This window comes from Monodelphis domestica, chromosome 7, assembly GCF_027887165.1.
Source record: "Monodelphis domestica isolate mMonDom1 chromosome 7, mMonDom1.pri, whole genome shotgun sequence".
NCBI lineage: Eukaryota > Metazoa > Chordata > Mammalia > Didelphimorphia > Didelphidae > Monodelphis > Monodelphis domestica.
Window position 1 is genome coordinate 67,250,935 of NC_077233.1, and position 217,464 is coordinate 67,468,398.

General features: G+C 35.7%; 1 protein-coding gene across 6 annotated transcripts; it reads right to left on the reverse strand.

Moving 5' to 3' along the window:
- Nucleotides 1–28,763: 28,763 nt before the first annotated feature.
- Nucleotides 28,764–207,744, reverse strand: FAM120A (family with sequence similarity 120A). 6 transcript variants are annotated; one of them, XM_056804800.1, is made up of 19 exons: nt 207,093–207,698; nt 181,517–181,763; nt 174,961–175,043; nt 173,367–173,477; nt 146,478–146,606; nt 145,509–145,605; nt 132,631–132,728; nt 132,079–132,362; nt 125,188–125,275; nt 122,012–122,236; nt 118,797–118,971; nt 102,330–102,579; nt 88,526–88,640; nt 77,800–78,009; nt 75,203–75,386; nt 74,072–74,209; nt 72,050–72,191; nt 69,355–69,451; nt 32,121–32,412 (listed from the first exon to the last, which is right to left on the reverse strand). In XM_056804800.1, exons 1-19 carry the CDS (start codon nt 207,564–207,566, stop codon nt 32,392–32,394), a joined length of 3,168 nt encoding a protein of 1,055 aa, XP_056660778.1. In that variant the 5' UTR covers nt 207,567–207,698; the 3' UTR covers nt 32,121–32,391. The 6 variants fall into 6 exon arrangements, with proteins under 6 accessions (XP_056660779.1, XP_056660778.1, XP_056660773.1 ...); XM_056804795.1 differs by lacking the exon at nt 32,121–32,412 and adding an exon at nt 54,959–56,853 and having other exon boundaries at nt 207,093–207,735; XM_056804801.1 differs by lacking the exon at nt 74,072–74,209 and having other exon boundaries at nt 28,764–32,412; nt 207,093–207,700.
- Nucleotides 207,745–217,464: the final 9,720 nt, after the last annotated feature.

A 217,464-nucleotide genomic window follows, 5' to 3' on the forward strand; every position in this document is an offset into this window, starting at 1 on the left:
TAGAACCTAACTTGTCATCCTTTATCCCCCCACCCTCCAAAGCCGTTCCCTCTCATAACTTCCCTGTTTCTCCTTATTATCTGCCTGCCAGCCAACTAGTATCTACTAAATGTTCCCTCTGTACCGGGCTCTGTGCCTGGGATAGGAAGAAAGGGGGGAAATGTGGCCCCGGCCTCAAGGAGCTTGCATTCTACCATGGAAAGATGGCGGCACCAAGTAGGTAAGGAGTACTTCTGTAAAGGACAGGCTGCACTTTTACCCACTGCCAAGTGGCCAGAATACAACGAGTGGGCATACAAATTGTTCTCATACATAGGTACAAATGCTGTTTCAAGCTCACAACTTCAGAGAAATCTTGGACTATTTCCTCTGCCCAGAGACAGCCCATCTACGATAGCAAACGTGTCCCTGGCCTCAAGTCCTGAGGGACTTTCTTTACTTTTATTCATCCTCCCCTTCCCATTTCATCTCTCACTTCCCAGTTCATGTCTCTTCCTGAAGTAGCTTTCTAACTGATCTCTCTGCTTCCAATTTACGTCCTACCTCTTTCCTAGTGCTCGCACCCACCCTTCCAAGCCATCCTGCACTCGTGCCTAGATTGCTTTTCCTAAAACTCATTATATCATGTCAATCCCTCATTTTAAAAACCTTTCCTGGGGCAGCTAGGTGGCTCAGTGCATATAGAGCCAGATCTATAGAGATGGGAAGTCCTGGGTTTAAATCTGGCCCCAGACACTTTCTAGTTGTGTGATCCTGGGTAAGTCATTTAACCTCAATTGTCCAGCCATTAATACTCTTCTGTGTTAGAACCAATATAGAGTATTGCTTCTAAGACAGAAAAAAAAAAGGTTAAAGAAACTTTCCTGGCTCTCATTTGCCTGCTAAATACTTAAGCACAACATAAAAGTGAGTTGTCCTTCAACCAAAAAGCTAATTGAAATAATCAACAACTTTAGCAAAGTTGCAGGATACAAAATAAACCCACATAAGTCATCAGCTTTTCTATATATCTCCAACACAGCTCAGCAGCAAGAACTAGAAAGAGAAATCCCATTCAAAATCATCTTAGACAAAATAAAATACCTAGGAATCTATCTCCCAAGACAAACACAGGAACTATATGAACACAACTACAAAACACTCTCCACACAACTAAGACTAGACTTGAGCAATTGGAAAAACATTAACTGCTCATGGATAGGACAAGCCAATATAATAAAAATGACCATCCTACCCAAACTTATTTATCTATTTAGTGCCATACCCATGGAACTACCAAAATACTTCTTCACTGATTTAGAAAAAACCATAACAAAGTTCATTTGGAACAACAAAAGATCAAGGATAGCCAGGGAAATAATGAAAAAAAAAACACATACGATGGGGGCCTTGCAGTCCCTGACCTTAAACTATATTACAAAGCAGCAGTCATCAAAACAATTTGGTACTGGCTAAGAAACAGAAAGGAAGATCAGTGGAATAGACTGGGGGAAAGCGACCTCAGCAAGACAGTATACGATAAACCCAAAGATCCCAGCTTTTGGGACAAAAATCCACTATTCGATAAAAACTGCTGGGAAAATTGGAAGACAGTGTGGGAGAGATTAGGTTTGGATCAACACCTCACACCTTACACCAAGATAAATTCAAAATGGGTGAATGACTTAAACATAAAGAAGGAAACCATAAGTAAATTGGGTAAACACAGAATAGTATACATGTCAGACCTTTGGGAGGGGAAAGGCTTTAAAACCAAGAAAGACATAGAAAGAATCACAAAATGTAAAATAAATAATTTTGACTACATCAAATTAAAAAGCTTTTGCACAAACAAAACCAATGTAACTAAAATCAGAAGGGAAACAACAAACTGGGAAAAAAATCTTCATAGAAACCTCTGACAAAGGTTTAATTACTCAAATTTATAAAGAGCTAAATCAACTGTACAAAAAATCAAGCCATTCTCCAATTGATAAATGGGCAAGGGACATGGATAGGCAGTTCTCAGATAAAGAAATCAAAACTATTAACAAGCACATGAAGAAGTGTTCTACATCTCTTATAATCAGAGAGATGCAAATAAAAACAACTCTGAGGTATCACCTCACACCTAGCAGATTGGCCAACATGACAGCAGAGGAAAGCAGTGAATGCTGGAAGGGATGTGGCAAAGTAGGGACATTAATTCATTGCTGGTGGAGTTGTGAACTGATCCAACCATTCTGGAGGGCAATTTGGAACTATGCCCAAAGGGCGACAAAAGAATATCTACCCTTTGATCCAGCCATAGCACTGCTGGGCTTGTACCCCAAAGAGATAATGGACAAAAAGACTTGTACAAAAATATTCATAGTTGCGCTCTTTGTGGTGGCCAAAAACTGGAAAACAAGGGGATGCCCATCAATTGGGGAATGGCTGAGCAAATTGTGGTATATGTTGGTGATGGAATACTATTGTGCTAAAAGGAATAATAAAGTGGAGGAATTCCATGAAGACTGGAACAACCTCCAGGAAGTGATACAGAGCGAAAGGAGCAGAACCAGGAAAACATTATACACAGAGACTGATACATTGTGGTACAATCGAAGGTGATGGACTTCTCCATTAGGGGCGGTGTAATGTCCATGAACAATTTGCAGGGATCTAGGAGAAAAAAACACCATTCATAAGCAGAGGATAAACTGTGGGAGTGGAAACACTGAGGAAAAGCAACTGCCTGACTACAGCGGTTGAGGGGACATGACAGAGGAGAGACTCTAAATGAACACTCTAATGCAAATATTATCAACATAGCAATGGATTCAAATCAAGAAAACATGTAATGCCCAGTGGACTTACGCGTTGGCTATGGGAGTGGGGGGGGGGGGAGGAAAAGAAAATGATCTATGTCTTTAATGAATAATGCTTGGAAATGATCAAATAAAATATAAAAAAAAGTGATCAGAACTTAAAAAAAAAAAAGGATTTGTTCCTTTCTTTGTTAATTAAAATACCCAGTTAACTTCCACCCTACTCCCATTAGAAAAGGCATCATTTGACCAAAAGATATGTGTATATATAAAACATATCTTGCTTATTTCTATTATCAGATCTTTCTCTTGAAGGTAGGCATGCACAAGGCATTCTTCAAACAATGTTTCTGTTGCTATATATAATCTTCTTTTAGTTCTGCGCATCTTACTCTTCTTAATTCCACAGAGGTCTTTCCATGTTTTTTTTTTTTCAAAATTAACCTGTTCATCATGCAGTAGTGTTCCATCACAATGATATACCACAACTTGTTTAGCCAAACAGCACTTTTAGCTGATAATGACAACAAGAGGGAAATGTAGTGCTTTTGTTCCTCAATGGCAGGATTCTGACATATAGCAGAAAGGTGGAAGAAAAGCACAGAATAGTCTCAAAAGAGATTGAGAAGCCAAAAGAAAGCAAAAAGAAGGGAAAGAGAGAGAGGCAGACTAAGAAGACACAGAGAGTTGTAGAGTACTACTAGCAGTTATACCGTCATTAATGCTCCTGGTTGCTGGATGTTTCTAAATTTTTTATTTCAATCAACATTATATTCATTGTACCTTGAAGTAATCTGGACATGTAAATGTATGATTAAATAAAGACTAAAAGCATAGGGAAAAAAAAGTGAGTTGTCCTTCATTAGAGGAATTCAAGCAAAGGCTGGGTAACTGCTGATGGAGTGTGTTGTTAGACTAGATTCTTTTTTAAAAACTAAATGGTCACTGAAGCCCCTTCCAAATCTATAATTCTATGAATGTTTTACAACATACAGGGAGGCACAAATTTAAGTTATACACTGCCTCTGCACTTCATTGTGCTTATAGCCTTGTGGAAAGGCAAATCTTGGGAAAAGAAGGATTTCTTCTCCTTGAGAACTATAGAAAGCTTCTGTAACTTTGCCACAAATGACAGTGATATGTCAGTTGGTCAGTCAGTCAACAAGCATTTGCTAAATGCCTACTGTATGTTAAGCACTGTGTTTGGGGTTTACCTTTTGGTGAATGAGATCACATTAGTGACTAGCAAAGGACAACTTTAATGCAAGGAGATCTAGTATTTTGCTGATGGTAGGACTATAGAAAGAACTTTATGAAATCATTTCAGTTTTGGTCTTGATTTGATTTGCATGGCAACCAGGGGCATGACGGGGCTGAAAAAAGCCCCTTCATCATTCACCCAGACAGTGTCTTTGTAACTTTGCTAAATGGAACCCCTTGTATGATTTGAAGGGGACCCAGGTTTGTGACCCAACGATGTGGTATGAGTTCAAAGAATCTGTGGACTCTACGCAGATGAAAACACAAACTGAGGTACCCTACGCAGCAGGAGGAGTTTAAAAGACAGCCACCTAAAAGCTTCTAAGCGAACTGGCTATGTGTAGCTGGCTGGGATCTACCTAACAAAAGAGCCAAATGTTCTTGGGGATTCTCAAAGGGAAGATCTGGGATGCTTCGAGGAAGAGGTGATGGAGTGTAGAAGACCCAAAGCTGTTGGCAGAGAATCATGGCCACAAAAGACAGATGTGCATAGGAGCGCAGTATGTCAGCCACAATAAAGCAGCAGAGAACCTTGATTCCCTGGAGGAAGCATCTTTAGGGATTGCTCTCTAGTCCTCGAGATAATAGCGGCTCCAAATGACCCTCCAAAACACTTCTGGCTCACATAAGAAACAACATGGTGGACTAGATACTTTCCTCTAACCTCTCAAACCTCCCTAAAAGAGAAATTATGAATAAAAGATAAGCAACTTCAGTTATTTCCATAGTCTAGGACACCCAGAATCCACGAGAAGGTTTAAAAAAAACCCAGAAATTGATGCTAACTGCCCTTGGATTCATTCAATCCCACTTCCTCACTTCCCGCAGTACTGGCAGCAAGAACCCAGTAGGAGACCCAAGACCATGACAAAGGCTTACATTAAAACCTACCCCAGCATCCTGCCCCGTCCTTTGCAGTGCCTTAGAGTCCCCGGATCCAGACTATGGACGCTTGCTCAGACCTCACCAGCCTGCTTGGCCACAGCCCTTCAGGAGAGCTTCAGCCGGCTGAGAACTGTAACTCAGGAGCACCAGTGCTGCAAAGCTCTGAACTTAGCGCTGGGGAAAACAGGCTTGGAATGGCCAGGGCCAGGTCAGAGGGAGATAACTGAGGTCAGTTCTTAGCACCCAAAACACTCAGGTGGGCAGAGACCTGGTGAACTGGCACGGATGAAGCTGAGACATATTGAGATCCAGCCCCCAAGAAATCCATAATCAGAGGGGAGGGAGTCAGGAACTAAATGATAAGTAAGAGGGGGGAAACTGATTGGTAATACAGAGATTTCAGGAAAAAGAAATCTCAGAGACCTTGAACAGGTACAGATAAATCGATAGCAAAAGCAGAAACAATAGAAGGAAATATGGCCTCCAGATCTGTCCAGAAATGAGTTCAGGCATCTGTGAATATACACTGCAAAATGAAAGAAAAAGATCCAACATTTGATGACAGAGAGGACCCTATGGAATTTGACTCTGTTTCTGAGAGATGAGAATTATAAGAGCAGAATTTTATGTCCCACTAGGCAAAAATAATAAGCAACTAATCAATGAACATTTATTAATACCTACTATGTGCCAGGCACTATGCTAAGCTCTGGAGATACAAAAAGAGGCAAAAGACTGTTCTTGCCCTTATGGAGTTCACAATCTAATGGGGGAAAAAACATGTAAATAGATATGTACAAAAGAAGCTATATGCAGGATAAAAAGGAAATAGTTGAACAGAGAGAAATCACTGTGTATTAAAATGATATTTTGTTCTGGTCCCCCTACCCATCCTTATAGTAAGTTTATAAGTAGCCAGTATAAAGTAACAATAGCAGGAAGTAAGATGGCAAAAGGAGAACCTAGAAGTAATTTCTAGAATGTCCCATAGATCAAAGGACTATAATTCTTATTTGAAAACTATATCATAAATTAACTAGAAGTCATATGCTAAGATTCTAGGCTAAATCAGGAGAAAATCCAGTTAGTCCTTGCTATAAGAGTTCTTTGGTCCTTTCCATGGTCTGTTTATAAGGCTCAGATAAGCTTCAGATATCTGCAGTAAGAGCAGCAGAAAACCACATGGTGCTAATTGTTTTAAGATGATGTAGATCTGTTAATAAACTAATCATAAGGTGGCATGGATAAGAGTTATTCAGTCCCCCCCAAAAACCATATAAGAATGAAACCCCAAGTTCCTGCCCATGAATCCTTTTCTATTTCCATCTGGGTACATGCTGCCAAGTGCTCCTGACTCCATGGTTACATAAGTGACTCTATGAGTCTCTTCTTCCACTTTCCCATGCTGCCTGCCTCCCTTCACCAGTCCATCTCCATCCTCATTGGTCATCTCCCTCTTTAAAACACACACACACACACACACACACACACACACACACAGTTTGTCTCTGTACATTCTGTGCCATTTACCCCAGTACCATCTTTGCCTTATTAAAGTGTGATTGAAATATTGCACCCTACTCCCATTGTGGCTTTTCCTGACAAATATCCAAAGAAACAGCTATGCCGTCCCCACTTAATAATTTCATAAATCAAAAGGGGGTAAGGAAAGTTTCCTGTAGAAGGTAGAATTTTAGTTGGTCCTTAAAGGAAACCAAAGAAGTTGGAGCAGAGAAGGGAAAGTATTCCAGACATTGGGGAGAGTCAGAGAAAATATCCAGAGTGGAGAAATGGAGTATTTTACTCATGGAAAAACCAGGAGGCCAGTGTCACTGGAATGAAGAATATGTGTTGTGGAGTAAGCCTGGAAAGGTAGTAGAAGTTTAGGTTTTGAGGGCTTTGAATATCAACCTGAGAATTTTTTAATTGATCAGATAAGGAAAACTTGAACTCTTATCAAAGAAACAAAAGAAAAAACAATCAATTGGGAATTCAAATATGTAGAAGTAAAGAATGACCTAGAAAAAGAGAAACAAAACAGAAGAATAAAAGAAAATGTGCTTATTATACAAGCAAAAACGCAGATCTCAATGATAGGATGTGCTAGAGTCAAATGAAAGGCTAGCCACGAGAAGGCAAAAAGGAGAGGGAAAACCTAAAAAGGAGAGTGTGAGGTCTTACTCTGAGGTGCAAAAGGGCACCAATGACGAATGCTCCTATGAGTGAAGGGAGATGAGGATCTTATCGTGGATGAGATCTGGGGGATTTGGCACCTGAAAAGTATTTCTTCTGGGAAGGAGGGAGTTGAAAGTCCTGAGAGCAATTGACACCTGGAGGAACAGGAGAGCATGGATGCAAGATGGAGATTTCCAAGTAAAAATCAACAAAAGAGGATATAGGTTAGTGGGAGTGGGAGAGGTGCCCTATCAAGGGGCAGTGTCCTCTCTGACACCTGTAATAATTGACATTATTTTGAGAGTAAGGGGAATCTATGAAGTAAGTCCTACAAGGCAGTGGCAGTAGATTCCTAGAGGGCAGAACCTAAAATGGATATATCTTGGAAGCTTTGAATGTATAAAGAGTACAGAGGAAAAAGAGAAAGAGACCAGATTACCAGATTATAAAGGTCATGAATCAGACAATGAGGGACTAGAGTAAACCAAAAGAGAGGATAAATAATGAAGAGAGTGAAAGAAATACTTTTTGGGAAGGGGCATAAAAATTAAGTGAATGAAATTAAAAGACTACTGAAGAGGACAAGTTGAAGAGAGGAGAGAAAAGTAGAATCTACTTGGATAACAGAAGAAAGGTGAGAAGGAAGAATAAATAACCAGATAAAGACAGGAGAGAGAAACTAAACAAATGTACCTTAGCATCCACATTTATAAAGAAGTCATTATCTGAACTTCAAGAAGACATAGACAATATTACAATAGTAACAGGAGGCTTTGATATTCTTTTACCAGTCTTGGATAAGTTTAACATAAATACAAACAAAAGGGAAAATGTGAAACTGAACAAATTTCCAGAGAAATTAGAGTTAAAGACTTATGGTGTCTTCCAAATGAGAGCAAAAGAATATACATATCTCTGTACAATATGTAACTTTTACAAAAACTGACCAAAACGGAGATATTGCCAACAAACATAAAAGGGCAGAAATGGTAAATCTAACATTTATATTAGATTGTTAGTTCCTTGAGGACAAGAGGTTATATTTTGTTTCCTTGTAATCTCAATACTTAGCACAGTGCCTGTCACATAGTAGATGCTTAATAAATATTGATTGATTGATTAATTACAGATCATAATGTAACAAGAATAAAAATTGGCTCAAGAAACATAAATAAAAGATACAGACCTAAATAGATATAACAATGAAATAATAAATAATAAGTGGGTCAAAGAACAAATCATAGAAATAATAACTATTTAAAGGAAACAATAATGAAGAAACAATATACAAAAATTCCAAGATGCTATTAAAACTCTTCTCAGGGAGAAAATCATACCTTTATAATAATATATAATAAAATAAAAAGAGAAGATTAACTAATTGATTGTGGCTTTAAAGATTAGAAAATCAATAAATAAACTTAAATTAAGCACAAAAGAGGAGATATTAAAATTAGAGGGGAAATAGATAAATTGGAAATAAAAACAAAGAAATGATAAATAAAAATAAAAATTGATCCTTTGAAAAAATAATTAAATTGGCAAACCCTTACTTAGTTTATCTTATTAAAATGAGAGAAAATCAATCAATAAAATAGCAAACGAGCAAAGTGAAATCACAGCAAAGCCAGAATAAGAATAGTAAGAAGTTACTGTGCACAATTATAAATTAACAACACTGAAACCATAAAAGAATAGAGAATACCTTCAAAAGTATAAAATATCCAAACTATCAGAAGGAAAGAAAGAGATCCTAAGTAACTTGATTACAGAATACATCAGGCTGTAAAGGACCTTCCAAAAGGGGGTGGGGGCAGAGATAACCTCCTGGACCTGATAGATTCACAAGAGAATTTTATCAAAGTTAGTATTCACTCCTTAACAAATTATTCTCAGATACTGAGAATAAAAGCACCCTGCTGGAATCCTTTTATGGTCCATAATACTAAGTCAACAAAAGATAAAACACAGAAAGAAAGCTATAGATCAAAATTATTAATGAACACCAACTCAAAAATTTTACCTAAAATCCTATCAAACAGACCATAGAGATTTATTCAAGAAATCATTCATTATAATTGAGTGGGATTTATATCAAGGATGGTTCAACAATAGGAAACCAATCAGTATAATCCTATTAAAAACAAAAACACCAAAAATCATGCAATCAACTTCATAGATGCAGAAAAGGCTTTTAACAAAGTACAACTTTGCTGCTTTAAAAAAAAAAAAAACCAACCCTCTAAACTAGAGACATAGAGTGAACTTTTTAAATATCACTAAAAAACTATCTAAAACAAAAAAGCAAGCATATAAAACAGCGATACACTGGAACCTTTTCCAATAAATAAAGAAGTGAAGCAAAAATGCCCATTCTCCCCACTATGGTGATATTCTGGAAATGCTAGCAATAGAATAAGATGAAAGGTATTAAAGATATAAATATAAATAGAGAGGAAATAAAATGATCTATTTTCTAATAATATGATAGTTTACTTGGAAACCCAAGGGAATCAGCAAAGATACTAATTGAGATAATTATTTGTTTTACCAAACTTTCAGGCTACAAAAATCTTCAAAAATCAACAGCATTTCTATATAATAACACAACCCAAGAAGCAATAATAGAAAGGGAAATCCCATTCCAAATAACTACAAAATATACAAAATATCAGGGGAACAACCTACTGAAACACACAAAAGACTTATATAGATTCAATTACAAAGCACTGTATAAAGAAATGAACAACCTAAATAGCTGAAAGAATATTCAGTGCTCGTAGAGCACTGATGAACAGTGTTCATCATATCACCACGGGTATACTTTAGAAAGCTTGATAAAATAATAACAAAATTCATTTGGAAAAACAAAAGATCTGGAATATCAAGGGAAATTATGAAAAGAAATAAGGACAAAGAAGAAATAACACTTCCAGATCCAACACTTGATTATAAAGCAAAAGCCATCAAAACCATCTGGTGTTGGCTAAAGAATGGAAAGATCAATGGAACTGATTAAACAAGCGAGATTCAGAAACAATAAACCTCAATAACCCAGTGTTTGATAACGTGGAAAACATAAGTAACATAAGGGAAAGTTCCCTACTTGATAAAAATTGTTGGGAAAACTAGAAAGCAGACTGGCATAAATTGGGCTTTGACCAATATAGATGTCACGAAACATTCTAAATGGCTATGTGGCCATAGTATAAAAGATCATACTATATCAAAGTTTACCTTTTAATCATATGCCACAACTTGTTCAGTAATTTCCCAAATGATGGGTATCCCTTCAATTTCCAGTCCTTTGCCACCACAAAAAGAGCTGGTATAAATATTTCTGAACATACAGGTCCTTTTCCTTTTTCTTTGATATCTTTGGGGTATAGAACTAGAAATGGTATTCCTGGGTCAAGCACTATGCACGGTTTTATAGCTCTTCAGACATAGTTCCAAATTGTTCTCCAGAATGATAGTTATCAGTTTGCAACTTCACCAACAGTGCATTTAGTGTCCCAATTTTTCATCATCAACTCCAATATTTTCCTTTTATGTCATGCTAACCAATTTGATAGATATGATGTAATAGTACAGAGCTGTTTTAATTTACATTTCTCTAATCAATAGTGATTTAAGTATAAATCACTTTGATCTCTTCTTTTGAAAACTGCCTGTTCATATTCTTTGACCATTTATCAATTGGGGAATGATTGTACGCTTATAAATTTGACTCAAGTCTCTATATATTTGAAAAGTGAGATCGTTATTATTTTTTGCTATAAATTTCCCTCCCTCGCTCCCCAGTTTTCTGCTTTCCTTCTAACTGCATTGTTTTTGTTTGTGCAAAAATTTCTTAATGTGGGGGCAGCTGGGTAGCTCAGTGAATTGAGAGCCAGGCCTAGAGATGGGAGGTCCTAGGTTCAAATCTGACCTCAGATACTTACCAGCTGTGTGACCCTGGGCAAGTCACTTAACCCCCATTGCCTAGCCCTTACCACTCTTCTGCCTTGGAGCTTATACATAGTATTGACTCCAAGACAGAAGGTAAGGGTTTAAATTTTTTTTTTCTTAATGTAATCAACATTACCCATTTAATATCCCATAATTTTATTTCTTGTTTGGTCATAAATTTTTCCTTTGTCCATAAATGTGATGGGTAAACTATTTCATGCTTCTCTAATTTGTTTGTTATCACCCCTTTCACCTAAAACATATATTCATTTTGACCTTTTCTTGGCAAATGATGCAAGAGGTTGATCTATACCTAGTTTCTGCCAAACTAATTACCACTTTTCCCAGGATTTTTTGTCAAATAGTGAGTTCTTGTCCCAAATCTGAGATCTTTGCATTTATTAAACACTATATTATCATGGTCATTACCTACTATGTACTGTGTGCCCAATCTATTCCAATGAACCAATCCTTTTCTCTTTTAGTGAGTACCAGATTATTTTGATGACTACTGCTATATAATACAGTTTGAGATTTGGTAAGGCTAGGGAACCTACCTTCACATTTTCTTCATGAATTCTCTTCATATTCTTGGCCTTTTGTTCTTCCAGATGAATTTTTAATAATTTTTTATAGTTTATTTAAGGTTGTCTTTTTAAAATACATTTTTTCATCAATTACCTGTAAAAATAATTTTAATCTTTCTTTTAAAAAATTCAAATTTCAAATTCTCTCCCTTCTTATACCTCCCCCCACCCTAAGATAGTAAGCCTTCTGATAAAGGTTTTACATGTTCATATAAAAGATATTTCCAAAATAGTCATTTTGTGAAAGAAAACTCAAACAAACAAACAAAAAGAAAATGAAAGATAGTATGCTACAGTCTGCATTCAAATGCTAGTTATAGCAATAAGGAAAGAAAAATAAGAAGGTATAATAGGCAATAAGGAAACAAAACTACTACTCTTTGCAGATGATATGACAGTATGCTTGGAGAATCCTAGAGAATCTACTAAAAGCTAGTTGAAATAATTAACATCTTTAGTAAAGTTGTAGGATATGAAATAAACTCACATAAATCAAGAGTATTTCTATATTTTACCAAAGTACATCAGTACTATATAGGGAAATTCTATTTAAAATAACTGTAGTACAATATTGAATAATAGTGGAAATTAAAGGCATCCTTGCTTTTCCCTGATCTTATTGGGAAAGCTTCTATCTTATATCCCTATTAGAGAATACTTGTTGGTGGTTTTAGATAGATAATTAGATACTGCTTATAATTGAAAGGAAAATTCCATTTATTTCTATGCTTTCTAGTATTTTTAATAGGAATCTGTCATATTTTGTTGAAAGCTTTTTCTGTATCTACTGAGATAATCATATGATTTTTGTTGCTATTGTTATTGATATGGCCAATTATGATGATTTCCCCCCCCCTCCATATTGAACACACCCTGCATTCCTGGTATAAACTCCACCTGGTCATGTAGTATGATCATTGGGATACATTACTGTAATCTTGTTTCTAGTATTTTATTTTAAAATTTTGCATCAAGATTCATTAGGGATATTAATTTATAGTTTTCTTTCTCTGTTTTTGTTCATTCTGGTTTAGGTATCAGAACTAAAGTTGTCATCTAAAAAGAACTTGATAGGATTCCTTTTTACCTATTATATTAAATAGTTAATCCCATTATTGGAATTCATAATTTTTTATATGATTAGTAGAATTCACTTGAGAATTTCCTCTTCTGTCAATCTGGGCAATTTGTATTTTTTAAATAATCATCCATTTCCCAAAAGATTGTAAGATTTATTGGCATATACTTGTGAAAAATGTCTCCTGATAATTACTTTCATTTCTTTTTCTTTGGGATGAATTCACTCTTTTCATTTTTGATGCTTTTGTTTTTCTTCCTTTTTAAAAATCAAATTAATCAGTGGTTTATCAGTTTTAATGGTTTTTTCCCCCCATAAAATCAGCTCCTAGATTTAAGCATTAGTTCAATGGCTTCCTTACTTTCAACTTTATTCAACTTATCTTTAATTTTCAGTATTTCCAATTTGGTGTTTAATGGCAGATGTTTATTCTTTTTTTTAGTTAACATGCCCAAACCATAGATATGTTTTATTGATGTAAGCATTTAGAGATAAAAACTTCCCCCTAAGTCCAGCTTTGGCTACACCCCATGAATTTTGGTATATTATCATCTTGTCATTCCCTTTCATGAAATTATTTCTATGATTTGTTCTTTGACTCACTCATTCTGTAGGATTGGTTTCCAATTAATTTTTTCTATGTTTCCATAGCACTTTATTGAATGTAATTTTTATTGCATTATAAGTTGAAGGGGATACATTTAATTTTTCTGCATTTGGTTGTGATGCTTTTATGTACTAATCATGATCAATTTAGGGGTAGGTGCCATGAACCATGACAAAAAGGTATATTTCTTTCTATTTCCATTCAGTTTTCTCTAAAGTTATATACTATCTACCTTTTCTAAAATTATATTCATCTCTTTAACTTCTTTCCTATTTATTTTTTGGTTAGATTTATCTAATTCTGAGAGGAAAAAATTGAGGTCCCTAGTGTATGGTCTTATTGTCTATTTTCTTCTGTAACTCATTTAACTTTTCCTTTAAGAACCTGGATGCTATACCATTTTGGTACATATTTAGTACTAATATTACTTCCTTGTATCTGGTATCTTTTTAGCAAGATGGAGTTTCCTTGCTTATTTCTTTCAATTTGACCTAGTTTTGCTTTTGCTTTTGCTTTCTGATTGCCATGCCTGCTTTTTTTTTTTATTACTTCAGCTGAAGCATAATAAATTCTGCTCTAGCCCCTTACCTTTACTCTGTGCACCCTTCTCTGCTTCAAGTAATTTTCTTGTAAACATGTTGTAGGATTCTGGTTTTTAATCCAATTTGATCCACTTCCATTTTATGGGTAAATTCATCCCATTCACATTCAGTTATGATTTCTGTTAGTTCTCTACATCATATTTTTTCTCTTTCTTACCCTCCCTCTCCCCTCTCCTCCACTCCTTCTCCTGTCCCCCCTGACTCTCTCTCTCTAATACTTTGCTTCAGAACACCACCTTGCTCAGTTTGCAATCCCTTTTTATCAGTCCCCACTTCTATTATTTCTCTCCCTAACTTCTTCCCTATAAGATAGATTTCTATAAGCAAATGGGTGTGTATGTTATTCCCTCTTTCAGACAATCATGATGGGAGTATGATTCAAGTATTGCCTGCCTCCACCACCTCATTTCCCCTCCACTGTAAAAGCTTTTTCATATATCTTTTAAGTGAAATAATTTATCTCCATTTTATCTCTCTTTTTCCCTTCTCCCAGTGCATTCTTATTTCTCAGTCTTTAATTTTGTTTTATTTTTGGAGATAATTCCAGAATAATCAACTCACACTCATGTCCTCTATCTAGGTTTATGCCTTTTGACTGCCCTTGATAAAGTTCTTAGGAATTAGTGGTAGTCTCTCGGTGACCGAGAATGACAATTGTCTTTGTGCATTATCATCTATTGATATATATATATATATATATAATATTCCCATATAGGAATGTAAATAATTTAACCTTTTTGAATCCCTTATGATTTTTCTCTCCTGTTTACCTTTATATGCTTTTATTGAGCCTTATACTTGTAAATAAAATTTTCTGTTCAACTTTTGTCTTTTCCTCAGGAATTCTTGAAAGTATTCTATTTCATTAAAAATCAATTTTTTTTCTCTAAAGGATTGTACACTGGGTAGGTAATTCTTAATGGTAATCTTAGCTTCTTTACTCTCTTGAATATCATATTCCAAATCCTCCTATCCTTTAACATAGAATCTAAATCTTGTGTTATCCTGATCGTGACTCTATCATATATGAATTGTTTGTTTTTCACTGCTTGCAATATTTTCTCTTTGGCCTGGGAGTCCTGGAATTTGACTTTAATATTCCTGTGAGTTTTCATTTTGGAATCTTATAAGAAGTAGTAGATTCTATCCATTTCTATTTTACTCTCTTTTACGATACCAGGGCAGTTTTCCTTAATTATTTCCTGAAATACAATGTCCGGCTCTTTTTTCTATCATGACTTTCAGGTTGTCTAATAATTCTTAATTTCCTCAATCCATTTTCCAGGTCAACCATTTTTCTACTGAGATATTTAACATTTTAAAAAGAAAAACATTCTACATGTTGATACAATTTTTAATAATCATTTTTTGATATCTTGTGATCCATGTTCTCTCTCTCCCTTCCACCTTTATCCTCCGCCCCAAGATGGCAGGTAATATAATATAGGTTGTACATGTGTTATATCATACAATACTTATTTCCATGTTCATCATCTTGTGAAAGAAGACACATATTATTTACCCTAGAGTAAAAATTCATGGACGAAATAAAGGGAAGAATGGTAAACTACATTTAAACTCATCAATTACTTCTTTGGTAGTGTTTAGTCTTTTTCATGATAAGTGCCCTGGAGTTGTCCTGGATCCTTGCATTACTGATGATAGTTAATTCATTCACAATTGATCATAGTATGTTATTGCTGCTACTATTACCATTCTCCAGGTTCTGCTCATTTTACTTTGCATCACCTCATGAAAGTCTTTCCAGGGCTTTTTTGTGATGATCTTGTTTTTCTTTTCTTTTTTTCATATTTCCTTTTCTTTCTTTTGATTCTATTTAATTGTTTTTCTTTTTTTTTTTTTAAGCCCTTACCTTCTGCCTTAGAATTAATACTATGTATTGTTTCTAAGGCAAAAGAATGGTAAGGGCTAGGCAATGCGGGTTAAGTGACTTGCCCATAGTCACATAGCTAGGAAGTATCTAAGGCCAGAATTGAACTAGGATCTCCCCTCTCTAAACCTGGCTCTCAATCCATGGAGCTACCCAGCTGCCTACTATTTGAATGTTACTAGATGTGTTATGGAATCAATAGCTTCTACTTGTTTAATTTTCATTTTTTAGAAAATATTTTCTTAATGAACTTTTGTATCTCTTTTTCCATTTGGCTAATTTTTTTTTTATCCTTACCATCTGTCTTGGAATCTATACTAAGTATTGGTTCCAAGACAAAAGCATAGAAAGAGCTAGACAATGGGGGTCAAAAGACATGTCCAGGGTCACACAGGTAGGAAATGTCTGAGCCTTGATTTGAATACAGGACCTCCATCTAGCTGCCCTTGCTAATTCTATTTTTTAAGCTGTTGTTCTCTTTGGTGAATTTTTGCACATTTCCCCCCATTTTGTGGTGCTTCCCTTATCAAGCTATTGACCACTTTCCTATGATTCTCTTACATTACTCTCATTTTTAAAAAATCCTTTCCCTTAGGAAGTGTCTGAGGCCACAATTCAATCCAAGACCTCTTATCTCCAGATCTGGCTCTCTATCCATTAAGCCACCTAACTGTCCCTTCTTATTTCTTTTTCCAATTTTTCTGCTACCTCTTTTTTGTTTTTTAAAAAATCCTTTTTGTTCTCTTCCAATAATTATTTTACTGGGGGAGGAGGGGTCTGACATCAATTCATATTTGTCTTTTAGTCTTTGCTTGTAGTCATTTGGACATTATGTCCTCTTCTGAGTTTTGTGTTTTGATCTTCTCTGTAGCTTTCTTGGTCAGGTTCTTTTTGGTTATTGCTCATTTTTTTCCAGCCTATTTCTTCACTTTTATCTTTATGTTAAAATTGGGCTCTGCTTCTGGGGTAGATGGGGCCTTGTCCAAAACTTCAAGTTTTTCATGCAAGTTTTAAGTTCTTCTAAGGTGGTATGATCTAATGAGATGTCTGGTCATTGCTCTCTGTTATATGAGCAACCACAAGCACTCTTTTCCATCCCATAATTATGTCCAAGGTCTCACACATACCTCTGGGGCCTTGAGTCCTATTTGCTAGTGCTCTTTCTTGACCTGGGACTTCAACCTGGCCCTATAACTGTAACCCTTGTTTGAGCAACGAATGTATCCTACACCCTGTGCCACCAAACTATCCAGAGCAATCTCCTTCTGACCAGTTGTCCAGCCTTCTTACCATCTCTGTTCTGTGAGTTGAGTTCCAGGTGTTGCTGCAACAGATTCAGTTCCTTGAAGGCCTATTTTGGCTTATTGGGGCTCCACTCTCATCCCAGTGACAAAGACCTTTTCCACAGACATTCTAACTTGTCTCAGGCTGGGAAATTATTTCACTCTGACCTTTTATTGGTTCTACAGTTCCTGAATTCATTGTGAGTTATTTTAAAGTTGTTTGGAGAATTTGGGAGAGTTGAGGCAAGTCCGGTTCTTTATTCCATCATCTTGGCTCTGCCTCCATGCAGTTTAATTAAATGTGTCCTCCTATAAATCAACATATATTCTAGTTTGGTAAAAACAGGAACAAAATATGAGTGGGGATTTGTGGATTCTGTTTAGGAGCATTTGTTGATTCCCATCTAGGCCAAGCCTGGAAGGTTCAGCAGCACGCTTCTGGAGCCCTGGAGGGTAGGTGCCAAACAATAAGCTTGTCCAATGTTGCAAACAGTTGTCCTGTAAAGGAATGAGTTCCCCTTCACTGGATTTTTTAATTTATTTGATGGATGTCATCTTGTCAAGGAAGTTGGACTCTTCAGAAGGCTGGACTAGATGCCATCTAAGCTACTCCCCAACCTTGAGGCTGTGTGGAAGCCGTGAGTAGGGGTTAGAGTGCAGACCCAAGGGTTACCCGGTGCAGAAGTATGGCTCCTGTGACCCGATTGGGGATGGGCTGCTTGAGAAAAAGGGGGGAAAAGAGGAATCCCCTTACAGCGCTCCTCACACAAGCCTTTTGCTGCAAAGGTAGGGGGAAGTCTGAATGTTTCTCAGGAGGGCCTGAGGGATTGTCGAGTCCCCAGGGTTTCACGTTAGTTATTGAGGACAGTGCCCCCACCTCCACTCCCACTCGAGCTAGCAATATTGACCCTATTCCCTCACTCGCCATTTAGCCAGCGGCCAGTTTACCAAGGCATGCTTCAAAGGGAATGGTCTACCACAGACTTGGAAGAGTAGGCTGCAAGTCAGCAGTGAAGGGGTGTGTGTGACACAGGAACTCATGCTTAGGCTAACATGGAGCCTTGGGAACTTCTAACGTCCGAGGGGCGCAAGGAGGGGCCGGGGCTGGGGTGTCGCTTTGACAGCTGTGGGAACGAGGCCGCTGGCCAGGAGAGTATGGGCATAGTTCGGATAGGCTGGCGTCGGTGAGCTGAGAGAAGCGGCAGTCTGGAGGGGCACTGGCTTCAGACCGGACGGGCCCCAGGTAGCCCCGGGGGATTTCAAGGAGGGCGGTGAACGCCACTCGGAATTTCGGAATTTGGCTGTTCCCCTTGGGAAACTGGAAATCAGGGAAAACTCAGCTCCAAGACGGAGCTCATAGCTCAGGCCTCCTTCCTCTTTGGAGCACAGCCCCAGCAGGCCAGGGAAATGTACCACGCGCCCGCTCCATCGCCTACGTCAGCTGCGTCACCAGGGCCGCGCCCGCTGCGGCCTCGCCTCGGCTCTCTGGGGGCCGGGCCGGGAGGGGAGGAGTCGCGTCTCGGGCGGAGCCTCGGAGCCACGCCCCCCGCTCACGAGGCACGGAGTGGGGATGGGTAGGCGTACTCTGCGTGAGCCGGCGTATGTGGAAGCGCCGTCCTGCGTTAGAGGCCTGACCTGGGGGAGGAGCCGGCGGCGGCCCCTGGTCTCACCTGCCTAGATTCCCCCTCTCCCTCCTTCCCTCGCGACCGTGGAGGACTGGGAAGAGTAGGCATCTATCTCCCTTGGACCAGGCTCGGCCTTGGTTTGACTTGGTATTTCCTGCCCGGCACGAAGGAGAGGGCGTCATTCGCTGTTGATCCCTCCTCAAATTCTTCCTTTCCTCCTACCTTCCTTCTAGTTCTTCTCCCTCCTCCAAACCCTTCTCCTTTCCTCCTCTTCCTTTCTGCCTTCATCCCTCTTCGTCCTCCTCCTTTCTTGCTCTTTCTGCCCTCCTTCCCATCCTTTCCTCGTCCTTCTGCCCGAGGTTTCCCCCAGATGTTTCAAGTCTCCTCTTTTTCTCTGCTCCGGTCGGGTGCCCCAGGGCGGGCCCTAAATAGGGAGGACGATCCCCCTCTAGCACCTAACGGAAAAGAAACTCGTTTGCCGAATGAGTGGGCTGCCACTCCGGCATCGCGTCACTTCATGTCTTCCCCTCCCCTTCTCGCCCCACTAGACAGGGATCCCCAGGCCGAGACCCAGGGAAGCCCAGAAAGAGTGTGGCGCTGAAGGGAGGTGGGGGGCGCCGACGAATCCGAAAAACAAAACCAAAAGTGAAAGTGGTTCCGTGCCCCCTCCAGCCTGCACGCAATGGTACCGTCTATACGGAGAGTAAGCAATAACTCAACCTCCTTAAAGATGGAAAGGTTAGAGAGAATACAGCCTGGGTGGGTGATGTCACCAGGATCAGAGGACCACCCAGGTAGTACAGGTGGACATCTGCTATCCAGTTTTTAGTTTTAGAAAGTGCTGAGAAAAAACCTTCACCAGATCTTACTGGGTCCTCAGCCCATCTGTTATATAGACACACAGACAAACAGATAGCTAGAAATCGATCTTCTCACTCGGATTCACTAAAAAAAAAAATGTATTAGCTGCCTCCACTTTCCCTGCTCACTCTTAAGCTCTTTGCAATCTGGCTTACAACTTCATCCCTAACTTAAAACTGCTCTGTCTAAAGTGAATGTTTTTGAAATCTCTAAATCTGGTCTTGTCTTAGTCTAGTCTTTGTGGAGCTTTATTTGACAGTATTGACCAACTTCTGGGGAAATCCAAATTACAAACCAGAACTTGATTTATTGTTTTGTTAATTGCCTAGACTTAAAAATGTTAGGGATAGGTTCAAATCTGGCCTCAGACAGACACTTCCCAGCTGTGTGACCCTGGGCAAGTCACTTAACACCCCATTGCCTAGCCCCTAACACTCTTCTGCCTTGGAGCCAATACCCAGTTTTGACTCTAAGGCAGAAGGTAAGGGTTTAAAAAAAAAAGGTTGGGGAGAAGATATTAATAATGTAAACTTAACCTAAAAAGTGGGCCATGAGGGACAGCTAGGTGGCTCAGTAGATAGAGCGCCAGGCTTGGAGGTGAGAGGTTAGGTTCAAATTTGGCTTCAGACATATCTTAGCTGTGTGACCCTGGGCAACTCACTTAGCCCTAACTGTCTAGCCCTTATAGCTCTTCTGGTTTGGAATGATACTTAGTACTGATTCTAAGACAGAATGTAAGGTTTTTTTTTTTTTCCCTTAATGGACCATGTATATAGATAGTATTCCCCCCAGAGAGTCAGTTATTAAACATTTACCAGTCCACCCCTGCCTCCTGATGCTCTTGGGATTTCTCTCCTAGATGGCTTTCTTAACTAATTGTTCTCATATTCTTTTCTGACTCTTCATCCATAATTTGCTCATAATATTCCCAAACCTTTGCCTCTTTTCTTTCCTCTTTCTAAATCAGGGTTACTTAACCTGGAGTTTGTGAACTTTTAAGAATAATATTTTGGTAACTGCCATTTAGTACAACTGATTTCCTTTGTAATTCTATTTTGTTTTCTGTATTTAAAAATTCTGAAAAAAAAAGTCCATAGGCTTCAAGTCACCAGAGGTGTTCATGATATAAAAAGGGTTAATAATCGATGCTCCGCACTCTGTGGATAACTTTTATCCACTTCTGTGGGTTTAACTGTCATCTATATGTAGATGATTCTCAGATCTAGATGTTCAGTCTCAACACCTACCCTGAGCTTTAGGCTACAGTCATCCTTTGCCTACTGGACATCTCAAACTGGAGATATCTTAAACTTAGCATATCCAAAACTGAATTCGTCTTTCCCCCTCAATCTTCCCCTATTTCTTCTAAAGGTACCATCAGACTTCCAGGTTTGTAATCTTCACTGTCTTTCATACCACATTTTCAATCATTTGCTCAATCTTGCCTTTTCTACCTTCATGACATTTATCCCATGGGATGCCTTATCTTTACTCACACAGCCACCATCTTAGTTTAGGCCCACATTACTTCATGCCTACGTTATTTCAGGTCTCCTTGGCTGCCCTTCATCAGGTCTCTCACCTCTCCAGTCCATCATACATACTGCTGCTACAAAAGGAATTTTCCTTAAACATATATTTGACCCTGTGACTCTCTTATTCAAGCAATTCCAATGGTTCCCTGTTGCCTGTCGGATAAAATATAAACTCTGTTTAGCATTTGACAACCTACCTTCAACCTATATTTCCAGTCTCAGTGGTCATTTCTCCCCTTTCTTACCCTCAATAATAATAATTAACATTTGTGTAGCACTTACTATGTGCCAGACACTGCGCTTCATGGTGATTTTATTGGACCTTTACCTTACTTAACTTGGAAGGTAAGTACTATTATTTTCCTCATTTTGAAACTGAGATAGCGGGCAAGTGGTTTGCCAAGGGTCACACAGTAAGTATTTGAGGCCAGATAGGAACCCAGGTTTTTCTGATTCCAGGTCCAGTGCTCAGTGCACTGTGATACCACCCAGCTGCCTTTGACCAGACCAAAATGCCTTTGCACTGGCCATCCCACAGGCCTGGAATGTTCTTTCTCTTTATCGTTTCCTTTAATAGTTCCTCCCTCGCTTCCATTAAGATTCAGTTCAAATTCTGATAGAAAACGAAGTGAGCAGAATAAGGAATAATTTATATAACATTGTAAAGACAACTTTGCAAGATTTAAGAATGCTGACAATTCAGTGACCTACAATGACTCCAAGAGACTTGCTGAAGCTCCTGATAGAGAGGTTAGGGATGCAAGAATGCCCAATGAAAGAGGTATTTTGGGCATGATCAATGTGGGAATTGTTTTGCTTGGCTGTATTTATTTCAAGTTTTCTTTTTTTGTTTTTCCTCTCAATAGGATAGAGAAGGTGGATGGGAGAGAAAATAGATTTTTATTCATTGAGAAAATAAATACTAATTTTTAAAACACAAAAGGCTCAGCCCAACGGGTTCAGCTATTCTAGATTTCCCCCAAACACTAATGGCCTTCTTCCCAAACTACTTTGTATAAATTTGTATTTATTCACCTTATATTTATACTGTATATATTTTTACATGTACTTATTTCCTCCATTAGAATATAAGCTCTTAGTGAGTAAGGATTGTTTCAATTCATTTGTATCCATAGCCCTATCCATGGCACAGAGAAGATAATGAATACCTATTGGCTGATTGTCATCGATTGAAAAGTTAATTGGTTTTCTCAAACACACAGCTAGTATATTACAGACAAGATTTGAATCCAGGCCTTCCCAATTCCAAGACTAGTTCTTTAGGCAAAATAAAGAACACTAAGCCTGAAGTCAGAAAACATGAGTTCAAATCCAGCCTCAGACAAATACAGTCAGTATAATTTTCGACAAGTCATTAACTTCTGAATACCTCAGTTTTCTCAACTGTAAAATGGGGATAATAATAGTATCAAGGTTACTGTGAGGATCAAATGAGATGATATTTGTAAAGTACAGTGACTATCATTCAGAAGGTTCTATATAAATGCTTATTTCTTCCCTCTTCTCTGTCTCCAACGAACCAAGCTCCTTTTCACAAGCTGAGATGTCTTTGTATACAATAATCATCATAAATAACCTTTAGCTAGTGCTTTAAGGTTTGTAAAGTGCTTTATAAATGCTCCTGTGATCTTTGTCACAGTCCTGTGAGGTCAGTACAGTGCTTCCATAGCCAAGGCTCCTTGTTTTGTAGAGGAGAAAACTCAGAAGCCCAGAAGGAAAATCATTTGCCTATAGTGATGTTCTCAGAGATAAGTGCATGTGCCTTCCCTGGGAAGTGAGAAAGCCAAAGAAAGTTTCTTATTTTGATTTTTGCTACACATCCCTTTAGCTGTCCTCTATGGCCTTTCCAGAAAGCCAAGTGCTTCAGCTAGAATCACAGGACCAGAGTTTGAATCCTGTCTCTAACACTGTCTACGTATGAACTTTAAGCAAGTCAAGTTCCTTTGCCTTCTTGGGCCACAGACTTCTTTTACATACAAGATGAGAGGTTGAACTCGATGGCCCCTTTGGGTTCTACTCTTATGATCCTAAGATATCAGTGCCTGTAATTCAGAGGGTTTTCTCTGAGCCTAAGATCTATGGAGGTCTGGAGAACTAGATATTTCCTGTTAAAAGGGTCTAGTTCTCTTCCCCACTAACTGGACCAAGTCTCCCTAGCCTGGCAATTTGATGCTGCCATTTCTTCTTATATTGGTTCATTCAGGCCTATTCCTCATCACAAACTTGCTTTCAGCCTTCCCCTATCCCCAGTGGCATCTTCTTGTCTTCTACACCCTCAAGGGTTTTGTTTTTTTTAAGGACACCAACTAACAAATTTGTAAACTAGTGGGAAAATAGATTAGAACTGTGCAATTGAGAAACAGCTCAAGTATTTCAGTGAATTGACAGCCAGGCTTGGAGATGTGAGGTCTCGGGTTCAAATGTGACCTCAGACACTTCCTAGCTATGTGACCCTGGGCAAGTCACTTGACCCCATTGCCTAGCCCTTGTTGCTCTTCTGCCTTGGAACCAATATACAGTATTAATTCCAAGATGGAAGGAAAGGTTTGAAAAAAAAAGAACTATGCAATTAGATGATAACATTTTAGGCATTTTAACAAGATACCACCATAGTTTCATTCAGAGGAATATCTCAAATGGTGGGGATTTGCAGCAATTGGGGGGGAGGGGTTGTGCTTTGGACCAGATAGGATCTCCCAAGTGTATCTCAAGCCTCTCTGGACACATGGCTGGCCTTGCTCTGGATAAAAAGGCAGAAGTACTGATGGTTGAGCTGTTACATTTATATATACCTAAATTCTGTTATTCACTATTCTTTCAGAATCCATAAATGTCAGCTCAAAACTTCAGGTTAATAAGCAACAGCCCAAAACACAGCCCCGACAGTGCCACTCAATTTAGCCTCAAATCCTTTTCTAAAGTTGTTGTTGTTTTTAAAATGGGGCTATTTTAAAAAATAGGAACACTGTTGTCCATCTGTGCCAGCAAGTCAGACCCTATAACTGTCCTAGAAATTTTCCATTTTCAAGAACCCAACACGGGTACAAATATACAAGTCTACACATGAAGAGGGTGTGGAATAGTGAAAAAAGCACTGAATTTGGCATCAGAAGACCAGAGTTTACATCCAACTCTACCACTTATTGTGTAACCTTGGGTAATAAATTCCAGGCCTTAGTTTCCTATCCTGTAAAATAAGGGGGGTTGAACTCTATAGTCTCTAAGTCTAGTGATCCTTTTAACACAAGGCAAAGGAATTAGGCATTGAAGATTGAAAGAGGAATGAAAAATTATATTCCTTACTCTCAAGCCAGGATTGTCCCTTAGCACAGGGCTAAAGGAGATTTAAAAGCCATTCTGTTTTTCTTGTTCTGGGCTTAAGAGTAACAAGGTATAGTGAAAAAAAAAACACAACCCTGTTTTTAGAGTCAGAGGACCTGAGTTTGAATCCCATATCTGTTACTTTTGTGCTGTGTAATCTTAGATAAATTATTTAACCTCTTTGGACTTGGTCACCATAAACTGTTAGATTTAAATTAGTTTTGAGCATTAAATAGTTGTAGATAAGAGAGTGGGAGCCATAAACTGTGATAATTAAAATGTTTGGGAGCAAGGGAAATATATATATCAATTATGACCGCTGAAATATGTTTTCTACTGTGTCTTGGTTTATATAAATATAAGATGGTCACCAGGGAATATATTCCCAATTTATGAATATGCCCAAGCCAACTGGGTTTTATAGAGAAATTTAATTTATAATACACTGATTAATCAATAGAAAAAGAGAGAAAGTAAGAAAGGAGTAAGAATGAAGGGTCTCAAGCCAATAAGGCCTAGACCTCAGTCCTAAGAGATAAATCAGTCAGTTGGTTTTATCACTCACCCACGATCTCTCTAGGTAAGGCTTCTCATGCCAACCTCAGGCTCCACCTTCAAGAGAGCCTCCTTTCAAGAAATGTTTCCAGAGAATTCTCCTCCTGACTCCTCCTGAGTTCACCTTCCACAGCCTCCTTCAAGACCTCTCCAGGACCTCTCTCCTCTCAGACCTCCTTCAGAGCAAAAATCATTTCCTCATATATAAAGGGATGGCTAAAGTTCCTTGTAGCTTTAATTTTCTCTGATTCGTTGATTTTTTTCACCTAAGCTTTAAGCTTTACTCTCAAAACACCTTTCACCCCTTTTACAGCATCTCCTTCTGGAAAAGTTCCTCTTCATTCAATTTGGGACAATTTAACAGCTCATTAAGCAGTTAAAAGAGGTTCCCACCCCCTGGTTATTCCTTACTTGAGAAGAAGGCTGAAGGCCATAAAAGTCATACAATATACTGACAGTTACACAAAACAGACCTTTAACGAAAAATAGCCTAAGATTTATAACCCTGCATTAATAGCCTTTCCAGTCTTCCCACAAAGTCAGGGGAACATATAACTCCATCCCTTTCCTTGAAGGGAAAGTCAAGCCTTGGTCATGTTCAAGGTAGATTCTGACAATCAGGAGGCTAATGGGAGGAGAGGAGAAGGAAGGGTGAAGAAGACACTCCAGTCCTAAATCTGATTCAGTTTTCAGATTAGGTAGGACCATTTGCCTTTCCTGCTTGAAGGATTCATGTCACAGAACAAATGAGAGCATAGATTTAGAGCTGAAAAGGTCATTGGGTCCAACCTCTTCATTTTACAGGTAAGGAAACATGCCTAAAGAGTTTAAAGTGACTTGTCCAAGAGCACATAGGTGCTAAGTCTTGGAACTTAAACCCAGTTCTTCTGACTTCAAATCTAACATTTCCTCACTAAAAGTTGGAAGGAACCATCTAATCTTCAGCAGGCATGCCATTTAAAACTTCTCTGACAACTAGCAATCATACAGCCCCTCTAGACCTGGCCTGGAGTCCAGTTTTTTCAATCCTCAGCACTTTTGTTGGAGAGAAAGAATAATGGTCAGTTGACATTCAGATAAATCAGGGTTTACTACATACTTTTTGTAATTGTTTGATTAAGGGAGATAGGTTATTTTATTGATTGGTAAAGTTTTCATGTTATTAGTGGATATCAATAATTCCTTGTTTTTTTTTTTTTAATTTGTAACAGTGTATGCAACATTCTACAGCTTTAGTCTTCACCTTCTCCTCTACTGAAAGAAAGGAAGTGTTTTTGATGTTCTTTTCTCCTGGACCCAAATTGGTCAATTACTCATTTAGGTTATTCTAGTCATTTGTCTATTGTTCTTCTGGCTCTGGTTCTTCTCTTCTTTCTTGCGTTAATTCACAGAATTCTTCCACATTAAATTCTTGCCACGTAACACCGCATTACATTTTTTTTGCCAGTATTCAATCAACTCTTCACCAATGGACACCCACAAAATTTCCAGTTTTTTGGAATGATACAATATTTTGCTGATTATATAAAGCCCCAGAATGCCACCCAAAACTATTAAAAGAGATTAACCTAATAGTCTACACAAAGGATATCTACCCAAAAGGATGAAGATTTCCTATTATGTAGAACAGGGATCCATTCTGTAAAGGGTCAGATATTAAATACTTTAAGCTTTGGGGCCAGGAGACAAAATCTAGATTATGTATCTACTTAAATAACAAGAAAGAAAACAAATTCCCATTAATTTTTTATTGATGAAATTCAAAATACAATAATAGTTGTGTTCAATTTTTGTGATACACATCGACTAATGAAAAGAATAGAATTGGAGAATAATTTTGGAGGGAATTTTGCTTAATAGGAATTCACAGTTAGTGTTCTCTACTATCAAAATAAATTGTAAATGTTCATCTGTTAATGCATATCTATAATGAAATATTGTGCATTTAATCTTTAAAATGTCTTTGCACAGGGACAGGTACTGCCAAATACTGATAACAATCCATGAGCATATGATTTTAATAGAGCATATTCATCATTTGGAAGGCATTTATAGGATTTGGTTAGATTCTTGATATTTGCCTTTTAGCATGTCATTACATTATAGATTAATCACTTCTAATTGAAAATTATGTGGAAGTCCCTCAATTGCACAATTAAATTTATTTTGAAATATGAAAATTTCTTTTGCACTTGCTGCAGATTTGTATGGGAAAGGAGATCTTGCTTCTTTAATTTTCAACAGCACAGGAAATATATAAACATCAGTTGTTGAATTGACTTTACTTCAGTATAAATTTTGCATATAAGTGCCTAATAATTTAAGTTGAATTCATTATGAAACATCAAGTAAGCAGAAACTAATTTCAAAAGCCATTCAGAGTTCAACAATAGTGGTCAAAGGAAGTTCTTCTTGTTCAGAAAAAAAAAATCAATAGTGGTCTTGATCTCAAAAAATTAATAATAAAACTTTTTTTCTTCTTTGTATTTGGACCAGATGGCTATGCACTGGTAATAAAGAAAAAATACAACTTCACAGTATGGCAACATGTGTAGCATTTGAAACATAATTGAATTATATTTCATAATTACCATTTTGTAGTATGCTCAGCAGCCATGCACAGGGAGGAGAGTATAACACAGCTTCTCAACTCTGCCATTGCGGCATGAAGACAGCCACAGAATATATAAATGAATGAGTATAGCTATCTTCTAATAAAATTTAATTTGTAAACACTTCAATTTTGATTTCACATATTTTCATTAAAAATATAAAAAATATTCCTAGCTTCTAGGTGGTACAAAGACAGGTAGAAGGCTAGATTTGCATCATGGGTAAGAGAATGACTATGATTTTAAAATATTCCTTTAGAATGGTCAGCTCATTGAATTGGCTAATTAGCTTATATACCTTGGACAGTCTTGGAAGAGAGACACAAACAGGAAGAAGACAGTGAGCTATACTACATTTTGTAAATTTTCCAATAATCCCTGCCTACCCCAACATAAAAACTTAAAACTTATTTTTAAAAAGTAATATTTTTCTAGTGAAATTATATAGTTGCAGATCTTGTTTTTGCATACCATAGTCTGAAAATCAAAACTATAGATGATGCAAAGAGATGCACGCTGAATGTAAGCTATGCCATATTTCCCGTGGTAATTTGCATTGCAAAAAGTAGCATAAAAGCTATATTATCCAGTTAATATTTGATCAGAAAAGGAGATGGGCAATTCATGTGGCAAGAAGGAGGGATAACAGACTGAAACTGTGAATAGCATCCTGGTACCTAGAAAATGTAGCATCTAGCACAGTACCTGATACATAGTAAGGCATTAATAAAGACTTGTTGATTGTCTGAGGATAGAGGAAGACCTCTAATATATTCAGATAGCTCTCTTATGAAGGATTTATGGACAGGAGCCACAAAGAATAAGAAACATACATCATTGGGTTGCAATCTGTGCAAATGGAAGGAGAATCTGTATCACAAAAAATCAAAGACCCATTAAAATATTGCAATATAGATATATTTTTATTATAAAACAAAAGAAAGATGTGAATCCCTCCATCAGCCAATGTTATCATAAAATGTATAAAGTTTTATTGTATAAATAAAAAGAGGGCATTTGAAGAAAGTCTTAAAACCTGGACATACTAAATCTAAACCCCCAAATTAGGTGATTCTAAGAGCAAAGCATAAAAATATTTCTGCAAAGAAAATGAAAACAATTTTTTTCCATTTGAATAAGTTTATTTAGTCAATTTAGAACATTATTCCTTGGTTACAATAATCACATTATTTCCCTCCCTCCCCTCCACCCACTCTTCCCGCAGCCAACGCACAATTTCATTGGGTATTACTTGTGTCCCTGATCAGAACCTATTTCCATGTTGTTGTTTACACTAGGATATTCATTCAGAGTCTACATCCCCAACCATATCCCTTTGACCCATGTATTCAAGCAGTTGTTTTTCTTTGGTGTTTTTACTCCTGCAGTGTTTCCTCTGGATGTGAATAGTGGTTTTTCTCGTAGATTCCTCCGAGTTGTTCAGGGTCATTGCATTACCACTAATGGAGAAGTCTATTACATTCGATTGTACCACGGTGTATCAGTCTCTGTGTATAATGTTTTCCTGGTTCTGCTCCGCTCACTCTGCATCAATTCCTGGAGGTTGTTCCAGTCCCTATGGAATTCCTCCACTTTATTATTCCTTTGAGCACAATAGTATGCCATCACCGACATATACCACAATTTGTTCAGCCATTCCCCAATTGAAGGGCATCCCCTCATTTTCCAATTTTTGGCCACCACAAAGAGTGCAGCTATGAATATTTTTGTACATTTTTTTTCCTTATTATCTCTTTGGGGTAGAAAATGAAAACAATTAAACAGCATAACAAAACTTTTAGGATGCAATCAAACCATTCCTCAAGGAATAATTTGTATCTTTAAACACTTTTACCAGCAAAAGAAAGATCAATGAATTGTGACTATAACAATAACAATAAAAAAAATGAGCCCCCCAATGAAAAATGGGAATTCTAAAAATGGAAAAGGACAAAAAACAAAATTTTAAATAAAAAATTCATTGTTTTGATAGATAACATTAGATAGTACTTTAAAAATTAATAGCTAATATAATTTTAAAAAAGAAATCAAGTTTTAATAACAAAAATGAAAAATAATTCACAATAAATGAAGAAAAAATTATACAAAATTGTTTTGCCCAAGCGAACCAAATGTACAACAAAAATACAAAATACCTTTATAAACAGAATAAGGAATAGAAATCTAAAATAACTCAATGTCAGACCCAGCAATACTACTACTAGGTCTGGATCCCAAAGAGATAAAAAATGGGGGGAAAGGACATACTTGTACAAAGATATGTATAGCAATTCTTCTTGTGTTGGCAAAGAACTTGAAACTAAATGTTCATCATTTCAAGAATGGCTAAACCAGTTTTAGTATATGATGGTAAAGCTTGGAAAGACATATTAAATGATGCAAAGTGAAGTGAGCAGAACTAGGAAATGTAGTAAATAATAACAACAATGGCAATATATATTGCATGATATATCATATTACCTGCGATCCTGGGGTAGGGAGAGCGAAGAGGGAGGGAGAGAATTTGGATCATGATGTCAGAAAATGATTATTAAAAATTGTATTAGCATATAAGCTGGGAATAAAATTTTAAAATAACCCAATAGCAGAAAAGTAAATTAATCTTTAAAAGTAAAATTAGACTTCCTGTGTCAAGATGCCAGATCTCTCCAAAATTCTCCTCCAAACAATTTTTTTTAACTCTTACCTTTCATCTTGGAATCAAGACTGTGTCATTGGTTCCAAGGCAGAAGAACAGTAAGAGGTAGGCAATGGGGGTTAAATGACTTGCTCAGGGTCAGCTAAGAAGTGTCTGAATCTAGATTTGAACCCAGGACCTCTTGTCTTTGGGCTTGGCTCTCTATCAAACACCTAGTTGCCCCCATCCAAATAACTTTAAAACAAAGCCTTTCACCAAATTTTGGAGCAATGAAGTAGTTCTTCAATCCAGAAAAGATTGGAGAATCAGTAGGAAAAGGTTTGTCTCCCTAGAATGAGAGGGGAGTGCAGTGACACTAGATCAGGGATCCAGAGCACCTCAGATGGTGATGGCCACAGACCTGCTCACACACCAGAGAGGTCTTAATCCAAAGCAAGCCAACAGCAGGCCTAGTCCCAGTGAGGGTCAGTAAGGAAGGCCTCCAACTGGATCTTAGCCTACAGCAGCCCTGCTGCCAATGCAGGCCACTAGCAATGCCCTCTACCATGGAAGCCAGCAGCCATGGCCCCATTCCTAGAGCAGCAAGTACTCAACCCTGAATAAGATACCAATGAGACCAAGATAGCAGTCAGGCCCTCCACTATGCAAGCAGGCAGTGAAGCTTCCCACTAGTACAAGCCAGCAGGTATCCCCTAAAGATCCTGTAAGCTAGAAACAAGGCCCCATAGCCTACAAGAAGCAGCTTGGGACAGTGACCTCTCCAACCAAGGAATAGAGGCCAACTTTAATATAGAGTGAATAGTTACATAATAAACTGGAAAAATGAACCAAAATAAAAAATTAGAGCCTAATTATAGAAAGTTAGGATAGTGATAGGAAGGATCATGGTACAAATCTAGAAAAGAATAGTGTCAAAATAGCTACAAGTGAAACCTCAAAGAACAATGTGAATTGGAGTCAGACCCAAAAAGAACTTTTAGAAGCAGTTAAAAACAGGTCTTTAAACATCAAAGAGAAGAAAAATTGGGAAAAGAAGTAAGAACCATGCAAGAAAATAATGAAAAAAGAATCAACAGCTTGGTAAAGAAGCTCATTGAAGAAAACAATTCCTTAAAATTAGAATTGGGCAAATGGAAGCTAATGACTCCATGAGGTATCGAGAAACAATAAAGCACAATCCAAAGAATGGGAAAAAAAAATCAAAGAAAATGTAAATATCTTACTGGGAAAACAACCTACTTGGAAAATAGTTCAAGGAGAAAAATAAAGAATTAATCGACCAAATGAAAGATATGATTTAAAAAAAAGAACATGGATAGCGTATTTCAAGAAATTACCAAGGAGAACTTCCTTAATATCCTAGAATCAGAAAGTAAAATGAAATATAAAGAATCCAATGATCATCTCCAGAAAGAGATCACCAAAAAAAAAATCCCAAGAATATTATAGTCAAATTCTAAAGCTCCCAGGTTAAGGAGATAATACTACAAGTAGCCAGAAAGAAACAATTCAAATATCATGGGGCCATTGTGAGGTTAACATAAGATTTAACACATATTTCCCCCTTCAATTATAAGAAAAGACATTTTAACCTCCATATTTTTAAATGAGCCAAATTCTTACCCACTCACCTCCCTCCTCTCTGAGACAGTAAGCTATTTAATATTTATTTTACATGTTTATGAGTGTAAAATGTTTCCATATTAATCCTTTTGTGAAAGGGAAATCAAACAACAACAAAAAAATTGAAGAAATAAAGTGAAATATAGTATGTCACAGTTTGTATCCAGACTCCATCAGTTCTTTCTCTGGAGTCAGATGGCATTTTTCATCAGGAGTCCTTGAGGATTTTCTTGAATCACTGTATTTCTAGGAATAGCTAAGTCATTCATAGATGTTCATCATATAATATTGCTGTTACTGTGTACAATGTTCTCCTAGTTCTTCTCACATTACTTTTTATCATTAGTTCATGTAGATCTTTCCAGTCTTTTCTTAAATCATCCTTCTCATCATTTCTTAAAGCACGGCAGTATTCCATTACAATCATATATCACAACTTGCTCTGCCATTCCCCAGTTGATGGGCATCCCCTCAGTTTCCATTTCTTTTCCACTACAAAACAGGATAACATAAGATTTAGCTGCTTCTACCTTAAAGGATTAGGAGGCCTGGAATATGATATTCCAGATATCAAAGGAGATAGGCTTACAACCAATAATTATCTACTCAGAGAAAACAAGTAAAGTCCTCTGGGGGAGAAAATGGATATTTAATGAAATGGAGAACTTCCAAACATTCCTAATGAAAAATAGAACAGCATAGAAAATTAGATATTCAAACAGAAGACTCAAAAGAAGAATAAGAAGGTAAACAGGAAAGAAAAATTGTAAGGCATCAATAAAGTTGAACTGTTTATATTCTTAGATGGACAGATAATACTTATAGCTCTTAGGAATTGTATCAGCATTATAGAAATTAGAAGGAATATATATACACAGAGGATGTGGGTGTGAATTAACTACAAAAGAAAACTATAGAAAAATAAAGAGATGAGAAAAAGATCTGTTCTGGGAGAAGAGGGGAAATGAGAAATTGAATGGGGTAAATTATCTCAAATAAAAGAGGTACAAAAGAGCTATTATAATCAAGGTAAAGATGGAAAGGTGCTGGGCAATGATTGAACCTTACTCAACACATTTGACTCAAAGAGAATAACATATGCACCAAAATAGATATGTAAATCTATCTTTTAGGAAAATTTTAAATTAAATTAAATTAATTAATAAACAGTAAGTGTTATAATAACAAAATTAATTAAAATTAATTAATTAAATCAAGAAATTAAATTTTAAACTTTAAATGGAAATAAAATAAATAAAATTTTAAAAGGAGAAACTAAAAAAAAGGAAAGAGTTTTAGGGAGTTGGGGTTCAAAAGTAAATCACTTATTAGAAGAGTCAGTAAAAGAGAGAAAAATAAAAATAAATATGATAAAAGTAAGATGGAAGTAATAGATTTAAGTTTAGGGTTAAAGACTGAATATAATAATTTTAGGTCACCAAGGGTTTTATTTATAAAATCCTAATGAATCACTCAAGTCAGAATGGAGTTTATGGTGATTTAATTACAACAGGAGGAAGAAATTATCAGAGGGAGAGAGAGAGGGAGAGAAGGAAAGGAGGTTAACTCAACCACTCTGGCTCAGGCTGAGCCAGGTGGGAGTTTAAGGCCTTGGAGAGCCAAGGCAGAGAAGGGAGTCAGTCCTTATCACTCATGTGACCAATCTGAAGGAAAGCTGTCTGCGGGCCTCCTCCCAGCTTGAGCTACAGGATCAAACTGGCGTCTAGCCTTCTCCACAGGAAGAGACAAGAACTCCAGAGGCTGTTTTCTACCTCACTTCCTGCTCTCACATGTGCCAATGGTAGCTCAAGCTTGGCTTAGGACAGCCCAAGGGGGCAGTTAGATGTTTCTGATTTGTCATTAGCTAGCACATGCCCGTGTAGTTCTGAATTTCAAAACTACTCCACCCTATTTAAACCATTCTTTAGAAGATTGGATTTAGCTATTTCCTGATCAATAACAATAGAAATACCTGGAATAACAGAATCAGGTCTTGGAAACTACATTCTCCACCCTACTCAGTGTAACAAGATTACGAAGGGCTGCAGCAAACTCAAGATTAAATTATTTGAGAATGTGGCCTTCAAAAGACATGTGCAAAAAAAGGACAGACCTCTGGGCAGTTGTAGGTCAAGCTAGAGCCACCATTGGCACATGTGAGACGCAGGAAGTGAGGTAGAGAACAGCCTCTGGAGTTCTCGGGACTTCTTGTGAGGAGGGCTAGAGTTCAGTTCGAGGCTGGTGCTTGAGGTTGGAGGAGCCCCACAGACTGCTTTCCTTCAGATTGGTCACGTGAGTGATAAGGACTGATCCCTTTCCCTGCCTTGGCTATCCAAGGCCTTTACACCTGCTTTGGCTCAGCCTGAGCCAGAGTGGTTCTGAGTTAAACTTCTTTCCTTCTATCCTTCTTTCCTTCTCTCTCTCTCCCTCTCTCTCTCCCTCTAATACTTTCTTCCTCCTGTAAAGGTGGAAATTTTAGCTTTTAGGATTGATGTAATATTGAACAATGGCCGCCAAGGTATTTACTTATGAAATTCCTAAAATGAAACACTCAAGTCAGAATGGAGGTTTAATCACACTGGGAGTAGGGAAAGGAGAGGGAGAGAAGGAGAGAAGGGAAAAGGGAAAGGGGCTACTCAACCTCTGACCAAGGCAGAGGGAGTTTTAGGCCCAAAGGGCCAAGGTGGAAAGAATCAGTCCTTAACTCACGTGAGTGATCTGAAGGAAAGCTGTCTGCAGGCGTCCTCCCTGTTTAAGCTCCTAACACCAACTCGCGTCTAGCTCTCTCCACAGGAAGTGAGTGAAATCCAGAGGCTGTTCCTTACCTCACTTCCTGTGTCTCACAAGTGCCAATGGTTGGCTCTAGCTTGGCTTAGGACAGCCCAGGTGGGCAGTTAGTTATTTCTGATTTGTCATTGACTAGCACATGCCCGTGTAGTGTGGGTGTGCACAATTTTTGGGTGCTATACCAAGATGGAGACTTTTAAAATTCACACTCCTGTTGTAATTAAAACACCATAAAAATTTGGCAGCTGACTTGAGTGTTTCATTTAGAAATTACATAAGTGAATTCCTTGGCGACCTTAAATTAATATATATCAGTCTTTTAAAGTGATTTCAATATCACATAGTGTGGGTGTGCACATTCTTGGGTACTAGACCAAGCAAGATGGAGGCAATTTAAAAATCACAGAAGGAAATACAGAGTTAATTATTATACCTGTAACAACAGAGGCAGATAGCAGAATGGATCAAAACCCAGAATCCTAAAAAATGTTGTCTATGAAAAACACATCTGAACCAGGGAGACATACACAGAATAAAGGTAAGGGACTAGAGAAGAATCTATTATGCTTCAGCTGAAGTGAAAAAAAGAATGAGTGACAATCATGATCTCAGACAAAGCTAAAGCAAAAATAAACCTAATTAAAAGAGGGAATGAAATTATATCTTGTTAAAAGATACCATAGACAATGAAGTAATATCAATGTACACATAAGTTAAATGACTTACAGGAGGGCTATTGAAAGATAGTACAATTAAATGGAAACTAAATAATCTGACTAAAATAAAGTGAATCGAACAAATCACAGAAATAATAATTTCATTAACAGGAATGACAACAGCAAAGCAACATATCAAAATTTAGGGGAGCCAAGCAATTCTTAGGGGAAAATTTATATCTTTAACCACTTATATCAATACATTAGAGAAAGAACAGTTCAATGAATTGGGCATGAAATTTAAAATGTTAGAAAGATAACAAATTAAAAATCACCATTTAAACACCAAATTGGAAATCTTGAAAAGCAAAGGTGAGATTCATAAAACAGAAAGTAAGAAAACCATGGAGCTAATTAATAAAGCTCAAAGCTGGTTTTATGAGAAAAAACACAATAGGTAAAATATTGGTTAATTTCATTTAAAAAAAGGAAAGAACATCAAACTACCAGTATCAAAAATAAAAAAGATGAATTAACCTCCAACTAAGAAGAAATTATAGCAATTATTAGGAGTTGTTTTATACAATTACATGCCAATTAATTTGATAATCTAAGTACTTATAAAAATGTAAACCACACAGATTAACAGAAGAGGAATTAAAATGTTTTAAGAATCTCATCCTAGAAAAGGAAATTGAACAAGCCATCAATGAACTCCACAAGAAAAAATCCCCAGGACTAGAAGGATTCACAAGTGAATTCTACCAAACATATAAAGAACTCACTATTTGACAAAAACTGTTAGGAAAATTGGAAAACAGTATGTCAGAGACTGAACTTAGGCCACATCTCACACTGTATACCACAAGAAGGTCAATGTGGATACATGATTTAGACATAAATTGTAATGCCACAAGCAAATGTGGGGAGCATGGAATACTTTACCTGTCACATCTATGGATAAGAGAAGAATTTAGGACTAAACAAGGGATATAGAGCATTATAGGATATCGAATGAGCAATTTTTATTATAATAATTAGAAAGGTTTTGTCAACACAAGGTAAGATTACAAGCAAAGCAGAGAAAAAAATTTTTACAGCAAATATTTTTGATAAATTTGTTAAATATCTCATTTCTCAAATATATACAGAATTAAGTCAAATTTGTAAAAATAGAAGTCATTTTCCAATTGATAAATGGCCAGAGGATGTGAACAGGTGGTAATTTTCAGATGAAGAAATCAAAACCATCTATGATCATATGAAAAACTGTTCTAAATCACTCTTGAGTAGAGAAATGCAAATTAAAAGAACTCTTACCTGTCACCTCAAAGTTATCAGATTGGCCAATATGGCAGAAAAAAAAATGAGAAATGTTGTAAGTGATGTGGGAAAACTGGGATACTAACACACTATTGCTAGAGTTCTGATCTGATCTAACCATTCTGGACAGCAATTTGGAACGATGCCAAAAAGGCTATAAAACTGCACATACCCTTTGGATCTAGCAATACCACTACTAGGTTTATATTCCAAAGAGATTACAATGGAGGGGAAGGACCTCGTTGATCAAAAATATTTATTACAGCTCTTTTCATGGTAGCAAAGAATTGGAAATCGAGGGGCTGTCCATCAATTGGAGAATGGCTGAACAAGTTGTGGTATATGATTATCATGGAATATTATTATGCTATAAGAAATGACAAGCAGGTTGATTTTGGGAAAATCTGGAATGGCTTACATGAACTGATGCACAGTGAAGTGAGAACTAGAAGAACATTGTACACAATGAGAGCAATATTTTTCGATAAACAATTATGAATGACCCAGTTATTCTCAGAGATGCAGTAACCCAAAGAATCAGCGATTCATGATGAAAAATGTCATCTGTCCTCCAAGAAAGAACTGATGGCATCTGAATGCAGACCAAAACAGACTATATTTCACTTTCTTTCTTTTTCTCCTTTTTTCTGCATGAGATCTCTTCCACAAAATGACATGGAAAAATGTTGTACATGATTTCACATGTAAATGATATATCAGATTTCTTCCTGTCTCAGGGAGGGAGGAAAGGTGGAAGAGAGGGAAAGAGAAAGGGTGGGAAGGAAGGAGAGAATTTGGAACTCAAAACATTGTTTAAGATTGTTAAAAATTGTTTATGAATGTAATTGGGAATAAACAATTTTTTTTGGTAAATTCTGCCCCTTCTGCTCCTTTTGGGCACTTCTATACTTTGGAGCTATGTAGTATCTCAAATTATTGCCTCTATTATTGAAGTTCCTTATTGTTGGGGTGGGGAGAACCACGTTTACATCGGTCTTAATATCAATTCTAAGATAGAAAAGTAGCAAGGGATAGGCAATTGGGATCAAGTGACTTGCTCAAGGTCATTCAGGCAGGAAGTATCTGAGTTCAAATTTAAACCCAGACCCTCTTGACTCCTGGTCTGGCACTCTATCCACTATGCTATTTAGCTGTCCCTTGACTTCTTAGTCTCTTGTGCTGGGTTGTGATCTTACTCACTGTGTGGACATACACATGTGTGTTCCCATCCTGGATCTTCTTTTCTTTTCTTTCTAAACTATTTTTCTTAGTGATCTTGTTAACAAGGTGGTGAATGGATTAAGTTCACGACTTGAAATCTGAAAGAACTGAGTTCAAATTCTATCTCATACATTTACTAGGAAAAGATTGAACAAGGGTAAATTTATTCTGGATCTGATTTTTCACTTAGAAGGAAGAACTGATTGTTGAAGAAGAAACTATGGGAATTCTAAGAATAAGGAACTCCTTTCTTCTAGAGAAGAACAGGAAATCGAACCTACTCTGAGATGTACCCCAGATTTTGGGGAACAGATTTCAAAAGTCTCATGAAAAATAGGTAGGATTCCATAAATGAGGCTTCTGTAGGGGAAGTCAGGCCAAGAGAGGTAAGATACATTCAGGAATGAATCCTCAAGTCACAAATGTAAATAATCCCAAAGAGGAAGGAAAATAGTTTTTTGTTTTTTTTCTGAAGAGATCAATGGGGTTGTATAATGTGTTCACCAATCAACTTATGTATATTAAAAGAAATATAATGGCAGCAAGGCTAGGTAGTAGAAGATGACAAATATTTAAGCTCTGTCAGGAAAAACTTTCTAACAATTAGAGCTGTCTAGAAGTAGAATGAACTTCCTCATAAGGTGATGGATTGCCTTTCTAAAGTTAGGTTATAGTAAATAGAATATGAGTAAATGACCTCAACAATCTAGTGTTTGATAAATCCAAAGATCCCAGCTTTTGAGAGAAGAATTCACTATTTGAAAAAAAACTGCAGGGAAAATTAGAAAACAGTATGGCAAAAATTAGGTTTAGATCAACATCTCACAGCCTATACCAAGATACGGTAAAAATGAATATATCATTTCGACATAAAGGGTGATGTTATAAATAAAACAGGGCAACATAGAATAGTTTACCTATCAGATCTATGAAGGGAAGACTATATGACCCAACAAAAGATAGAGAACATTACAAGATGTAAAATGAATAACTTTAATTATATTAAATATAAAAGTTTTTTTACAAATAAAACCAATGAAACCAAGCTGGGAAACAACAAACTGGTGGGGGGGGGGGAGGATTTTAAGCAAATTTCTCTGATAAAGATCTCATTTCTCAAATGTTTAATGAATTAAATCCAATTTATAAGAATTCAAGTCATTTCTCAATTGACAACTGGTCAAAGGTTATGAGTAGGCAGTTTTCAGATGAAGAAATCAAACCTATCAATATGAAAAAATGTTCTAAATCCCTTGACTAGAGAAATGCAAATTAAAATAACTCTGAGGTACCACCTCACACCTATCAGATTGTCTAATATGATAGTAAAGGAAAATTGTAAATGCTGGAGGAGATGTGGCAAAATTGGGACACTCATGCATTGCTGGTGGAACTGTGAACTGATCCAACTATTCTGGAGGGCAATTTGGAACTCTTCCCAAGGGGCTATAAAAGCATGCATACGTTTTGATCTAGTAATACTACTACTAGATTTGTACACTGGAGAAAAATTTTTAAAGGGGTGAAAGGACCTATTTATACAAAATTATTTTTTTATAAACCTATTTATACAAAAATAGTTATCCCTGTTCTTTTTATGGTGGTAAAGAATAGAAAATTAAGGGGATGTCCATCAATTGGGGACTAGCTAAATAAATGTGGTGCATGTTGGTGATGGAATACTATTGTGCTCTAAGGAATGATGAACAAAATGATTTCAGAAAGAGCTGGAAAGACCTACATGAACTGATGGAGAGTGAGATTAGCAGAACCGGGAAAACACTAGACATAGCAATAGCAATATTGTGGAATGATTAACTGTGATAGACTGAGTTATTATTGGCAATACAATGATCAAGGCCATTCTGAAGGACTTAGAACAAAGAATTCTATCTACCTCCAGAGGAAGAACTTTTGAAGTCAGAATGCAGATAGAACCATATGATTTTTCAGTTGTTTATTTGGGTTCATGCTTAGGGGGTTTGGTTTTATTAAGATTACTCATCCTCAAAAATGAATATGGAGGGGGCAGCTGGGTAGCTCAGTGGATTGAGAGCCAGCCCTAGAGATGGGAGGTCCTAGGTTCAAATCTGGCCTCAGACACTTCCCAGTTGTGTGTCCCTGGGCAAGTCACTTGACCCCCATTGCCTAGCCCTTACCACTCTTCTGCCTTGGAGCCAATACACAGTATTGACTCCAAGATGGAAGGTAAGGGTTTAAAAAAAATGAATATGGAAATGTTAATACATGTATAATACAGATTGAATTGCCTGCCAGCACTGGGAATGGAAAGGGAGGGAGATAAGTTCGATCATATATTTTAGGAAAACTGGTATGGAAATTTGTTATAACATATAATTGGTAATAAATTAATAACTCCCCCAAAATAAAGTTAGGTTATAGTGAAGATTTTTAGGATTGAATTGGATTAGATGCCCACCGAGGTTCCTTCCAGTTCTCAAATTTTGTAATTCTATGTATATATTTAAGTGTATATATCATGCCCCAAGTACTCCTCTGTGCTGAAGACCAACATAACATTTATAAAAGCATTATGGCTTATAAAAGAGTTGACACACTCCATATCATTTTATCCTCACGATGATACTTGGAGGTAGATACTAGAGATTTTTTAAATTAAAATTTATTTTTTTACATTAACATACCCAGATAACAACTCCCTTCTTCTCTTCCCTCTCCCTATTAGAGAAGGTATCATTTGACAAAAAGATATGTTTATCTATAAAATTATATCCTGCCTAAACAATTATCAGCAAAGCAAGATTCTGAGAATAACCCCAAGGGATTCAGGCTAAAAAATTTTATCTACAACCAAAGAAATAATTGTTAGCGTCTGATTGCAGATCAAAGAATGCCATTTTTTTTACTTCATTTCCTTCATGAATTTTTAATTGTATGTGGTATGTGATTTATTTCAAGGCATGAGGAATATGGAAAATATGTTATTGCCTGACAGCATTGGTATAACCTATACCAGACTATTTATCACCTTGGAAAGGTGGAGAAAGGGAGGAATAGAGACAATATGAATTGCAAAAAGTCAGAAAACAATCGTCAAAAATTGTTTCTATGTGTAATTGAAAAAAGTTTTTAAAATTAGGCTTGTTTTTATTTTTATTTGGAGATAGACTTACATAAGTTTTTTTTTCAAACAATATTTCTGTTACTATATATAATATCTTGGTTCTGCTTGTTTCACTCTTCCTAATTTCATATGTCTTTCCATGTTTTTTAAAAAAATTCTGTTTTTGCTAACACCATCTTCAGCCAGTCTTCTCTTTTGTAAAATATCCTCCTAATTTGTAGAATCCTAGATCTAGAGCAAAAAGAGTTCTTAAAAATCATTTAGTCCAATATCTTCATTTTTTCAGATGAAGAACTAGGACCTAGAAAGATTAAATTACTTATCTGAGGTCACATCTCTATCTGGCTACCTTTAAATTCCAACTAAAATCCCATTTTCTGCTGGAATCCTTTCCCAATTCCTTTTCATTCCAGTGCCTCCTCTCTCTTAATTATTTCTTATTTATCCTGTTTATACATATTTGTCTGCTTGTTGTCTTCCTCATTAGATTAGGAGCTTCTCAGGACAGGGATTGTTTTTTGCTTCTTTTTGTATCCCTGGGCACTTGGCACAGTGCCTGATACATAGCAAGTCTACAATAAATGTTTACTGATTGATTGATGTAACAGTTGGGCTATTCATTCAACTGTATTCCAGTTTGGATTGTAGGCATTCTTCATTTTTTTTAATGTAAATAATTAGACTTTATTCTTTTGAGGAGGAGGCTCTGCAATGTTCTAGGGCTTGAATTCCAATCAGTTCATTATCCATAAATTAGAACTTTTGGAGGACTTCCATCTGGGGAATCCCATTTCTATCTGGACTTTACACTGGAATCTATTACATGGCAGAAGCAAACACGCTGTGGATGTATGTTTCCATGCTTACTACTTAGATATAAATGAAGGTATTATTGAAATTATTTATTGCATTTTCAAAGGATGATTTTATTACATACATGGGATCATAGACTCAGAGATGAGAGGGGAACTTCAGAGGTTACAACCTGTCATTTTATAGATGAGGAAACAGAAGCCTTGTGGCAGAAGGACTTTTAAGAAAACATTTTGCTCGAAAAAAATGTCTTTGTATTCAACAATTAGCAGGATTAGGATTTATATTCTTTGAACTTTGAGTTGACTGAAGATATGTCTGTTGTAGAATGTCATCTACAAAAAACTTTTTAGTTCCTTTCTCATATCTTCATTAAGGATGCCCTATATGCATGCATAAATTATTATTATAAAATTTTTATAGAAATGAAAAAGGATGTTGAAGGACTAGTAGCTACTGAAATTAGTCTTTTTCGGGGGGGGGGGGGAGAAAAAACATTCAAATCTTTTCCCAAGCATCCTCCCCCTTTCCTCCTTCATATATCTTGGAAATTTATTCATTAATGCTCGCAAAACTGGGATGAATTATAGAATGAAAATGCATTTAAGTATTTATGTGCAAGGCACTGTGCAAAATATGAAGATAAAATTTTAAAAGTTAGTCCATAATCCTTAAGGAGCTTTCATTATTTTTTCTATTATTTATTTTAAATGTTCCTTTCTTTTTAAATCTTGAGTTCCCTATTCTCTCCTTCCTTCCCATCCTTCCCCTACCCACTGAGAAATGATGTAAAATATATTTTGATTTTGTTTTTAAGCAAGAAAAGAAAGAAAACTATAGTTCAATTTCCACTCAGAATTCATCAGTTCTTTCTCTGGAGGTGGATACCATTTTTTCTTCATAAGTTCTTTGGAATTATCTTGGATCATTTTATTGATCAGAATAGTCAAGTCTTTCACAAGTGATTATCATCACATTGTTCTTATTGTACATAATGATCTCCCAATTCTTCTCACCTAACTTTGGACCAATTCATATAGGTCTTGCCATGTTTTTTTCTGAAATCATTGTCCTCATCATCTCCAATAACACAACAGTTCTCTATCACAATCCTATACCAGAACTTGTTCAGCGATTCTCCAACTGAGCATTCCCTTGATTTTCAATTCTTTGCCACTACAAAAACAGCTGCTATATTTTTATTCATGTGGGTCCATTCCCTTTTTCTTTGATCTCTTTGGGATATAGTCCTAGTAGTGGTATTGATGGGTCGAAGAGTATGCAGAGTTTTCTATCCCACTGGGTCTAATTTCAAACTGTTATCCAGAGTGGTTGGACCAGTTCACTATTCAACCAATAATTCATTATACCTATTTTTCCCACATTTCCCAATATCCATCCCTATAATTTGGCATTTAGGATAGGTGTTAGGTGGTACCTGAGAATTGTTTTAATTTATCTTTCTCTAATAAAAGTGATTTAGAGCATTTTTTTCAAATATAACCAGAGATAATGTTTATTTCTCCTTCTGAAACTTTCTGTTTATATCCTTTAACCATTTATCAATTGGGGAATGGTTCTTATTTTTTGACTCACTTCTATACTTAGCATATATTCTAGAAATGAGGCCTTTATAAGAGAAACTTACTATAAAATTTTTTGATATTACTTCACTGTCCATGGCAAAATGTAGTTTCCATGATCATCTCTTTTAATTAGGTCTATTTTTGTTTTGTCTGAGATCTAATATATGGAACTGTTTTCTTTGATAATTTCTTGAAAAATTATATCTATGCTTTTTTTTTTTCAGGCAGTCCAATAATTCTTAAATTATCTCTCCTCAAACTATTTTTCTATGGTAGTGTTTTTTCCAATAAGATTTTTTCACATTTTCTTCTATTTTTTCATGTTTTGACTTTGTTGTATTATTTCTTGATGTTTCATGGCGTCATTAGCTTCCACCTGCCCAATTCTAATTTTTAAGAAGTTCTTTTCTTCAGTGAATTTATGGGCTTTTTTCCCTTTAAGACAATTTAGGAGCTTATACTTTTAACAATAACAACAAAATGTTTTGTACTAACAAACATCAAACAAGAACATTTACATATATGGAATAAAATATGCAGATTATGCATATAACCATGAATCTATTACATACAACTTCCATTGAAAAAAATAATAAATTCAGCATGTTAGTTTCAAAGTTGTGAATTATCTTTGTATCCTTCTGAACCTATTCTCTTCTGTAAAAAAAAAAATCCACAATGAATGACCTTTTTTCTTCTGGTGTCTCAATCATTAGACCCCCTCTTCATCCCAAAGCTCTCCTGCTCCAAAACAATTTAGAAAAACACAACAACCTTTTTGTATAACAAATAAACAGTTAAGCACTGCAGTCTATACACTGGGTATGCCTGAACATGAATATTTCAGCCTGGAGCTTACCTTCTAAGAGCAGACAAATAACATATATAGGAGAGTGGCCAGAGAAGGGAATTTTGGCCTGGGTAGTCATAGAGATGGCAAAGTGATATCTAGGTCAGTTAACTGTCATGTCCTTTCTAGAAAAAAATGTTTCTAAAGGTAGGGAAATAAAAGTAATGGCAGACAGATAGCTTGGGTGGACAGGTAAAGCATGGTCTGGAGTTAGATCAGCTTAGGAGATCTCTGGAGCTTGGGAGCCTAGTTTGAACTCGTTCAGTCCTCAATCAACTATACTGGGGTTTGGGGTAGAAGCTCCAAAAATGAGTGGATCAACTTCCTCAGGCGGTTCAGGGTCCAAAATGAGAGAAATGGGAGGCACCTCCAAAATGAACTTCTGTGCATTATTGGTGTGACCCAAATTCTCTCCATAATTTTGTTTGTTTTAAAATTATAAGCTTCTGTAGTGGCAGAGATTGCCACATTCTTTGAATTTCTCTCCCCAGGGTCTGGCACATAGGAGGCATTTGATAAAGATTCATTGATTGATTTGGTACATTTTCTTTCAGATGATCAGTAACTATTATGTTAGAATCCATAAGGGTTGACTCTGCTGTATTGAGAAAAGAAAAAATTGTTATAAAAAACTTGTGGGTTTTCTATTCAGTTTGATACTCTCAGAATTATCTACCTTGAATCTTTCATCAATCTTTCTAGAAACTAATTTCCTCTCCACCCCATAATGTTATGAAATGCTACTGTTCATCATCTGCTCCATTAGTCTTGCCCTTGGTGACATTAACTGGTTTAGGGCAAAGAAGTTTCTAGACAATTGGCCTCCTCTTGTGGTGACTGATTGACATCAGATAAACTTCTTTAGGAAATGGGAACAGGATATGTCATTGTTCTTTCATTCAATCCCATTTTTAGGCATCAATAACTTGTTCTCTTTAGATGACATTTAAGCTATGATATTGATGCTACTGGCTTTTTCATTCTTTATTCTAAATGTAGTATTGATTATGATCAATAATAATAATAATGTTGACTTAATTTGAAATTTTATCAAATTCTTAAAATTTCTCTATTCATTATTACAAGTTGATAAAATATAATTATAGTGGTTTTGCAAATGTTTATTATAAGCGTGGGAATATGAGTTGTACATGCGTTCAAAGAAAATTTTTTGCTGACCCCCCCCCCCTCCCCAGGATACAAGCAAAACCAATTTTTCTAATCCCTTTATTTACTTCACAAGAGATCCTGTGAGCCATCTTTACTTTATATATATATATATATATATATATATATATATATATATATATATATATATATATATATATTTTAATTCTGACCTTCTATCTTAGAAATAATACAGGGCTTCTGTATTGATTTTTCCTGCATACATTGGTTCTAAGGCAGAGAAACAGTAAGAGATTTGGCTAGGGTCACAGAGCTAGAAAGTATCTGATATGGATTTGAACTCAGGACTTTCCATCTCTATACCTGGCTATCTACTGAACTGCCTCATTGCCTCCACCATCTTTACTTTTAGCCACAACATTTTTGTTTTTCAGTTTCATTTATAACAAAAATGTCAAGATTCAGTTGTGAGCTATATACATATGCAAACACATTGGACATAGACCTCACTTTTACATTACCAATTGTTAACATTGATCATCTTGAAACCACATGATTCTTAGCATCCTTTGTACTGTTTATTAACACTCACCAGACTGAGGATCATTTTGTGGGTTTAAAAAAAAAAATCTTAAATGATTTGCCCTGGTGAAATAATAATAGTAACACAATCTATTGATAGTAAGCATCTCTGCAAGTAGCTTGAATGGCTCTTAGAAAGCAAATATTATTATTGCCAGTGTTATTCTTAAAGCCTTTTTGGCTTGGTAGAACATTCTAGAGGTGGAATTTCACTAGCATAGATCTCAAGAAACCAGTCATGTCTGTAGCACAGTGACTCAATGGAATAAGACTTTATGAAGGTAATCAAGAAATATTTATTGTGTTATTCATTTGATCAGTATCAACTGTGTGTGTTGTATGCTTTAAAAAAGAAATCAAAATCAGTATTATTAATAACTCAACAATTAAAAGTTTAAAAAATAATTTTATTGAAGAATTTATTTCTTACATTATTGTAATTATTCCAAGTATCCCTCCCTTCATTCCAGAGAACTATTTAATATGACAAATTCTACATTTTTAGAGAGGAAAAAAAATCATAACTAATCAATACATTGAAAAAGTCCAAAACCTGAACAATGTGTACACTTATGGATCTCCCACTTTCCCAAAAATGGGGGAGGGCGTTTGGGGGTATCCTCTCTTATATCTCATACATCTTCATTTGAGTCCTGCTTGATCATTATAGTAACTGTGTACTTTTCTTTGCTCAACACTTTCTTCTGCATCAGTTCATTTCTTAGATCACAGCAACATTCCATTAGATTCATGTACTATAATTTGTTTAGCCATTCCCCAATGGATGGGTGTCTACTTTGTTTCCAATTCTTTGCTATTGTAAAAAGTACTGCTATAAATATTTCTGTTTATGCGGGAACTTTTTTCATTAGATGGTTTCCTTCAGACTATGAGCCCAGGAATAGTCTTTTGTTAAAAGAGAAAGGATATTGTTTTAGCCACTTTATTTGTATTAATTCCAAGGTTTTTTTCCAAATGGTTGCAACATTTTACAGTTCCACCACCAATGTACCAGTGTGCCTCTCATTTCCCAAATCCTCCAGTTTTAAGAACTGGCATTTTTGAAGGTTATCCCCCCCAAATTTACAGAGTACGAGGTAAAATCTCTAGGTGGTTGTGATGTGTATTTCTCTTTTCATTAGTAATTTGGAGCTTTCTGTCATATGGTTGTGAATACTCTGCTATTGATCATATACTCTGACCACTTATTTACTGGGAAAAGGCTAACAGCATTACATACATGCACATAAACACATACACAATTATTTATTTATATAAGATACAAACTCTTGTTAGAGAAACTTGACATGATTTTTTTTTGGCCCAATTCAGTGACTTCCTTTCTTTTCCTAGTTATGTTAATTTCGTCTGTGAAGTAGCTTTTCACAAAAGTCATCTATTTTATCTTTTATAATTGCCTTTATCTCTTGCCTGATTAGATTTACATCTCCTCCTCCATAGGTGAAAGTGGAACATGATCCCTGTCTTTTCTATTTTTTGAAGTGTTTCAGTTGCATTTAGCAACTAATAGCCTAATTTCTGTTAGACTGCTTTCCACTTTTCTCAGTAGTATTTATCAAATATGGCATTTTTACCTAGTTATTTTGTTTTCCTCTGTATCAAACACTGGGTTAACTGAATTCTATTGATTCTACTTTTTCAACAAGTTATCTGTTTTTAAACATAATATTCTTTATGACTGTTGCTTTATAATATAGCTTGAAGTCAAGATATGCTATTCCCCTTTCATCCCTTCTTTTCACATTTCCCTTATATTCTAGATTCATGATTTTCCAAATGAAAAATTGTTATTTTTGTCAAGTCCTATGAAGTATCCTTTTGGTAATCTGATTGGTATGGCATTAAAAGTATAAATTAAATTTGGTATTACTATCATTTTTTATTATATTTGCATGGACTAGCATTGGGCATTGAATTTCCTCCAGCTATTCCAAGTGTTATTTCTTTAAAGTTATTTTGCAATTGAGTTTATGCAAGTCCTTTGTGTGCTTTAGAAGTCTGATCACCAAATAGTTTATGTACTTTGTAGTTTCATCGAATGGGATTTCCCTATTATTGCTTTTTTCATTGTTATTATCTAGAAATGCAGCTGTTTTTTTTTTTTTTCAGGATTTATTTCATAGCTTGTAACTTCGCTGAAGCTATTGTCTGAATGAATTCACCTGCTAATTCCTTATGATTTTCCAAATGTGCCACCATATCATCAGCAAATAGAATACTTTTTATATCCTCTATAACTACCTTTGATGCCTTCTTTTGTCTTAGTGTTGTTACGTTTCCAGAACTATATGAAATAAAATTAATCTAATTATTCTGGAGGGCAATTTGGAATTATGCTAAAAGGGCTATAAAACAATACATTCCCTTTAATCCAGTAATATCACTACTAGATCTGTATCCCAAAGAGATTTTTAAATATGGGAAAGGACTTGTTAGTACAAGTTGCTGTTCTTTTTGTGGTGGCAAAGAATTGGAAACTAAGGAGATGTCTCTCAGTTGGGGAATGGCTGAACAAATTGTGGTATGTAATGGTGTGAATCTTAAAACTGCTCAGACTCTACCTTAGAACATTTGGTTAAGGCTATTCCCTTATTGTAACAAATGGGAGGTACTTGTTCAGGAATGTATTGGGAATTTTAACATTACTCCACCCATACTTAGGCATACTTCAGGGGAAAATAAAGTTGTAAACTCCTTACTGAACAATGAAAAGTCCCTAACTCATACTTATAGTGAAGCTAAAACCTTAAGCTAGGTCTATTTTTAGATCTAATACAAAAGGGTGCTAAGAACCTATAAAGGTTAAATTAATCACTAAAAAGTCAAGCAACTAACAAAAGGCAAGCTTAACAAAAGAGGTGTGAAGTTTTAGTCTACTCAGAGAAGGTGAGAACTAAGAATGGGCAGTCCTGGGAAAAAGCGTCTACTGTGATTGGTAGATGTGAAAATTTAGGGGAGGTGACATACGAGAAAATTTCTTTAAAAGGAAGGGACTTATTGAATTTGAATTGGTTGGAGTTGGAGTTCAGACAGTTAGAGTTCGGACTAGTTGGAGTTCGTCGTTGTTGTTGGAGTTTTGGAGTTAGTGTGGAGGAGCTGGCTCTCTGAACTTAGTTGGAATTTTGCTTGGGACAAAATTTTGTGGTGAGTGGATAAAAGACTGACTAGTCTCTCTTAAAGCTCAGGCCTAGGCCATTTTGACCTAGACCCTTCCTACTATTTCCTCTTATTCTGTCTCTCTCCCTTCCCTTAATTCCTTCATTTGTATTAATTAAAATCTCCATAAAACCCAGCTGACTTGGGTATATTTTAATATTTGGGAATTTTCCCATGGCGACCACTTATTTTTCAATTTAAATCAAGACACTAAAATTATCTTTACAGTTTTGGAAATTCACAGTCTTGAAACCCATATTTTCCCAGTCATAATGGTGATGGAATACTATTGTGCTATAAGGAATGATGGACAGATGATTTTAGAAAGAGCTGGAGAGACCTTCATGAACTGATGTAGAGTGAAATAAGCAGAACCAGGACACCATTGTGCACAGTAATTGCAATATGGTGGAAGAATCAAATGTGATAGACTTTGCTACGGTTCTGAGGGACTCAGGAAAAAGAATGCTATACTTCCAGAGAAAGAAGTATTAGAGTAGGAATGCAGATGAAATAATATGATTTATCACTTGTTTATTTGGGTACATGTTTGGAGGTTTTGGTTTTATAAGATTATTCACTTATAAGAATGAATAACATGGAAATGTTTTGTGTGATAATACATGTATAACCCAAATCAAATTGCTTGCCAGCTCTGGGATGGGAGAGGGAAAAAGGGAAGGAGACAATTTGGATCATATAACTTTGAAAAATTTATGTGGAAATGTTAAGATAAAAAAAAAATCTTTAACTCATTATATGAAATAATATAAAGTGAGCAACACTGCTTCATTCCTGCATTTATTTGGAAAAGTTTTAGTATATACTCATTGAAAACAATGCTTGCTTTTTAGATAGATGTTCTTTATGATAAAAAAAAGTCAGTCTATGCCAGTATTTTGCAGTTTTTTTTTTTTTTAAGCATTAAAGAGTGCTGTATTTTGTCAAAGGCTTTGCTGCATCTACTGAGATGATCATGTGTTTTGGATATTTTGGTTTTTAATGACTTCTGATTGTTTTCATAATGCTGAACCATACTTACATCCCCTATATGAATTCTGGTCTATAATTTTCATTCTGTATTTCATCATTCCCTAGATAAACTATTAGGGCAATATTTGTCTCATACAAGAATTCTGATAGGATGCTTTTATTTTCAATTTTTGAGAATCTTTTAAAGTTTGATAAAATTACTCTGTTCATGCACAATGCTGAGGTGTTTTTTCCTTTGGAAGTAACTTTATAGGTAGTTCTGTTTCCTTTTCTATGACCAGATTACTGAAGATTTCTATCTGGTCTACTGATTATTTGAGTATTTTATATTACTGAAGGAATTTTTTTGTGTTCTCAGTTTTGTTGGCATAAAACTGTACAATGTCCCAATTTTTTCCCCATCTTTTGGTTTTCTTGTGATTTTACCTTGTGCATTTGCTATTTTAATGATTTAATTTTCTTCTCTCTTCTTTTTAAATCAAATTAGCTATGAGTTTCTTATTCATCTTTCAAAGGACCAGATTTGGTTTTATTGTTACCATTAAAAAAAAAATTTCCAAGTTGGCTTTTTCCACTCTAACTTTTAGCTTCTCTTTTGGGATTATTTTAGGGTTTTTTATTTCTGGTTTTAATTTTCAAAAAATGCACACTCAATCAATCCACTTTTTTCTATTTTAAAAAAATATACATTTGTAAAAATAAGATTTTTTCTCCTCAGAATTGCTTCAGGTGCATCCTAGGAATTTTGGAATGTTTTTGATCATCTTCTTTTACATATTGTGTTGTTTTATGATTTGTTCTTTAATGCATTCAAATAAGATTTTATTAGCAAGTCTTCCTATCTTTTATTTGTGGTCCTGAACCAATTTTGATTCTTATTGTGTTACAGTCTATCAAGGATATATTTACTATTTCTGACCTCTTATGTATGTTGGCAATATCTTTGCCCCCAGTACAGCATATTTTTTTTGTTTCGTCTGATGCTGAGAAGTATAGTTTTTTGCTGTCCCATCTAAAAGACAACATACATAAGTCTTTTAATTCATTTCTTCAACAATTTATTTAGTTCAACAATTTCATTAACTTTTTGTTAGATTCATCCAAAACTGAAAAGGATATCGAAGTCTCCTATCACTATTGTGTTACAGTCTATGTCTTCATATAGTTCAAATAACATTTCCTTTACAAAGTTGGATGGCAAAGACATTTGGAGCATGTTAAATTTAATATTGCCTTTTTGTTCTTTTTTTGTGTGTGTATGGTTCCTTTCAACATAATCTAGTTTCCTTGCTTGTGTTTCTTATTTTTTGAATGCTTGTTTTTGCTTTATCAGATCGAATGGTTGCAAATCCTGCATTTTTTTTTCTTTTGGATTCACTTGATATGTAATTTTTTTCATTCCTTCAGTTTTATTTTATCAATGTTTTTAACATGTTTCTTGTAAGCAACAGATTATGGGGTTTTGTTTTCTTATCCAATCTGTCACATTTTCATTTTATTGGATTGTTTAATCCATTCAGATTTCAGGTTATGTGTTAGGGTTACATTTTCCTCCACCCGCCCCCTCTTATGCTGTAAATATAGTACTATGCTCCTTCAGTTACTTTGCCTTAATCTTTTCTAAGGTAGCCCTAGTCTCACTGGCTCTCTTCCTCTCACCCTCTAATCCCCTCTTCTCATTTGTTACTCTTTTCCCTTTGGGCTTTTTAGTTCTTTTCTTTGCAACCTTCCAAGGTAGGACAGTGAACTTAATAAGCATCAAATTCCCTCAAACCATATCCAATGCAAGGCTCTCATCTCCTTTCACAAAACATCTACTTATAGAAACATTCCGATATGGAATCTTCTCCTACCACCAAAACAAGGGCCTGTTGGGGCACCCTCTTCAGGCTCCCTCCCTTGACCACTTCTCTGCAAGTTCTGAGATCACTGGGGTCATCCCCCTCAGGGCTAGTCCTTATTTGACCCAAGCACATCACACATTCCTGTCTCTAAGCTCCTCACCCATTGTTGTATGGTAGACTCGCAAAAACCCTCGATTCACCAGGCTCTGTCCATCCAGAATGCCCCTGCCCAGCTCTTCACTCCTTTCTCCACTGGGTCTGTGGTCACTCTGTCACTGCTCTGTGGCAGCATCATTTATTTACTCATAAATTTCTGTTGTCTGCAGTGTGAGAAGCAAATAATCTCAAGTTGTTTTTCTTTCTAAAAATATTTCAAATGCCTCGTCCTTATTAACAATCATCTTTTTCCATTTGTAGTTAAGTTCAGAATTTGCAGGCTCAGTCTCTCTGGGCTGCATCTTGAGCTCTACTGCTCTTCCCTCCTACATCTTCTGGTAGGTGCAGAATATAGTCTTGTGTTACTTGAAAGCTTTTCTCCTCTTATTGCTTGCAAAACATTTTGCTTCTGAATTAATTTTAACCACTATGTCTTGGAATTTGAATAGTTGAGTTTTTTCCTGGAGGTGACCTATGAGTTTTTTCAAATGTTATTTCCTGTGTGCCACATTCTAAGCAGCTCTATTATTTCTTGCATTGTAGTATTACGGTTTTTTGCCTCGCCTTCTTCCGGGAGAGCTAATATTCAGAGGTTGTTGCTACACATCTTGTCTTTGGATGAACAGGTGGATGGAGTCCTTTTCTTCAGAATTAATGGATGTGGCCCCCCCTTCCCCCCCCCCCCATCCCAGTTTTTTTGTCTTGCACCTTCTGTTTTTCAGTTCCGAGCTCTGCAGCGCTGTTGGTACAGGGCTTCTGCCTGGGGAATGCCAAGTGCTGTGGCCCCGACAACCCTCTGGTTCCTGAGGTACTGGCTGTGGGTCCGGAGGTTCTATAGGGCATTGGGAAGGAGATCCTGTGTATGAGGGAGTGGAGCTCCAAGGCCAGTAGGGAGGGGGGCAGGAGCACAGGAATGTCCAGACAGAACTCAGGGTCAGCTCATGGTATTAAAAAACAAACAACTTTTGGATTCTGGGTATCCTAGACCATAGAGACACCTCAACTTGCTTTTATCTTTGGGCATAATTTGTTTTGGAGAGGTCTGAGATGTCATGGAGATCAGAGAAAATGTCTAGTCCCCCATGTTGCTCACATAACCTGGAAGTCGCTATATAAGCTTTCAAGTGGCTGAGCTATTTGGGGGTTCAATTAGCTCCTGTTCTTTTACACAGTAAAAGTTCATGACAGACCATCTAGGTGGATAGAGCATTGGACCTGGAGTCAGAAAGACTTGAATTCAAATCTGATCTCCGATAAAAACTGCATGACTCTGGGCAAGTCATTTAACTTCTGCCTCAATTTTTTCACCTATAAAATGGGGGTGGATAATGGCACCTGGTAGACAGCTAGGTGGTACAATGGATAGAATGCTGAGCCTGGAGTCAGGAAGACTCACCTTCCTGAATAAAAATCTTTCCTCAGACACTTCCTAGCTGTGTGACCCTGGGCGGGTCACTAAACCCTGTTTCCCCTCAGTTTCCTCATCTGTAAAATGAAATGGAAAAGGAAATGACAACCCCCCTCCAGCATCTTTGACAAGAAAACCCCACATGGAGTCACAAAAAGTTGGAAATGACTAAACAACAACAGCACTACCTTCATATTATTTGTAAAGCACATATTACAGTAAATAAATTGGCAGATTTGTTCCCTTCTCTTCACCTTTAGAATGCAAATTCCTTGTCATTAGGGTTTCATTATTTTTATTCATATACATCATACCTAGCATAGTTTTTATCACGTAATAATGGGTGCAAATAAATGCTTAATTAGCCTTAAAGTACTGTATAAAAGTGAGAAAATTTATAAACCTCAATTTGCTATGTAAATGCTATTATGATGAAGCTATGGGTAACCATAGCTGATTTCCTCTTTCTCTGGCGGAATAAAACATTCATAGTTAGAAATCAAGTCTTTCCTCTTGTATTCTGTATTTTTTATATTAAATAAATTTTATTTAACTTTTATTTTCATATCACTTAAATTTCCCCCTTTATCACTTCTCCCCATCATTTCATATAAGAAATAATGAGAAATATTAATAAACCTAATCAATAAAATGAAAATAAAAAGCCATGTTCTACACTCAGAGAACTCCTATCTCTTCAAAGAAGGAGGTGGGATGGTGTCTTTTCATCCTATCTCTTCTTAGGTACTATTCTAGGTACTTGGGTACTATTCTTTCTTGACCTTCAAATTTAAAAGAAGTTCTTTTCTCGTTTACAGGCTACAAATTCATTGTGTCTGGAGAAACCTGTATCTTAGGGTCTTAGTGAGTTGTATGAGGGGACTGAGTGGCTCAGGGGTTCAGAGAACACAATGGGCAACAGGTGGGACATAGGGCACTCTGTGTCCAAGACTGGCCTTTATCTATCACCTCAGTGTTCCCTTTCCCACGGGCACCTGACTATTAGGAGCAGAGGCAATGATGAGAGAAATCAAAGCCCTGGGAGGGGAGTATGAGTTATCATAAGCTGGCTAAAAGCAATGCTGTTCCTAACTCATTTCCCAATGTGTCTATGTCTTTTCATTCCCGAGGCCATCTTACAAAATGGTCCGTCATTTCTGGTCTTCTGCTTTCTTTAAATTTTGATATGAAGTGCTCTAAAGCCAGTTCTGTCTCTGCTTCTTTATAAGCTGCCACATGCTCATGATCCCTCATCTAGGCTAGTACTGAATTGATACTAAATATCTAAAAGGAAAAAAAATTCACTTTACTAAAGCTCTTAAAATATTAAAACTATTGACTATGCTGAAAGGTGTGTAAATACTTTTCTAGCAGTCTTTAAAGAATGGATTAAAAAGGCAAACTATAGTTTATACTAAAAGAATAAAGATTTTTATTAAGCATTGTAAGTTGCATTCAATAGCCTTCAAATACACCACACCACAATCCATCTACAGTCAATCAAACCCAACAGTAGTTCATTCTTGCACAATCCATGAGTTAGGGCAGAACTCCCTTCAACTTACATTAAGATACCTACTTAGCTCTTGCGGGCAGGGAATGGGGAATTACACCTCATTTCTGATCACTAATGTGTGATGAAGAGCATCAGGAGAATTATATGAAAACGAATATAAAGAAATGATTCTGATTTCGAAGTACATTAAGTTTGGAAACACTAACAAAAACATCAAAATGATACAGGTATATTTGCTTATACTAAATTCTTGATGGGAAAGTTCTCAAGAACAAGCAATTTGTTTCTTGCTACAGAAGGGGGGTAGTTTTTGAAGATCAAAGCTTTTTTTTTGTTTTTCACAGAATTTCATATTTGCTAATATGAAGGCATAAAACAGCAACAGAGAACAATAATGCATACAGCAATGAGTACACCAGGGTAACGTTGATATTCAAAACGGCTAGATAATTTTTTTAAGTTTTAGAATAAATGCAACAGAGGTCAATAATCACAAAATTTTAAGGTTAGAGCAAGATCAGTCAATGACTAAACATAGTTAACATCTTTTATAGGACTATTACTGATTATTAGCTTTTTTTTGTTTTGCAAATGGGCACAGTACTTGTAAGAATGGAAGAAAGGACAATAACATGCATAATATTAACTACACACTTTAAAAATTATGAACCATGCAGAAGTTTAGCTCAAATAGTAGTACTAATGGTCTACGTCCGATTCAAAACCACATAGTTCATTGATCACGGATGCATGGTATTAGTCACAAAAAGGTTCAGAACACATTGTGTTGATTTTGAAAGGTCATTTGCATCTTCTATGATTTCAAGTTTATCTCCATTTAACTTGCTTGTAAAGTATGTATGATGTACTGTATAGTTAAAATCAGCAGAACTGCAAGATTACTCTATAATTTTTAGTTTCGATAGTTGCACATTTTTAACACAAAAGAACCACATCAACAGTGATGAAATTTTAAGAAAGAAAAACTGTGGTTGTGCCTTATTTTTTTCATAATCATGAAATCAAAGCCTTAAAGAAAGCTTTTATTGTGACACAGTAATGCAAAATCAAATATAATGGCATACATATGGTGCCAAATACTAAAAATTATATTTTAAGCTATATATACTTAAAGACTGCCAAAATTGGTTTTCTTTATATTTCAAGAAACAAAACGACAAGCTTTTGTCATAACCAGTTTAAACTTTATGTATACTTCATTTTAAGTGCGGGAGTCAAATGCTCTTCATTTTCTTTTTTTTTTGTGTGTTTTATTGTAGCATTTTGACTACAACTGGTTAAAACTAAAAATGTGTTGTTTAAATCTCTGACATCAAAGAGGGATCCGAATTTCCAAAGTCCTCATTTTTCTCTTACGGAAAGGAAAAAATGTACATAACTGTAGGCTCTCTTTCTTTCCAGATATTCCTAATCCTTACCATTCCAACATCCTTCACCCTCTATAAAAAATAAGTTTACTCTTCTTTTTTTAAGACAGCTGCCTCAAGAGTATCATCTTTATGGCAAACACTGTCTGCATTTAGTGCATTTAAGTGAGGATTTGTATTGCACATTTTAGAGTCATTACTCAAGGCACTTTCAGACTGGTTGGAAGCCCTGCCATCTGCTGTGTTCCCATTCATCTGGGAAGCTGGTTTCTCTTCATTCACTACTCCATTTTCAGCCAGGGATCCATCTGAAGACACGACTGAGGATTTAGATTCCTCTGATTTTGACTTAAGTTCTTTGGCCACTTCTTCTGCTGAAGCAGCGTAAGGAGGTTTACCCTGTTTAACACAAGAGAAAATGAGAAGTAAGAAACGTTCCAGACGTATGCGTGCTGGTGAAGGAGGGACACTAGCGCGTGGCAAAGGATACTTGAACAATCAGACAACAGATTCACCTCCACGTACACGGCAGGTGCCCAGCAGGACTCCACAAATGCTGTGTTTACTTGGTTTTCCTATCACTCTGCCTCATACCACAGTCTCCAGAGGTTTGACTCTCCCTGAGGGCTGCTTTCCAGGGGCCGCCAGCTTCCACACGTCCAGATTTAAGTTACCTCTCGTCCTCCTCCTCCTCTTCGCAATCACTCCGTGCTGGCAATGGTTGGCACCAGGCCAACCTCCACGGAAGGAATGCTGCCAAAGTCCTAGATAAGCACCTTGCTCATAGGAGGCCTTGCAAAGGTTTATTAACTGAATAAATAATCCATGCCTTGGACACAGAACAAACTTTTGACTTGTACTGCAGCAGGAGTGAGAAATAAAAATATTTCTATTCCGAAGGACAGATTTCCCTTCCTTTCTCTGACAACTACATTACAGACGAGGCATGTCAAATGGAGTCATACTAATTTTACAAATGAAGGACATTCCCATGTGTAAATCCAAATGTTCACATTAAGTGTCCTTAAGGGGAAGCGATGTATTTTCTAAGTGGTATATTTGTGCTTTAGTGGGCCTAAATGTTAAAACATGGATTCTGACTTTTGCAATGAAAAATTGTCTTATTTCTATAGTAGAATTAGTTAAGGCATTGCAAGAAACGTTAACAGTCAAGAGAATTGAAATGACTTTGGCAAAAAGACAACAGGTTGCCTTAGTTATATTTTTCTATAGTTTAAACCACTTGCAAGATGCTTGAAAAGGATTTTGTCTTAAATCAAAATACACAATCCTGAATCTGCTTCTTATGCCCATAAAGACTAGAAAACTGCCTCTAGATATGCCCTCCAGAGTCATTTGGAGCCACCCTACAATTCTCTAAGAGTCAGAAAGCCAGTGAGTGAGAACAGAGGACGAGGCCTTCTCTGTCCTCCTGACCTGCCCTGAGAGAGGAGGCAGCTGAGGCCTGGGAAAAGGGGCTAGGATGGGGCTGCGGGCATCTATTCTCGGGCATGTGGGCTGCTCGCTGAGCCTGGGAAGGATGCACGAAGAGGAAGAGCTGATGAGCTGGACACAAATCAGGAGCTCGGTGTACGCCAGGCTTGACCATTGGACTGAATTTAATCAAATGGCACCAAAGAGGAACCAAAGGGAAGCTCAGCTGAAAACAAGTGTCAAAGGACTAACACTGAGCACCTCCCTTAGGGCTCCTCAGATCGCAAAGCTACATGTGGGGGCGCCTGGGGGCAGCAACAAAACCATGGGCAGCACTTGTTAATAGAGGCTTGAGGCATTATTAGGACAGAGGCCAAAGGGAGTTGTGTGACTAGCCCAAGGCTGCAGGGATGCCAGGATCTAGAGGCATCAAAAAGCAAATGGTATTTCGGGGTCGAAGGGCAGTGTGTATCTGGAAGAACAAGGGGACCTTCCCAGTGGCATTTCAGGAGGGATCCCTATAAACTGGAATACGATCAGGAAAGAGTAACCAGGAGGAGGAGGAGCAGGAATCAGGTGACAGTGTGACCAGCAGAAGGATACGAGAACGTTAGCCTGAAAAAGGCAAGGGAAGTGGCTCAATGGATGAAAAACCAAGCTTAGAGCCCAGAGGTCCTGGGTTCAAATTTAGCTTCAGATATTTCCTAGCTGTGAGATGTCAGGTACAGCCATGGGGGGATATTTAAAGAGCTCTCCTCTCCCAAGGGAGATCTGACTTCTTCTGCCTGAGTGACGGGCAGGCTCAGAGGCGTGCGTGGCCACGAGCTGTGAGGCAGTGCATCCCCCTTCAGTGGCAGGTGCCAAGCCAAGGTTACATGGAAGCACTTCAGACCAAAGGAAGCCAAGCCTTTGTAGGATGTGGGGCTGGTAGGAGAGGAGAGGGGATGTCGGGGCTGATCCCCTCATCCCCAATCCTGACCAGGCTCCACCTGGAGGAATGTGTGCTGTTCCAAATGCTGCCGCGTAAGGAGGATCAGGAGGAGAAGATGCAGGAAGCCAGCAGGCAGATGATGGGGCCTGCTGGAATCCACATCACATGCGGAACTGATGGAAAGAAATGGGATTTTTGGCCAAGGAAAGACTCAAGAGGGAACAGAAGAACTGCGTCAGCTTCAAGTAGCTGAAGGGCCGTCCAGTCATTCCATTTGGCCCCAGAGGCCAGAACAAGAAATACTGAGTGGAAATCACCAAAGGAAAATTTTTGGTTTGATATCAGGGGAAAAAAATCTTCATGATAATGATAATCATGATCATCATCCAGCCAAAATAAGAATAGGCTATCTTGGGGTAAGCTGCCCTTACTTGTAGGCCAAGTAGAAAATGAACGACTCATTCTCAAATGCACCTTACAGGAGACTTTCCTTTGGGCATGGATTAGAGTAGATGGTTACTAGGTCCTCTTCCAAATCTAAATTCAGTTATTTTTCTGTCCCATATTTGAGATTCTGTGATCAGTGCCTTAGAATAATTAGGAATATTTCTTGATGAAACAGAAGTAACATTTCATGTTTTCTGATGGAAACATATTGGTTATAACCTCTCTTTATAAAGAGATCACTATAAAAACTTAGAGACAGTAATTTCTTTTTAAATCTTGATATCTCTAAATTTTTTTTCATTCTATTTTATTACTCTTTGGTCCAGTCAACAAATAAACTAGTACTTAGAAGCAGACAATAATTAATTTCTTGTAGCCTTGGGAGGGAAAATGCTTATACAAAAACATGAGAAACACTTTCTTTCTTTTTCCAGACAAAGTCTAGATTCATCTGAAAAAAAAATCACAATGTGGAAAGGATGTCAAGTGTTTTTTTTTTTTTTGATGATGACACAAGTAATGACTGAGGATTTATTGGGTGTTGTAGGACTTGTGCACAGACCTAACTCTAAGGAGCTTATGATCTAGTCTGAGTGACCAAACCAAAGTCATGAAAGAAACAATACAGGGTTATTGATAATTCAGTGCTAACTTAAAAGGCAATTATCAATAGCTACATTAAAGAGGCTGTAAAACAGAAATATTCAGGGTTAAAAGATGGAAAAGTCCTAGTACAATTACTTTTGCCTGGTAGTTGAGGTAGATTTTGGTGGGAAGAGCTAAAAAGAAATCATGAACCCTGAAGACAGTGATTAATCATAATCTTTGGGGGATGAAAGGAGATGGTGAAAAGGAAAGATCTGTGCTTTATATTCTCCTCTCATGTTTGTTCATCCTTATTCACACAAGCCACTCACAGATGCTTTCTCCTACTAGGGCGGAGCCACATCATCCCTCTTTCTTAATAATTCTCTTACTTTCATGCTATGGTTTGTATGAATGTTTTTTTGTTACCAGGGGCCTGAGTTGCTAATAAATGTCATTAACTTTAAATGCTGCATGTCCAGGTGAGAAGTGGCATCCCTCCGTGGGCCAGATGAGCCCACAAGAGGACATGGGAAGGTGTTCCTTATGTTAAGTGTGCCTCCTCAAAAATGGGATGGAAGGGTGCCAGCAGGAATGACTGGGAAATGCATTCCCCTAAAAAGTTCAAGTAAGAATACAGAGTTGAGAAAGTTCAGCATCCTGGTGCTTCTTGCAGAGCTGAGACAGAAGTCCAGTCAGAAGTGTTGGACACAGAATCAGAGAAAAGGATTCAGGTACCTGGATCAAATCTCAATAGGAGTTTTAACCTCCTCATGAGTCAAATCTGATAGTTATAACTGCCATGTCCCCTATCAAGATCAAATGAAATCAAATGTATATGAAGGTACTAATTAGATAGAAACATCACTGTTCTCTTCAGTGAATAATTTCTATTTCAAAGGTTCCTTTTGTTGTTGTATTTTAACAGAATTGATTTCTTTTTTCATCTTTTGCAGTTAAAGACATTATTCTTCCTGAGACAGATCAAGGAGGCCATGACACAAATAAAGGATAAGACTCTTTGAATTTGATGATTTCTAAGATCCAATGCTATAATTCCATGAAGGAAAGGGAAAATCCAGACAGAAAATTTACCTTGGGAAGAAGATGAGGTGAGATGTAGATGTGCTGGGTTTTAGTAGGTCTTTAAAGAGGAAATTTCCTGTGGGCAGTGGACATATGGGGCTTAGAAATGTAACATGTCCAGAGTGGCTGACTGACTGGAAGGCATCTTCAATGAGGTGATGATCAGAACAGTAAATGAATGTAGAAAGAAAGAAGAGTTGGAAACAGGGCCTTAGGAGATACCCAGACACTGTTCTGCTGGGATTAGGAGTGGGTAGGGGCCCTAAGAAAGGTATAAGGAGAAAAAGGAATCATGGAATTAGATAGAGAAAGCTGAAGGAATATACATGTAAGGATGGTAAAATAATACTAAAAACCTGATTCAGAAAAAGGAAAGTATATTAAACAGTCATTGGTAACTTTAGAAGAAGTCCGCAACAGAAGGAAGTTAGCACTAGGTATCCCTACCCTACTTCATTCAGATCATTTCCTGCTGACACTACTTCTCCATGCCCTATAGTGAGCCTTAAAGATTTGGAAAACAGAAGAGCACCTCTTCACAAAATTCCAACAGGGAATTATGTCCAAAAGGCTTTAAAAGATTGCATGCCCTTTGATCCAACAATACCACTGATGGGTTTCTACCCCAAAGAGATAATGATGAAAAAAGTTTGTACAAAAATATTTGTAGCCATGCTCATTGTGGTGGCCAAAAATTGGAAAACAATGGGGTGTCCCTCAATTGGAGAATGGCTGAACACATTGTGGTATATGATGCTGATGTTATGCTACACTGTTGTAAGGAATGCCAAACTGCCAAGACATGGAAATACCTCCACAAACTGATACAGAATGAAAGGAGCAGAACCAAGATAACATTGTATACAGTAACAAATACTGTGGGACAATCAAATGTAATAGACATTGCTACAGATAGCAATGCAATGATCCAGGACAATCCTGACGGACTTATGAGAAAGAACAGTATCCACATTCAGAGGAAGATCTCTGGGAGTAGAAACACAGACAAAAACATGATTTATCACTTTTAAATATGGTATTATATGATTTGGGGTTTTAAAATCTCTCTCTATTTAAAAAATGAATATAGAAATAGATATCAAGTGATAACACATGTATAACCCAGTGGAATTGTTTGTCAGCTCCGGGAGGAGGGAGGGAAGAAGTGAGGGGGAGAACATGAATCGTGTAACTATGGAAAAATATTTTAAAATGAATTTTAAAAAATCCCAACAGGAAAACCACCACTAGATTCTTTCCGAAAGACCCATGGGAAGACATGAACAAGAATGGCCCAAGACATGATAATGTGGATGGGCTTGGAACTGCACCACTGGAGATTCACTAATGAGAAATGGATTCAACAATTATTAAATATAAGTCACCACTCTTCAACTACTACCCCTATAATCTGAATTATCCACACATTTTATAGGCTATGTCTTTAAAAAATTTTTTTTTGTTTAATGAAATATTTTCACATAAAAAGATAGCACTATAAACTAATTCATTATAAAATATGCTTATAGTTAGTTGTTTTGTGACATGAAATTCTCAAGATTAGTATGTAAACTTCTAGAGGGAAATAATGACAATTTTCAGAGGACAGCTTCCCTAGGCCTTATTCTTGATTTATCATCATGTCCAGGAAAATAACATGTTGTGGCATAGTGAAAAGGCTACTAGATTTAGAATCAAAGGCTTACTTACATCCCAACTCTGATATTGTGATGTAGGGTTAAATTATGTAACCTCCAGGCTGGGTTTTCATCTTCTTGTCTCTAAAAGAAGGGGTTTAGACTAAATTACATGTAACGGCCCTTTTAGTCCTCTGATTCTATAATTATATACTATTAATTTTTATTATAGTAATAATAATATCAATTGTTTCTTCTCATTCTGCCAAATTCTATTCATTATTTTAAAGCTCCAAATCAAGCTCAACTCGTTAGTCTTTACTATTTGACTTCTAAACTTCTCTTAATTTCTATATTTTATTTTACATTTAAAACCCAACGGGGGGGGGGGGGGGGGGGGCGCGGCGGCGCACGCATGGAGTCAAGATGGTGGCTTAGAAGCAGCAAAAGTTCAGACCTCTGAAAACCCTTCCTTACCCATGACAAACTGAATGCTCCTAGGGGACTGAAATTCAAACTTAACAACAGGACAGACAGAGGTGGAGAACCCTCTTTCTGAACTCAAATCAAAAGGTATGCCCCCCAAAAACCAGAATCCCAGAACACTCGGGTCTAAGGGGAAGGCAGAGGGAAGGTCTCAGGACCCCTCCCCACCAACCCAGAGGGAGCCCCCAGCGGCAGCGGGAACCTCTGGGTGGGCAAAGGTGCTGGTTTGGAGGGTCAACCTTGTGAGCAGAGAGGTGCGGGGGCTTGGAACGTCCAGCGTGGACAGTGGGGAGGAAGCCAGAGAGACTGGCCCGTGGCTGGGACCTTCCATCTGGCTCCCGTCTCACAAGGAGGTTTTTGCCTTGGGGCACATCCAGACCAATCCAGTTGAACCTAATCCCATCAGGACTCCTCATAACTCATGGAAGCCTGGACCCCCCCCCCCCCCCCCCCAGAGTGCAGGGCCTCTAGCAAGGACAGGAACCTGGGGCAGGCAAAGGCACTGGGGAACCTTGCAGACAGCAGAGAAGCAGCTGGAGAGAACTGGAGAGAGCCTGGGCGGCTCCAGCCTTCCAGGAGTCTTTGGCCTCAGAGTACATAAAGCCCAACCCAGTTGAAATTAATTAGATCAAAAGCCTCCAGAGGATAGGGAAGCTAACATTCCTCCCCTAGAGACTGTACCAAGAGACTTGACAAAGCTCCAAGAGGGGAGACTGATAGCCCCCAAACCAAAAAAAAAAATGAGAGGAACAAGAGCACAGACAAATACAGGGAGCAAAGAACTCGAGCAAACAACAGAAAAAGAAGAAAGAAATTACAATAGACGGCTTCCGCACAGGTAATGAGCAAGGAGCAAACGAAACAGAGGGGGAGGGATCAGCAAAGGAAAAATCAGAAATAGCAGCGAATTGGATACAGGCTTTGGAAGAACTCAAAATGCAATTCAAAACACAATTAAGAGAGGCTGAAGACAATTGGGAAAAGAACTTAAAAACGAAAATAAGTCATCTGGAAACAGAGGCACTTGAACTAAAACAAGAAAATAATGTCTTGAAAGCCAAAATCAAACAGCTGGAAAATGAAGCAAAGGAGATGAAAGATGAGGCAAAGCAGATGAAAGATGAGGTGAAGAAGATGAAAGATGAGAAAAAGGGGATGAAAGACGAGGTAAGGAGGATGAAAGATGACCTCCAAAGAAAATCCGACCAAAAGCAAAGGGACAACCAAAAAGCCAAGGATGAAATCCAGTCTTTAAGAACCAGAATATAACAACTAGAATCAAGTGACCTCACAAGGCAGCAAGACACTATAAAACAAAACCAAAAGAATGAAAAAATTGAGGAAAATATGAAGCATCTCATTCACAAAACAGAGGATTTAGAAAATCGTTCAAGGAGAGACAATTTAAGACTCATTGGTCTACCAGAAGACCATGACAAAAGAAAAAGCCTGGATATTATATTATAGGAAATTGTTAAAGAAAACTGCCCTGATATCCTAGAACAAGAGGGAAAAGTGGAGATTGAAAGTCCACATATAACCTCCTGTACTTAATCCCCAACTGACAACACCCAGGAATGTTATGGCCAAATTCAAGAACTATCAGACCAAAGAAAAGATATTACAAGCTGCCAAGGAGAAGTAATTCAGATACCACGGAACCACAGTAAGGATAACGCAGGATGTGGCTGCATCCACACTGAAAAAAAGAAAGGCATGGAATATGATATTCCTGAAAGCAAGGGAACTAGGTCTACAACCAAGAATCAACTACCCCGCAAAACTGACTATATTCTTACAGGGGAAAATATTGTCATTCAACAAAATAGAAGAATTTCAAGAATTCATAAAGAAAATACCAGACCTGAACAGAAAATCTGATGTCCAAGCACAGAACTCAAGAGAATCATCAAAAGGTAATTAAAAAAGAGGGAAAAAAGAAAAACAAAACAAAAAAATTTTTTAAGAGACCCAATAAGTTAAAATGATATCTATCCCTATAAGAAAAGAGGTCATTGGTAACTCTTAAAAACTGTTGTTATTACCTGGGCAGAAAAAAGAAGTACACTTAGAGGGAACAGTGACAAACTGTATAGGATGAAAAGACAAGACATAAGTAAGTATATAGATATATGCATGCATAAATACATACACATGAGTATGCATATATATACATATATATAAGTAGAGCTTAAAAATAGGTTAATATTAAAAGAAATGAGAAAAGAAACAAACGGGGGTAAATTTATATGTCACAAAGAAGCTCATGGTGGGAGGGGGGAGAACATCAATGCACTAGAAGGGTAAAGAGGTCAGGGATGGGAAATGCTCAACTTTTACATGCTTTAAAATTGACTCAAAGAGGGAAAAACAATCCAATCCATTGGGAAGAGAAAAGATTTGCACCCTATAGGGGAGTAGAAGGGTAACAAATGGTCTGGTGGGGAGGGAAGCAGTACAAAGGAGGGAGGGGGTGGGGGGTTAATTTTAGAAAGACTACAGGGAAAATAAGGGGGGGGGTTATAAGAAGGGAGGGGGGTAGAAAGGGAAGTAAAATAAGGGTGGGAACAAGGGGGACTGTTTAAAAACAAACATTGGTGTAGAAGGAAATAGTGAAAGAAAAGGCAGGAACAGGAACAGAAATCAAAATGCTGGGAAATACACAGCTAATAATCATAACTCTGAATGTGAATGGAATGAACTCACCCATAAAACGCAAGCGAATAGCAGAGTGGATTAGAATCCAAAACCCTACCATATGCTGTTTACAAGAAACACACATGAGGAAGGTAGATATGCACAGGTTGAAAGTAAGAGGATAGAGCCAAATCTATTGGCTAATTTACTTATTTAGTGCCATACCCATTGAACTACCAAAAAACTTCTTTACTGAATTAGAAAAAAACCATAACTAAGTTTATTTGGAAGAACAAAAGATCAAGGATATCCAGGGAAATCATGAAAAAAAAATGCAAAGGAGGACTTGCAGTCCCAGATCTCAAACTATACTATAAAGCAGTGGTTATCAAAACAATTTGGTACTGGCTAAGAGACAGAAAGGAGGATCAGTGGAATAGACTTGGCGTAAATGATCTCAGCAAGACAGTTTATGACAAACCCAAAGACCCCAGCTTTGGGGACAAAAATCCATTATTTGATTAACTGCTGGGAAAATTGGAAGACACAGTGTGGGAGAGATTAGGTTTGGATCAGCACCTCACACCCTAAACCAAGATAAATTCAGAATGGGTGAATGACTTGAACATAAAGAAGGAAACTATAAGTAAATTAGGTGAACACAGAATAGTAGATATGTCAGACCTTTGGGAAGGGAAAGATTTTAAAACCAAGCAAGACTTAGAAAGAATCACAAAATGTAAAATAAATAATTTTGACTACATCAAATTAAAACGTTTTTGTACAAACAAAACCAATGTAACTGAAATCAGAAGGGAAGCAACAAATTGGGAAACAATCTTCATAAAAACCCTGAGAAAGGTTTAATTACTCAAATTTACAAAGAGCTAAATCAATTGTACAAAAAATCAAGCCATTCTCCAATTGATAAATGGGCAAGGGATATGAACAGGCAGTTTTCAGCCAAAGAAATCAAAACTATTAATAAGCACATGAAAAAGTGTGCTACATCTCTTAAATAAGAGAGATGCAAATCAAAACAACTCTGAAGTATCACCTCACACCTAGCAGATTGGCTAACATAACAGCTATGGGAAGTAATGAATGCTGGACGGGATGTGGCAAAGTAGGGACACTAATTCATTGCTGGTGGGATTGTGAACTGATCCAACCATTCTGGAGGGCAATTTGGAGCTATGCCCAAAGGGTGATAAAAGACTGTCTGCCCTTTGATCCAGCTATGGCACTGCTGGGTTTGTACCCCAAAGAGATAATAAGGAAAAAGACTTGTACAAGAATATTCATAACTGCGCTCTTTGTGGTGGCCAAAAATTGGAAAATGAGGGGATGCCCTTCAATTGGGGAATTGGCTGAACAAATTGTGGTATATGTTGGTGATGGAATACTATTGTGCTCAAAGGAATAAAAAAGTGGAGGAATTCCATGGAGACTGGAACAACCTCCAGGAAGTGATGCAGAGCAAAAGGAGCAGAACCAGGAAAACATTGTACACAGAGACTGATACACTGTGGTACAATCGAACGTAATGGACTTCTCCATTTGTGGCGGTGTAATGTTCCTGAATAATCTGCAGGGATCTAAAAAACACTATCCACAAGCAGAGGACAAACTGTGGGAGTAAAAACACTGATGAAAAGCAATTGCTTGACTACAGGGGTTGAGGGGATATGACTGAGGAGAGACTCTAAATGAACAGTCTAATGCAAATACCAACAAAATGAAAATGGGTTCGAATCAAGGACACATGTGATACCCAGTGGAATCATGCATCGGCTATGGGAGAGGTGGGGGAGGGGAGGAGGTGGAAAAGAAAATGATCTTTGTTTCCAATGAATAATATTTGGAAATGACCAAATAAAATAATGTTAAAAAAAAACCACAACCTCGATGTCATACTTAGAATACTTCCACAAATTTATCACTAAAAATGCCTGGTATTAAAATTAATTAATTTACTAAATAGTAATCTTATGGAACCAGATTAAGTTTTGGAATAGTATCATACTAGAATTGTATTGACCTGAGAGTTCACAGATCCTAAACCCCTGACATAATACATTTCATCATAAACCACTTTATTGTTTTATACCCTGGTGTACTTTAAGTAACTGTGGAGCGTATGCATTTTTTAAAAATCACTTTTTTTTTTGGACAAACTAATGACTTATGTTAGGAACACAGAGGAAATACACTTACTTACGATCCATCTGCATGAACTAAGGTGTTAGAAGAAAATCTGAAACTGAATACTCCATTCCTTGGGCATACCAGAGAATACATTTTTCCCTTGCTTAAATAGTTTCTAACCTTGGATGTCCAATATCACTAAAATTAACATTTCCCATTTCTATTTGCCATTTTCATTTCAGATCTCATTAGTGTAGTTCAGGCTTACCAATAGATAAGATGGCAAAATACAGATTCCTGTTGAGAAAAATAACATGGGGGTGGGGGTAAGTATTGGCTTGGCGACTTGCTTTTTTATTTCGCCATTGATGTGCATTATTTTCTTTTGTATACATCCCCTGATGCTTTTAGTAATTCCCTTTTGGCCTCAACTCCGGAGACTAAGAGTTTAAAAGGCACTGGACAACAACAACAAAGTAGGGAGTGTGGGAAGGAGAACCTCTGAGATGGAGTGTTTTCTTGGAATGAGAATTTCCTACTTAGAAAATAAGAGTGAACTACTATTTGAAATTTTTAATAAGTATGATATTGTTTATGCATGTTTAACTTATCCATACTAGTAAATAGGTATGACTAAAAATGAATGAATACTCCAAGTATTAAAAGTCATAGGATTTAAAAACAACAAAGTGAGAGAGAAAAGGGGTTCCTTCAGCCGAGTGAGCAGAGCAAAGAGCCAGAGACCCACAAGCCTGCCTCACTGGAGCCAAAGAAAAAAAGCCCCGTCCCCAGGATGGGTTTCAGCACATTTATAAACAAACCCAAGCCAAGGTGCAACACAGGGACACACAAGATAAGGGAACCTTGGGAAGAGTAAAGAATGCTGGGAAATGAAGTCCCCAGGGTACAAATTTATAAAACACACATAAGGTATGTGCTATCATTATCCAAAAAAAGAGAGTTCTCAAGTGTTATAGTGGATCAAAAGAAAAAAAGTCATTAAGGAAGTTATCAAACAGAAACTATAACCCTCTATGGTAGACATGCCCAGAAAAACGAGGGGGAAAGACTTTCTTTCTCTTTTTTTTTTAAAGGGACAGGCTCATGCCTTTGCTTTTTTATGGATTCTTACTATACAGAATTGACACAAATAGTACAGGAGGGGAAGAGGATAGAGTCTAAAAGTTCTTTTAACCTACATATTTTTTCTTAGATGCCCAAATTATCTTTTTTTTTAAAAGATTCTTAATATAAACTTTTTCATGAAATCATCTGAACCACTTTCACTAAATCTACTTGTGGCAGTTTTAGAATGGCTGTCCTTAATAATGACACATTAATATACCCAACAATATTTAATAAGTAGAAATGACAATGGTATGCTAGCTAAGAGACCACTCTGAATTCCTTTTCCTTCAGAGATCAGTAGAAAGAATAAAAACCACAGGAAGTGGAAGACCAACCACAGGGTGGCATACGGAGTAAAGTAAAGAAATCATAGCCGATTACCTGAATTGCTCCCTGGCTTTTATAACCTCTTCCATAGTACCTTCCGCCTCTTCCAAATGTTCTAATCACTGGTGTGGAAATAACTCCTCTTGGACGCCTATGTGTATAAAACAAAAACAAACTTAATTTTAATCTTTCAATAACAATTCTTCAATAAAGTAAAACTATACTTGAAATGCTAATTCAATGGGCACATGCTGGGCTTTTTAATGTTCTGAACAGTGGCTGGCTTATAAGCAAGTACTACTAAAATTTTTTTTTAAATAGACAAAGCAAGGGATCATGGTTTATAACTGAATACATACTCATTTCATGCAAAAACACTGAGGAAATAGAAAATGCTATCTTCCACAGATGTAAAACAACTTTGCTCTAATAACAAAATGCAACCTGAACTATCTAGTACTCAACATTTAAAACAAGAAAAATCTAATGGGAATTCTTTTTATATTGAACACTTTAAGTAGTCACATTTAACGAAAAATTATTTTTAAATGCTTTATCAATAATAGGCCTCACTTGTTTCTATCATCTTCATGTAAATTAAAAGAAATACTAGTCAGTTAAATAATAAGGGTTTCCTAAGTCTTTAATAGATACAAGACACTGTGCTGTATAGTAAAGTAAAAGTAAAACTAAATAAAAACCAAAACATTCCTTGCCCTCAAAGAGCATGCATTTACACGTGTGTGCGAGCATACACACCTACACATGATAATATGGACATAAATAGACATATAAGTAATATAGAGATGGGGGCTGAACTGGTGATTTCATTGGTATAGATACAATATCATTAAAATAAGGAATTTATTAAAAAATTCAATTTTATTTTATTTCAATTCCAAATTCTCTCCCTCCTTCCCAACTCATTGAGAAGGCAAGAAAGGCAAAATCTATCACCAATATGCATAGTCATGTAAAATAAATTCTTGTATTAGCCATGTCCAAAAGAAAAAGAAAGAGAAGATATACTTAAATTTCCATTTAAAGCCCATCAGTTCTCTATCTGGAGGTAGATAGCATGTTTCATCAGGAGTCCTTTTCAACTGTGGTGGGTCATTGTATTGATCAGTTACTAAACTTTTTGCAGTTGATGATTTTTACAATATTGTTGTGTACTGGGTAGTCTACTGGTTCTGCTCACTTGACTTTGCATCAGTTCATATAAACTCTCCCAGGTTTTTCTGAAGCCATTCCCTCCATCATTTCTTATAGCACAATAATATTCTATCACATTCATATACCACAATTGTTCAGTCATTTCCCATTTAGTAGGCATCCCCCTTGGGTACCAGTTCTTTGCCACTATAAAAAGAGCTGCTATAAATATTTTTTGCACACAGAGGGGCTTTTTACTTTTCTTTGATCTCTTTGGGATACAAACCTAATAGTGGCATTGCTGAGTCAAAAGGTGTGAATAGATTTATAGCTCTTGGAGCATAGTTCCAAATTGTTTTCCAGAATGATTGGACCAGTTCACAATTCCATTAACAGTGTTATTAGGGTAGCTTTTTCCATAACACCTTCAGTAGTTGTCATTTTGGGTTTTTTTAAATATCTTAAATAATCTGATAGGTGAGGTGCTACCTCAGGATCATTTTAATTTATATTTCTCTAATTAGTTATTTAGAGCTTCTTTTTATATGGCTGTTGAAAGCTTGGATTTCTTCCTCTGAAAACAGCCTATTCATATCCTTTGATCATTTATCAATTGAGGCTCTTATTCCTACAGGGAACTCCTTAAGAAGAAACTCTCTCTACCAACAAAGGTTACCACCTTCTCTGTGACTTATATAGTCTTAGAAAATTGTCTATTGCCCTGAGAAGGTTAAGAAACCCAAGCAGGTAGGACTATATATAGTCAGTGTATCTGAGAAAAATAAAAACCTAGGTTTGTCTAGCTTCTAGGCCAGCTTTCCAATTATGACATCCTCCTTCATAAAAGCTGTATACAAACAAATGCCAAGTAGTTTCAGGAGAGAGGACCATTAGAGGTGAGGAAAGCACGAACAAAGAGGGGAAGCTTCTTGTGCGTGGTAGAGGCAGAGCTAGGTAGGGTATACTTATGCCTGTGTAAAGGCACAAGATGGGAGATGGAAGGTTGTATGTGAGGAAGAGTAAGAAGGCCAAACTAACTATACTGTGGCATATAATAAAGGGAACAGGAGGTAATTATATAAAGAAAGACCATTAAGGTAGGTCAGGGCTAGCTTGTGAATAACTAAATGATAAACCGAAGAATTTGTATTTGAACCACTGAAAATTTGAGGAGTATGTCAAGGTCAATCTTGAGTTTTAAGGAAATAACTGCTCACAGGGTGAAGGAAGGTTTAGAGACCTAGGGCATGGGGACGAATGACAATAGTCCAGGAAAGTGATTGGATCCTAATCTAGGGTGGTGGCTGAGTAAATAGAAAGAATGGGTCAGATGTAAGAAATGCTGGGGACATAGATATGAAAAGATTTGGCAACTGAAAGTATACATATGGTTGAAATATTAATAAAATGGCACAGAGAAGAATACCTTTATTGAGAATTATTTATTCCCAGAATCTGAAAGCATGAAATGAGTAAGTTTCAACTACTTTTAAACTGCTTAATTTAGTTAGGTATTTTAGCTTTTTAAAATTATATTAAAAAAAAAATCAAAAACATCTTCAATCCAAAGAACAAGCCCCTAGGTTGAACTTACCCTCTTGCTGGTCCTCCTACAGAAACCACTTGTAGAGGGAAAGGCCCTCGTCCACCCCGTCCCCTTCTGCTTCCAGCCCAATGGCCAACAACAGTGCCAGCTATTTCTAATTTCCCTCCCTGAGAAGGAATAGGTTGGACTCCTGCACAAAAAAGAAAAAAAAAATCTTTACAACCACAGAATTAAAGGTGCTTAATGGAAGCAGGTAATTCATTCCCCAACTTTATATGAACACTCTGTTCTAGTTTGTAGGTTTCATTTACTATTGTGTGGAATACCTATGTCTATCCTTTTGGACTATAAAAGAGCATTTTGTTACTCTTAAAAAAAAAATCCAAATTAGTTTTAAGAACTGTATCTGCTATTATAAAGCAAATTATAAAAACCTCTAATTCCTGTTGTTATGTGGCACTTCTAGCTACTGAAAAAGCCTACATGATGTAAGGTATACCAAGCCTAAAATTGTGCCTTGGCCTACATGAAAACAAAGAGTAAACTTTCCTTAAAGTAATTTAAAATTTAATTTATTATCTCTCATTTGACTGTACTACCTTGTACAGATAAGCACAAATTTAGTAAAGTACACTACTTAGGAACACTTTGTAATAGAGTTTAGCTACAAATCTAAAAAGCTGAACAAAAATATAAAGAAAATATACTTTTGTGGAGTTTTGTGTTGCTTAAAGCTGGTTCCATTTTATTTCTTATTGTTTTGCCAAATTTTACAGCTTGGTATCAATAAGCCTAAGAAGGGTCACACACATCCAATGTCAACTAATTTAAGTATAAGTGCTGACACACCGTATATGAAAAGTCTCCAATCTAGCCAAAAGCCTATAGATGCAAAAAAGAACTGTCTAAAAAACTGAGGTGTTTATTTATGATAATCAATTTGTGATTATGTGATTATCAGTGTTAAGTTCCTGTCAGAGGAGTAGAGTCTGGAATTCTCAGAACAAGGGAGAAGTAGGATTCAAACTCTCACATAATATTATAGTCCCTTGTCTTGGTTAGCCTTATAAAGAAGAGGTGAAAAACTGACTTATATTCCATTGTCCTCTACCTTAATACCATTCCCATCCTCCAATTTCCCCCCAAATGCAACCCAACCATTAGCTAGTTCCAAGATTAGTCTGGGGAAATAAACAGTATCACAGAGGAACAAGAAGGAGAGGCAGCTTTGCAGGAAATCAAATAGAGAAATTAGTGAGGTAGCACAAGGAAAATAAAGGAAAGCTGTGGAAGAGACCATCCTAGAAAAGGCCTGGATGGGAGAAGACAGTGGTAGTGAAAGCAGACGGGAAATGGAAGGGGGAAGGAAGAAGCAACCCCAGAAACCTGCAGATAACTCTAGGGCCTGACCATCTTTAGGTAAATTATTGCTATAAAAAAATACATCCTGCCAAACTGTGTAAGTATATTGAATAGAATAGATTGACAAAATGATCCTGAAAAATGGTAAAAGTACATCAGCCGCATAAAAGTACAGAACTAGCTTATCCTGACCTGTGGAATCAATGTTAGCTAAATAACTTCTGTAATATCTAGGCAAAACTCATCTGCCCCTTCAAATTAATCATCTATCTCTATAACAAATTATTGAAAAACAAGACTATATAATTAATATAGAAAAGCTTTACGCCAGCATTTCTAGTATGGCATAAATATTACCAATTTTACTTCCCTCCCCTGGGAGGCACCATTATTTACAAACCAATGTACTTTTTTAGCAATTCTTCCTATTATAAATATCCATTTAGCTAAAATAGTTGAATCCACTTGAAAAACTCACAGGACACGGCACTATATTAAGAGGTTACTATGGCCTGGAGAAAGATTCTAACAGAGGGTAGCAGTTAGTAAATGCCATCACAGGGACCTAGAGGGAAAAATGCTCTGTAGAAGAGGGCAGCAGTTATTAGGCAGTTAAGGAAGAAGAAAATCTGGTCGTCAGTAGGGGCCCCAAGACCGTGGTGCACAAGCTGTTGGCAGAAGCTCTAGAAAAGGTGTAGGTATAATTACCGCCCTGTAACTTGCTAGTCCTGCTGCTGTCACTGCCAGAGAAGGCTGCGGAGTGTCCTGCTGTGGCTGCCACCCGGAAGGCACGGTAAGCACCTGTTGCTACTGTTTCCCCATAAGGGCCTCCAAAGCCATAGACTCCTGTTAGACCCAGGGCAGAGAGAGACAGGGGATTCACCAGGAGGGAAGAGTTACCTGGGGCTCGGTTCTAAGTCATGGGGACCGCCTCATTTAAATACAACCTTTATAAATCAAAAAGCTTATACTGAAAGCTAATTGAGAAATGAGATCTAACCTAAGAACCCCTCACTATCCTACAGTTTGGGTTAAAATTGGCAAAATATATGCGACATACTTCCCTGGGAGCTCCTCCAGAGAGTTAGTGCACTGTATATAATGAAATACTAGACTAAAAAGAGGCTGTGGGCAAAGGCTGGTTTCTAGATGGTTCTAATGACTAGAATCAGAGAAGGGAGAAAAGGTTCTCTTTTGGCTTTGATATGTCACATCATTTCTACCTAAGTATGAAAGAGCCCATTTTACAAATATATATATATATATATATATTTTAAACCCTTACCTTCCATCTTAGAGTCAATACTGTGTATTGGTTCCAAGGCAGAAGAGTGGTAAGGGCTAGGCAATGGGGGTCAAGTGACTTGCCCAGGGTCACACAGCTGGGAAGTGTCTAAGGCCAGATTTGAACCTAGGACCTCCTGTCTCTAGGCCTGGCTCTCAATCCACTGAGCTACCCAGCTGTGCCCTCCATTTTACAAATATTAAGAATGGGGGTCTATCTTAGTTTTTAGTCACATTCACAAATCAGAATAGTTTCTAAATTAGTGTTTCTTGATCCTGATTTTCCTCCCATCTTTTGGCATACATAAATGGATCTTAGAAATGTATATAGATTTTTAGTCCCTCTCCCTCCCCCCCACTACTATAGAATTCATAGGTTTACTACTAATAGTGATGACCTCCAAATATTGTGTTTAGTGTAGACAACTTCACAGTATTAGAAAGATAGCCCATATTCTACTTTAGCCATTTATATCAAAATATTATTAGACACAATAAAAGATACAAAAGAGTGATCTGAGTGATTAAAAACCTTTGCCTTTCACATATACTTACCAGCAAAACCTCTACCCCTGCCCTGAGGTGGTGGGACTGGCCCAAAGTGTCGAGGGTACATTGAAGTTGGATAGAAAGGCAGAGCAGGAGGAGGTGGAAAAGGGAGTGGATGATTCTGCCGGGAAAAATTTAATCCTTCCAGGATGCTTTGGCGCATCTTTTCTACCTTGGCAGCCTGCTCAGCCTAGAAACCAAATGTATTACATATTTTGAAATTTTAACAATTTAAATTATAAATTATATTATCATCTATCACACGATTCATTACATATTAAACTATATCATATATTTATAAATTAACACTGCAAGCTAGGACACATCTAACTGTAAAACTATCCAGTGTTAAAAATCAAATTTTTTTAACCCTTACCTTCCATTTTAGAATCAAAACTATATATTGGTTGTAAGGTAGAAGAGTTATAAGGACTGGACAATGCAGATTAGGTGACTTGCTCAGGGTCACACAGCTAGGAAGTGTCTGAGACCAGAATTGAATCTAGGGACTCCCATCTCCAAAACTAGCTCTCTATCCACTGAGCCAACCAGCTGCCCCCAAAGCTAATCTTTTAAAAAGTATCATTTTCAGAAACCTGGGAACACAATCTTAGAAAACATCACACAGTCTACTAATAGCTTTTGAATTCTTATTAATATAACAAAAGGTTAGCAAAAGTATTTTCAGTCCAGAATTGTTGATAAACTAAACAAAACAAGAAAAAGGGTCAATTTGCATATACATTTCTAAAAATACCCTTACTTTCCATGTTAGAATCAATATTGAATATTGGTTCCAAGGCAGAAGAGTGGTAAGGGCTGGGCAGTGGGGGTTGAGTGACTTGCCAAAATCACGGTTTGAAAGTGAGGCCAGTTTTAAACCCAAGATCAACTATCTCTAGTCCTGGTTCTCAATCCACTGAGCCAGCTAGACGCCCTCTTGTATATAATGTTTAATAAAATCCTTAGTGATTTAAAGAATTAGAGATATAGATAATAGCTCTACAACTTCCATTCCTATTCTGAGAAATATGCCAAAGCCCCTATGTACACAGAATTTATAGTAAATGGCTATTGAATCAATCTACATGTATTTATTACTCTTTTTTATCTTCACATTAATATGATTAATTATCTAACAAAATAATGATCACTATTTATAGATGGGGAAAGCAGGGTATAGAGCCCTGGAGGGACTTTGATCCCAGAGTTCTTATATTTGGCACTTGTTGTTGCAATACATCTAAATGCTAAAGATTTTTGAGGTTTTGATTTGTATGATTTTTAACCTTCTATCACCAATTATTAACATAGTAGTTGGAACACAGTGGATGCTCAGTGAATGATTATAGACTAATTCTTCCACTTTAGTAAAGTTATTCCTTATATATATATAAACCTGTTTCTTTTTTTTTTTTTGCACTGAAAAGAATTAAGGAAACTGGAATTTTTGGTCTCTATAGATTTCTCTCTTTAAAAATACTTCTGAATTTAGTAATTATCAATAAAAAGAACATTCAAGTGCATAAACAAGACTTCTATAGAAGACAATATGAAGTATTACTAAAATTTGCTTTCAAATGCATTAGATTCAATTTTTTTAAAAGTCTGGTTTGATTCTATTCCTGTAAATCATTAAGAATTCATCACCTGGGGACTGTAAGATAACCACTACTTCCTTTAGAATAGTATCTCCCACCATTTCTACTTCTCCTCAGGGATGGGGTAGAAATATACAGATGGGGTGGGAGTGAGTGGTTGGGGAGTAGAAAGAGGGTCTGGATTGTTGAGGAAGTTACTTGACCAATGCCAAAATGCCAGGCATGTATTCTTTGGAGTGCTTGGGACACTGAAAGGTTAAGTGACATGTCAAAGTAAGTCACATAGCTAGTATATATTTTGAGATAGGACTTGAACATGAGGTCTTTCTGCCTATCTCTTCCACTCAGCCTCATCCCGGCAGGCTGACTCTCTATCCATTACACCATACTTCCTTACCTAAATTGCTTTATGTATTTCTCTAAATCTCACTTATATTAGTTTTTTTTTAATTAGCTATTTTTCCACAAATGTGAAACAAATTTGGGTTTATCAAATTAAACTACTAAAACGTATACACATCATTCAGGAAAGGAACCTTTTAGGAAGGTAATCTTCAAACTAAAAAGGATTATTCCATATTTACTATGTACACAGCTCAGTGGGGAATATGGTCTCTGTTCTTAAGAGCTCCATTTCAAATGAAGTACAAAGTAAGTAGGTTGGAGATACCGTAAGTCTTATTTCTTTGGACAAATGAGAACAAACAACGTTATTCAAAATAAAAAAAAACTAGAGTGCCACAATTCCTTTCTTTCTTTTTTTAAACCCTTACCTTCCATCTTGGAGTCAATACTGTGTATTGGCTCCAAGGCAGAAGAGTGGTAAGGGCTAGGCAATGGGGGTCAAGTGACTTGCCCAGGGTCACACAGCTGGGAAGTGTCTGAGGTCAGATTTGAACCTAGGCCCTCCCATCTCTAGGGCTAGCTCTCAATCCACTGAGCTACCCAGCTGCCCCCTTAGTGCCACAATTTCTACATACATATTCATTGCTGGTTACCTACCTGACCATCACAGAGGTCAATGAGTGGAATTTTCTCCCGGCTTGCTTTGATGAGTTTGGTTTGGAAAAGTTTTCCATCAAAATACATCCAAGGACAGCAGTGCTCCCAAGGAATTGGCTGTCCACAAGCATCATTTGCAAAGAGTGCCATGTCCACACCACTCATGAACAGAGCTGACAGCTGAATTCCTCGTGGATCTAGGTTCTCAATCTTAAAATGGAAAAAAAATAATATCTATGGAATAAGAGTTTGTCATTTCCCCACAAGATATTTATTAAGTTCTTCAAAACTGAGAATTCAGTAGCCAAATAATATTAACAATTTTAAAACCAACTTTTATAGTACATTTTAAAGATATTAAAAACAATTCTCAAATTCATAACAAATTTTGTAGCAATTTTCTTACAATGATCCTGTAAGGTAGCTACTGAAAGTATTGTCCCCACTTTAAAGATGGAAAACCAAGAGGATATCAAGTATTAAACAGAAAAACAAATAGTTTATGACTTGCCTAAGGTTACATAGCTAGCAAGCTGGGATGTCAACTCATTCTTCAAAATCTAATAAGTACTATCTTATCTTTATCATTCTGCCTCCTTACCCGCTTATTTATGGTATAAATGAACTCTGGTTGTGTCAAACAAATAAGAGAATGTATTATGAACATAATGACACATTCTCATTGAAATATCAGATAATTAGTAATTTTCTTGTTTAAATGATCAATTCTACAATCCCATTATCTATAAGGAAGGCACATTTATTTGAAATAATGAAATAAAATTTCATAGGGAATTGTTTAATTTATTTTTTGTATCACTAATATTTATTTAATAAATGCTTACTTATTACAGCCCATGTACACGAAAGCCACAAAGTTGAAAAAAATCTAACAAATGAAGAGACATGTTCAATTCTGAATATAGGATCCATACATTAAAAAAGCTACAATTGTCTGTGTTCTTAACTGTGTTGTGTATTGGTTTCCAGGCAGAGAAACAGTAAGGGCTAGGCAATGGGGGTTAAATTACTTGGCTAGGGTCACACAGCTAAGAAGTATCTGAGGCCAGATCTGTAAGGAGGGCCTTTTCTCTCTCTCTCTCTAGGCCTGGAACTCAATCCACTGCACCACCTACTTGCCCCCAAGCAAGTGTTCCTTATGGGATCAGGATCTTCTAACCAAGCATCTCTTCTTACCTATTCTTCTTCCCCTCATATTGTCTATTTCAGCTGCAGTCAGGGAGAACTGACTGAGTAGTGTCCAGTAGTGACAATGCAAACAAGATGGGTATCTAAGAAGCTGGCTATTTTATCCAGCTCTATAGGGTCTTAATTCACTGGGGCTGCCCCAAGCTTTTCACACTGATACAGATTTTAAAAGATCATGGTAGACTAACCTTATTTTGTTTTTGACAAGGTTATCAGACTGATTAAATCAATATAATAAGGTAGGCATAGTTTATCTACATTTTAGAAAAGGTATTGTGGAAAAGGGACTGTGTTGATTAGATTATGATACATTTAGGTAAATTTGCAAATGACTAAAGGGCCAGATACAAAAAGCATTTATTAAGGATTTGGTAAACGTAGAAGGAATCTTTAGGATGTCCTAGGGATCTGTACTTGGTCTTGCAGTAATTATTTGTTAAATCAATGATTTGGATGATGAAACAGATGGTATGTTTATTAGTTCTGCAGATGACATAAAACCAGCATGGAGAGTTAAGAAGTTGGATGATAGTATTTTAAAAGATCCTGACAGAGTAGAATATTGAGATGAATTGAAGGTGATGATTTCATAGAGATAAATGTAAAATCTTAAAATTAGGTTAAAAAAACTAGCTTAAAAGCAAAATTAGAGAAGCATGGCTGGACAGCAATTTGAGCAAACTCAAAAAGGCTGGGAGTTGTAGTAAGCTAAAGTCTCAATGACTGAGAAGTGTAATTTTATAGCCAAAAAACTTAACGAGTTTGAATTAAGAGAAGAAAATTGACTAGAGAAATTTCTGATTCTCTCTCTCTCTCTCTCTCTCTCTCTCTCTCTCTCTCTCTCTCTCTCTCTCTCTCTCTCTCTCTCTCTCTCTCTCTGTCTCTCTCTCTGTCTCTCTCTCTGCAGAAAGACCAAAATAATGTCTTTAAGTAGATGAAGAATTATCAGGCTGAAGAGGGATAAGAACTGTTCTGTTTGACTCCAATGAGCTAATGGTGCAAAAATGCTAATTTACGCTTGATGCCAGTAAACACTTCCTAACATAGAGATCTACCTCAAAGTGGGATGAACTTCTCACTGGTAGGCCAGAAATAAAATGACTTTCCATGTTCTCAGGGGTGCTGCTATAGGCATAGGAGTCCTGACTCTTATTTGGCATTGTCCCCACTGAGTGTATCACTTGTGCTATCTTCTTTTTCAGGGACAGAGCTTCCTGGGCTTCTGAGGAGACCTAAATCCACCAGCATCAGTTAGGACCTGATTCTTCCTCCTCTTGGTCCCTTAGAGAAAGAGTCTTCATCTTATTCATCTTTGGATTCATAGCTTAGTACATCAACTTTCATATAATTAGACACTTAGATGCTTGATGGAATGAAATATTATTATCAGGCATGATTTCATCATAATGAAAATTTCACATTATTTAAAGGATTCTAAATGTCCCAAGTTTTGCATATACTTTGTGGCATCAAGATACTAAAATTCTTGAAAAGTCAATAAAACGAAAGGTTTTATAAGAATAGACTGTGTACAAGCTGGTGATAGACTCTGCTGTCTGAAGTTCTTCACTAGGAAGGAAATTAACTATTTTGGCCAAAGCAACTCATGAAACCATCAGCAATGAGAGGAGTTACCTACATCCAAGAAATGACTTATTTTTGAAGTTGCAGTAATTCAGGCTTAAATGATTAAAGAATATGATTGCCAAAAGCTTTATAGTAAACAAAAAAGAACTGAAAAAAGAACATAGTCTATTTTAACTATGTACACATAATCTAGTGTGTGTGTATATACATACACACACACACACACACACACACACATATATATATACTTCTAATTTATACTTGCATATATTCTTTTCATTACAAAATTCAATCAATTTGGGTGAATTTTCCTTTCATATGCTAGCAAGAATATGATCCACTTGATTATAATGACTCAATTTGTAATCATCCTCCCAAATTTTCTAATAAGGAACTGTTTAACCTACAGTGGTCTCTTAACTGCTTGTGTCCTCCATGCTGTCAACTTCTCAGGGTATATAATAACATTAAACAATGTTTTTTAAGAATACAAATTAGAGGGGCAGTTGGGTGGCTCAGTGGATTGAGAGTCAGGCCTAGAGACGGGAGGTCCTAGGTTCAAATCTAGCCTCAGACACTTCCTAGCTGTGTGACCCTGGGCAAGTCACTTAACTCCCATTGCCCAGCCCTTACCATTCTTCTGCCTTCAAGATGGAAGGTAAGGGTTTAAAAAACAAAAAACCCTAACCAATACATCAATTATTGGGGGCAGCTGGGTAGCTCAGTGGATTGAGGGCCAGGCCTAGAGATGGGAGGTCCTAGGTTCAAATCTGGCCTCAGCCACTTCCTAGCTGTGTGACCCTGGGCAAGTCACTTGACCCCCATTGCCTAGCCCTTACCACTCTTCTGCCTTGGAGCCAATACATAGTATTGACTCCAAGATGGAAGGTAAGGGTTTAAAAAAAATACAAATTAGAAAATCTATTCTAAAGTCTAATATGGATGATCTTATTGGTACTATTAAATCACCCATTTAATAGTTAGGGCAGAATAAAAAAAAAATTCAGCTCATTGAATTTAGTTGTGAATTTAAGTAGGATATTCCATCAGAAAGGTGGGAGTATTGCGTACCTAATCTTCTAGTTGTCTATCTAGACGTCCCAATACATGGAGGAGACAGCATTAGAACTGGTCTTTAAAACAACGGAAGGAAGTCAAAAAGTAAAGAGGGAGAATGAGGACAACCCATAAATAGGGAGCTAGTTTGAAAAAGGCCACAACTCTGGGAAAGCAAAGGACAAGTTTTGGTTGGGGAGAGAGATATAGTTGAGTTAAAGCACTTATAATGCAAGGGTAAATAGAAGGAGATAAGGCTGAAAAACACTAAATAATAAAGGGATGCCAGAAGTTTGAACTATATATACATCTTTATAATGTTTTGTAACATACAAAGTATTTTATTTATATTCTCATTTCATATTACCACAACAATCTTGTGTAGTAGACTATGAAATAATCCTACTTATGGAAATGAGGAAACTTGGGGCTCCAAGACATTATGTGACTCTAGAGGTTACACAACTAGTAAACAACTGATAAGAGAACCAAGACCTAGGACTTCTAAGTCCTATTCCAAATCCTCTTTAACCTTCAGCAAGCCAATGAATAACTATGGTGAATTTAATTTTTCATAGATATTATTTACCTTTAACGTGCACATAACTACATACCCTTATTACTAGGTTTGACTATGTAGTATTCAGTTTCTGCGATATAAAGTTGGCAACATTTTTGTTCATGTTTCTGAAATAAAGTATTTTGAAAATATGCTTAAATTCTTGTTAGTTATTAACTCATCCTTGTATCTTTACGATAGAAAGACACAAGTCTATAAATACCAACTGATTCAATTCTTATGCTGTACACTTTTTATTTGATCCTAAAAACTACCCAATAAAATAGGTAAACTACTTTTAAAACTATTTAACAGAGGAAGAAACTGAGGTGTCCAGAGATCAACAGAATTAGAAACGAATAGAGCAGGAGTTAGAACTCAAAGTCCGGTGATCTTTTCATGATATCACCATATATGTGCATGTGTTTGTATCATGCATGCTATATATATATACAAACTATGGATAAAAGTGTCTCAACAGTTTTATTGATGACTAGCAATCTCACCGAATATATGTATACTCACTGAAAATATTAGTAAGGATTTAATGACCACCTTAACATTTATTAATTTTCTGGTAATAACCTTTTGAAGTTTCAATTATAAGATATCCTCATTTTGTAGTTGAGGAAATGAAGGCTCTGACTTGCTCAGTTAATAAGCACTAAGAGCAATACTTGAACCTAGGCTGACCAAATCAAAGAGCACTGCTTTCCCCCTACACAGACAACAGTTATTCTTCTTCCCACCATACCTATTTCAAGGCTCCATTTTCCAAAAAGTTGGCAAGGGAAATGAAAATTTTGGGACCCATCAATGTGCACCTTCTTCTGAATATTGGCTGAGAAATAGTGAGAATAAATGAGACCTTTTGGAATATTCTTTTGTACTGGTGAAAGGGCGAAGAAGTTGGAGGGGTGAGGATCAGCTACTGAAGCAAATGAAAAATTTTCACGACTATAAAGTTCCAATGTAACACTTACATTAATACTCTAAGTCACAGTTACATATGGGTAAATTCTTTTCCTTTCTTATGGTATTTTTCAATTTTTTTGCTTAAGAGTAGATGTATATGAGAGAAAAGTGTTCAAAATAACAACTTTAATTATTTATCTTCATGTTTCTTTAAAAGTGATTAGGAAAAAATGATGGCAAAAAAGCTAGTGTGCCTTTACTCCAAACATGGAAAGATGTCTGTTTACAAGTTTCCATAAATAGAATTATTCTGTTTTTTATGTTACAAACAAGGAATAATATTTCCTCTTCCCAGCCATAATCTCAGGCTTTTAAAAGCACAAGAGAACACCTTTCAGAAGGTTTACTTAAGTCTCCTTTTGTAGGCTGAGAATCAAAACTTATAATTGTAAAGAGCATCGCTAAGACACATCAAGTCACCCCCTCCCTCCTCTTGTCCTCACAAAAGAGTTGTTTATTTTACATGCCAGAAATGAGTTCTGATATTTAAAAGGATGTACTTGTTATTTAGTTCAATGGTAATTTTACTGTATCCATTCCAGATATAATAAATTAAACATAATTAGTACAAATTAGACATAATCAATAATTATTAAATTAACTCAGTCATAGTGGTCTTCATAGGACTTCATAGGTCTTTCTAAAGTACTTAGCAGAGGTTGGCAAAGAAAAGGCCTTAAAATATAGAAATACCAGAATGGTTAGTATTTTTTCAATTATGAAAAGAAATGGAATAATTATAGATGGTTCATATACACATTTAAATGGTCTTTAATTACTAATTGAGAAAAGTTTCTTTGGGAAACTTTGAAACTTTAGATGAATACCGAGTTTCATAGATGAAGAAAAATGTCTCAAAACAACAGATAATTTTATTGATGAGTACCAAAGTCTCACCAAGATTATACACAGTTCTTTCATCCCTTTATAGGCTAAAAGGGTAGGTAGTTCATACTATTTTATGTTTTGTACTAGGTATCTTCTACACAACAATTATACAAAGTACATATGATTATTAAAATGTTGAAGTACCAAGAATAATCACTACCTAATTTTATTCCCTACCACCAGTGAAGAATTAAACATAACTGCATTAAGTAATGTTGGAGAAGCCTACGTATCAGATGGTATGGAAATGGAACATTGTTAAGAGTAAACAAGTAGGCATTTAATAAGTATTCATGGAATTGCTTAATAATAATAATTTATTTGCCATATCAACAGCATTAATAATATCTATTTCTGAGTATGGTATAGAGGGGGAAATTAAAGTATGGAGAAGGGTTATGCACTCTATCCCACCAAAATGAAATTTCAACTTGTGCTCTGTTTACTTATCTAAATGTGAAGTAAAAAGTTTATTATTAGGTCATAGGAGCAAACTCAATGCCAACTTGTTACACTACATACCTGGCATGTAAAATCATAAAAAATGGGGGCAGCTAGGTAGTTCAGTGGATTGATAGTCAGGCCTAGAGACGGAAGGTCCTAGGTTCAAATCTGGCCTCAGACAGTTCCCAGCTGTGTGACCCTGGGCAAGTCACTTGACCCCCATTGCCACTCCTTCTGCCTTGGAGCCAATACACAGTATTGACTCTAAGATGAAAGGTAAGGGTTTAAAAATAAAATAAAATAAAATAAAATATATCAAAGGGTTAACATGATACAACAACCCCACCCCCCATAGTTTTTAAAGTTGTCATTTGTCTTTCCTCTCCTTCTTGTACCTGAATAAAATTGGCAAAAAAAAAAATTTAAGGCAAGATTAAGGGAAGATGTTTCTTTTCATTACAAGACCATAGATTTGAAGCTCTAAGAGTCTTAAAGACCATCTACATCAAGCCTCTTTGGAGATGAGGAAACGAAGGCCCAGAGCCCTTAGGTGACTTGCAAAAAGTTGCACAAAGAGCCAAAATTTGAACTCAGTGCCTCTGTTTCCAAGTCCAGGCCTCTTTCTACTCTACCATGCCAGTTCCTCAAAATGAAATGAATGGCTGTTGTTGGATTGCCAGTAACCAAAGAATATCTCCTAGGAATAAAAATGGAAATACTTAAGAAAATCACTTGATGTCAGAGCTATGAAAAGGACCTCAGTTATTTATGGTAATGGATGGTAAGAGCACATGAATAAAATGAAGTTCTAGAAAATCCATTTAATTGAATAATTTCAACTTCTACCAAACCCTTGAACAGAAGACCTAACAAAAGTTGCTAAAATTTCAGAGAGGGAAGTGTTTAGTTAATAAGCAGTAAAATGGTCATAGAGTAAGACAGCAACATGGAGATAAAGAACAGATAATGGATAATGAACCCTTGAAAAATCAGAGGTTATTAAAACCATAAACTATGAGCAGAAAATGATTTGAAAGTTGCAGAAAATATCCTAATACTCTTTTGAGACAAAATAGAAAACATTTTTTTAAAGGATCAGATAAATCATTTTTAGATGTCAATTTTCCACCTGCCTTTTGAAATCTACAACTTCACTGAGATCTATATGTAAATGAAAACTAGCCTTACAGTAAAGTACTTAATAGGTGTTTTCACAGCTAATGGTGTCTTAAATTTCTTTCCTACCTGGCACCTTCCATTTGGTAACCTTTTTGCTCCCATTGTCCCCAGAAACAGGCAATCTTTTTTTTTTGGATAAACTTTCACTTCAAACAAAAAAAAACAAAACAGATATCACCTTTGTGTACAAGTTGCACTCTCCAAAGGAAAATGGGAATTTCCAAGACAAGCAAGAAAAAAAGCAATGAGGAATGAGATTAAATTAATTATATTTAACATGTATCTTTCTTAAACAAATCAGAATTCTGGAACTGAGACTAGAGATGAAGAATAAGGGAAAAACTACACTAGTGCTAAGATCTCCAAAGAAGTAAAATATTAAAAAGGTTAGAGTGTGTGTCCATCCAGAAATGGAAAGATGGAATATAAGATGAACTACTAATAAAAGAAACTTGATGGCAAATAAGACTTAGTGGGCATACCTGATACCCGGTGATCTGATTTTCAGAACTGGAATGTCAATACTGATGTAAAAATCTATATAAGAGAAATAGGAAGTAGAGGTAGAGGGGTTGTACCACACTACAATTAAAATATTTACAATACCACTGTCATGCAATATGAAAATGAAGGTGGTGGTGGTGAGGGAGGGGAGGAAATAATCTGGGTAGGAACACAAGGAATGAGCAAACTACAGTTAGCATCTGATTCAGACCAGGTGATACCAAAGCAAAGTCAAAGATATTTGAATATATTATAAAAATACTCTCATTTAAAAAAAAATACTGCTACAAAATGAGGAAAGTAATGAGACTTTTTCTTTTTCCAAGGGAGCCCAAACCTATGTACACCAGTATAAGCAACACCTGGTGAGAAAACTTCCTCTCCAATGCAGATTGGCCTCTGCTCAGCAACTTCTGGCCTTAAGAGAGTTGCCTAAAGAACTGAGAGTTTAAGTGACTTGTCCAGGGTTACTTGAATGAGGTGTGTCAAAAGGGAGAATTGAATTTGGGTGCTAAGGATACCAAATCCAGCTCACCATCTACATTGTTGCATTTGATTTTATCCTGGAGTTTGTTTGGGTTTCTATTCTGAAGACAGCAGGAAAGCTATGAGTCACCTGAGCTGGAACAGAGTATAGAGAGAAGATGGTTCAACACCAAAGTACTACATTTGGGAAAACAAAATGAGGAAAATTAAGAAACTTAGCTGAACCTCAAACAAGGGTGACAGAAGAACCTATAAAAGAAATTAAAAAGCCAAAGGGTTACTTGGAAAAAATGCCCTTTTTGGAGAAGAAGGGGGGGTGGGGTGTTGGGAGGAGGGGAAGGCCAGTGTCTGTTCTCTTTAGGGCAGGGACTTTTTGGTGGTGGTGTAAACTCTGTACCTAGCACAGTGCCCAGCATACAGTAGACACTTACATGCTTGTTACTGCTAAACTTGCTATTGACATTTTGCTTAGGAGAATGAGAAATAAGGGAAATGAATGAGAGAATAAGAAATAGCAGAAAAGCTAAATAAGTTAAAAATATCAGAATGCTAAACTTTTGATTCATTCTCTTAAAAAAAAATCTGTTACAAGTGAAAACTCTATGGATGGGGAGGGGAAAGAGACTATTTGGAAATGAATGTAATGTTAAAAAGGCATCATTTAAAATTTACATATACATATGTAAGAAAAGGAAGATTTACTGAGAACTCTGAATAAAGATAAAGATTCAGAAAACAATTAAGATTTTTGTCAATAATCACTCATATTAACACACTTTAGAGTTTACAAAGCACTTTTCTTGATAACTAACTGATGAAGGTAAGCACAGTAAATGATAAAAAATGTACTGAAAAAATACACAAAGCATGGTGCTACTATATTAAGTAGCTACAACTCATGGAAATTTCAAGCAATAAAACCAATGAAGGAGCAGAAGGAATTAGAGCGAATAGTTAAAAAATGTTCATAAACAAAGACTGCAATATCGATCCCTCCCTTTCCCTAGCTCCTGACTATTTCACCACCCATCTAAGATACACAGGTGGTATGAAGGCCTGCTATCACCATCAAGGAGGACCCCTCACATCCCCTTACAAGAGTGGTTGACTGCTCACATGGTTTAAATGAGTCTGATGTCAATACTCACATTTCTCTGAAGAAGATGGATAACCACAAGATCTTACCATTTGTCCTGCCTCTAAAATCTGTACTCCCTGGCCCTGTCATCTGACTCACCTGAAGAGCCCTAATCCTAGACACTGGTCTCACCATCAAAACCTTCGAACTTTAGGTCTTTCCATCTGTCCTGCAGCTGAACTTTCTTTCCTGTATTGTCTTCCCCATTTGAGTTGTGAACTTGTGGAGAGCAAGAAAACTTTCTCCCATTTATCCCCCCAACAATTAGCACAGTGCTCAGCACATAGTAAGTTCTTTAAAAAAGCTCATTCATTCATTCATTCACTTGAATAAGAATAATGAGACAGGCTATGTAAAGGAAAATTCAGGCAAGATGGCAAGAAAAGAAGACTAAACCAGGTTTTGGAATGATTTCCTAAAATAAAGAATTCAAGTTCAATCTTCTATAGCGAAAAATCAACAAAAATGGTAAATATGGGAAAATTCAGAACATGATGAAGATAGACTAGAAAGAAGAACGTGTATTTCTAATTCAAGTGAGAAAACCTGATAGGAATTCATAACGAGGAAGAAATATTACTTATGCAAGCCATCTTATGCAGTATAATAATTATAGATTTCCTATAGAAATATTGTCCTCAGATGATTATATCATAATAAAGAAAAGCTTCCCAAGAAAATGCATCAAGTTTACTAATTACCTTGAGCTCCTGTAGCTGATCAGGCTCATAAAGTTTGGGAGACAATGCTTGAGCCAGGAAGGCATCAAGTTCCTGGCGACGCAGTATCCGTACTCCTGGCCACTGCACCATATACCTAGAGTGAAGTTAAGGTGAAAAGAAATGGAACTGTTATTAAACATCTAGGATAACATTTGAGTGAAAAAAAAAAAGCAAACCAACCCAAACTTTTCTGAGTGCTGAGATGTCATATCAAGAAGGGCTTCTTTCTCATCTATCTCTTAAGATGATGCTATGAATTATTGTCAACTTAATAATCATCTTAGTAGATGATAATGTTTTAAGATAATAAAAATAACACCAAGTTATATTTACTCAATATTGGTTTCCTGGTAACTCTGAACTCTTATTCTTTACTGTTATATGGTAGTATTCAAAATTGCTAATGTACAAAGCGAAAGCCATAAATTTACTTTGAACATTATTTACTTTAGAACATGACAAAATTATGAAAGTAAACTTCAGTTGAACACAAAAAAGAATTTTAACAATACAACTAAGTTGTCCAACTTGTGAAGCAGGACCTCGTGAAGCAGTGCCTGTCAGTACTATCTAAGAAATACTTTCCATGGGAATAGTAGGATTAAATAATCTCTCAGGGTCCTTCCAAATACTTGATAAATTCAGCTAACAATGGTAGTAAGTGGTAAATGAAGATGACATATGGACTAGTTCAATCTGAAACTACTTGTTTACTGGCTATCCTTAATAACAAAGTATTATTCTTTGTAATTAAGACTCATAAGTGCACTATGGAGATCTTAAAGAGACATGCATATAATTGAATGTACAGGGCCATACAATCTGAGGCATCAATAAAGAGAACTTATAGCATACCCTTTGAAAACCACAACTCTAGACTAGAGTGCCAAATTTGAATAGAAACGGGCCACTAAACTTATAAGGATCCCTGAGGACCTCATATTAATTTAGGAAACCAGACATTACTTTATCTATGTTGTACTGTTTTTATTTATTTTGTTAAGCATTTCCCAATTACAGTTTAATCTATATCAGCAGCACTCAGAAGGTTGTTTGAGCCCCATGGACAGGATATTTGCCAATGCCGACCAATGCCTAGATAATCAACATTTACAAAAGAGTAAAATATAAATACAGGGACCTCGGGGAACCAACATTTGCTATATGGGCTTCCTACATTCTAATCAGAAAGGAAGAAAGCTAGCCCTCTGGGTAAATCATTGCCTAGACCCATGGTGGTGAACCTATGGAAGAAATGCCAAAGATGGCACACAGAACTCTCTGTGGGCGCTCCTATAGTCACCTGTCAAAGTCTGTTGGTTACTAGAAAACTAGAGGGAGGCGGGGCCGAGCTGTTCACCTCCCCATCTCCATGTGCCTGAGGACAATCTTTACTTCCCCTACCCCTCTGCCTAGCAGCCAACAGGAGCACTTCCTCCCTTCCCTGTTTAGGGCAGGCAGGGGGTGGTGGCACTCATGTGTTATGCAAGGGAACAGCATAGATGGCAGCCTGTTGAGTCTATGGTTGGGTTGGAAAGGAGCCAGGTTTGAGGGGAGGATAGTTCACAGCATGGCACAGCTGGAGAGGAACAGAGTGCTCCAGGCACTCCTCTCCTCCCTCTTTCCATACACACCTCTCATCAACTTCCCCTCTGCCCAGCAGCCCAATGGGAGCCCTCTCTGGGGGCGGGGGGCAGGAGCAAGGTGTAGTACTTGGTCTGGGTGGGGCTGGGTGTGGCACTTGTCTGGGGGATGGGGGTAGGCAGGCCTGGCACTCCATCTCTAAAAGGTTTGCCTATCCCTGGCCTACATGATGCAATTTAAGGCAATGTTGTCCAGCTGAGATAGAAATGGATATCAGTGGTGACATAATGACTTAGAAAACCACACTCTAATATTATCTGTTGTGTATTTATTTTGTTAGACATTTTCCAATTATTTTTCATCTCATTCAGGTAGCACTGGGAGTTGGCCTGAGAGTGTTGGGCTGTGTGGGTTTGACACCTCAGCTACACGTCACTGACTCTATGGATTCAATTATTCTCCACACTCTCTATTCTCCTTCCTTTATTCAATATTACTAGCCAACCTTTCTGTCATTTGTCATTTACATAAAAATATCTCTCATCTATACTGTTCCTTTCCATTCACAAAGCTACTCCCCTAGTTCCGGTCATCTTCAACACATTTGCCTAAACTACTGCCAGAGACTCCTGGCTGGGCTCACTACCTCTGCAATCTTTCTCACAGATATAAACACAGCATCCGTAAAGCATAAGTCTGATCATGTCATGCCTCAGAAGATTCTAGAAGCTTTCTATTGCCTCTAAGATAAAATACAACACCTGGGGCTTTTAAGGCCTTTCACAATCTGGTCCCAACTCATGTTTTCAAGCTTATTATATATCCGATTTCTTTTACACATTTTACATTACAATAAAATTGACCAATTTAACCAAGCATTTATTTAATGCCTATGTATCAAGAACTGAAAATTTGAAGAAAAGAATGAAACAATATCTATTCTTAAGGAGTTTACATTCTATTGGGAGAAGGGAAGGGAATAATATTTTCAAAGAAAATTTAATACAAAATACACACAAAATTATTTCTGGTGGCATGGCATTGGCAATTATGGCTGTGAAGGGAGAATTAGGACAGGTATCCTCTTGGAGGTGAAATCTTAGTTGAGTTTCCAAAGAGGAGAAGTATATGGAGGAAAGACAAAGAGGATTCCCTCACTCATTCCAGGAATGAAGGACAAACTATGCAACTGCACAGTCTAGAGAAGTAATACTGGACATGTGGAACTAGAAGCAGGTCAGTTTGGTGGGAATAACATGAAATAAATATGAAAAGATAGGCCATGGTAGAATTATAATCAAAGCCTAACAAGTTGCCATTTATTCTAAAGAGAAAAAAAATGCCACTTGAGTTTCTCGAAGAGCAGTAACATGGTTCAACCAAAATTTTAAAAATATCACTGGCAAATTGTAGAAGGGATTGGAGTAGGGAGAGAACAGAAGCAGAGATGCCACTTAGGAAGGCTATTTCAGAAGTCTAGGGGAGAGGTGGTCAGGGTCTGTACTAGAAGAGGAGCTATGGGGGGGGGGGGGAAGAAAGGGAATCAATAATGTAAAAAAGTCTGTAAAGGCAAAAATCAGCAAGGGTTGGGCAATAGACTGGATGTGTCAGAGTTGAGGATGACACTGTAGTTGTGACTGAATGCAGGTGACAAAAAAGGATTGAAATACCTGAAAAGAAACAGTTTAGGAAGAAGTGAGGATTTGAGGGAAAAGAAAGGAAATACTAAGAGGACATTCGTTTGGAATGTCCATAGATGGGTAGTTGTGATGTGGGTCTAGAGTTCAAGAGAGACTGGGATTAGACAAACAGATTTGGAAATTCTCTATGTAGAGGCAGATTGTGATACACAAGGGAATTGATAAGATCACTGAAAGCAAGTGCTCAAAGAGAAGAAAAGCAGGTCCAAACTAGAGCCTTACAAAGGGAATGGGACCTAGACAGTGATTTAAGCAAGGGAAATTGAGATGGATCAGCCAAATAAGGAAGAAGAAAACCAGGGGAGAAGTGCCATAAAAATTCAAGGAGGGCGGGAAGTAAGTTAACTGTGTCCAATATTTCAGAGAATCAAGAAGGATAAGGTCTGAGAAATAATCTTTGAATACAACACTCCATGTACTGACTTCATGCCTGGCATATACTCCCTCCTCATTTCTTAGGATCCCTAGCATCCCTTAAGGCTTATGCTAAATGCTACCTACCACAAAAACCCTTTCCCAATCTCCAGCTATCAGAGCCATTCCTCAAAGTACCTACATTGGCCTTGAACATGCTTTGTATTTACTAATGTATGTAAAATATTGCTTTCTCTGACAAAACATAAGTGGCTTGAGAGCAGAGCATGCTGGTTTTATATTTATATCTCCAATGGCTGCAACTTATATTTTATTGAGTGGCTGATTTCCAACTCTACTCTTTTAAAAAAATAAACCCAAAGGTTCTTTATTTTCACTTTTATCAAAATTGACAAACTTAAAGTTTTGTCTATCTTCAAAATTAAGTACTATGCTATGAAAAAGTCTTACATTAGGAAGTTTCCAATAATTATTGCTAATTTTGAAGTCTCTAATTTCTGAATTACTGTGCATTTATTTCTTAACTAGTCTCTATTCTTGAGGAAACACAAGTTGCACTGCATAATTTATCACTAGGATGTGGGTCAACCTCTAGTAAGTGAACAGTAGATTTAGAGTGTTAATTCTTTTAGTGTGCTGAGGTAAACATCTCAAAATAATCATTTTGGCAGAAATATACTTCATTTAAAGTAAAACTTGGCAACTTCTAATGTACATTAAGACTAAGTCAAACTATGAAAACTTTCACCATTATGTTTTAGTTAACATGCTAAAGGTCATCATCTACTCCAATCCCCTATTTTTTATAAGCTTATAAGCTTTATTTTTAGTTCTGAATTCTCTCTTTCCCTCCACTGTACACTGAGAAATAAAAATAAAGATAAAACCTGTCATACCTATAGTCCAAGAACACAAATTCTTGCATTAACCACATCCAAAAGGGGGGGGGGGGGCTCTAAACCATTCTTTGAATCCAACACCTCACTACTAACTGAAGGTTGGCAACATGTTTTATGACAAGTCTTCTGGAATTGTTGTTGGTCTGCATTGTCTTTATAATACTGTTGTTACTGTATAAAATGTTTTTGCATCAGTTCATACAAATCTTTCCAGGTAGCTCTAAAACCATTTTGTCCACCATTTCTTATGACACAATACTATCCCAATCACACTCATAGACCTTAATAACCTCTTACCATTTCTCAGCCAAGGGATACCCCAACAGTCTCCAATTCTTTTCTACCACAATAAAAGCTATAAAATATTAATACAACATTGATTCTTTTCTTCTTTTTTTTAAACCTTTTTTGAAGTAATCATCCAGTATCAGTTTAATTACATTAATGGCACATTTCAAGATTGCTTTCCAGAATAACTGGATCAGTACACAGCTCCATCAACAATGCATTAATGTGCCTGCTTTCCTATAGTCTCTCTAGAATTTGTCATTTTCCCATGCTGTCAGTTTTGCTAATATGAATGGAATGAAATGGTACCTCAAAGTGTTTTTAATTTGAATTTTATCTAATTATTAGTGATTTAGAAATTTTTTCATGTTATTAAAAGCTTAGAATTTTTTCTGAAAACTCCCTTTTCATATTCTTTGACCACATATCAAGTCGAGAATGAATCTAAATCTTTATAAATTTAACTCAATTCTCTGTATATCTTAGAAATAAGATCTTTATCCAAAAAATTTGCTGTAAACCTTTTCTCTCCAATTTCCTATTTCTTTTCTGATTTTAATTACATTGGTTTTATTTGTTCAATAGATTTTTAATTTTATGTAATTTAAAAACATCCACTTTAGCTCCTATAAACTTCTTTTTGTCCTAAATGTGGCTATGTACTCTTCCCTTGACTATTGATTTGAAAGGTAATTTCTTCCTTGATTCACCAATTTGACTATGAGGACATTCTATATGTCTAAAATATGTACCCATATTTGGAGCTAGGAACATAGCATTTGATATTGATGTCTAATTTTTGCCAGATTGCTTTCCAGTTTTCCATAAAGATTTTGTCCAATAGTAAGCTCTTGCCCCCAACAGATGGGATCTTAGGGATATGTTCCACCAACTAACTTTTCTATTTCTTACCAAGTAGTAAATTGTTTTAATGAGTATGATTTGGTTTGATTATGATTTGCAGCATAGTTTGAGATCTGATAATGGCTAAGTTGATTTCCTTTTCATCTTTTCACATGAATTTCCAAGATGCGCTAGACCCATGTTGGTGAACCTATGTCATGTGTGCCAAAAAGGGCATATAGAGCTCTCTCTGTGGGAATATGAGCCATCACTAGCCAAAGTTTGTTATTAGAAACGCAGAGAGGCTTTTCTCCCTCTCCACTGTGCTGAGGACATATTTTGACTTTATCCAGTCCCTCTGCCCAGCAACCCAATGGGAGTGCTTCACATGGGGCAGAGCTGGGAGAGGAGCTAAGATCTCAGTTTCTATTTTGATATTTGATTGTGGATTCTGAATTTGTTGGAGTTTTTTTTTTTTAAAGCTACATTTCATTGATCTGTTTTGTCTCTCTTTTATTCATGACAGGGTATAGAGATAAATTTCTCTCCTAACTAATGCTTTGGCTGTATCCCCCATTATTTTGGTACTGCTGTCATTACCTACTGACACAGTAGCTAGTGCTGGGCCTGTAGTCTGGAAGACCTAAATTCAAATTCTGCTGAGACAATTACTATTATATGAAGCTAGGCACATCACTTAACCAGTGCTTGGCTCATTTCCCTCAGCTATAAATTGGGGATAAGAATAGCACTTCCTAGCACTGTGGTAGAGAATGAAATAAGATGGTATTTATAAAGCATTTAGTACAGGGTCTTGTAGTAGGAATTACATAAATGATTATTACCTTCTCCCTTTCTGATAACTTTAAAGAAATTATTGCTTCTATGATTTGTTCATTATCCTACCTATTCTTTGTAATACTTATTTCATTTTTAATTAATTTTAATCCTTGCTTCCAAGGCCTTTAATTGCATGTAATTTTTACTGCATTTGGGTCAGTAATTTGAATCTAATATTATTGTTTTTCTGCATTTATTTACAAGATGTTTGTGCTTTAATACATGGTCAATTTTTCAAAAGCTATCACATATAGCTGAGAATAGATATTTCTTTATATCTCTTCAATATTCTTTAGACATGCATCATATCTAACTTTTAAAAAATTCCCATCAGGTCCTTCATTTCTCTGTTTATTTATTTATTGCCTAGCTTTATCTAGGCCTGACAGGGTATAAACTTACAATTTTACAATTCCCTCCAATAACTCATTGACTTTTACTTTAAGAATTTAGATGCTAACCTTCTTGATGCATGCTTAGTATTGATATTAATCATACCTTTTGCCAAAATGTAGTATCCTTATTTATCACTTGTAATTAGGTCTATTTCTACTATTTCTTTTTTCTAGGATAATGACTGCTATCTCTACCTTTTTGGCTTCAGTTAATGACAGATTCTGCTCCAGTCTATATTTTAACTCTGTCTTTGTTTCATCCTTGTAAGCAATTTATTGAAGGATTCTCATTTCTAACCCATTCTGCTTTCCTCATTTTATGATTTGAAATAAACCATTCATCTTCATTTACAACTGCTAATTGCACGTTTCATTCCATTTTATTTTCTAATATTTTCCTTGCTTTTTTCCCCAATCCGTCTTTAAGAGTTTGTTTTACTTCTGATTAATAACCCCCTTAAAACTACTTTTCCTCTTATTATAAGCTTCTTTTTCCTTCAGCTCCCTTTCCCTTCTGATTCCATTAGATGAAAGGTATCCTTTGCCCAACCATGTGTATGTGAGCATTTTTCTTTCCTTTGACCAATTCAGATGGGAGAGAGGTTCAGATGTCACTCAATCCCTATCCCCCACTCCCTGCAGAAGTTTACTTGTATACTCCATTTGTGTAAGATCAATTCCTCTCTTCCCCTTAGTCCCACAATGTATGTAGTCCTCTTCCGGTTACATATATCGCTTCCTCATATTAGAAAACAGTTTTAACTTTTTAAAATCTCTTATGATCATTCACTCATGTATATATATATATATATATATATTTATTTTAAACCCTTACCTTCCGTCTTGGAGTCAATACTGTGTATTGGCTCCAAGGCAGAAGAGTGGTAAGGGCTAGGCAATGGGGGTCAAGTGACTTGCCCAGGGTCACACAGCTAGGAAGTGGCTGAGGCCAGATTTGAACCTAGGACCTCCCGTCTCTAGGACTGGCTCTTAATCCACTGAGCTACCCAGCTGCCCCCTCATGTATATCTTTTAAGGCTTCTTGACTCTAGTTTGTATGTCAAATTTTGTAGTCAGTTCTGATATTTTTACTCCTCTATTTCATTAAAGCTCGATTTCTCCTCTGCAGAATTATGTTCAATTTTGTTCATAAGTCATACTTTCTCAAAACCTAGAACTTTTGCTCTTTGGAATATCATATTTCAAGTTCTGTATTTCTTTAAAGATGTGATTACTAAATTCGTTCTTCCTTACTGTTTTCAGTATTTTTTCCCCTTTGATCTGAGAGGTTTCAAATTTAGCCATGATAGTCAAGGGAGTTTTCATTTTGGAACTTCTTTTAGGAAATGTCTGGTGAATTCTTTCCCATTTCTACTTTGCCCTTTGTTCAAAAAGATCTGGGCAGTGTTCTTTAATGATTTCTGAAATGTCTATATTATGTTTTTTGTCATGGCTTTCAGGCAGCCCAATAATTCTTAAATTATTTCTACTTAATCTGTTTTCTAGGTCATATTTTTTTCTATTTTTTTTTTAGTTGTTGTTGAGCATACCAAGCTGAATTTTTTCTTTGAGGCTTTACTTATAGATGTTTTCAAGTCATTCTTTCAAGTTTGTGCCTTGAGTGTCACAGAAATAGCTCTTTTTAATCTGAAAACTTTTATTTATTTAATTAATTTAGAATATTTTTCCATGGTTACATGATTCATGTTCTTTCCCTCCCCTTCTCTCATAGCCAATGAACAAATCCACTGGGTTTTACATGTGTCATTGATCGAGATTTATTTCCATATTATTAATATTTGCACTAGGGTGATCATTTAGAGTCTACATCCCCAACCATATCCCTGTCGACCCATGTGATCAAGCAGTTGTTTTTCTTCTGTGTTTCTACACCCACGGTTATTCCTCTGAATATGGATAGTGTTCTTTCTCATAAGTCCCTCAGAATTGTCCTGGATCATTGCATTGCTGCTAATAGAGAAAACTATTACTTTTGATTATGCCACAGTGAATCCGTCTCTGTGTATAATGTTCTTCTGGTTCTGCTCCTTTCACTCTGCATCAATTCCTTGAGATCGTTCCAGTTCACATTGAATTCGCCACTTTATTATTCCTTTGAGCACAATAGTGTTCCATCACCAACATATACCATAATTTGTTTATTCATTCCCCAATCGAAGGGCAAACCCTCATTTTCCATTTTTTGCCACCACAAAGAATGTGACTATAAATATTTTTGTACACTTATTTTTCCTTATTATCTGCTTGGGGTACAAACCCAGCAGTGGTATGGCTGGATCAAAGGGCAGACTATCTTTTAGCGCCCTTTGGGCATAATTCCAAATTGCCATCCAGAATAGTTGGATCAATTCACAACTCCACTAGCAATGCATTAATGTCTCAATTTTGCCACATCCCCTCCAACATTTAAGTAATAGCTCTTTATGATAGGATCCGATCCTTTGCTCAGTCTTCCCATCTTCATCTTGAATCCAGACTTGACATTAATGCTGGCATCTGTATACTTCTAGGGAGATCATGTGTTCTGAGCCTCTGTGTTCTTGTGTCCTTCTGCCGCTTTTACTTAGACTGGGGAGTCTGCTCACAAGCTTTAGGTGCTTCAGAAATAATGGGATCTGGAGCAAAGTCTATTCACTGTCTTCCTTCTCTGAGCTCTGAAAGTCTGACACAGGTGTGAGTCTGTTGGCTTATCTCTGGTTGGATGCAGACTGCTGATTGACTCAACCACTGGAGGCTTTATAGATACAGAGCAAATGAACTGCCTTGGCTTCTGATTTGGGCTGGAGGCTAGAACTGAGTGCCTGGCTCTGTTCCTGGGATCATAGCTAATCTTTGCTTCTGAATTTATTCTTTCTTTAGTCTACAGCCAGATCCTGCTAGTTACTGCTCCTCTTCATAACTTTCACCTGCAAATCCCTCCTCAGTCCAACCTGAAACTGGGTCATGAGCTATATGGCTGCCACATGGCACCCATTTCTGTACTTTGCACTAGTTCAGAGATCGCCTGGGATTTTTTCCTATCTCATGCTTCTCTTGGCTCTCTTTTAGTCCCAAGGTGCTGTAATGTTCCATTTGTAGGAAGTTCCTATCCAGGTACCATATCCTATCATATCCTAAAACTGTCTTGGGGAGGAAAACTGTGACTTTTAAAAAAATTTCCCAATGAGAATTCAGTCTAGTGTATTTTCTAGATTTTTGTGGAGTAGAAACTAGGCTGTACTATATCTTTCTACTCTTTTTCTCTTCTGTTTCTTTTTTCTAATATTCTGACTTTTCTTCCAGTCCCATTTTCCACATGAAGAAATTGAGGTGCAGAGAATGACTTGTCCAAGGTTATATTGGACAATAAGTAGTAGGGCTGAACCTTGAACCCATGTCTTTGATGCCAAATCCAGTTCTCTTTTCACCATCTGCTAGTGCTACTATTAATACTACAGTACCAGTAATGGACACCTAAACTGTGGAGGATTGTCTACTATGAATGTCCTCTGAAATGATAATTAGCTCCCTAGTCTTTTACTTCATTTAAAGTTATTTTTTTGCATCATCTCTGGCATATAGGCTTTCCATTTTAAATTTCAAAACACTTTATTTCCCAGGGAATTCTGAAAATTTTGCACATGTAAAAAAATACTTTTCAGAAATCTATTTACAATCATAGAATTATCTATAATTTTTTTTCTTGATTAAAGGCATCAACATTCTTCAAAGAATCTGATTCAAATTGTTTATCTATCTTTGATACATTCCAATCACATGTTCCTTTGATTCTACAAACCTTTAACTATCTCTGAAATGACTTCCACATTAAACATTTCTCCACCACTGCTAGGGCTCTAAATTCCAATTTGGGTCTTCTTAATACACATCCTGGATTATTGAAATAGCTTTCTAACTGGTCTTTGTGTTTCTCATCTTACTCCTTTACAATTTATCTTCCATTATTTTGCCCCATTAATTTTGTCAAAAATGACTAACAATCACCAAATACTTCTGAATTGAGGGTAGGGCAACCCTTGCAAAAATCACATAAAAATTAATTAACTTATTTATTTTCTAAATGGTCAGGTGATTTTCCTATAGTATCAAAACAACATTAGAGTTAAGATAAAAATGTTACTGCATGTTAGAGGAAAGGCCTACTTCAATGCTTCACTTTGGTGTGACATGCACTCTGGATTCTTATAGGCTATGCTGAGTGTAAGCTCTGTTATATACTACCAAGCAGGAAAGGTTCTACATATAGGCCATCAATGGACTAAGGAACAGTGTAGTTATGTTTGAAGAATCTCACCGCCTGCAGATATGAAGTGAGTTTTTAAGTATGTCAACAGAGAGAGTATCAACACTGTGAAAGACACATTTTTTTCTAAGTATTAAAGAAGTCTTATCATAATAAGCAATTCCAGTTTCATGTCAAGTGTTTAGTAGGTAGGCTTATAACTGGAAATCAAAATCTAGCTTATTTATCTATCAGTGTCTAGCACAATGCTCCAGACATAAAAGATGCCTAAAAATAGTAAATTAAAGTAAAATTTCAATAAATCAGATTTATTTTTGCTGACTTTTAAATAGGAAAAGCACACATTGAATGACAGCTACATTCAGTGACTTCAGTGACAACAACAAAACTTTATGAGGTTGAGTAAATATGGTCACTGAATCAATAAATAAGTTCTTATTTGCTAGGCACTATGCTAATCTTCTATATGTTTGGTGGTAAAAATATCTTGCAACAAGGACAAAATGATGTTACAAAGACCTTCAAGTCTTTGAAGAATTATTCAACTATGTTCAAAAGAGTATGTACTAAAGCAGCAAAGTAAATATATATTTTACAACAACTTGTGCCAATTCACTTGAAAAAGAATAGTCTATATTTATTGCCTTTAGTCTCATTTTCAATCGACTGCTGAACATTCTTCCAATTTGGTCTTCCTGTTTGCTACTCTACCCTACTCTACAGTATACCAATCACCAAATCCAATGACTTTTTCTCACTTCAACATTTCTACATCTGGCACTACACCAAGCAACCTTCTCCAAATGTCTCCTTACTGGGCTTTTGTGACACTACACAGTCTGCTGAAATCTTCATTTTTTTTATACCTTCTGAAACTTATACATTGGAGAATTCCCTTGGTTTGGTCCTACCTTTAACTCCAAATCTTCCTTCTTATGCCTTACTCAAGTGATCTAATACATTCCCAATGTTTCAGCTTCTACTTTTAGCTACAGCTTACCTCCTGAGTTATACAAGCATTTCCAACTAGATGTCTTCTTTATCAGCTCAACATATCCAAAACTAAAATCATGAAGCCTTCAAAATTTTTCCTGCTTTGTACACTTCTCTTCATTCTGTTTTTTCAGTCATGTTTAACTTCTCTTTTTCCTTGCACCTAATCTAGTCAATCTTCAAATACTTTGGATTTGACCAAAGCAATCTACATGTATTTGCTATCTAATTATCCTTTCAACAAAGTAAATGGTAATCCCATCTGCAATTCATCCTATGTCCTACAGATAGACTACCCTGGAAGAGATAAAATCACATCACATCCTTCATATTTTCAATTGCTCTCTGCTGACTTCTTAATAAACACCAAAGATCATGGCTTGATTGATAAACAACATAGTTTTTCATTCTCATTTTCCATTATTATACACCAGAGATCTGGGCAAGTTGATCACAAGAAATTGTTCATGTACTTTCCTTAGGTCCATTTCTACCTCCCAACCAGGAACTCTTATTACTTTCATCTGCAAAATTTTACTTAACTTTCAGGATCTAGCTCAAAAGCTATCTTTTCTACAATTACCTCTCCAAAACCAGGAATGCTTATTCTTCCTCTGAAATCTTACAGGACTTGGGACATTAGACATAGTTGTAGAAGTCTGGAGTTGTTGGATAGGATAAACCTGAAAGTCCTCATTTCACAGACAAGCAGTCTGAGAGCTGGAAAGGTCAGAGGCTTTGCATCCCTACACAGAGAATAAACAGCCAACACCCAGGGTGGGTTCTAGGTCTCCTGCCTATGAATTCCACAAAAGTTTGCTAAGCATCTGCTACATATAGGACATTGTCAAGTACTGGGGGCACATAAACACACTAAAAAATAATCCCTGACCTCAAAAAAACATACACAAATACATGCAATAGCAATTGTGATTATGACAGAAGGAAGAATATGAAAAGTTAAGAGAATCATCTTCTGTACTTCAAATCACAGATAAGGAGTTGGAAGTTTTATTTTCTCTCACATGCATCTGTGGAAGTGTCATTTTTCTAGCTAGAAGCTGATGTTTTATTTCAATTTAACAAATGTTTGCATTTCTGTGCAATAAAATTTTTGAGGCTATACAAAGAAGAAGTCACAACTTTAGAGCTGGAAGGGAACTTAAGAGAGTATGAACCCCACCCCCCACCCCCATTTTATAGGAAAGGCTCAGAGAACAAATTACTTGCTCAAGGTCATAGAGGTATTAAGAGTTGGAGCAAAGCATGTTCCAAGGTCAGAGTTTTTGCCATTAGGTCAAGGGGCATCAAGGAGTCTCTTGTTTAAAAAAGAATGACAGGACATGGAGACAAACAGGGCCCACACAAGGGAGAATGTGGGAAAAATAGGGACAAGTAAAGTGCTACGAAATGTGAGGAGGAAGTGAATATTTTTTAACAAAGCCTAGGGTAGAACAGGTCAATGAATATTTCTTGTAGAAATAGTTGGTACTCCAAGTTTTGTTTAGTTAATGAAAATTCCATTTTCTAAGTTTCCTGGTTCACTTAAGTTTTACTTTGGTATTAATTCCTATTTACTTAACTATAATAAAATATACTAACCGTAATACACAGCAGAGCACCATAAGGTGAGTGGGCACATTAGTTGGATTGAGCATTGCTGGTGTATCTGATCTCATACAGGCCAAAAATGCTCTCATTCTTCTATTCTTATCTTCTACTGCTTTCCCCAGCCATAGTTTCTTCAGGTTGGGACAGGTCCACTCCCTGAATGCAAGTGCTTCCACCAGTTCTGGTGTTTGGGGAGATTTTCCTTTGTAAGCAGCCCATTCTTTAATTATCACTGGTGAAACTATAGGAAAGAAAAAAAGTATAGAAAAACCTCTTATAGTGTCTATTTTGTGCACTTTAAATCTTAGCACGCAAAAAAAATCACAATTATTCTTTGATGCTTTAAATCATGGTACTAATGGAAAAAATTTTAAGCACTTTTAAAATATGTTGAGTATTATGAAATTCAAATAAACCATGTAGCATTTACTAGCAAAGTAAATATTAAAGCATTAGGAGATACAAATTTCTTTTTCAAGCTATAAAACTATTTCTCCTCCAAAGACTTGCTAATGACAAACATCTCAACTGACTTCACAGTTTTGATATTTTTACCTATCAACAAGTGGATAATGTTTATATCTTTCAGGTTATAAAGCATCTTGGAATTACTATACTTATGTGGAAAAGGACATTATTTATATGGTTTAATTACTCTCATATCTTTTTGTAGAATCTAATTTTCTTCCATTCCCCTTTTATCTAAGGCTCTCTTAGTTTACAGATATAATTATTATTGTCCTATTTTAAAGACTAGCAAATAATAATTGAGTAACCAGTTCAAAGCCATAGAAGAGTCCAGCCAGCCAAGTATAAAACTCAATAATCTAAAATTTTAAATCAAACAGGAACAAATTAAGATAAACTAATGTAAACATACAAAATAACATTTTAAAGGTATTTCACCTCCAAAAGTAAAATATTTTGTGTTGATATAATAAAAAAAACTAAGGTTATATATCCACTTTAAAAAGTTTGAAGGCATGAGGATATTAGCAGCAAAAAAGAACATATGAAAACCATACACACACACATTTTCCAACTTACTGTAGTAGGTAAATTATAGAATTAATCCACATTACATGGAAGTATATTAAATCTTTAAAAACTTATGTTGATTTAAATACAAGTTTAAGTTAAATATCTTTTAAAATATTACCAAAAACCCCAACAAAAGAGAATATGCAACATGTTTTCATTTTTTAAATAGCATGGGGATTTTTGAGGCTAGCATAGAACAGATCAATAAATAAGAATACTAGAATTGGCCATTATATACTATTGAACATAACATCTCCGACTTAAAAGAAACACTAGCAAGGCACTTCAGCATCAATACACTCTATCAAAGTAATAATCGTAATCCTGTGTTGGGGGTTTCCTAGAGCAAGGTCCACTGTATTAATAGATTTGATAAAGGAACTAATCAGTGAATGACTGCCCAATTATTATTTTAAGTACAGATGCACAACACTATCATCTTTCATAAAATTCAGAGAAATGTTCAATTTGACACCAAAGTATGTCACTACCAAAAAAAAAGTAAAAATACCTGTAAACCTGTAAGTCAGACTTTTTAACTACAACAGTCATATGAATACATAACAATAATGTATAGTTTAATCTTATACGTCATTCCATTTTTTGATGATGAATCCAACATTAGATGTCATTTCATTTAAAATTGACCTTCATAATAACCATATAATAACCACAAAAAGAAATATTTCTCTGAGCCTTTATCTACTGTTGACATCTGAAAATTTTTTTACCTTTTGAGATTTTTCAAATATAGAAATTTAGGAAACCATTGTGATCTATGTTAGCATACGGAGTAATTATATTGCCAAAATGATGAAGCTTTGGGATATACAAGTATTTATGCTATGAAAAGATTTTGGAAGAAAAATTTTAGACATTTCACATCAGTATGTGTATGTCTGTACATACATGCATATAAACCCAACTGTAAGCATGATCACCTCAGAAGAACCACATACAAAGGGGTGAAAAATTACATCACTTTATTCCTGCCCTTAGGCTTACAATCTAAAAATCATTTAGACTGTAAATTATAATAAGAAAATGAGGTTGCCCATTTTTCACTGCCAGTTATTTGATCATGCTCAAAAATATCAAAGTAGTATCTGCTAAACACAATATATTGACTATTTCTATCAAAGTCTTTTATTCATCATCATTACATATCACAAAGAAAACAGTTAGTAGTCATCTTTATCAGATCCTTCATAAGACTAGAAATGTACCCATTTCAATGCTACAGGATATTAGCAGACTAAATTATTTGCCTTTATCCTTGATTCATGAACTAGATTGTTCTTTCTCTGAATACTATAGTTCAGAACAATTCTGTTACATATCAATCAATACCAAGGAAGTTTTTCTCACGATGATTTTACATATCAGAGTACTTGTGATGTTTTGAAAAAAAAAACAAGAACAAAAACACCCCTAATTTGATCTACAACTTCAGGTACATCATTAATTATTTTCTATAAATTGTTGTTGAACTTCCCACATACTTACTGTTCCCTTCTTGGACTTATAGTAGAATTAATAACGAATGATTCACCGAAACATGAGAAAATAAAATAAGTGTTAAATAACCCATATGAATGGCTATTTACTTCTAATAAATATAATTTACATTAATACAGGATAGACTTGTGGATTTTTTCAGGCTCTCAAAGGCAAACCCCAAGACTGCTGAGTTGGAGGTCTTTTTCATGGTCCAAAGATGACCAAGAATTTAAGCCCTCTGATAGAGGTCTGTGAATTTATAAGTTCTGCAACATCTGGTAAATTAACATATTTTCATATAATGTTTTGTTGATATTGTTAATAGTTTCCTGATTTTTACCTCAGATGCGCTGATAATACTATAAGGAACATGCTAATCAAAATTTATTCAGTAGTTATATACATGGAATTGAGATTCTCTCTCAAATAGTTTTTATATATAAAATGGTCCCTGGAGAGTTTTTTTTGAAGACTAATGAAAGTATATATTAATACACAGATTCTGCCCTCTAGCAGCTGCTAATATTGTTGAATCTTTTTGACAAGCCATCACCTAAACAATTATGAAAAAGTAAACTCCTATTTTTAAGGCTCTTAAAGGAGGATTTCGCAATTTAACTATTTCTGGCCCTCAGTGACCATTGAAATTAGTTTATAATGATAAGCACTGGGTTTTCTTATCCTCAATTCCTCATGGTGTATTTTCACTTGCTCTTTCTTTTCTGTTTTCAGAAGAAATGATTAATCACAGTATTGCTTCTTTTTAAAGGGGTAAAAGATGAGGAATAGACCTGTGATTGCTCTGATAAAGGAACTTCCCCATAAGGAAATTTCCTCTGCATGCCAAGCAAACTTTTTCTCTGTGCAAATATTTTCTTAGGAATTTATAATTTCAAGGAACAGCCTAGACCTCTGACAAATAGTGACTTTCCTCCTGGTATCATACAGGCAAATACGTATCACATGGGACTTGGAACCCAAGACTTCCTGGTTCTCTGACTAAAGGCTAGTTCTTTATTCAGAACAACTGTCACTTTTCTAAATGTATTTATTTTTCTTCATGAACCTGAGTTCTTTTTCCTGCAGCTTTCTCCCAACCCAGCCCTTAAAAAAATGTGTTCATAATCAAGGACCTGTGATTCATTAGTGTGGGAACACTCTCCCTCAATGTAACCTTGATATAGATCTGATATACTGTTTATCTGATTTATATCTGGTCACATAACTAGTAAATATCACAGGCAGGATGTGATTCCAGGTTTTTCTGAATCTAAGTGCAATACACTATCTGCTATATATACTTACTGTCCCTCAAAACTATAAACAAAACAAAACAAAAAAAAACCCACACGTTTTCATATATTCATCCCAGATGAAAGGAATAGTTTGGTAAAAGGGCACTAACCTGATCAAGAAACCAATAGTCTATAGTCTCATTGCCAATTTTTGGGTTTTTGATTACCTACAAAATGAGGCAGCTGGACTATAATCTCCAATTCTAACACTCTGACTCTGTGGCTGCTAACATTTGAAGTATTTCCAAGTTCATTCCCACTAGCAAACGTATATTCAAAGCCTAAAACTAGTTTCAAAAACTTTTGATCCCTGTAGCCAGTTATTTGTAAAAATTCCAGTCTCTTAAATAAACAAAATAAAAACAAGGGAACCTGGTTACCCTGAACTGCTATGGCTGGAAAGTCTCTTTTCTGGGTAGGTGGAAAGACCCTTATTCTGTACTTGTACAAGGCAGGACTTGCTCAATTAAATATTGTTCCTACATTAATGGTTTTGGTCAATGAGGCTGAAGGAGCCTCAAAAGACAAATGTGAACTTTCTACATTCTCTATGTTCTAACTACTTGGGCCATTACATTTTTCTAAGTACCATGCAGTATGTCAGATTTTGTACTACAAACAAAACTCAGGTTCAGATTTTTATTTGTAATTTCCATGATCCTTTTATAATTTGGAAGTTAAAAGGACTTCTGTTCCCTGTCACAAATATTTCTAAAAAGAATTTTATAAATCTGTTTCAATAACAAATGAGATATCAATACAAAGGATTCAATTTGAAGAAAGTTAAGGGAAAGTTGTATGAGTAGACTTCAATCATTGCTCCTGAGCACAACTTTCCCAGAATTGCTCTTAGACCTATGAAAAGGAAAAGGGCAATACCATAAAAAAAAATCAATAACTTTAGAGAATTATGAATACAGTAAAATGAAGATTGTGAGCCATACTGAGTAATTTAAAAAATAAGTAAAATATTTTACAGATCAGAGAATTTCCTGAAGTAATTTTTAAAAACATACTTTGTTATAACATTTAATTGTTTGAAATATACTAAGAGTTACCCTCCAATTTTCAAGGGTTAGGAAAGAAAAAAATCTATAGAGTCCAATTTATCCCAAGTTCTGAAGAAGCTGCCCTGAAAAGGGTAACACTTTACCAAGGTAAGAGAATGAAGAGAACTAGTAAAGAATGTCCTTTGGCAAACAATCATTCACTTTAAAAAGATGCACAAAGAACATATTTATACTCTTGCTCATTCTTTTACTCCTAATATATGATTCACTGAAATATAGTGAGAAAATAAGTGTTGAACTGGCCATTTGAATTCCTATTTACTTCAATTTTTTCTTAGTGTAGGATAATAACTATATCCCCATCATTTAATGCCAATTTGGAGAAATAAATGGTTTGATTTAATTTCTAAATCTTTCTGCTTATTAAGGCAGGAGAGTGTTAGTATAGCAGAAAAACCAGGCTGAACTTTACCTAACAATGAGAGTATTTAATAAATTTTCAATCTTCAATGGAAGGCAGAGTGTAGAGGATTAAGTGGGGGGTAAAAGGGGTAGGGAGGGGTGCAGCCACTTCACTCTTCACATTTACATTCCTCAAAGGACAAGCTCAGTGCTCTGTAAACCTGAAAGGGTATATGCACAACATGAATCTAAGTTTTGAATCACAAATGGAATCTCATACAGTCCCTATTTCCTGATGCTTAAAATTTAGCTGGTGCATTTGCCCAAATCTGGCACTGATGCCCCACATAACCAGGTGAGCCTATATTCTTCTCTCCAAATCCAACAGGTAAATGCTACACATTTTAGTTCAACTTTATGGTTTCAGAATAAATTGATCCCCATTATACATGAAAACACAGGGCTTTTATATCTCTCCCCCACCCCCATTCATTTTATTCCTAGAATGAAAATTACAAAACAAGTTCAGGTTGTAAAACCTTTTGCAGGAAATAGTGATCCAAAATTTTAATAGCAAGACTTTATATTCAGATTTCCTACAATTGTTCACATAACTTTTAAATGCTCAGTGTCACATGGAATAAAACTTTGATCAGTTTTCCTAAAAATCTTGAAAGAAAAACACTCAAAACAACCACTCATCAAACTGCCACCCGTTTTTTGTGAATATCAAATAAGGATATCTCTTGACATATTTTAAACATGGTCCTGAATTTTACAAAATGTTCAAAGTGTGTTGTATAAAAAGAATGACTTCAATCTGGAATTATTTAAACATAAGGAGGCAACACTAAGAATGAAAAGTAGACAGTTCTTTTAAAATAATATAATAATTGTAGTGTATTTCACATCACAACATTTTAAACTTACCAACCATTAGTTTTCTCTCAAAGTACTAGGACCATCTCTCATTATTTCTTGTCTATCCCCTGGTTCTTGAGAACACACACACACACACACACACACACACACACACACACACACACACACACACACACACACGCACGCACGCACATGCAAACACACAAAGAAACAAAAAAGTGTATTCTCTCAGAAGGTCAAAGGAAGAAAAGTTCCATTTGTGCCACAATATAAACTAGTAGCCCATTTTGTGGCAGGAAAGAAGTGATAACAAAGTAGATACCCAACAAATGGGAAAGAGTTAAATAAACTGTGGTACCTAAATATAACAAATTATTACTGAGACACAAGAAACATGAAATATGACAACTTAAGAGAAGGTGGTACACAAGTAAGCGGAATAAAAAAAACAACATGCACCAGGATTACAATACTGTAAATGGAAAGAACAAAAACCAACTCAGGAAGCTGAATATAATGTAATGATAATAACTAAGCCTCCAAAGAAATTTGGCAAAATACAAAACTCCCCCTTTCTTTTTTAGAGGTGGATGATGGCAAGCATGCACTATCAGATTTGGCTAATATACGATGTTGGTTGTTTTTGATTTATGATTCTTTATTACTAGGAATAGCTCACTGGGTCTGGGAGTGGAAATGGATAGATTAGGAAATAAATTTTTTAAAAGAGGTCAAAAAAACCTTAATAAAGCCAATAAAGAAAAAAAAAGGATATATCTACCTTCTTTATTAGGAATGATCTCCAAAATTTTCATTTGAAACTTTATTAGGAAACACATCTAAACCATAATCTTTCAAAAGATTCACCCAGGACCCTTTCCTCTCACCCTGTCTGAGCCACTACTATTTCTAGTCAGATGAACTGAACAGGCAAGAAACAACTGAAGTAGCCAATAATCCAGACAGAGTTCATATATATTACTTTTCTGCTTGAGTAATGACAACAGTGATTTGGCAGGAAGAAAAGCCCAAGAGATTTAGCTGCCTCTATTACTTATGAAATGTCTATAAAACAAAGGGTAGAAATGATCACCTATGTGATACAGAAAAACTGGTGAACTCAAGATCTATTAATTCTTCTTTATCTACAGTATAGATAACCTCTTCACATAAATTATAGGAAAATGCCAAAATTTTATTTTTTTCATGTTTTTATAGATCGTTATGCTTAGAAGTAATGACCTCATAGAGTTGAATCAGATTTCATTAAGGATGATGGCATACATGAGACAAAATGAAGATTAGTTTAGTACATAGAAAATTATGAATGGATTCAGTAGTCCTATATTTTTTTTGCAATATGCCTCTAATAACCTAAAATGTGGTAGTGTGTGAATTAGTGGAAATGTTACCCATTAAGATCAGTTCTGCCACGGACATATATATTTATATGCATGAAGAGATAATTTTATATCTCAAAATTTTAAATATGTTATATCTACTTTACAAAAATAAAGTAGATGCTTTCTCCTTCAAAAGGTTTTTCCCAGTGCTAAGGTTATTAAGAAATTCCTTATTGTTATTGGGACCACATTAAGGGTGACCAAAAACTTAAAAAATAAGGGATTCATTTGGGAAATTATTTTAATTTAGAAATTTTAAGACAGAAACTGCTCTAAAATAGATCTTAATAGAGAAAAGCCCATCCATCAGAGGCAATATAGGGTTTAATTTCTGAAATTAATTTCATTACAAGTTTATCTGACAACAAAAACCTCAAGGACATTAACAGAAAATTCAAGTGTATCATTTCACAAAAAAGGGTTATGATGCTACTGATATTTGTCATAGAAGATGACACAAGCTCCTTCTTAAAAGAGGGAATCACCTTATCTCTGTAAATTTTTCAACACCCAGAAGAGTGTGCTATTGTACATAAAAGGACAATGATTAATGAGAGAAGGAATGGATTCATAAGTTTGGGAAATTGTGCTCAAATTTAGTAACTTAAAACCACAATATAAGTTTCTTGAAACATCTTACTGATAATTTACTATTCTTTAGCTATGCAAAGCATAAAAAAAAAAAGACTCCTAGGGTCAAAGGATTTAAGAGTTGGGTGTGATCCTAGTTACTTATTTTATATCTGAGGAAACTGACACTATGCTTTAGTCAGAAAGGTAGTAATATCATAGAATCAGGATTGGAACCTAGCTCCTCTTACTTCAAACAAAACATCTCTTCTAAAAGAAACAGAAAATATTAAATGTTCCAAAATTTCTGGATCATGTATAAATCAATACACCCAGCTGACTATTCAGTCACTTAGAATTGGTTTACTTTAAATATGTGGATATCCAAAGAAGGTATATTAATATCTTCTATCCAATATAATAAAACACATGCAGGCATTTAACTCCTAAAGCAATATTGATAAATAAATGCATAAATATTCAAACTATGATTTTTGAGAATGACCAATGAAATGTAGGGCTCATATAGGTATTTCAATTTACTTAATTAAAAAAAAAAAGAAAAATCCTTACCTTCCATCTTCAAATCAATACTGTGTATTGGTTCCAAGACAGAAGAGTGGTTAGGGGTAGGCAAGCCTGGTTCTCAATCTACTGAGCCACCCAGCTGCTCCTAATGTATGTATTTTTAATAAAACTATACATACAAAGATCACAGGGCAAGATTAGAGATGTAGGGATTAAGTAGTGCACAAAGACTGCTAACTGCTAGAAAGGATTCTTAGTTCAAAGTAATGGTATGAGACATCACTCAAATAAGAATGAGCCACTAAAAACAAATATACAATATTTGTTTTGATGAGAACCTTTTTTCAAAGGTATATTTTAGCGAGTCAAGTTGTATTCTATTTATTATGCTGAAGATCTAGTTAAGCAGGTTTTATAAGGCCTAAACTTAAAGGTAATAGTTTTTAAAACTTTGACAATTACTGGTTTATGAAGTTGCTTTCTTTCCTTTTGATTAGATTTAATTTCTTATCTTAGATATAACTCAATGATCAAAATGCATTTACTCTTCTCAAAAATACCTCCTAAAATCTCATATCATGTGTTAACTAAAAGTCCTCTCATGAAGCATACTTTAAATATTTAAAATAAAATATATGACAGCTTCTATCAAAGGAAAGCAAATTAAAAATCTCTTTCTGTTACAAAGCAATCCGTTTTATTTGATAAACACACCAGTTAAATGCTTTTTAAATCTTCTGTTTCCCTTTTGGAAGTGCACAAAATCCTCACTGGGCAAACAAAGTACTACAACAAAAATTAAACCACCAGCTATATTTCTCCAGGTCCAATATTCATAATTTGATTTTTAATAACCCATGCCACTCTAGAAAATAGCAATTTGACAGCAACCATCAAGTTTTTGGTGCTATTTATTATAGGTTCATCATAAGTAAATAGTCTTATGATGGTGAATGAGATATTATTCTGAGTAGCTTTCCTCCTCCCCCCCCCCCCAATTCCCAGTTTGGGTCCCAAGGTTAGCTACTATGACAAAGGTAGCCAAACCAAGAATTGCATTAGTTCCACTATAAGGAGTGGCAAAATGTCTCCAGTGTTCATTTATTTAGTGGCCTTCTTTAGTCTTTTCTACTGTGATTCAAGGTAATGAAATGCATTAACTCTAAACCTTTTATTTCCCTGTGGGATAGTAGCTAAAAGCACTACTATAAGCCTCAGATGACGTTGATATATAACAGGCTCTTAAGTTTCTTTTAAGCAAATACTATCATAATTTGTAATTCTAGCTAATGATACTATTTTCATGCCTAAGGAGAATGTCAATAGCAGTACTTTGCTGATGTCTAAATATTCTTCTAAAAAAACCACATCAATAATAGGTTCAAGCATCACTATCTGTTAATGACAACAGATATTTATGAAATTGTGGAGGTTTTACAAAAAGCCACATGGACAGGTTTTGTTTGAATGTGGCTAGTTTCTAAGGAGTACTTTTGAAGGATCATAGAGAAGAGTCCAAATGATATACTTACAAAACATTTAACTCTCCTCTCCTTAAGTAAATCTAAAAGCATCCCAAAGCAATGTCTACTTTTAAATGAAATTCATCTAAATAAAGCAATTTCAATGTCCAATTTTAGAAATATAAGAACATAGGCTTAGAGCACAAAGGAACTTCAAAAGTCATCTAGACCAACTCAAACATTTTACCAGGGAGGAAAATAAGCCCAGAGGTTGGAGGACTTGCCCAAATCAATAATGCAGCATTTGATTTCAAATTTACCTGTTTTCATTAAGACTTTTTTTTGTCAAATGTCAAAATGAGATCCTGTCATAGCTGACTTCTTAAATTAATGTGGAGTGAGGTTGCATGGTGCAGGACAAAGAGCACAAACTGCTCAATCACAAAAGCTCTGCCATTCAGCACAATGTGCCCTAAGCTCTCTGGGTCTCAGCTCATTCACCTCAATAACGAAGGTGTTAGAGGAGACAATCCTCTATACCACCTCTTACATTCTCTCTCTCGTTTTGGACAAAAATCTAATCCTTTCTCTCACAGGAGGTTCCACTCCAAATAGGGGAGAGTCAAATACAATCTTCACACCTTCTAGAGAATAATTGATGTTTTCACAATTAAGATGTCCTAATTAATGTTACTAAATACTTAGATGACTTTTGTACTTAGCTACCTCAAGGGACTATCGAAAGTTAAGATGACATGTATCACCCACTCAACTCTTCAAGCCCTAGCAATCTGGCTAATGGCAACTAAGATCTCTGTCTTCAAGATAATACAATAATAAAACTGCTTATCACCAAATCAGGCCTTTTCCCAATGTCCTCAGCTTCCTTGATGTTCCCATAATACACAACATTATGAATCACTCTGTTTCCAGATAGCATCTTGGCCTTGGTATGGAAATGGCTCTCCTTCCTCTGTGATTTCCTTCCTTCACTCCTTATTTTCACTTGGTCCTTTAAACCTGAATAATCTTTCAAATACTGAGCATCATCACTTCTAGTAAGATGAAATTTAACATAGGTCAATGTTAAGTTGTTCAAGTGGGTTAAAAAAAAAACCCCAAACAACTTCACAAATACAAAATTAAGAGGGAGTCTTGGCTAGATAACAACTGATCTGAAGTTTTAGTGGAAGACAAACTCAAAAAGTTTGATGGGGCGTGTTACAGGACTAAAGTGACAGGTCCTTAAGCTTCTGGATTCACATACATGGTCTCTATGGGTTCAGTTAGGTGGGTGGAAGCAACATGAGCAACAAGGCAGAAAAAGGTCAGGGTGAATCAAGAGATGGAAAGCGAAATCTCGTGGAGATAGAATGAAGAAGCCTTGGACACTGACTGCCATTAGAGGATAAGGGAGAATAAGGGTGAAGCATGACCTCTAAGGTCATGAACCCAGTCAATGGAAGGGAGCTGTTATGTCCAGGAGAAATAGATAAGTCAGAAAAAAGGTAGTAAGGGGAAGGGGGAAGGGGGAAGGGGGTGGTGTCAGGTGGCCCTGGATGGACACCATTTTATTTTCTATGATTTTGAAATGCTCATGGGAGATATATTCTGGCCCTCAAATCAAAATAACTGAACTAACTGGTATCAATTTCTCCCCTTAATTTGTATAGGGTAATTTATATTTCTTAAAGATATTTATTTACCAAGATGAATTTATATGTGTGAGAATTTTAATTAACAATGTGAAAGAATCCATGTACTGTTAAAGATATTTTTTAGTAGAGGCGAATGGCATGGACATTATCATTATGAGTAGGCTATTAATGGATTTTTTTAAACCATTCCCACTTTTCTCTGATTTTTCAATACTTTGCTACCCCATTTCAAAATCTAAGAATGTCTAGAAGTTCTAACTTTTCTTGAAAAAGGAAAAAAAACCCATACCTTTTATTAGAGTAGAACACATACCTTTTATTACAGTAGAACACATGGAAATCAAGGTTCAAGTTTCCCTACCATATAAACTGCGGTGTTACAGTATTTTTTTGGGTAACAAAGTGGCTCAGTCAATAGAGAGCCAGGCCAACAGATAGGGGGGTTGGTTTTGGGATCAAATCTAGCCCCAGATACTTCCTAGCTATGTGACCCAAGACAAGTCACTTAACCCTAATTGCCTAGCTCTTACCACAGTTTTGTCTTGGCAAGGGTTTTTAAAAAATAGAATTTTTATGGTTTTCTTCATCAAACATTCCAAAGATAATTTTAAACACACTGAATTACTCTTTATTAATAGCAGTATACTTCTCATAATTTTAATATTTTCTCTATTATTACTATAAATCCTAAAATAAAATGTCTATATTTAGAAGAACATGGAGAGGAAGGAAAAAAACCTTTTTAATAACCATATACATGACATTGTATATCAGCTATCATTTTCATCAGTATGAAGACACCTATACCTTTATGCCTGCTTTGAACAATCCCTGAATGAGAAAAAGTTTTAGTTTACATTCTTCCCACAGAAATACATTATTTCATTAAAAATAAAAAACCCAAGGTATTTAATTGTAATAAAAAGTTATAAATGAGAAATTTAAAAAAAAACACCCTTTACTCAAATGTGAACTCAACCAAATATTTGAGTATTTTAAGCAAGGCACTATTTATTCTAGATACTTTAGATACTATCTCCCCAAAATGGGCTTCTATTTATCTGCAATTAATAATAATTAGTACTCTATGATTAGTAAACAGTAATAATCTAGATAGTAGATTTCAATGAGTTCAGAGAAAGGCTGGGTAGGATTCCATAACCCTCAAGTCTACAAAGCAAATCAGTCAGAAAAATAAACAAGAAAAAATCTGATGACAAAACAACTGATTCAAAAAAGGGGAAAGCAGAATGGTATAATGTAGTTGTGCAGGAAACTCATTGATTCATTTATATTTTAAAAATATTCAGAAGACAGAAGAGCAAATAACTGATGATTCTTAGTAAGGAAAAAAAGTCCTTTGTAAGAATAATCTCAATAATGTTAAATCATAAAACAAGTGATGGCTTGAGAAAAGTTTTAAAAACTCAAAAAAATGCCTTTTAAAACAAAGTTAAAGGGCAAGAGCAAGATCAGAGCACTAGAACCATGCATTTGAGGTAGACAAGAAGATGAAAAAATAAAGAGAGAGAACTTCAATAACTTCAAATTAGCAGACTCAGAAAAACTACACATCTCAATATACCAACAACCCAGATGATACAATTTCTCTGAAAGACTGGAAACTAGGATGGGAACTACAGAAGTAAGAAAGTCAGAAGGAAATGTCTAGCTTAGGTATGTTGTATATTAGTTATAACAGGTGGCCTCTATCTCTGTAGAACGTTTCTCTGATAAGGGTTTAATTTCTAAGATACATGAAGAACTGATTCTAAGGTTTAAGAATAATACCTATTCCCCAATTAATAAATGACCCAAGAGTTTTTAAGAGAGAGAAATCTAAGTTATTAAAAGGTATATGGGAAAATATTCTAAATCTCTAATTATTAAAGAAATATAAAATTTCCATCTCTTCCCCACCAGATTGTCAAAATTGTTAAAAATGAAAAAAGACAAATGTTGAAGGAGCAACGGGGAAATGGATACAATAATGTACTATTGATGGAACTGAGTCCAACCATACTGGAAAGCAATTTGAAAATTTGGTCAAAACATTATTAAACTGTGCATATCCTTTGATCTAGAGTCAATACAAAAATCTATATCCAAAAGAAATCAAAGAAAGAAGAAAAGGACATTTTTCAATACGAAAGGGGAAAATAATAATTGAATAAGCATCTGAATTAGATGTAAAAAGAAATGCAAACACTCAATTCAGAACTTGAAAATCACAGTAACTTTCACTCAAATTCACTTTTTTCCCCTCTATATCTTGGTTTTACATATTGTCTTCTCTTAAGTAGTAGGCCCTAATAATAAAGGCAACAGTCTACATTAAGTACACCAGCGTGACTTCAAACTTTGATATAATAGAAAATAAGATTGGTTGTAGCAAAAATTCAAAAGACAAAGACGAATAAGTTGTATTCATCAGTATTATTAAAATTATTTTTTATTTCTATTAATAAACCCATAAGCTTGGATAACTCAAAAATTTTCAAAAGTTAATACTAATAGTATGACCAATCAGCAGAATTTATGGTGTTCAAATTAATATTTTATTCTCTAGCATCAATATTTATAAAGTACAGAGGTAAAAAAATTGTTTTATTCAATCTGTATTTCATGTAACTGTGATCATAAAAGCATCAGGAGACTTGGAAACCGGCTAAAAAACATTTTCAACTTCAATTTTGATCATAAAACATTCTTAAGAGTATTATACAGTAGTTACTATAAACTAAGGACTATACTCTTGAAGCACAAATACCAATTTAATACCATATTAATGTAGGCAGAGCATTGGTCTGGACATAAATAATGAGGCATATGAGGTCTTGTCCTAGCATTCCTTACACTGGTGAAAATCATCATGAAATTCTGCTTAATAAATATCCCAACTTAGAAAGTAGTAAGAAATGGAATCTCTTTAAAAGGTCAGCATAGAAACTAAGAGTATCATTGCAAATATCTAGTTTAGGTCAAAATGAAGTCAAAAAATATTTAAGTTACATTAAATATATCAATTCATTTTCAAATTAATTTCTTTGGCATTACCTTTGTAGTCCACTTCTCTCTCTCTCTCTCTCTCTCTCTCTCTCTCTCTCTCTCTCTCTCTATTTCTCTCTCTCTCACACACACACACACACACACACACACACACACACACACACACACAACCAACATATGTACATAAAAAATGGTTGTAAGTTATACCAAAAAGAGAGAAACAAAAATGCATAAGCAGAGTCAAGATAGGCAAAAGAAAGAGAACAAAGCTTTAAATGAACTGGCCAATAACAGATTAATGACAAACAACAACAGGCCGATGGTGTTTATATATAACTCAGAAAAAGGGTATCTTTTGAAGCAAATATATGAAACATCATCAGGAATAAATGCAATATATACATTTAAACATATACCCTAAAACACTGAAAAGAATCTTTACATTATGGTATAGTACCATAAATGTATATACTCCCAAGTACGTATTATATGAAGCCTCATCTTTCCAGGTACACTTAAAAACAGCAATCACTATTCATATATTTTCAACTAATGTTGGCCAATTAACTTTATAACAAGTTCACAGAATTGTGGTTTTGTCACAGGAAATGAAATAAAAACTTCTTACAAGCATACTTAAACAATCACTTTAGAATATTTGAGTAACAAATGAAAATGTTATTCAGAATATTTCAAACTAGCCTCCAAGTTTAAATCTGAAAACCAACAACAAAGCCTTATCCTTAAGAGTCTGTGACCTAGAATTAGTTACATTCATAAAAGACAGGAAGAACTTTTAAGACAAACAGTATCTTCATGATGTTTGTCTATTACTATTTGATGTGTACCATTAGTTTTTTAAATAATATAATCATAATTTTTATCTATAATTCATGATAAGTTCTAATTTGATATATATAGTCTCTTTTCCTTATTTTGGGATTCTTAAAATATTACACAGAACAGTACGGTATATCGCTATTACTAGATGAAATTCTCCAGAGGAATATAAATTTTTTCAACACCCATTAACCCCCCACATAATTGTAACTAAAGGGTTAAAAATGCTAATAACTCATGACTGATCAACATTATAACCTATTTTCTGAGAATTCCTTAAATGATTTCATTTAATCTATTTACCAGTATACAAATTTTAAGTGAACTTTATAAAAAATCTATAACTGTTAACTATGCAACAAAATCACACCATAAATGCTATAGATTCAAAACTTTTTTAAAAAGTAGCACCTTGAAGTAAAGAGAAAAAAAAACATCAGAATTTTCATGAGTCAACAAATATACTAGAAATTCACAGAAATATTGCCTCTCAAAAAGTTTAACTTGAAATTTTAAAACCACAACATATGCACTTAAGTACATACTGTGGAATAAAATATGCTAATTACAGAAAGGAAACAATGTCAGTAAGCATATTTTTCATGTCCACTTCCGGTTTGAAAAGAAAACTTAATATCTGATTATTTTATTAAAGTATAATAATATGAAATATTAGTGATTAACCCCTCCCCCCAACTCATAAATCTGGCCTTGATTCCCAGATGGAAGTCTCATCTTTGTTACATTTGTGAGGCCCTCAAAAGCTAATTGAAAAATGTGTCTTCTAAACCTTTGGAAAATGCACAAAAGATTATGAGGTACTGAAGAAAGCAAACAATGGATTTTACAGTACATACATTCTGGTGGAAGTCTGTTCTTTCTAAAAGCAAGTCTTTCAGTTTTCTTTCTGCTTTCTGCCAAACTAAACAGGACTCCGTAAACATACTGACGAACTGGCCTATAAAGCAGAGCAGCAGGAGGCAGGTCTTTGTTGGCTTCATCTTCAATAGAAACAGCAATTTTGATTTCACCCTTTGCATGGAAGAAAGCAGAATAATATTGCACATTTTTCATGTTGAATTTAAAAAAAAAACTTACAGAAATATACCGTATAATCCCTTTTAAACATTTTTTTTCAACGCTGATCTAAAATAAATGGTAATCTTAAAATGAGCCAGTACTGAAGTGCTTGGTATGGGTTCATTTAGCAATCTGTAGTCAAATCTGTTTTCAGAGCACAAAATACATTTTTCACTGTTTTCTCAAATCAGGAAAGAAGAAAATCCTATGAATGATTCAAAACCCTTTGTAATGACTTGGAACAATATTTTCAGGCAAGTAACTTAAGAATGTTGCAGAAGGGATAGCTGCATTGGACAGGAGGTCAGACTACATATTCTCCAGTCCTTTCCCACTCTAATAATACATGATTTTAATAGATAAGGACAATTAAATGAATGAAAAACAATTAAACTTCATGGATGGCTAGAAATGAAATTATATTAAAACACAGGTAAATAAACCTTGTATTACTTAATAAGTCATTCTAAATTGCCTGCCTTAGAAACTCAAGGACATACTCTCGTTTCCTAAGAAAATAAGAATGACTAAATTTTCTTACCCTCTTTTGCACAAATCTATTTTAAAAAATGACTTATCTAAAATAAATGTTTGAATGACATTAATTTATATCTTAATGTTTTAGTCCTTTTGTTATGGTATTATAAATACTCAACAAATACTTGTTGAATTACAAGACAACAAGCTGTAACCTCACAATGTCACAAACTGATTTTTCCATTTCTGCTATTATCATCAGCCCTTCCCTCCCAACTACACCCTCCAAGATGTTCTCTAGCTCAGAGAGAACAAGAGATCCATATTCCAAGAGGGATCCAGAAAAACTCCATGGTTACCTATCTAGGTGGGCTATCTTACATCTTCATAATAGACATGTTTTAAAGGATTTTTGTGACTTAGGTTATATGCAAGTTTTTATTAATGCTGTATTCACAACATGAATAAACTACCTTAGTTTAAATTATTGAAAAGACACCATCTAGAAATCACTGACACACTAGTTTAAGCTTTCTAAATATACTCTGACACCACAAATCAATCATTCATATCACATTAGACTATCAGTCGATTCTAATTCTATATGAAGTAGTTTCATAATTAAAATACTAGTACTTATGTCTGGGTAGAGTATTCTAACACTCTCCTTCAGTTATATTATTTACCATACTTGTAGTAATCTGCTTTAAAAATTCCTTAAGTACATCTGTTTGATGTACTCATGTAGACAACATCTTCAATAGTTTTCTTTTGAAGAAGGAAGAAGTTTTTCAAAAGGAAAAAATAAAGTATATCTCAGCTGAAAATGTCTTACCGAAGTCATTTAGACATAAAGATTCAACTTATTTCCTACTTTCCGATTATTTTCATAAGTACAATTAGCATTCAAGAATGCCTTTATTTTTTAATTGCAAGCTTGAATAACCTGTCTTGGTGACAAACATGTTACTATCTCACAGTTTACAAATGTTTGTCTTTAAAATAATTATGAAAATCATGACTATTAGTGAATGCAGATGCACAGAATATTGCATAGTTATCTTTCGGGTTTTAGCAGTTATACATAAATCAAGTAGTATATCCATCAGTGTTACTGTAGAACTGATCATTCTGATACAACCAGGTAATTTCAGAGAACTTGACATCTGGAAGAACACAGAGGGGAAGAATTTGTAGTGTCTAAAGAAGTTGGTTGTTTCTCTACGTGGATTAAAACCCCCTTTCCTACAATGATCATTTTCCATTTGCCGACTAATTTTTGTTGAAGTTCAAATGCTATTCCATCTCAAAAAGTGATAAACTAATAGTGCTGCCATACACATACACCGTAATCCAATAATGCATTATAATTAGAATCAATTACAATGAAAGGAATGAAATCATTTAGATTAACAGTAAGAGATTGAACACTACTGATATCTTTAATTTATAAAACTAAGCAGGAATAGGGCAAATTAGTTAGTACTCCCTACCAAAATAAATCCATTCCAGAAGATCTATGGAATTTTGTGTTTGTGTGTATGGTTTTTCCCTATACCAATCAAGTACTGTCTACAGATTTCAAATGGAATTACATTAAAATAGACAGAAAAGAAACTTTTGACTGAGAGTTACTCCCTGCACAAATGAAAACAGAGCTTCTCTGAAACGATTAAAAAAAAATACATGTTAATTAACAAACTGATTGATTAGAAGACCTCTTTTTCCCTATAAGGTAAGGTCTATTACTAGCATAAAGAAAATTAATTTGTAAATCAGCATAAAAAGTAATTGCACATAAATCTGGGGGAAAAAATTCTTCCCTAAAATACTATCCCAATATAACATATATATAGCTATACACTTTAAGAGATGCTTAAAAAATTAAAGTACATTTCTGTGAAAAAGATTCTGGTGTTCTCTTACTTATTTTATGCACATTCGGCAATTAACATCCTGAAATACAGTTTTTTACATTTAAACATTACAAAATTATTTCCAATTAGATGAACATGTCAAAATACAGAACACATTAGCTCCTCAAAAGGCAGACATCAAGTTCCACATATTAGAGATTGTATCTGAAACTAGAATAAAACCTGAAATTGAAATATCTCTAGTAGAGAAAAAATTTTAAATGTGAAAGCTGTAGAAATCAAAATGGAAAAATAAGGAATCCAAAAATAATTTAGGTGATATATTGCTATTTAAACAGATTTTTAAAATATATTTACACTAAATTGGAAAAAACCAATTCTGATTTCTATAATGAAGCAATCATTTCAATAACAAGTAAATTGACTATCTTGCTGCATTTAATGGTGGTTAGAAAGAGAAGGGAAAAGTTTTTGTACAATTTGATAGATTTTATTCCTGCCTCAAAAAATGAATTCACAGTATAGTTAAAAATTATTTTCAAAGTACACTTAGTAAAGGCATACAATAACATTTTAAAATAAAAAGGAGGGATTACCATCTATAAACCCAGTAATACTACTGACATCTTAGATAATACCTTTGTCAGAATATGAAAGATGTAGGGATACATTAACCCCTTCTTGTGCCTGTGCTCCGCTACTCTCAATACTTCTGGTGCAACAGGAGGTAATGGAGGTGTGGTAATATCCATGTGGTTCCTGGTGGGCATTGATAAAAGGCAGGGGATTTGTGCAGTGTTGGCTTGGTTCCCTTTCCCTTCAGCTATCTGGCTTCCTGAAGAGGCAGTAGAGGAACCTTCTGCCTAAAAAAGAGAAAAGGAAAAGTCTATTCAACATTACTCTTACCACTTCAACTAGAAAATCATTAAAAAATTATCTAGTTCAAACAACTTGTTTATAGATGAGTGAAGGAGAGCCAGGGATGACATGACTCACCAACACATGGAGAGGCAATGACAGAGAGCAAGGGTGGGAGCCAAGGGGTCAATGCACTGCTCTTTCTGAGGTAAGTTCCTTCTCTTACTGAACTCCAAAATGTGTTCATGTGTGTTCATTTGATGGGTTTGCAAAGAAGGAAATGATGATATACAGCAAAAGGATTCTTAGTTAAAAACTTGGGCAAAATGCTGAATTATAATGTGAGCACATGCATATTCTCATGGGAAAAACCAACAATGGGGTAGAGATTCTAGTGCAATTCTAATAAGCTTGCAAAATAATAAAAAGAACACTGTGAACTTAATTTCAGCACGTAAACCAAAGGCTGAAAAGGTAAGTCAAAATCAACAGCATTTGTGTTGTCAGAGATTTATAGTTATAGAATTTAATTGGAAATGTCTCTACTTACTAGTGCTGTGGACCCTGGGCATGTCACTTAACCCTGTTTCCCTTTGCTTTCTCATTTATAAAATGACCTGCAGAAGGAAATGGCAAACCACTCTAGTATCTTTGCCAAGAAAACCCCAAATGGGGTCATGAAGAATCTGACACAACTGAAAAATGACTGAAATAGCTACTATATGCAAGGGATATAATATAAATATATAGGCATATAATATAAAATACAAAGACAAAAAGCAAAATCATTTCTGACTTAAAGGAGTTTATATTTGCCTGTACAAGGATAAATAATTACAAGATAATTGAAGTAGAAAGAGCACTGTGAAACAGGAGGATTGGAGGAGGCTACTTTCAGTAGGAAACTGGCACTTCAGCTATGCCCTAGAGCTAGTCTTTTTAATGTGGAAGGTGAGGGAGGAATTAAAAATGGGAGAAAACTTGAGTACAGGCAAGATTTTTAAAAAATGGAATGTCATGGAAGGGTGCCAGCAAGATGGCCAATTTGTCTGCAGGATAAAGAATATGAGGGAGATTAATGTGAAATTAGGTTAGAAAATAGCTGGTGCCAGATTGAGGAGTTTATTATGCTTTATCCTAAAGGCAATTGGGAGCTACTAATGATTATAGAGTAGGGAAGTTATATGGTGAGCCCTGTGCTTCAAGATTTTCCCACCTTCAAGAAGGATGTACTAGAAAGAGGAGAAAAGGAGCAGGCAGGCTAATCAGGAAGCTATTTCAATAATTCACAGGAGAGGGGTTGAGGGCCTAAAAAACAAGGTGGTAACCAGATAAGTAGCAAATAGGCTCTTGACAACTTACAAGAGAGTGAATCAGAGAGAAAAATCAAAGATGACTCAAAGGTTGTAAACTTGGGTCTTTGGGGAAAATGATGGTAATTTAAATAATAAAAGAAAAAATTGGAGGTGGGACTGATTCAGAGAAAAGAAGACAATGAATTCAGTTTTGGAAATGTTGAGTTTGAGATTTCTACAAGATTAGTTAAAAACATATACTAACTGGTTTGTTGGAGATGAGAAAAACAAGATTACATTTAAAATGGGATACTATCCTATTGCCACATGGGTAATACAAAGATAAGATATTAAATGTCAAAAAGTTTTGAAAATTACCATTGAAATACAATAAGTAGCCATTTTATGCATATTTGGATTCCTTTTTTAAATCATAGGAAATAGAAGTGAAATTCTAAATTTAGTGACTTCAATCAAGATCATGAATATCCTAGTAGCAAAACCAGTATTTGTATTCTGGTCTCAGATTCCACTCTTTGCTCTTTCCTCTGTACCATATTCCATCTCTACAATCTATTTAACTTATTTCAAATGGTTGTTTTTTTTTGCATTTTAAGATTTCTATATGAAAGTAAACAGGCAGTGTTTTGGCAAGTTTGTGGTACAGCCTCCAGTCAGGAGTAAATTCAAGAAGAACTGCATTCATTAATGAAGGAGACCTAATTTTAAGCTCCTTTATGTATGCAGGCCACTATGGTAGGATCTTGAGAAGATGCAAAGTTCAGACAAGATATGATCCCTGATCTTGTGTAGTTTTTAGCTTAGTAATGAGAAATGATGCAAATGCAGATAACCATAATATGCTATATTTCATTATAAATTCACTAAAGTATTGTGAAATGAAGTTCTAGATCAGGTCCAAAAGAATTGTGCTATTAGCTATTGGATCAAGAAGGCTTCTTATAAAAGATATGTGTTTCACTTGTACCTTTAAAGAATAACTAATATATTAAGAAGTGAAAAGAGAGAGAGCCAATCTGGCATTTCCAAGTATATAAAACAACATGGGTAAAAATGGTATGAACGTGATATGAGAGCATGCCAATCTGTCCAGAATATATAGTATAACAATACAAAATTAATTTTGAAAAGTTGAATGGCAATCTGGAACAAAAGGATCTGTGCCTAGAGCTTAGATAAAATATATCCTAACAATAAAGGAATTAAGTTAGGAAACTAAGGCCAAGAAGAGTAAATCATTTGCCCAAGGTCACTTGAACCTCTGACTCTAAATTCAATGTTGTTTTTCTTATCACATTAAAATTTCAACATGAACAATGAAATATTTCTCTAATAGTAATATAAGAGATGCATTCAAAGGGGAAAAGGAAGAGATGTGGGTCATAATGAGAGGCAGTACCACAATCATAGCAATGGAAAAAGAAAGCAAGGTGAAGATGTGCAAGATATTACAAAAGTGCACTACTAAGGACTTAGTAATTGAAAATATGAAAGAAGTAGGGAGAGAGCAAAAATTGCTTGAGTTTTAATATTACTATGAAAAAGTTCCCTTGTTAAACTAATTACAAATATACATTTATATGCTTTGAAAGTTTCAGAACTTTTGTACTTAAAGGGGAAAAAAAATCTACATATGCTACCTTTGTTTGGTCTCCTGGATCTCCACGTGCTTGAGTTTCTGACTGGTTTCCTGTCTTTTCCCAGCCAACTTTGTTCCCACTGACATGGCTGAATACAAAAGGAAGATTACAGGTCAAATCTCTTTATGACAAAGAGTTCATTATAGCAAAAACCTCACATGATTTCATCTATGAATCCATGGTAATAGTACCCTTGATGTTTTAAGAGTAGAGGACTAAGTAAAATGAATATGAGTGCTACCAACATTCCATCTTTGGTACTAGGCTTAAAAGGGAATAAATACTGAACATTTATGATTTCTAATCCAAAATATGTTTACTCATGAGTGGTGTTGTGGTAACAGTTGTGCAGGATAGCAAATTCAGTTTCTATTCTCAGTATGCCACCAAGATACAATTATGAAGCCTTTAATATAAAACAAAAGGAACTAAGTGATTAAGTACAAAAAGATAAGGAGTCCTGCAGAAATTCAAAGAAAGGGCAGTAATGTAGGCTGAAGACGTATGGGAAAATTTGGAGAAACAGAAACCTCAGGTAGGTCTTATAGGGAGGCCAGTAAAAGCAAGGGAAAAAACCAGGAAGACAATTTAAAGTGGATAGAACAACAGAGGGCTTAGAGAAAAAAAAAATATCCGTCTGCAGAAAGAAACCTTTTCTCTCCGTTTATTACTAACATGGCTGTCATGGTGCAGGAGTAACTAACTCCTTGGCTACAAAGCACTCCCAATGCACTTGAACCATTTTTCTCTGCCATAGTTGGAAAAGGAAAGGAAGCAAGGAGAAGTAGGAGTGTTGGGAGTGAAAAAGAAGAAAAAGAGGGAGAAAGCCAGAGAACAGAAATAAAATTTGAGACAGGCCATTAATGAATATTTATGACAACTACATTTTTGTATTTGTTGAAATTTTCTTGGAGCACAGTAAGCTTGTGTTTGAGAAACCCCAAAATCCAAGTTTTGGAGGCAAGAACTCATCATTTGACAAAAATTGCTGGGAAAATGGGAAAAGTCTGGCAGAAATTAGGCACAGACCAACAACTCACACCATATATATATATACCAAGATAAAGTCAAAATGGGTACATGATTTAGACATAAAGAGAAAATCATAAGTAAATTAAGGGAACGCAGAAAAAACTACCTGTCAGATCTACGTGAAAAATGTGTGCCAAAATAAGATAGAGCATCATGGAAGATAAATGTGTAATTTCTATTTCAATAATTTAAAAAGGCTTTGCACAAAAAAGAAACTAGGGGAAAATTCTTATAGCAAGTTTCTCTGGCAAATGTCACATTTCGCAAATATATAGAGAATTTAGCCAAATTTATAAAAATAAGAGTCATTCCTCAATTGATAAATGGTCAAACGGTATGAATAAGCAGTTTTCAGAAGAAGAAATCAAGCAATCAATAATCAAATAAAAATATTCTAAATCATTCATAATGAGAGAAAGCATAAATTAAAACAACTTAAGATATCACTTCACACCCATCAGATTGACTAAGATGATTAAGAAAAGGAAAATGCAACAGTTGTAGGAAAATAGGCCCACTAATGTTCCAGTGGCAGAGTAATAAACTTGCCCAACCATTCTGAAAAGAAATTTGGGATTCTGCCCAAAGGGCTATATAATGGTATATACTCTTTGATCCAGCAATACCATTATTAGGTCTGTATCCCAAAGAGATCAAAGAAAAGGGGAAAGGATCTACAAGTACAAAAATAATTATAGCTATTCTTTCTGTGGTAGCAAAGAACTGGGAACTGAGGGGATGCCCATCAACTGGGGAAGGGTTAAACAAGGTATGTTATAGGAAGATAATGGAATATTCTTGTGCTCTAGAAAATAATGAAGGGAATGGTTTCAGAAACATCTGGGAAGACTTATATGAACTGATATGAAGTGATGTGAGCAAAACTAAGAGAACAATGTATACAGTAATAGCAACATTGTAATGATAAACAACTGTGAAAGAGATTTTTTTTCCTTGCTTTTTTCCCTCCCAAAAAATGACTATTGTGGAAATATGTTTTGTATGATTTCATATATATGGTGGGTACCATATTTTTGCCTTCTCAGTTGGATGGTGAGAAAGAGATAGAAGGAGGGAATTTGGAAATGAAAACAAACATGTATACAGTATAAAATAATTTAGGTAGATGTCAGAAATTATTTTTTAAAAAACCTTTATCTTCTGTCTCAGATTCAATGCTAATTATCAGTTCTGAGGCAGAAGAGCAGTATGGGCTAGGCAATTAGGATTAAGTGACTTGCCCATAATTACATATCTACAAAGTATCCAAGGCTAGATTTCAACCCAGGAGCTCTCTAACCCCTAAGCCACCTAGCTGTCCCTCAGAACTGATATTTAATGGAAATTCTTAAATATTAGAAAAGTGAAAACTTTTTGCCACTAGAGAAATGTCCAATTTTGAAAATAAGAAATATATTTTCATTTTCCCATTCTTAGCCAATTGAAAAAAAAGAAAGCTTTCATTTTAAATCTTGCAACAATGGTATAGTAGAAAGGGCATTCAGTGGGGAGCTGAGAAATGTGGATTCACTTTTTCATAGAATCACATAACTAGATTTAGAAGGGACTTCAGGGGCCATGCTCAGTCATGATCGACATAAACTGGATTTAACAAATCATTTAAACCTTGGTAGGAATGTAAAATGAAGGTATAAAACTAAGTCTGTGATTGCCCTATTGAGTTGTTTTGAATTAGTATTGATTCTTATTTTATACCACCTTCATTCCCCTCTTTCCCATAACTAACCATTCTTTGTAACAAAGGATAAAGACGAAAGGAAGGAAAAGAGCAATTCTACCATTCTAATTCATAGAAATCATCCCTCACATCACCAATTGCCTAACAAAGTGGCCTCCAAAGTGTAATGTGCAAGACAAACATAAGGAAGTAGCAAGAAAAAATCTTTTATTTATATTTTCCCTAAAAATTAACAAATTAGAGGATAACTATTATTTAATAGACAGAATGACAGTGGCATCCTTGCTATAATCATACGTGAGGTAGTAATATCACACAAAGTATACGAGGGTTTTGTCTTGGAGGTGAGGTTAAGAGTTCTGCACCAGGAAGTTAACAGTGGTATCCTCACTTTTTTTGGCTTGCTTTCAGTATACTGCAACATTTTGCAGTTTGTGTACCCAATAAAAGCCACTGATGGATTATATTATCTTGTTTTAACTAAACTAACTCAAAATTGAACAACTCTTAGATTTCTGCAAAGAAATTTGAAACTCAATGAAGATACTATTAATAACATGAGCACAATTAGGCTTATACCCCAAGAAGGTGACTGGTAAGAAAGTTCCCATATTCATCAAAATAGTTATAAGTAGCATTCCTTAGATAGCGAAGAATTATAAACAAAGTAGATGCCAATTGACTGGAAAATGGTTTTAAAAAACCTGTGGCACATGAATGTAAAGGAATATTACTATGTTGTAAGAAATGGTGAATATGATAAATACAGAGAAGCACGGGAAAATGTATATGAGCTGATGAAGAATAAAGTGAACAATGACTACAAGAATGTAAAAAGTACAATAATAAAATAATCAAAAGTGAATATTATAAAATTATTAAAAACATGAATTGTCCTAAGACAAGAGGTCCAAAGGTCTGGAATATTGTATATATTTTCATATTTTTAAAATATACCAATTGGTCTTGCTATTTTTCTCTTCTTCCTCTTTTTCTTTAAAAAATATTACTCGTATAGGATAGCTCTCTAGGAATGGGAGGGAAGAATAACACAGAGAAATTCTGGTTATGTTAAAAATTCATAAGTTTGGTTTTTAAACTATATTAATAACCAAATGATTATTAATATTTAATAATTTAACAAGGTTTTAATGTAATATTAACAACTTAAATTATTTCAACTATCTAATCTTTTAAATTTTCTATTATTTTTCAGTGTATATATTGCTGCAATATTACATGTTTATAAGTAAACAAATATGAGGGATATATGTTCCCAAATTTTTAGAGATGGGAAGGCAAGGTAAGGCAAAGCAAGGAAGCATTCCATTGAGTACTGGGGATGCAAATATAATCCTCCCACCATCACCCCAAATGGTCCCTGCCCTCAATGAGCTTACATGTGAGTGGTAGAAGACAACTACACAAAAAGGACCTTTGAAAAGAAGAATGGAAAGGGATAGGGATAAATGAAAGTGTCTTTTCAGAGAAGCATTATGGCTAAATCTGGTTCCTTTCTCCAAATGGAGGTACAGGGAGACAGACATTCAGTAATGGGAGAAAAATGCCAGGCTAGCAGATGGGTATCTAGTCAGACAGTCCATAAACATTTATTAAGCACCTACTAAATGTGAGACATAGTACTAAGTGCTAGGGAAATACAAAAAAGTTAAATAGTCCCTAACCTCTCAAGGATTCCACAGCATAATAGGGAGAGACAACACATAAAAAAGTTTATATATAAGATAAATGGGAAATAATCAAGTGAAGGGAGGCACTAGAATTAGGAGTGATTGGGAAAGATTTCCTATAGAAGATGGAATTTTAGCTTGGGTTTAAAGAAAGCCAGAAGGCAAATAGGAGAGAGAGAAAACTCCAGGCATTGGCAGTCAGTAAATAGGCCTCTAAAAACAAAGGCAAGTTCTCTGTTTAGCAGTTAAAATCCTCTGCAATCACATTCAATCCAACTTAATCCATTATTTTCTTCATGCAGTCTTCAGACTAAGACAAACTGGCTAGACTTTCTATTCCTCTTAAGTAACATTGTGCTTTTGCACAAATTATCTCCCCATACCTAGAAGGCACTTTTCCTCTCAGAATTCCTACTTCACTTTAAAACTAAGTTGGAATATTATGTTCATTCTTTCCCAACTGAACCAGCTATTCTTCCACAGGTAATTGGGAATTTATTTCATATACTTAGATGTCTGCAAGTTGTCATATCCTATAGAATAAAAACTTCTTTAGTGCAGGGACTAATTAATTTGTTTGTTTTCCCAACAACTAGCGCAAAGCCTGGCACGAAGTAGGCATTTAATAAATTCTTTTTTACAGCACAGCACAACATATATTCATATACCATCACTTGTTTAGTGATTTCTCCGTCATTGTTCACCAATTTCATGTTCCATCCTTTGCCAGAACAAAAAGCGCACTGAGTATTTTAGTGTATATGGGATCTTTCTTTCTGTAGTCAAACCCCTACCAACTCAGGGGTAAAAGACTAGAGATCTCTATTTTCATGAAATATTTTGTTGACAATCACATCCCAAAATAATAGAGACCACAGTCTACTAACTAAAAGATGACTGCTTACTTGTCAGTATTCTTAATACTCCTTCATCGTACAAGAGCACTTAACATGCTTTGTGGACCCAAGAAATAGGTTTGGGATAATACATAAAATAAAAATCTGAGCAAGTTACACTGACCAGAAAGCTAAATGAGACAACTTGTGTAATATGGTGCTAAGAAATGCTCAAGCAATTTTTTGTGCTTTATGGGTCTAGGAGGTAACAATTCCACTTTTAATTTTTTTATTTTACTCTGGTTATACCATACCTGGACTGTTAAAAACACACTGATAAATTGAAGAGCATCTAGGATGAATTGGGGCAAGGGGGAGGGAACATTTACTAAGAGTTTACTATTTACCACATGCTGGGGGGAGATGGGAGGGGAGGGGAGAGATAATAATGAAAGAAGCAGATAATGTATGCCCTCAAGAAACTTATATTCTAAATCAGAGAAACAATATATTCAGGATAATGGTGGCCAGGAGGGGTAGTCCGATTTTGGAGTTACCAAGATGATGAATGGGGTTACATTTCATCCAGGAATAATAATAAGGGCTGGCTCAGTACATACATGGGAAAGTGGTGGTAGGTGAAGAGACTACTAGAAAAACAGGAACACAAAGAAGCAAAAAAGTAAAACATGGCTCAAGTTTTCCTGAAATTCCTGTAGTATTTCCAGGAGAGGCAGTTATCAACTGGAAGAGTGGGGCCCAAGGAGACAAGGCTCCTCCAATGTGCAAGATGGTAATACCATATGAATATTAACTGAATGAAATGGAAATTTTCTTTCTAGAGAAGAGCATGGCAGCTATCTTTAACAATAATCAATTCAACTTGATAAGCATTTATTAAGTAACTACTATGTAGGAAGCATTGCACCACTCCTATAAATAATTAAAAGGCTCCTACAGGGAAAAAAGGATTCGTCTTATTATGTTTGCTTTAAAAAACAGTACCAAAAGTAATTGGGGAAAGTTGCCAAGGAGGCACACTTAGGTTTGATTTAATGAAAGAGTAGAATTCCCCAGACAAATAAAGGGCTAGGAAAGGCAATCTTCAAACATGACTAAATGATCATTTTTAAAGGTATGATGTGGAGGAGATTTCTGTTTAGTCAGAAATTAGACATGGCCTTTAACTCTGACCACCTCCTGTGATTCTACATTTGTATTCCTCCACAGCCTGGCAGAATCTGGACTCTAACTCCCCATAATTAGAGTCCATCTTCCTGTGGCCATAATCAAATACTAAAAGAAATCATTTCCTTTAAGAAATGTTGGCCAAAATCATGTGATGCTCAACTATAGAGCTGTAAGAACTGGTTTTATAAACAGTTTCGATTAATCACTCTCTTTCACACCCATGATTTTAAATTTCATTTAATCAAACAAATATATTACCATATCAAAGAGTATCATTTGCAAACATGTATTAATAATCTTTATGACTAGATCTTTAATTTAAAAAAAAAAACACCACACCATGTGCATTAGCCAGGATATTTTGGGTAGCAATGCTTACCACTGGTTTAAGAGAATTTAAAAGTATCACACAAGAAAATCCACTACTTAACTTATTACTTACTTTGTAGTTCCTCCATTGCCTTCATCATTATCAGATGATGATGATGTTGAAGAGGGAGGAAAATAAGCTGAATCCACATGGTTAGGGCTACCACTCTGAGCTGGATTTATTGGAGAGGATCGTTCATACAATGGAGTATGTTTTCCTTCATGAGGAATGTTACTATAGTTGTTCTGCTCAGACAAATTTTTTCCACTTGTTTCCAAGGTAATAGCCGGCTCAGAAAGGCTATATGGGTATGGACCCTGACCTGGAGCACCACCTGGGCTAGACATCTGCTGGGCCTAGAAAAAAATGGTCTCTTTTTAAAATCAGTAGTAAAAAAAACAAATGAATGCTATCAGACTTCAGTAAGTACCAGATTTTTTTTTTATCCCATTAAAAAGATTAGTTTCTTTCTAACACTACACAAATGATTATCTATTCTTTCATAAGTACACACTTTAAGAAGGCTTTGAGAAATCATTTATGCATATATATATAAATCTCAAAACATACATACTCCTAAGAACTGGTAACACAAGTCATTAACAGAATTAAAAGCATACTTACAACAGGTTTTGCTTGTATAGAGGTCTGTGGAATGTTAAGCATCTGAGGGGGAACATACGGTGGCACTATCCCAGGCATTCCAAACTGATTTGGTCTGGCTGTTTCATCAGAAGGGGAAGAAAAGAATAAAACAAAAGTGAATAGAAGTACATTTTCCCACAGAACCTACTTCAGAAATGCTAATGGACAACACACTTACCCATTTGTTATTTGCCTACTTGTGACATCTCTCATGTCATCACTGTTAAGCTTTCTTCCCACCACCAACAGAACTATTTAAAAACTATTTAACAACAAGAGCTGAAAATCTTAATTTTAATGGAAAGTTCAATAAATTTCTACATTTAGCTATGTGAAAGTCTAAAAATATTTTGTTTTTCAACAAAACTATAGTAGTAATTTCCACTTCTTTGCTTCCTTTAATGTTTTATCTCTTTAATTTTTAAAATTTCATTCTATTTCTATTCTTTGATCCTTTTGACATCTAAATTAATTCAAGAAAACTAATCTTAACATATTAGAATTCAAATGGCTAAAAGGAAAAAGAAAAAAGTTCCTAAGAATTTGCCAAAATGTTATTAGAAAAACTATTTTTATTTACGCTACATTGGCTGAAATTGGGTTCTAAACTATCTAAAAAGTACTTAAACTTATTTGGCAGCTGCTATATTAAGTTTTCTACTGTAAAGCAAAAGAATCCTACCTTGTTCAAAATCGATAACATATGTTCTGATTGAATGAGCTAGAACACTAAGGACCTTATTCCCTCATTGAAAATTAATTTACAACCTAACTAGTGCTTAAGTTGTCATTTGTATTTTTGGATAACTAGCAAAGATAAACAATGTGAGCCCAAGATGACAAGGGGAAAGTTATAGAAAAAAATGACTCAACAGAGATCAAGGTAAAGGCAAGAATTCTGTAGAGGAGATACAAAGCAGTATCAGATCAGGTAAAACAAAATCAGGCCTATCAGTTGATAGAGCAATTCAACTGGAAAGGACAAGGACAAGAGCAACACTATAAGAGTCATTCCTGTCAAATTCAAAGTCAACAACAAATTCCATCATGCCCTGTGCAATCAGAAACTCAAAAGTTCATGTAAGAAAACTTATGGCATTATAAAAATGGAAATAGAATGTAATTTTTGCTAAAGGAATAATTACATTTCTCTTATGAAATGGAGAACCATTCTGTTCATCTGATGTCATAAGCTATAATTTCAAAAACATTATAAATTCACAGAAGGAATTAAATGACACAAAAATAAATTCCAGTTCTCTGCTTTATTCTATCTGCCAGCATTTCTAAAGCATTTAGGACAAATCACATTGGTAGAATATGAATCACTTCTTTCACCTGCCTACTTGCTTTAATACTTCAATAAATTGTTTTTTCACTGGTGTGACTACTCCCTCTACTGACAAAGATTAAGAACTCTTATGTAACTTAGAAGAGAGGTCTCAAGAATTGCTCTGACAAAACAATCCATTACACTGTGACTAGCCTGGTTATAAGCCATTCAGAAGTGAGTATATGAGTGACTTCCAGACAACAGAACTACTCCACCACTAGGCCTCTACTCAAACCCTTTCTTCTAGCTTAGCTTAGCAGAGCTGATATGATAGATAATAGCCTTGGAAAATCCTAGGTCACCTCTATGAGGCCACAAATGACATCCTTTTGCTAATGCCAAAACAAATGAACATATAAATCAAAGCAAACTCACTATAATTTTCTAGATAGTGAAACAAAATTATTGATTTATGCTAAAAGTAAAGGTAAAGAAGTAATATAAATATTACCAGATGCTAGTGTATTTATCATCTAAAGTAACTAAAGAATTGCGGACAACTCTAAATACCAATGGATTGAAGCCTGAAGTTTCAAACTTTTAGAAACTTAGAAAAAACTCCAACCCTTAAAAACTTTTCTCATATTTTATATGCTACAAAATTAAAATCTATTTAAAATTTTCCAGGTGCTTGATTCTACTACCTAACTGGTAAAGCTGCTATTTAAAACAACAAAGGAAAGATGAAGATCAGCAATGATAAAATTTGCACACAGAGAAAATCTAAATTTTCTAAGATAAATTAAAACAGTAGGTTTCATAGCCATGGCTACTTGACAAACAAATGAACAAGCCAGGAAAAATGTAAAAGCTACAACTGAGCCTTTGTTTATCTTCTATTCAATATATTATAATAAAATCATAATTTCTTTCAAGAGTAGGGACTAGAGATGAGGTACAGGATTTCAAAGAGAAAGGCAACCAAATTCAAGAAAAAACTAAAACCAGACAGATCTCATGTAGTTGAGAAATCCCTTTAACTAATGACAAATAAAATGCCTTGGTTTCATGACATAGCTCTTTGAGTCTAGGACATAAAATAGTGTTTGTTTGTTGTTGTTTTTTAAACAAAATTTAACCAAAAAGCTGGAATCAGTTAAACAGCATGGTTAAAGAACAGAGGACTTGGAAGTGAATTCTAACTTTTCCACTTACTCCCTGAAGGGTCACGAGCAAGTCACCTAACTTCTTTGGGCTTCAATTCTTCATCTATAAAATGAGAAAAATAGGTTTCAACTAGAAGACTGTTATGGTCCCTTTTCTAGCTCTTAATCTATGATTTTATGAATCCTAATGAAAAATTGTGTATAAAAAAACAGAAGGCTAGCCTTGGAGTAAAACCAAAAAGATAGGGTTGATCAGCCTCCCACACATATGTACCTGGTACATTAGTAGTCATACTAGCTTTATTAGTATTAATACATAACAATAAGATACTTAACTTCTTGGTACTCCCAAACAATTCTAGAACCACAAGTTACATATAAATTACTTGTGTGATTTGGTGGGAGAAGTCTTTGACCTGTATATCCATATAGTGATGAAGCCATGGGGTCAGGGGAAGGGTTGGGGTAGAGAGGTGAATCCCTAAATGGTAGAATTTAACCTAGAAGCTACCTTGGAAAGAATCTGGTCTTACAAACTGCTACTACCAAAAGTCTTTTGTTCAATAACTAAGTTGAAGGCCCACCAGGGTGAAGCAACTTGTTCTGGGTCACATAAGCAGTCAATGTCAGAATTGGGAATGAAACCTAGGTCAATTAACTCCCATTACAAAGTTCTTTTTGCTTCTTCTCTTAGTTCTGCTATATATTGAATATTTATACATTTTTTTGGTAGATTGCATGAAGTAAAGATATTACAAACCTACATAATTATCACACACCTTAATAATATCATTTGTAAGTGCTTTTTGCCACCCTTACACTTCTGAAAAATATAACTAAGCTTACTAATGATGATTACCATTAATTAACATTAAATTAAATACGAACATCTTCAATATACTGGTTGTTTAAGCTTTTCATAATGAAACCCCTGAAAACAGATTTTTGTAAACAAACTGAAAACAAAATAGGATCCATAGATTGACTTTATTTGTAAAGTGGAATTATAACTGCCAACCTCTGTTCCCGTTCCCAAATACATAATTCAACTCACTAATAAATTCTATTTAGTAAAGTAATTAATTAATTTTTAAAAATTGGGAGGAAAAATGGCAGAGATATAGAATTAACTATAACAGGCTTCTGTGCTACTGGGAGCATTTTCTTCTAAATTAGTTCTTGTTCTCATTCCAAGGCTTGGCTAAGCAGAGTCATTGTCAGTCTTTTTTCCTGACAAGAGGATCTTTCTCAGAATAGACACAAGGGCTCACATCATGGAGATTAACACTACCAGTTTCTCATTCTGCTCTTTTTATAAATACTTTACTGTAGAAGTAAGCTTTTGCTAAAAAGTATATTTAGGAGAGATGGAGAGACAAAAAATAGGTGAAGGAAAAGAAAACTTTGTATGAGATATTTTAGTAGACTCATTGAGTCATTAAAAAATAAGTCATTAATACCTCTAAATTAGGAATTCTTAACATTAACTTCTTTTGTCTTTTATATATTGGCAGCTATATTTAAAATAACTGGGCTTTTTTTGGTAATTCTGTGGATTTTAATTTATGCATTTAAAAACACTTTTCTGAAGTAAGGACCATAAGCTTTATCAGACTGGCCACAGGTTCATGACCAAAAAGGTAGAGAACTTCTGCCCTTGGAATGAAGGAAAAAAGACCCAGGCATCTAAATGTAGAACTGCCTTGTGGGATAACTGAACTTTTGGTTAAATGTCACAAATGAGACTATGAGGATAAGATTAATTCTGAGACCTAACAAAATACCAGTATTCTTAGATTCAGTTTGTAACTTAAAGACAAACTAAAGAGATCCAACTAACTGAATTATTATCTCATAGAAATACAATTAATAAAAGGTATAGGGGAGGGAGAACTTAATTTAGGTTTCATCTTGGAGTAAAACCAAAGAACAATGCTCACCCATTAACTTGTTTTTCATTTCAAGCTTGATAAGGCAAACATCAAAGACCCTGGACTTTGGGTCATCATTACATCAACATATAATCTGCTGGTATAACACCACAAATCACTAAACTTCGTAATTATCTACATAGATTGGGATAAATCAATATAATTCTCTACATTAATTTTTAGTGATTTTGTGGGAAAAGAACCATATTTTCAACCTTTTTGACATTTAAAATTGCATATTTAATAGGCATTAAAGCTTCACAAGTGGCAAATGCAGAAAGGCTTTCAAATAGGAAAAAAGTCTTTTAAAATTCTTGGAATAATTTGAAAAGAACAGGAAAGTTCTTTTTGATCCCTTGTTTATCTTAGGATGCTCCTCAAGAAACTTCATAATTCCAACGAGGTGAGATAGGTTTTCCCCTTATAGATAGGTTTTCCCTTCCAACGATATCTCATCTAACTTTATATCTACCCCATTGGCTAGCATTGTATACTGCATATATCAAGCACTTAAATAAAGATAAATAAATGGATGAATTTAACTAACATAAATGTCTTAATCTCAATGTCTAGGAATCAAGAGATGCTCATTTCAAGTCATGGAATTATGTAAGCACCAATTTCTTCAGTTCCTGAAAGGGAACAACTGGGAGCTGTCAGCAGGGGTCTGATTCCCCTTAAATAAATCACCCCTGTAATAAATATTCTTAAATAAGAGAACATTGCTTTGCATGCTGAAAATTCTCTGGTAATAACTTTGCCCTTCTGGAAGCAGGGAGGGCTGAATTAAAAGATTGAAGAATTTAGAGTAATTTTTGCTTGCCTTCCCTGCCTCCTATCCCCACTAAAATATCTTACAGTTTTGAAAACACACACATGCATGCCATGTCTATGCTACTTAGTGTCTCAATGGAACATCACTTTTAGTACCAGGTTGCTAGGTGGCCCAGTAGATGCCTGGAGTCAGAAAGACCTGAATTCTAATATGGCCCGAGACACTAATTTGTGTGGATCTGGCAAATTATTTAGCCACAGTTTGCCTCCTCATCTATAAAATGGGGGTAATAATAGTACCCTCTCCTCTAAGGCTGTTGTGAGGATAAATGAAATAATAATTATGAAATGCTAAATACAGTGCCTAGCATACATTAAGTGCAATCTGTTAGCTATCGTTATTATTTTATAAGGATAAAATAATCTAAGGGTTATAACAACATACTAGAAAGGTCACTGGATTTGAAGGCAGAGGCTTTCCACGCCCTTTATCCTCTGTCTACAGGAAGTATGTAATGACAGGAAGTCAATGGGCTCTTGGGATATATAGTTCTTTTTTTTAGGGTTAACAGATTTTAAATCATACAGGTTTGAATCCTGGCTTTGTTATTCCCTGTGTGACTTTGTATGATACATTTCCCCTAGTAGGCCCCCTAAGTTTCCTTGTCTATAATAGTTGAATTAAAGACACCATTCCAATACAAGAGCTACAATATTAACAATATAAATTAAAGAACTTCCCTCAGAACAATAGTTCAGGATATAGTGTGTATGTCCCAGACCCTTTTGATGTGGCTCATAAAGTCAAAACTATTTTTATAATAATTCTAAGATGTTATTCACCTTTTAAAATATACTTCCCTTTTCCAACTATCTATCTTTGTGAGGGTGAGATTTTCTTCCTATATTTTAACCAGAATAATATACAAAACAAATTGAATGTAGAATCAGATGACAATCTACTAGTCTTCTATTAGGACAGACATTAAAGAGATTTGGAAAAATATGTAAAATGATGCCACATCTCATTACTTTTGAAAAGTATATTTTCATTAAAATATGCTATTTATATTAACATGTAACAATTAGTGCTATTTTTAAGTGAATTAATAAATTTGGAAAATTTATTCATTTTAACCTCAAATTTGGTAAATATCAATAGATATAACCCAAAGCTCTTTAGGATTCTCAATAATAATTAAGAGATCCAGAAACCAAGAAGTTTGACAACCACTGACTTAGAAGATGCATAGTGATTTATTGAAAAGAACCCAAGAATAGTAAGGGCTCTGCCATTACCTAAATGCTATGACTTCTGGTAAATCACAACTTCTTGGATCTCAGTTACTCTTATGTATAAACTAAAGCAGTTGGGCTAAAGGATTTCTAAATTTCTTGTAACTCTAATAAGATTGATTTTTAAAGATCTGGTCAACTACCTAATGATTTGCAAATACAACACTTAAATTCACTATCACTGCCTGAAATTTATATATCAAGGAATGCATTTGGTAAATCCATTAGTAAAATGAATAAATCCCTAATTTGTCTTTTATGTAAAGTTCATATTTTTCCAAAGCAGAACACACCTGTACTCACTTGGCACTTTCTTCCCCCCTTGGCACTATTTCTCTCCAGGAAGATTAGTTTAGCAGTTTTTGCATCCTTGGCTTCATTAAAATTTACTTCTCTACAGAGATAAAGGAAGGGATTTCTGAAAACTCTCACTGAAAAGTAAGGAAAAAAATTCTAACAAAATTCCCTCCTCCCTCCTTTCTTTCCCAATGATCATCTCTCATGAATAGCAGGAAGAATGGAAAAATGCATTATCACAAAGTTCCAGAAGTAAAAGAAGCCTCAGATTTCTTGAAAAATCTTCAAAGAAACACAAACGTTCTGGCTTTGCTTCACTAAACATATTTTTCTACTGAATCTTAACCTTCAGTATAAAGTAATGAATTAGAACCTTTTCTTGAAATTTATATAAAGAGATAGAACTCTCTGGAAGTAAATTTTTAAAAATCACTTCAATGTAAGCATGTACAAAAAGATCCTCAAATGTTGGTTTTCAAAAATCTTGATAATGAGGTCAAAAGACAAGGAAAAATTCCTGTATAAACCACATTTTTTATTATTTTTTCCAAGTTGAGAAAAGTACTATATATTCTTAAATGTCTGTTTATCAAAGTATTTATTTTAGAGAAGCATAGCCTAACTGAAAAATTACTATGGAACTTAAATAGGTTTAGTTTCTAGGCTTTAAAAAAATCAAGTTAGAAAAATATAACACTTTTTAAAAAATCAATTAAAAATTTCCATTCTTTAAAGTCATAGCAAAATAATTTGTATTTTGCTTTCTCCCTAAAACACTGCTTCCAAATTCTCTAATAATTGAGCTTTAAAAATCCAATAATAATTAATTCAGTACTAGATGCTGGGGATACAAAGATAAAATTAGGTAAGTTTCTGCCACCAAGGAGCTTACATTCTACTTAAGAAAATCAATATTTAGTCACATAATTACAAAGTAATTTTGAGGAAAGGTAAATGGGAAGGGCTAGCTAGTTACCTACAAAACAAAAATTTAAGCAGCAATATTTTTCCAAACTGAAAAATTCCTAATAAAAAAATCAGCATTAGTAAACTTATTCTGTCTTTGTTCACATTGAAGCCTCATCCAGGGATTATCAATAGTGAGGTAACATTTCCTTACAACTCATTCACTTCTAAACTCCTTGCAACCTGATTTCTGTCCCTATTATTCAAATGAAAAGCATTCTCTTCAAGGTCATATCAAATAAACCCCATCACCAAAACCAGAAACCCCATAACCAAAGCCAGAGGCAATCATTCTCACACTTTTCCTTCCCTGCCTCTCCCATTTCCCAATCCTAGCCTCATGTAATGTCACTGGAAATTTGACATCACAGACCACCGTTGTGCTTTTTGATGTCATTGCTGCCTTGAACTTTACGATACTGTCTTCTTATGCATCTAACTCCTGTTTCTCTAACCTCTTTTTTCTTTTTGTCAAGGCTAATCTTCATAAAGTCCCTTAAAATGGGGTTCTTCCTAGGGTTCTGTCTAGAATATTAAGCTGGATCTAATTTTGGTGAAATTTAATAGAGGTAAATGTTAAGATTTTCAACATGGGTTAAATTTCACAAAGTAAAAAATGGAGAGAGTAGAAAGGTTAGACAGCAACTCATCTGAAAATGCCAGAACTTTTGTAGAAATCAAGATAAATAGGGGTCAATCGTGCAATAATAGCAGCCAAGAAAGTTACTGTGATTGCAGCCTACATTAAAAGAGTAAAGAATAAGTAAGAAAAGGAATTCATTGTACTCTCTGCTCAATTCAGACCACTGACTGTGTGCATTTCTAAAAGAAGTCATCCTGGCTTTATGATCATTCCTACCTTTTTAAAAATATAAACTTCATTGATGCCTTTTGTACTAATATCACAGTGACTTCCTATCCACCTCCTCATAAAGTCATCTCTCTCGATGATGAGCTATGATAATATAGTTATTAAAAATCCTGTCTGGTTGTCCTTAGCTTTCCGTAAGAGCCTTAATTAGCTCACTGTGTTTGCACATTCTTGATGTTATTTTTATAGGACCATGCCACTTTCTTGCATTCACCTTTCATTACTTGTCCCTGCACCTATCCTCTACATGACTTTCAAAAAACTAAGTTTAGTCAGTGAGTTAGCTGTTCTGAAATAATCTTTATTCCTCCTCATTGGAACTGTTTATATTCCGAATTTCATTCTTAGGAACTTTTCCCTGACCAGAGCTGACTTTTTAGTCCATGGAATCTCCTATCTTTTTTCTAAATTTGTTTATAATATTTTCTTCCCCAAAAAAGGATTTCTATCAGACTACACCTAGATTTTCTCTTTCTCTATCAGGCAATTTTAGGATGGATAGGTTCCCATGCTCACCAGCTCATCAACAAATTTTTACAGAACTAGGTAGGAGCCCCTAGTTCTGTGCATGGATGCTACAAAGAGAAAGATTTTAGTTAATTGTAAAAGTCATTCTAAAATGGAATGCAAAAGGGGATACTGAACGAAGATAATTGAATACATAAAAACATAAAACGAAATAACTTCTAAGATCCTTTTCTCTTCAATATATTTAGGAGTCTGTATTTTGATCATTTCAATAACTTAAAAGGCAAGCTCACTTACTGAGAACTAACAGGTGGATGGGAGGAGAGGAAAGGATAATTTAAGTATTGTGGAGAAGATGACACTTGGTATAATCAATATGGAAAGTGAACTAGAAAATCAAGTAAATGAATTTTAAAATGTCTTTGTTCTTTGTTTCCCCCTTCCACCCCCCACTAACTTCTTCCATTTTTGAGTAATATAGTGCTTATCACTACACTAAAGGGGAAGAACAAGTGATAATGATGATAGAATATATTTATATAACACCTAAACCCTGCTTTAAAAAAATAACTAGCTGGGGGGAAAGCTCAATTTTTTAAAGTAAATTTGTAAAATTACATAAATTTTGATTTATCTATATACTCTGCTGTTTATATGTTACCATAGTTACTGCATTAAGAGGTTACTGAATGTAATCAGTTATCATTGAGGTAGTAAGCATACATGAGAATATATGAAATGCTGTGTACCAGATCAGACCAATGGTGCTCTCAAACTGAAGTGCTTTTTTGACAGGAGATAACAGAAAATGTTTTCAGAGAGTGTGGTAGGTGACTTTGTTGTGTTGAAAAGATTAATCATGCTTAATTTTCAAGACAAATATCTAGCCAGAAATTTATTGAAATTCTTTGAAATGCTTTTAAATCTAGCTATATTCTATACTTCTTAATCAGTTCTATATGCTTACTATCTATGGTTTATAAAATCCTATAATATGTCAGTTAACCACAAATTGTGGTATATGATGGTGATGGAATACTATTGTGATGTAAGGATTGATGATCTGGAGGCTTTCCATATGAAATGGAAGAACCTCAATGAACTGATGCAAAGTGAAATGAGCAGAACTAGAAGAACATTGTACACAGAAAGTAAAACATCGTAGAACAATCCAATGTAATGGATATTGCTAATAGTAGCAATGCAACAAGTCAGGACACTCCTGAAGAACTTACGGAAAAGAATGCTAACCACATTGAGAGAAAGAACTATGGGAGTAGAAATGCAAAAGCAAAACATATGACATCATTTATTACATGTATATATGGGGATGTGATTTGAGGTTTAGGGTTTAAAAAAAATCACTCAATAGCAAAAATGAATAATATGAAAATAAGTATCAAGTGACAACATTTGTATAATCCAGTGGAATAGCTTGTTGACTCTGGGAGGGGGGAGGAAAGAGGGGAAGGAAAGAGAATGAATCATGTAAACATGGAAAAATATTTTACAATAAATTAAAATTTTTTCTAAGTCAGTTAACCAGCATTCATGAAAAAGCTACTTTGTGCTAAGCTTGAGACAAAGGAAGAAAAAAGACAGTCCCTGCTCTAAAGAAAGTCACAGTCTAAGGAAAGAGATAACATACAAATAACTATGTATAAAATAAGATAAAGACAAAATAAATTGAGGATGATTTCAAAGAGAAGGGAGTAAGATTAGGAAAAACTGGTAAAGGATTCTTGTAGAAAATACTTTTCTGTAACTCTTTTTCAAGTTTCTAGGGGTGCCCCAACTTTATAAAATAAAACTTTAATATTTCTTGTATTGCTGCCTTCAATTTTTTCTCTTTACATATAATTTTTTTCAGAAAAAAAGAAAAAATGAAGAAAATCAACCTACATCAAAAGTTATGTTTTAATAGTTCTTTGTGAATATGTTTAAGCTCTGTAATTTGGAAATTTTGTTTCAGCTATCTCATGGTGATTGTTTTTTCTATTTACATTGTTGTGCAATACTTCTAATAATCGAGGATAGGGTGCATAAGTCTCTATTTAATCTAGCTATGAAAAACAAATGTTTATGGCATTCTTTTTTAGTTATAATTCTTCCTTGTTGACAAGCCAAAAACTTAAAAAAAAAAATTTATATATAGAAGTGTCGATTCCTTAGTCATTTGAGTTCTACTCATATCTTTCTTGTATTAGAAGGACCCAAACTGCACATAACATTCTATTTTATATAACAATAAAATTATGTTTCCTGTCTTATATGAAATACCTTTTTGAGCACAGTGACAAGAAGGACTGATTTCTTCCAAATTAACAATAATCTAAGTAACTTTTTCAGATTTATAACTGACAGACTGAAAAATCCCATTTTCCGTAATATGGGTTACTTTTCTCCTAGAAATAATATCACTGTATCCTTGATTAGGAAGAACGCCTGCTGCACCTATTGTAGACTCAGTTATCTGAGTCACTCCTGTCCTTAGACTCGCTTAAGCTTAGCATTTCCTTTGGCATAGTGTCACCTGCAAATATAGATTTCTTGTTGCATTCTTTCTACTTTCTTATTACTTATACTATTGTTAGCTACCTCATGGGTTAGTACCTATTCACCCCATAAAAGATTTTAAAGGATATACCCCTATCTTATTCTGCATTGTACTAAGATAATAAAAATATCCCTTTTGTTTAAAATAAACAAAAAATTTCTGAGTGCTTTTTGCTAAGAAAACCAGAATTGTACAAAAAACTCCTAATCCTAAATAGGGATCACCTTTCTACATTGACTTTTCTCCTCAACCCCTTTTTAAGCTTTTCTTTCTCCAGAGGAACTCACAATTCTGAATTGCTCCAAGTATTTAGATGCTAAACAACTGGCCATAAATACCTACAATGAAGGAGGGGTAGTTCTGAGAAAGAAGGAGTGCAGACTGGCCCTTAACAGTTAGCACAGATGGACCTGCATCCTAGCCCTGCCTCTAATTAACTAGGACTAACTTTAGACAAGTTCCTTCTCTGTTAAACCTCAGTTTCCTTTTTGATGAAATGAGGAGATGGAAAGATCCTGATCTTTCTAGCTCTAAAGTTCTATGATATTTCAACCATTCTGCTCATTCAAAGATGCACAATTCTCACAGTAGTAAACACAAAGATGCACTTTTCTGGGAAGAACACCATCAAAACAGGCATTTATTTCAAACATTACAGCTCATTAAACACAGATTCTTGTTCCAAAGCTTTTATTATCAACAATTTCCTTTAATCTAGACAGTAAGGAAGGGCAGAAATATGAAGAATGAGAAAGGAGCCATGTGTGGTTCAACACAAGATCTCCAGCCAAGAGATCTCCAACCTCACAATACCAAGGCACTCACATTTACTGGCAGCACCCTGGTGGCAGGGGCAGTGTTAGGAACCTAGGTACTCCCCAAATAAGAAACTAATGGTTTCCAAATCCTTCTAATCTCATATTACTTTTAGTCCATCAAAAAGTCTTACAAAAAGGAGAGGCAGCAAATCACTTTACTCACATACTCTGTGGTTCATCAACACCAAAATTCAAAAGCTATCAGGAAATCACCTCTATATTTCCTCACACTCCTTTCCTTCTTTTCCTTTTAAGGAACATGCTTATATATCGCCCTCAATCTATACTGGGAGTTATGATAAGGAGAGAGCTTCAGTTTTTTTAATTCATAGGATCATGGATGTTAAATGAAGGTTAATGAAAGAAAAGGAGCATATGAGAAAATATTCTTAAAAGACTGAAGTACACAATAGTTTTCATTCAGGATTTTGTTTACTTACCTAAGTAATGTTGTGGATGAAATGGCATAGGCTTACTAGTCGCTGAATAATATGCAACTGCTCTCTTAAATCGAGTAACTTTGTCATCTGTTCTAGACTAAAAAATAAGAAAAATCTTTGTAAAACCATTATGACCTCTAATCAGGTACATTTTTAGAATATAAAAACCCTTCTGTACATCTAAAATAAATTTTTTCCCATATTGGTCTAGAAGTTTTAAAATATTCTAAATTAATTTAAGAAAAAGTAAAATATATTCAGGAAGAACTATAAATAGCATAATTATTTTTAGGTAATACGGTTTGACTGGTAGAAGAACTGAGAAAAGAGGTGATATTTTGCATGTCCATTAACTACTTAAATTCTTGAGGTTATTTCTTTCCCTTTTTAATACAAAGGGTTCAATAGAAGTTATATCTATGTAATATCTGACATGTATTCTGAGTGGAGGCAGTAATGGGAAAAAATCTGTTTTTATCACCAAAATTCACCATTCTGGTACCAATTTAGTTTTTACTTTGGAAAAACAAATATATAAAAGCCAAGTCTACATGAGCTTAATTTAATTGGAAAGAAATACAATATTAAGCCCTCCCAATTGGTTCCAGAGCTTACCTGTGTAGGATTCATGGCAAGGATCTAGAAAATGATTTTCTTATAATCTTATAGTGTGATAGATAGGGCAGTGGATTAAAAGAGCATGAGGACGGGTTCAAATCATAACTCTGTTACTTATTATTTGTCTTAACCAATATATAACTGAGTTTCATCAACTATTAAGTAAGAAAGTTAGACGAAATGACATTGTCAATCCTAAATCTATAATAAATACACTACATCCCCCACATACGCGATAATACAATGGAAAGGCTACTCAATAATTACCCAAATAATCAACTAGCTTATGCCAGTTAGACAAACAAAAGCAAGCTAATACCCAAGGCAAGCTATAGTCAAGTTTTGTTTTACCTGTGAATGCTGAAATACATCTTTAGCTATGGCATCCAAATCAGTGGTATCCTGAATATTACGAACATAGTCAGCAACAGCTTTGATCACTACATCACAAGGTGGTAAAACTAGCTGGTGAGCCCGTACCTAGGAAAATAAACAAAAATGTAAGCAAATGGGTCAAAGAGTAATAAATGGAAATTCACAATTAAAAGTCTGACAAATTACAATACTATGAGTTATATTTTAAGATCTCTACCAGAACCACCACCCCAGTTGTGATTCTATCTAAAAGTTCTTAGCACTGAGATTATTTCAAATTTCCCATTCCCGGTGGCATAGATAAAAATAATGTATTTTTCCTTTAGATTTTTCTACTTTAAGGGGGGAAAATAAGGAACTGTTAATAAAAGCAAAACCCTATATTACTGCTAAATAGTGCTTAATCTTTTCTCAAACATATACCCAATACTGTGATGAAAGTATATAAACTGACCACTAAACTTAACAAGTCATTTTATTCTGACATTGGTAAAATTCTACTATCATGAACTCCACACCCAAACGTTTTCAGAAATTACATGTCTAGTCTACAGGTACTAGAGATTTTTTTTTTAAACAACATATATGCCTACTGCCTAGATTCTCTGTAGTTAAGACAATGAAAAATGCTATAAAACCATACAATTAAAAGTGGAAGGAATTATTCAAACATTTTTAGATTCTTGTGCGTAACTATTTTTTTCAATTCTGTATAACTAGATGAAAAAGCACTAACATCACAAGTTCATAAGGGCATCTTAGGGGAGAAGAAAAGGCAGCCAGTCAGGTGTAGTTTCTATTCTGAAATCTGAAACTAAGTAGGAATGTGGCTTGGACAAGTCAATTAATTTTTCTACGCCTTAGTTTCCTCATCTATAAAAGGAGGTCTTTTTCAGGGCTAATGTTCTGTATGTCTGATATTTATGATTATAATCATTCAGGAATATTTTATATGATGTGTGCATGTATGTATGTAGCGCAAGGAAAACACATATGGCATTTAGACTCTCTTTCAAAACAAGGTATATCACCCCCCTCCCCAGGATTACAGGAAATAAAAATAGCATTTTTGTACATGATTAGAAATAACATGTTATATGTTATTGTATTTACATATGGAATTGTATTTACATTTATTCCTCCATTCCTTCCCAAAAAACCCCACAAATGCCAGTAAACATAATTTTCTGAAATCAATTTTAAAAATAAATCAAACTAACATGAAGTCAATCAACAAATTATATCTTTTAATCTATAAAATTACTTTTCTTAAAATAGAAAAATGGAATAATCTGTTGTTTTCCCTTTGGGAACTTTATACCCCTATTTAAAACACTATTGGTGAATCCAATGTATGAAATTGGACAGAATTCCTATAATCATAAACTGCCCATGATCACTAAAATACTTCAGAATCTGCACATTATGGCCAACATATCAAACAAGGGTTCCCAATTTTGCAAGAAAATCATGGAGCTATAAAGCAGAGCCTGTTTATTTCTGCATTCTACCTACCCCCCTCATCTATAGGAGATTTCTAATCAGTTCTCTTAATAAAATAAAAAAAATTCTGGAGTTTAAGAGCCCTATGTAACCTGCTTTGGTTCCTCTCTTTTGATTTTTAACAGATGCCTGGCAAAACTTCCTCATACAAACTAAAATCTCCAATTTAAGTGAGTTTAAGCTCACCTCATTTCTATGGATGGCAAAACATGAACATCCAGTCACTATCGACTCTTTATAATCTTTAAGATCAGATCACCCCTCACCCACATTTTCTCCATGCTGAATTTTTTCTCACAGATAGAACACTAATGATTGTATATCAGAGATAACAAATAAAATGGCCAACTGATGGCTCAGATTAAAAAGAAAAAAAAGGGAAATATCTTAAAAATTTAAGCTGTAACTGAATCAGTATATTAATTTACTACATAAGAACCATACACCCAGATCTCTGTGCAATAAAAGGAAAAGAAACTAAATTCTTCTAATTAACTATTTCTTTACTCAAAAGTATTTTTTGAAATACATCACTTCTCTTTCTCCCCATTTTTCCAATTTCATTCTACCAATTAGAATTAAAGCAAAATCTTTTATACTAATAAAAGAAAATATAAGTATTTCAAGAGACTTTAAAACTCAACATACCTTGTAAAAATATTTTAAATTAATTAGCATTTAGTCTCAAAAAAAAAAAAAAAAGATTAGGGGCATGTGATCAGAAATACCCCAAGAATAAAAGACCCTAATTAAGTAAAGGGAGGTAGAACATTAGAAATCTTTTTAATTGTTAAAATAAAATCAGTTTCCTATTTTTAAAAAATGCAAACATTCCTAGGAAGGAAACATTCCTTAATGCAAACATTAAGGCCTTAATACCATAATTATTAATAACTTGGAGGAGATGAAGAAAGGGGATCTCAAGGCACTAAATTTTTCTTCCTCCACTTCAAACTTTTGACTGAAGTTTTTGCTTTGGTCTTCAAACAATTCCCTTTAATGTGGGCTTCTTAAAACAATCAGACTTCAGTAAATAAATTAATGTTATTTCCTAGTCACACATTTCAAATGATAGATACAATTTATCTTTTTTTATGTGATTAACATATGACGGTGAGTCCCAAATGTATAAAATCACAGAACATTCGAATGTTCATGGCCTTTAATTTAGCTAATGAGTAAATTCTACTCTGTGCAAGACACTATAGGACACTTTTAGGTCAGTCCCTGACCTAAAAGAGCTTACATTCTATGGATTAAAAATGTTTTGTAAGTCCTTCAGTTTGAAAAAACTATAAATTCACAGGCAAAATTCAAAAGACACTAGATTTCAAGGAAGAAACAAAACTATGGCTCACAGCAATATCTAGACTAGACTTCTTCAACCCCCTAATACTGATATGTGAGTGATTAGTTTTCCTTTCTGCGTGATCTTTTACTAATAATGTTAAATACTGCAGCAACCTACATAATAAGCCCCCAATTCAGCCAACTTCTGAGTTTATTAATTCAGTCATCACCCGATTCTCCACTCCCAAAAAATATGCATTGGAATTTCAGGATAGTATACACACTGTCAGAAATCACTCTCTCAGCTGGAAGAATAAGAGCTATTCATTGTGTAGCAAGTAAAAAGCAGTACTTTAAACAACTAAAGGAAAAGACATTTGAAATCAAATTGACAAATACTTTCAAGAAGATGGACTAACATATAAGAATATAGGTACATGTATATATATGTACATATACATATACATACAAAACACTCACCTACCCACACAAAACCACTGTTTCCTATAATCTTTCTTTCTTTCAAAAAAAACTCTTACCTTCCATTTTAGAATCAATACTATGTATTGGTTCCAAGATGAAGAGCGGTAAGGGTTAGACAAGGGTTAAGTGACTTACCAAAAGTCTGTGAATCTTAAAATTTCTCAGACTTGTGAATGTTAAAAGTTCTCAGACTCTACCTTAGAACATTTAGTTAAGACCATTCCCCATTTTAAACAATGAAGGTACTTGATCAGGAATGTGAGAACTCTAACATTACTCCACCCATACTTAAGCATACTTTAGGGGAAGATAAAAGTTGTAAACTCCTTACTGAACAATGAAAAAGTACTTAACCCATACATATAGTGAGGCAAAAGCCCTTAAGCTAGGTCTATTTTTAGATCTAATACAAAAGGGTGCTAAGTACCTCTGAAGGTCAAATTAATCACTAAAAGGTCAGGCAACTTACAAACTTGCAAAGAGGTGTGAATTTACTCAGAAGTTTTAATCTACCCAGAGAAGTTGAGACCTAAAGAAGCTGTGAATTAAGAATGGTCAGTCCTGTGAAAACGTCTACTGTGATTGGTAGATGTGAGAACTTAGGGGAGGTAACATAGGAGAAAATTCTCTTTAAAAGGAGGTCAGAAAGGCCTCTGGAGCAGTGCAGCTTGCCAAAGTTGAATTGAAGGGCTCAGTGACTGAACTTAGTTGAGCTGAGGAGCTGAACTGATGGGTCTCTCTGAACACTAGAATCTTGCTTGGGACAAATCTTGTGGTGAGTGGATTAAAAGATTAAAAGAGGATAAAAGACTCTCTTAAGGCTTAAGCCTAGGCTGGTCTAGCCCTTTTCTCATTATTTCCTCTTACTCTCTCTCTCCCTTTCATTAATTCCTTAATTTGTATTAAAATCTCTATAAAACCCAGCTGACTTACGTATATTTAATATTTGGGAATTTTCCCATTGGCAACCACTATATTTTTGATTTGAAACCATATTTTCGCAGTCACAGTTTAAGTCAACCACTCTTTTATCTGTAACAAGTCACATAGCTAGAAAGTGTCTGAGGTCAAATTTGAATCCAAGACCCTCTTCTCTAGGCCTGGATATAAATTGAGCCACCCAGCTGCCCCCTAAATCTTTCCTTTCCTAAACTCTTGATTTGTAGAAGAGATCTGAACTGAGGGGTTCTAGGGTTTAAAGTAGATGAGAAAGAAGCCTTGGAATGGGTCTAAAAGTTAGCTGATTTTTCCCTGTCAGGGCTGATAAGGATGTTTGAAACGTAGGAGTGAAAAAAGTTGAGCAGTAGCATTACTATTTGGCATCTAGTCAAACATAACAAGGGAAGGAGAAAAGGTTTCCTTTCCCAGATACTATCAAATTTACACACCGGATGACACTATATTCTAATAATAGCACAGATCAGTATGAGATATATTTTTCACTTATATTCAATCACAGAATTTAGAGCCTTGAGATCATCTAGTGAAATTCCTTCAATTTACAGATCAACAAACTGAGACTCAGAAAAAGATTAAGTGACTCCACCCAGATAAGAAGTGTCACCTACATAGTGTCACAGCCAGATCTCCTAATTTGATTGTTACTTGCAATTTACTCCACAGAAAATATCGTTGATATCAGATGATCACTTGTAATTTTTGGTAGCCTAGTCAAGAATGAAATCAACCAAAACTTGAAAACTTTTTCATAATGATAAATTTCTTGAAGGTAAGGCCTGTTTCATTTTTGTTTTTGTATCCCTAAAACGTAGTTCAGTACCTGGACACAGTGGTGCTGAAAAAATTTGCTTGTGGATTTAACTTTGCTTTGTAATACTACTAACTATAATAAGGAAATGATTAGTATTCAAAATGCAAGCTATAGAATTATATTTTTATACTTTAAAATTTGATATTTAGAAAAACTTCTTAATACCTGGCATGGTAGATTTCCAACAACTAGCTAAGTTATAAGAATTTAAAATAAAAATTTTTTCATTTAAGTTGCAGAATACCATCCTTTAACAGATAACACAAAGCCAATGCACATACATACTATTAAAAATTACAAAGTATCTTCAGATATAATGGGAGGGAGGTATATTTTGTCTTGAACAATTGATTCTTTATAATAGTACTCTTTGGAGGGCAATTTAAAATAGTCTTTTATCTTCACTCAAGTTAAATTCTAGATAGCTCCTATATTTTAATGAGGCTTTTCAATTATCTAAGTAAATCAACTTTATTGTCATATATGTTCCTTTAAACTTTACTTGAAAATTTGCTTAGCAGATTTGCTGAAAGACTTCCATTTTTTTTAAAGTTGTGTATGGTTCAAGGTACTATATAATAGGCCTTCCAAGAAAGCTCTTGTAAGTGATCTCTCCTTTTCTCCCTTCCCTGAATGTTCTGACACCATTCCTCTTATTCAGCTGGCCTCAATTTTTTTTCTTTATGTGTAATTTTTCTGACCTCTGCCCCATATTTTGAGTATTGATATATTCAATGAACAATTTATAACTTTAAGGATGCGTTATGGGATTGACCATAAACATTCTGGGCAACATTAAAATAGTATAAATGGCTGTATAACAATAGTATCTTTAAATTCTGAAACTCTTTCTTTGATTTCCAACCAGGTATTTTCTTAACAATAAGTTTTTTGTAAGCCTCCTAATTGGTTGTGTTGGGTTGACATTCTGCCTTATCCGATTAAAAAAAACCCCAGAAATTAGGATTTCAATATTTCCAAGCATTTCCTACACTAAAGTTCTTCTTGTGATTTGAGTGTGAAGTTAAACCTGGCTTCTTCAAAGTTATGCCAGCAGTTTGTAAGCTCTGGCAGATTCTAAGAAACTGGACAGATTTAGTGATAGACTGTATGTCAGTTGTCCAAGATCAGCCAAGTTAAGTTCCCAAAAAACCTGAAAAGGCATGAATTTCAGGAAGATAGAAAGCGTTTCTCAAAGATTATCTGGGGTTATGAATTTCTTTGACACAAAACTGTAAATCCCAATCACTTCAAAACACATATCATTTGTACTACCAGTCTATCAATTAAATTCAGCATTTAAACACTCACTTAAGGTCAAAAGATCCTAACCATGACCAATGCTAATCCAAAATGAATTTCTAAGAGAGATTATAAATTCATTAATTTTTTCACAAATCAAAAATGTTATACAATAATATCATTAATGGCAATTCTATTTTTCATCACTTTTTATATTGAGACAAATATTTTCAATATTAAATCCATTATTCTAATATACATAAATAAATTTCAGTAAAATCATAGTATCATCACTGATAAAGTAAAATCAAGAATAAAAGCTCTTTCATCTTCTGGACAGTCCACAATTATTTTACTAGAAGCAAATTCAAACAGTAATTCAAATATTACAATTTTATGTAGAGCAATAATAATTTTATGAACAAGGATACTCAATTTAAATGGACCACCTTTGTTTCTTTCATTTTTATATGCTACAAATTATGACAGAAAACAAGAGGCATCAAAGGCTCATTTTATTAATTATATAATGGTTTTTAAACCTGTCATCTCTGAAGATAGAAAAAGTTTATACAAAAGTTAATATATAATTCTATTTGTGGAACTGTAATTTACCTGGCAATTAAAAGCAAAATCCTTAAAATGATGTCAAAATAACCCATGTAATTGGTAGATGGGTTTTATCCTGAAATTTGCCTCCCATCATACGCTAAGTGTTTCAAAACTGAATCAGTCATGTATACCATACAATCTAGTGGCTTGTATGGTATAGAGAAACCATACAAATACCCTGAGATACCGAAACCTCTTCTGAACTCCTCTTTGGATACGATCAAACTTGTCCGTTGTCTTTCCACAAGAGTTTTATGTGTTACCATGGAATTGAGGTGAGGTGGGGTTTAAACTTAAGGAGGAAAAGATTGCATTAAAATAAAGCAATTGCAACACAGGGCCAGTTATGGAAAATTTACAGCCATATATGAAAATACTAATTACAAAAAGATAAGGGAATGAGGCTGGGAGAACGCCATTTTTAAATAGAACTCTTTTTAATAACATTTTATTGTTTTGATCAAGAAATTCCACTTAAAGGGTTTAGATATATATTTTTAAGAATTACGTATCCATTTTGTGCAAGTGCTAGGGATACAAGTCAAAAGAAAAACAAAACAAAACAAAAAAATAGTCTCTGACTTCAAAGGGCTAGATCTACAAAGATTTAATTTAGAATAACTACAGAAATACATTAGAGCACTCAGCCTTAGCATTCACATAAATCTTGTCAGTATTCCCCGTTTTCTTCAGTTGCTAAAGCCATTGTCTTTTATAGCAGATCCAATGATACGCCTGGTGTTAATAAGGAGGAAAAAAATTACTATTTGTGGCTGCTTTGATATTAAAATACCAGATTTAAGCTGAGTATGAGACCCTGTGAAGCTGATATAAACCTCTAAAATTCACTACAGCAGATACTTCCCAGTCTATCCTCAGTCATTATGCTTGCCCATAATCAAAATGTTTTCATGTGACAAAACTGAAATTGTTCCACAATTAATGACTATATCCTAAAGTGAAGAAAAACTAGCCAATCAAATCACTCCACTGGTAGAAAACACTATTGACTTTCCCCAACTCACAAAAAATGACATTACCTTATGTTGCTGAATCTTCGTATTCAAAGAAGCACTAAAACAGCATTTGGAACATTCCATTACAGCAGTTAACTGCAAAGGAGGGTTAAAATAATTTGTCCTTGCCTTGTCTCAGAAATATATTTAATATTCAAACTAATTCTCTGTCAGGGTTTTTCTTTGAATATTATGGATTTCAAAGAATTACTAGCCTATTTTCTTTTCTATTCTTTTTTAAAAGAAAGCTTTCCTTTTGAGCAAAACTTTTTAATGGTATTCCCAACTTCAGTTCAAAAGTGGGTGTCAGGAAAGAGCAAAGTTAAAGAAACTGCAATGAACTTAAGCAACAGCAGGAAAAATATCTTCTCATCTCAAAATATTTCAGCTATTAATTTATATACACAGTACCCACAAGTAAGTTTTAACTTGCATATGCAACAACTTGAGTGGCAAATGACAAGCCTCTTTTTGATCAACATGCTCTATATGTAGTCATAGACTCATTCAGTACAGTTTTAAAAGGACCTCTAAAGGCTATTCAATCTAGCCTTTTGCTATTCAGAGGAAATTTATAAGAAATGTGGAAATAGGGATCTATTAATATATACCACAAAAATCTATTCAAACTTGAGTTACATTAATTCCCCATCTTCAGCATTCTATCTCCAATTCCTTATTTTCCAATCACAATGAAACCTCAGGATCAGAATCAAAGTCTTCTTTTATGTCATAAATCTATCATCAAAATTGGACAGCAGATTTAAACTATGTGATAGTTACATCTAAATGCATTTTAACAATTAGTTTTTAAGAATATTTGTTCAATTTTTCTAATGAACACTATTATCATTTCAATGTTAGTTTTGTTGTTTACACAACTTCTGCCCTACTTCTTTGGCATTGTCAAGGTCTGGTTGTATTATATTTGCAAATTAGTTAAAATCCCTAATCAATATATATAAGTTGTCTAAATTGAACTTTATAATATAAATGTTCCATTTAATTCTATTTGACAAATTTGCCAATGTTACTCATTTTGCCCTAGTCATATTAAATCTGAATGTAACCGTTAGTAATGCCAGTCACTCAACTATAAGTAAATAAGTACATGCACTATTTTTTTTTGTCAGTTATTTGCAAGATAGAATAAATGGTCCTGAAACCCAAAGAATAAAACATTATGTTCTTATTATCAGTTGTCCACATTCACTGTGAATTCAAGTGAAATTACTTCCACATTTGCCTATTGCTTAATTTTTACACTAAAGAAAAACAAGCTGGCTCCATATCATTTCTCCAATAAGCATTTATTAAGTATCAATGATATGCAAGGTACTATGCCTAAAAAGAAAAATAGAATAAATCCCAAAGTATGAAGTAAATTAATTTTAGATTACTTATGAATTTATTTCCATTTATTAATATAATTGTTAATAGTTTGACTACACTTGCCAAGTCACCTCAAAAATTCATAGGTTGATGCAGTACTACATTTATTAAGTATCTTCTGTGTGCTGAGTACTATGTTATGTATACAAGATATCAAAAAGAACAAAATGTAGTTTATATTATATATGGGGTATGGAGTATACAGATTACACATGCACAAATAAAAAAGATACAAAAAATAAAAGTTTTTGGGGTAGTGGAAGTTTTGAGGGTCCTAACAAATTAAGGGAATCAGGAAAGGCCTCACTAATATAAGAGATGCAGTATTTAGACTTGGAAGAGATCATGGAGTCATCTACTACAATACTTTCATTTCAAAGATGAGAAAATAAGAGCTCAGCATTGACTTGCCCAAGGACCAAAGCTCCTTGATTTCAGAATAGGGACAAAGCAGACAGATAACCATCACAAAGCCAATTTAACCTAAAAATAGAAAAAGGCATGACAATCTCTATTTGGTTTCTAACTCATTTTTAAACATAATACTAAAGCAAAAATAAATGCAAGCTTCATGAATGACTATTAATACAAAATTATAAAATATGAGGAATTGAAATAGTCCTAAGAAGCCATCACATGTTGTTGTTCAGTTATTTCTAAATCTCCATGTCCCTACAACACCTGTACTTGATAAATATCTTGTCTATCATATTCCCAACAAAGTCATCAAGCTCAAACCTCTTTCATGACAAGAAAATCATCACCTAATGAGAAAACTTGTTTCATTCACTGTTGAGCCAGTATGCTATTAGGATGATACTCCTTAGATTAAACCAATAGTCTGCCTTCCTAGAAATTCTACCTTCCAGTTATATAGAATCACTTCACTAGAAGGCAGTTCTTTCAATATTTACCCCCCCTTCTTTTTTTACATATCATCTTAAGCCATTTATTACCCCAACCATTACCTATGAATAATTCTTGTAACTACTATGATAGTTAATACAATTTTTGAGGGTTACAAATCATTTTTTCCATATAGGAATATAAACAATTTGACCAAAAGCCCTTAAAAAAAATTCCCCATCCTCTTTCTCATCTTTTCATGTTTCTCTTGAATTTTGTATTTGGACATTTAATTTTCCATTTAGTTCTGGTCTTTCCTTTACAAATACCTGGAAACCTTCTATTTTGTTAAATGCCCATCCTTTCCCCAAAAGTGTATAGTCAGTTTTGATGGGTAGGTGATACTTGGTTGTAGACCCAATTTTCTCGCCTTTCTGAATATCATATTTCAAGCCTTGTAGTCCTTTAGTGTGGAGGCTGCCAGATCCTGTGTAATCCTGATTGGTTCTCCTTGATATCTGAATTATCTTTCTGGTTCTTGCAATATTTTCTCCTTAGCTTGGAAGCTCTTAAATTTGGCAATTACATTCCTTGGGGTTGTCTGTTGAGGATTTAATGTAGAAGGTGATCTATAGACTCTTTCAATGTCTATTTTGCCCTCTTGTTCAAGAATATCAGGATAGTTTTCTTGGATAATTTCTTGTACTATGGATGTTACGGTTTCTGTTTATTTTCAGGTTTTTAGGTAGACCTATGATTCTCAAATTGTTTTTCCTCAACCTGTTTTCCAAGTCAACCATCTCATCATTAAGATATTTCATGTTTCCTTCTAATTAGTCAGTCTTTTGACTTTGCTTTATTAATTCTTGCTGTCTTGTGAGATCATTAGCTTCTACTTGCCCAGTTCTAGTTTGTAAAGACTGTTTTTCACCTACAACTTTTTTGGTTTTGTCTATCCATCCTGCTTTTCATGGCATCCAGCAGCTCATTTCTGGTGTTCAATTTGCTTATCATTTAATTTGATTTGGGGGATTCTTTTTCCAAATGGGAGATTCTGACTTTTAAACTGTTATTTTCTTTTTGAACTATTTCCCACTTTTCTTGCCAAGTTTTTTTCTCTTTCTCACTTGGTTCATAATCTCAAACCTGAACTCCTCAAGTTGAGTAATTTCCATTTTGGGGGGAAAGGTTTGGATGTGTTTGCTTGTTTGTCATTCTCTGCTGTCTCCTCTATAGTCTGGGGTTTTTCACTATAAAAATTATCTAGGGTCAAGGTTCTTTTCTTATTGTTGGTAGTTGCATATTGTAGTTCCTGGGTGGCCATTTCTATGCTAGTTCTTTCTCCCCTTCCCAGTCAGAAGTCTGGGTAAGGAGGGTAGGCAGGTTTTTGTACAGAGCTACAGAGCAGTTTTTTTCCCCCCCTGAGGCCACTTTTCAGTCTCCGCTGCATTTGCTGTGTGCAGCCCTTCTCTGCTCTATCTCTGCGCACAATCTTCGCGTTCCTCAGTCTCCTGGGGTCCCAAGTCTTACTGTTCTCCAGGAGAAGTCTCTGGTACCCTCAGTCAGCCCCCCAGGAACTTAGCAATTATCCTGTGCTCACTCTGACTCTGATGCCATAGGTGGAGTGGGAGAGGGGTGATCAGCTCATGCTTTGGGGAGGAGTAATTTAAACCCTTTATAGCACAGAAATTCTCAAACCTTGCCTACCTTCAAGGCTGCATCCTATGGACGAGCCTCTTCACTCATTTGATTTTGGTTTTTGTCCTTTTGAGGTGCTTTATATCAGTATGTGGTAAGGAGAGGAAATTCCTTGTTTCTACACTGAGACCATCTTAGCCCAGAAGTCTCTTTCAAAATTTGAGGACAGAATTTTATTACAATTAAACCTTTTACAAAATAGCAAAGTGTCACTCATAACCCACTGTGGACATTCCATCCACCAAAAGAACCTCCAGTTTATTCTTAGTCTCACCACTTGAGAGGCAAAAATGATTTGTCCAGCAGCTAGGTGGCTCCTAGCTATATGAGCCATAGCAAGTCACTTGAGCCTGATTACCTAGCATTTACTGACTTCTGCCTTGGAACCAATTTGCCTAATTGATTCTAAGACTGAAGATACTAGTTTAAAAAAAAGAAGAAAAAAAAGATCTGCCCAGTCACAAAGCTCTTACAAAGAACTATAAATTTCCTTCCACTATGTATGACAGTTGTGCCTTTCTTAGTAAAGTCTATTAGAGAAAGGTCCCAAAGTATATGTGATTAAAAGAGTATATCTTATAACTGATTTTATTTATTACTATATAAATATATATTATTAAAGGGTCCACTATATCCATTTTTATTTTAATCAAGAATTAGAAATATAAACCCTCCATTGAAGTCTGTCAGTATGGTTCTATATCAGCATTCTTTTGAGAAAAATGGACCAGAATTCTGTACTCCTTCTGCCTATAAATAAGGTTGTTTTTTCTTGTCCCACTAAAAACAAACAAAAAACAACAAACTAAAACACCCAAACATAAAAACACCCCAACTTTCCACTGAGCTTGTTTCCCAAAGCAGTCATCTGTTTCTCTCTTCTCTTCACTGTGAAACTCCTAGAATGTATGTTCTCTAAACCTCTTACTCAACTCCTTGAAACTTGGTTTTAGTCTATTTCCATTAATCTACTGAAAAAAAAAATTCAAAGCCTTTGTTGATCTAGGTAAATCACCAAATGTTAAATCTAATATACTGTTTTCAATTTACATAATTACTAGATGTTCTAAAGTATTTGACAAGCACTGTTGTAACCGACTATTTTTCCTTACCTTCCATGACACTGCCCTCTTTTCATTTTCCTGCCTGTCTAACTGCTAATGCCAACTATATAACTGGTTCCTGTAGCACAGAACTCCATCTTCTACCTTTTTGTTTTTGCCTTGGCTGTTCCTCTTAACTGGAATGTGATCCTTTCCTAATCTTCAATTCATAGAATCCTTCATTTCTTTCAAGACTCAAGTAAATGAAACCTTTCCCAATCCATCCAACCTGTCTTCACTTTCTAAAGTGTCTTGTATTTATTCTGTAAACATCTGCATATATACAAATAGTATTCCTTATTATAATGTAACCTCTTAGAGAACAAGGAGTATTTCATTTTTATCTTTGTTTTGTACCAACAGCACGTAATACAGTGCATGGACAATAGGTGCTTATTAATAGGAGTTTATTAATTCCTCTTCTAACACACAAGTATTTCTGAAGTCTTTGTTCTTAACCTCTTCACTCTCTAAGGTCTACTCCTTGAAGATTAGATATTGTACAACTTTCTATACAGATATCTACCAGTTCTTTATTTCCAACTTGGATCTCTTGCAGAGCTCCAGGTCCATCAATACAAATGCTATACCAATATGTCTTCATTTACACTTCAGATACACCATGCTCAAAGATGACTCCATTATCTCCATATAATCTATCTTTCTAATCTATCTCTCCATTAGTCTTCAATCTCTCAGGTTTGTAAATTGAGAAAAATCTTCTATTTGCCAATTATATTCATTCAATTGCTAAGATGTGATAATTCTCCTCCATTTTCTTACGCTGTCACCACACACTATTTTGGGCTATCTGAACTCTTCTAGATGACAGTGACAATGACCTTTTAATTGGTCTTTTAGGTCTAAGGGTCTCTTCTCTTTAATCTATTCTTCATGTAGCATCTCCAAGATCATTGTCCTAGGGCAATGATGGTGAACCCATGGCACACCTACAGTCTCCCTGCCAGAGTGCCTTTCTAGAAAGGCAGAGGAACTCAGGGCAGAGTTGTTTCCCACTCCCACTTCCTCCACACACCTAGGGACATTCCTCACTTCTCCCACCCCTCTGGACCAGGAGCCAATGGTAGCACTTCTTCCCTCCCCTGTGTGGGGTAAGTGAGGTAGGACCCAACAGGCACTCATCTGGGGGAAGGGGGAAGGGGGGAGAGGGAGCCTGGCACTCCATATCTAAAAGGTTTGCCATCACTGTCCTAGGGCAAAGAAATTATCTCTCCTCCATTCAAAAACCTTCAAGGTCAATCTACCTCTACTACTCTTAAATACAACAAAATTTCTCAACAATTGCTCCTTGCTCAAGCCAAGGAGAGATTCCTCCTAAATCTCTGCATATTGAAAACTTTCTCTTGCTTAGAGGTTACTTCTACAACAATTTGCTTAATTCTTTATTTGAGGGGAAAAAAATTTCTTCAATCAGCAAAAATCTGTCTTCTCACCCTCCCACTTCAACCTCCCCCTAACTTGAGAACTAGGCTTAATTCTTTCAGCTAAAGTGATTTCTCCCCTTCTTTGCATTTAGGATTTGTTTTACATTGTAGTTATTTATCTACAGATCTCTTTCTTGATCTATTATAAGATCCTTAAGGAAGAGGCTGTATATTTCTCCCCTACCCTCCCCACCCCCCTCTTACCAGCACCTAGCACACTACCTGGAACATAATAAAGCCTTGTTAAATTACAAGACATAGGGAGAAGATAGATGGCTCAGTGGATGGAGAAGCAAGCCTAGAAATAGGAGGTTCTGGCCTTAGATGCTTCCTAGCTGTGTGACCCTAGCTAAGTCACACAACTCCCACTGCCTAACCCTACTACCCTTCTGCCTTGGGACCAATATTGATTATAAAAGGAAAGGTAAGTATTAAAACACACACACAAACACACACACACACACACATACAAAGTGTGCACAAAAGAAAATAAATTATAGCATGAAGAGATGGTCTCAAGGCTACGAAAACCTAAGCTCAAGTCTCACTTCTGAAACATATTGGTTGGGTTACTCTGGGCAAGTCTCTCAATGTTCTAGGCAATTCTCTAAAATAATAGTTTATATGAAACAATTATGAATTTGAAAGTATTAAATAAAAATGCAAGCCAGTCAGAGTATTCTCAGAATAAAAAAAATAAACTCATCATGTTGCCAAATGATCATTAAGAAGTTAAAAGATGGCGTTAAACAAACAAAATAAAGAACAAAAGAAGTAACCATTAAATTCTTGAAAAACGCTTTTTCATAATTCTCAGATGTTCCCTTAACTTTTCTTTGCAAATTTTTGACCTTTGCATATATAATTCCTCCAGGGATAAGAAATTCACAATTAAGGTCTGCTCTTATTAAATTTTCACTCAAGGTAGCCTATTACCTTTGATTGTGTTATTATCCTAAAATATCAATTTAACCACAATGCTTTACATTATTTTGACATTTTTAAATGTAAAAATATAACATGTTAATGTATAACTTTACATTATCTCATACCTGTTGCCAAATAAACAATTAGTCATGATTTAGAATTTTAAAAGTTTGCATTAAATTTAAATTCTTTGAGGGAAAATACTATAATTTCATTTGTTTTTCTATTGCCAGTCTCTTGGCACATAGGTGATTTTTCTTTTAAATTCTTACTTTCTGTCTTAGAATTGATACCAAGTATCAGTTCCAAGGCATAAGAGTGGTAAGGGCTAGACAATGAGATTTAAGTGATTTGCCAAGGGTCACACAGCTAGGAAATATCTTTTTTTTTTTTTAAACCCTTACCTTCCGTCTTGGAGTCAATACTGTGTATTGGCTTCAAGGCAGAAGAGTGGTAAGGGTAGGCAATGGGGGTCAAGTGACTTGCCCAAGGTCACACAGCTGGGAAGTGTCTGAGGCCAGATTTGAACCTAGGACCTCCCGTCTCTAGGGCTAGCTCTCAGCTGCCCCCAGCTAGGAAATATCTTAAGTCAAATTTCAACCCTGGACTCCCATCGACTGGCTCTATCCAACCCCCACATAGGTGATTAACAAATATTTGCAGAAGTTTTTTCATCTCTCTTTATTACCCAAACTACAATAATTTGTGTGAACTTGAGTTAAATGATAAGCCACCTTTATTACTCAACTTTCACATCAAGAGTAAGATATCACTACTGGCTCTTTGCTCAGGTTTACTTTAAGAAGAGAATTTTAACAAGTACTAGTATACTGTAATTTGATGGTGAAAGCTCAGGAAGTGTACCCAAGTGTCATATAAATTATGTGCCGTGCCTTGTTTGTTTTGTATGAATTAAGAATAAGTGAACTAGGTGGCTCAAAAGATTGAATCATATCTAGAGATGGGAGGTCTTGGGTTCAAATCTGATTTCAGATAGTTCCTAGCTATGGTGACTCTGAGCAAGTCACTTACCTCCCACTGTCTAGCCCTTAATGTTCTTTTGCCTTAGAACCAATAACATTACTGATTCCAAGATGGAAGGCAAAGGCTTACCAAAAAATTAATTAATTAATTAATCATGATTATAATAATAATAATAAATGGTAGAAATGTATGTGTTCAAAGGATGGGGAGAGTTTTCAAAAGAATATGAAGACAATTCCAAATCATAAATAAGAAAATGCACATCAAAATTATGGAGTTTTACCTCACAACTAGGCAAGTGGCAGAAATAAACAAAAGATAAGATGAGTCAATGATGGAGGAGTTATGAAAAGCCAAACAAACTATATACCACCAATGAAGCTAGTCCAACCATTTTGGGAAATTATCTGAAATTATGCTAAGAAAGTGATTTAAATAGCTATACCATGTGTAAGATTTAAATCAATATCAAGAGCTCCAATCATTAACTTTATAAAGTTTATTAATAATAAATTGAAGTAGAAAGAATAAAAAAAGTAAGTATAAAACAAATTATCTAACACATGAGTAAATTCTCCTTCCTGGCTCAAAAACAGCTTCCACAGCCATGATCAGGGGGAAAAGAGAGGGAAAGGGGGAGGTGGGGTGTCAACCAGAACTATATCCTACGTATATACACATGCAGTGTTTGCACTCAGTGTGAGGACACAAATGGGATGCTGGGTAGGAGAGTCCTGGGGAGCAAAATTCTAATTACACACATGTGTAATTACATAGATCACATTACTAGCCACAGATATCAAGGAAATGAAAAGAGAAAGCAGATCCATATATAAAAAAATATATACAATGGCATTCTTTGTGGTAAGAAAAGGAATTTCAATACCTTGGGGAATGGCTCAATAGAGTGTACTATGTGATTATATGTTACATTATGGAAGCATTAAGAAACTATAGAGGCAGCTCAGTGGTTAGAGCACGAAGCCTAGAATCAGGAAGACCCGAGTTCAAACCAAGACCCAGACATTTATTATGTTACTTTTGGGCAAATCACTTAACTTCTCTCAATCTTAATTACTTTATCAGTAAAATGGGGATAATAATAGCACCTACCTCCAAGACTGGAATAAGTGAATTAATATTAATAAAGTGCTTTGTGAATTTTAAATGTTAGATGTGATGTTAATGATAATGATGAAAATAGAAGCACAGGAAGATTTATACTAACTTATGAAAAGTGAAGCAGTCAGCAAAACAGGAACACTATTCACAATGACAACAATTATAACTAGAAAAAAACCCGAAAAATGTTAGGAATAATGACTGACTGAAAGTTCATTGGCAAGGAACTTTTTCTAAATTTTGTGAAATTATAATGACCAGGTTTGGCTTCACAGAAGAAATATGAGAATACATTCTTTCCCCTGATTCTTTATAGAGACATCGGATACTATAGTTGTGGAACACTGCATATAATGTTGGATTTGGATTATGTTTATTCATTTTGCTTTTTTATTCTCTTATAAGAGGTATCTCTCTGAAAGGGTCACAAGTAGGAATTAAGTAGAAAATGTAGGTCACATAAAAACAAAGGATATCAATAAAAACTTAAATACTAGGGGAAAAAAGAAACAAATGGAAGGATATCTTAGTATTACAGAAGCTGAAAGCTAAAAACTTTAAATGGTTTTTTCATCCAGTTTACCACCTAAGATAGGAATTCACTCTAGAACAGACTTGAAAGATGTTTTAATATTTCTAGCAAAGAACAAAATTCACTACCTTTCAAGAGGCCATTCCATTTTGCGGCCATTTTTACTGTTAGAAAGTTCTTTGGATTAAATAACTTTTTTTAATAAGTGGAAACTGTGTCTATTGCCATGTTGAAGATGTATGATCAACCCTGGCAATCTGGCAAAAATGACAAAAGAAACAGATCTTGTTTGAAGTACCTCAAACAGGCACATTAATAAGTTGTTGGTAGAACTTTAAATTGGTTCCAATGTTCTAGAAAGCAATTTGAAATTACACTTTTAAAAAAGCGATTAAAACATATAATCTCTTTGAGTTAGAGATCCTACTATGAGCCACCCTGCTTCAGACATATAGCAATGAACAAAGACAGTAAAGACAAACTTTTTTGTGTTATCAAAGAACTAGAAACAAAATAAATACTCATGAATTCTGTAATAGCTAAATAAATATGGTGCATAAGTATAATAGATTGTTATACCCTGAAGAAACAACAAATAGGAAAAATTCAGATGGATGCAAAGATATATAAATTGATACAGTGAAATAAGCAGAATCAGGAAAATACATGCAGTTATAAAGTAAATTAAAAGAATGAAAATTAAATTGAATGATATGTAATTTTAATGACTAAGTTTGGCCTCAGATAAGAAAATATACACAACCCCATCACCCTTTGCAGAGGCAGGAGAATAAGAATGTGACATTGTATATATGGTTGATATGATAGATTTACTCCAACTTTTTTCTCCTCACTATTTTACTCTTTGTAATGGAGACGGCTTGGTGAGAAACAGAAGAGGAGGAATGTATAGGGAAATAAAGACAATGCAAAGAATATTAATGAAAACATAATTTTAAGCTTGAGATCATTTTTTTAAAAAATGTGTAATGGGTAATATTTTATTTTAGGGCAGTGAGAGGGTAGAGTGGATAGAGCACAAAGCCTGGGATCAGGAAGATCTGAATTCAAATCCAGCCTCAGAAACTTACTAGTTGTATGGCCCTGGGCAAGTTACTTAACCCTATTTGCCTCAGTTCCTCATCTGTATAATGATTTGGAGATGGAAACCACTTCAGGATCGTTGCCAGGAAAAATCCTTAAATGGGGTTAAAAAGAGTTGGATATGATTGAAACAACGGAACCAGTGCAAGTTATATATATTTTTTAAGTTTTCCCCTTATTTAATTCCTTGGCAAATCTGCTTGACTCTAATCTTGTCTCTTGTGAAGTACAGGGAAGACATTTTGTCAAAAGTCACCCCAGCGTCTCCAAGGAGCTTATTCACATTCCCTTAAGATGATGAAGCAGGATATAAATGTACTCTTTTTTTTTTTATTATGAAAACCTTTAAATTAAGAGGACAATTTATTATATTCATTTGTGTGGCCTCTGCTTTCCCTCATTAGATTGTAGATTGAAAATAGTATGTTATTTCTATATCTCTCTCCACATTGTATGCTGCCTGATTTGAATGAAAATTTTCTTAATCTTTTCTTTAGGTTAAACTTTTTAATCTGGAATGTACCTACTGTATATATGGGTATGGAACTTAATGTCTCTCTTAAAAACTCTGCGCCCAAAACTGACTAGAATAACCCAGAAATAATTTGGCCATTGGGACTTGACAGTAGATACTAAATGCCTATAAATGCAATCTTATATAAGGCATATTACTTGTAACCAACTTTAAAGTAGTATTTTTAACATCAACTCATGTTATCAGGCTTATCCTGCCTATATTTGGTGCATTTAATTTTTAGAAAAACAGAAGACTTTAATTTTAATCCTATTAAATTTTGTAATATTACTGGGGCCAATATGATTTACTTTATTAACTACTTCCTAAACTTAAAAATTTCTTCTCAGAGCCTATTTGTGAATAATAAATCCACAAGTCCTGACCTTACTGGACCTGAACTGGGTTTTGACTGAGGCAAAGTAGGGAACTTTTAGTGAGGAATCTCCTCTACCAACAGACATTTTTGTTGTCATTTCTATTTTTTGAGAGTTGCGGAGAGGGGGTTGGGGGAGACTCTAAGCAACTTGCCCAAGGGTTACACAGTCAGCATGTATCAGAGGAAGGCTATGAAACCAGGTCTTCCTAACTCCAAGGACAGGTTTCTGTTCACTACAACTGCTTACCTCCTTTCCTCTATGGTGATTCAAATTTGGGGATGGGAAAAAGACATACAGTATATAGGCTAAATGAACCTTGGCCTCTCATCAAGGACAAATAAAAGTTTAATGTTAGCACAGAGAAAATAACATTGATTTTGCTTATTCTACTATCAGTAAGCTTCGTATGGCAGAGAGACAACAGAAGAAATCCTGTGCCTTTTTAAAATATTAAGAAAAACACTCTATCCATAACTCAGTCATTAAACCTCAAATTACTGAGTTAGAGCCTGAGGGATGATAACACAATTGCTGTTCATCTTTCTTCACTTAATTTTTTTTAGCCCTTGCCTCCATCCTAGAAGTTTTAAAACATAAAGCTACATCATAAATAGGACAGATCACACAGAATATGAACAGGAAGCAATTCTCCCCTAATACGACTAGTTCTCTCCCTTCTCTGGCCTCTTTCCTAGCTACCTGGCAAGACTACTATGTTCTAACTCACTAAGAAGGAATTCTGTTTGGCAGACTTTCATAATTTCATGGGGGAAGCAAAATTGAAAGGGGTCTCCTATATCAACATGAAAGATGACCTCCTGCCAGGATTTTTTTCCCTCTACTTTCCTGAGGAGTAATGATTTGGGGCTTTTGGTCTTCAAGATAAAGCAGGAAAGCAACCGTCTGTGTCATCACACATCTTGCTAAGAAGCCAAGAAATACACCCCAACTTAGATACTGACATTCACTCTTGGCTTTGGGGAAAAAAACCAAGACAGATACTTTCTTAACTAACAGGAGTTTAGGCCAAGTACGCAGGCTAAGAAGATTCTGCTAAATCTCTTTTCTGAATATATCCTTTTTATTTCACACACAGTAATAGAGAATGAATTCATACATTTTGGGATTGTAAGGTTTGAGGCACAAAACCAAAAACAGCAATATAAATAAGTTCTTTAGTCATACTTCAAACATACAAAATAGGAAAATAAGAACACATTCAATTCAAACATATCTTCCAGGGTCTCAGAAGTATAAAAAAAGAAACTTAAGGCAAATTAACTCACCTGATAGATGTTAGCTTCTACCAAAGACAAAAGTTTTTCCAGAGTAGAAAAGATACTTAAATTGTCTCTCAGCTAATTTTCTCCACAGCTAAAGAAGCCACCATAATTTGAAAAGTGTCCATTAGTCACCCACTAAGAGTTTTACAAAAGGGACCCCTTAGAGGGGAAGAAAGGGGCTAACCAGTATGGGAATCCTTTTCTGGGTCAAACACCACATCTGATATAGTAATGATGCAGTTTTTTGTTTTGTTTTTTAGAAAAGCATTATTATGACATTTAATTGAAAACAATGGGTTCCCCCAAAATATATGAAATGAGAATGAGACCTTAACCAGACCAATAATACACTTTTCCCTAACTGTGGTCTGAGAGATTAAAAACTGATGATGCTGTCAAGATAAGATGAACCAAAAGAAAGATAATAAAATGAATGGGAGAACAGTAACAGAGAAAAAACTAAAAGAAATATTCTAACCGGAAATTATAAAGAGATTAGATATGAATGGATGTTTTCTGAGGGGAGGAAGAAGGGGTAACTACCTGAAATGTATTAAGGGCAGACTAGAAACATGGAATACTATAAAAGGATGATTCATGTTGCATATTTCAAAAGGAAAAAACAGCACAAAATTTAAAAGGAAATAAGCAAAATGTATTAAGTTGCTAAAGGAAACCCCAAGAAGAAAATTTCAGGAACCAGTGAGACAAAAGCAATGAAGACTAGAAGATATGAGTAATACAACTTGAATATGCAAAATGAAATTTGTATTCCAAAAAAACATGTCAAGTTGTTAGAGCAAAAAGTAATTTAAAAAGATATAGAAGGGGACAGATAGGTAACTCTGTGGATTAAGTTGATCTGAGACAGGATTCCTGAGTTCAAATCTGATCAGACACTTCCTTGCTGTATGACCCTGGGCAAGACACTTAACCCCTGTTGCCTATCCCTTACCACTCTTCTACCTTGGAATCAATATAGTTATTGGCTTTAAGATGAAAAATTAAAGTTTTTTTAAAAGATATAGAATTTATCCCTCTGAAATAGATCTATATAAACAGTACTAGTTTCATATCACCAAAATACAAATTTAAATAAGATTAAAAAAAACCCAAAACTTAAGGATTCTGAATATACTAAATTAAATAAAAAATGAATGGATAATGAAATGAAATAAATAAAATGAAATGGAATTCTCAATTTTCAAGCCAGGTAAATGCATAGTAAAATATGAGAAAGGAATTCCTGATGTTGTTAAACACTGAAATCTGGCACCTACATAAAGTACTCAAAAAAGAAATATAAAGAATTAATCTAGGAGAGAACAAAGAATTTGAAACCATGAAAACAAATAACTATTGTTCAGCTGTTCCAATTCCGTAACTCCCATGAGAATTTTTATTTAAGGTGTCCCCTAAAGACTAATAATAAACACATATAACTGAAATATTCAGCATCCTCAACCATCAAGATTGCTAGGAAGCTGAAGCAAGCAACAATCCCCCTAATTTAAGTAGTCATGAAAATAAGGTAGAATTAAGAGCCTGGAGATTAAAGTGGATATAATGGTTTTAGCTGGACAAGGAAGGGATCTCTAGGAGTAGACCAAAGAGCTAAGTAACATACATAGATACTTAAATTCAAAAACAAGAAAAGAAAGAATGGAGAGCAAGAAATTAAAAAAATATAGTAGAGGTTGAATGTAAGGAGAAAGAGTTATACAACATAGAAAATAACAAGTTGATAGGAAATAGGCTGAGTCATAGCACAGAAAAAAGATGACCAAGAAGTATAACTGCCAACTAGAAGAGCACAACTAAACTTATCAGATTTCAATTTTGGGGAAATAGCCTTATATACCAATAACCCCAGAGACCAATTTATATGCCACACTAAAAGAACATCAACTAGATTGAAACAGTAAACTAGAAGTATACAGGGAGCATTTTGGGGAAAATGTTCAATTTTGTTTTATGTCTTTCTCATCTAGAAAAAAAGTACCATGATGGACATTTACAATGAAAATCCTAGGTTGTTATTAAAGACTAAATGATACAAACTCCATCAAAAGAAAAAACTTAATTTAAAGTTTTACGGCTGAAAGTATCATATTTCAAGAATATCTCATTCCTATCCACAATGTATAAAAGTATGTTATGTTCTCTAACTATAAGACAGTGAAATAATATTTCTAAATTAAGTATATAACCAAAGAGCTTGATGCAACAGAAGCATGTTAACAATTAATAAAATTTTAAATTTTACTTTGAAATAAATGTAAGGAAAGGACATAAGTGTATTTCAGATATTTCTTAAATTTCCTGTTTTTACACTGCTTCCATTCAGCAGATATAACATTAGAACCAAAGGCTTTAAATGCCATTGTTATTAAGAATTTCACTTGGTTATCCTTAACATTTGTATTAAGATGTTTTCACTGGAGGGAAGAGGGTCCAGTTGAAGGGAAGAGGGGTGCCATGTAAAAATATTCCTAGAGTATGCTTCAAATATGTACCAAACTACTTCATCAATCTTAACAATTAGTGATTTGATTAATACAAGCACAGTGTAGATATTTCAACCCTCTGCTTCATCTTCAAAAAGAATTTTCCAATTCCTATTTCTTTAGAGATGTTTTTAGTGAACTTCTTAATTATCAAATTTCCTTAAAACACCTCCGCTATCTTCATGTCCCTCAAACTGCAGGGCTGAAATGAAATAAAAATGTTTGCAAGGATATGACTAGGCCTGAGAGCAATAAAAGGGTTTTATTTCAAGGTTCCTACAGTATATAAGTATGTGTAACAGTCTCAAAAATTTTATTTAGTCATTTTAGTCATGTCTGACATCATAACTCCATTTTGGGGTTGTGGGGTTTTTCCTGGCAAAGATACTGGAGTGATTTGCCATTTCCTTCCCCAACTCATTTTACAGATGAGGAACTGAGGCAAATAGAGTTAAGTGACTTGCCCAATGTCACACAGCTAGTAAGTATGTGAGACTGGATTTAAACTCATGAAAATAAGTCTTCCAGACTTCAGGAATCCTCTATCTACTGTGCAATCTAGCTGCCCCGGTCTTAAAATAATGTATTTATTTAATCTAAGTATTACTTGAATACTAAATAATTTTCATTCACTCCTTTCCATATTATAGGCTTCCTTTCATGGATATTTCATTACATGCTATGACAGTCAAGTGAAGAAAATATTCAACTTTTATTTCTTCTATTCTAATATGCAATTACTTAATATGCCTAACTTTCAAGGGTATTTTATTTTAGAATTCCCATGTTTTAAGGTCTACTGGGTCTGTACCTTTTAGAGACTGGCTGCACCCCCATGCTTGAAATGTTCTCTTTACAACCTCTGCCCCTTTAAACTTCCAAGACTCAACTCAAACTCTACCTTTTAGAAAATGACTTTTCTGGTCCTCTACTACACCTTCCCCATTCTCAAAATCAACCTTCCAGCATTGGTGTCTTTTCTCTGAGATAACCTTCCATTTATTCTGAATTTATCTTGTATATATCTAGTTATTTGCAAGTTATCTCCTCTATTACATATTATAATATTAATTCCCTGATGGCCAAAACTGGGTGTTGGCCTTTCTATGCATTTGCAGTACTTAGCACAATATCTGGCACATAGTGAGCATTTAATAAATATTTAACTGTCTAAATTCGTTTGATTTATAGTTTTTCATTAAAGCCTAAAATTGCCAGATATGTCATTCTTCCAATATATTGATTATAAGGCAACATGTACGACAAAAAATTTCTATTCATATATTTCAAAAAGATAATATAAGAAACAAATCTTTGAAATAAACCTTTAGAGACTGTGAAGGAAACAACTCCACAAAAAATAAAATTTTATCACTACTACAAAAAAGAATTATGCTCATAGAAAAATCATGTCTTCATACTAAGCAAAACTATAAGGATGGAAATATTATTCAAGGGTAGGGACAATATTCATTCTAATATAAGGCTTTAAAAAATTATTTATAAACACATGCATTCTTTTTTAACTCCAAAGGAAAGGTATTTTCAAGTTCTAGAATTCCACTTTGTAAATAATATTTCCTAACCTAATTTTGCTCCTAAAATATGCTATATGTCCAGTTACTATTAAGAAATACAAAAATGATGTTACTGACCCAGAATTAATAGAATAAACTATTTTCCTCATAGGAGTGGGTGAGTTTTTGCTCGGATATCTCTTTACTTGCAACATGAAATAATAGTTCTAGGGATTCTGTCCTGGTCCCTTTAAAGACAAACCAGGCGAGCCTATGTAAAACAGATACTGTTTCCTATAACACATAACCAATCATAGAATCTCATTATTAGAAGAAGTCTGAGAAATGGTTCATCTAGTCCATCCCACTCCTTAAAAAAAATAAAAATTCCCTTTCAATACACCTAACATGGGAGTTTATCTAGTCTTTGCGCAAAAAAACTCCACTGAAGGGAAACCAACAACAGCTGAGGAAAATCATTTAATTTCTAGATCACTCCCTTTGTTTGGGAGCTATTTTATTGTTTTTTAACATCAAATTTTCCTTCTTGGCAGCTTCACCCAATATTTTAATTCTGCCCTTGAGGGTCAAACAAAATAAATATAATCTCTCTTTCCACTTAGCAGTAGTACTTCAAATACTAAAAAATTGTATAGTGTTCCTTTCTAAGTCTTTTCTCTAAATTAACTTTCCCCAGTTCTTTCAAACTGCTTCATACGGCATGATTTCAAGGCCTCATGTTCTACAATTTATCAATATCCTTCCTAAAATGTGGCACTTAGAATAAACATTATTCTAGTGGTCTGGGCAGAGCCAAACTCAATTGGATTATCACCTCCATTTGTTCTGGACACATGCTTTTGTTAATGATGCCTAAAATGGAAATTAGAAATTTGGATGCCTAAAATCATTGGTTCCTATTGAGCATGCAGTCTATTAAAAAACTGATTTTTTCCAGTTGGTATTTGATTTTTTTAAACTCAATTAAGACTTTATATTCGTCATCTTATTAACTTAATCTGAAATCCTAGGCTATTTTTTAAAAATCTTGATTCTGTCATTCAATATGCTTGCTAGCTATCTTGGCTTTGTGTCATCTAAATTTAATCAGTGTGCCATCTGTACCTTGACCCAAGCCACTGATAAAAATTTTAAAAGAGGGTCAAACACAGATTCTGGGGGTTGCACTGAAGAATTCCTTCCAAGGTGACATCAAACTATTAATAATCTTTGGGTTTAGCCATTTAATCACATTCAAATCTACCTAATTACACTATCATCAAGCTTTTATCTCTTTATCTTTTTCCACAAGAACAACATGGGAGACTTTGAAAATGCTGCAATAAAATCCAAGTAAGCAATATCTTAGCAATCCCCTTTTCTGCACATCTAGTAACAATGTCAAAAAAGAAAATGGAAACAAGGTTAGTCTGCAAGACCTGTTCTTGATAAAGCAAGCCATGATGGCTCTTGGTGATCATCTCTTCCTTTTTGATATGTCCCCTCACAGTCCCTTTAACAATTCTACAATTTTGCCAGGAAACAAAGTAGAGCTCACTGGCCTATAGTTACAGGCTTCATCCTCCTGCATTACCTCTCTTGTTCTCCATGGACTTTCAAACATCACTGACAGTGGCTTAGCAATCACATCCACCAGATCTTTCAGTACCCTGGGATATAGTTCATCTGGGCCTGGCGAACTACACTAAGGCATGATAGAGAAAGAATGTATGAGGGTTTTAACCACCATGGGACAATATGGACAGAAAGAAGCAAAGAAATCTTAGAATACTGACAGGCATTCATTTTTATTCTCAATATATACAAAGTAAATAGGCAGTAAAAATATAAAAAAGTCCAATTTGAAACTTAACATCAACTAAATTCAATTATACATTAAAGTCCTTCTACATATTATGAGAATTTAGCTTTTAAAAGCCAGAAAGTACTTTATATATCATCATTCTTATTTTAGTTGAGCAACCTGAGGTCCAGAAGTTAAGGAGACCTGTAGAAATGATTGATAAGTTGGTGGCAAGGTCAAAATTAGAATCCAGGTCTCCTGACTCATCCAGTGCTCTATCAAACCAGTCTGACTTTCAATGACAGTTGAGATCATGATATTTTAGCCAAAAGAACCATATATGTGCCCACAAACAGTAAATTGTTAATTCAGAGAAAGAGTAAAGTGACCTATGGATTGCATCAAAACTATTTGTTGTGACTAATTACAATTATTTTCATATGAAGAATATACAAATTCTTACATTATTGTATAGAAAGGTTTTAAACCTGTGGTCCTGTAAACTTGTTTATGTTTTTAAAAATATTTTGACAACTATATTTCAATATAATTTGTTTCCTTTGTAATCCTGGATGTTTCATGCACATAAAACCATTTTTCCAAGAAGGGGTCCATAGCTTCACCAGATTGACTATGCTTGGGGTCTCTGACACAAAAAAGTAAAGAACTCCTTATTCTAAATCAACACCATGTACTTTTAAAAGAACTATTCTCAACCTTGAGAATCTAAAATAATAAATAACATTCTTTGATCATTTCTTGTTGTTGCATGTGAAAATAAAAAAGGGAAAGGAAGAAGAATGGTAGGATAGTTAAGAAGATTATTTTGAGTGAAAAGTTAAAACAATGTAAATAGACCACACTCATTCTGATGAAGCTTAAGTCACCCCATATCATTAATAATATTAAGACCTCAGATTTTAGAGAACTAGACCTGTATAAGGAGTGTATGAATTTCCTTATTCTATGTGTAAAGATATTGATTTAAAACTGGTAAGTTACTGATAAATAGAACCTAAAATAAAAAAGGAGTTTTGTGTCTGATTTTTTAACATGAGAAATTAATCAAATCCTATTTAAAAAGTAATACCAATAATACAGATTTTAGGAATGTAAAAGACACATTTTAAAACCAAAATATAAATTGAGAAGAATAAAACTGATAAATGGGCAGAGATGACATTAGTAAGAAGCATAAATAAACTCAAAAGGGCAAAACAGGCTTTTTTGTTTTGAGTGTTCAAAAAGAAATGTCATGTTATCCCTGATAAACATAGTAATGTTAACATGTCTATTTCACAAGTTTTGAACCAGCTACAACATTAAGTAATATAAATGTAAACAATTTTTACTCTAACTTCTGGAAATGAAATCAAGTTTGTACCTTAAGTGAGGCTAGTGGATGTTCTGGACCAAGTAAACTCCAATGAAAGGAAGCCAAATCTTCATCAGGTAGAATGTGATTACCTAGAATAGATAACATGAATAACTTAAAGATAATTAATATTAAAATTGATAAATGAAGGAATTTTTTAAATTGCTACATTTCTTAAACAATCACAGTTCCTTATTTTCTCAAAAAGACTGCCTAACATATTTAACTTGTGATCATTTGCCATTAAGCCAAATAAAAAACTACTTAATATAACACTCAAACTAAGCAATTATGACAATGACTCAGTCTTTTCATATAAAGAAAAATGTAGGCAATTAAAAACTACAATTCCCCCCCAAAAAAATTGTATATAAAAGCAAAATAGATTTTAAATAATAATTATTTTCCTTTGATTAGCCTTAAAGAACAAACAAACATCCAAATTGTTTTTTTATTGCATCATTAGGACACTGCCAGTCTAAGTTGTTGGTCAGGTAATACCAGAAAGGTGAATTTATTCTAAGAATCATCTTATATTTTCATTTGTTCACAAGACAGCAATCAACTTTTCTTGAATTTAGTAGCATACAAGGAAACTTAAAAGTAGCCTCTAAAATTAAGGGGTTTTTTCTTAGTTTAGACTCAATGACAATTACTACCCACTACAAAAGGGACAAAGATCACCACATCATTCTAAGACAAGCGAGGGGTCAAAAAAAAAAAAAACACCACTCTACCAAAAACAAACAAAAAAAAACAAAAAAACAACAACTAACAAACACAATCAAGTTTTTTTTTTTCCTATTACAAATCCTGAGTCATGGAGTCCAGTAATATTCTATAACTTAGAAACATTATTTTGAGAATCTTTCATTTATATGAAGTCTGGGTAGTAATTATTAAATTTTTTGGCATGTTAGTTATTACCACACCATCTAAAGAATATACCCGGACAGCCAGGTAGCTCAGTGAATTGAGAGCCAGGCCTAAAGACAGGAGGTCCTAGGTTCAAATTTGACCTCAGACACTTCCCAGCTGTGTGACCCTGGGCAAGTCACTTGACTACCATAGCCTAGCCCTTACCAATCTTCTGCCTTGGAACCAAAACACAGTATTGATTCCAAGATGAAAGGTATGGGTTTTAAAAAAAATAAAAATAAAAATAAAAAATACATCACATCTTATAAATCACAATCTCTGTAAAACTTATTTTTATATAATTTAATCTTTTCTATTTTGAGGGGTGAATCATTAGCTATTTAAACTAATCAACTGATGATATAGAATAACAACAATGATAACTAGTATAGATATAGCACTTACTATGTGTAAGGTTTTGCTAAACAATTTTTACAAATGTCTTATTTGATCCTCACAACAACCCTGGCAGGTTGGTGTTATTACCTCATTTCATAGTTAAGGAAACTGAGGCAGTCAAATGGTTATGTGATTTGTCAAAGGTCACATCACTAGTAAATGTCTGAGTTTGGATTTGAATTCAATTCTTCCAGACTTCAGGCCCAGCACTCTAACCATTGGACCACTTACTTGTCTCAGAGAAGGGAGATTTTCATTTTAAATTTATCTCTATTACACCTACCCAAAGCATATAGATACAAAATTCAGGAGAATAGTTTGTTTAACCCAGCGGTTCTCAACTTCTCAATTTGTAGCAATGAGAATACATAATGCATATCAGGTATTTACATTCCGAATCATAACTGTAGCAAAATTACAGTTCTGAAGTAGGCACCAAAATAATTTTTTGGTTTGGGGTCACTGCAACATGAGGAACTGTATTGCGGGGCCACAGCATTAAAAAGGTTGAGAACCACTGGTTTAACCAAAAGAGACTATTCCTCAAGAGCAAGAACATCTAAACGGTCTTGGGCTTCCATTACTGAAAGAATACACAAATCTTGACCAGGAAACACCCACAAAATACCAGTTAACAGTTTTCAAAAAATATGGTTTGAAGAAAATATTTAATCTGTCTTAGCTGTCATTTTTGAGAAACACCCATTCCAATTAAACATAAACATACTTTAGGGCAAGCATACAATAGTCAATTTGTTCTCTCCTCATCTCCAACCATCTCTCTACCCTCAAATTCTAATACTTTCTGCACTGAGGTGCCTTTCCTGGGGACCCTTTTCTCCCCCTTCATTCTTTCCTCTAAAATTACATTTACATGTTCTGTCTCGTATGTACAATAGTTACCTGTATGTTCTCTCTCTCTCCTTGGAATTTAAGCTCCTAGACAGAAGGGACCACCAAGTTTTTGCTTTTCTTTACACCCCTAACATGCTAGGCAAATATTAAGTTCTTAATATATGCTTATAGACTGAATGATTGAATGAGTTTCTGTGTGTTTTTCTCTCAGAAATCTCCTATCAAATGAAAAGTCACAAGACACAGTGGTTAGAGTACTGGATTTAGAATAAGGAAGATATAGGAGTAGATCTCACATCTTGCATACTCACTAACTGTGTCATCACTGGGAAGTCACTCACATATCCATGTCAGCTTCAATATACTTTCTTTTTTTTTTAATGGTTGCCTGTTGTCTTAAAATCAATACTAGTAGTAGTTCCAAGGCAGAATAGCAATAAGTTCTAGGCAATGGAGGTTAAGTGATTTGCCCAGGGTCACACAACTAGAAAGTATCTGAGGCTAGATTTGAATCTAGGACTTCCCATCTCAAAGCTTGGCTTCCAGTTCACTAAAATATCTAGCTGCCCCCTTCCAATATACATTCTGAAACTCTAATTTAAAAATAGGTAAGATCTGCAATCAGTAGAAGTGGTTCCCAGTGAGGAAATTGGAGGTCCTTGACATAGCCAAGATTTTTAAAGTATTACACCCAATCAAAAAGTTTCCCAAAATAGATGATTTGTTTGGTCTAACTATTATCAATATTTTATACAATAGAAGAGGTGAGAAGATTGAATAGGAGTTGTCTAGTTGAGGATTTACCTAAGATTTTCACAAATTACAAGCAAACTACAAAAAGATCCAAGAGGCTTCAGGATAAAAACATCCGTCCCTTTCCCACCCTCGAGTTCTCTTATCCACATTCAAATCCAAATTTGTCTATCTTTTCCACTGAGCTCTCTGGAATTGCCATTGCTTATGTAACAAATCTCTTCAACAACCCCCTCTCTCTCACACCCTTTTCAGCTATTAAGCTTGGCTTTCCTTGGTGATAAAACTGCCTTTCTGGTTATCCTCTCCAACTACGAAGATGCCCTGAAAGGGTCTAACTATGCCTCGCTCCCCATTCTCACTTCCATACTCTCCCTTTGAACTGTTCACTCAATTTTACGTTTTGTGATAAATGATTTAAAAAATTTCCACAGCTGTCATATACCCACCCATATAATTCTTCCTTTCTCAAGGATTTCAGTCTCTTGTTCATCATCTTCTTCTTCTCCCAAATGCCTGCCCTTATAATAGATTTTAATATCCATGTCATGCTCTCTTCAATGCCTGATCTCCCATTTTCTCAAGTTTCTGTAGGTCTCAAAACCTACTTAGTCCTTACTCCACCTAAGCCACAGAGTCGGGGGCCCATTATTACCCACAGGTATTTCACTTTCCTAAAGGGTATCTCTGACACTCCCCTTTTTCCTATGCTGTCCCTGATCACCATCTGTTTCTCACCCTCTCAGGGCTCTCTCCTTCCTCAACCTCTCAGTAATCTTTTACCTAAGAGTCAGCCATTCTAATTTTCTAGTCTTCTGCTCTTGAATCTCTCACTGTTCTGTGCTGCTGTTGCTCTTCTCTAAGACACACAGCTACCATCTGCCCCTCGGCTCCCATTCCTGAGTTGCTGCATGAAGCTGGAGGAGCCCCATAACTGTGCTGACCTGGCTCCATTACAAATTTATTTTATCTGACTTTAATTGGGTTCTCATTGCAGTTAGGCAGTCTTTTGATTCTTCCTTAATCAGTTACCCATCTTCCTCCTCCTCAAAGAAATATTCCAGATCTTCCTTTCCCTCTGGAGGCTTTATACACTTTCTCCTCCCTCCACAGCTCAAGAGCATTCTTTTTTAAAAAAGAAAATGAAGGTTTTTCTATAAAAACTGCCTCTTCTTCCATTCTCTTCCACTCCAAACCCTTGACACATTCTCCCACTCTCCTCACTTGATTTCCCCACAGAATCCATTCCAAATCATCTCTTTGTTCTTCAAGCCCCTGACATCAATTATCTCCTCCAGCTTCTTCACCTTCTCCTCATCTCTTATATTCACTACTTTCTGCAGGAAGGCTTTTCTTTTTTTTATTTTTCTTTTTTTTTTAAAACCCTTACCTTCCGTCTTGGAGTCAATACTGTGTATTGGCTCCAAGGCAGAAGAATGGTAAGGGCTAGGCAATGGGGGTCAAGTGACTTGCCCAGGGTCATACAGCTAGGAAGTGGCTGAGGCCAGATTTGAACCTAGGACCTCCCATCTCTAGGCCTGGCTCTCAATCTACTGAGCTACCCAGCTGCCCCCAGGAAGGCTTTTCTAATCCCCTCAAATGTTGGTGATCTCCCTCCCTAACCAAAAACTATTTTGCCATTATACTTATTATCTGCTCATTTATGCTGTAGGCATTTCTATATGTACTTGTCTTCCCCATTAGAATGTAAGCACACTGTAGGTAGATTGTTCCCTTCTCTGTATTTGAACCCTCAGAGCCTAGCACAGTAGCTAGCAGAAAATAGGCTCTTATATTTGCTGATTTAAAGAAAAGATGAGAAACCTATCTTCCCATCTTTCAACTCAGTTAAATGTTGAAATCTTTTTGCAATAAAGTTTTAACTTTTAAAGAAGTTAGTGTTCTATTTACTGTCAGCAAAAATAAATCCAATTTTAGATTCTATCAAAACACTCACAACTTCAAATATAACCAAACATCTAATAGAAATTAAAAATTTTCAATTAAACATGCTGTAATCAATCTGTAACAAGAAACATTTATCTTTGAAAAATCTTAAATATATAAAGTCCACAAAGAACACAAACTATAAATCCTAACTTTTAAGTGAATAATAAAAGATTAAATGAAATAAAGACAATGAGTGATTAATAAGATGAGAATTTTATGTTTGTTGCAATGCTATAAAATATCTTAAATGTTTCAAAAATACGAAATGGACAATAATAATTTCCACTCTAAAAAACTCTAATATAGTGCAAATTTCCTCCCCTAACTCCAACCCCAAGCTCCTTATCTGTTTGTTAACAAGGAACTTAAAAAGATCCATAATAAATTACCAATAAGCACTGAATATCTTGTTTATCACCTACTAACCTAAAACAATTAGAAAAGTTAACCCAAAAACTTAACATCAGCTTTATTCAGCCACTTCAACTGTGAGTTTTGAGGTCTTTGCCTAAGTTCCCCCACAAAATATCAAAGTTATCAAGAATATATACTATAGTTCAGGTTCTCACTCAAATTCAAATTACTCTTATCTTAAACATGACTGCAACAAACTTCCTAGACCACAGCAAATTAGAAATCAAGTTAGGAGTGCTGCTCAAGAAAAGTATACCAACTGCATAAAAAATGACAATTGGCAACATTGAAGGAAAAAATATATAACAAGTAGACATAAGAAATCATATAGATTAATAGTAAAGGGTAATTTAGTGTAGAAGCAATAGTTCTACATACCTCAGGATCCCTGAAGGGCATCACTGTTACTACAGCATAGTCAAATAATATTCATAATGATGACTCTAAGCCATTAAGAAAAAGCTAACTTTTGTTCAGTATTCCCTGTTTTAGAGCAAACATTTACAAAATTTATGTTTAGAACAAACATAATAAAACATTTCAATTTCCATTAAAGTGATCCAATCTGGTTCAATATATTTATTAAGCATCTTGTTAAAAATAAAACTTGTTTCACCCCTTTACTGGGCAAGATTCAGACAATAGTAATATTCATTTTTTGTCATTTCTAGATAATATCAACAGAAAAAGAGTCCTTGGAAGGTAAAGTAGCAAAGAATTTAATTTAAAATTCTCATCACCAAATATAAAAATGGTTAACTGCAATGTCTACATTGAATGTATAACAACATCAATAATGTGTATTAATTTTTGTATATAAAGAATATACATGTCCAAAATCTTTAACTCTCATAACTAAATAGCAAGCTCAGAGTCTAACTTTAAAAAAAGTGATTTAATTAAGGCATATCTATTTTCAAGCTGAGAATCACTTATTAAACATTTATTAGTCCTTATACAATTAAACTGTCTGAAAATAAGACCATGAGCGTATTATCTACGCAAATACACAAAAGGCAGAAGTTTAAATTTCTAATTGCAAAACAAACTTTTCTTTCAGTCTGAAACACATAAGATAAAGGTATCTTCTAGGTACATACAGCAGCTAGTTACATCATACAACTAATGCTAAAAATTCAGAAAGCATCTAGGCATGGCTCTTAATTTAAATAATTTCACGCATTCCTGAATTAATACAAGTAATACTGCTACTCTTAATGTTGGTAAACTTAACTCCTACATAATATATATAAACTTTTCTCACCACTCCACCTACCTAATAGAGCAGCAAAAATAGGAAAACGATTTGGATTCAGGTCCAGTTGCTTGGCAACTTCATGCATCAGATATTGGCTTGTTGTGAGACTTTTCCCATTACGGCTCAGTTTTAGGGCATGGGCACTGAAATAGTAGGGGATGTTGCACAATGCATAATCAGAGTCATATGCAACCAAGCCATGGAAACCATTTTCTCTGCAGAAAGCAATTACTTCTTGATGATGATCCTCAATGCTCTGTGCAACCTATGTAAATGGGGGAAAAAAGCATCAAATGTAGTGTTAAAAAGTAACAGTGATCTCTTACAAAACAAGAAGCATAGTGACAAAATTGTTTCAAAAGAACCTGAGAACTCTAAGGTTATTAGTATATTCAAGTATCTCAAATTGTCAAAAAGTATCACAATTAGCAGACCACAAATTGCTAAAAGAAAAAGGCCCTTAAACAGCAATTCTTTAGCTAGAGAATTTCATTGGCTCTTGTTTTAAAAATATGTATTAAACTGTACTTCATTATAATTGGTTTCCTCTGTGATTCTAGGTGTTTTATTTAATGCATTTCTTTACCTTCTGTCTTAGAATCAACACTAAATATTGGTTCCAAGGCAGAAAAGTTGCAAATGGTAGGCAACTGAGATTAAATGACTTGGCAAGGGTCACACAGATAGAAAGTGTCTGAGGCCACACCCAATCACAGGACCTCCCATCTCTAAGCCTCTCTGTCTACCCACAGAGAAATCTAACTGCTCCTTTAATGCATTTCTAAACATTATGCTGAGAAGGGGTCCCTAGTCCCTGTCCAAGGACTCTAAGATAAAATAATAATAGTAATAATAGTTAAAAGCCCCTGTGATAGCTAAGACATCATCCACTTTAAGGAAATTATATTTCCTTCCTGGCACAAAAATATATTCAAAAGCCAGCTTCTGAATTTTCTACTAAACACTCTGTCATAAACTGATTTAAATTATCTTCTGGCCAGCAACTTAATAATACAATACCATATTATAGTATAACTTACAAGTTCTGTTGTAAATTATCAAATAGGGCATCCTCGAAAACAACCATTAAAACCCAAATCTCATTCAGGTTTCTTGAAAGGAAGAAAGAGTAAATGCTGGGAAACAGGGAGGCACATGCATTCAAACACTCTCAGGTTATCTATTTTATGCCTTTGAAAACTCTCTAAAGGCAAATAATATGAAGCTCAAACCACCAAATATAATGCATAACTTTCTATAAATAAAATGACAAATACTAAAGAACTAAAAAGGGAGTTTTTTCTTTTTTCTTCCCTTTTCCTACCAATTTATAATTTATCATAGCACTGAATCATTAAATCTCACCATCTAAACACATTTATGCATAAAACATGCAGCCAACTAGTATTTATTATATCCCAATATGTACAGACTATTGATTCTAATAATTAAAAAAAAAAACCTCTCCAAAGAAATTAAAACTATGACAGAAAAATATATTCAAAAGCCAGTTTCTTAATTTTTTGTTAAATATGCTGGGGGGGGGAGGGTCAAGACTGAAACTTATTTATTCACAAAGTATTCCAAACAAGACCTTCGATATTACAACAGGTACATTTTTTTAAGGGATTCAAATTTTATAACAAATGATTCAAATGTATAACAAATGAATGTAAAAAATGAATTCTCCAAAGTACTTGGGAAAAGAAAGCAGGACAGGAGCAAGGTAGGGGTTCTTAAGTCTTCTTTGTGCCACAGTACCCTTTAGTAGTCTTGTAAAGCTTGTAAGATATAAAAGTATTTTTTTTAAAAGAAGTTCATAGTCCCCGGAGTTAAGAACTCTAATACAAATGAGCCTTACTCAACTCAACTGATAAAGCAGTTTGCTACAGAGTAAATTTCCCAAGGAGAATCCCATTTCCAAATCATGTCTCTTATAAGTCTTCTTGCTAAAAATTTTTTGCCCCAGCATATAAAATAACCAATACTCTGATAAGCAGTAATATTTTTCCGATGTCTAGGTAATTTGAAAATCTATTGCTTCATTGGTTTGTAAATGATCCCTCCCCTAAGGAAAAATGTATCCTTTTGCAGCCAAGCTGGGGTTAAGGTTTTGGATTAGATCATTTTCCTTATTTAATGTGCAAATGGCATACAAATATTAAAGAGTAACAGTAACAAAAGTTATTAATTTAAATAACTTAAGTGATCTTTTTAGGAAAAAGTACCATGTTCACCTCAAGATTAAAGTCTTCTATATTCTTCTTTGTTTTAAGGATGCTTGTATGTGTATATTCAAGTTTGTCGCTCTGAAGGTTTTGATTGGGAAGAAATTAGGTTCTTAAATTTATTCCAGATTAAATTAGTTGATATATTCAAAGACATCATCCATTAGCCACGTTAGGGATTTCTGATAGGTGTGGCCTTATATCTTGGATTTGTTTGAAGAAAAATTCCAAGATTGCTGTCTCTTCTACTCTACTTTTGCTCTTACAGCTGAATTGTTCATGGCCTGAATCAAGCAGGCCCATTATTAAAGGGAATAATCTTTTGTGGTTGACTAATCTATTGAAGTTTTAGTCATTTCCATCTATATTCAGAGTCAAAGAATTATTCTGATTGTAATTTGACATAGTTTTGTTGTAGTTTCTGACAAACTGAGGGAATATTAGTATTCTTCTCTAAAAGCTCTCCTGATCTAAAGGCTGCACATTTTGAGAAGATATAATATAGAGTTGAATTCAGAGAGCTAAGATGACAATTACATGGATTTCACTCACCCAATTTTGTTTGGCAATCTTGGTACTATGAAAAGACAGATATTATCACTGGGTTGTAATGATTATAAATATTTTTAACCATTGCTTTTTTAACTTGTTAGGACCTATGTTTTATTGGCATAGTCCCATCTATTCATGACAATAAGGTATCAAGAGAACTTTACTAGGTGCTTAATTAAATAACATATTTAAAGGAAAAACAACTTTCAAGTGAATGGCAGAATTGTTCAAATTGTGCCTCTGATACTAGCTATGTGTCCTTGGTCAAATCACTTGATCTCTGTCTCAGTTTCCTAAATTGTAAAATGGAGATGATAATAGTACCTCCCCTTCCAGGATTCTTCTGAGGATCAAATGAAATAATATTTCTAAAGTGCTTAGTGTTGTGCCTGATGCATAACAGAGATATACTATATGAAGGCTCTATGAGGATAGTGATGATGATGATGATGATGATGATGATGATGCTATAATCAAAACAAGAATTGTTATAAAATAGGAACAATGTGTCATGTATGGTAATCTAGGGCAATAGTTTAGAATGTGTGGTCCACAGACCCCTTAGGGCCAACCAAGACCCTTTATGAGGATCCACATGGGTCAAATGATTTTTCTTAATAATGCTAAAACAATATTTGCCTTAAGTACTTCTCTTTTCCAACTACCTTTCTGTGAGACCAAACTTTTCTTCTAATAAATACTTCAACCAAAACAAAATATTGCAACAGATTGACTGAAGAAGCCGATGAGAATCTGGGTACCTTCTATTATGAGAGGAATTAAAGAGATTTGGAAAAAAATACATAAAACAATGCAACTCTAACTCACTTTTTTGTTTTAGAAGTTATTTTTCTAAATATACTATCTATGTTCATATGTAATGAGTTTATCTGTGGTATTTTAAAAATGCTAATAGTAAATATCAATAAATATAAACCATATATGCAAAGGTTTTAGAAAGTAAAGGAGCCTTGAGACAAAAAAGTTTGAGACTCCCTAATCTAAAGCAACCTAAACCAGCTTTTAACATTTGTAACTTTAAATCTATAGCAATTCTTTCCTTTCTTTTTTGGAAAAGGGAGGAGGCTGCTGGGAAAAGTTTTTTTTTCCATCAATGGCAATTACTAGCCACTTTCCAGATAGCTTTATCTAATCACACCTGTAATTTCTGGACACCTGGATTCTTAGAAGGAGAAAGTCTAAAATACTAAAAAATGAATTGTTCAGTTGTAGTATAGCAATGTAAGATCACTCAAATATCTGCAGAAAGCATGCAGCTTTCATGATGACTAACTAAATCCTTTAAACAATCAGTTGCATTACAGGGCAGATAAAATGTTTAAATTCCAAAATCAGAGAAATTTATTTTTTTGTTTGGCTAATGTTCTTTTTTGATTTAATAAAAAGCTTTTACATGGCATTTTTATTATATGAGCAAATATATTCTTATTTCATTCCCTGGAAAAGTTCAGTATTGTGCAAAAAAAAAAAGTCACTGGTAAGGATTCCCATTTATATAGGCCAAAGGCTAAAGGATTCCCATTTATATAGGCCAAAGGCTAAAGGCTAAAAAGTTGCCATTCTCTGTCTGCTTAGTGACTGCAGTTATCTATCAAGACTCTTGCACAGGTGAAAACTGAAACAAAACAGCTTGGATGTTAAGTGATATTTTCCAGGCTTAATGAGCACCAGCTCTAATAGGTAGTAGCAAATTTTTTATCTTACAGACATCCAAAGATTAGTGATATCTGAAAACCATTCTACTAAACAACCATTCCTTCAGCTAGGTATAGGAAAGCAAAATAACTGAATTTATGTTTCATATGAAAAACTAATATCCTGATAATTAGGGCTATCAAAAATTGGAATGTGATGTTAAAGACAGAAGTACATTCCTAAACACTGGAGACCATGTAGCAAAGGTGCCTGTCTATGACCCCATTAAAAAAAAAAACCCACATAAACAATTCCTGCATTGGTTGTACTATATTGTAAAAAGGAATTCTTTATTTCATTTTTAATTTAATGGGGGACCTGGAGGTTCTCTTACCATAGAGATGTTTAGGGATTAACCAGCCCACAGTGAAAGGAAGTAGAAACCATAGAGACAGGAAGAAAGAACCATAAAGATAGAAAGTGAGGATGGAGAAGGTTATAAAAGGGGCCCAGAGTGGGTTGGTTGGCCTGTCAGTCGCTGACAGTTGCAGACAATTAGGGCTGACAGTTGTGGGGCAGTGAGTTGGTCATTGAGGAGGGTTGGTTGCTGGTGGTGTGGGTTGGTGATTAGTTGGTGGTTGGCATTTGGTTGCTGGAATATAAAGGCAGGCCTGAGCTTATTGAGAAGGCTTTTGGCTTTAGCCTTTAGAGGGCTTTTTGACCTTTTCTGGGTTGGAAGGTAGCTGGTCTTCATTGACTGACCCAATTGGGGTTGGATTAAACACTAACTGGGTTGGTTTTGATTGGGCTGGACTGGTAGTTATAGGCAGTTACAGGTAAATATAGACAGTTTTAGATAACAGTTATAGGCATTTATATGCAGTTATAGGATAACTAGTATAGACATTAGGAAAATTTCTTTCTCTACTTCTTTCCTATATTCCCCTTCTTTACTATATTCATTTTACTATATTTTAATTAAACTAAATTGTTAATTGTCAAAAGCTGCTAGAAGTTTTCTTTTTTCTGGCTTAAAGGGATAATATTAATTTACAACTACTATATTCTCATTAAAACTTGAGTTTTATTAAAAGCTGCTCTCTTATTTTGTCAAAACTCCTAATTTAAACCTTATAATACTTATTGTACAGATTCAACAATTCAACAAATCTTTATTAGGTATCTACTATGTACTTCTGATGGACTGTAAATACCGTACTTCTGATGGACTGTAAATACCCAAAACAAAAAAGTTCCTACTCTCAAGAAACTTACATTCAACTAGCAAGAAGAAACTGATGTCCAAAGAATTTAGTGCTTCGTCCAAAGTCACAGAGCTAATTAATGACAAAGCCAGAACTAGAGTCTAGCTCTCCTGATTGCAAGAGATGTATAAGGAAAATCCCTTAAGATAATTTTAAATAAATTTAGGTAATTAGATAAAATTAGATAAAGATAGATAATTAAATTAAGATAAATTTAGAAATGTTTAAGATAAATATATCTACATATACACACAGATATATATCAACCATGTACAAGAGCACAAAATATGACAGATTAAGTACATATCAGACACTCAGGTAGATAAAACCCACTTAACTAATGCTTTTTTCTAAATAAAATAGATCTTATTTTCTGGTAATCAGCCAGAGAATCTGCTATTAAAAAAAAAAGGTTTAATGAGATGAAAAAGAGAGAGCATGCCATAAAGTAAGGCTATTCTCAGAATCAGAACTAATTCTCTATTAAGAGGCCAACTTTGAATATAAGAGTCAAGTTATTAGAAAGTCAAAGACAATCACTCCTTTCTTCACCAGTCTCATCCCTTTATATCCTTTACCACCTGTTTCTAACTTCCCATACCTAAATATTAATTTCCTTTTCCCCTTCTTTTTTGCTCCAGGTGGTTCTCCCCATTGCCTCTCCTACCCTTATTCCCTGAATGCTTCTTTTCCATTTCCCCAGCCTTTTTTTACCCTAAAAAAGTGAGTTGTACCCTTTTTTCCAGCATGTTTGTCAAAAGGTCAAAGTAATAAGCAATCTAAATCATTCCACATTAAATTGCTTTCTTAGTTGCATAAAATACTTGTTTTAAAAAAAGTTCACTTCTCTTGGCTTACAGCAAAGTTTGTTTGTTTTTGTTTGTCTGTTTTGAAACTAAGACTCCTTACATTACCTGATGAAAGTGCAATAGCTAATCACAGGACCAGATCCCTTCAGCACATAAGCTTTAGCCAGCTCTGTTTCTGATCTGGACCACTGTGCCTTTCCTTAAGATTACCTGGTTGCCACTGTGCTCCAGAGGTCTCATCATATTGATATCAGTTAGGCTAGACACTTGTTCAGTTTTAGATCTACTGGAGTAAAGAATTCCCAAGTTAAATGATCTACTAGCCTCACTCTACCAGGTAGCAGGAATTAAAGGTACACATCTATACATTATCACACATGGCACAAGATACATTTATAAAGATAAAACCAGAGCTTGAGATTCCCAGTTACCAACAGTTTCTTAATGAATCAGGTGTCATAGCAAATAAAACATCAGTTTTTAATTGATCCTCAGAGTCAAAAGGAATAGTTAACTTAGTTTTTTAAAAAGCAAGTATATATTATATACAAATATTACTCTCACAAGTTTTAAGAATTAATGAGTTTTTCTACTTTTGATCCTTTTAAACATTATAAAAACTAAGTTTTTTTGCAGCTTTAATGGGAAGTAACATAATGGAATAACTGATTTAGAATTAGTAGATCTGCTTCCAAAGCCAATTTATTATCAGTTTATGTCACTTGAATTCACTGGATCTCGGTTTTCTTATCCATAAAATGAAGATACTAAATAAAGAACAATTTAGGCAATTCTAAAATTGTGATGCTGTGAAATAGGCTCTTGTTCCTGAGGTCATCACAACTATACTACTAGTAACTTCATGAGGCTATTATTCAACTTCATAAGAAAGGAAATAAAATTTAAATAAATTTATGGCCAGTGTGCTTTAGTTCTCAGTTCTTATAAGACAGTGCTAAACTTCAAGTATGAAAAAAAATTAAGACTAATACACGAATAATCAGGGAAGGCAGTAAACACTTTTATGTTCCCTTCCTTTTCTTACCAAAATAGCATAAATGTTTAAGGCATGCCAAAAATTTTTCTAACACTGGTCCCAAGTAAAATTATTTCCATAAACTAAGTTTAGCCATTTCACCTCTATATTTGTCAATTTCAATTCAAAGTAACTACTTCTTATAAAATAATGTGCTAGGTATAACAGATACAAAACCAAAAATAAAAGTCAGTGCACTCAAGTTTACAGAATAAGATACATGTAGGTCAAGAAGAATAATATAAGATGATCTGAAAGAGGAGGTACTAGCAACTGGGAATGAAAAAAGGCTAAGCTTGATAGTAGGAAGATGATAAATATATTTGGAGTCAATATATTTGGAGTCACATATAAAACTGTAAGACCTACAAAGAGCTTTACATATATTATGATTTGATCCTAACAATCCTATGAAGTTACAGGTACTATCCCCATATTACAATCAGAATTAACTGAGGCTGAGAAATTAAATGACTTGCTCATGGTTCACAGAGTTAAAATAACAACACCCAGAATCAAAACCTATACTTATCCTGAATAGAATGCTAAAATACAAGTCTTTCACTCTACTATACCACACAGCTTTTGAGGTATCTAACAGGCAACAATGAAAAGGAAGTATATTCAAGGCATGGTAGATAGCTTGTATAAATTCATGGAAAGAAAAAAATGGTATTCTGACCAGAGAAGATGTAATAAGCTAAATTTGATTGGAACAAAGTACATGAGAAAGTAAGATGAAATAAGGCTACAGTTTGGATCAACACTGTAGAGGTCCTATAATGCCAGATCTGAGAAATTGATAAGGATTTATCCTGGAGGCAACAGACATTATCACCAGTGGGAGTCAAGGGAATCACCAAAAGAGATGTCTAGAGAGAAAAGCCAACCTTAGACTGAATCAAGGGAAGTACCAAATCTACTTAGAAAGTGAGAAACTGATGAGCAAAGGCTGTAGAGAAGGTACAGTCAAAGAAGCCAAGGACTAAAACTACAGAAAGGTCAAGGAGGAAGAAGAGCTAAGACTAGGTTATGATAACAAGAACTACTAGAATCAAAAACCGGTATGGCATAAATTATGGTTACACTAATTTGTAGAGTGAGAAATTTGTGTGTTATTTTATTGAGTTATTAATATCTAAAAGTTGGCCTCCTCTCCATCCATTTCTCTTACAAGGTTGCCCCACCTCTCCTTCTTCAAAGCAGGACAACTTTGGATTGGGTCTTTTGTAGTTTATTTGGAAACTTGCCTGGGATAGGTGTCCCAGACAGATCTGATCAAATCTTAAGTATTTTTTTTGTCTTAGAAGTCTTTCCTACTGTATTGGAGGTTTCTTCCAGGTCAAGCCCAAAGGCTGGATTGATCCTCACATCAGCCGCTCCCAGATAATCCAGTCCCAAACTCTTCTCTTTGTATAATATTCTTGTCCTTATTTCTGGGTGAGAGCCTGTCTCCAACTCTTGATTTCCTCTAAAATGTTAAAATGCTTGAATGTACCCACTGTAAAGCTATTCTCCAATTTCTAGAAAATGTTAATTTGCTTGAATGTGTAAAACAAAGTTTATTGTATTTTCCTCTTTTATTAAACCTTACCTTTCATCTTGGAATCAATACTTCGTATTGGTTCCAAGGCAAAAGAGTGGTAAGGCCTAGGCAAAGGGGGTTAAGTGACTTGCCCAAGGTCACACAGCTAGGAAGTGTCTGAGGCCAGATTTGAACCTCAAGACCTCCCATCTCTGGGCCTGACTATCAATCCACTGAGTCACCCCCACCCCACCATGGTATTTTCCTATAAGTTGGGAGTGTCTCTGTAAACCTTGGAACATTTTGTATCAGGAACATTGTATCGGAGTCAGTCTGTCTCCAGTTTGTCTCTGGTGACTCTGAGGCAGGCATGGCCATGTCTCTCTCTATGTAAATCTTTGGGGGCATTTGTCTTAGGTCAATGACTTGAGGCAGTGCTCCAAATTTCTCTCTCAATAAATACAATACATTTTAAAGATGATTTTTCCTGGGTTGTTTTTTTTCCTAATAATGGTTAAAAAGGATGTACTTTTATATCTTTGAGGTCCCCTTAAATTTCCACTTCTCACAATAACAACTTAAAATACCACAATAAACTCAAAATGATAAGCAACCAGACAGAATACAGAAAGTCAAACCATAAGAAAATGAGGAGACCCAAATCAAGTACCTTCACAGTTATGACCAAGGGTCAAGTTCTTAACCAAACAAGCATAAAAAAAAACACAGAAAATAAGATAATTTTGATTACATGAATTTAAAAAGCTTTTACACTAACAAAATCCAATTAATGTAACTAGGATAAGAGAAGATACAATTAAGGGGAAAGGGGGGGGGGGAATCTTTGTATAAAGCATCTCTGAAAATGTTCTGATAGAAAAGATATAAAGCCAGGAGGTCATTTTTTATAATTGAGTGGTGAAAAGACATGAATTTACAGTCCTCAAATTTGCCTCTTATTCAATTACAAAAGGAGGAAACAAAAGGTTATTTTGAGGAGGTCATAGATTTCAACTGACTGCTAGAGGAGTTCCCTGACACAAAAAATTTAGGAATCCCCATTTTTCAAAGAATTCACTAAGAAAAGCACATCAAAGCAAATCTGGGGGATTACAGTTTACATCAAAATCTGGCAAAGATAGCATAAGATGAAAATAATAGGATCACCAAAAGATGAAGACAAAGTGGTTCAACCACTGCTTTCTAAAAAGCAACTTGAAATTATGTTTAAAAAGTGACTGAACATAGCCACTCTTTAACTTAGAGGTCCCTGAACAACAACAGGTAGAACTGGGGAGGGGGGAATAAGATGCCCAACAATTGGGGGATGGCTACATAAACTGGGAAGTATGAATGTAATGGAATACTGCAGTAAGAAACAATGGATACAAAGAATGTAGACAAGCATAGGAAGACTCATGAACAGGATAGAGTAAAGTAAGGAGAGCCATGAAAACATTACAAAGACCCCAATAATTGACGTAGGGGAAAAAATACAAAAAGCTGAATACAATGTAAGTAAAATTTGAAAAATGAGTACTCAACAAGTGATCAAACCTCTGCTTTAAGACTCCCAAAGTAGGGAAACCCTCTACCTCTGAAAAAAGACCAGCCTACTTTTGGACAGCTCTAATACATCTAGTTTAAGTCTGCCTCTACAACTTGCACAGTTGCTCCTAGGTTCTGCTGTCTGGGGCCAAAGAGATCAAATTTAATTCCTCTTCCACATGACAACCCTTCAAATTCTTGAGCATGGCTATCTTGTCCCTTGAGTCTTCTCTTTTTCAGGTTAAATAAATCATCCACATATGTCATGGACTCACAAAGGCCCTTTTCCCATTTCTGTGGTCCTCTACATTCTCCAGTATATCAACTATTAAACCACAGTGCCCAGAACTGAACATCATATTCCAGAAGAAGTATGACAATAACATCTTCCTAGTCCAAGAAGCTATATAACCTGAAAGCAACCAAAAATTATGTTAAACTTTTTTTTGCTGTCATATTATTCTACAGATTCCCATTATGCTAGCTGTCCACTAAAGCTTCCATCTTTTCCAAAACAGCTCTCTAACCATATCTAAGATAATTAAGACTCAAATCCAGAGGTTGACATTTATTCTTTATTAAATTTCACCTTATTAGATCAAGCCCAATGTTCTAGCCTCTAAAAAATCTTTTGAATCCCTCCCAACTTTATGTCACATGCAAAGTTGATTAGCATTCCATGAATGCATTTATCCAAGTTACTGATTAAAATGTTGAATAACATTGGGTCAAGTACAGAATCCTGGAGTACTTCTGACAGGTTGACAGTGAAAAAAATATAGCTACTCTTTGAATCTGAACATCCAACTTGTCTGAATCTAACTGTATTGGCTAATCTATCTCTACATTTTCTAGACAAGAGTAGTGAGTGTAAGATACTTTATTAACAGCTTTATTCAAATCAAGGTAAACAATATTCGCAGCATTTTTCCATCTATGCATTTAATAATCCTATTTTTAAAAAGGGAAATAAAACTGGTCTGGCAGGATCTACTCTTGATGAGATCATTGCTAGCTCCTTGTCAAATCAAGCTTATTTTTTGAAAATGAGGCTACTTGGGGAAACTAGGTAGCACAGTGAATATAATACCAGGCCTGGAGTCAGGAAGACCTGGATTAAAATTTGACTTCAGATACTTCCTAGCTGTATGATCCTGGGCAAGTCACTTACTCCTGTCTGCCTAGCCACTGCTGTTCTTCTGTCTTATAATTGAAATTAACACAGAAGGTAAGGGTTTAAAAAAAAAAAAAGAAAATTAGTCTAGTCTTCTCCATCTTCTTTATGATGAAAAATAGTTCCACTACTTCTTCTGCCAGGTCTTTCAGAGCTAGAAGATTGATGTGGGTCAGCTCTTGAGGGTAAGGTAAAAGTCATTCTCCTTTGCAGAGAAAGTGACCTTCTCCCCTCCCAAAAAACCAACTGAGCAGTTCATCATTTTATCTTCTTATTCCCCAAAGTTAAAAACAAACCACTCTGTGTTGCCCTTTGCTCCTTTTGCCAGTCAAGAGTTTTAGCTTTCTTGATACCCTCTTTATAGGATTGTGCCACATTCATATTAATTCTATTACTTCATCTTGGTTCCATCTTCTGAACATTTCTAAATTTTGTTGGTTGGTGAGTTCCCTATGCATCCACATTAATACCTTCAAACAAATCCCATTTCCATCAACACTAGAATTGAATTGTACTTTTGGAATTTCATTTTTGAGCATCTTCAGTTTCTCCTACACTAATTCACTCTGAATCATTTGACATTATCATGATATCATACTTTCCCAAAATCAAGGGTTATTTTATTCTCCCAAGTATTCTTTGGACTTTGCCACCATGTCTCATTTGCCTTCTCATCCAAGTTCCCTTACCCCCTGTGGTCTTCTCACTTAGATGCATTTCTCCACCACCCCATGGAACACTTTTTCCAAAGATGAATTCCTACCCCAAAAAAGCCAACCAGCCATGGTGCATTCTTCTACTGTCTCTGATTCATGTCCCTTTGAGGACACTTTCCCTACCCATCAAACTCTTAACTCTTCAACTCCTTTTATGTGCTATTTTTTTCTTATTAGAAGGTAAATTGAGAACAGAGAATATATTTCCACATGTATTTGCATTCCCAGTACTTAATATGGAGCCCGGCACATAGTAAGCACTTCATTATTGCTTCAAGACTGGCATAACTGCTAACACGTCTATGTGACTATACCCACCTTTCCTCTACGAATCTGGCAATCACTCCTCCATTCCCCCACCACCCCCTCTTCACATTCCCATTATTTACACTCTAGCAACCAATACTGCCTATTATTGAGAATCAGATCCAGAATAGATTTTCCCCTGTAGTTCCTCTTCCTTTTGAAGGATAAAATTATCACCAAAGCAAGTCAAAAAGTTATCTGCTTCTGCCTTTTTTCTTAGGATAGAAGGGGAAGGAGGAAAATAGAAAGATGTAGTGAAAGGAAAAAAAGAGAGTCCACTCCAGTAGATGTTTACATAATTAAAGTTCTCCCTTACTAAACAACAGCATACCTCTGGCTCAGGCTTTTTATCTCTCAAATTTATTTTTCTCTTTTGGTCCAAATAGTCTATAAGATACACCAATATAAAGTCATTTCTGTTTCTCTATCTCTGCCTGATCTTCCTTCAAATATTTTCTTTTTTTCATCCCTCTGGTGCCTAGATTTCTTAAAATGAAGATGGATTCTCAATATACAATGCTACTCCATTCCCAATTTTACCCATTCTGTTTCTTGTGATTAAGAGAGTACTTATCCAGAACCATAGTCCAGTCCTGAGACTCATTCCACCTAGTTTTCATCCCTCTGGTGCCTAGATTTCTTAAAATGAAGATGGATTCTCAATATACAATGCTACTCCATTCCCAATTTTACCCATTCTGTTTCTTGTGATTAAGAGAGTACTTATCCAGAACCATAGTCCAGTCCTGAGACTCATTCCACCTAGTTTCAGTGATATGTGCTCAGTTAAATATTCCCCCTTATGTTTCTTTTTTGCTCTCTAACTTCTCTTGTTTTGTTTCCTAAACTCTCGACACTTGCATACATACCTGAGGTCAAAAGTCTTATTATTGGCTCTGTTCTTGCCTTTTATCTTCTTCAAAATTTATTGATAGTCCATCTACTAATTCTGCTTCTTTCTCTGTGGCTACTCTTTACATCTAAAACTAAGAAGGATAGACAAAGGCAGCCTTTTCCTTCCCCCATATACAATATTTTAACTTAAATCCTGACATCTGAAAATATATTCTTTTTTAAAAAAAATTCTTAACTTCTGTTTTAGAAGCAATAACAAGAACTGGTTCCAAAGCAGAAGAATGACAAGTAGAAAACTAGTATTAAGTGACTTGCCCAGGGTCACAGCCAGGAAGGGTATGGAGCCAGATTTTTACCTAAGACTCTCTAGGCCTGGCTTTTTACCCACTGAACCACTTAGCTGCCCTCTGGCAACATATTCTTACTTGTCTTTGTTAAGTGTATACTATGTCTGACCAGGGATCTGTCAACCCTGAATTGTAAGTTGTATGCAAAAAAAAACAGATTCCAATCTCAGATATTACCTTCTTAAGCAGCTTTTGACTTCCCAAAATAATTTTCTCTTTTTCATTTCTTTCTTTTACTAGGGGCAAACAGAGAGGAAAACACAACCTGAGCCCCTGTGGTCTCAGTTCCTTGCTCAAGACATTAATCATTGGCAATACTTTTTAGGTTCTTTCTGGCTTGGCATTTGTGCCCACACAAATCACCAGATGTCAGTTGTTATTATCCCTTTCAATTAAGTCTTTGAAAGTTCTCTGTTATGTAGTAGATACATGCCCTGTTAAGGTGGGTAGGGGAGGAGGACGGGTTATTATATAAAAAGGATTGTCTGGATTATATTTAAAAATAGGATCGCCAGAAATTTATATTAATTCCAAAGTTTTGTTTATAATTTATTTACAAAATATAGAAAGAGTGAAGTAAGAAAATCAGAGAAAGGGTAGGGTAAGATATCTAGCTTAAGCACTAAGTAATTTACTCCCAACCCCTGGTTCAACCCAGACAGGGAGAGCTACTCCTTAGGGCTCAGCAAAGCCAAGGGCCTGGGGAAGTCTTTCCTGAGGCTAGTCTCTTCAGAAAATCCAATATGAAAGGAGTCAGCCTTTCACTCACCACGTCTCAGGTCCAGTTAGCAGATTCTTCACCAGCCTCCACTCCAAAGAAAAAAAGAACTGTCAGTAGACATTTTCAAGTTCTTTTCAGGAAGTTGTAACTCCCTTTTAAAGACACTTTCTTTTGCATCACTTCCTGTGTCTTCCTCCACTTTTTACGTGGACAAATCATAGTCTAAAGCCTTGCTTAGGTCTGCCCAAGAGACAGTCAGTCGATTCTGACTCTTCATCCACTACTGCACACGTGGGTCATAGACCTCCCCCACTCAAGTGTGAATGGGGTGTTTACACCTTTGGTGATTAAATCTAAAAATGGGCAGGGGAGTTAAATTTAATTTTCACAATCAGGGGAGAGTTAAATTTAATCTTCACACCTGGAAAGAAGACAGACCTCTCTATTATTGCTATCAGACTTGTCAAAAATCATCTCAATAACCCTGAGCAAGAAATCACCAACTCTTCTCTTCTTTCTCCTCTGCCCCTCACTAGATGACCTGACAGGATAGCTTTTGGGGCTTTACTTCATCATTCTTGAGAGTATAAACCAAAAAATTCTTCCTCCTCATTGGAACCAGGTTTTTCTTCTTCTAGAAGAACCCCAAATCTGTCTTTAAGTACTTCATAAAGTATTTTCTAATGCTTAAAAAAAAAAGGGACCTAAATTCTACTTAGAAATTACTTCCCCTCTGGAATAAAAACACTTCAGTAGTCAGGCAGCAAGCAGTTATAAATACCAGCGATACAAAAAAGGGGCAGTCTTTGCCCCCAGGAGGAGCTCACATTTAGAGCCAACGAATTTGAAGGGTACAGAGTATGACAGTAGCACCTATGTTCACATACATGTAAGCTAAGTGAAAGAAGAGATTGCATTTTTAACATTATTCCAGCAGCCACAATATAATGAGTTGTTAAAAATGCTCTTCTCATATCTATGCAGATGTGCTTTTGTTTAGAGCAGTACCATACCTGACTTAGGAACAAACAGAATGCACATTCCCTTTGGATAGCTACCATATGCTGAAGGCACAAATCAACACTAAATATAGGACAACGTGCGTTTTTCTGTATAAAAATTCAGGCTTTAACCTATAGTCCTATTTCTAAAAGGAGGTAAATGGCTAACAAAGCTTCCTTGCTCTTCTTAAGTAAGTACTAATAAATGACAAGTGAAGTTCTTGTCCTTTCTCCCTCCCCCAATGGCTGAATATAAAAAGTCAACTCCAATTAGTTAGTTGTTTTAGTAGGGTCCAATTCCCTCAGGACCCCATTTGGGGTTTTCTTGATAAAGATTCTGACACAATTTGCCATTTCCTTCTCCAGTTCATTTTACAGATGAGAAAACTGAAGTAAACTGGGTGAAGTGATTTGCCCAGTCACAAAGCTAGGAAGAATTTGGGGATAAATTTGAACTCGGGTCTTCTTGACCCCAGGGCTAGTGTCTTCTCCATTGTGCCACCTGACTACCCTATTCAACCCCAAATAGAATATATTTGGGGGGAAAGCATTTAGATAAAGGGCAATTTATATATATGCTGTAACATGGAACATGTTAGTAATATGCTCCAATTTTCACATCTCCTTGGAAAAGCAAAGTTAATAACTAAATAAATCTCTCATCTTCCTCTCTAATTTATTCCTCAAAAATGAAAATTACTTTGGTATTAAAGTTAAAAACCTGAGTTTGAAACCATCCTCCGACACTTACTAGCTGTGTAATCCTGTGCAAATCACCTAACCTCTGTTTGACTTAATCCATGGAAGAAGGAAATGGCAAACCACTCCAGTATCTTTGCCAAGGAAACCCCATGGACAGTAAGGGTTCATAGCATCATGAGTCAGAAATGACTTAACAACTAAAACTAAAACCAAAAATATGATGAAAAAACATAAGAAAGCTTCAGTGTTTGTGTTGAATGCTATATTTACTTGGTACACTATTCTGATCCTCTGCCAACATAATAATCGTAAAGTGACATGAATCATATTTCACCAAGATCTCAAATATTTGATATTACTTGACACCTGATAGAGGCAGCTTGGTGTGAGATAATCCTGGACCTGGAGTCAGGAAGACCCAACTTCAAACCCATGTCAAATACTGGCTGTATGACCCTGAACAAATCACTTAACCTCCCTAAGCCTCAGTTTCCTCATCCATAAAATGTGCCTTCCTTCCAGGGTTGATGTTTGTAAAATATTTTGCAAACCTTAAAGTGCCAGCTCTCATGATAATGATGAGAATGATATTGACATTTTAGAAATTTAGAAACCAAACCTCACTGCTAATTGCCACTAGGTATTTTATTTATTGAATTTCAAGTTTGTGATCAATTCTATCTTTTAAAAGGAAAGTTGGGAAATTTGTATTTTATTTCAAAGTTTAGGGTAGTTACAGGTGAAAAATGTATAATCTGAGTAGTCTTTTCAAACTAAAAGTTCTCCATTAATCTAGGTTGGCTGAATATCATTTTACTGTTACTTCTTTCAAATGTTGCTATATCAATCACGTTGGCCCTATACTAATCTAATAATGATAATAATAGCTAGGATTTACATAACACTTTTAGGCTTACAAAGTGCTTTAAATTCTTATTTGAGCTTCATGGCAGTCCTATAAGGTAAATGCTAGTATTTGTCCCATTTTAAAGATGAGGAAACTGAGGCTAAGGAAGGGGAAACTGAGGCTAAGGAAGGTTAAGTGATTTGCGCAGGATCATACAGCTAGTAAATGCCTAAAGTAGGATTCAAACACAATTCTTCCCAATTCCCAAGCTAACACTTTATCCTCTGTGTCACACATATGTCAAACATTTTATGAAATAATTTTACTCATTTTAAAACTATTTCTTAAATAACCAAGGGACCATAGGTCCAAAAGACTTGTGTTTCTAAGTAACAGAGTCATCACCACAAATCATGTAGTACCAATAATTCACTGTCAAGTTTGAATCCATGTTATAGGTAGAATGCCTAGAAACATTCAGTCTGGAAATAAGTAGATATAGGAGAACAGAAGAAATCTTTAGGAAACCAGACAAACTTCAGTTCTAAGTGGAACTCTTTCTGGAGCTCTAGCTCCACTGAAGGAATTCAAGGAAATCACTTCATCACTGAGGACTGGACTAGATTTTTATCTAAAAATCAATACAAGTCTTAAGTTGTATAATTTTCATATCCATTCTTTCAAGTGAAACATTGATGCTAATAGCAGCAGCTTTTCCTATTCCAACAGAATGCTGTTTCATTTTTATTTCTGAATCCTCTGAACCTAGAACAATGCCTGGCTGAGCAGATACCCAAGAAATGCGTCTCTTTAAGAGAAAATCAGTAGCAGAGGTGTGTACAATTTAATTGAAAATAGCTTTCAGTTGGTCTAGAGGCAAAACAACATTAAAATCACAAGTCTTACTTGAGACTGCTATCCTATTTTTAAACTAGTCTTTGGTCACAAATATTTAGGTTTTTGTACTTGCTTGTAGCTTTCCCTCATGTTAAGTTTATCATGTATGAGGCAGCATGACAGGATTTTGGTCAATGTGCTGTACAGTAGAATACCTTTATAAAATTGCAGAAGGTATAGCACATGGAGTTGAAAAAAAAGAAACATAATCCTTTAAAATATAGAGACAACTGGCATGAATTTTATCATGAACATAAATATTTATGAAAATACAGAATTGTTATATTAGTAACAAATGTTTTAGCTAAATTTTCTCGACTATTTTGTTAAAAACAAAAATGTTAATTCTTGACAAATATGCAATTTTACATTAACAAATTTTTATTTAGCTTAATCTACAGAAGATGAATATAGCTTGGTTTTTTTTTAAATGCCAATACTGGGGGGGGCAGGAGGGGGGAACTCTACATAAGAATTCAAAATATCATAAACTCAGCAACATTGGAAGATGAGGAAAAAATATGGGAGAACACCACAGTACAGTAGGGAATAAATGGTGGTGGTCACAGTAGCATTTATTTAGCACTATAAGGTTTTTAAAGCTTTTTACATAATTAACTTACTTGTAGTCTCAGGAACTGGGTTCATATCCTGGCTTTGCAAAATGCTACCCATGTCACCCTAGATAAGTGAGATTCTCCCCCCTAAATCTCAGTTTCCTCATCTGCAAAAATGAGGGCATTACTGAAGATGAAGTATCAAAAGTGTAAATGGGAAAAAAACATTTGCTGCAAGTCTCATAGCTAAGAGATATAAGAAACTAATTCAAAGATATATGAATAAGAGCTATTCCCCAATAGATAGTCAAAGTTTTTAAAAGAACAGGTTTTCAAAGAAAAAAATTAAAATCATCAACAATCATAAGAAATGTTCTAAATTACTAATAATTAAAGGAATACAAATAAAGTAACTTTAAGGTTTTACCTTATACATGCAAGATTGAAAAAAAGGAAAAATAACAAAAGGCACACTAATGCACTCTAGTGGAACTGTGAATTAGTCTAGCTCTTCTGGAAAGCAATTAGGAACCATAACCAGAAAGTGATCTGAAGATATATCTTTTAACCTAGTTATACCACCTATACCACCTTCCCTCAAAAAAGGAAAAGGATCTATATGTGCAGAAACATTTATAGCAGCTCTTTTAATAATAGCCAAAAACCAGAAATCAAAAGTATCCTTCTGTTGGGGAATAGCAAAATAAACTGTGATATTAATGTAATGAAATGTTATTGTGCCATAAGAAATAAATTGCTAATTTCAGAGGATACTAGGGTAAGACTTAGAAGAGCTGATGCAGATTAAAGAGAGTAGAAACAGAACAATTCATACAATGATAATGATGTAGAGAAAAACAACTTTGAAAGACTTCATACCTCTAATCAAAGCAGTAACAAAACCACAAATCCAAAAGAATGAAGATGAAACAAGCTACCAACAGGTGATGAATTCTGGACATGGCTAATGTGGACATTGAGTTTTGTAGCCTATGTAGCTAGGTATAAAGGATTTTCTGCATCTCTCCCACCTACCAAATGCAGAGGTGGGAAGGGGAGACTAATTTTCAAAAATCTTTGCTGACTTAAAAAAAAAAAGGAAACACAGCTCTTTAGCAGTGAAAACAAAATAAAAGACCTTTTTAAAAAGAGTTTTTTGGGATAGTAAGAGATTAAGTAACTCTTGCCAATGGTCACACAAAGATTTAAGTTAAAGGCTAGACACTAAAGCTAGAGACTTCTACTGTATCACACTGCCTTTCCTTAGCCTATCTTTTAGGAAAAAGAAATAGAAAGAAACCTTCCATTTCTCATAGAATCATAGGATTTGAAGCTGGAAGGGACCTTAGAGAAAATCTAAACCACTCCATCATTTAATGATAAGGACACCAAAGCCCAGACTGCCTTCCTCAAGTTTCTTGTCAACTATTTACCAAATGATCCCAATACTAGAAAACAAAACAAAAATAAAACAAACAAAAACAACCCCCAACTCCCAACCCCCCACCTCCATGTAGCTACCAACACTGAACAGAAACTTTCCCCTCTTGACCAATTTTCATGAATAATGTGAGCAATTTCCACCACTGGAGTAAGCCTCTCTAAATGTTCTTAGGACTGTTCTTCTGCAACAGACAATCTATTATCAGAACCCAGTTTAAGACTATCTAGTTTGGTAGGAATAGTCAGCACTTTACTAACATTAAGCTTAGGAACTTTCATGCCACAAGAATAATACTGTATGGTCATAAACTCTATGGAATCATAAAGTCTCATTAGAGATAATCTTGTCCAATCTCTTCATTTCACAAATCAGGAAACTGAAGCACCAAGGGTTTGCATTACTCGAATGACATACAGGATTTAAAACAGAAAAAAAAAATCCAAACCATTAGCAAAACATAGGAAAATTTCTAGGGATACCAAACTCAGGTAAGTATGGATGCTACTCACGTGGGATATATGCACTGTACATCGGACTAGACAAGAGTCAAATTCTTAGAATTTCTTAAACCTGTCAGTGAATTCTCAGATAAACTAAAATATTTAGGGAATTCAGAAGAATATAAGGAGGGGCCCTGGCATCATAAAATATTTCTGATAGACTTCTAAAGATTAATCATTTAAAACCTATTCCACTCTTCCTAGGTTTTGTTTCTTAAACACTTCAGGAAGAAATGGCATCAAAAGTACAAATTTGTCTCCACATGTAAATTTTAAAAACTTATCCCAAACATATTTTTACATTATTCCCTTTTCCATTGCAACTTAACCAAACCCCAGGAAATAGAACCAAATATAAGCACAGTATTTACTCGGACCTGTTGAGTAGTTGAGCTCAGTGAGTAGGGGGACCTAATTATTTTAGACTTTGAAAAATGCAGCTTATTTTCAATGACTATAGATGTTACTCAAGCTTTTAAAAAAGACAAACTTCATATAAATGTAGCTTTAAATGGATCCTATAACTCGGTTAAGAAAAACTACTTTAAAAAACCCCAAACACCTTTACTAGGTGTGGAAGAGAATGGGTCAATTCTAGAATCAATTCCCTATGTTCTAAAAGTGTACAAAAGGAATGATATTATTTAATAATGAACTTTTCTCTAGTAAAGTGACATTAAAGAAGGAATTTGTAGTATTTTTACCAATAGTTTATACTACTCAATCCCATATTTCTCCACTTAAGGAAACAAAGCACACATGTTACTTAGATGAAAAAAAAAATTAAATATAGTTTGGAATGACCCTATTTTAAAATTATGTACCCTGAAGACAACATTTATACATAAGGATTCCAGGCTAATTTAATACAAAAATATCTAAATAAAAACAAGTGGTTCATTCAAGTTTCAAAGGTTATTATTAAGCAGCCTTAGCAGAATCTTCTACACTAGCTAAAGCCAAATTCAGATTAGGCTTTTTAATAATATAAGTAGAAACAGAAATTGAGATTACTTCAATTCCTTATAGAATCATAGGATTTGGAGCTAGAGAAGACCTTAGAGAAAACTTAATCTAGCCCCTCATTTAATGATAAGGACCCCGAAGGCCAGAGAGGTGTAGATAGTTGCCAAAAGACCATTCAAGGTAAGATAGAACAGAACTAGGATTCAAATCTAAGTTTCTGTGAAAGACAATCTCATTTAAGTTCTTCACTTACAGAGGAGTAAACTAAAGCCCAGAGCCATTGGCTAACATGCCCAAGGCCACATGTAAACTGAGGGACAAAGGAGCTGGATCCATAGAGAAAATTATCTTCAAAAAAATGTCATGGAGTATTAGGCACTGGTGTGCTACATTCAGGGACTCTGGCCAAGTAAAAGAGAACTATATGGTACAGGGTCAGCCAATGGGTTCTCAAAACCTAAATTAGTGAGGGGGAGAAAACCCTTTAGTCTTCCACCTAAGTTGGGCAATAAACTGGCACATGTTTACTATGATAAGAACTCATTTACGGTAACACCCGGGAGTTTTTTTTACAGCGCTTTAAAGTCTGCAAAGTGCTTTACAAATATCTCATTTTATTTTCACCAACAACCTTCAGGATAAAAGCTATTATTATCCTCATTATAATGTAGCAGACAAAGGTTAATTGACTTGACCAGATCACACAGCTAGAAAGTATCCAGGTCCAAATCGGATTTAAAGCCTAACTCCAGGTCCAGCATGCCATGCCTGGCTTCCTAGGAGAAAAAGTTGCCCTACATAACTTCACTTTCCAAAGAAATAAAACTTACTTCTAAGCACCAAAATATTTTAAAGGCCTATTTTAATGGAAGTCTCTCTAAAACGTGTTATATCCTTCCTTTCCTTCTTAATTTAAATTCTAAACAATAATAAATAGCAGACTTCCCTCCAAAGAAGAGATATGGAATAACATCTCTCTTCTTTGCAAGGGAGAGGAAAACCTGGGTGAGTATGTCAGATTCTCTTAATATCAATCAATATACATTTGGGCCAGACTGGGGATACAAAGAAAAATAAAAATAGCACTTGCTCACCCAAGGAGAGGACATTCTATTGAGAGTTAAAATAAGTAAATTAAAAAAAAAGGGGGGGGGCCAAAGTAATTGGAGAAAGCACTCTAGGAGTATCAGGAAATACCTCATATGAAGGAGGTGGAATTTGAGTTGAGCTTCTTTGGAAGCTAAGAGAATCTGGGAAATCAGATAACCAAGCCTTATTAAATGCCTGTTGTGTTAGAGGAATGCTGTGTCAGGTGCTAGGTCTACAGGACAATTTTGAAATCACTGCCCTCAAGGAGCTTATCTTCTACCAAATAAAATAAATTTATAAGAAAAGTAAACAGGTTCTGGGTAAGGGCAGTGGGATTTCACTATGAATCAGACATGAAAACTCCAGTGTAGGGCCCTACTGACTGATCTATGTGAAAGATGAACTAGAGTTTAATTTTCAAAAATCACTGGTTTTTAATTTATTAAAGATTCAACTTAAAAATAATTTCACAGTTAGGTGGATGTCTATCCACTCTGACCGAGACTGTATCCTCCACATTGGGGGAGATACAAGGACAAATAACTTTCACAATTCAGCTGCATACAAATAGGCATTATTAATTTAAAAATAAATTATAGCTACTCAAATAGACTACAGGAAAAATCAAAGTTTGTAACATTCATGAAAAATGTCAATGGCTTTACCATATAAAGAGAAAGGAGTCTTACTAACAAAATAAAAAGTAACTATGGGATGTCCAGCTTTTAAATAACATTCTGAAACAATAACCAATTTAAAATTATATTCTGATAGTTTTAGATTTCCTTCTGGTAATATGATCACATCTGAACCATATAAGCTGCTTCCTTTACTCCTTTTAGAAGCCTCAAATTTAGAATTAAGACACTCAAACAGAAGCTCTTCCCTCTCCTAACTTATGAACAGTGGTGACACACTGTACATTTCCTATTCCCTTGAGCCAATCACTTCTCAAGATACATCGACCCACAGACTTAAAAAACATTTTCACCAATAGCATTATGACTGGAGGTGGGACTTCCGCTATCATTTTAGCCTGAACTCTCCTTACATTTTATAGAAGCAGTTATTCTTGGTGAAAAATTCCTAAAACTTGAAGTTCAATTTCATGCAGAAATAAAAGAATGGCGACAATGGGGGGAGGGGGGATGAATGAACCAGAATCTGGCTTCAGAAGAACTCCCCAAATAAAACAAGATGATGGAGTTTATCTCTACTAAAAATTAAAAAAAAAAACCCTTAAAAAAGGAAAGAAAACTTTTAAGTTATCCGTTTATGCATCATTCTAGCAAACGCTGCTTCTGGTCCTCCTGGGTAGGAGTGGAGGGTTAGTGTGCCAGAGACAGCAGCAAGCCCGATCCCGGTAAGCTCTGATTACTTACTGATCAGTGCACAACTCTGAAGGTCACTGACTATTTACTGAGCAAGACAAAGATAAGATTTTGCACATTCGTACGCACTTTTCATACTTTCAAAGCTTCCTCGGAATTACACATCTTAGCTTCACAGAGTCCTTTGAAATCAAGCATATAAAATATACTGTATATTCTCCTGCAAGCTATTACTTACGTCACAAACTAACAAAAATAATTTAAAAGATTATCAAATGATCCACTTTTTAAAATTCGACAAAATAAGCCATAACTTCAAAACTAATATACAAAAGTTAAACTATCAACAAGGTTCTGGGATTTGAAGTAACGAAGTTCTACAATTAACTTTTTCTGTCTCCACGGATAGTTACTTTTCCTGATCAAAGCCTTTTAACATTATTTAATCTAATCTTAGCTTTTATACTTTGGCTTTGGGAAGCTATACCTAAATTAGCTTTACTCTCCAACAGAGAACCTGTTGCTGTTAAGAGAAAGTCACTACTAGAGAATTCGACCCCGGTGATAAAAGGTTCAACCCCAGGGGGGAAAAAGGGCCGTGGGGGAGGGCGAGAAGAGATATATTACAAATGATGACACCATAACGCATTCAGTTTCAATCTGAAGCTATTTTACCAAACTCCTGCAATCCTCCCAAAAAATCTGCATACAAGAGCCTGGGTAAAAGTTCAGTATCTCATCACCAAGAGAAAACAAAAAAATTAGAGGGAGAAAACTCTTTTTTACAAGGCAAAGTTAAAAAAAAAAAAGTCCCCGAAGAAGGAGGCGGCCCTGGAGGCCCGAGCGCTCCAGGACTCTCTCCAGTAGGCACTCTCCCGTCTGGCCCACTCCACCCCGGGTTCCCACTTCCCGGGGGCCCCGGCTCTAGGGCCGCTCCCGAGGCCCAGAGCGGCAAACTTTCGGTCGAATTGCTTGTCTCCTGGGCACGGTCTCTTCTCCCTCTCCCCGCCCCCAGCACAGCCAATTTTGGACGACATTTTGCAGATCCGGGAAGAAGGAAAGGGGAACGATTTCTACCCCGAGCCCTTCCAGCTCCGCTCCAGGGCGCCGAGGAGACCAACACTGATACCCCTCCACTCCCCCGCTCCGGGCACTTGGGACAATTAAATCCACCCCTCGTTTGGGAGACCGGGGGGGGGGGGTGTTCTCTCTCGGACTGGACTGGGGGAGGGGGGTTGGACGTTGCCACTGAGCCAACCTCGATAGCATGGCCGGGGCTGGGGGTCGATGCCAGGGGAGATGAGAGGGGGCGCTCGGATGCCAAGGAACAAGGGGTAGCTTGGCAAGAGGCGAAGCGAGCCAATGGTGCACCGATGACCAGGGAGAGGAGGGGGCGCTGTGATGCCAGGGGAGCGAGGCGGGGTGGGGGTGCCCGGAGCCTAGCCGGAGGGGGCGCTGGAGCCAGGCGTGGGGGAGGGGCGGGGAACAGGGAAGGGGCCCCCCCAGGGCGGGGGGCCCTTACCTTGATGTGGAAGCGGATGAGGGCCAGTCGGATGCAGTGGGCCATGCAGACGGGCGGCAGGAACCAGACCTTGGGCGGCGGGGTCCCCTTGTTCTGGACGTGGCTGACGATCTGCTGGGCCGTCTGGCGCTCATTGCCCTGGCGCTTCACCCACTCGTGCAGCCGGGCCTTCTCCAGGGCCCCGTTGAAGAAGACGAAGAGCTCGATGTTGCCGTTGAAGCAGGCCTTGGCCAGGGCCGCCAGGTAGCCCAGCATGTGGTTCCACTGGCCGCCGCTCACCCAGTCCGTGTAGAAGCCTCCGTAGAGGCGGTGCAGGCAGTTGTCCGCGTCGATGAGGAGGCGCAGCGGGGTCTGGGGGGGCCGCTGGCGGCCGCCGCCCACCAGGCTGCCCCGGGCCAGCTTCTGCAGCTCCACCGGGACCACGGCGCTCGGGCAGTGTTTCTCGATGTAATCCTGGAAGCCTTGGACTCCCATGGCGGCGGCGGCGGCGGCGCGGGAGGAGGAGCGGGAGCGGGAGCAGGAGAGGCGGCGGCGGCGGCGGCGGCAGCTATGAGGTGAAGTGGGAAGGCCGGCCGGCGGCGGCGGCGGTGGCGGCAGCGGCAGCGGCGGCGGCAGCAGGCGGCGGTCCCTGGCGGAGGCTGCCCTTCCCCCTCCCCTCGCCCGCTCCTCTCCCTCAGCCCGGCGGGCGGCAGTGGCAGCGGCGGCGGCGGCGGCGGCTGGGCTGGCGGGCGGGTTGGTGTCCGTCCCCTTCCTTCCCTCCCTCCCTCCCTCCCCGGGAGCTCCCCCCTTCGGTCTCCGGTGGTGGCGGCGGCGGCGGCGGCGGCGGCTGGTGGTGGTGAATGGGGCGGGGGAGGATGAGTGAGGAGCCGGAGGTTTCCTTGGTGGCGACGGCAGTAGTGGTGGTGGTGGTGGTGGTGGTGGTGGTGGCGGCGGCGGCGGCGGCGGCGGCTGGAGGCGGTTGGCTGGTGGGCGGGCGGGCTGGGCTGGGTGGATGGCTGGAGGGTCGTAGGGGGCTGAGCCGGGCAGACGGCTGTGTCTAGGGGGGAGTAGTATGAGTTGGGGGGATGCTCATGGCTGCTGCGGCCGCCATGTGCTGCTGCCTCACAGGGCCATGGCTGGGGAGGGATCTGCCGCCGCCGCCGCTGCCGCTGTTGCTGCTGTTGCTGCTGCTGCTGCTGCTGGTGATGGTGGTGGTGGTGGTGGTGGTGGTGCTGCTGCTGCTGCTGCTACTACTGCTGCTGCTGCTGCTGTTGCTGCTGCCGCGGCTGCTGCTCCTCCCGCTGCTGCTGCTGCCTGAGGGAGGGAGGGAGGGGGCGAGGGCGGCGGAGGAGGAGGAGGAGGAGGAGGAGGAGGAGGAGGAGGTGTGTGGCGGGCGAGCAGGGGAGCGCTGACGTACAGCCCGCCGCCACACGGGAAGGAGACCCTGCAGGGGCCGGCGGAAGAGGCGGTGCCTGGGCCGGAGTAGGAACGAGGCTGAGGGGGGAGGGAGCATGGGATGACTGGCCCCGAGCTGGGCCCAAGGAAGCCCGACTAGGCCCGCTCCCCAGCCCTAGTCAGAGCCGACAGACCGGCAGTTCTCCCCGCCACAGTCCCACCCCACTCCCAGTTTCTAGTGGATGGATGGACGGGGGGAGGGAGGGAGATACGCGGGGCTGAGATTCCCAAGCGAACTGTCCCCTCCCACAGCCGCCGTTAGCTGGCCACCAGGAGGCCGTAAGGCCTGAGGCCTGGGATGCTGGGTTCGGTTGCATCATGGCGCATGCGCTGAGGGCGGAGGGAAGGGGAGGGGCTGTTAAAGGGCGGGGGTGGGGGGGGAGGATGGGGAAATAGCACAGGCCGAAAGCCTGGGTCAAGGGTGAAGGGGAAGGGCGAAGTGGGGGAGGGGGCGTGCGTCAGTGCGAGATGCGTGGAAGAAAGGGCGGGAGGGCCTGTAGGAGCTTGGAGAACTGCTCTGTAGAGGGGCGCCCTGGAAGACTGAAGAGGACCTGCAGGGAATGAGACGTGTACTTAGGGTTCCTTCTTGAGGGAGCTTATCCATATCTAGAGAGAGGACTGTGGGTGTAGAAATGCAGAAGAAAAACACATGATTTATCACTTGTTTATATGGGTATATGATTTGGGGGGTTGGTTTTAAAAGATTACTCTTTTACAAAAATGAGTAATATGGAAATTGGTTTTGAGTGATAATACATGTATAATCCAATGGAATTGTGTCAGCTGGGTGAGGGGGAAGAGCGGAGGGAGAGAACATTAATCACGTAACCATGGAAAAATATTTTAAAAATAAAATATTTTAAAGAAGTGGGATGTTGTTCCTTTTAATGATCCTTTCAGCCCTGTGGATTACCAAAGTCCACTTGGGATGCAAATCCCTTTGGGGCAGCACCAAGACTTCAATCTGCCTGCCTCTGGCTCACCCTACACCACTGGCTTCCTGACACTTTTTTTCTTCCAAAAATGGAGATCCATTCCTCACCTTAGACAGGGGTTGGGGGGTGGGGGGGTGGGTACGGGTGTTACACGCGGAGCTGTAGTATAATGACATAAAACTGCTGACTAGGTGAAATTTACTGCACTTTGGAGGAGTAACCAATGCATTGGCCAATGGGATCAGTGGAAAGCAAACTGTCAGCCTGTTAAGCTTGAATACTCAGCTCAAGACACATTCGCAATCTTCCTTGGCCAGGTACTCTAGAGACCTCGGAACTGATTATACTTGAAGTCATCCCAGGAAAACGTGTCAGATGTAAGTGAAAGACATCTAATTCGAATTCCCACTTTTTTTTTTTTTGCAAAAATTGTGAGGTGTTGCATCTTTCACCTACTAACAACCAAAAATGATGTTCCAAAGCCCATTGCCTTATTTTGTCAACATGTTAAAGACTATATTTCACTAGCATTAAAACTGTTAGAAAGTAGGCAAAGGTAGTGTTATCATTTGAAAACAGCTCTAGATTATTATATAACTTCCTGGAAAATACTGTTACTGTAAAACTGGGAAATTGGATATGTTAAATGTAGAACTATTGCAGGCCCTCAGACTTTTCTATCACACCTGTCCAGGTAGTTCATAATCACTTTAGACATTGTATGGGAAACAGTAAGCCAGCCACCTAACTATATAGATGTGAACACTGGAGTAATAACACATTGCTATTGTACCTACAAATTTAGAAAATACTTTATATACAACAAGCCTTTGAGTTAGACAGTGCAGATATCCCCATTTTTGAGTGGCAATACTTCCTTATGCTAAACATATATATATATATATATATATATATATATATATATATATATATATATATATATATATAGTAAACAGTAGGGTTGGAATCAAAACCCAAGTATCCTGATAAATCTAGCAATCTTTCCCTCAGACCATATTCTTTCTACCAGAAAAGTATTAATACTTTTATACTACTAAATGTTTTTTGAAGTCCTTTTACCCTTTACCTACATTGACTTTACAAGAGAACTGTAAGGTAGGCAAGAGAGGCATATAACAGAGAATGCAACTTAAAGTCTAGGAGGTATAAGGGAACTGTATTGTCACACAGTCAGAAAATGGCAGGGTCAGAACTCAGGCACTCATTCATTCATTAAAGTGTCAACTGCCCAAAGAGTAATTGTAGCTTTTAGGGAAGATTAAAAAAAAGAAAAACACAGGTAAGATAGTTCCTGCTCTCATGGAATGTAATTGTGGGACACACATAATATTACATAATGTAATTGTGCATTCTGTATTAGAAACCTGTAAAACACTGATAGATATGTGTGCAGATAGATTAGATAGCCAAATGGATGGATGGATGGATGGATGGATGGATGGATGGATGGATGGATGGATGGATGGATGAATGGATAGATGGATGGATGGATGGATGAATGGATAGATGGATGGATGGATGGATGGATAGACGGACAGACAGACAGACAGACAGACAGATAGATAGATAGATAGATAGATAAGCAAGGTAACCTGAAAGAGTGTAGGTGATAAGTCAATGCCACCATTTCAATGACCAGTTAAGATATCCCTCAAATACCAATTAAGATAGCCCAGGACCAAGATCCTAAAAGCACTGGGATTAACAATGTCTCTCAGATCCCCTGAGAGGCTTCTACCCAGGTCTCCTAAGTCATTATCAAAAGGAGTAGCTCCTTCAGAGAAGGAACCATCATCTATTCCATCACCAATGCCAACTGCTACTGATGAACACTGGTTAGTCCAAGAGCCCTGGGAATTGTAGCTCTCCTCCCCCCAATCCTGCTTCAAACATAGCCTTGCAACTGTCATCCAGGAAAGCAACGCCTGTAGAGAGGGGGCCAGCCATCATCACCAACTGCCACCAACAGGCTAGGAATCCCAGTTTAGCTGAAGTAGGAAGGCATCTTGAAGGAGAAACAGGAGAAGTATGTTGCCAAAAAAAAAAAATCAAATCATTGCTATCACCTCAGCTAATGACTCTCCTCAGGGCCTAATAGAGAAAGCCCAGAGTTGTGAACCCAAATAATACTGGCAACTCCCTCCACCTATTCAGACCCCCAGCCATGCTTCTAGCCTAATCTCCCATAATTATCAGCAAGGGGAATAGCCTTACTATTGCCAACAAGAGCAGGTAAGCCCAATAGCCTTAAGGATACCTGTGCCCCCTTGGTAGAGATGTGACCTGGCAACTGCTCCTAGAGGTTCTTCATCCCGTCTCCTTAGCAAACACAGCAAATGAAGACTCAGAAAAGAATATTCTCTCCACCAAAGTCCTTTAGTGCTGCCAAATGGTCCAACAACAAGCCTAGAGATGATTTTATCAGTAGGCATGACATTAAAGAAGAATTATTACCATCAGCTTTACTATCCTGACCTAAAGGTCATAGAATTTTTCCATGGTTATGCAATTGAAATTTCCTATACATGTGGCCTCCAATTAAAAATGCACTCCTTGAAAGAAGGGTCTGCCTTACATTTTTTATTTGTAGTCTCAGCTCTTAGCAGATTAAAAAAAAAAAGCCTCTTAACACAGGCTTTTTTATCCACACAGAAATTTGTATACTTTGCCCTTATCTAGTTTGCCAATGCCCTTCATATAATATGGCATTAAAAACTGAACACAATACTTAAAGTAGGTTCTGGTCTGAACAGAATACTTTTATTTTCCATAATTGGCATACTGTGCTACTATTAACTTTCCTTAACATTGTTAGCTTTTTTAGCAGCAAAGTCACATATGACAAGCATAGCTAAAGTGTGACAGGACTCCATTTCCCAGGATGCCTGCTCCCTAAGCATGAATGCTTCTTAGAGGAGAATAAGAACTCCATTTCCCACAAGGCATAAATGACCATGGACAGAAGATAGACGACAAAGTCTTCTGGGGAGATGGAAAAGTAATGGAGTTTGCTGTCTGGTTTGTGACCATGCAGAGCAATGCAATTTTCTTAAAATAAATAACAATAGTAATGACTTTTTATTATTGGACACTAAATATTAAGTCCTTCATGGAGCAGAACAAGGAGATGAGATATTCTAGCCAACAGTGGCCAAGAAGTGATGAGTAATAAATACCCAATATGAGTCAAAACAAGAGCTTCGTAGAGATAGTGTGACTGAGAACCACTTAAAAAGAAACAGGTTTTTGAACAGTTAGGTGGCTCAGTGGATTGAGAGCCAGGCCTGGAAAATGGGAAGTTCTGGGTTCAAATGTGACCTTAAATACTTTCTAGCCTTGTGACCCTGGGCAAGTCTTTTAATCCCCCATTGCCTAGACCTCACCACCCTTCTGCCTTGAAACCAATGCACAATATTGATTCTAAGAAAATAAGGGTTAAAAAAGAAAAAGACAGATTGCAAATCGTGCATGTGGGGATGTTTAGGGGACCAAACAACTAGCTAGAGATAAACTTAATCATCCCCTAAAGTCAAGCCAAGCCAGGGACCCATCCATCTAGGAGTACATTCAAGCTGCTAAGACTTTGCCCATGCTTTTCCTAAAGGAATGATGAGCTTGAATTCCAAAAATGGGTCCAATTCTCAAAGGAAAGAGAATAAAACTACCCATTCAGAAATGTAGCTGATTATTTTACTTTACTATAAATTTCTATCCCAAATTAAGTGTTCTATTTGTTCAGTGATGTTCTTTGCTTGGGTCTGTTAGTATGTTGAGCAGCTGATTAGTTAGACTGGTAAGCTAAGTGATGAAGTTTCCAGGTTCTAACTGAATGGAGACAAAATTTAGGCATGTAGTGATTTACTATCAAATTGTGAATCCTCAACAATTTGAACTCAAGCCTATGAGCAACAAGAGCTATTTTGACCCAAGATTTCCTACATAGCTGATTTTTATTGAGTTTCCAGTTATGGAAAACTTCTAGTTCTCACTCTTGGGGGTATACATTTTCATAGGCACACTATGCTCCTCAACCACATCAGAAATTGTGAATCTGGCAGTTCTGGATTCTTTTGTCTCCATTCAAGTTATTGAGAAAATTGCTGAATGATGTAGGTCTGAAGATAGAGCCTTGAGGAACAGTGATAGAAACAATTCCAAATTGCCATTAGTCCATTGATCAACACTTTCTTAGCTTTATAACCAACTCAGAATGCACTTAGCTGTACTGTAATCCAGATGATATTAATCCATCTTGTTCATGAGAATATAATGAGAGACTTCACTGATTTCTAGAAAATTCTAGAGGAACTAAATATATCAGTGAAATGTAATATGAATATCAATAAAGTGATTTGGCTTTAATAAAAGGTATTGAAGAGCTGGTTACTAGTATAGCTATTGTGCCAATAACAGAATGGGATCTCCTTGTTATGGTCTTTAGTGAATCCTTATAGAGTATATACCCCATGAGAACAAGATAGATTAGTGATAAATTCCTGGATTTAGGGTCAGGATGGCCTGAGTTTGATTATTGCATAGTCACTAACTGTTGATCTCTCTTGCCCTTAATTTCCTCATCTGTCAAAATATAGATAATAATAATAACAACCCAAATTTGTTGTGAAGATCAAATTATATAATGTTATGGCACCTGCAAGCTTAAAATGCTCTGTGCTATACTGCTGACATATAGAGCTTTTAGAGTATACTGAAGAGGAGAAGGTAGAGTTCATAATGACTGGACTTTTTTCTCAATGAGTTGATGTCCTCTTTTGATAGAGAAGAGGAGGAGTGGTCTGAGGAAGCTGAGGCAAGAAGATTAAGTCTGTAATAGCTGCTGCAGAGAGTGTTAGTGAAGGGAAGGATTCCTGCATGCCAGTGAGGACCCTTTTGAAAGAAAGTAATATGAATTTATGGAGGACCCAGTCAGAATGATGACTTTCTCCTTTAGTGTTCAGTAGCATTTGAGTAACAGTAGAGAATATCAATAGAGTGCTTTAACATCAGGTTGGGAGGGGGGGATGGCATAAGTAGTGATGGGACAAGAGTGCAAGAGATTTGGTAGTAGAGGATCTGAGATGTCCAACCTTAGAATCAAGCCTCGCACACAGGTGTGTGAGATTTAAAATGGTTGAGGTCTTAAAATGTAGTGAGTTAAAATAGTGGAAGATATAAATTGTGATAGATATAAGAGAGTGTGAGTAAATTTGACCGCAGAAATATGTTTCACTACAGTGTCTTGGGTTTTAAAATCAAATATAAGGTGGTCGCCAGGGAAATATTCCCAATTATTCAAATACCCAAGTCAATTGGGTTTTATAGAGATTTTAATTAACAATACAATGAGTAATCAAAGAAAGAGAGAGAGAGAGTAAGAAAGGAATAAGTATGAAGGGCCTCAAGCCAATATGGCCTAGACCTGAGTCTTAAAAGAGAAATCAGTCAGTTTTTTAACACTCACCACAAGGTCTGACTAAACAAGGAATCTAGTGACACCAGGCCAGCGTCCTTCCTCAAACAGTCTTCCAGCCAGAGATTGTTTCAAAGGGCCTCTCTCAAGAGCCTCCAGAGCTCCTACCCCAGAGGGAAAGAGCCCCTCAGAGGAGCTCCTCAAGGAGCTCTTCTTCAGAATGAGATTTCCTCCAAGAGCACTTCTCCTCAAAGAGATCTATCTCCAAGGAAAGAGCCCTCAAGCATCAGTCCTTAAGGAAATGAGTCTCTCAGAATGAGATCCTCCAGAATGAGAATCAGAAATCAAGATCCCTGAATGAGATCCAAGCTCTTATTTTTAAGGGCAAAATTTCCTCTGTCACCTCCCCTAAGTCCTTACATCTACCAATCACTGAAGATGTTTCTAAAGGACCGCCCATTTTGAATTCACAGTGGAGTAGTTTTAATCTCTTTAGTAAGTCAGAAAAAAAATGCTGCTGTGTTGACAAATTTCATTAAGAAAAAACCTCTGAATAAGTTATCACCCTTTTAGGTTTAAGTAGTTTACAAGTTGCCCCACCTATATGGGTACCTAGCATCCCATTGTATCAATTTCAAAAACAGGCATGACTCAAAGAACTTCCTGTCCTTTCCATAAGCATGGGTCAAAGCACTTTCATTGTTCGGCAAGGAGTTTTCTGTCCTAAAGCAGTCTTAAGTAGGGTGGAGTAGGGATATTCCCAAGGCAAGGAGTTTTCACATTCAAGTAGAATTCTCACTATCTGCTAGGGAATTTTTTTAAGTAGAAGATTCCCCAATGGGGAAATTTCCAACATTCATAAGTCTGAGAAATTTTAAGGTTTACAGGTGACACTTAAAATGCTGGAGGTCACACCAGGGATTTTGGACTGAGAAAAGAGAAAAAGGTGAAAGGTCTCAACCTCATGGTGAGGACAAAAAAATGGTTTAGGAGAGCATAGAAGGTTATAATCAAAACGAAGTCTCAAAGTTCAGGACCATGGAGATAGCCTGGTTAAAGGTGTAGTTGAGATCTTAAATGTGACCAAGTGGGTGAAGTAGCCTAAAAATAAAGATAATGGGAATTAAAGAAGTTGATGACCTGAGAAGCCATGGTGTTTGAGAAGAGATCAACATGCATATTGAATGCCTTAAGTATGAAAGCAGGACTCATTGGTTCATAAATTTCCACCTGGAAGCTCTACTACCTAATTTTATAGATGAGGAAACTGAGATGCAAAGAAACTAAATGTTTAGTCTAAGATCACATAGAGAATGGCAGAAACCAGGTGGCACAGCTTATTGGATAGAGTGAAGCCTGGAGACATGAAGTCCTAGGTTCAAATCTGGCCTCAGATACCTCCTAACTGTGTGACCTTGGGCTAGTCACTTTAACTCCAATTGCCTATCCCTGCTTACTTTTCTACCTTGGAACTGATACTTAGTATAGATTCTAAGATAGAAAGAAAGGGTTTAAAAAAAATTCAAACCAGGGCCCTCTAGTTATAAATTTAGCATTTTTCCTCTCTTTCATAATTTGAAAGAGCCAAGTATTAGGGTGAAGATTATAAGCCAGATACTAAACGCTTTGACTCATTGACTTTGTGATTCATTTTATGAGGCAAATAAGTTTTTAATCTGAAAATCTGACAAACCAAACACCAAGAAGTAAAATTATAAGCCAGTGCATTTTTAATCATAAATGCTGAACTTTCACAAGTAAAATGTTAATAAACAGTATATGCCACCAAAATAAAACTGTGATTAAATAGTTTATACATATAATGTTCGACTAGTGTACCACAAGGAAGTTTTCTATTTAAAATTCTCTTAATCATGTCAATGAATTTATTGCCAAGGCTAGGCACATTCTTCCTTGTCTTCATGGAGAGCTCTATGTCTCTTACCAGGAGCACATTTCCTGTTGATTTCATTTGATGATAATTGGACACTTTCAACACCATCTTCCTTATATCATACCTTTCATACTTGACAGTATCTAGATAATTGCTTTGGGCATTTTCCTCTCCTTCCAAATTTTATTTTTAAATTTTTACTCATACTTTTTACTTTTATACTATATCCATTCAATTTCAAGAAGAAAGCAGGAAGGAAGTAAGGAGGGAGGGGAAGGAAGGAAGGAGGGAGGGAAGGAAGGAAGGAAAGAAGGAAGGAAGGAGGAAAAAAGGAGGGAAAAAAGGAAGGAAGGAGGGAAAGAAGGAAGGAAAGAAGAAAGGAAGGAAGGATGGAAGAAAGGAAAGCAGGAAAGAAGGAAAGCAGGAAGGAAGGAGAGAAAGAAAGAAGAAAGGAAGGAAGGAAGGAAGGAAGGAAGGAAGGAAGGAAGGAAGGAAGGAAGGAAGGAAGGAAGGAAGGAAAGAAGGAAAATGTATTAAGTATCTATCATATCCCAGATACTGTGCTAAACACTTTACAAACAGTATCTCATTTGATACACACAATAGCCCTGAGAATAGACAAAATTATCCTCATTTCACAGTTGAGGAAACTGAGGCTACCTAATTCCCCTATGCAGT

What these genes read in the sequence shown, in the direction of transcription:
- FAM120A (XM_056804795.1), bottom strand. Translation starts at nt 207,566, where the DNA reads ATGGGAGTCCAAGGCTTCCAGGATTACATCGAGAAACACTGCCCGAGC. An exon ending in CTATACAAGCAAAACCTGTT is followed by an intron (nt 132,363 to 132,630) that starts GTAAGTATGCTT and finishes ATTTTTTTCTAG; the next exon opens with GCCCAGCAGATGTCTAGCCC. An exon ending in ATCAGCTACAGGAGCTCAAG is followed by an intron (nt 78,010 to 88,525) that starts GTAATTAGTAAA and finishes TTCCATTTTAAG; the next exon opens with ATTGAGAACCTAGATCCACG.